Below are 243,441 nucleotides of genomic sequence, written 5' to 3' on the forward strand. Positions count from 1 at the left end.
TTGACTCCCTCTGTGGTTTATCAATTGGCTGGATTAGTTTGTGGGCTTTGGTTTTGATTGATATTATGTTTTATTTGCATTTGATTTTCAAAAAGAAAAAAGATCACCAGTAGCCACTGGTCTCAGTGGAGCCAGATTCCTGTCCTATGGCAGGAAGCAGTAACCTTTTGTAACTGTGACCCCATATCAGGTGACTGGGACCAGGGAAATAAAAAGCAGTCTTTTACCAGTGCTTATGTGTGTAACCCTTCTGCCCATCAGAGTTGGCAGCAACAAGGGCCGGGTTCAGTATCTAGGGGTTCCATTCCAATAACACAATGCAAAACCGGCTCGAGCCCCCACCCAGTGACCTGGGACAAATATATACCACCCCCGTAGGGTGCCTCTAAGAGGCAATACTTCCCCTCTCGCAAACACAGAGTCTGAGTGTAGCAAAAGCCTTTTAATAACAGAGAGAAACAATGTGGCATTATGTTGGGGAAACACCACCAACAGGATTCATAACACAACCCATGAGCCAAAACCCACCCCAAGCAAATTGAGCCGTGTCCTTTCCCTTTGGTTTACAGCAACCCAAAAGTCACCCAAAGTCCCAAAAGCTCAACAACCCAAAAGTCTCTGTCCCTGGTCAGTGCAGCCCCAGAGTTCGAAAGTTTATCTGCAGAGTTTTACCTCCCAACCTGGGTGGAAATGGGGTGGGGTGGGGTTAAGGGGCACCTTATGTGGTCTGAAGCTGACTGCCCAACCTCTCCGTGGCGCTCTGCTCTGCTCCACCAGCTGCCCCACGAATTGTTCTGCTCTGCCAACCGCTCCGCCAGCCATCCCATGAGCCACTCCAGCCGTCCCGTGAGCCACTCCTGCCGTCCTGTAAACTGCTCTGCTCCACTCCGCCAGCCGCTCCGCTCTGCCAGCCATCCCACGATCCACTCCGCAATATATCTTCAGGCCCCCCACTACTTAACATAATGCTCAGTGATTTCAGCTCTTAGTAATTTTAGCTCTTTAGCGATTTCAGCTTGTAGTAGGGAAGCCTCAGGGCTGGTACACCATGGGCCCAAAGTGAATTCAGCTCAGCAGCCTGTAACTAGACTGCTAATGGAATCAAAATTAGCTCTGATATTTCACAGTGGAGAGAGGAGGAAGTGCAATTAGCATGTAAGGCCCTCCCCAGGGGGGGCCCATACCACCAGGTATTAATCCTAATCCTAATCCCACACCCCTGGCTGGGTGTGCCTATGCAAATGAGATCAGCCCCCGAAGTTCTTTTCCATAACCCACCACGACTCGCCACCAGAGCTCATCCTGACTCTGCTTATATGTGTATTGCACACTTATTGCAGTTGCCACACTAAAAAAAATAGCGATGATAAAAGTATCTGCCGACTCACTAAAAATCGAGCCACTTACAGGATAGGGTCAAGTAGGCCCCCATTTTAATTTCTGAGCAAAGCTTTAGAAAACCTAACAGGATCAAATTGTGAAGTCCTGGGGTTTTATGCTGTTCTTACTCAGGCAAAACTCTCACTGATTGGAATGAGTGTTTTGACTGAATAAGAACTTCACAATTTTGAGAAACAGAAACAGATTTTTTCATTTTTTAAATTTCAGTGAAAATAGCATTTTTGTTTGGTTTCAAGCCTTCCTCAACAGCACAGAACTGATAACCTAATTCAACTGGCATGCACAAAACCCAGCAAGCTGGACTGGATGCAGAAAGTGAAAATGAAAAGCCTAGCTTCATTGTTCAAGATGACTGAAAGTGCAAAATTAAACAAACAGCAGCAGTGGTGGAAAGCAAATGAACAATTTATGTTTCTTTCCATTTGAATAATCAAAGGTATTATTAATGGCTAAGGTAAGAGATTTTCTTTTAATACATAATTTTCATCTCAGCTGTGCCCCTTTGTTCTTCAGCACCTTCTACATACTTAAAACAGATTTCTTAACCTTCTATGGAATGTTACTATGCCCATTTCATCGCTTTCTCAGGCCCCTAATTACCCAGGCAGCCAACTGATTGGAGGGCTTCCTCTCCACTGTCCTTTCATGTTATTCTTTACCAGTGCTTGTTGCCTGGTAACCCTAAATCCCCTTCTTTCCCTCCTGCTAATTTTACATGATTTTTTCCCCTACTAAAAGCCAACATTCAGTGATGTCTTTCTTGTCTGTCTGTGACTCCCTAACACCACCTCTTGAAGGTTGTCAAGTGACCAAAATGTTGATCAGAGCCTGTTTTTTGGTCACTCAGCAAGATTAGAATCACTTGCAATGACCTTTTCTGTTTAAATGAACAACCATTTGCACAGCTGGATAAGCAGAGACTTCACCCTCCTACCCCTTTCATTATGAGCCCTGGGCAAGGCCAATCATTCTCTCCCTTGTGCCAACATGGAAGGCACCTGTATGAAGCTCTCTGTGGGGTCAGGAATCCATGGCTTGGGAGGGGTTGGTGAGGGCGGAGTGCTCAGCATCCCTACATCACAGAGGGAATCTGGCAGCAAGTCGCCCTTCTCACTACTGTGTTCCCTGTGAGTCCCCTTCATTCCCATGCTCCCCAATCCTCTGAAATTGTCCAGCACCCTCATACTCCTCCTGATCTCCCAGTCCTCCATCTCCTATGCTCCCCAATGTAGCATTCACCCTTATGCTTCTTCAGCCCCAACTGCTTCCTTACATTTGCAAACCTATCACATCCCGCAGCCTTGCCTGTTCCCCACAGCCCTGCATGTCCCACTCTGATTCCTCCTGCTCCCCACACCCTTCTCCTGTCCCATTTTATTCTCCTGCCACCACATATTCCCTTTCCTGCTCCACCACACACACACACACACACCCTCAAAGTGAAGTCCCTTTCATTAAAACAGCAACTGTTCACATCCTAACATCCACATTGGTACTTCAGAACAAATACAATGTACGTATTCAGCTCTCCAGCAGTGTAATGTTAAAGAGGCTGATTGTGCTTGTAAAGTATAATATTATGTTGACTGTAAAATAGAATGTTAAAGAGTCCACTTGCATGGAAGTTGGATTGGCTCATAAACCACTACCAAATCTGAGGACAGAGTTAAGGTTGTTTGGATCCTGATCATTCGGATGTTTTCTGTTTAATAGTCTATGTGCTTGGTAGTAAGGTTGGTGTCAGAAATGTTCCTATAACATTAGTTAGTGATTTCCAAATGTTTAGGGTGGAGACCTCAGGAGTGTCAAAGGTGACTCTAAAACACCTTAATGCCCTCCTCAGACCTTGGGCCAGCCAGAGATTAACAAACAACGAGCACAAATTAGAGCAGCATGTCCTAACCTACACCAATGGCTCCCAAGAGACCAGTCCAGTGGTTGGAAGTTGGCAAAAAGCATCATGCTCCAGCCTTCACTCTTCATCCAGAACATACCCACCCCATAATGGCCCTGCACGGTCTGCAAGGAAGGGGTGTGATCAGGAGGAGCCAGTATAAAGCCCATCACACCAGCTTCACACCATTTCGGGATTCAGTTGGGGCTGGTGAGGGTCCCTATATGCTGCTCCGCAGGGCAAAGACATCTTAGAAGGGGTTGGGGTTCTCATCCTAATGTTCAGGTTTTTAAAAAGTGCTTTAGCACTATTGATGCTATATCAGTTATTGAATTCCATCAACAATCTCAGCTGTAACTTAATTCTTTTTTTGTTATTTAATAGATATTGATAATGTTTCCAGAATAGAGTTGGTGAGAAAGTTAACTTGTACAGATTAAAATTATTTGACATATTATGTGGCATAACCTTTTTCCATTGATACCAACAGAGAATGAAGTTTACTCCAATAATTTTGATGGAGAATGTACTTTATGCTACTGAATCAAATTCCTTAACCTGTTATGACGCCCTCCTGATTCCAATGCTAGACCAAGCGGCAGCTCCAGCTCTCCACCTCTAGGCACCCAGGAGCCTCCTCTTCAGGGCCTGTAGAAAAGGAATGAGTTAGTAGTTGAAGATGAGTTAAGCCCTAGAGCATGGGGCTGGGGAATTTGCTGATCCCATGTAACAGTCATATGTGCTATATTAACACCACATATACCTGTCAAGGAAACCAGCAACATCAAAACTTTATTTGCCAGGTGATTAAAATTTGTGATGCAACACATATGACTACTGAATCATACTGGGGGAATAAATGTAAGTGAATAGAAGGAAACAGAGGGCAGAATTTTCAAAGGCTTGTGCCGGAAAACTAGCAATTTAGGCAGCTAAAGGGAATTTTTTGCCTCCTTTGTCCACACAAGGCATTTTCTAGAAAGAGGATTTGGTTGGCCACAAAGGGCCTTGTGTACATGGGTGGGAAGGTTGTGGCCTTATCCTCCTTTTCACCCAGAAGCTGCTGCACGGGGCTGGAGTTCCATGAATAGAGAAGAGGCTAGGCCAGGGGCTGCACATAATTTCCTCATAAAACCCACAGAAAATCCTCACAAATTTTAATAATACAGACTTTTATATGGAGCTGCTCCATGCTGTAGAACTCCTCTGTGCAGGGAGGAGAGCATCAGTGGAGCCAGAGGGTTTGGACTGGAGCCAACGTAGAGGCCCAAGGACTCTGTTCAGATAGCTCTGGCCTGCAGCTCATGGGGGATCCTCGCTTTTGGGGGTATGTGCTTCCTCTTTTTTTCTAAAAGAGGAGCAAACTACCCCTGACAGATAATTGTCTAGAAAATCTCACAAGAGGAACCTTGTGGAATTTCCAGTCTCCTACGTGGGTTTTTGCCAGATAGGATAACCTGGGCCTTTGTGAATACCACATCACTCTACCAAGTGTCATGTGATCAAGGCAGACACTTCCCCCTCTCCTGTCTAAGGATGCAATATTACTCTTGCCGTGTGAGGCTATGGCTACACTACAGCTAAAGTCGACTTCAGTTATGTCGCTCAGGGGTGTGAATTAGCCACCCCCTGAGTGACATATGCCAACTTAAGTGCTGGTGTGTATAGCACTATGTCGGGGCACAGCTTTTCCCGCTGACATAGCTACTGCTGCTTGCAGGGGCTGGAGTAAATAAGTTAATGGGAGAGCTCTCTCCCATTGGCTTAGAGCAGCTACACTAGAGAGTTTACAGCAGAGGAGCTGCACCAGTGCAGCTATGCCGCTGTAAGCTCTGCAGTGTAGCCATAGGCTCAGCCTATAAATCCTGGAGAGACTGCAGATGTAAACCTACCCTCACCGTATGCAATGCTGGTAACAGTCCAGCTCAAGAGGTAAAGAAGCCGCCACTGGGATGCAGACGAGTGCTTTCCAATACATTTCACACACCAGCAAAGCTCCATTTGGTGGCATTCTTTCCGCTAGTCCAGATGGGGCCGGTTGCTTAGCGTTTTACAGCAGGAGCTTAGGAGCAGGGAAAAAAGTTTAATTAATTAGGCTTCCAACACAGAGAAGTGTGATATCTTCCAAGTAAATAACTAACCTGCGCTTACGCAAAGAGCCTCATCTTTACCATTAATAGCTACATAGAAGCTCTCTGTTTTGCACAGCACATTGAAGTCAGTTGGTATGCAGCTACTTTATAGTGTATGCTATGATAGCTGCACATCCGGCAGAAATCAGTCCCATTACTCTATAGATGCAATGGGACACGTAGCAAGGAACACTTAGTGTCTTAATCAATCGAACAAACAAAATGTTTCTTATGTGCATCTGGAGTGTCTCTTCTGTTTTAAATATTCTCATTCCTTAAGGGGAAAAATAACAAGTTCCACACTATCTACTGGAGTTAGATGCACTGCTAAGCAAGGGGTTGGTTCAGGCCCAGCTCTGTTGTATGCACATCAAACCTTGTAGGGTACGACTACACTGCAGCTGGAAGTTGTAATTCCCAGATCGGGAAGTCATATACACACTCGCTGTGCTCACGCTAATGCTCTAAAATATCGGTGTGGCCATGATGGCACAGGTGCCAGCTCAGCCTAGCTGCATGAGTATAACTCCATCTGAGATCCTAGGTACATAGTCAGGTGGCTAGTCTGAAGCTGCTGCTTGTGCCTCCCTGGTCCCACTATCATTTTAGCACACTAGCTCAAGCAGAGCAAGGGCAGGTATGTCTACCCAAGTTGGGAATGATATCTTTCAGCTGCAGTATAGATATAGTCTTAAGAATCAGTTGCAACAAGAGATCTCTCTTTTGTTTGTACAGTACCTAGCACAATTTGGCCCTATTTGGGACTTTTAGGTGCTATCATAATCCAAATAATAAATAATGCTAATAGGAGAATTCAGAAAGGAATATAGACAAGCTATACATTCCACAATGCTATTCCCAAATAAACTCCACCCATACATAATAAAGACACATTAATAACCTTGATGCCATACTGTAGAGGTACAAAGTGTTGTGGGTATAAGCACAAGGTACAAAGTGACAAGCAGGGCGATCAGCACAGCGGAATTCGATCCTGCATGAATGAGAGCACTGCTGAAGGACTGTCAGGTTATTCCTGCCCAAAAATGGAATAAGGCCTAATACAGAAATACATAGCTAAGTGTGTGTCATTTGCATGCTATATATGGCATGACCTAATTGATAAGCAGAATATTCCCTTACATACTAGACCCACAGTTTGTAATGAGAAAGACAGTGTCAGAAACTGAGAAGTGGATGGTCAGGCCCAGTGCTTGGAGCAGCAGCAGTGAGGCCTAGTGGTCAGACCAGGGACTGGAGCCAGGGGTCAGAGCAGGACCCAAGAACAGGTTTGAAACAGGGCTGGGGCAGGAAGTCTGTCAGAACCATCAAATGGCAGGGGATACTTCCAGCGAGGTAGCAACATGAGCAGGCAGGAGTTGCTGCTTTCTTTGGGAGCTTATATCCCTGGCCTTGAGGTGACCTGGTTAGACTTGCTGAGCCCTGGTTGATAACCTGGGGGCTGCATGTCACTCAGGCTCATGGGTGACTCATCAGGCTCAGTGATGACTCATTACAGAGAGCTTCAAGGAACCTCACAAGGTTATACAATCTAATTTACCATTCCCAAAAATACACTGCTGGCACTTGTTTCATCTCCATAGCGGCAGCCAAGGTATTCACTCATGCTTCAAAACTTCAGAAACAGACTCCAAGGAGAGACTGCTGAATTGGAATTAATTTGCAAACTGGATACAACTAATTTAGGCTTGAATAAAGACTGGGAGTGGATGGGTCATTACACAAAGTAAAACTATTTCCCCTTGTTTATTTCCCCTCCTACTGTTCTTGTAAAGTGCTAGAAATGGCCCACCTTGATTATCACTACAAAAGGTTTCTCTCTCTTCCCCCCACCCGCTCTCTTGCTGGTAATAGTTCACCTTTCCTGATCACTCTCAGAATCACAGAATATCAGGGTTGGAAGGGACCTCAGGAGGTCATCTAGTCCATCCCCCTGCTCAAAGCAGGACCAATCCGCAACTAAATCATCCCAGCCAGGGCTTTGTCAAGCCTGACCTTAAAAACTTCTAAGGAAGGAGATTCCACCACCTCCCTAGGTAACGCATTCCAGTGTTTCACCACCCTCCTAGTGAAAAAGTTTTTCCTAATATCCAACCTAAACCTCCCCCACTGCAACTTGAGACCATTACTCCTCGTTCTGTCATCTGCTACCACTGAGAACAGTCTAGATCCATCCTCTTTGGAACCCCCTTTCAGGTAGTTGAAAGCAGCTATCAAATCCCCACTCATTCTTCTCTTCCGCAGACTAAACAATCCCAGTTCCCTCAGCCTCTCCTCAAACGTCATGTGTTCCAGTCTCCTAATCATTTTTCTTACCCTCTGCTGGACGTTTTCCAATTTTTCCACATCCTTCTTGTAGTGTGGGGCCCAAAACTGGACACAGTACTCCAGATGAGGCCTCACCAATGTCGAATAGAGGGGAACGATCACGTCCCTCGATCTGCTGGCAATGCCCCTACTTATACATCCCAAAATGCCATTGGCCTTTTTGGCAACAACAGCACACTGTTGACTCATATCCAGCTTCTCATCTACTGTAACCCCTAGGTCCTTTTCTGCAGAACTGCTGCTGAGCCATTTGGTCCCTAGTCTGTAGCGGTGCATGGGATTCTTCCGTCCTAAGTGCAGGACTCTGCACTTGTCCTTGTTGAACCTCATCAAATTTCTTTTGCCCCAATCCTCTAATTTGTCTAGGTCCCTCTGTATCCTATCCCTACCCTCCAGCGTATCTACCTCTCCTCCCAGTTTAGTGTCATCTGCAAACTTGCTGAGGGTGCAATCCACACCATCCTCCAGATCATTTATGAAGATATTGAACAAAACTGGCCCAAGGACCAACCCTTGGGGCACTCCACTTGATACCAGCTGCCAACTAGACATGGAGCCATTGATCACTACCCGTTGAGCCCGACAATCTAGCCAGCTTTCTATCCACCTTATAGTCCATTCATCGAGCCCATACTTCTTTAACTTGCTGGCAAGAATACTGTGGGAGACCGTGTCAAAAGCTTTGCTAAAGTCAAGGAATAACACGTCCACTGCTTTCCCCTCATCCAAGAGCCAGTTATCTCGTCATAGAAGCCAATTAGGTTAGTTAGGCATGACTTGCCCTTGGTGAATCCATGCTGACTGTTCCTGATCACTTTCCTCTCCTCTAAGTGCTTCAGAATTGATTCCTTGAGGACCTGCTCCATGATTTTTCCAGGGACTGAGGTGAGCAGTCTGTATGGTAACACCCATTGTTTCATGTTCTCTGTGTATATAAAATATCCCCACTATATTTTCAACTGTATGCATCCGATGAAGTGAGCTGTAGCTCACGAAAGCTTATGCTATAATAAATTTGTTAGTCTCTAAGATGCCACAAGTCCTCCTTTTCTTTTTACGGATACAGACTAACATGGCTGCTACTCTGAAACCTGTTACTCATGCTGAATGGCCTTTCCTAATCCAAGGAATGGAAAGATATAGATTTAAGGAAAACTTTACTGCTAAATGGGTTTGATTTCTCTATGTCAATCCATTTATAGGAGCTGTGGTCAGCTGGGCACCCTCTCAGACTTTTCACCTCAGTTAAGGGCCAAGGCTGGAATGCCTGCTTTCAACTTTCCCTCCCAAGCTAGCTACAGCTGCAGCAAATTGCTCAATATGGGCGTCATGAAAGGTAGGAGAGGAACATTATGAACATGTGGCTTACTAGCCTTTGTGACTAACCCTACCACATCTCTACCAGCTCTGATGAAAATAAATGACCATTTCAAATCATGTTTCAGGGTAGCATAAGTTACACTGAGGGTACGCCTGCAGTGCAGCTGGGAGGGCGCTTCCTCTTGTCGCAGGTAGACAGTCACATGCTAAAGCAGTGTCACTGGGGGGTAGCAAGCCGCCCAACCTCATACCCCCAGGGGGTTTGGGCAGGGTTGTACTTAGGCAGCTAGCCCAAGCTGCTGACCTTGCTACCCCCAGCTACACAGCTATTTTTAACAAGCTAGCATGAGCAGAACTAGTGCACATCTGTTTGCTTGTGCTAGGAAGCATGCTCCCCGCTGCAGTGAATGTACCCTCGATCTGAAGATATGGCTTGTGGTTTTGTTTTGCTCTGGGTCTCTCTCCTTCCAAATGGCCCTTACATCAGAACAAATAACCTGGTGTAATGGTCTCCTGAGATTTACCTACGGATTTCAAATTGAATACTGTCCCAATTTGGACAACTATAAAGGTGGCCATGGAAAGATGGACTCATTTACCTTTCTCCCTTTTTGGCTATGTACCATTTGTTAAACTGAATATCCTCCCCACCCCCATCTTTTATACCCATTTAGTCTAAAATCTAATTTTTTCAGTCCATCTGTTGGAAAAAAACATGAATTTATTAGTTTCCCTGAGGCCTTGCTTTTCACCTAAAAGGTTTCAGACACCCAGGTCAAAGGAAGGCATTAAGTTTCCAAATTGTAAATATTTTTGTTCAGCCCAGTTGGGTTTCATACCTGATTGAGTAGAGGAGACTGCATGTGGCACGTGGTGTCATTGACACTAACTGCTGGCTCGCTCTCCCTTAATATTCTTCTGTATAACAACTTCCGCGGTCCACTACCCGGTGCCTGTTTGGAGCCATCTTCCTTCTTAGGTAACCCTGAGTTCTCAGGCAGGTGACTAGATAGTTTATAAACATTGGATTTATAGGGAGCTAAGGCTATGTCCAGATTTCATCTCTCAAAACAGGAGTAAACCCATTCACAGAGCTACAAAGAGGTCATGGGCTACCCAGTCATAATGCCAACAGTATACATAAGTCAGCTGCTATATGAAATGGTTCTTGTGGTGTGAAAGGGCACTGCTCTCTTTCAGCCTGAAGAAGAACATATATTACACAGTTTTCTTAGGGGAAGAGGGTATTTCTATTATAATCAATTAGTGGTGTGTTTCCATCAACTCCTGTGCCCTGATGGAGCTCTGCTGGTTTGTTTCAACACAGTTTTACCCACAATTTAAATGTCCCCTCCTCTGTGTGGTAAATGCTTAGAAGAAGGGATATCAACCCATTCAGGTCTGATCATTCCCCTCCCCTTCCTTCCCCATTACATTTTTAATACGTAATATGAATTTGCCATATGCCCTTATGTTTTACAATGAAATTAAACCTGTCCTGACTCCCCACCCTTCTGTAATAGCAGTGGCTAAATGTCAAGCCTACCCCTATTCCACTAGATGGTTCTAGCTGATGTGTACCAGGGACCTGGGTCTGTTGGTGGGGGTGGTATTTATAATAAGGTTGCAATACATGCCAGTGTTGGTAAGAGATTGAACTTTAATCCTGGGCTCCAGTCACTTGACCTGTGTCTGAATTACAAAGGTTAATACCCCAGTCATATAACAGGGTCAGTATCCATTAACAGTAGTGGCTACTGTTACAGTATTGATCATGTTGTGGGGTCACTGGCAACAGGATTTTGAGTAATCAACTAGTGGGGTTTGTTTGTTTTTTTCACAGTGGCTTCAGCTGTCATCAGCATATGTGCGCAATGTGTATCACCCTGTTTCTAAGAATGATTTCACTAAAGAGAGTGTAGTTTATGCAGCACCTTAAGCATTTCGTAAATTAGGATACATATGAACTCCTGTCGAAAAAAACACGAAGGGCAAAGAAAAAAGTATGATCAATAAAGCAAATAAAACATTAAACAGATTAGCAAGCAAACAATAAGAAGGCAGTCCCCACATATCCCACAACTCCCAGCAGGTTGGCCTAATTCCCTGTGTCCCAGAGCATAACCCAAATGTTCTTGCTAATAAGTGCAAGCATAGCTAACAGTTCTTACAAATCTACATATTTCAGCACTAGAGTTTTCAGAGTAACATAACCAGATGTGTGGTTGATGCAAGAGCAATAATCTTAAATGAACAATAGCAGAATGTCAAAGCACAATGTGAGATGCTTATAAACCTGAAAATATTCTGTAACAGAAAACGAGATTGAAATTTGCATATATGTGCATAATTAAGGTGCAAGCCATCACAATCAGGTGCCTTCCCATTTTACAGTTATGCTGTAACAAAACCCAAATATGGGGAGGTACCTGCAATTGTGGCGATCCTAGAGTTTGATAGATTTCACACACACACACACACACACACACACACATGAATGTAAACGTCCAAATTTTAAAATGCATTGTGGAGGTATGCTTGTATTACTCCCAGTGCTTCACTTAGTTAACCTACAAAGTGTTAGATAGAGGCATAAGTATTTAATAAATATTTCTGTTCTGTATTCAGAAAGAAGCAGGATGATGTAGTCATATCTTACAGTGATAATGAGATACTTTCTATTCCAGCAGTAACTAGGGAAGATGTTAAACAGCAACTATTAATGTTAAACAAACATATTTACTCAGTAGGACTGGGTAACTTGCATCCAAGAGTATTACAATAATTGGCTGAAGACCTCTCTGAACCAGTAATGTTGATTTGTAAGAAATCTTATTACACTGGGAGAGTTCCAGAAGACTGGGAAATACCTAATGTTGTGCCAATATGTAAAAAAGGTAAACAGGGTGACCTGGGAAACTATAGTCCAGTTAGCCTGGCGTTGATCCCGGGTAAATCATGGGATGCAATCAGTAAAGAATTAAAAGTTGGTAGCATACTCAATGCCAATCAACATGGGTTTATGGAATGAAGGTCTTGTCAAACAAACTTCATATCATTTTCTGGTGAGGTTACAAGTTTGGTTGAGAAAGGTAACTGTGTTGACATAATATACTTAGACTTATGTAAAGAATTTGACTTTGTCCTTCATGACATTCTGATAAAAAATAGAACTATACAAATTCAATGCAGCCTATAGAAAATGGATTAAAAACTGGTTAACTGACTAATAACAAAAAATAACTGTAAATGGGGAATAATCCTTCAATGGTGTTGTTTCTAGTGGGATTTCACAGAGATGTGTCATTGGTCCAATGCTACTTTGTATCTTTATCAGTGAACTGGAAGAAAATATAAAGTCATTGCTAGTAACGTTTGTAGATGACACAAGAATTGATTGAGTGGTAAATAAGGATGAGGAAACAGGTCAATTATAGAGAGCAATCTGAAGTGCTGGATCATTTGAAAAACAGGCATTTTAATACAGCTAAATGCAAGGTCCTACAGTTAGGAACAAAGGATGTACGTCACACTTACAAGATGGGGGACTGGATCTTGGAAAGCAGTGACTCTGAAAAGGACTTTAGGGTCACAGCAGATAACCCAGTTCAACATGGGCTTCCAGTGCAATGCTGTAGCCAAGGGTATGTCTACACCACAGTTGGGAGTGCACTTCCTAGCACAGGCAGACAGACATGCATTAATTTCCTTGAGCGAGCACACTAAAAATAGCAGCATGGCCAGGGCAGCATGGACAGTGGCTCAGGTAGCCATCTGCGTACCTACCCAGGAGGTCGGGTGAGGGATTTTGTTTTCAGGTGGCTAACCTGAGCCGCTGCCTGTGCCCCTGCAGCCACTCTGCTATTTTTTGTGTGCTAGCTCAAGCAGAGTTAGCGTGCATCTGTCTGCCCAAGCCAGGGAGCATGCTCCCAGCTGCTGTGCAGCAACACCCTACAAGGGTGAACGTAATCCTTGGACGTATCAGTAGGGGTAGGGAAGTATATTTCCTCTCTATATAGCAGTAGCGACACATTACTGGAATACTCTGCCCACTGATGCAATGTCCCCATTGCAAAAAGGGTGTTGACAAATTAGAGGTAGTTCAGGAAAGAGCTAAAAAATTGATCTGAGGTCTGGAAAACATGCCTGATGGTGAGAGACTAAAGAAGCTCAGTCTCTTTAATTTATCCAAGACTATGTTAAAGAGGTGACCTGCTTGTGATCTACAAGTACCTACAAGAAGAGGAGATTTCTGATAGTATGTGGCTATTTTAGTCTAACAGAAGGAGGTAGAATGAGATCCAATGATAGGAAGCTGAAGCTAGACATATTCAGACCGGAAATCAGACACAATTTTAACAGTGAGGATAATTAAGCATTGGAACAAGTTACCTAGGGATGTGGTGGATTTTCTGTCACTTGAAGTCTATAAATCAAGCCTGGATGACTTTCTAAAAGATATGCTATAGCTCAAAAAGAAATTACAGGCTTGATGCAGAAATTAGTGGGTGAGGTTCTATGTTATATAGGAGGTCAGACTAGATGATCAGGATGGTCCCTTCTGGCTTTAAAATCTATGAATAGGAAATATAGAATGTCAAGCAGTTCTCAACAGCATTGTACTTGTGTTCAAAGCCAAAATAGTAATAATAGATTATGGTTGTACAAGGGAAAGGGAGGAATCCAAAAGATCCATTTCGTTTTTGTTTTATTTTTGCAAAAGCTTTTCTCTCTGACCTCAGGGAATCTGAATAGTGAGGTGTAGGCCCAAGAAATTCTGATAGCATCTTTCAACTTGAAGGGGATTAAATGACAAGTCTAAAAAATGTGGATATTTAATAAAAGGGGGGAGGGGGAGAATATTTGTTTAGATTTCTCTGTGTGATCATCCAGTGAATCTAGATTTGGTTAATCTAAATTATGAGAAAAGCGAAGGGAGCAGATGACTTGGATACACGTTACTGACAGGGCTATTTCCTAGATCACTCTCTGGTTTCAAATGAATTCCCCACACATAAAACGCCTAAGCCTGGCATGGGAAAAACCAGCAGATTGCTTCAATTTCCCTGCAGACATGTAAGAAAGCCCAAAGATCTGTTATCTACAAAAAAAACCAATAGACTTGGCAGATTTACAGGTGGTTCTGTTGCATTATTTTAGATGGAATATAGGCTAACGGTGTCAACATAATTACTGTCCATCATTAAACAGTGTTAAACTAAGTTTGGGGTTTGGTGCACAGAGACCTTAGCCTGCTTAGTACCATGGCAAACACACTATTAAAGATCCTTTTAACCTTCTATTAAAGATAAAGAAAATAACTTTTACATACTTTTAAGACTTGCGCTCACAATTACAGAAAATTTGTAGGCCCAATTATTACACCATACTCCCTCTCTTTTATGAATTATTACAACAGTTCCCACAAAGTAAGGCCAGTGAGCTTGCACACATCAGAGATTTGCATACACATTCACCCATCAAGCATTTTGCATGCAGAGCTTTTAAAAATGCGTGCCTTATTAGCTTCAGGGGGAGCAGTATCTTGCCCTTAGTCATCTGTCTAAATGGTTTTTCATCCTGTAGGTGTGATTAGGTGCAGATATGATAGAACCAGAGGACTGTTATTACAATTCATTTCTCTTTTTATTTTTCTGGAACAGAAGCCACATAAAAAGATTAACTTTCCATCGTTTCACCATTATACTCATTCATGCATGATAGACTTTCCCATAAAAGCAGACTAGGACCTGCCCAGTCCCCATAGTCCTTTGTCCCAATTTAGGAAACAAATGCTCTCTTCAAACGCCTCTTCTTCACTGTGACCTCCTCAGCATATCTGATTATTCACAATGATGTAACATCTATATTAATTATTTGAATGGACCCAAGGCCTTTGAGTACAGTCTTGGTTGAGAGATCCTCCTTTTCCCTAGGTCTCATCCTTTCCCAATCTAGGAAACTATAATTCCATGCATTGAAAGTGGTGAGAGGGAGTACAGATCTGTCAGGGGAAGGCCACAAGTTAAAGCTGAGACTGCTGTTCCTATCACAGGGATAGTTAGAAGATGGTGTGTCACTTTTCTTGCTATAGGATTCGTTTGGCCTCTCCAGAGAAAGCCCCTCTGGATAACAAAAATTGTAGGCATATTCCCAGTTGAGAGTAAGAGGTTCCTGCACCTTTTGCTTGCATATGCTTGAACTTCCCTGCTGCTGAAATCCTCCTCCATGTCTTCATCTCCTCTTGCCTTGACACTGGAGCTCCATGGCCTTTTCTTGTACCTCCTCCAGACACCAACATGTGCAGAAGATTTCAGTCCACCATCCCCTCACACCTTCAAAGAAGCGTGGTTACTTTGCCCCCCATTTCAAACAACTTCACTGATTCCCCATTCATTTTATGACGCAATTCAAAATTACCATCTTGGTTTTAAAATTCTCCATGGACTTGCTCCAGCCCACCTCCAGCACCTTGTTCCTTTTGCCTCACTTCATACTTACTCCTCTTCATCTTTGTTTCTTCATACCATCTCACCACTGCTGGTGTGAGAGGCTTCTCTGTGTCTCGTGCCATCTGGAATATGGTTCCTCTAGTTCTCACCATGACTGACTCTCTACATCTTTTCAAACCTCCGCAGAAAATTTCTCTCTCTTGTCCTTGGCTACTATTTAGTATTTAAAGAAAAAATGGAATGGAACAGAAAATCATTTACAATCTCCTGATTCAATGTAAAACATAACTAAACCAAAACTATTTATTTTAAATGCTCTGTATATTAATAGTTTTAAATATGAAATAATGAAGTAGGAAGCAGCTAAATTGCTGGTTTAATTGCATATATCAAGACAGGAAGATCAGAGTTGCAGTAAATGACATAGAAAGCTGTAGCATTAAATGCATGTAATAGTAGGTTTCCAAAACTCTTTTGAGATATGTTCTGTATTTTTTTTGTTTTTCCTACTTCAGTCTCCTAGGGCTCAAGCGGCCACATCACTGCAGCTTCCCTGCATTCTGGGTTTTCAGATATTTGCAAATACAGCATTATAAACTTCCTTGCTTACCTGGTATATTCAGGGCCAGCCACACTGGCTGCTGCTCGGGCAGCCCCGGGCAGCTGGCCCAGGGGACCGCCCGAGCAGTGGCCACTGCAGCTGGCCCCGGGAATGGTCTGAGAAGTGGTCCTGGGGGCAGCAGGAGCAGACATAGCTTGGCAGACCATGGGTGCTGCTGGCCTCCAGCTCCCCCGAGAGCAACAGCCTCCCAAGGGCACCCCAGAGCAGTTGCCCCCCCCCAGGTGTCCCCCAGAGCAGCAGCCCCCCAGCTAAGATTTACTCAGAGGTATATTTAGTACAAGTCATGGACAGGTCATGGGCCGTGATTTTTTGTTTATTGCCCATGACCTGTCCATACTTCTATCAAAAATACCCATGACTAAATCGTTGCCTTACTTATTACCAATGATAACTAATGGAAATCCCCATTAAGTACCAGTGGTAGAAACCTGAACTTTAGGAACTGAAGTTCTTGGGTTCTATCCCCGTTGCTGCACATGTGTGGTCTAGCTGATGACTATAATGTCTGTATATATGCAGCACTTACACTGGTTACTTTGATCAGAGACTTTGCAAGCAGAATGAAGATTTTGATGGATCATCCACTTACCTGGACTGCACTGTCTTTGGGCGTGTTATTTCCATGCCACCACATAAGAACGGACATACTGGGTCAGACCAAAGGTCCATCCAGCCCAGTATCCTGTCTTCCAACAGTGGCCAATGCCAGGTGCTGCAGAGGGAATGAACAGAACAGGTAATCATCAAGTGATCCATCCCCTGTCGCCCATTCCCAGCTTCTGGCAGAAAAACGAACACTTCAGTGTCCTCCCAAAATGACTAGTGATGCATAGAAGAGGTCAGTAGAGCATCAGTGAGTATCTAATGGCACAGGAGAGTTAGAGAGCATTGGAGAAGGGTCAGAAGTGAATGCAATTTACAAGAGGGACTTTGGGGAGCATAACATTCACTGAGGGATGGCACAGGGGAATATTGAAACAGGCCAGCAGAAAGTCATGAATGTTATAAGAGCATCAAGGAAGGCTGGGGAGCTCTGGCTGTCTGAGGAAATCATGGAAAAAAATCCTGAGGCAGCGGCAGGGAGAAATAGAGAGGCCTCAGATAAGGCTCAAAGGCCAGAACTGTAATCAAAGGCTTCCAGTTGACAGGAAATCTTCCTTTCCTGAGCTGTGAAGTTCTAGGACCCAGGGCTCAGAAATTAATTCCTTCCTTCCCAGGGCTCAGAAATTCTCTTGGCAGCTCTAACGATGGATTCTCCTGCACTTTCAGCTTTATGCTGCACTCAGAGAACTAAAGCTATGATGGCTGTTATTCACATTTTCCTCAGGGCATTGCTGTAATATAGGCCATGCTTAATAGTGTACAGAGAAAGAAATACATTTTATAAACAAAATTGTAGTGCAGTGTGTGGTTTGGATCATTGAACAAAACTAATTTTCCATAATACAATCTACAGAATGGCTTGGTTAGATATCAGTAATAATCCACAGTTTGCACTCCACTTACGTACAGCATCCCACTATCAACATTAGGACCTTCAAATGTAGGTAGGCTTTTACAAACCAAGGGCAAGTGCATTAGAATTTCTTTTCTCTCTGCAGAATGCAGCAATGTTGTTTCTTTACCTAAGGTTCACTTAGCCTCCTAGCATACATAACATTATATTCTTATCAGGCTGGGTTGGCCAACATACATTACTGCAGTGCCCTGGGAGGGGAGGCCTGAGCTGAAAAGCTGCTCCAATTGGGAACAGAACCATTTTTACAACAAAAGAACAAAGCTGAGAGTGTTGTTTGTGCATTCCAAAGCTTTTGCTATAAGGATAATGCTCAGATGGCAAGCTTGCAATCACACCACCTTGAGCAGGGAGCTCACCAGACCTCATAAGGTTGGGTCTGGTCAAACCTTGGATTGGAGGGCCTCAGGAAACCCAGTGTGGTGCAGGAAGAGGTATGTTGGCAATACAATAGGCAGTGTTCTTCCTTCTGAGCTGGTACTGTTTCCAGGGCTCACTGTCCCTATTATTTTTTCTCTTATCAACAAAAAATTTGCATTTAGAATTCTCCTAATACCTATGCATGATCATAAAGATCTTAAATTTATACCACACCTTTCATCAAATGGATTTCAAAGCATTTACAAACTTTACTGCTTGTTCAAGCTACCTATAGGAATTACTTCACTCTACATGGAGCCATCTCTAGGGTGAAATATGGCATCTGTTTAGCGGTGTACTGTATTTTAGGATGATAAGTGAGGATAAATACCATATCCGACTGGAAATGCAAGGAGACTACACCTAAATTCAAATATGACCAGGACACTGGGGCTTACACCTCTAATATTGCAAAACGATGGCATGGGTTCCTTAATGGTCAGAAGTGTTAACAACATGAGGCCATGTTACACTACCACTTATGTTGGCAACACTTATGTTGCTCAGGGGTGTGAAAAAACACCCCCCTGAGGGACATAAGTTTCACCAGCATAAGTGGCAATATGCACAGTTCTAAGTCAGTAGCAGAACTTCTCCTGCTGACATAGCTACCACCACTCATTAGGGGTGGTTTAATTATGTTGATGGGAGAGCTGCCTCCCATTGGCGTAGAGTGGCTACACAAGAGATCTTATAGTGGTACAGCTACAGTGGTACAGGTATGTCGCTGTAAGGTCTCTAGTGTAGACATAGTCTCAGTCTGATCTCTCTTCCAAGAGATGGCACCTCTAGCTGCACAGCCTCCCTCTCATCCTGCTGAAGCGTTGGTTTAGTACTGGCTTTAAGGAAAGAGTGCCATATTCTGAATCACCAGCAATACTTCCTGAAATAGCTTGTCTTTTCCCAGGAGGTCTCTCATCCAATCCCTAACCCATTTGCAGTAGCTTGTGAGATCTGACAAAATCACAATAGAGGCCTGCCTCTTGACATCAGCCCAGCAAGATATGGCTGTTGCATTAGTAACCCTCTGTTAGTCCTGTATCGTGGTATCAGCCAAGCATGCTAAAGTTAGTGCTAAACTAGTGATTTCACAGAGACCTGCCCCTTGACATCAGCCTAGCAAGACAGATGTCATGAGCTAAAGAACTTACATAACTCTTGGCCGTCATATGAGGCCAGCAAGCTAGAGGTGATGAACCAGTAACTTCACAGAGGCTTTTGCCTTGCCTCAGAGATCTTCATTGGCAGGTATCAGAGTAACAGCCGTGTTAGTCTGTATTCGCAAAAAGAAAAGGAGTACTTGTGGCACCTTAGAGACTAACCAATTTATTTGAGCACAAGCTTTCGTGAGCTACAGCTCACTTCATCAGATGCATACTGTGGAAACTGCAGAAGACATTATATACACAGAGACCATGAAACAATACCTCCTCCCACCCCACTCTCCTGCTGGTAATAGCTTATCTAAAGTGATCACTCTCCTTACAATGTGTATGAAAATCAAGGTGGGCCATTTCCAGCACAAATCCAGGTTTTCTCCCCCCCTACCCCCCACAAACTCACTCTCCTGCTAGGCTGTAGACGATGGATCGTGTGGTGTGGTCAGGGTTTCCGGTATAGGGTGGTGTTTATGTGACCATTGTTTATTAGCACTGTAGTGTCCAGGAAGTGGATCTCTTGTGTGGATTGGACCAGGCTGAGGTTGATGGTGGGATGGAAATTGTTGAAATCATGGTGGAATTCCTCAAGGGCTTCTTTTCCATGGGTCACATAAACACCACCCTATACCGGAAACCTACTGACCGCTATTCCTACCTACATGCCTCCAGCTTTCACCCTGACCACACCACACGATCCATCGTCTACAGCCAAGCTCTGCGATACAACCGCATTTGCTCCAACTCCTCAGACAGAGACAAACACCTACAAGATCTCTATCAAGCATTCTTACAACTACAATACCCACCTGCGGAAGTGAAGAAACAGATTGATAGAGCCAGAAGAGTTCCCAGAAGTCACCTACTACAGGACAGGCCTAGCAAAGAAAATAACAGAACGCCACTAGTCGTCACCTTCAGCCCCCCAACTAAAACCCCTCCAATGCATTATTAAGGATCTACAACCTATCCTGAAGGATGACCCAACACCCTCACAAATCTTGGGAGACAGGCCAGTCCTTGCCTACAGACAGCCCCGCAACCTGAAGCAAATACTCACCAACAACCACATACCACACAACAGAACCACTAACCCAGGAACTTATCCTTGCAACAAAGCCCGTTGCCAACTGTGCCCACATATCTATTCAGGGGACACCATCACAGGGCCTAATAACATCAGCCACACTATCAGAGGCTCGTTCACCTGCACATCCACCAATGTGATATATGCCATCATGTGCCAGCAATGCCCCTCTGCCATGTACATTGGTCAAACTGGACAGTCTCTACGTAAAAGAATAAATGGACACAAATCAGATGTCAAGAATTATAACATTCATAAACCAGTCGGAGAACACTTCAATCTCTCCGGTCACGCAATTACAGACATGAAGGTTGTTATCTTAAAACAAAAAAACTTCAAATCCAGACTCCAGCGAGAAACTGCTGAATTGGAATTCATTTGCAAATTGGATACTATTAATTTAGGCTTAAATAGAGACTGGAAGTGGCTAAGTCATTATGCAAGGTAGCCTATTTCCCCTTGTTTTTTCCTACCCCCCCCCCCCCCAGACGTTCTGGTTAAACTTGGATTTATGCTGGAAATGGCCCACCTTGATTATCATACACATTGTAAGGAGAGTGGTCAGTTTGGATGAGCTATTACCAGCAGGAGAGTGAGTTTGTGTGTGTGTGTGTGGGGGTGTGTGTGTGAGAAAACCTGGATTTGTGCTGGAAATGGCCCACCTTGATTTTCATACACATTGTAAGGAGAGTGGTCACTTTGGATAAGCTATTACCAGCAGGAGAGTGACTTTGTGTGCGTGGTTTTTGGAAAAAAAGGGGGGGGAGGGTGAGAAAACCTGGATTTGTGCTGGAAATGGCCCACCTTGATTATCATACACATTGTAAAGAGAGTGGTCACTTTGGATGGGCTATTACCAGCAGGAGAGTGGGGTGGGAGGAGGTATTGTTTTATGGTCTCTGTGTATATAATGTCTTCTGCAGTTTCCACAGTATGCATCCGATGAAGTGAGCTGTAGCTCACGAAAGCTTATGCTCAAATAAATTGGTTAGTCTCTAAGGTGCCACAAGTACTTCTTTTCTATTGGCAGGTATGATTTTCTCTGTAAAAATCAGTGCTCCTAGTTTGCAGCTACAGATCAACTGTGTGTTCATATCTGAATAGCTGTGCCTTTCACTACCTGACTGTGGCCCAAATCAAGTAGTTAGAAGCACAAGCTCTCAAATTTGTTCCCACGTTTCATTTTTCATTTCATAAACAGAGATAGGGCTGAGCAACAAAACTTTCCCCGAGTTCACAGCTGTTTGGATGACTTGGGCCCACCCCCACCAATAACCAAGATTACAGCTGAATAAAAAGATCTGAGGTCAGTACTACTGAGAAAAAAATAGATTTGGTACTTGTTCCTGGGGATAATGGTACTTACCTACCTATTCCACAGTGGAGTTATGAGGATTAATTGGTTATAATGCTGTGAAAATGTAAATCACAAAGTAAGTGCCAAGGGGTACAAGTGTATACAAATTGATTTCACATACCTCACTGGCATTAGTTTTGTACTGACTGTCAACAATGCAAGACCTGTGGTTACTGATAAAGATTGCTCAATCTTGGGATCATTTTAATTTTGTCCACTAATTCAGGTTCCCGACCATTTACACACAGATGATGGTGATAACAACAACACAGGATCTGAAAGAAACAAAAGTGCCGATTTTGCAAGTCTTGAATGTGTCTGGTAGGAAGGGTGATTTTCTTAACTTACTCTTTTCACACACTGCAGAGCAATTATCACGGTCCCCTCTTCATGCTCAGTCTGGATAAAGTGCAAGATCCTACCCAGAATACAGAGTTGGTTAGACAGATAGTCCATCTGCAGGCTGCGGTGACAGTGTCAACAACAGGTCTTGAAGAAGAGAGTACAAGCATTTGTCAAACTTCATCTGTCAGCACTCCATTCCTCCTCCGGTTTGACTGACTCTTTCTGCTGAAGCAAGCACTGATTTTAATTAAAAGTGCCAAAGAGAAAAACTGTAAGCTTAATCAACTGCCTCTGTGTTAGCCTGTTGTTGCTCCGTTAGTCTTCACAGTTAAGTACAGTGTTTAGCACTTTGCCATCATTTTTGAGAAAGAAAGAAATTGATCAAATATTGTAAAACCAGTATTTGGGAGCATTCATTTGAATTCTGAACAGCTGTTTTGTTTGTCCATGCATCTCTTATTATTCTTGATTGACAAACATTTCTGTGAATAAGATTTTGGTCACACAAACATTTGTGGAATGGCTGTCATACAAATACATGACCTAATAACCAACCATAAACACAAATAATGAATGTTCAAAGTGAACAATTTGCAAACACATCACAGGCTGAAGTTTGTTTGCTCATTGGTCCGCAGTCAAATAAATCTTGCATGTTATCAGAAACCACCCGTTGAAAAAAATTATCTTGAAAAATAAAATGATTTTGTATTAAATGTGGTAATGCTTCCTGCTTCTGATTTCACCTTTGTTCCCTCTCCTTCCCCAATTACAACCACACACAAGTAAGATGCAGACCAGGGATTTCAGAGAGGCTTCTCTGCTTTTAGTTCCTCAAGCCTGTCTCGTGCCTTGATCACAAATTCCACCTCTTCCTTTTCCTTTTTGTGGGGAGAGGGGAAGGTAATGTGAGGTGCAGACCTAGATGAAAGATTCGGAAATAAGTAATGGATGACTTAATAGACTGGTGACAGATTGTAGCTGTAGCAGCAGCTGAGTATGCTGGAATTCAGATGCAACTTGGGGATCTTCTATCCTTATGCGTAAGCTGGGCAGGGATGCCGTTCTCCCAGTTTAGAGGGCTTGGCATCACTTCAATTACAATCACTCTTGGCCCACTTGGAGAGAGGCACGACTTCTGGTTTGCCTCTATGATTATTCATAAAGTGCGCAGTCATACGCTTCCACACGCACCCAACACTCCCCTCGAAATCAATGAATTTTGAGTATCAGGGGGTAGCCGTGTTAGTCTGTATCCACAAAAACAACAAGGAGTCCAGTGGCACCTTAAAGACTAACAGATTTATTTGGGCATAAGCTTTTGTGGGTAAAACCCACTTCTTCAGATGCATGGAGTGAAAATTAAAAATGCAGGCATTATTATACTGACACATGAAGAGAAGGGAGTTATCTCACAAGTGGAGAATCAGTGTTGACAAGGCCAATACAATCAGGGTCGATGTAGTTCACTCCCAATAACTAAGGAGGAGGTGTCAATTCCGGGAGAGGCAAATTTGCTTTTGTAGTGAGCCAGCCACACCCAGTCCCTATTCAAGCCCAAATTAATGGTATTAAATTTGCAAATGAATTTTAGTTCTGCAGTTTCTCTTTGAAGTCTGTTTCTGAAGTTTTTTTGTTCAAGTATGGCTACTTCTAAATCTGTTATAGAATGTCCAGGAAGATTGAAGTGTTCTCCTACTGGCATTCCTGATGTCCGATTTGTGTCCATTTATTCTTTTACGTACAGACTGTCCAGTTTGGCCAATGTACATGGCAGAGCGGCATTGCTGGCACATGATGGCATATATCATATTAGCAGATGTGCAGGTGAATGAGTCCCTGATGGTGTGGCTGATGTGGTTGGGTCCTCTGATGGTGTCACTGGAGTAGATATGGGGACAGAGTAGGCAACGAGGTTTGTTACAGGGATTGGTTCCTGGGTTAGTGTTTCTGTGGTGTGGTGTGTAGTTGCTGGTGAGTATTTGCTTCAGGTTTAGGGGGCTGTCTGTAAGCGAGGACTGGCCTGCCTCCCAAGGTCTGTGAGAGTGAGCGATCGTTTTCCAGGATAGGTGTAGATCATTGATGATGTGCTGGAGAGGTTTTAGCTGGGGGCTGTATGTGATGGCCAGTGGTATTCTGTTATTTTCCTTGTTGGGCCTGTCCTGTAGTAGGTGACTTCTGGGTACCCATCTCACTCTGTCAATCTGTTTCCTCACTTCTCCAGGGAGTACTATAGTTTTAAGAATGCTTGATAAAGATCTTGTATGTGTTTGTCTGTGTCTCACGAATTGGAGCAAATTCGGTTGTATCTTAGGGCTTGACTGTAAACAATGGATCGTGTGATGTGTCCTGGATGTAAGCTGGAGGCATGTAAGTAAGTATAGCGGTCAGTAGGTTTCCGGTATAGGGTGGTGTTTATGTGACCATCACTTATTTGTACTGTAGTGTCCAGGAAGTGGATCTCTTGTATGAACTGGTCTAGGCTGAGGTTGATGGTGGGGTGGAAACTGTTGAAATCCAGGTGGAATTCTTCAAGGACCTCCTTCCCATGGGTCCATACGATGAAGATGTCATCAATGTAGCGCAAGTAAAGGAGGGGCGCTAGGGGTCGAGAGCTGAGGAAGCGTTGTTCTAAGTCAGCCATAAAAATGTTGGCATATTGCGGGGCCATGCGGGTACCCATAGCAGTACCGCTGACCTGAAGGTATAAATTGTCCCCAAATCTGAAATGGTTGTGGGTGAGGACAAAGTTTTACCCACAAAAGCTTATGCCCAAATAAACCTGTTAGTCTTTACGGTGCCACTGGACTCCTTGTTGTTTTAATGAATTCTGAGTGCACCACAAATGCAGGATTGAGAACACAGGATATATGCTGCATTCATAAAAATTTCCATTTTAAAAATGTACATACACTCAGAAAAATCCACCTCCAGCTGGAAATCACAGCACCAAACTCATTCAAAGGCCCATATCCGCAACCCTCCTCAGAAGCCCTTTCAAATACTTTTGAAGCATGTTCTGAAATTTAACATCTATGCTATTTCTGACTATATTAATAATCATACAGTCTAGAAAGAGAGAAAGATACAATCATAGACAGAAGGATGACTGAAGATACATCACTAATATTTCTTCAATATCTTTCAAATTATTTCAAGAGTTTTACCTAGCAGCATACTTCCCAACTGTCAACAGTTCAAAATGTTATGACTCTTTGTTAAAAAGAAGTTAATTTGTTCAGGTAAATTGTGAGAGTAGAACATTAAAATACAATAAAAGGAGATCCCAAAATAACATTACCGTGCATGTGACCCAGAGCTCCACATACATAGCTTTGTAAGTGAGCAATGCAAATGTATACTTTTTGTCATGTGCTAAGGAAAATTCAATCTGAAGGAGGAAAGACAGGCACACCCAGGGGCAACCAGACAAGCAGGAAGACACACCTAGGCTGATACAGAGACAGATAGAAAAATTACTCACAAATGAAGAGACAGACTCAACAGCCAACATTAGACTGCACCAGGGCACTGTGGTGGCATTAAAGATAGGAATTAATGTTAATTGATGTGAATGGTACTTTGTTTCTTAGCTCAGAGTATCAGCCCAATATCTTGGTGATGCTTTTGACTTCTGTCAGGTTTTGAAATAAACTGGATAAAATCACAGCTGTGGCTAGTCTTATAAGCTTGTGAGAAATCTAATTTTGATCCCTGGAATTTCTGCTGGACCCTCATACAGCTGAAACACCTACAGATCTGGATACCAAGTCAGCACCCATAAATAAATCTTTTCTGATTTGAGAAGGTGACAGGCTCTCACATTTTTCAATAGAAGCCATATACACTGTCTTTAACATTAATGTTCTGCCATAGTGTTTCTACAGCCAACATTTCCCAAGACCCTTTGTCTTCAGTTTTTATTTTATTTCCAGTTTCCTGGGAACTTATCAGTGTTTATTGCAAAAATTTGAAAACAGGTGAAAATCTATGCAAAAAATTAACTTCGCAGTTTTCTGGGTAAATATCAGGGTTAATACTGGGGGGTGGGAGGATAGAAAAAAGCAACAAATAGAGAAATGTAAGAGTATTGAAAGTAAAAACAATTTACTGCTGTGGTTTATCTAACGAACTGTACCTTAATGGTAAGTACACATATGCAGGTGGATGCATGTGTGCGTATATTCCACTACATTGCTTTACTTTAACAAACTGCCTCTTATTAACATTTAAACTAATTAATATAATGTATTGGATTTTCTTAACATAATCAGTATTTTCAAGTATTTGACTAGTCCAAAATTCAGGTGCAAATCAGTGAAAAACAAAATATAGCTTTTGTAAAACTAAGGAATTTTTCAGTAAAAATCCATAAAAACTGAAAACAAAGAGCCTTATCCATTTCACATGTTTTATCTTCCCTAAATATTTTACTAAAAATCAACAGAATATTTAGCTCATTTCTAGAGGGAGAGAGTCAAGAGCCAAATTGTCCTTTGCTAAATTGCCCTATACATATCTAATAGCAGATTTAGTGTCTCTAGCCCAGAGGCATATTAGGAAGCTTTCACATTGGGGCATACGGTATTGCACTCCATATCCAGCTTAAGGTGCCCATAGAATGGAAAATCATTCAGACACTTCTCTTGCCATATATAGTGACTCCATATTGTACTGATCAGCAATTTATGATATTAGGAGAATTTGGACCAATCTGGTAGAACTCAAAAATGTAAATCTCTATTGCATGCTGAGGCAATATTCTAAGATAACCCATATTTTCTTGTAGGGGTCATGGCAATGGAAGAGACATCCTTCAGATCTTTTACAGATCTTAGTATATCAATAATTTTCAGAAGCCCTGGTTTTGGCAATATCTGTGGCCATGCTACTAGCTTCTTTTGGACCAGCCTTGACAGCAGCCACCTCTCTATTAACACTTCTTAAGGAAACGGGGTCCTTTATGAGACAAACCTCAGACATCTATACCTTTCTTCAGTCTTCCATGAGGCCAAGTTAGAATCATTTAGGGCCATTCATTAGGCACAGGTTTCAAAGTAAAAATATCCTCTAATATCCTCTGGTCAGTGGTATTGAATCTGCCTTAAAAGATCCTCATTAGTACAGCTGGTCAAAAATCCTGAAACCAAGTCAATTAAAAAAATGGACACTTGGAAGTGGTTTCCTTTTTATGGGTTTCAGATTTTCCATTTTTCATGAAATTTTCCACGATATTTTCCACTAAAATTTTTATCAGAATGGTTTTCACAATCACCATTGAAATTATTTACTGGTTTTCAATAAATGATTATTTAAATTTAAGATATCAATTTAAATGCTGTGGGTTTTTTTGCAAAAGTTGGAAAAATGTCAAAATAAAAGTTGACAGTTTTTCATTAAAAGTTTTGTTTTCAAACAAAGGTAATTTTTGACAATAACATTTTTTGTGCCAGAAATTTCTACCAGTTCTACTCATTAGAAATTTGCCACTGACTCATCTTATTTAGAATTTACATTAACACCCAAAGGCCCCAATAGAAATTGGGACACCATTGTGCTAGATGCTGTACAACCACATTGAAAGACAATGTCTCTGCCTCTGCACAAGGTTGGGATTAAAAATATTGATTCTTGTCAAAGATGTCAGACCCTGTTTTCTTTGGTATGTGATCTGGGGATGCATCTGTTTACTAATGGGTTCTGGGAGGACACACATGCAAATTACTTTTCAAGTTACTATTCCATTTTCAACTATTTCTCTTTTATCAGGAGAAACACCTAAATCATACAGATTCACAGGATCAGCAAAGAGCTGATGCCTATAGGCTACTTTAATGTCAAGAAACATGGTATCACAATTCTGGAAAGCATTAATAGCTCTATGGACAGAGCAGTAGTATGTCCAAGCTAGTGCCTCTGGGGAGAGTGGTTTATAAAAGACCCAACAAACTGGGGGGCTTAGAGGATGTATGGTCGTTATTTTGGTTGTGATACAGAATAACTGTTGAGCATAACTGATCTACCCTCCTGGGATACAAACATTGATAATGTTATGAATGCTGACATGCTAGTGTCTTGAATTGATATATTTTAAATGTTTCTAGTCTTCCCTTCCACTTTATCCTCCTTTCCTGGCTTTACTGGCAAATTGGTTGAAACTATAGTAGAGAACAAAATTGTCAGACACATAGATGAGCATAATTTGTTGAGGAAGAGTCAACATGTTTCTTGTAAAGGGAAATCATGCCTCACCAATCTACTAGAATTCTTTGAGGGGGTCAACAAGCATTTGGACAAGGGGGATCCAGTGGATATAGTGTACTTAGATTTTCAGAAAGCCTTTGACAAGGTCCCTCACCAAAGGCTCTTAAGCAAAGTAAGCTATCATTGGATAAGAGGGAGGGTCCTGTCATGGATTGGTAACTGATTAAAAGATAGGAAACAAAGGGAAGAAATAAATGGTCAATTTTCAGAATAGAGAGGGGTAAATAATGGTGTCCCCCTGGGTCTGTACTGGGAACAGTCCTATTCAACTCAGAAACCAGTCCTATTCAACATATTCATACATGATCTGGAAAAAGCAGTAAACAGTGAGGTGGCAAAATTTGCAGATGATTCAGAACTTCTCAAGATAGTTAAGTCCCAGGCAGACTGTGAAGAGCTGCAAAAGGCTCTCTCAAAACTGGGTGACTGGGCAACAAAACGGGAGATGAAATTCAATGTTGATAAATCAAAGTAATGCACACTGGAAAACTTAATTCCAAATATACATATAAAATGATGGGGTCTAAATTAGCTGTTACCACTCAAGAAAGAGAGCTTGGAGTCATTGTGGATGGTTCTCTGAAAACATCCACTCAGTGTGCAGCAGCAGTCAAAAAAGCAAACAGAATGTTGGGAATCATTAAGAAAGGGATAGATAATAAGACAGAAAATACCATATTGCCCCTATATAAATCCATATCTTAAATACTGTGTGCAGATGTGGTTGCCCCATCTCATAAAAGATATATTGGAATTGGAAAAGGTTCAGAAAAGGGCAACAAAAATGATTAGGGGTATGGAATGGCTTCCATATTAGGAAAGATTAATAAGACTGGGACTTTTCAGCTTGGAAAAGAGATGACTAAGGAGTGATATGATTGAGGTTTATAAAATCATGACCGGTGTGGAGAAAGTAAAGAAGGAAGTGTTATTTACTCCTTCTCATAACACAAGAACTAGGGGTCACCCAATGAAATTAATAGGCAGCAGGTTTAAAACAAACAAAAGGAAGTATTTTTTCACACAACGCACAGTCAGTCTGTGGAACTCTTTGCCAGAGGATGTTGTGAAGACTATAACAGGGTTCAAAAAAGAACTACCAGTAGATAAGTTCATGGAGGATAGGTCCATCAATGCTATTAGCCAGGATGGGCAGGGATGGTGTCTCTAGCCTCTGTTTGCCAGAAGCTGGGAATGGGTGAGAGGGGATGGATCTCTTGATAATTGCCTGTTCTGTTCATTCCCTCTGGTGCACCTGGCACTGGCCACTGTTGAAAGACAGGATACTGGTCTAGATGGACATTTGGTCTGACCCAGTATGGCCACTCTTATGTTCTTTTCCATCTAGCTTTTCCTATACTAGTAAATCCTGCTGTGTTTGACAAAGTGTGTCATACATAGCCTTTCTTCCCTCGAACATTGTTGGAAATGGCTGTCTTGCTGGTGCGGACTGTGTCCGAGGTGTTCAACACCTATTGCAAAGTGTGGTTGACATGCTAGGACTATCTTCTCCTTTCCCCAGGCAAAGTAAATATTCTAAATTCAGTGGCATACACTGGATTGTGTTAAATCAAACTACAATCAAATGTATCTAAAAGGAGATTGCTTGAGTAATTTGAATTGACATTGGACAGTATTGCCACTGGATGGCTAAATGTGACCCAACAGGAATTTTCCATCCTTAATTTGTGTTTTTCACACACACATTTCACCTCTAACTTCTTTGATTAAGACACACACTGTCCATCTCCAGTTTCCAAATTACATAAAAACAGGCCCTCCACCTCTGATTTCTAAATCATAGAGTATTTTTAAAATCAATTATGGAATGCCTAATCTGAGACAACAGAAAGTGCTCAACACCTGCCTCTGCAAGTCAGGCCTCTTGAAGATGTTTCAAGGGAAGTACTGGGATTTTTGGATGCTTAGGGTTAGCAATACATTCACACACACACCCAGTCTCATTTCTACCTGATACATCATGCAAATATCATATCTGACCAAGCAAAAGGAGGTCTAACACTCCTGCCTGGCTCGGCGGTGCGGGCTCCTTCCGGGTTAGCCGGGGCTCGCTCTCCCCGTGCGCGGGGGAGGCGGCAGCAGCAGCCGGGCCGCAGGGCGCGGGCGGGGGAGCAGCGCCCGGCAGCGGGAGGATGGGAGCGGGAGGCGGCGCGGCGCAGCGCGGCGCTGGGGCGTTCGGCTGCTCGGAGGCTTGAAGCCCATTTCCCGCCCGGCGGCGGCGGGGGCGGCGGGGATGGAGCGGCGGAGCCCGGCTGCAGAGCGCTGCGCCGCGGGAGCCCAGGCTGGTGCGGAGCCCGGCGAGCTGCTCCAGCGAGCCCTGGCGTTCAAGAGCCAAGGGGCGCAGTGCTACAAGGACAAGAAATTCCGCGAGGCCATCGGCAAGTACCACCGGGCGCTGCTGGAGCTGAAGGGGCTGCCGCCGCCGGAGCCCGGCTCCTCCGCCGGCTGCGCCGCCAGCCCGGGCGCCGCGCTCAGCGCGGAGCAGAGCCAGAGCGCGGAGAGCATCGAGATTGATTGTTACACCAGCCTGGCAGGTCAGCGGGGGCGGGGCGCGCCGCCAGGGGCTTGGGTTCCCCCTCTGCTCTGTGTCCGGGGGCTCGCCCCGGGGATCCTCGCACCCCGGCCCCCAGCCCAGAAATAACTTTGTGCGGGGGGCGGCTGATCGTGCCCCGTGCCTGACTTTCCAGCGCCGCTTGCAAAGCAAGGGCGCAATGACAAGATTTCTGTCTATCTTCCCCCCCGCCCCCAGGTCTTTCATGCCCCTCACAGCAGGAGCACTACAGCAGAGCAGCAGTATTGACTCGGGGGGGTCAGGGAGCTCTAAGGCCCTCCTTCCTGTGCAGGTTTTGCCCATTTTTGCTGAAAAATTCTCGGGGTTTACAAATGCTGTTGTTCGGGTTTTACCCATTTTACCCGAATTTTGGACCCCTCCAGTAAGTGAAAATACTGATTCTGTTAAGAAAATCTAAGACATTACATCAGGAAGAGTGTTTCTGTTAATAAATGAGTCTAAGTGTATATGGGAGGCTGTTTAAAGTAAGGCAGTGTTGTAGAAGATGCCCACACATGCCTGTGCCTGTATATTGTGTAGGCACTGTTAATGTACTTTGCTTACACTACTTTTACATTAAATACTCTTCCTTTTCTTTAGTTGGTGCTTTTTTTCTGCCCTCCCATCTCCCATATTAACCCCTATATTTACCCAGAAAACAGTACAGTTAATTTTTTTGTAGTGATTTTCACCCATTTTAAAATTTTTGTAATAAACACTGAAGTGTCCAGGAAATACTAAACAGAATAAAAACCAAAAACAAAGGGTCTTGGGTATTTCTTAGGGGGAACTATGGGTCTGCTTTATAGTCTTGTCCCTTCTCCCTCCCTTCCTCACCTTTTCTTATTATTAACCAGGAATCACACAGCCCCTATATATTATACCCTCAGTGATTCCTTTTGTGTGTATGAAATATTATTTTCATATGTTTGAGAGAAGTATTTCTGCTGTTCTATTTGGGAGTGGTGCAGCATTCTGCTAGTCCTCCTTGCCAAATATCAAAATCATATCAAAATCATCTCTTTTTAGGGTTCATCTCCATTCTTACTACTACTAAACACGTGCACACAAGCACTGTAATGTTTGTACAGCTGTTTAAAAATATAATAGAGAGGTAACAGAATTATGTTTGTATCGAGTGCTCAGATACATAAAAAGTAAAATTCATGAATTCTCTAAGATTATACAGCATTCTCTTCTTCAGCCTGAGATTGCCTTCAATCCTTTTAGATAGCTTGCCTGTAATTTACAATATTAGAGGGGGGGAGGGTTGTCCTACAACCTCTGGTGTAAGAAAGGAAACATCTGGAAATCATTTTGATAACCACAAATGATACTAGATATATACAAAAATCTACATTTTCTTTTAACTTTTATAGCTAATAGAGTTCTAGCTAGTTGCTAGATACTAGTTGCCACACTAGCCAGTAGATGCATCAATGCATTTGACTTGGCTTCCTCCCATCTGCTTTGAATGAATACTCTTATGGAGGGGTTACACTGCTTTATAGTTTGATCCTGCAGTCCTTACTCAGACAGAACTTGTGTTGACTTCAACAGGAGCTTTGCCTGGGTAAGGACTGCAAGATCGGAAGCTATTTTAATATCAAAAATCGTATTTTTTTATACTTACTAGGAACCTCCAAAACCAAAAAATCTTGTTTGTGTATACATGGGAGAGAATAAATAAAAAACAATTTTAGATTCTCCCCTCTTTCCCCCTAAATTCCACTCTTTTCCAAAATTATGTTTCCTCGTTACTCTGGCAAAAATTTGGCCACAGCCAGGACATTAGCATGTCAGCCATTACCTTCACTTTGCACTTGACTTGTCGAGGCACAGCTGGTTAGCTTTGCTTCTTGTTGTTGTGTTGTGCAGTGCTGAAAAAAATGCAGAATAAAGTAGATCAATTTTCTATTCTCACTTACACCCCTGCACATACACTGAAATCAATGGGGTTGTTTGAATGTAACTGAGGGCAGAATTTAGGCCCATTTTAGAACACATTTTCTAATTGATATATTATGGTTCCTTCAATTATTATTTAAATGGCATATGGGGAGAGAAAAGGTGTCACTGTAATACTGTAATTACCTAAGTGTAATTTTGTCTCTAAAAAAGAAAAGAAAAAAAATCTGCGTCCATGAATGTTTGTTCAAATCAAACATCCTACTCTATGTTTGTAAGGCTTGTTTAGATTGACAGTGTTATATAAAGAACCCATAATACTTTTAATAGCTTAATACAGTTTAATGTGTTCCTAGTCTTAAAACATTTCTAACAAGAAATATCTTCTCTCTCAGTCCTGAGATATAAATTAGGCATGTATCTAGAAGGTAAATAGGTTTGGAGGGGATGGATGTTGTTAGCTTTTTGTTAATATTTCTGCTGAGTATACAAATTGCTCTTGGTGGAAATGTTTACAATCCCTTTTCTGCTGACATAATAATAGTCCCACTTCATTTATTTATTGTTTCTGGTTTGGGTTGGGTTTTTTTTTGTTTTGTTTTTAAACCATTGCTGATTGTATTAAATCTCATAAACAGTGGCAAATAGACAATGGAAGAACTTGTGCTTACGGTTTAACCTAGATTTAAACAAATTTTACTTAGCTTTAAACTGTTTAAACATATGAGAAGAGCATAATTAACCCTAGAATCATCTGCAGTGTTTCCCTTGTGAAGACACCGAAGCAGGACAAATTCTACTCTTACACTTGGGACATTTGTTATACTCGTGTTTTCAGTGGGATTGCACATATGTAACAGAGAGTAGAATTTGGCTCCAAAGTGTATGATTTCATGTTTGCCCAATGTAATGTCTTAAAATGTAAACATTGGAAAAAATATGCAACATATTAAAGTGGAGAGTCTCCTCTCAGAAAACTGCAGTGTCACAGCTACAAGTCGAGTTCTAGAAGTCAAATTCTAGCAGGATTCTCTTTGAACTGGTGTCCGAAAGGAAAAGGAGTGAGGTAAAGGGGAACCGGTCTGGAACTGCCATAATGATTAGGATGTGTTACTAAAAGAATCTCTGTTGAGAACAGCAAGAGGTGTAGCAGTAGGACTTAATCATGTAAACTGAGGTTCAACAGAAGCCACTGAATTATTTACCCAGAGGGCTCTAGCAAGGAGACATCAACATAGCACATACCATTAGGGCAGAAATCAGTATATTTGTGGGGGAAGCAAGGAGGTGGTACAGGATATTCTGCTTCTGAGCACTAGAATTCTATTTTTTTAAAAAAATTTAGAATAAATAAATATCTGCATAGTGTTTGGGCTTTGCTAGCAGTATGCACTTAAGAGGAGTATGCACCAATTCTGAGTGAGACAGTTTTGTTGGTATAATTCAGGATTATCATCTGAGTTTCCTTATTATCAGGTTTTTTAGTGCTTCCAATCTCTCCACTAAGCTTAGCATTTTGCAAGTCCTTCTTTGCTTTTGCAATGTCATTTTTTGTGTGCCCACTACATTCTCCCATTTCAGGGATGCATTGCATTGTATATCGTACTTTTTTGGGAGACTGTACCAGTCAGAGAAGCACATAGGCTAGGGTAAGTATTCACCGTAATACAGTATTGCCAACTCTTTCAGTTTTATTGTGAGTCTTATGGTATTTGGAGGTTTTCTTAAGTCCAAGCACCTGGAGTCATGCAATCCAATTTTTTTTTTTTAAAGTCTCTAAGTCTCATTGTTTCGGGGGTGGGGGGGAGAGAAGCTGGAAAACATTAATCTTAAAGGCTCAAAAACCAGATGACAAATATAAAAATAATAAATTTGGAGTTTTAAAAATCAAAGATTTTTAGGGCAATCTCATGATTTGGGGCGGGGGAAACCTCATGATTTTTGAATGCGTGGAGTTGGCAATACTGCTAATATCTCTTGCACTAAGCTACTAGCAATACTATGGTCTTTAAGATACAACGGTATGATGGCCTTAAAAGGACTCATCACATTTGTGAAGTCTAGTGTTGCAATGTTTTATAGAGGCCTGCCAAAAAAACCTCCTTTTACCCTGAATATTGCTGATCAATTTCACCAAAAACAAGAGCGGCAGCATAGTTTAAGTTCCTTGAAATTGCTAGGGTAAAAAAAAAAATAATCTAACAACGTAAAGCCCTGTAGAATAAACATATGATTACAAGGCAAACATAGCTTTAAGAAAACATTTCATTATAACTCGTTGACTGTCTGCGACCTTGAGCAAGTCACTTGACCTCTTTTTTGCCTCAATCAGCCCAAATGAAAATAGAGTAAAGAACAGAAACCTCAGGGAAATCCTGATGCTGCACTAGAGGTGAGCTTTCCTGAGTAAAAGGTTATTTTATAAAATAAAATAAATGTACGAGGAATGCATGCAGCAAATTTGAACTCGCCAAACGTCATTAATACATTACTAACTGTCCCTTCCATTTATACTATACCTTTCATCTAGAAGGCTCTTAAGTACTTTATGAACCACATACAAACAGGGATCACACACACACCATAAATTGAACCACCTCTGAGATAGAATGCAATAGCCATTCTGTGCCAGCAACGCTGTATAACAGTTTTCAATTGTGGAAAGGGCTATTTCTGCTCGGAATGGGTGAACGGGTCTTAGTCCTTGTTATAACCATACAGCTAAGGGTAGCCTAGAATTCCTCCTTATCTGTAAGGGGTTAAGAAGCTCAAATAACCTGGTTGGCACCTGACCAAAAGGACCAATGGGGAAAGAAGATACTTTCAAATCTTGGGGACGGGAAGGCTTTGTTTTGAGTGGGTTCTCTTGGGAAGCAGAGAAACAGCAGGTCAGAAAAATCCTTCTCCTATAAACCAATCCTGAACCAGTCTCTAATATGACAAAAATAGTAAGTAAAGCCAGGCAAGGCGTGTTAGATTATCTTTTGTTTTAGCTTGTGAATTTTCCCTTTGCAAGAGGGAGGTTTATTCCTGTTTTTTGTAACTTTGAACTAAGCCTAGAGGGAGTTCCTCTGTGTTTGTGAATCTTTTGTTACCCTGTAAGGTTATTTTCCATCCTGATTTTACAGAAGTGATTCTTTTACCTTTTTTTTTTTTTTAAATAAAATCCTTCTTTTAAGAACCTGATTCATGTCTCTATTGTCCTAAGACCCAAGGGTTTGGGTTGGTGATCACTTTGTAACCAATTGGTTAGGATATTATTCTCAAGCCTCAAGAACTCCAAGTGGTCCTTTCTCTGATTCTTGATTAAATCACTTGGTGGTGGCAGCGTACCCTCCAAGGGCAAAGAATTTGTGCTTTGGGGAAGTTTTAACCTAAGCTGGTAGAAATAAGCTTAGGGGATCTTTCATGTGGGTCCCCACATCTGTACCCTAGAGTTCAGAGTGGGGAGGGAACCTGACAGTCCTTCTGAACACAGCAAAATGCTAAGAGTAGCATAATTTTAATGTTTGTTAGGAGTGAGTGTGAAACAGTGATAGGGAAACTGACAAGTGTTTGCTTAAGATAGCAGACATCCTAGACCAGGAGTTCTCACAAGAAGTTTTTTTGGTGGCCTTGCCGGTGGCCGCTCTGACAATTTTTCCGAAAATATTTAATTAACTTTAGGAAAAAAACCAAACAAATGTGCACATACACATGTCCAAATTATTGTAATTTATTTATGTAGGATTTTTTTTTGCAGACTCAATAATAAAAATGTACAGTTTTCTCTATTCTTTACTGGACTTAAACAGAATAGAAACAAAATAAGGTGCTTTGCACATTCTTGTATTTTTTGTTGTTTCTTTTGCTTTTTTGGCAGATTTTTTTTTTTAGACTTGCTAGTTAGTAAGGCAGCTGCTGTGAAAACTATTATTTGTATGTATCACTTTTCACAGCAGATTTACTAGCTAACTGGGAGGCAGTGAAAAGTGATATTAACAAACATACAAATATCACTTTTTACAGCAGACTTACACAGCCCTGGCAAGCCAGAATAAAGCTGTAGATGGAGGGGTGATGTGGGGGATGAGCCTGGGGCAGAAGCCCAAAACCCCCCAGCTGGGGGATGGAGCCTGAAGCCCTGTGGCCAGAGTCTGGCGCCCGTCACCCAGGGCTGAAGCCAGAAGCCTGAGCCCTGCCACCCCTGGGAAGGTGGGGAACTCACACCAGCTGCCTGCTCCTCTGCCATTTGTGGCTTAAGAGGAGGGCTGGGCCCAACCCCTGCTGGCAGCCCTGGGGGAGGAGCCACTGCTTCCCACCCCCTCCCTCCATCACTGTCCAGGAGGCTGTGGCCACAAGAAAAGCCTCCGGTGGCCTCATGCGGCTGAGGTGGCCACATTTGAGAAACACTGCGATCCAGCCATGGCAGGGAGAAGAGAACTTCTCCAGTTGAGATGAGTGATAGCCATTTAGATTAGGCATGGTACTGGGAGTCGGGAGATCTGGAGTTTATGTCTGGCTCTGATACTAGCTGGCTGTTTCATCTTTAACAAATCACTTCACTTCCTTGAACCTCAGTTTCCCATCTGTAAAATGAAGATAATACTACTTGCCATCTCTCAGAGATATTGGGAGGCTTAATTAATTACATGAATGAAATTTATTATAAGGGTTTATATCTTAATTAAAATGTTGGTAAAGCACTTTAGGATCCTCAACTGGAAGGCACTATATAACTGCAAAGTATTACAGAATGTAATGATCCAAGATACAATTTAGCCAGTAGCATCCCTACTCTTGCAAAAAGTGCCATGTAGTCTTTTATAACTGTGAATGCGTCCGATCCTCCCTTTTCATCCCATCCAAAAGATGCCACCTCTGGCAGTATAGCAACCCCCTAGCACTACGCTGGGGTATTGGCTCGTTGACGACCTAGCACTGGATTCTGCCACCTGTATTCATCATGAGTAGTGCGTTGCTCTGGAAGGAGTCCCACTGAAATAAACAGAACTAATCACAGAGGAAGTTACTATTCAGCATGAATAGGGGTGGCAGAATTTGGCTGTTGGATTGCAAGGAGCTAGTAGCTCAAACACCACTATCACTTCCTGGGTTTTCCTTGGAAGGAGTCCCTTCTGAATGGTGAGCAGACCCAATCCTGTTTTGATTATAACTGTGGTCTGTAGATCACCAATGTCCTAGCTGATGATCAAAGTAGACTTGGCTAGTTGTCTGATGTTAACTCTTTTGGTTCACGTGATAAGAGAATCTGAGAACCTCTGATTTATAGGGCATGATATGATCACAGCACAAGGTAGTGCAGGTGCAGACAGGCAGGGATTGGATGCTGCTTGTGTGCGTGTTGGACGTATTTAGATGATGGTCTCAAACACTGTAATATCAATCTTAGGAGAGGCAATATGAACTACTACTGTAAAATACTTCTGCCATTTTGTTTGGGGGACTGGTGGGGGAGACCCCTGTTCAGGCAGATGGAGTTACATATGTATGAAAAGGATGGGATGAAAGTTCCTCCAAATCTGGGTAGAGGTAAGCTGCTCTCTGGCCCCTTGCTAACGTTCTAATAGAGTACCTGTCACTGATAGCGTAGGAAGGGAGAAGGCACCTGTGCATAGTAGAGTGTGTGTATTCCTTTTCAAATGGATTCAAAAAATCCATTTGAAAATTGAGATTCTTTTACAAGCAGAAGTGACGCCCCCATCCCCAGTTGTCTTTATATTTGAGAGAAGCCTATTAATGCTGATGTGTCACCTATTCATTGTACAGCAGCCCGACTGCCTGCAATGTGCTGCATTTTCTCTGCATGCACAGGACATCCTGTCCGATTCCTCTCTGGAGGAGTTAACCCAGCTAGCTGGTGACTGAGGAATGAGCAGGCAGATTAAGATGTAAGGCAGCAGCATGAAGCTTTCAAAATAAAGTCAAGCAGGGGATGGCAAGAATCAGAAGGTCCAACCAAAACCACGGGGCAGTGATCAACTTTTCTGCTCAAGATGTATTGATTGCTCACTTGCTTTGAGATGTGCATTGATATATTTAATGAAAGGGATTCACAATAGCTTTACCTGTCAATGTCACCATCTCCTCCTCTGAAATTCTGTTCAGGAATTTCCTCCAGCAATTGTTCCCTAGTGAGTCACAACAAATACTCTTACACTTCCTCGTATCTTAATAAATAGCCTATGTAGGGTGGGTCCAGGGGTTGGAATCACACCAGACTGGACTGTGTTAAGATTCTACACCCAAGTCCAATAAGCCTGGCACTTAAAATGCAGCCCTAATGAGGGAGAACAATAGGAGGAGAGGAAGAGCAAAGGATGCGTAAGATGAGGTATAATTAAAAGGGAGAAGTCAAATTTTGCCACCCTACCAGTTTCTTTTTCTATGTGCAACTGAATAATAATGTGGAAAGGAGGTAGCATCAGCAATAACCAACGATAAAAAAAGTTACAATGGTTTTAAACCACACACTGTGTTCTTGTTTGTTTTTAAATGTGGACGTTAAGGTTTTGATAGTGCTGAAAGATCCCTCTGTAAAGTAGCTGAGCTGTCCCTGGAATAACATTGAGCACTTCCCGTCTTCAGAGCACTTAACATTCACAAGCTAATTATTCCTCATAAGCTCTGTGTGAGGCAGAAGTATTATCCCCAGATGTAGAGATGAGAAACTGAGGCACAGGGAGGTTCAGTGACTTACCCAAGGATACCCAGCAAGGCAGTACTGAAGTGCAGTTAGAACTCAGGAAATCCTGACTCCTAGCCTTGTGCTTAGATCACATCTCTCTGAGTGCCAAACTTCTCCTGAATGTCCTGACACAATGTGCACCAAATATAGTAAAGCCTCCGTCTGCGAATAATCTTTGTTCACACATGAGTTGATCTACCCTAAAACATGCCAGCTGGTGCTAATAATACATTGAACAGAGCTATCATACTCTAAACCAGTGGTCCCCAAACTTTTTAGGTTATACCCTTCCTCACCTGTAATGTAATCTGTCCGCATCCCCCTGGGGGTGGGGCTGGGAGCTGGGCCAGGAGCCAAAGCCAGGGCCTCGGCTGGAGGTGGGGGTGGGGCTGGGGCAGGAGCCAGAGTGGAGCTGGGAGCAGAGCGGGGCTGGGTGGCGCTCCCTTCCTGCCCCCTGTGGGGGCTGGTCCGAGACTCCCTGAACGTTCTTCTGCACTCCCCGTAGTGTGGGAACCACTATTCTAAACAGTGGCATGGAGTTTAGAAAAGAATAAATCTAATAAAGAGAGGAACTTGATAATGAAGCAAGCCTATAACATGAAGACCATCTATACCAAAAGTTTACTTGGCTAGTCGTTTTCTTTGTTCTCTTCGGTGATATTTCATAACTTCGCAAGTGAAGAACAATCACAGAGATGGAAAACAGCTACCTATGCATTTGTGTTTAGTTTCAACTCACTTAAGTGACTATTCCAGAGTCTCACAGGGGTTTTCAAACCTTTCCATAGTGTGAGAGTTATTCCTAGCTGCTCAACAACTTGTCTCCTTCTGTTCATTCTTGCTTCTCAGCCTGTCCCTCAAGCGTCTCATCCTGGATGTTTCACAGTAAACTTAAGCTTAGTATGGCTAAAGCTGACCTCCTGATCTTTCCTTCAAAATCCTCTCTATTCTCTCCACTGCACTCTCCATAACTTTTAAAACACCATCACCCTGAGGCTGATTAAAATCTTGATATAAAATCTTCAGCTTCTCCACCCTCATGCATCTGGGCCACATCCATAGCGTCCCACTTCTTCCATCGCATTTCTAAAGGTCTGGTCTTTACCCCGTTCATGCATCAAACCTGGCTTGACCCCGACTCTGCTAGTCATCTCTTGACTGCAACTTGTTAACTGATCCAAGCACTCAGGCCACCCACGGCCCAGCCCTGATACCTGCTCTTTGAATTCCTCCACTGGCTCTCTTTCACAAGTTCAAGCTTTTTTCTCACTTTGAAGGCCCTTCACAGCTCTCTTCCCTTTTGCTTATATCTTTTATCATACTGTCCCCTATTCCTCCACTCTGCCAACAATGGTAGCCACATCCGCCCCTTTGTCAGATTCTCACAGCAATGTCACTGTCTCTTGCTCCTCCACAGTGCCCTTCCTCACACAATGCTCCCTCAAACTGATCCATAATACAAACCACCTTCTCTCTCATCACATTTCTCCTCAAGACCCACCTCTGCTGTGACTGCTGACAGGAAATCAGTCAATTTACATGTATTTCCTCTGTTTATAATTTTTAAAAAGCAAATATCTATACAAATTGTACATCTGACATCGCTCACCTCTTGTATGTCACTTGTCTTCATAGATTGTGAATTCCTGAGGTTAGGGACTCATGTTTTAGTATGTAATTGTACAGCATGCAGCACAATGGGGCCCTGAAGACTATTGTGGCATCTAGGATTAAATAATAATCGTGATTAACTCAGTTTGTGCAGACCAACTTCCCATCCCAAAGCGATTCACTACTGCTAGATGGAGATCTGTTATATATCAACATCTGTGGACCACTAGGGATCTAGTTGTTGATCTGGTGCTGGCTCCTCCTCATTGTTTCCACCTGTTTGCTTGGGCATCCAGGCTCTTCTTTGCAGTGAAGATCAAGGACGCCCATTAGGAAGTTCTCACCCAGCTTTTCCTTTTTTCCATGTTAAAGTGCAGTCAAAATCCTGTCTTTGTGACTGCTCAGTCTGTTGCCATGGAGGTCATTGTGACATCACAGATTCAGCATTCTGTGACTTACTTCCCTGCAGGCACAGATGAAGAAGCAGGAACCTTTTGTGTAAAACAAAACAGCTTTGAAAATCAGCAAACGTGCTTATGTTTCCCTTTGCCAGGCATATTAGGGTTGGATGTGTTACAACTCTGTCCTGCTAAGGCTCATGCTTTATTAACCACTGCTCACAAATCCCTTCCCCCTTTCCTGTGCCATCCGATTGCATAATGCCAGGATGCATTTGCCCACATCCAGTTGGTAGCAGGCTTTCACTTGGAAAGTTCTGCATCACTGACAACAGCAACCCCTCTTGCCTCTGAACTACAGGCTGCAGAACTCCACTATTCATGTCCATTGATTTAGTTCCCTAAGTGCTATTGAGAAAAGCGGTTGGGTCAGCAATCAAAGAACCATCCTTCACTATTCTATTCTATATAGGTTTTTATAAACACTTATCTCTTTAGTATCTGAGCACCTTCCAGTAGTGCATTAAGCATCATGACTGTCACATGTTGTTTGTTCTTGCCTCCTCTCCCCAGAGGGAGAAACCTGTGCAGTGATGTCTTGCAGTAGGGTGTGTCTTTATATTTTAAATATACCTGTTGCTATGTGTTTATATTAAAGAAGGCAGTGCCAAAGTAACGCGCCTTGCACTTACAGCGGAAAGTGATGAGGTTTGTGGTGGTCCTTTGTTCCTGGTGGAATTCATTCCATAGACTCAGATCACCCCTGGAGAAAGCTCTGTCTCCTGCATAGAGGAGCTTTACTCTTACTGTTGAGAGTTCCATTGTACCAGACGAACAGAATTGTCGATCGCAGGCTTTATGGAGCGTCACACAATCTTTTGGATAGCCTTGGCCAGTCCATGGAGCGCTTTGAAGATAAGGAGCAAGACCTTGAACTTGATTTGAAATTCTATGGGAAGCCAGTGTAGGGAGCAGAGGACAAGTTTGATATGTTTGCAGTAGCCTGTGTTGCTTAGGTGTGCGGCAGTGTTCTGAACTAGTTGGAGTTTCCTAAGTGCTGAAGGTTTCATGCCTAGGTGTATCTCATTGCCGTAGTCTGGCCGAAAGGTGACGAAGGCATGAATAATTGAAGCCAGGTCCCCATCCACCAGGATGGGATGGAGTCTTCTAATCAAGCAGAGCTGGTAGAAAGCATTACTCGCAGATACTGCTATGCAAGAGCTTAGCATCAGCGAGAAATCAGAGTGCTGCTAGACTATGGACTGAGTTGACCAATTATGGGTGCGTATCTTCAACCAATGAAAACTGCATGTGGTTGCAAGCTCTTCAAAATACTTTCCTGTATCCACCAGCATCGCTGCTGTCTTGCTAAGATTCAGCTTCAGCTAGCTGTTCATCTATGAGCAGATATCATCCATGCACTGGGCCAACTTGGTGGTAGTGGTGTGGTCCTGTGCGGTGAAGGATAGGTAGAGTTGTGTGTCATCTGCATATTGTTGGCACTTGAGTCTATGTCATCTGACCATTTCACCTAGTGCTTACATGTCGATGTGAAAAGGACTGGAGAGAGAAGTGATCGTTGCAGGACTCCACAAGTGAGTGGTCTAGTGGTGGAGATGCCTTTTCCCATCACTGCTTCTTGGGTGTGTCCCACCAGGAAGGACTCAAAACTTTTTTCACGCATTACCCTGGATCTCTGCCACTTCTGGTTCACTCAAGGTCTTTGCCGGTCTGAAATGCTCAGCTGTTGGGTCCAGGCAGCAGGCTACTCACCGGCCTCCCAGCAAAGATAGGCACGAGGGGCAGAGAATAGGTGCAGCCTTGCCTTGGATCCATCCCTCATATTCACTGACCAGAGTTGCTGAGCTGGAGTGGTATAGGCCTCCTGCTCTGAGAAGCAAGTGAGAAGCAGGAAACACTTCGGTCACATGGAGGTTTATCCCAGAGTCACAATGCTTCCTGGGGCTACTCCTACACTGGTCCCCCCCTTGTTCTGGGCTGTACCCAAAGTCACAATCTAGCCCACAATTTTCAATCCTCTGAGATGAAGTGTGCCCAATGCAGTGATTTCTGCTGTAGTCCACAAACAGCCTGAAGCAACAGCCCTGTGAGGTGAACTGCTCCATGCATCTCAATGGGGTGTTAAGACCTATGGCTCGAGGCGCCCTGCAATACCATGTGACTACAGGAGAAGAGTGCACTGGGCCCTGCCTATCTACCCAAGCAATACATCCTGGGGAGGCTTCCCTTGCTGCTACACTGGTCTCTCTAGGGGGATAACCATTCCAGCTACTTATGATGGGGGCGCCCCACTTCTTCTCCTGCAGGGAGGAAGGGGGTCCATGCTACTGCCCCTGACTCTGAGGGGAGACAGCTCCCCCTCCACTACTACAGGGCTGGGTCTGCAGGAGTGAAGCCATGGAGGGCCTTGCATTGCCTTGACCTGGCCCTAGCCCTGAAAAGATACTCTGGCCACACTCTTTTGGAACTTCAAAAAAAAAAAAAAATTTAAATCAGAACCTGCTCCGTGTCCCAGGTTATGCTTCTTGTGTCAAAGGGTGTACCAGAGAGTTACACTTCAACTCCTACTTCAGACACAGATTTTTTTTTTTTTTTAACACAACTGTAATTCAAATCCCTGGCAACTATCCTCTTAAATTATTTGCAGCGATTAAGGGCTCAAGCCTTGGGAGTTTGTACATGCTCCAAGAAAACAAGAGCAGCATAATATCCAAAGCCATGCAGGAATCACAGAGAAGAAATATCAGAATTCTTTTATGTATACATTACCACATACCCATACCTAACTGCTCTGGCATAACTGGAAGCAAGGAGAGAGCCATCCCAGTTCCTGTGGTTAATAAATTTTGCATTATGTTAAAGTGTTTCCTTTTACTACTATACTTACATTTTGTTTTTAGGGAAAAAAAAAAAGGATTAATCTGTGGAACTCATTGTCACAAGGTATCTTTAAGGGAAATAACCTAATAGGATTTAGAAAAGGATTAGACACTTATGACTAATAACTTTCACAGCTACATTAGACAGGATCAGAATTGTACAAGGGATATTAAACTTTCATGTTTCAGGGCCAAACTCTAACTTGCTTGGGATTATGTTGGATGCACAAAAACTCAGGCTGAGGGCAGGTGTCCATGGCCAGGTGATTCCATAATGGTTAATTATTGGGTTTCTTGTACCTTCCTTTGAATGCCATAACTGGTCACTGTCAGAGACAGGATATTATACTGGATGAACTGGTGGTCTGATCCAATACGGCAGTTCCTATGTTCCTAGCTTCTGCAGATAAACTTGCTGCTTGAGATAAAAACTTTACCAATATAACTGCATCAATACTAGGGGCTTCAGCTGGTACAGATATGTTGGTCAAGAATCACACCTCTTCACATCCCTGACTACCATAGCTGTGGTGACAGAAGTCTGCAGTGCAGACTTGGTCTTAATGTGGGAAGTCAGCGTACTAAAATGATCACTGGTACAGAATTTGAATGGCTCAGCGTTTGAATAAGAGCACCACCTCTCCCTGTTTGTTTCCTGCTTAACACCGAGTTACATTTTAAACAGGGTGGAATGTAGTTCAAGTCCTGGACCCTGGGTGAGAGCAAATGAATAAGTCAGCCAGAGTGACAGACTTTACATTTTCTGTCCTTCATATACACTGTCCCTAAAGTTGAAGGTCCTGGAGTCAGGAGAGGATAGGATCTAATGCTCTTTAGGACAGGTCAGCAATCTATTGCTGTGCTGGCATCCATCGAGGTATGTCAATAATATAGAAGTAACTCTGTATCTGGTAGCAAAGGACAGGAGAGAAATTACAGCTGAACTGGAGGAGGGACTGGTTGCAATTACAAAGGTACATTCCAGAAAAGTAACAGATTGTCAGGTGAAAGTGTTACTGCACTCCTGATCAGGACAAGGATGCTGAACACACAGTGCTCAAACCTGAGGCTAGATGGCATTCCAGTTCCAATCAATAGTAAATGCCATGATGAGGCATGGATGAGAGGAGGTCTTGAAGATAACTGGCTCCCAATCTCTACAGAACCTTCTAGATAATCATGAACACCTTCAGCTGCACCAGGAGGTGAACGAAAGCCAGGGCAGGCCATGGAGCCTAGGTGTTGTGTGCCCACGTTAGCTTACTTGGTTTATTAGGCAGGATAATGCACTAGCTTTTAGCATCTGAGTGATCATCAAGGGCAGCTCCAAATTGAACCCATTGGCAGAAATCCATTGTGGAGACAATAATGGCATGGATTACTATGTCAATGACAAAAAGAAAAGGAGTACTTGTGGCACCCTAGAGGCTAACCAATTTATTTGAGCATAAGCTTTCATGAGCTACAGCTCACTTCATCGGATGCATACTGTGGAAAGTGTAGAAGATCTTTTTATATACACACAAAGCATGAAAAAATACCTCCTCCCACCCCACTCTCCTGCTGGTAATAGCTTATCTAAAGTGATCACTCTCCTTACAATGTGTATGATAATCAAGTTGGGCCATTTCCAGCACAAATCCAGGTTTTCTCACCCACCCCCCCCCTCCCCCCACACACACACACAAACCCACTCTCCTGCTGGTAATAGCTTATCTAAAGTGACCACTCTCCTTACAGTGTGTATGATAATCAAGGTGGGCCATTTCCAGCACAAATCCAGGGTTTAACAAGAACGTCTGGGGGGGGGGGTAGGAAAAAACAAGGGGAAATAGGTTACCTTGCATAATGACTTAGCCACTCCCAACCTCTATTCAAGCCTAAGTTAATTGTATCAAATTTGCAAATGAATTCCAATTCAACAGTTTCTCGCTGGAGTCTGGATTTGAAGTTTTTTTGTTGTAATATAGCAACTTTCATGTCTGTAATCGCGTGACCAGAGAGATTGAAGTGTTCTCCGACTGGTTTATGAATGTTATAATTCTTGACATCTGATTTGTGTCCGTTTATTCTTTTACGTAGAGACTGTCCAGTTCGACCAATGTACATGGCAGAGGGGCATTGCTGGCACATGATGGCATATATCACATTGGTGGATGTGCAGGTGAACGAGCCTCTGATATAGTGTGGCTGATGTTATTAGGTCCTGTGATGGTGTCCCCTGAATAGATATGCGGGCACAGTTGGCAACGGGCTTTGTTGCAAGGATAGGTTCCTGGGTTAGTGGTTCTGTTGTGTGGTATGTGGTTGCTGGTGAGTATTTGCTTCAGGTTGGGAGGCTGTCTGTAGGCAAAGACTGGCCTGTCTCCCAAGATTTGTGAGGGTGTTGGGTCATCCTTCAGGATAGGTTGTAGATCCTTAATAATGCATTGGAGGGGTTTTAGTTGGGGGCTGAAGGTGACGACTAGTGGCGTTCTGTTATTTTCTTTGTTAGGCCTGTCCTGTAGTAGGTGACTTCTGGGAACTTTTCTGGCTCTATCAATCTGTTTCTTCACTTCCGCAGGTGGGTACTGTAGTTGTAAGAATGCTTGATAGAGATCTTGTAGGTGTTTGCCTCTGTCTGAGGGGTTGGAGCAAATGCGGTTGTATCGCAGAGCTTGGCTGTAGACAATGGATTGTGTGGTGTGGTCAGGGTGAAAGCTGGAGGCATGTAGGTAGGAATAGCGGTCAGTAGGTTTCCGGTATAGGGTGGTGTTTACGTGACCATCGTTTATTCGCACTGTAGTGTCCAGGAAGTGGATCTCTTGTGTGGACTGGACCAGGCTGAGGTTGATGGTGGGATGGAAATTGTTGAAATCATGGTGGAATTCCACAATGGCTTCTTTTCCATGGGTCCAGATGATGAAGATGTCATCAATATAGCGCAAGTAGAGTGGGGGCGTTAGGGGACGAGAGCTGAGGAAGCGTTGTTCTAAGTCAGCCATAAAAATGTTGGCATACTGTGGGGCCATGCGGGTACCCATAGCAGTGCCGCTGATCTGAAGGTATACATGGTCCCCAAATGTAAAATAGTTATGGGTAAGGACAAAGTCACAAAGTTCAGCCACCAAGTTAGCCGTGACATTATCGGGGATACTGTTCCTGACGGCCTGTAGTCCATCTTTGTGTGGAATGTTGATGTAGAGGGCTTCTACATCCATAGCGGCCAGGATGGTGTTATCAGGAAGATCACCGATGGATTGTAGTTTCCTCAGGAAGTCAGTGGTGTCTCAAAGGTAGCTGGGAGTGCTGGTAGCGTAGGGCCTGAGGAGGGAGTCTACATAGCCAGACAATCCTGCTGTCAGGGTGCCAATGCCTGAGATGATGGGGCGCCCAGGATTTCCAGATTTATGGATTTTGGGTAGTAGATAGAATATCCCAGGTCGGGGTTCCAGGGGTGTGTCTGTGCGGATTTGATCTTGTGCTTTTTCAGGGAGTTTCTTGAGCAAATGCTGTAGTTTCTTTTGGTAACTCTCAGTGGGATCAGAGGGTAATGGCTTGTAGAAAGTGGTGTTGGAGAGCTGCCGAGCAGCCTCTTGTTCATATTCCGACCTATTCATGATGACAACAGCACCTCCTTTGTCAGCCTTTTTGATTATGATGTCAGAGTTGTTTCTGAGGCTGTGGATGGCATTGTGTTCCGCACGGTTGAGGTTATGGGACAAGTGATGCTGCTTTTCCACAATTTCAGCCCGTGCACGTTGGCGGAAGCACTCTATGTAGAAGTCCAGTCTGCTGTCTCGACCTTCAGGAAGAAGATGACTTCATCTGAGGAGAAGGGTCATAGTCTTCAAGCCAGCTTTAGATTCTTTTCACTCTACTGCTGTCACTCCCTCCAGGTGCTTCTCCCTTCCTACCAGCATCCCCTCTATCTGGTCTTGAGTGTGTTTAAGATGGCCATCTTTCATTCAGGCCCTCACTTTGGCCATATAGCTATTCCAGCAATGCAGCACCTTTCAATAGAAAGGATCCCCAATAACTTCCACACACTTGTAGAAACTATTTGCCCAATAGATAGGTGTCCAGGACCTTGCTACCAAGGATCTGTTTTGCTGGCCCAAGTAAACTAGAAACTCGGAGAACTTTGGCCTCTGCAGCAAGCCTTTTGTTGCACTCTAAGCACTAGCCCTATGGCCATACTCTCTGCCTAAAACTCCTTCCTCCTCTCCAGAGTCATGGTACATCTGATGAATTTGCTGATCGCTCTTCAGACTTTATCTGCTGTTGCCCTACAGAAATGACACAAGAGACTGGAGCCCCATGGTTGGCTGTGGTAGAACTAGTGGGGAAAAGAAGCATTTGAATGGCACTGACAGGAGGATAAAGCAACAGGGAAGGAGGACGTGACATGGAACTGGGCCTCTGGGGAGAGAAAGATTCGTGGGTGGAAAAAGCTCAACAGAGATAAACAATAACAAAGGGACTCTAGAATAGATTCAGAAGGCAAAACACAGGCAGCTGGGCTAGATGAGTATTGACTTTAAAAGATAAAGCTAGGTCAGGGATTACAGGGATAATTGTAAGTGGAGTCAGAAAGAAGGAAACCTCCAGAGCATTTAACCTATCAGAACAACCATAGCGACCGTGACCAAAAGAGAGAGAGAGAAAAAAGAGAGACTCCTGTCTCTCAGACTGGTCGCAGGGGAGAAAAATGTTTATGGAAGAAACATGACCTACTGGTTATTGCAGGGAACCAGGCTCTGCTCTTGGTTCTGCTATTGACTCACTGTGTTACTGGATGCAAATCACTTAGAACACAGAGCTCCTGAATCCCCTTTCCATTCAAAGTGGCCTGAATTAGAGGCTCTAGTTTGGGGCCTCTCTCTACCATCACCTTTTTATTTTTATTTTGTTGGAACGAGGATTTATTTTTGCACATTTAGAGAGGGATTTTTGCCACAAAATCTGTCTCATCTGCCTGTCATCATTTGACCATTCCTTTGGCTGTGCCCTAGTGGAAATTCTGTTAGGCTACTTTCGTTGGCCTCTGTTGGTTTCATTTGGAGGGCCAGTAACTATAGGAAGCTGTAGCCCAGTATACTCATTGCTGTGCTCCAAAGCCTACGAAGCCAACTGGAAGCCATGAGAACCAGTTGAAAACTTAGATTGTAATTCCACTAGGGTTATCTTTGCAATACAAATTTTAATCTCGTTCTAAAGGAAAACTGCAACTTCATATAACTGTGATGCTAGTCACTGCGGCTAATGAAAAAGAAGCATAAATCGCCACAAAAACAAATTACTGTCTAAAAAGATAACTTTTAAAAAAGAATAATTGGCATTCAAACAGGCCGCTGCCCCCTTGAAAGTCTGAGATACGGAAGATCCAGTGCAGCATTTGAATGCGTGGGAAAGGCAAGAAACTTTCATAGCTGTTGTAAGTTAAGTGTTTACACATTCAAATGATGAGCTCCATTTCCTGTATCTCATCAAAACTCATCAATGTTTTAATGAGGGCAAAACCGTTATTTTCCCTGGGCTTGTTCTCTGGAATAGATGAACCATTATGGCTGGGGGGGAGAAAAAATCAGCCTGAGGCGAACACCCAATATGGAAAAATTCATCTGAAACTGTTAAAGTTCGGCAAAGTTATAAGCAACTGAAAACAAAAATTTTATAATGGAAGTGCCTGGCAACATTAATAATAGGCGGTGTGTTACCAGCCCTGCCTATAATAATGGACTGTTCTGAAACCACAGACCCAAACACCCCTGAAATGTGTGAAATATAAATGTGTAACTCAAGACATTCTCTCTGGCAAAGCATTTTTTAATCCTATTGGGAGAGCAGCGAGTGGAATCTCTGATCATAACAAACTCAATGCACGACACCTGAGGAACATGCCAGGTGCACTGGTCCAGAGGGATAGGGATATACGAATCTGGTTTCCATAGTAATTTGGATAGATCTTAGGCCTGGTCTGCAGTGCAATTTTAGACATTGGTATAAATTGTGTCTATACTAGAGGTTTTCTCTGGTGCAGCTACACCAGTGGCAAAAATCCCAGCATAGTCAAGACCTTAAACATCTTTACCAAAACCCAAATACCCTTATTTTAGATTTCATTACAAACCCCTAACTCAGCCCAGATTTACCCCAAAATTCACAAAATTTTGGGTTAAGCAGGGTTGTTTTAGTAAACTGGCTGCTGGGGAGATTTCTATTGAAAAACATGAAACAGGGCAGTTTCAGATGCGCTTTGCTTTGAATTTTTGGGGTTCCTCAAAATGAGACTCTAGGGCCTTAACTACTCTAGCCATGTTTCCTTTAAACTTCCCACCATTGCCAACAGGGGCCAACAATGGTGCAAGCTGTAGATTTGGGGTGTTTAATCCTACGCTGTGCAGAATTAGGCAATTGAACCAAAGTGGCCACGTTCCACACATCTCTACTTAGACAGTAACATTCAGTTGCAAAGTTAGGTGGGCAGGGACCTCCCTCAGAGCTTTTGCTAGTGAGAATACCTCGCCCTCCTGTAGTACATTTCACTGCATGATCTCAAAGCACTTTATAGAACACAGGTGCCAACTTTTCATTGTGCCAGGGGTGTTCAACCCCTGGCTCTGCCCCAGTCCCTGCCCCACGCCACCCCTTCCCTCAGTGCCACACCCCCGCCCTGCTTCTTCCTGCCCCTGCTCCACCCCTGCCCCGTTCCATCCCCTCCCCTGAGTGCACTGCATCCTCACTCCTCCCCCCAGCCTCCTGCATGCCACGAAACAGCGTTGAGAGGGAGGCGCTGATCGGTGGGTGGGAGGCACTGTGGGGAGGTGGTGGCACTGATGGGGGGGCTGCCGGTGGGTGCTCAGCAGCCCCCATTTTTTCCCTGTGGGTGCTTCAGCCCCAGAGCACCCACAGAGTCGGTGCCTATAGACAATAACATAGTGGCTTTTGGCACCCCCACTATAACAATAGCTCCAGCATCTCTGCTGTGAGGAGTGTAATTTTATAGATGAGTAAAACAGAAGCAAAGAGGTTGTTTCCCAAGTTCACATAGTCACTAGCAGAGCTGAGACTAGAACTCAGGCAGCATATGCTAACCGTTAGACAACACTGCCACTGGAAAAGATTCCCTACATGCCAAGTTGGAAAGAAAAGTGCTTCTTCAAGAATGGCGCATTCTTCCAAGCATTTAAGACTTATTGTAAAGGTTGTTGTGTAGGGCAGCACCAGTTTGATATCAAGGGAGAGGAAGGAAGGTCTGTATAAACCACAGTCTCATTTGGTCTCCTCCAGAACAGCCTGTACCTGAAAGGCCTCATTGGAGACCTATTCCACAGAGAGCCAGGGTGATGAAATGTTTGATACCGTAAACAAACACTGCCAGCCATAGACAGACAAGTCTATTTAGGAATAACAACTTTTTAAAAACAATTCTTCCCTGACCGACATAGGAAGAAAGTTTTAAAAAGATGTATTATTAACAGCTTCAAGATTGACATTATAAAGTAATCATATCCACAGTCATCTCTAATCTCTTATACTATGGAGAAAGGAGATAGTTCTCAATGAAGCAAAGTGAGTATAAGAATACGTGCTGCTAACTATTTGTAAGGGACACTCCCTTGAGAAATATAGTTAGAAAAGTGACTGTCAGAATGGCCCCTTCTCATTCACCATAGCTATTTCCTGCACTTCCCAGTCAAATCTGCTCACGTTGCTGAGACAAACGAGTGTCCATTATGTTAGCCCCACAGAACCAACTCCACTATGTCTCGTGCATCAGCAAAACCAGCAGCAGCTAAATTATGTTTGCAGAATCTTTATTGCTAATGTCACAAGAAGGAGCCCAGCTGGATTTTCAGAACACAGGTTGAGTTTGTGGAACTGCCAGTTTAAAAAAAGTCATCAATGGAGCAAGTTTGGCTATAGATTATCTCAAATATTCCGAGTAAGTGTGTCATTTTTACAGAAACACTTCTATTACTATAACTGGAGAGATCAAGGAGTGAAAGAATCGGGGAGACTAAACCCCCACTCCCCTTCCACTCCAAGAGCTGGTCCCTCCAGAACAGGATAGGGCATGTTGGATGGGCAGCATGTGGGAAGCTACTCCCAGTGCTGTATCTGTTCAGTGGATAAATAGAGGACTCCAGTCTCCAGGGCTGTGAAGCCAGCACTAAATTCACACAACCATTTTTATAAGAAGCTTTAAAAAATAAAGAAAAAAAAGGCACATTCATTTCAAGCTCCATTAGAAACACAGCAAGAAAATCAATGTTGGACAAATAGGAAAGGACAAAACTGGATCCGGAAATGCCTTTGAGCTTTGAGAAATAAATTTACTACTCAAATAGTCAGTGAGTAGGTGCTTTGAAATACACTATGTTCTTCTCTACTGACAGCAACTGTCTGTGAGGAACACATGATTAGGAGTTTCTGCTTAGAGCCATGAGGCTCTACCAGAATATGGTGTTTAAATCAAAACTAACATACACAGGTGGTCAATGTTCCTGCCAGGTTTTTTCTGCATGTAGAATCAATGACAGCCAGAGCGGACATTTAAAACCTATGAATGCAGTCTCCGAAGGAAAGGGGGAGACCCAGAGCTCCCTTTCTCACTCCCCCAAGGACAGAAGCAGTAGCAGTGGCTGGGGAAGTGGTAGCCTTCGGACTCCTCCCCCAAAGATTGGCAGACAACAGCGGAATGGTTCAGGAAGGATGAGCCCTGGAGTTCCCTCATAGAGTCATGCTGATGGACGTTTTTTGATCAATAAGGTTTCAGTGAAAGTGAAAACTCTCAATTGTTCACAGGAAAAATGTTAGTTTTGACTTAGTTTTCCAAATTTTTGGTGGGGAAGATTCACAACAAAATGTTTGATTAAAAATCAACATTTTAAAATGTTGGCATTTTTTCATTAAGAGATTTATGGGGATTTTTTTTTGTCCTGAGGAAGTTTTAAACTGTTCAGTTTTTCATCCTGTTTCAGGAGGAACCCAAATGTTGAAATACTGGAATTTCCCATGGGATGGAAATTCTGTTTGCTGAACAGTGCTCGTTCCTTTCCCTTACCCACACTACAGGTGACACCAGGGACAACATAGGAAGGTGGAGCTCTGGAGCCTCTTTCATCCTCCTGTGCTGGCTGGGGAAAAGAGCGCTGAAGCTTCTTCCACTAGAGAGAGTGAGGTCAACACAGCCAGGGAGGGGAGAGGGAGCTCTAGAGCCCCATCTCGAGTTGAACAGGAGGTGGGGCCATCTCTTCCAGCTGAGCAGCCAGTCTTCATTGTCCATGCCTGGTGCCTGCCAGCAGGGCACACAACAATGCAAGCCTCCAGTTTAGGGCAAGTGGTGTTGATGGCTAGAGTCAGAGACTGTTCCTGGTTCTATTCCCAGCTGTCTACTGATTCACCCTGATCCTGGCATGTCCTGTATCATCTCTGTGCCTCATTTTGCCCATTGGTTAAGATGGGTATTAAACATTCCCATGCCTGGTAGGAGTTTATATTTATTAATATGAAGCTTAATTGGCTAACGGGCCCAATCATACAATCCTTTTTTATTCAGTAAGCAATCAGTGGGACTTTTGGCACGATGAAAGGCTGCAGGATCAGCTCCACTGTTTGGGCTTTCAGATCTTCAGTTGAAAGGTGCCACCACAGGGATCAGTTCAAAGATTTCCGTGCCATTAGCTTTACTGCCTTACTTCTAATCCACTGGATAAGAGGCAGTTAAAGGTCACTGTCAAACATCATATTTATAAAATAGAGTTCTTTCTTGTATGTTTGATAACCTTGGATTATTGAAACTGTAAAACAATTGAATCTAGTTTATTTTTTTTACTTTTATGAGGCGGGGTAATCATTTTTTGTCCTTTTTGTGCTTGGAGACTGTGTTCCTTTCTGTTTATAGTCAGCCTCCCTTCTTGTTTCTCAGCCACTGGCATAAAGCTATTGGACTTGGGGTTCCAACTCTGTAGGGGGAGGGGTTTAAATCCCTGCTCCCCTTGCAAAAACAAACAACCTATCCTCACTGAAATTCCAAAAATAAAACTTTTGTATTCAGTTTGAGAAGCTGGATTTGGTGTTTAAACTATTTGACTGCATACCTTTTGGAGCCATACCTCTAAGCTCAACCTTTATCTTCCTCCCACTGACTGTGGGGAGGTGAAGGAATAAAAGTCTAACAGCCCCTGTTCATTTCTCTCTCCCTGTTCTCATGTCCTGCAGCATGTCTGCTCCAGGCTGAGCTGGTGAATTATGAGCGAGTCAAGGAGTATTGCCTCAAAGTGCTTAAGAAGGAAGGAGAGAACTTCAAGGCTCTCTATCGATCAGGCGTAGCATTCTACCACCTCGGTGACTTCAACAAGGCACTGGACTACTTGAAAGAAGCAAGGTCTCGACAGCCAACAGGTACTGGTAGCCACAAGATTTTCACACTGACAGCCTTTACTCTTCCTTTCATGGAACCAAATCCATCTCTGGTTTAACTGCATTAATTTCACCAGGAATGAATATGTCCTACTGTGTCTAGTTCTATTTCCTTTCAAGAATTCATTAGTAGCACAGCAGCTTTGCAGGGACATTGTCTGAAGGTATTAGCTTTTCAGCAGAGCCTGGAAGATGGTGGTATTGCAGGGATGCTACCATTGTAAAGGAGATTTCCAACCTCTTTTTACTGAAGAAGAAGAAGAAGGGAACTGAGTGGAGATGTTCATATTCATATACATATTCTCTGTGTATATATAAAGTCTGCTGCAGTTTCCACGGTATGCATCCGATGAAGTCAGCTGTAGCTCACGAAAGCTCATGCTCAAATAAATTGGTTAGTCTCTAAGGTGCCACAAGTACTCCTTTTCTTTTTGCGAATACAGACTAACACGGCTGTTACTCTGAAACCTGAGTGGAGATGTGTGTATCTCCACACTGCCTTCCCTGCCTCAGTCCCAGGGATTCCTGTATCTCTGAAAATGACCATCAGGAGAACACACCTGCATCTTCTCCAAAGGAAAATTGGGAGACCATTTGGAGTTGCTTACATCCACACCTTCCATCATCTCAGTGGAGGCAGGTCTCTCTCTGAGCCCCACTAGACAGGCACCTTCCTCTCCCCCAATCACCAGTCCATGTTCTTTAACTTTTACCATGGAATCAATTAGGTCCCTGTTCCGGAACCCACCACCTATTTGCCCAGTAACAACAACCTTTCATTTTCTGCCAGCACGATGGTTGCATATTTAAACCGGCCTGTAAGATTTCTTGGCTCTTGTAGTAACGGACTCCAAATCAGAGGGCAGTAGTGTAACTACTGTGTTTACATTTTCCAAACAAAAGTAACGGGCTCTTGAGCACATGCCCAGGACTGTTGGCTTTAGTAACACAGGGCAGCTTTGTCCTTCGGGCTCTATTATTCATGACTTCCTGGTGCCAGCTTTGACTGCCCTTTGACATATATATTTGAAGAGTTTATGTCATGTCTCCACGTAGGCATAGAGATTAAACCCACTGAAGTGTATTTTTTTAAAAGCAGTTCTGTGAAAATAAGGGAAAAGTTATAAGGATCCAAGGAAAATGTAATGGAAATAGATGCCATACACAAACATAAGCCCAGAGTGATTTCTCCAGCACGAGGGTGGAAAGGGAGTTGGTCTGGGCCCCGAGTCCTGGCAGAATGCTGCAGCTAGTGCTCCCTGAGCAGAAGGTGGAGCAGGGAGGCTGGCTCACACAGCTGCCGGTGCTTGATGCCCCAAAGGAGTTGTGTCCAGCTGGAGTCAGGACATGGAGGAAAAGGCAAGCATGAGTGTACACTTAAAAAATAAAATAATAATAATAATAATAGGTGTAGTGAGTGCTGGAATCTTTCATGAGGCATTCTGTTTCCATCTGCCATGTATGGACAGAATGCCTCAAGCCTTTGGTCAGTACAGCTGTGCACGCTCCCCATGCTCAGTTAATGTGCTTAAAGGCACAGTTTACCCCATCTAATCTATAGTTTTCACCTCCTGCTTTCAGTTCCAGCCAGAGCCAGGAAATGCAAAGACTCATCCAAAAAAAAAAAAAAGAGAGGGGGTGGGGGTCAAATAAAAAGCTATCCTGCTCTTTTTAAGGTTCAAAGTAGTTTCAAATTTCAGTCAAAGTTTCCAGTCTGTCCTTATATTATCTGAATCGGTTTTCCCCTAGTTTTACTGCATGCTTTTCTGCTGTTTATTCCCTGCAATATTACACGGTCTGGTTGCGCTCATCTCTTTATAAGATAAATACCTAAGTATTCAACAACAATGGCCTCAAGCACCACAGCAGGCTACAATGATACTTAGGGGGTGGCCCAAACTGCCTTTAATTCAGGGGAAGGACAGCTCTGGACCTGCACTCTGCAGCCTGGATCCCTCTCTAGTATTATTTACAATTACTATGACATTTCAGGTCATTTTTCTGTTTTTTTTATGGCTGTTTATTGAAAGTTGGGGGATATAGTGGGGGAAAGGGAAGTAATTCAGAGTGTACGTAGAAAGGAAGGAGGATAGGGTTGTTAAAGCACAGTAATGGGAGTCAGATGACTTCAGTTCTAATCCTGGCTCTGCCACAGTCTCACTGTATGATCTTGGATAAGTCACTTAACGTCTGTTGTCCGAGTTTCCCCCCCTGTGAAATGGAGATAAGCACTCTTCCCTACCTCTGAAGGGTCAGTTCATTAGTGGTTGTAAAGCACTTTGAGTATTAGTATGATCTTGTTTTGTGCAATCTCTCTCTCTAATAAGGGGTGAGTTAGAGATCAATCACTGGAAAACTACTCTGTCTGACAGAAGGAATTTTTAAATAGCAAGCAGGAATTCACTCACACAGGGCTTCCCTGTTCTAAAGGCTTGTCAGTACAGCAAATCCCTTAAGGCTATTTATTCCCCATCAAAGGTTAGCAGAGCTGGGATTGGCCTTTTCTCTACCCTCCCCCCTCAATCACAAACAGAGCTGAAAGGAATAAAATAGAATTGTGTAACTCCCCTCATTAGAGGAGACAATTTGGAAAGGGGAGTCAATTTTTACATAATTAAAGTAATCTGCAGCTTTCCATAAACTCTGTGATCAGAAGCTGATAAAAGCACATAGCAGAGTTGAAAGTGGTTTGAACTTTGAAGCAACCAAATATCGGTTTTACTTACGAGCCTCTTTGTTTTCAGAGAAGCCTTGGCCTCACCATATATGTTGTTCCACCTTTTCCTATCCATCGCTCTTTCTAGTCACAGCATATAGAAATTGGGAGTAAAGAAGGAACTTGAGTTGACCTTCTGGTCACACAGAATGCCAACAATTAGGCTACATGGACCCAGCCCCTTCTATTTATTTCATAGCAGGGAAATACAAAGATTGGGAATAAAACCCAGTTTTCCAACAGAGTAGAGTAGCACTCTAGCCACAGAGTCTGCCTTCTGTGTACTTCTATCTGTGTGATCTAGGAGGACTGGGAATCAAAACAGGTCACAGTCATGATACCACAGACCATTAACCACTAGGCTCTATCTAGTCACTAATCCAAAACCACAAGGAAAGCAATAGACTTTCCGTTAGAGGGTATCTTTATATACTAGCATGAGCACAGTCCTGAGAATCAAGAAGTCTGGGTTCTATATCCAGCTCTGCTAATAGTTTGCTGTAAGACTTTGGCCAAGGCACTTGAGTTCTCTGCGTCTAAGGTTTTGCCACCTGTAAAGTGATCATTCCCTCCCTCACGAGGCTTAATTCATTAGTGTTTATACAATGCATTGAAGTGTTACAAAACGAGGAGATAAAATGTGCAGAGAATTATTAGTTAGTAACAAAGGAAAGGCAGAGAGAGAGAGGGTTCTGTTTGCTCTGTAACCAACTGCTGTGTATATTCTCTGACAAAAGTGTGAGCTTGAGAGACGATGTCATGACTTGCCTGGGAGAGTTCTAGGTAACCTTCAGTAAGAATGTCTCCTGCCACATACCTTGCTACATCCTGTTCTGCCCCTGGCTCCTGAGGTATAGGAGAAAGCATTTGAGAAATTTTCCATGTGGGTGAATTTGTGCCATGAGTCACTGGCTCCCTTACCCATCAAGCTGGAGGGAGATGTGGCCTCTCATTGCCCAATCATGCACTGAACACTGCCTCTTCCTCTCAGTCAGGCATTCAGCTGGTCCCTACGAGCCTGGGCAGGTGTGATTTCCTAGCATGCTTATTCAATTATCACTTATCACCTTCACTGGGCAGACATTCAAGGTGCAAGATGTGTACAATAGGGAGGCTCAAACAGGTTGTAAACCATCAGCTCCTGGAGTAGCATAGGATATGGATATTTGAATGAGGGTGCAGGGGACAAAGAGGGTGTTTGAGCTGGTATTGTCCTCCCCATTCTATTTGGGGTCACATACGTTGCACATTCACTGCTTTTGTTTTTTAGAAAGATGAGTCAAATCTGCAACATTCAGATCCAGACCCTCATCGGGATTTCCCAGTGTCTAGGGCTTTTAGGTTCCAGGGTTTTAGTTCAGGACCTAAAGAGAGTGTGAAATATTCTGAATTAGCAGCCCAGGACATGGAAGTGCTTTATCCACAGAACAGATATAATGCAGACAGCTTCCTCATGCTGCCCTCTGAATGTACCTTAGATCTGACCTGCATAGGATGAGGAAATAGTTTAGTCTCCATGACCACTTGATCAAAGCTGCCAGACCTTGCAGCTGAAGATGACTTTTGAAAGGGGGAACGCATCCTAGCTGGGAGAGCTTGAGAACCTCCCAGTGGTGCTCAGGTGCTGCCTCATACTCAATAGGAGCTCCTTGGGGTATCTGGATGTGTCTTGCTTATCTCAACAGGCCTGGCTGGGGCATATCACCATTTTCCCCTCCCCATTTTTACAGGAAACCTGCCATCCACAATTTCCTCAGTGCACACAACAAACCCACCCACCAGTGTTGGACATGTTACCTGTTCCTCTTTTCTCCCTTTGCAGGTTCCACCCCCAGCTGGTGTAGTAGAGCAGGTCTGGGCAGGTCATGAGGAGCTGAGGGGAGAGGAAGTTGCACACTGAATCTTGGGTCTGGCACACAGTAGCCTAATTGACTGATTTCACAGGGCCTCGAATTTACTTAAACTGGCCTTGGTTGGCCTTATAAGGGAGACTGGCAGCAAGGAGCCATTTCTGAATGACAATATCAATGAAAATTGTCTCTTTTTGCATTCTTATTTCTCAGCCAACTTTGTCCTTGGTTGCTGTGTAGGTGAAAACATCCTCCCTCTCCTTCCACTAAGCCAGAGGAACATTTAGGGGGCGTAGCTGGGACCCAGGCCAGCCTCCACGGGGGGCAAGGAGGAAGCGCTACTCAGCTCCGCTCCTGGCCCCAGCGCCTGCTGCTGGTCCTGGCTGCTGGCCCCGCACATGGGGCCCTGGCTGCTGACTCTGTGCCCAGAGCTGCGCGCTGGTCGCCCTGGCTGCCAGCTCCATGCCTGCTGGCCTCGGTTCCTGGCCGATGCTCCGCTCCTGGCCCCATCCCTGCCCCTAGCTGTTGCCCCAGCCTCAGCCCACTTACCCCTGCTCCTGGCTCTGGGAGGTGCGGACAGGGCTAACGGGGGGCTGGGGCACAAGGTAAAAAGTTTGAGGACCACTGTACTAAGCAAAGGCTGTCTGGCTACAGGGCTGTAGGGCATCCCTGAGGCAAGTACTTCAAGGGGATTCAAGGAAGGATTAGATACATATGAACCGGAATAGTGTGTGCATTGAAACCATCTAGAGATAAGTAATCGCACAGGATAGCAGTCCTCATGCTTCCGAGCAAGCAGATCCTCTCACAGCTGGGGTCAGGGATTAGAAACCACACACATTATACATGCTGTAGCAGTGCACAATTATCCAGGAAATAGGCTTTCAATTTCTCACCTATACCGCACTGTAGCCTCACACAGCACTCTGCAAATGGAGAACAGGACACATTCCTTGCCCCCAAGAACTTACTGTCCAAAACAGACACGGCAGCAGAAAGAACAATAGTGCAAGTGTGGGGACTATTTCAGGGGAGAAGCTATGAAGGATTCCCAGAAGTGGGTTTGAAGGAGAAGAGAGAGGTAACTTGGTCAGCCAAAAGAGGGATACTTTCTAGGTGTAGTGGCAGCCTGGCAGAAAGTGGACAACCAGGAGCTGGAGATAAATTGAACATGGGAGTTGAAAGAAGTAAGAGAAGAGATGTAGGTGGGGCAAGAATGTATAGAGCTGTGTAAATGAAGATGAGGAACCTGAATATGATGGATTGAGAGACAGGAAGCCCATAGAAAGAACTCTATCAGAAAGCAATAGGAGATGATGACTTTAGGGTATTGGATAGAATGGACTGGGAGAAGGCAGGTGGGAGAGGAGGTTACAATAGTCAGAGCAAGAGTTCACCGAGGTCTGGACAAAGATTTTAAGAGCGGGGATAGTGAGCAAAGAGCATATTTCTGTTCCATACAGGTGACAGGGTACTGGACCAGAGGGCCTTTCTTGGGGGCGCAGTTCCTATGGCCTGGTAACTTCAGGTGCAGTATTTATAAAAAGGAGTCATGACGAACAGCAACAGGAGCGTGTGTAGCTTTTTGTAAGTTTCTCACTGGAAGTTGTAATCACAGTGGGTGCATGTGTCCTCTTTCCCTGCAGATACCAATGTCATACGCTATATCCAGCTGACGGAGATGAAACTTAGCAGATGTTCCCAGAGGGAGAAAGAAGCCTTGTAAAAAGGAACCTGCTTCAGTGACCAGGGGGACATTTCCTTCCCAGATGCTCATTTGGGTAGATCTTTCCATTTGCTTCACCCTGTCCCCATCGCTCCATCCTCCCTCCGGCGCTCTTAATTTAATCCCAGTTTTAGAAGAGACTCGGACTCTGGGTTTGGCTGCTTGGCAGCACAGTGATCATAACCCAGTCCCCTCAGTGGCAGAGCACAGTGGCTGCAGCCTGCCTGATTCCGGGACAGTGGCAAAAGGTTGGAGGAAGTGATGAGAGGCACATCTTTAGCCTTGGGCTGACTGCTTGCTGCAATGCTGCACTGAAGAAAACATCTCTGAGGCTATGATTTACCAACCAACAAACTGGAGACAAGCATTTCCTACTGGTAGCTATCACTGGAATTCTACAGAGCCAGAAAACTAAGAGAGCTGTTGGCCACTTCAGGAGGGGAAGCAGATTCCCCTTTCACCAGTTCCCCTGTGTCTTCCTCTCCAGCTCTGTATTTTAAGGCCCTATAGGAGTTCACGCACTCCAGAACCAATGCCAATTAAAGCCAGTCTAAACACCCTTTTAATAAAAGCACAGAGCACCCTGTGATACTCCTAAACAGCAGCCCCAATGCTGGGGGAGTGGGTTCTGGGAGTGCTGTGGAACTCGGAAAGGTGTAAGGTGCACTGCACAGTATGGGGCTTAAATTGTGGAATAATTATCTGCCAATAAAAATTGTGAATGGTCAACAATTCCACACATTACTTTTAGAAGGGATTCCTGGGTTCCTAATCTCAGAGAGGCAGCATAGTCTAGAGAAATAAGCATGGGGCTGGGAGCCAAGAACACCTACATTCTTATCTTGGCTCTGCCAAGGCCTTGCTGGGTGGCCTTGGGCAAGTCACTTTTCCTCTCTGTGCCTCTGTTTCCCCATCTGTACAATGGGGACAATAGCACTTCCCTACCTCGCAGGGGTGTTAGGGTTTATTAGTTAATGTTGTAAGTAACATTACAGTAATATACAGTGCTAAGTATTATTAGTACACTGGATTGAGGTTGGTGCTTCCTGTGTTCTTTCCTTTTAGAGAAATTAATGCTTGTGAAAGGTACAGGATTGACCATCCTGGATTGAAGACTTGTATCTTCACAGAACAGGTACCATCAGTCCAAACTTCCCCAAATTCCCCCTTAGATCACATCTCGGGGGTCAGCAGGATGTTCAGTCTCCATGGCCCATCAGCTTTTGGTCTTTTTGCTGAAACTGCCAACAAGGGGGTCCTTTAGTGTTGTGAACACACATCCACTGGGAAACAACCCTTCTCTCCTCCCTACAAGTGATTCCAGATGGTGCACTAAGCACCCCTCATGCAGTCATGGCTTTCACTCAGCCAGCTGCATGTGAACTGGCTGTTGTCTCCCAGCTGTCAGTATGGAAGTGAGCAGTGTACAGCACAACTGATGTGTTTGATGTGGAAAGTGGGCTCCAGTATCCCCAATGCAGTCAATGGATACATTGTATTTTCTGGGCAAAGTAGAGGGTCAGCGTAGATAAATATCCAGAACAGCTGAAACATATCGCTCAGAAAAACGCCCAACATAACAGCACAATGGTGCCACCTTAAAGTCAGCACCCAGGATGACCGCCCTGCTTGCCCACCCCTAGGACCGGCCCTGCCTCCACTCGCCAGGGCCAGGAGGTAAGCAGGTAAAGAGACTGGAGCCCCTGCCACCAACATCATAAGTCCAGGGTGAGGGTAGACTAAGGAGAGAAGATCTTTAGATGACCACGCACTGAACCTCAGTGAATATAGGGTAATATAAAGAGAGAGCTAGAAGGCTGTCTGGCTAATGTGCTAGAAGGGTGTACAGTACTTTAGAAGACAAGGTCCCTGTCCCCAGGAGCTTATACTAAATCTTCCACAGGTCTGGGGATACTGGGGGGCAAAGGGGACAACTGCAGCCCCAAACAATCTTCAGGGGGCCCCAAATTGTCAGAAAGACCAAAATATGTACCATATCTACAGTCCTCATCCTTTAAATAAACTATTAGTTAGCAAAATACTGAGACAGTAGCCACATTTTACTCTTTTTAAACTCAAAATCTAAGCTTTCCAAAGGGTCTAACTAGCCGCTGGATGGTTGTTTGTTTTTTAAATAGGGTTCCAAAATACTCACTTGTCACTCCAATAATGGGACCCTGCAACCAGCTCTGACCCTCCATGCCCTTAGTGAAACCTTTATGATACACCAGTTCACTATGCAAATGTAATATGGCTGGGACAGAGATGGCAATCAGTTATTTATCCACCTATTCCACACAGTGTCCCTGCTCGACTACAGCTCACGCCCCAGAGCTTCAGAGGGTGCAGCAATCAGGAACAATCCTGCAGTGTGTGCAAGAGTGGATGAACATCCCCTCACTGTCACCTGCTAGGTGCTGCAGGGAAGCACGGAAAGCGTGTCTGTGTGGAGTGGGGCAGTGGACTTGCCAGTTTTAATTAATAAGACACCTACTTTTGGTCCCTTCCGACACACTCAAGCCCTGAACTTGAACTACTGGGGTGGGGTGTGTGCATTCACCCCTCCACACCCTCACAGCCCCAACTCTTTTGAGGTGGGTCTATTTGCAGGCAGTATATGAATACTGTAACTCAGTCACGTTACCTGGTGGGAGGCAAAGGCCAGGCAGAGGGAGGTGGAAGACAGACCATGGGCCAAGCTATTTGGGGGAAGGAGTAGGACCAGAGAATGAGGTCTAAGCTGGTGATGGGGAACAAATGAAGATGTAAGTTTGTGGACTTGGACAGAACAAGAGCTAAGCCGGAAAGAGACCAGAGGGTCTAGCCAGATTATTTGTAGCAAAATAAGACCCAGTTTAATTGGCAGGATACACAGCAGGGGAAAAGGACAATGAGATTAGAGGTGACTTTCCAGCTGTGGGGGCAGGAGAGACTTCCTCCCTTTGTCACAGAAACATTTTTAAGTATGTGAGAGAATATATGAACACAAACAGGCTGCAGAATTTTTCCAAACACATGAGGACCATTACAATTGAGGAGAGTGGCACAGGAGTGGAACAATCCTTCACTTACATCAAAAATAAGAGGCTGCTGCTTTTCAGAAGAGACATAAAGTTGAGGTCCTGGCCACTTGTGCTCATAGAAGATCTTGATGACTCTTTCATTAGTCTGAGGGCATTAACCCCCAAGTTTTGACAAAATTCCAAGTAGAGCACTTATATGCTAACCCCTTGGAATTTCCACACCTGTTCCAGTTGTATACAATGTGCTTCAGATCCTCTCTTAAACTGTAATATAGTGTCACTGTACAGTATTAGACAGCTGAGCCATTCCACCCTAGAGGTGGCTGCATTTTGGTGGTGGGTAAAGTGACATACCAAGAGGCTATGTAATTGTTCCACATTTAAGATTTCAGTTCAGTCTGTTGGTTGTTCCCTTTTCTTTGGGCTCAAAGCAATCTTTCATGGAAGTTGCTGATCACATGGCCCTTCTGCCTCTTCCCTCACCTGCCTCTATACACACACACGCTTATTGAATTCCTGTGTGTAACTTCATACTTAGTGCTGTGATTTGAAAGATTGGGAGGGCTATTTCCACTAACAGGAGGTGTTGCGGGAGGGCGGAGAGTGGCCCCATGTGGGATGCTTCGGGTGGTGCTCCCTGTCATCAAGAGCCCATCCATTGCTTCAGAGTTCATTAGCAAAGCTATTAATATCATCACAGGCTTAATGTTACTCTATGAGGCTCATGTTTGTGTCACTGCAACCAACGTTAGATCCTAAAGAAATGCCCGTTTGGATTCTCTTAGGGTTCCTAGGTTTCTAAATGCTTTGGGTTATGTAAGGTCTGGCACATTAGGTTCTGCAGGCTTGTCCTTACCTGGGTGATGGTGGTGAAAAGAGAGGTCACCTTCCTGTCTGCATGAATCCCTGCAAATCTGCAACTTAAGCCAGGTGAATTCATAGCGGCTTGATAAGAATATAGTACCCAGTCATCAAGCACAGTGGGGCCACTCAGGACTCTGTAGAGAAAGTGGGGAAAGACCTCAGAACCAAAACGCTTCCAGAACCAGAGGCTCTTGTCACTTGAGCTAAAAGAGACTCTTCTTCAGCTGTTGCAGTAATGGGCCCACCCAGCTGAGTATTTCAGATTCAGTCCAACTGTAGGCAGTGGTACATACAAACATCCTTTCATTACAGTGATGGTTGTGGGGAGAGGATTCCTTTGGTGTGGAAGCAAGATACAACTGTGCACCAACAAGGAAATTAATTGGTTGGCCTAGTTTGTCTTATCCTCACTCTTGGCTGCCTGCATTCCCTGGCTTAGGGAAAAATTGTGCCCTGCATTGCACAGGTGAGCTGTGGGGGGAAGGGTATAGCAAACTGATTCCCTTCCTCACCCCACCAGCGCCTTGCACAACTGCATGGGAGCAGAGACTGATACACTGAACACTCCCAAGCATTGATTGCTAGACTGGGGACCCAGCTAACAGGCTTGCTGGTCTTCCACGGACTGGAGCAAAGAAGCAGGGCCTCCAGATTCCCTCCGTCCATACAGCAATGAGTAGCAGGCAGTAGGGCTATGGAGCAGTGCTCACTGCAGAGTGCCTTGCCTCAGGACCCCTCTGCCATGCTAGCAGGATGTTTACTGGAGCTAAAGCCAGGCTACTACAGCTCTGCTACCCTTGTCCCCTGAGCATGCCTTTGGTGAGTTGGGGCAGGATCTTGCCCCTACCTAGCAAAGGGCTCTAAGGAAGAGAGCTCCAGACCACGCTCAGAGGCTAGTGCGAGGCTGCATGTTTTCCATGCAGCAAAGTGGCTCTGCTGAATGCAGGTTAGAAGGGAACAAAGAAAAGTACCAGGTGGCTGCCTGTTCGATGTGCTGTAGCCTAGGGAGTGAGGGTGCATTACAGGAAGGGAAGACTTCATAGGAACTATTCCCAGCATTCCTTGTTCCCTGGGCATCAGCCAAGCTTTACAGATGGTAGCAACTCTGCAATAACCAGAATTATCCAATAAGCCTGCTGCTTCCCCCCTGCCCCTACTGATTCTCACTAGTTTCCTGAGTCTGCCTGGGAAGGGCTGAATCTTGGCCAGCTACCCAGCCCTTCTGACAACCGCTATAGGTGGGGAAATGGAGCGTACCATTGGAGCGGCACAGGGTATTTTGGGAGGCAGAGTGTGATACTTGAATTGGAACTTGTCCAGGATATTGGGCTTAGCAACCATCCTCATGTGAAAAGTACCAATGGATCTTCAATGACCACAAGTGGCCAGGACCTTGGTTTTATATCTCATTTGAAACACAGTGCCCCCGGCAGCTCAGTGCCCCCCTAGCACCATGCTCGTGCACTGGTGCAGGACTGACTCAGAGGGAAGAGTGAATCACCAGTGTCACTCCCTGTATTCTCCTTGGGAGCTGAGTGAGGCCAAATATATGTTGCCTTGTGTCTTGTCAGCTCCACTATTCACAATCACGCCTCATGACAAGTTGGCTGTTACTCATGTTAGACCCAAATTTACCTCAGGCCATGCAGACTGGTATTTAGTACTGTGAAATTTCAACATCAGAAATGCAAAATCTGGACACAGAGATCATAGAAAACTTCATACACATCTGAAGGATTCTGTCAAGATAAAACTCCTATAGTTAATAAACCTGATCTAGGTTATGATTACCATAAACTGGAATTAAAATGGAAACCACTTTAACTGGCTGTTCTGTTTCATCATTTATGGCAGTGTTCCCCACCTTGTGTGTGTGCGTGCACCAAACAATTCCATGAGGATGCAGGGATGAGAAGAAGGGGAGTGGGAGGCCCATCCTCTACAGCCGCAGGTAAAGCAGCAGGTGACTGTTTGACTGCCTCCTGTCATCTCTCCCGGCTCCTGAAGGGGTCCCCAATGCAGCTGACCCTCAGGAAGCATCCTGCTGAGCCAGGCATCTTTCTGCCCCTGCAGCACAGAGCCCCCATACTCCCACTCAGCTGTGAAACCACAGGCACACTGGTCTCACAAGCTGCAGTTGGATGCACCACCTGGAGCAGCTGTATGGCGAGTAGGGAGGAAGAGCTTCCAGCCGGGAGGGAGAAAAACAAGAAAGACCAAGCACGAATCCAATAAAACTGACCATGGGGAGAAGAGGAAAAGAAAACAGACAGAAAAGGCCAGGAGAGAGAGAGAGAGAGAGAAAGAGAATGTGCAAAATAAGGGAAGTGACAACTATAGGTATTGGGGGGTGAGGCAGGAGGATCAGCTGCAGAGTGGGATCAACCATCTGCCAATTCCTTGTCAGGGGAGGCTCAAACGAAAAAAAAAAAGGGGGTTGGTAATTAATTGATTTACGCTGTTTGTTTATTTTTTACCTTTCACTCAGCTTGGACAGTGAAACTAGCCTGGTCAGTTCGCTTTGTATTTATGGCCAATTTCAGTTTTCATGCATTAGTCAGTGCTCTAGTGCCTGAGTTTTTGAAATAACAGGACTAGGTTTACATCCAGTAATCCAACAGTTTGCACTGAAATTAACTGAGCGAAACTACCTGAACCCATTTCTGTTCATACTGAGTTTTGTTTAAAAAAAATAACCCCACCACGCATCTTTGGAGGTGGGGACTAAACTACTCGATCATGTCCCTTCATAGAGAAAGCTCACCCCCTCTTCCAAATGACCTGAGCTGTCTGATATTAAACATACACATTTGTTTGCCTGTCCCACTTTAAAAAGGCCAATATTACATATTTGAATCTTGGGGATTTGCAAGCCATGATGAAATCTCAATAGCTTGATCATAAGCAGCTTCGCTTTCACTGTCTGTCTCACTCACACACACATTCTTGACATGAACAGACCTCAGAAGAGTAGAAAAGGCCTCCTCTCTCTCCACCTGGCATGACAACATTTTAGATACAAAAGGCAGCAAGAAGAAAAATCCCACACTCTAACTGGAAGGATACTGAATGTATTAAAAATCTCAACAGGACCGTGCTTTTGCTATTTGTAATTACTGTTGATGGAGAAGAAAGAGCACCTGCAAACGTGAAATGATTTTGTCTACTTCAGCTGAACTGACAGGTAGAAATTCCTTGCTAGGGACCTTCATTTTGTGTGTGTGTTTGCACATACAGCAGGCTGGAAACTTAGCCTCACTGGCTTGCCAGAGGTAAATGGAAAATCAGTTTTGCTGCGAAAAGGAGGGGAGCTGCCTCTGAAGGGCTGGGGAGCCTGTTTAGCACTTAACCAATGTAGTGTCAGACCCTGCAAGGTGAGGAGCACCCTCAATTCCCATTGATTTGAATGAAATTAAGGGCACTTCATGCTGGATTTACACTGCTTCAACAGGGTTTCTATCTAGAACAAGAGGTACAGGTCCCACTGCAGAAGAGGAAGAGTAGAACTATAATGTGGGTTTGAACGGCTGCTGAAACTACATCAGGTCACTTACGCTGCTTCATGCAGAGAGGGCTGAAGGGGAGCAGTGCACAAGACACGATTGGGCTTGTCAATAAGAACAAGAGTGAAGGTGATACACTGAAAATTAGGGCTGGGCAGATGGCTAGTTACTGATGTACTGGGTCTCCCAAGGTTTAATTTTTGTATGGCAATCAAGCTGCACTGGGCACAAATGTGTTATTTAAAATGGGGTTCTCTGTTTGGGGTTGGTTTTTTGGTTTAGTGTTAAAATGTTTTCAAACTGCATGTTGAAATTTCCATCTGCTCATCAATGAAACAAGGAGAAAACCAAAGGGGAACATGAGTATCTAAGAACCTGAAAACCAGCATCTCTGCCTGGCTCAGGTGAAGGAGAGACAATGGGCATGGGGCTTGCTGAACATGTGTGAGAGACATAGCGGAGGAGGTGCCTCTATGGGCTAGAGAGGAGTCTTAAGGAGCCAATCCTTGGAGCGGGGGTGGGGAGAGAGAGAGAGTGATGTTTGCTGCCTGAAAGCTAGGGAGAGGCTAATGGCAGTGTCATGAGAGCCCTTGTGGGAAGAGGGAGAGGTGGTCTGGGAGGTACTGAGCAAAGAAGATATGGTAGGAGGGTAAGAAAGATGGAGGAGCCACCACCTGATCTGTTTCTGGGCCCCAGCTTCTAGCTTTTTCTGGATGACTCAGCCATCTAGGGCATTTGTGCTACATCTAAGGGTCAAAATGTAGGAGGGAGTAGTCAGACAGACAGCTGCCTCCTTAGGGGAATGGGGGAGATCAGCTGGAGGAGGTAATAGGCTGCTAGGTTTCTGCCCCAGGAAGAATTATTACAGCAAGTAAATATGGGTAGAGGAACAGTTTGGTCCCAGCCATCTCTTCCAGGAAGGAAGGGTTGTGCAGGTAGGTATGTAACAAAGCTGAAGTAAATTTGGACAATAAGACATTTCTGGTCTGCCACTGGTGATTGACTGTTTAGGGTGGGAGTGACCTGTAACATTTTTGGAGTGGACTTTCCCCTTCCTAGTCTGGATAAGCAGCTAAGCTTGGTTTGCTTTATCTGAACCAAACCTTTGAGTATAGTTTTTTTCTGTGCTTATACATCCCTTTGCCTATTTTGCTGCTTTTTATTTCTGTCAACACACACACCAATTAGCATACTGGACTATTTTTAACCCAACAGCCAGCTGCAGGAGATCACCAATAGGGATATAGAGCTTTTCCCTGTACTGTGGGTCATCAATTTGAATCCAGAGCAGGTGGTGGGAAGTGACAGGGGAGCTTTTAGCATCTGTTTTTCTGGTGGCTGTTTGGGGGTCTACAGGAAATGAGCTGCTGGGTCTCAGTCCGGTTCCCAGGAGTGAGAAGGGAGTTTAGTCTCCTTGATCAATTCAAATTGCCACCCCAGGGAACAATTAGTGCCAAGTGTGGGGGTTGGTTTTGGCGATGGGGATGCTTATCCTCAAGGAAGTGACCCAATGCAGTTTGAGCAGCTGTTCAAACCCACATTATAGTTCTACTCTTCCTCTTCTGCAGTGGGACCCGTACCTCTGGTTCTAGATAGAAACCCTGTTGATATTTCCATGTGGGCTGCTGGGGAGAGCTATGAGACACTACTCTTATACATGTAGCTTAATTGCTGGTAGATTTTTGGTGTTCTCTAGCTTACCCAGAAAGAAACATATTGACAAACAGGGCTGGCTCTTGGATTTTTGCCGCCCCAAGCAACAAAATGTTTGGCTGTCCCCGCTTTTTTTTCCATGCCCCGCCCCAGGCTCCACCCCAACTCCGCCCCTTCCCAATCCCTTCCCCAAATATCCAGCCCCGCCTCCTCCCCCGGGCGTGCCGCATTTACCCCCCCCATTGCTTCCTGTGGCTTCCCCCCCGCCCTAGCTCACCTCCGCTCCACTTCTCCCCCCTCCCTCTCAGGCGAGGGAGAGGCAGCGCGTTCAGGGGAGCAGGCGGAGTGGAGGTGGGGGGGGAGCGCAGGAAGTAACGGGGGGGAGGGTAGAGGAACCGCTCCCCGCCCCAGCTCACCTCCGCTCCACCACCACCGCTGCCTCCCCTGAGCGTGCCGCTGCTCGGCTTCTCCCCCCTCCCTCCCATCCAGGCTTGCCACGCCAAACAGCTGTTTGGCGTGCGGCAAACCTGGGAGGGAGGGAGGGAGGGGGGAGATGCGGAGCAGCGGCGGTGTGCTCAGGGGAGCAGGTGGAGGCGGAGTGGAGGCGAGCTGGGGCACATTTCTAGGGGCGGCATGGCCGGCGCCGGAATGCCGCTGCCCCTAGAAATGTGCCGCCCCAAGCACCTGCTTGTTTTGCTGGTGCCTAGAGCCGGCCCTGTGGACAAAGCTCTCCTCAGACTTTGCAAAGCAAAGCCAGCTGTGGGCTTTGCAGTGGGGAAGTAGCTGCTGAGCGCACACATTTTCTCATCTTTCAAGCAACATTGGCTGGACTGCAACTGATTTGTCAGCCAGTCTTATCCCTCGCTGGGTTCTGACAACCTGAGCCAGGCAGCTGGCTGAATAAATTGTTGCAAGCAGCTCAGGAAACCCTCATGGAAGTAAAGATTTAGCATTGCTTCACACAGCCCCATAGCGCTGGGTTACAGTGAAGCTTGCTGCAGATTATGAAAACCTTAGTATTACATCACAAAGTACTTTACCTCCTGCCCAGAGCTGCTCCCTGTGGATGTTCATAGGAATTTAAGCACTTCCATGCCAGATTAGTCCAATAATCCATCTAGTCGAGTCCTCTCTGCACCTTGTTGTCATGAGCCAGGGAGTTCACAGAGGCCCATGCCTTGAAATCAGCCTAGCAAGCTACAGCTGCTGAGCCCTTTCCCAGGATCCTGCCCCATGTCATCAGCTAAGCAATGATGCTGAGCTGGTCCCATGGCAAAGGCCAGCGCCTTGGCACCAGCGGAGCAAGCAGGGAACGGTGACTCACAAAGACTTGTACGCTGATTTCAGCTGAACGTGTCGGGTTGCCACCTCTCCCCATGGCATCGCATTGTGATATTCGGTGCTTTGCTTAAAGCCTTGGCTGCTGGAATCCAGTTGTTACCCCCCCAAAAAGTCAGCGTCTAGCCCTCATGGAATGTGAAGGAAAACTTTAAAATGTGACCCCTGAACATGCCAACATCAGGAGGCCAATGACCAGAAGGAAAAACGTTCTTTTTACCATCTTCTGATTTTTGGAATTGGGGGAGTTTGCTCATGATGTTTGAATGTTGGGGCTGGCAGCGCTGCATGCTGACGCATCTGAGCTAGTGATCTCACAGGTCTGTGCCTTGCATCCACCCTGAAAACCGGAGTACCGAGCCAGTCACCTGCTGTGCCCTGGCTTCAGCCCAACAAGCTAAAGGCTCTGACCAAGAGACTGCACCAAAGCCTGTGCTGCTCAGACCCCATCACACCAACATAAAGGTGCTGAGGCAACAACATCACAAAGGCCCACCCTTGAAATCGCCCTAGCAAGCTGGAGGTGCTCAGCAAGTGATCTCACAGTGGACTGTCCTCTGACAGACCAACAAACTTCAGTCACTGAGTCAATAAGCTCATAAGGCTGGTCTCTTGACATCAGATCAGCAAGCTGAGCTAGTGAGCTCACAAGGCCTGTATTTAGGCATCATCCCATGGCATTACTACTTTTTACCCTTGCTAGCCCTGCAGGGTCACCATAGCTTTGGGAGAGCTCTATCTATTTTATTTTGACTTGGCATCAATATCGTTGTTTCAGGGACAAGAGAATGGGATTTCCCAGGTGTAAATGAGGGTAGAACATGGACTGCAGATTGCAAACAATAATGCAGCTTGACTCAGCCCTGAAGTTGAGTTTGTGATGCTGTCAGTTAGAAAAGTCATCTTTTTCACTTGGAGTGTGAGCACATCTGAATGAGAATCAGTTAGAAAATAAGCAAGGAGTCCCACCATGCCATTTTTTATAGAGTCACGTTGCAAAGCAGAATCTTGGTTTGCCTGCTCAAGAAAGGGAGCTTTCTCTAACTAGGATTCAGGCAGTCCTAGGCAAAACGTGTCTCCGTTTTGGTTATCAGGGACACAGCTACCCTTTCTGGTTTCACCAGTGACTCACTGCGTGACTTTAGCATGTCATTGAATTTCTCTGAGTTTCCTCATGTGTATGTGGGCATAACAATAGTAGCATAATTCACAGGTGCATTGAAGAATTTAGTAACAAATGTTTGCAGAGTACTTTTGAAGGATTATATGAACATAAGGTACTAGTACTGTCAAAGTCAAGAACGCAATCTGCTGCTGAATAATTCATTTGATGTGAGAAACAACCAACAAGTTGTTGAAGAAAATTGCTGTACAATGAAACATAATTGCAAAGTGGCTACAGAGAGTGGGATACAGATGGAGCTTTCAGACTGGCTGCTACTGATGTCATAGCCAGAACAATAATGCCAAGTGAATGCGTCTGTTTTCGTACTTTGTATTCAATACAATTATAATGCTGTGCCCTTCGCTAGCCTTTCATCTGAGAATCTTAGTGCACTTTACAGATGTTAATTACACTTCACAACACACCTGCAAAATTGGTATTGTAATTCCCATTTTACAGATAAGTAAACTGATGAATAGAGAAATTAGGTGATTGGCCCAAGGCCACATAGGTGAGTCAGTGGCTGGGAACAGAACTCCAGATTCTGGCTTCTAGTTTCTTGGTCTAACAAGAGAACACACCTTCCTCCCTTCCATGGCAGCAGTTAGATCACCTTAAGCCACTATGAACTTCTAGAAGATGACTGCACATTGTAATCATTTGCCCTCTGCCTCAGGTCTTACAACACACATGGCAGGTTATAGTCATCCAAAAGCTGCTATACCCTGCTGCTTCAGCACGCAGTGAATTTAGTACTTTGAATGAGAGCTCGTTGAAAGCTATAACATCTGAAGTCCTCTATTTATGCACCCAAGTAGTACGGCTTGAGCAGCAGCAACATCCGCTTCCTCTTCTCAGTTCCACTGGTGTGACTCAGTCCTGACCGAGAGGGGCCATCTCTCAGGACGAGAGAGGATTTCAGACTCCATGGTCTATTTAGTCCTTAACCTCTCTGATGAGCCTGCCAAGAGAGGAACTAATTAGTGCTGACTGTGGTGTGATGTTACTTAGGTAGTAAGCTCTTTGAAGCACAGCTGAAATGCTAAGGACTGTTTAATGGCTTTGGTAATGGTATTGATCTCCCATCCTTTTAAAAAGGGACTGGAAGCTTAATCTGATCTGTAAGAGAGTGTCTCTTATTATTTACTTTGCCAAAGAAGATGATTAGATATCAAGAGGAACAGAAGGTACTATAGAAGCATGTGTTTGCACTGCAGGATAAATGCACATCCACTTAGGTAGCCATAAATATGTTTAAAAGAGAACAATTCCCAAGAAATCTCCAGGAGGTTTTGGTTTAAAGAAATAAGACAACAGCAATAAATAAAGGGGAACCCAGTGATGCAGTGAACTGGCTTTTAACCTCTAGAGACACTAGTTCAGATCAACAACAATATTTTCACCTAAATTCCACCTGCAGAATCTTTATTACATGTTACAGCATACGAGGCAGATTGAACAAATTTTCACAGCCTCGGTTGGATCTGTAGGGCTAGGAGAAAAATTAATTTTGACTTGCAAGCTGAGCAAACATGAGCTGGAAAAGTCACTGAGAAAAAATAACTGAGAAACTCCATGATGGCATTTTGACAGTCACTTTTCACACCACAGAAACTGTTGGTCAGTGCTGCTTAATCTGCAATGCCCTCTTAGAAATATTCAGGTTTCTTTTTCTTGCCACTTTGAGCTATAATTTTCTCACCCATATTTCAAATGGATCATGTGAAAGTAGAATGAATTATATTGAAATTATAATTCATTAAAGAAATGCTGCTTGAAGAGTTTGTTGAAATATAGTTGTCAGGAAGAAAAACATTAAGGAGTGTGAGACAATGGGTCCTCAAACTAATTAACTTAGAGCTCCTACTTAGCTAGGAGATTGGTAAATGTTAGTATGCAAATAAGATATGTATGTATATTTGTCAGTTTCTGCTTCCTTTTGTCTCCTATGTTAAATTGGCTTTGGCTTCTGTATAAATAAGTTAGCTTGAGCTTTTGCAGGGGGCTCACATATATCTGGGTGCATTGGCAAAGCGCTTTGCTAATAAACAGAGTGGTCTGACAAATTCTGTGAGCCTTGAATCTGACTTTGACAATCACAAGGCATGCAACTTGTTTGTGAATCAGCACTTTTGAAGCAATGTTAGCACAACTCAGGGATTGGAGAGTTTGTTAGCCAAGGTATGCTGGCTCTGCAATAGGAGTGAACAAAACATTGCAGGCTGACCAGTGACTTTTCTGGGTGATTTTTTTTTTTTTAATGTTTCAGCATCTCTTACAAATCAGCAATACCTTCAGGGCTACATATACATACACACAGAATTGATGTAATGAATAATCTGTGTGTATTCAGCTTGCAGAAAATACCTAAAATGGCCACTGTAATTTCATTCAAACTGCATTCTAAGACTGCCCCACTATTTCTGCCCCAAAGTCCCACCATAGTACAAAAGGAAAGTTCCAGAAGCCACTGACTTGCACATGTCCCAATCACTGGGTGCCTCCTTCCCATTGTTCCTTCCAATAACTGTTTGTTCAAAAAAATCTTTTCTTTTGAAGTCAGTCTTTCTTGAATTAATATTTATCCATGTCAGACAATACTGCCATCCTCTCTGTCAACCCTGATCTGGAGCTGCAGTTGGTCAGAGGTTTGCAACTGCCCTGCTAGTTTTGCAGAGATAATTATGGTACATTGTCTTGGGTCTGGAGGTTTCTGGTCAGCCCCTCCTCAAATGTCCTGTTCTGAAATGAGAAAGAATCTAAGAAGGGATTAATCCCTCCATTTTCTATCTTTAAATACTCTTCCCTAACATGCCAGATGGGCAGCAGGGTGAAGCTCACTCTAGCCATTATGTGGGAAATTTTCATTTTGGATTTCAAATGATATGCATCAGGGGTTGGTGTGAGAGAGTTCAGGGACACGAGGTGGGTGAGGTCATAGCTTTTATTGGACTCACTCCTGCTGGTGAGAGAGACAGGCTTTTGAGCTTACCCAGCCCTGAAGAAGAGATCTGGGTAAGTTTGAAAGCTCATCTCTCTCACCAACAGAGGTGGGTCCAATAAAAGCTATGACTTCACCCACCTTGTCTCTCTCTACGAGCCTGGGCCAACCCAGCTACAAAAACATTGCAGCCAGAGCTCAGGAAACTAGACAGCCCTTTAGACTGTTTAGACAGCTACAGCGCAGTTGTAAGAGAAGCCTGAGAGCAGCTGTTGGGGCTGTAGCTTGTGGATTTACAGAGTGATCCCAGACTGACTCCAAGGCCCCAAGGCTGGCACTTGGGGAGGGGGGAATATCCCAACTTGTAAAACAAGCAGATTTCACCCAGAAATCATTGAAAGACAATAAACATAGCAGCCTGCAATGCCATGTTTACAGTTCCTATTAAGTAGGGGACAGCAGTGGAAGGATGTTATTTATTACTGATACACTGCAGCGTAAGTATTGTAGTTTCGTGTTAGAGGCTGGGTACTGAGAAATGACTCTGGGTATTCATAAAGAGAGGAAAGTAAGGGATTCACCTACAATCCTGGGTGTATTCAGGAGGCTTCTACCTTTGCTGTTCTGATGCAGATGCTGAAGGCAATTGGCAAACTGAGGCCGGCAGCTACTTCGAATGTATTTGCTGGTTGCAACAGTCCCCAGTGAAGAGCAGCTTGATCTAATAAGAGAAGAGAACTTTCCTCTGACATGCAACCACTGATTTAATAAAATAAGTGAGGGGCTGCCGAGAAATTGGCTTGTCATCAGTTGCAATAAAAAGAATCTATAGTTGATTGTAACTTGGCCACTCCTGCTGTGACTGCCGCCCACAGGCCCAAGAGCAGAGAACAAAACAGCTCCTTTCCCACGCTGCTGTTGGTTTGCCCACAGACATTTTGATTATCTGATATATTTTTTCCTTCAAGGTCAGAATCCTTCTCTTCCTCTGAGGCAAAACCTTCCAGGGCTTTGTCTGGAATTCCCCTTGCAGAGTTGAAAGTGTTTCTAAAAGGACTCCATCAGCTTTATACAGTGTTTGTGAGCCCTCATAGTAGTTAGTGTCGTCTATGTTGCTAACACTTTTGACTATGAAAACTGAAAGCAATTTAGAAGTCTAGTTTTCAGTATTTGTGTTATTTTCCTAACTGGGGAGAGTGGGGCTGGTTATTTGTTCTCAGCTCTATAGCAAGCTGTCCCAGATAAGGAGTAAACCCATCACTTTTTGTTCCGATCTTGGTGACTAATGAGAATAATGGATCCCTGTTCTCTTTCTAGCATCCCTTTCTTCATCTGCAGACAGGTACGTCTCCCCCTCAGACATCTTTTCTCCATACCAACCCTTCCCAGCTCTCTTGGCCGTACTCCTTGGTTTCAAACTCTTTATCATTTTGTCCCTCTCTGCTGTACTCTTCAGTTGTCCGTGTCTCGGAGTGAAGCCCAGAATGACTGTGGTATTGAAACTAGGACCTAACCCCCATCAAGCAGGGTGGAATATCACTTCCTTTGCTTACTGTGGACAGTCCTGTCGATGCCACGTCACACAGTAAATCCCCTTTTTTTTTGCATTAGTATTGCTCTGTTAATTCATATTCATCACTCACTTTAGCCCTAGATCCTTCACTGCAGTTCAGCTACCCAATCAGTATTCCCCCAGTCTTTAACATGCCTTTGTTTATTCGTTCCAGTATGAATCAATCCAGCTTTATTAAGCATGGCATCTTTCACAGCAACTGAATCCCCAAATGGCTAATAGCAGACCATGAACATTATCTGGGATAAATGACTGCAAAGAGTAAATACACTGTAGAGTGAATGCATTCAGTCACTTAATATTTGTCTTTACTAAATCTCATGTCATTGATTCCAGCTTCCTGAGCTCATACTGCATATCCTTCTCCTCCTCCACACTATCGCTGATTCCCTCCCACCTTTCTCTCATCTGCAGCTCTGATTAACACAGTCTCCCCTGCATCCTCTTGATCTGCTCATGAAAATATGAAATAGGTTGCACTTGTGACAGATACTCTGAGAGGCCCCATTAGGCAGCTCTATACATAACAGTGCATCCATCTCATTAGTTCCACCTAATTATTATTTGTCCTGCAGTAGTGCCTAGCGACAACATGCGACGTGCTACACAAACACAGAACCAAAGGAACATCCCTTCCCAAAAGATCTTATACTCTATGTCCAGATTTCGCTAGCTTTCCTACACGAGTATCATGTGGAGAAGGGCCAAATTGTCCTCTTTTTTCCAGGGGTGGAAGGAGGGGATGAAAAACCTGTGGTTGCCCTGCTGGGGAGCACAAAAGGGAGGAAGAATGTTTCTATAGCGTTCTTCTACAGAAGTCCCTCCTTGAGCAATGGTTCCATGCATGGGGGAGATATACATCCTCTTCCTACCACCCCTAGAATAAACACTGCTACAGTGTCAGTATTAACTTTTCCGCAGAGAGCTCCTTGGTACTGTTGAACCTTCTTCTGAAGGCAGGGTGGGGAGAGGGAAGAAAGTAAGGGGAGTAGTTGGCAGGGGAATGTGTTGCATGAGGATTCAGTTGGATCTGTACTGCCAGGAAACCAGGGTGGACTGCAGGGGGCAAGGGGCTAAAGGGGAATGTGGAGGACCCAGCTTTCCTTCCCTCTCCTTGCAAAGAGCAGAGGGAGAGATCCCTTCCTCGTCCTTCTCCCTAGCTTCTGGAAAGCAGAGCTCCAACACATCCTGTCCCCCAAACCATGAAGTAGGCATCTGTGAGTTCAACCCCACTTCTTCAATGAGAAGGAGAAACACCTTGCTGCCCTCTGGTGGAAGAAGAGAGAGAAAACTCTGTAAGGGGAAGCTCATCTGGTTTCCTGTCCCTGAATAAAGTTTCCCATATAATGGCCTGCTTAGGCCTTAGTCGCTTATGTTCAGATAGAAGAACATGCAATAGACATGGCCTAGCAGACATAGATACTTATTTGAAGACTGCAAATCTTGATGAAGGGAAATGCTTTTGCCCTTCTGTGCCCACCCAATCCTCCACCACCTCCATTTTATCCTTCCCCATGAAATTAACAATGAGCAGATCAAGGGCTGCTCTGGATACACTGAAATGCTTTTTCAGGAACTATTAAAAGAAAAACAAAAAGGCCCTTGGCAGCTTTCACAAGTAATTCTTCTTCCTAATGAACCATTAAAGGGCTGGCTCTTTTGGTGCATTGCTTACTCCGTAACTTGCCATGGGATTCCACATTTTCCTGGTAGTGCTGCTCTTACGGGAACCTTGTGTTTTTCTCCATTGATCTCTAGCCAGGAACAGCTACTTTGTTTTAATGTCATTATCTGTGCTAACAATTGCGTTTAACTCTCCAAGAGTTAGCTGATGTATACATGGATCAGGTCTGAGTCTGGACATGTGGCCAGAGGAGGGGATTAGGAAGTAAGAGTCTTACTAGCTTCTAGTCCCAGCTCTGGTCGTCAGTTTGTACCTTGCAAAAGTAATTTCTGTGCCTCAGTTTGTTTGTAAAAGGAGTCTGATAATAAGAGTGAGCAGTCCTGCAGGGTTGTTAAGAGAACTAATTGGTGTTTGTAAAGTGCCATAGAACCCTTGGAGGTACAAGGGGCAACAGGACGCAAGGGCAAAGCGAGCCTGTATTTCACAGGGCTGCCCTTTCCACTGCCCCCTCACAATTTGTTGATGCAAGACGATCAGATTGTTTCACTGAAACACGTTTTTACCAGCTGGTGACCAAACACTCGTTGTATCCAAACGTTCTCACTTTTTGATGGAAAAGCTGTTTTGACCCCATATTTTGAGGTTTGGATAAATTTTCGATTGTCAGATTTTTTTTTCCCCTGGAAACACGTTTTTGTCCCAAATGTTTCTCTCTCTCTCTCTCTCCACCCTTTCTTTTGATGGCCACTTTCAGGGCCTGATCCTCTAAAAAGCAAGTTGCAATATGCAGCCAGTAAACATTTATGAGCAAGAGAGGGAGCACAGAGGAACCAGATCTTCCCCTAACACCCCCCCCTCTATTTTTACCCTGAGCAGTTACAAACACTCCTGCCACTTTCTACCACTCAGTGTGGTCACCATAGGGCTTAGCTTTACTTGCAGTCATACAGAGCCTCCATTCACGCTTGCACTGGAGCACAACAAATGTTTGCACCATGCAAGAACATGCAGGATCCAAAGTTCAGTCTTCATTTTAATAAATACACAATGAGAAAAACTGACTTCCCTGAAAGAAGATGGATCATCTGAGCACCCCACACTCTCACCTGGCTCTCTGTTTGTTTCCAGATTCAAATCAAGGTCCTTGCCTCTGTGACTTTCAGCCCAGACTACCCAGAGGCCAACTCACCATCCACGACCCGCCAAGATATCCTCCATGAGTGAAGTTGTGGAAACTAGAAGTCTCCTGCTGAAATTTTTGAGCGACGAAGACCGAGCATCCGGGGTAAACACCAGGGATGGTGAAGAGCTATTTAAGCTAACAGGCAATGCTGGACCAGGAACAAATGGGTATGAACTAGCCGTGAGTAAAGTTACCAGGGTGGGATTAGAAAAAGGTTTGTTACCATCAGAGAGTTGAGGTGCTAGAACAGCCTCCTGGAAAGGTCAGTGGGGACTAGAAACCCAACTGGTTTTATAGTGGCTCTTGATAAGCTTATGAACAGGATTATATGACATGCGACTGTGATAGCAGGGGACTGGACTCAATGACCCAGAAGGTCCTTTCCAGTGCTACATTCTTATGTTCATTCTCAATGCTGAATCTTAAAGCATGGTACTCACTGCCAGATAGACTGACCCTGAGCCGTTTCAGAGCCTGGCGCAAAACCCATCCCTCCACCAAAGCCTACTAGCAATAGCAGAAACAGAAAGGAGAAATAATTAGGAGGACAAGGCATCCCAAAGGCAAATTTAAGCAGCTGAACCCGAAAATGACAAGAGCTGAGTCCAATTCAATGACTATTGTTTGCTGATCTTCATTTAATATTGTGACAGGTTTCAAAGTGGTAGCCATGTTAGTCTGTATCAGCAAACAATGAGGAGGCGTTGTGGCACCTTAGCGACTAACAAATTTATTTGGGCATAAACTTTTGTGGGCTATAACCCATTTCATCAGATGCATGGAGTGAAAAATACAGTAGGCAGGTATAAATATACAGCACATGAAAAGATGGGAGTTACCTTACCAAGTTGGGGGGTCAGTGCTAACAAGGTCAATTCAATCAGGGTGGATGTGGCCCATTCCCAACAGCTGACAAGAAGGTGTGAGTATCAACAGAGGGAAAATTACTTTTTGTAGTGACCCAGCCACTCCCAGTCTAATTGTATGCTTCAGTGCTATTCTTGTAAATACATAACTTGGCAGATGCTATAAAATCTGATTAACTGATCTATGAGAAAATGTAGAAAAGGACACACAGTAGGAGAGAGCAGGGCAAAGAGAAACTGAGTGGCAGTAGGTGGGATATGTGGAAGTGAGTAAGAAATTGACAGGAACACAAGCAATCAGGCATGAACAAGGAAATAGAGTGGGAGCAGGTGGCTCAAGAGGACAAAAGCAGAAATGGATGGAATATGGGCATACAGAGCATGAGGGACAGCAGGGAGACGAGACTGGCTAACTCATGGAATTGGTAGTGCAACATGAAGCATTTCCTGATCACCAGATTAGCTCTGGTGGAAAGTCTTTACCATCTGACGACTGTTGGCCTCTGTGAAATGACTTTTGTCACCTCCATCTAGTTCCTAATGTGCAGGTGTCCACCTCCTAAAACCACCATGGCAACGAGCAGTCTCAGCCCAGAGGCCAAGGGCTGAATGAGCCATGGAGACTGAACTGCCTTCTGGGTCAAGATTGAAGCACAGAGGGGAAAGCTTCCACTGCCTTTACTTGTGCTATACCTGTTTTGTGAGCACTCCATTCATTGTGAGAGGAAAGATCAGTCAGGGGATCTGCATTGTATTCCTGTAACAGGTCTAGTCAGTAAGCCACCCATCAGTTGATGCAGGGTCCGAAATAGGTTTAAGCTCCCAAAACCTGTTTATCACTAGCAAATTAATCTGCGGCTGCTACCTGGCTTTCTGTACAAAGCTGATAGGACATTTTCCTTGAGATGGGATGCGATGGCTTAGGGAAGTTGATTTGGGTGAAAGAACATGGAAGTTCAGCACCCAGAGAATAGCTAGTAGCCAGGATGGGCAGGGATGGTGTCCCTAGCCTCTGTTTGCCAGAAGCTGGGAATGGGCGACAGGGGATGGATCACTTGATGATTACCTGTTCTGTTCATTCCCTCTGAAGCACCTGGTATTGGCCACTGTTGGAAGCCAGGATACTGGGCTAGATGGATCATAGGTCTGACCCAATATGGCCGTTCTTATGTTCTAAACCCCACTAGCAAGTGACAAGTTGCGGCTTGTCTCAGGACAGATGCAGGCAGTGGTTGGGTGCTGGCACACTGCCTAATGCCCATTCTACAATTCAAGCCCCATGTCCTCAGCAAAATCAAATTTTCACACAGGTTGCATGCTTGATGTGAAGGCAGAAAGCCACTGAATTCCATTAGAAAGAAAGTGCACACCCATTTCCTGTGCACCTGGTAACTCCAGGTCCCTGTAGAGTGATAAAGTCCACAGAGCACAGTTGATTTGCCCCCCAATTGAATTCTGAATAACGTAATTTCTTTCTCCCCTGCTCCACAGGATCCAGAATCCCTGCATATTCTCCCTTCAATCCACACAACCACTTATCTTTCAGCTACCTGAGACAACTCTGGGTACCTTCAGGGAATCCTAATTAAATGCTCAGCATGTCCCTTTATCAGTCAGGGATATTGTCATCCCCCTTATCAGACTGCACACAGCTGTGGAAGTGTTGACCCTTTGCAGAATTCAGTCCTCACTCAGGGTAACCTGCCCTCCAAGGTATGTTACAGAGGGGCAAAAAAAAAAATCACAAAACCAGCTGATCTTTTGTTTTCAGGTTGTTGCCTGGTCTGTCAGCGCAGAAATGGAGACACCTTTTTGCCCACTCTCTCAGACAAAGGGCATGGGGGTGGGGTGAGAGGTGGAGAGTGCTTTTTGACTTCATGATTTATATCATGCTAACAGTATAACTCCCACCTCCCCTTGATCTGCATGGGATCAGCACCATGTGCTGACACCGTTAAGAGATTCTCACTGAGCATTGCTAAGAACCATGCAGGAAAACCTGGTTTTCTATTAAAAAAGGCTGCATACATTTTTTAAAAGACCCTCAAAAATAAAAAAAGGCTAATCCAAAACCAAACAAAGTCCTATCTGGCATCTCTAGCTATAAACTGCAGAGCATGCAGTCCTATCAGCTGGGGGCCACGGTGTTACACTCATGTCTTTTGTGCCATCAGATTTTTTGCAGTGAATTTATTGCTGACTAAAAGCCCTGGGGCAGGACACCCAATATCCCCAGAAAAGGTACAACGTGGGCAGCAGCAGAGCAAGCACCTTCAATGCTGCCCTGCCAATATGTCTCAATTCTGCCTGGGGCTCATACAACTGCACTGAGGTGACTAGCCGTGAGAAGAGCATTCATTCTTCAGTCTTGACTCCCCTCCCTGCCCCCCTTTTAAACTCACAGCAACTAGACCCAGTTCACAGATTCATCAATTCCAAGGCCAGAAGGGACCATAGGGGTCTGACCTCTTGTGCAACACAGGCCATCCACACAGGACTTCCCCCAAAACAATTCCTTTTGAACCGGAGTTATCATAATTCTTTGCTCTTATAAAACATCTTTCATCCCAGGATTTTAAAATGCTTTATAAATAATGCATTACCCTGCACAGTACTCCTGGGTGGGTAATAGTAATATCCCTGTTTTACAGATTGGACTACTGAGGGACAAAAGGGTAACTGATTTACCCGGAGTCACAGGAAAATCTGGGACAGAACTGGGAGTAGAACCCAGGAATCCCCCAATTCTAACACCTAGATACAATCCCCTCCAATGGTGTGACAGGTCTAAAATGTACTGTCAAATGAGATAGGCCAGAGCAGAAAAGCCTACTAGGAACCATACTGAAACCAACTCCCCCTAATTCTTAGCCACTCAGCAGCTGCCACATGCTCGTGGTGACCACTGCCCTAGAGCAGAATCAGGCAGGTGAAATCTATGAAAGCCTTCCTGTCCTCATTACCAACTGCCTATTTAACAGCATGTGCTGTTTCCATTTGCATTCATCTCAATAGCTTAGTGACACCACTTCCTGATGAACCACTCCCTGACAGAGAAACTTCAGTGCTATGGTGTGGAGGCAAGATGAGCAGGTGAAAAGGAAACAACCCTTGCAGCAAATTTTGTCCTTCTAGACTGTTCAAAACAGCACATGGAACATCAGGGCACTGACAAACAACAAATTTGTGCTCTCCACCCATGCCAGGTATTTCAGTGGAATCATTCTACAACCTCCTATGGCACAGAACTGCTAGTGATCAGTGATCCTTTTGCACTGATAGGTATGGGTCCTGCAGCTGGAGACCAGGAGCAGCTCCTCCTTGGTCACCAGAAGAAGCTGCAATGAGAGACTACCATCTGGCGTCGGATACTGAATACCATGCTCAGTAAAAGAACTGTTCCTGGCTGCTGTGGCATTACTTTGGTCACAAACCTTTATTCCCAAAAGGAAATTATTTTGGCAACACAGACATTCTGGGAGATCTGGTGCCAAATCTTGTCCACTGGTCATGGACTTTAAATTGACCCATCCCAGCACTACTGAGAAGACAAAAGAGCTGCGTCCCATACAAGTTTCACATATGCCATTACCTCCTGTGGTCAAATCAAGGCATTTCACCTGCACTTACAATTAAAATACACCTTATAGTGCACATCAGCCTAACTCAGTGGTTCCCAAACGTTTGAAGTCAGCCCCTGCCTTACTCTTAATGTAATCTGCCCATGGCCCCCCTCCCCCCCAGGCACTGGGGTTGAGAGCAGGGCCGTGGTTGGGGGTGCAGGTGAGACCTGGGGACCATGGCCGGGGGTGAGGCCACACTAGAGGCCAAGGCCAGTGCTGGAGCGGAGCTTAGGGCAGAGCAGGGCTGGGTGGAGCTTCCTCCATACTCCCTGTTGTGACTGGCCCAGGTCCCACTTTGCCCCTGAATATTCCTCTGCACCCCTCTGTGGGGGGTTGCGCCTCTCAGTTTGGGGACCCCTGGCCTAACTCCAGCCTGACACCAAGACACAGATGAGTGCCTTCTACACTCATACTGCTGAGCATCAAGCAAGTAGTGCATTCACTGAGCTGTGTAAAAATGAAGGTAGACACACATCTGTAACATGCTGATGAATGGGATCCTTAAGGGTAGGTGTGGGAGAGTGACAGACAAAGAGACAGAGAATCAGCAAAGGAGAATTGTCAGGTCTCTGATCAATCTGGAGAGTGATAGCTAATCTCTTCTGAACACTTGCATGGACCTAGGTTCAGACCTCAGAGTAATTTCAGTTCATTGTTTTCCAGATCAGAATACGGGTCAGGGTCCAGAGCCCCAGACACACATTGCACGTGTTAATGCTACAGCAGCAAATTGCTTTTACTGTAAGTTGCTAATAATCACCAGGAGATCGTTACATTATACACAATAGAAGCCTACCCACGCACCAAGGCTGGCTGTAAGCGTACACAAAGGAAATAGCTTCTTGTGCCCTGCTCATTTGGAGCACCACATCTCTTGCAAGTTCTGCACCCTATGTGCTCATCTTAGAAGGGCCGGAAGCATAGCCTGATTAAGGTACAGGACTGGGAAAGCGAAGATATAGCCTCTGCTCCTGGCTCTGCTGCAGACTCACTGTATGATCATAGACAAGGCAGTTAACATCCCTGTCCCTCTATTTCCTCATCTGTAAAATGGGGATCAAAATTCTCCACATCATGATGTTCCAAGACCTATTCATGTTCACCGATTTATGGGAGCAGCTCAGGTTCTATGGTGGTGTGTGCCACACAAATTCCAATAAATGAACTAGACACTACTACAAGGGCCAAAGGGTGATGCAACTTGAGGCCCTGCTGAAGGGTGGGGTCTGTACGTAGTGAGGTTGTCCCGACATACCAACTGTGAAGACCTGCGAAAGGATTCTTCTCACTCCCAATAGGAGGAGTGTGACAAGCTGTTTAAAGGTACAACAGGGGAATAGTTTTATTCTGGTTAGAAGCTTACAAGGAAAAAGTTCCAATACTGAGCTCCATGTGAACAAGGTGGGAATCTAGGAGCTCACAGCACAGCCTGAAACCCTCACCATAATCTGCAAAAGGCGAATTACCTTTTAGCTCCCCCTAGTGGTATGTTGCATAACAGAATTACCTGCCCAAGGAATAAATCTTTGACGATGCCCATGCTGTTATGGCATTGATATCATAGGGCAAATTTGAGACTTCACTGTATATTTACAGGAAATAACCTTTCCAAGGGACTATGGCATGATTGCCATCTCCTAGTAGTCAAGGCAGAGCTTGCATCTGACAGCTCAGGGTGCCCATTTATTAACAGTGTGTTTAGTCTTGTACAAGACACAATCCTTGCCTGCAAGCGCTTACCCTCTAAACACCAGACAGATAAGACATGCTGCAAGACCCAGGGTCATCATATGGTGTTTAAAAATCATTTTATTCTTTTTTATTGATTAGATTCTTCTTCTTCACTTTAAAATTGGCTGTTGCAGAAATGTCCCGAGGCATTTCCTTCTTAAACTACTTAGACAAAGAGTGAATGCAGTTGGACTTATTCAAAATCCACTGAAATTTAGACCCACATGATGGTCTAAGATGTTTGATTTGTAAGACCCTTATGGAAAAGTCACATAGAAAATTATAGCCTTATAGGTATTTTGAAGTAGCCTTTAGAATTTAATAGATAATTATATCCCTGTTATAGAATTCCTTAGGATGCTGCAAAAAACTTATGGAAAGCATATATTTCTCTATAGAACGTAATAGTTGTTTCTTTTTTGAGGAATGTCAGACTGATTCATGTCCTTCCTTACAGCAAACATCTTCCAATAGCCTATCAACCTTAGTATTTCTGTGAAAAAGGTCAGAACAGAAGAAAAACCATCTAAGTACTATTTTGTTTTATCCCATCCTTCATCTGTCCATTGTTTATTTAGATACTAACCTCTTTGGGGCAAGGAATGTCTTCTTACTTTTACTGTAAAAGGGCCAAGAGCACATGTGACACAATAATCAATAATAAAAGGTGCAGTGGGTTAGTATACTAGCCTTTCACCTGTGTGGATCCGAGTTCAGAATATTTATATTTTACCTAGGAGTCAGAGTGGGGGATCCTTCAAGGTTAGTAATACTAGAGATTTATGTAGGTTAGAGAACCATCATACAGTTCAGTTTTGATATGTAGTCTGCTCAGTAGAAGCCCAGGATTGAAACAACATGACAGTGTCAAGATTGACAGCACTGACAGAATCATGGGGACTAGAATACCAGGGACGCTATTGGTCAGGATCAAAGGCTATGCATTTGTAGAGGGCAGGGGAGCTGGCTTGGGATTGGTGCAGATCAGGATTCAGGTGCTCTGCCAGAGAACAGTGACAAAATTAGACTAGCTGAGGATACTGCAAACTGAAGAACAATGCCATAGGTGTGCAGGGGCTTAGGACTGAAACAGTCTGTTTTGGGGGTTGACTGCAATTCAGGACAGAAGTGCACTGGCGGAGCTGCGTAGGGAACTGAGTGATGGAACTGTCCGATAGTGTTGCAGACGCAGTAGAATCTTGAAGGGGGGAAAAGGCGGCATATACATTTAGAGAGTAGTTTGCTCAATGAAACAGTCTTTTCTCATTCTAAAGTCAGTATCAAAAACACTTCAGAGGTGAGAGGAAGTGACAGCTACACTGTAAGAGAGGAGAGTTCAGAGACTATCGCTAAATACACTACACGGAGACTATCAGTTTTGCTATGTAATAGTAACAATAGCGCACCCATATCTCTTTCTAAACCTCAGTCTTCAGTTTTCCAAAACAATGGTAGAAAGGAAAGCATATAGTGTTGATGGGTTTGGGGGAAGCACTATTAAGAAGCTTCAGAAATTGATTCCCTATGTTGCTAGGACAGAGCAGGACAGCCCCTGTCACAGTCACCACAGGTAAGATTCCCACCTCCGTCAAGACAGGAGAAAGAGTTTATGTGGTAGCACCATCATACATTCATTGCAAATAAATGAACATCTGACTCCCGCAGTCCACGCGGACAGATTTTATCATCTCTCAAGATACTGTCAATACAGAAACAAATTGCTGCTTCTTTAACTGCCAAGGGAGAGAAGCACCAGACTGTCCTTCAAGTCAACTTACTAAATTAACATTTTAGACGCTTAAGCAAGATACAAAAAAGTGAAAATGTCATATGATCTGCATGACATTCCCTCCCACTAATAGAGGAAATTTAAAAGAAAGAAGGCTAATGGAGATGGAACATCTTCTTACATATCTGTTGAGAAGCAGACATGTAATTAGGATAAACATCCTATATACCAAGGTTACGATTCACATTTCAAACTATTCCCAGCGGTTTATTTAGTTACTTAAAAATGAAAATAACTTCAATAAGTACAAGATGTACAAGATTATTGGACTAAGTACTGTATCATGAAGCCATTTGAAAAGATGGGCCTCCCTCTGATTTCATGTATTTACTACTACTATTGGTCAGTGAGACCAATGGTATACTGTACCTACTTGGAATTTGGAGGTGGGAGTTGTAAGGAAAGACAGACCTTGAGGTTTGACGCTGACAGCCCATTAACCCATTTTAAATCTCCACACAAGCAACATTGTGCTAAGGATACCAAGGTATCCTAATGTATTTCAAAAAGTCATTTCCTGTACTAAAAGTACAATACTTAGACCTACCAATAGAAGGTATTTCTGACAGGAGGAGCTAAATTTATCCATGACAGAACTCAAAGTTACAGCTGGAATGAGCTAAGTCAAAAGTACACACATTACGAGTTTGAAGACAAGGATTTATTGTTTTTCATAAAAGATGTGTGATACCCAGGTAGGGGGTAACATGCTCTGATCAAAGATAAAAAGATCTGATGAGATAAGTTTGTAGAATAACAGAAACAAAGAACAATGAACGTGTCATTAAACACATCTGGTAAATCAAAATGTGTGCGTCTGCACACAGCTGTTTTAATAATAAATTACATTACTAGGACACCTTTCATCCTTAAGGAGCCAAAGTGGTCTATAAACTATATTATATATAGGAATCACTTCACCCGTCACTAAAATACAGCTGCTTGGAGTGGGATGTGACAAACAGCACACAAACACTGAAAAACAGTTTAGGACAGAAAATGAAGAATCCCATATCTAATGAAAACTGCAGGGGGAATCAGAATGCAATTTCCTGCACTGGAATTTTGCTGGGTGACTGGGGTTAAACCCCCTACTGATGTGAAAAGCGCTATGAGATTTCAGCTCAATGTCTCAGCCAAGGGAGCATATCATAGAATCATAGAATATCAGGGTTGAAAGGGACCTCAGGAGGTCATCTAGTCCAACCCCCTGCTCAAAGCAGGACCAATCCCCAATTAAATCATCCCAGCCAGGGCTTTGTCTAGCCTGACCTTAAAAACGTCTAAGGAAGGAGATTCTACCACCTCCCTAGGAAACGCATTCCAGTGTTTCACCACCCTCCTAGTGAAAAAGTTTTTCCTAATATCCAACCTAAACCTCCCCCACTGCAACTTGAGACCATTACTCCTTGTCCTGTCCTCTTCTACCACTGAGAATAGTCTAGAACCATCCTCTCTGGAACCACATCTCAGGTAGTTGAAAGCAGCTATCAAATCCCCCCTCATTCTTCTCTTCTGCAGATTAAACAATCCCATTTTCCTCAGCCTCTCCTCATAAGTCATGTGTTCCAGACCCCTAATCATTTTTGTTGCCCTTCTCTGGGCTCTCTCCAATTTATCCACATCCTTCTTGTAGCGTGGGGCCCAAAACTGGACACACTACTCCAGATGAGGCCTCACCAATGTTGAATAGAGGGGAACGATCACGTCCCTCGATCTGCTGGCAATGCCCCTACTTATACATCCAAAATGCCATTGGCCTTCTTTGCAGCAAGGGCACACTGCTGACTCATATCCAGCTTCTCGTCCACTGCCACCCCTAGGTCCTTTTCCGCAGAACTGCTGCCTAGCCATTCGGTCTCTAGTCTGTAGCAGTGCATTGGGTTCTTCCGTCCTAAGTGCAGGACCCTGCACTTATCCTTATTGAACCTCATCAGATTTCTTTTGGCCCAATCCTCCAATTTGTCTAGGTCCCTCTGTATCCTATCCCTGCCCTCCAGCGTATCTACCACTCCTCCTAGTTTAGTATCATCTGCAAATTTGCTGAGAGTGCAATCCACACCATCCTCCAGATCATTTATGAAGATATTGAACAAAACCGAATATTGAATATCTCCTCTGCATTTTTTCTTAACTGGTGGAGAGCAGCACTACAAACTGAATCACTACCTAGAGAGGTTTCTAAATAGTCTCCCATCCAAGTACTGACCCAGCCCAGTCCATTTTACTTTGTGAGAACTGACAGAATTACTGGACACAATCTATATCAACAGCTAACCATCCCATGGTGAGTGCTTCAATTAGGTGGTATTCCCATTGTGCTACCCTGGTGCCCCATATTCACCACTGTCACATAATTGATGTGTTTTGGACAAGTATTCTAAAAGTCTTGATCTGCGAGACATTAATATCTCGTTGGATTGTATGTGCTATCGTCATACATGAAGTTATGAAGTTTGGCTGTGTATGTGTTACTGAAACATGTTGTGAGGTTGAAAGCACCCACAAGCAGCCTTTCAGGTACAACAGTAAAAAGGCCAAACAATGTTAATGGCTTATTGAGGAAATGCACACAAACACAAGGATTACCCCAGGAATTGTGTACAAGAGAAACCTCTCAGAGATAGCACTACACAATGGGAACTGTTTGACCCAGGTCACAACAGCAAAAGAGCTTTCCAGCAAGTGGGAAGAAGATATACAAGGGGGACAATGACATCATGATGGTACCTCACTCTCCTCATAACTACACACCTGAAAGTGCTAGAGGAAAAAGACTGAACTGGGGATGGGGGTGGGAGGGGAAGAATACTGGTCCCAGGCCAAAGGGATTTTTAGCCTGTGTATGGAAACCTGGTGGACTGCTTGTATCATCAGCCAGCGTGAGAAATTGTTAATTCATATCTAATTTTTCTAATATCTTTGGCTTAGTTTGCAGTTTTGTTTATTTACTAAATCATCTCCTTTGATCTGTTTGCTATCACTTAAAAGTGATCTTTCTGTTGTTAATAAATTTATTTTAGATTTTATCTAAAACACTATGTATTGTTTGAAATGCAAAGGGGATAAATCTCAGCTCATGAATAAGAGTTGATGCATGTCCACTTTCCTTTGTAGAAGTGGTGGACTGAGTAATATATTCATACTGGTTGGGTTTTGACCAGGGCAGGACGGTACAGCTCTGGGGTCTTAGGCTGGGGAGCTGGGGGTATTTTAGCTGTAGCCTCTCTATTGTGGGTTCATGAGTGGCTGGCCAGAGCATTCATGAATACAGCTGGGTATGGTCCCTGACTGTGGATGTTGGTGTGAGTACTAGCTTGGAGGGCTTTGCAGCTTGTCACAACGTCCTGGAGCAAGAAGGAACCCAGATTGCTGAGACAGAGGGTTCAGCTGTACCTCAGTTCCAGGTGGCACCCATCACCTAATAATGTCTTCATAATCCTTAGTACTCTTTGAGGACATTGGCTTCAGTGGGGATGCAGAGTAGCTTGCAGGAGAAGCCCTGCAGGCTGATAGTCAGCAGCAGATGCTAAGACTGAAAGCTCATCTGCACCTGCAGGATCCAAAGACAGAAAGAGTAGTGTGCCGAGATCCTGCTCATGTCAAGAAAGGACAGCATCTCATTAGGCCTCTGTTTCCTGGGCCAGGTCCAGCTCAGGTCTGTTCGTCTGTTTTCCATTTCTCACAAGGCCCTCATATATTCTCCCAGCATGTATGCCAACACAGCTTTCAAGCAAAGCCTGTTCAGAGAGCCCTGAGCATCTCTGAAAAAACACAGCTCAGCAGCCACCAATGTGTTTTCAGCCACTATTTCCTTTTTTAAATTGCATTTTGTTGCCATAATGAATTACAGAAATAGACAAAATAATAGCTAAACAGGAGAGATTTACATCAGGAGCTCTGTTGAGAACAGCTAAAAAATTGTACGCCAGATCCTGAACTTGTTATTTACTGAAATGGTAGCAAGAAGGGACCCTTCAGAAATCTGTGTGTGTGTGTGTGTGTAAGTATGTACACACACAATTTTATTTTACCAATTAACATAGCAACAAGTTCAGTCTTAGTAAAAATTAGACATCGTAAACCAACAAAAACATTTACTCATGTCTGTATGTGATTTGCTAGCAACTTTAGAAGTATGAAAGCAATAATTATGGCATTAAAGAGGAAGGTAGCCTTTCATCGTGAGTAACTCCAAATTTCAAATGACATTTAAATGTTGACTCAAAGGATAGTATTGAACTGTCACAGAAATTAAGAAATGTTCACATAAATAATAAATGAGAACAAGAGCAAAGTAAATAAGAATCAAATGAAACTAGCACAGCAGAAGATTGTTGAGAAAGCCCTTCACAAATCATCATAATCATCAGTTTTTGCCGCCTAGCAAAAAAAAAACCATGGTAGGACAACCAGACCCCTAAACAATTATATTCACCTTGTTTATCACTCAGGAGTGGTAGCAGGTGCCCAAAATAACTGATGGGGCTGCTCCCCACATTGCCTCCTTTCCCTCTTTGTGACACCGCCTTCCCCATCACCCTCTCTCAGCAGCCTGACCAAATGGCAGGAGGAAAGAATTTATCCCTTTGTGGCCACTTGGCTGTTCTCTCCCCCTCTGGCCTTTACTCTCTCCCTCACGCACCAGGCTATCCCTACTCTCTGCACATCCTCATTCTCTCACTAGAATTTCACCCCCCAACTCCCAGTCATTCCATTCTATCCTACTCTCACGTGCACTTGCTTCCAAACTCTCCAGTGTTCATCCCACATTCAGCCTTGCCAACCCAAACCTTCCTCCTCCCTGTTCAGAACCTCTTGGTTCCCTCCAACCCAACCTCCCCAGCAAGCAACCCTTCCCCAGCTCAGAATCCCCCTTCCCACAGTTCTGCAGCCTATCCCCCTTCCATCCTATATACCCAGCCTGGTTCAGAAATCCTCCCACTCTCATTCCTACCCCCTCCAGGCACATATTCAGAAACATTCCTCCTCCCCTCCCCAACAGCTGAGAAGTTTCCCTTACCTGTTGGTTGGTTGCACCTTGAAAAATAGCGATAGGGCAAGCGGGGAGGGGGACCGGGGGGGACGGATACATGGATGCAGGGAGTCCCATACCTTGTTTCTGGGCGGCTAATATAAGTTACAAGCACATGAATGGCTATGCTTTGTTCTGTGCCTGCTCCTTTTGTTCTATAAGGGTGCCTGGTGGGGCTGGGGTCCCCTGGGTGGCAGGTAGGTGTGTTTCAGCCACTATAACCACCAGGGGATGTAGAAGCTCCAGACCCATCAGGAGCATCCCAGTGGTAGCAAGTGGTACTGCACAATGGAGAACACTAAAGACTATACACATAGTGGTCCTGATTTTCCATTTTCTTGCACCTTTGTGTAGTCATGTACACTTGTGCAAAGCTGGTGTAAAATGCTGCCAACTCAGGATGGTAGTATTTTATTCCCATGTAGCACGAGCATGAATGTTACCAACACCACATAGGATTGATTGCCATTTGACCTGTCCATTCCATATTTGGGTTCAGAATATCTGATAACACAATAGTTAATTGATGCCAAAGTTATTAAACTTGCTATGTCATCATAAGATATGGAAAATTGGCCACATTCTTGACTTCAATGGGAGTACTCTCATCAATAGAGAAAGCAGGTTAGGCCCCACATCTCTGCCTTAAACTGTCTCGCAAACAGTTCTCTGTCAGCAGTAATCCTTCATCGAAAGTATGGAGGGATTCCAGTGAAATTTATGTAATAATTTGGTACCTGGCTCATCTAGTGCTCATGTGTGGGACTTATTAACTTCATTGGGAGCGCCACACATGGAGGGCTTGCAGAATCAGGTCCTTAAAACTGAAACCCGTTTTAATCTTGCTTTTTTGGTAGCTTGCTATTCCTTAGGCCCCGATCCTGCAAATACTATGGGCATGTCTACATTACAGCTGCTTCAATGGAACAGCTACAGCGCTGCAGTTGTGCTGCTGTGGGTGCCTTAAGGTAGATGCTTCCTACATCATCCGAAGGGGTTTTTCCACCAATGTAGTTAGTCCATCTCTCCAAGAGACAGTAACTAGGTCAATGGAAGTAGCCTTCCTTCCTTCAACCTAGTCGTGTCTACTCCAGCACTCAGGGAGCAAAATTTTTCACAGTCCTCAGCAACATAACTGGGTCAATCTAATCTTTAAGTGTAGACCAGACCTTGCACGTGTCCCCAACTTTACACACACAGAGTAATCCCACTGAAGTCAGTGGAAATACAGTGTAACAAATGAAACAAGGTTTTGCTGTATTAGGGCCTTCATTTGTTCTGTGTCTACATTCTTAGAAGGGCATTTAGCATCACGTACCTGAGCGGTTCCTATGAGTTCCCACAGGGTTTGTGCCTATTTTGTTTTAAAACTGGACAGAAATTATTAGTTAGCTCAGTATGTCTATGAAGGAAAAAGTGATTCTTTTTTTCTGATTTACCAGTAACATAGCACAGTGACTGTATAGAAGAGGTGGATCCGTTATATGTCATACTTTCAAAATTATACATTAGAATAATATTTTCCAAGACATTTAAAGTAACATTTTAAAGCTGATTTGAAAGATCTTGAGCAACCCTTCATGGTACACATCACCAGTGACTCGTGTCTGCACACATTCAGACTTTCCAAATGACAAAACCCAATTCCATCTCCATTTTCTGGTATCTCCAAGAAAGGGAAGTTACAGGAATTCTTTGGATTAATTTTACACCTTGGACCCTGTGGAGAGAGAGATTAAGTGGTTAAGCAAACAACAATGTAGTTTACCTTTTTGTCCTGTTTGTGTCGTGAGTCCACAGAAATGCTGCATCTTCTGCCCTTGCCACTTTACTTTCCTGCCTACTTCCTCCCTATCTGTCTCTTCATTCTGTGGCTTCCCCACGAGGGGCACTTCAGCAGATTCTAAGTTTCTGCTTCCTGCTCTACTGCCTTTAAAAGGATGAAGTGGAAGGCAGCGAGAGGAAGATCATTCCAGACTGAAGACAGCAGCAAGGAACAATCCACTCACTCAGGCCTCTCAGAGATGAAGTCTTTGATTAGTTTGATCATGCAGGCTGTGCTAAAGGGAAGCACCCAGCTTCTTAAATCGCACCAGTCCTGGTGTTAGGAGGAGAAGCTGTGAATGTCTGGCTGGGGGAACAGGACTGCCAGTGACAAAAGAGGCTGCAGCTCTTGAGGAGAGGGGGATGCCTACAGGAGGTGGTAATTGCCACGGGAACCTCTGTGAAGGGTCTACTCACTGCAGGTGGTGCCTCCTTGTGGCTGCTCTGGGGATCAGCTCTCACCCAATATGGCACCCCTTCCCATCAGTTACTCAGCCTGTCACTGCTCTCTTTCTCTCTTCACAACTTGGGGTGCTCCCTCTTCAGGACTCAGCCCTCCAGCCAGGGCACTATATAGTCCTCCTCTTCCAGGGTAACAAAGTCCCTCCAGACAAGCTGTCCAATTGGCGTCTCCAACAATCTTGTCCCACTTCTCAGTGGCTGGTAGGGGAACCCAGGCCCACCATCTACAGAGGGTATCAGCCCAAGAACCCTATAAAGTGCAGCCAAGGTCTGCTCAGTCCTACTCCTTGCAGCTGTTTTCCTGGGTTTCTTCCTATTCAGCTCTCTCTTTCCCCACAATTCCTCTGGGGTGGACCCTTCTTCCAGGGCTAGGATCCCAGGGCTTATTCTCCCTCTTCAGTTGTCTCCTCTCCTTCCCACTGCCAGAGACTGCAGACTCACCCTGCAGCCTCCTTCTGCTCTCAACTTCCTGGCTTTATACTAACCAGCCTGCTCCTGCCTAGCTGGGCTTCATGTTCAGTTAAGTCTAGCTCTCCCTCCAGATGCAGCCAGATACCATAATTGGCCTCTCAGGCCCACAACCCTTCAGAGCCTGTTTGTGGTGCATACCCTATCACCATTCCTAAAACCCTTGATCGTAGGACTCTGCTCCCATAAATTGCTGTATAATTTCCAGTTTGATGCATAATTCAGTATTGCTCTGCTGCCTAAATCAGGAGGCCTTTTTGCATAACTTGTGTCTTGCATGTCACATGGTACATAGCTTTATTTCTCTCCAACCATCTGCATTATACTGATATCATATCGACATTCAGCTCTGTTATATTCGGGGCCATTGCACAGCGGGATCATATTCCACAGCAACAATACCCCAAAACTGCAGCAGCAATTCATAAATTCCAAAGCGACATGAATTTATTCTGTTACTATGAGATTCTCTTTGTTCCCACCTCCCAAGCCCCACCCAAAACATGTACTTGCTGGAGCTCATACTTGGAAATACTCACAGATTTAAAATTAATCTGTGATTATTTTTTGAAGGTGGGTTTTTTGTTATGCTTTTCAGACAGCTCAGCTCCACTCCCCTAGTCTCTGCATCCATAGTGCTGTCCAGGCAGCCTAGCTCAGAATTTCCTTCCTCTTATTTGCGCTAGGCAAAGAGAGAGCCTGTAACTGGCATTAATGGTGACACTCCTCAGATGAATATGCCTCAGCTTCTGTGTTGTTCTCTAGGCTGCCTAGTTTATACTTCTGACTCCCTCAATCCCCACTTCCTGGCTGCAAGCTGGACTGCCGCTCTGGTTCCCTGACCCTGATCCCTGCTGCCCAGCTCTATCGAACACCGCTGGAAGCATGCTCTGTTATCCTATCCAAATAACTGCACGCTGTGAGAAAAGCTAGAGACTGAGCATGACTGAGGCAGCTACAGTCATAGAATCATAGAATATCAGGGTTGGAAGGGACCCCAGAAGGTCATCTAGTCCAACCCCCTGCTCGAAGCAGGACCAATTCCCAGTTAAATCATCCCAGCCAGGGCTTTGTCAAGCCTGACCTTAAAAACCTCTAAGGAAGGAGATTCTACCACCTCCCTAGGTAGCGCATTCCAGTGTTTCACCACCCTCTTAGTGAAAAAGTTTTTCCTAATATCCAATCTAAACCTCCCCCACTGCAACTTGAGACCATTACTCCTCGTTCTGTCATCTGCTACCATTGAGAACAGTCTAGAGCCATCCTCTTTGGAACCCCCTTTCAGGTAGTTGAAAGCAGCTATCAAATCCCCCCTCATTCTTCTCTTCTGCAGGCTAAACAATCCCAGCTCCCTCAGCCTCTCCTCATAAGTCATGAGTTCCAGACCCCTAATCATTTTTGTTGCCCTTCGCTGGACTCTCTCCAATTTATCCACATCCTTCTTGTAGCGTGGGGCCCAAAACTGGACACAGTACTCCAGATGAGGCCTCACCAATGTCGAATAGAGGGGAACGATCACGTCCCTCGATCTGCTCGCTATGCCCCTACTTATACATCCCAAAATGCCATTGGCCTTCTTGGCAACAAGGGCACACTGCTGACTCATATCCAGCTTCTCGTCCACTGTCACCCCTAGGTCCTTTTCCGCAGAACTGCTGCCTAGCCATTCGGTCCCTAGTCTGGTCCCAGGAGGTCAGGGAGCCAGAAAACAAAATGCTGCATCAAAATGGTGAATTCTTTGATGATAGAAATGCTAAATTCTGTGGCATTCTGGAAAAATGCCACAGAATTTAGCATGCTCACTAACTCACAGCCACTGTCTCACAAGATCCACAGCTGTGCAAATTGAGATGAATGTGATATTCGTAGCAGTTAGAGCTATGAGCACAGGTTAGCTGCCGTCTCAGATGCAACACTATCAATTTACACTTTGTTTGCATATTCAAGGTTATTCTGGCAACCATAAGGGATAGAAACTTGGTTTTAAAATGAGAGCTGAGATTCTGGAGCATAATTTTTGTGGCAAGGGGTGAATTCCACAGCAAATACATGGGGCTCTGGGTATACTTTATAGTGGTAGTTTAGTCTTTTTCTCTCTTGTATTTATGTTAGAGTGCCATCTTTGATCCCACCACCTTTCACTGCACTTGGATATTTTGTTGAAGGATTTGTTCTTTGTTAATTAAGGAGGATTTAAATGCACTAATCATATGTGATAGAGTAAAGCTCCAGATTAAGCCGTTTTAAGAGGTAGTCTGTATGCCAGAATCTCATAGAAAGTCTCCATGGAATATGTAGAATCCTGTGAGTCAAAAATATAACCAACTACCCATTCTTCTCTCTGTAAGCTGGTTACAGCTTCAACCCACCAGCCAACTGAACTGTAGTTTCCTTTGAGACTGCAATACTTTCTGCTCTGGCAGATTAAGGGGGTCCACACCAGAGAGGGAACAAACTGATTGTAATAAAACAACAACCCAAACCTGCCCAAAACAAACCCAAAATTCTTACAGGTTTGGAAAAATTAAGGTAACTTTTTGTCCCCAAACCAAAACCTGCGATGCAAACAACCCTGAGAAATTTGTGGCAATTCAGATCAGGATTCTAACTTTCCAGCTCAGGATTATCTCTAATTTTCAGACACTGCCACAGTTCTGGGTCCCAGCCAGGACCAAAAGTGTCTACGTTCAATGACAAAGGCTATTCCACCCAGTGTTTCCCTCCCAGATGGAAATCTGAAGTATCAGCATATCACACACAAGAGGGCCCATTCTCAATTTCCAGCCCAGGCCAATTTATCAGGAAGTCAAGATGGGGTTCAGATAAATTTCCAAACTTCTGAATGCTTAACTGAACCATTTGCAGTTTTATCTATCACTAGCTACAATCTTACCTCTGTCTCACATTTTCCCTACTGCCATAGCTAAGCCTATCACCAGATAATCACACTTTCAGTTGCCTCAGTGTGGCAGTGAGCCCTGCTTAAACTACAGTAACATTTGTTCAGCTGCACATTCACTCCAGCGCTTTCACTAAAGTCTGCAAACTCCCTAAAACGACTATGTCAATTTACTAGCCAGCAGCAAGAACTTCCAAGCAAACCTATTATTATGCAACCAATTAGATTTCTGCTAAGCACAGTGGGTGCTTTACTGATATTGCCTTTCTCCACTTCCCTTATATTTAAGAAGAGCTAAGCAAGTAAACATTTACTTAAAAAGGCAGGAGATTAATGTTATTTTATTAGCTGAAGCTGGATCAGATGGAGAAGTCTGGGCTCTTTCTCCTTAATCTGCCTAGAAAGCTGCTAGGAGTTTCCTCAAAGAAATATATTCTTCTGGTAAAAAAAAAAAAAAAAAGATAATTAAATGAGCTGTTCTAGCATGTGCCATCTGCTGGCTGCTCCAATGCTTTAGTAAATCAAAGCCTCCAAGGGAACTAGGTAAACATAGTACATGTTCACCTCTACACCTGATCTTGTATAAAGCACAGAGACCGCATAAGAAGCTGTACTCCAGAATGTGTCCACCTTCCTTTTATAGGCAGAAAAATAATTATATTACTCAGCCACAAAGTAACTCCCTAGGTTCCTCTTTCTGTGTATAATTCAGCCTTAGTGCCCCCACTCATGCTGCCTCTTAATCCGAGATGCATACTTAGTAACAGATCATCCCCTCAAGGACCCTTCGTCTACTAGAGCTGATCAGAAAATGGACGCCAACACCAAGGAATTTTGAGTTTTTGCTGCTGCTATGCCATATACTCCCATTCTTCTCTATAGGCTGTGTTCCCTAGTCTGAATGCTTCTGCTATGCTGCACCATGGCCTGGCCTCTTGGTGAGGGGAAGCAGTGCTTCCTGGCAGTCGAACTGCCATTGTGCATCATGGGAGATTATGGAGCAGGCTGCCCAGATGGACTCTGAGGGGAATGGGAGCATAAGGTACCCGAGCTACAACTTCCATGAGGCACCCCGTAGCAGCATTTCAAAATGGAAATATTTTGGGGTTTGATGGAAAACATCAAAAGTTTCCACAGGATGGCTTTTTGTGAACATTTTCATTTATCTGAACTGAATCAGAATTTTTTTTAATTTTAGACAAAATTCAATTTTCCATCTAAAAACTGTTGCAACAGAAAACTTTCAACTAGCCTTACTCCATTCATTCCTGGGTTATATAACATCCCCTCTATTCCTCATGCATTACTCAACCACCCAGCATTTCTTTTTACTTTTGGTGGAGAGATCCACCCAATTTTATCCCCTTTCCGGCACACCCTAATGTTATAAAATCCTCCTTCTCAAAGGGGGCTGGATAACTTGCCTGCCCATAGGGCCATCAGTGCAGCTCCCCTAATTTAGTAGAGGAGGCTGCCTGACAGGTGTATGAGGTCCCTCCTTCCACTAGGAGAAGAGTATGCTGCCAGTCTGGAGACAAACCCAGGATTGAAACTCAGATCCCTACACATTTCCATCTGCCATCACAAGAGCAGAGTAAAGATTCTGAAAAGGCCTCTGCCACACAGCAGTCTGACAGGTTCAGTGAAATGGTAGGAAGACCAAAGAAAGTTGTCATTAAAATTTAAAAAGTCATCTGCTAAATGTCATGACTCATGAGCCAAGTGGGTTACTGCATTAGCCTTTCAACTCTGGACAGCTGTAGTCACATTTTCGCTTCGTCATATGTAGAATAAGGAGAAGGATAGTCTTAGCTAATTCCTATATGAACATTACCCTTAATAAAAACCAATATACAATTAAACAGCCTGTTCAAAGGCGGTCCAGGACTAGGTTAGCAGGTGGTCTTGAAGGTCAGAATTGAGAGGCAAAGGCAAAGCTGTACTAAGTACCAGGAATGGAACAGCAGTGGTGGTACTCGTCAGCACGGAGGCAGATTTGCAGAATTATGTGGAGGTCCAAGGCTGGAACAGCAGGAATGCTGCAGGTCTGAACTGAGGTGCACTGGCAGAGCTACATAGGGCGAGATTGTAGATGCATGCTCGGCTTTAGGAAAGACCATCAGTTTACTGCAGTCATTGTCACAATTATCAAAGCCTGCTCAAAAATACTTGAAAAATGGAACAAAAACTCAAAACCTAAAGTAGATGACGCAACAGTTTTATTCAAGTCTCTGTTGTCTGTGTTGAGACAAGGCCTAGATCAGCATTATACTGTAATACAATAATAATTTTAGCCATTGAACCAAGCCTGCTTGGCATCCTTGGTTTACAATTTACAGGACATCCAAAAAAAGGCAGAGAAATGAACAAAAAACCTGACAACATTAATTAGCTCTTTGCTTCATTTAAATATTATTCTATAACAAAAGAACTTAATACAAAAATAACTGAAATCCAAGATACACACAGTACATTGACACGGAACTGAGGAAAGAGATACAGTAGATTATACACAAGAGTAATCAGCTGATGTGTTAGCTACAGTGAAACAAACCAGACTGATGTAATTTAACTACTTTTTTAAGCCCTAATGGGTCAGAGGCAACAGCTGTGTCACAAATAAAGCTTTTTAAAAAATGAATTCAGTCTTATTTTCCCCATAGTCTTGCTGCTGAGCAGAAGCTAAAGGAAGGCTCCAACGAATCACTTCATTTAACAATAAGTCATCACACACACACAAATAAGGAAAGAGTGGCCTCAATTATTTTATTTAACTTACAGGAGGAAATTAGCATTTGCAGTTTTGACCACTTTACTGTTGACAAATATACTGTGTACTTTGGGCAAAGAACACCTTCCAGTAATGCTTCCTATCATGACAAATTTGTGAAGACCCTAGACAGGAGAGAGAAGCCACACTGCAAACTGAGGTAATTAGCAGGTCATAATAAAGACCCACTCCTGCAGAATGCATGGTGCTTATGAGGTGTCCAGCACCCTTTACTCCTAACTGACTTCAACAGGAGCAGAAAGAGTTCTGCACCTCAAAAGACTGAGCATAAGGGCACAGTCAAACACCACTGAAATCTGTTTGCCTGATTCTGTTCCAGTTACGCCAGTTTAATGGTGTGAATCCATAATTACAGCGTTGTAATACAGCAGAATTAGGTCAATGGGATTTTTGCCATTGACTTTAATGAGAGCAAGATCAGCTTCACAGCTAGTAGATAAGGCAAACAGAGGAGAAATATACTGCATAAAAAGAGCAGAAAATACATCCCTGGCTGAGATGATAATGACCTTTCAGATACACAGAACAGTTAGTATTTAAAAGGACAGTGATTTCCCTGACCTACTCCTTAGATATAAACCACTCAACACGTAGCTCAGACCAAACATCTCGGATGCACCAGAAACATCCCCACATTTACAGTGAACAAATTATACACATCAGCAAATACTGTGCTGGACCAGCAACAAGTAGCTGAAGGTGGCACAAGAGACTGTTGCTGGGCTTGGCAATTGTAGCCAAGACAGAACACTATCCTGAGTGTGTATTCTGCAAGGGGGTGGGGGAAATAAATTGGAGAAAAGGCATCAGGGTTACTGACACTTCTGTCCCCTCACCCACCCACGCCCCTTCACAGCTCACAACCAGTCCACATGGAAACAGTGCCTCCACTTTTGGCAAGAGAAACTTCCAAACTTCTGAAAGTGCCTCTTCAAAGTATAAGAGCTAACATCACAACAGCAGTCAGCAGATACAAGCACACACAAGCTGGCATTTTCTTAAAGCCTTGTTGAAGAACTGGAGGAAGGAGTCACCTGTCAAGTGACAATCATACACTGCCATTCCTCTAAGGTTATGTCTACACTGCAATTCAAAACCCACGGCTGGCCCATGCCAGCTGACTGAGGCTAAAGGGTTGTTTAACTGCAGTGTAGACATCCAGGCTCAGGCTGGGGTGCGGACTCTAGAACCCTGCAAGGTGGGAGGGTCCGAAAGCTCAGCTCAGGATGCAGCTGGAGCATCTACATCACAATTAAACAGCTCCACAGCCTGAGCCCTCTGAGCCCGAGTCAGCTGGCACGGGCCAGCCACAGGTATCTAATCGCAGTTTAGATGTATCCTAAGAACAACAGCCTGGTTAGAACATATAGGAGCACACCCTCCACTTTAGCACAGAAGAGCTCTAAGGCACCATTTCAGCAAAGCACTTCAGTTCCATTGACTTTACTGGAACTTAAACGTGTGCTTAAGTGGTTTGCTGAATGGGAATGGATGCATGTGCACAAGTGTTTTGCAGGAACAGGGTCTAAAAGGGTCCATTCATTTCCTTAGTGTGTGTATAGCCAATAGGTAACAGAACCAGAGGAACCACATCTTTTCTACCTAGATGCTCTCCACTTAAAATCATTTGCCATTGGGACGGTTCCTCTCTGAATTAAACAATGGCCTACTCTCACCCTAAACTAAACTGATCCACTGGTGAATCTGCGCTGGAGTTCCAGTTGCTCAGCCAAAATAACTCTTGCATTAGAAAACTCATCATCCAACCCCAAGATTTAACACATTTTAGTGTTCGGATTACATAGACCTTTAGTGTATTTTCAACTTCTGAATAAGGTGCTCAATCCTGAGATGCAGAGACATCTATTGACTTCAGTGGGAGCTGTAGTTGCTCAACATCCTTTTTCCACTCGGCAACCTAACCCCTCCCCCCGATGGATCCATTTTAAAAAGGAACACCTTTCAATCTCTGCAAAGCAGAGCTCAAATTCAACTGGTACATGGCAGTATGCAATAGTGGCACCTCTGTCACGCTGCTATTTTATTCTCCAGAGTCTAAGATGTAAAAAGGGGAAACGTCTACCTGTTATGGTTGCTGAGATAGCCTTGAAAATGTGACCAGAGCATTACTGATGCAGCGACGTCTGCTAGTGTTTAAGAGCCCAAAACAACAGTTCTGGGAGGTATTAACTATCCCATGCAAATACTCAGTGGTAACAGTGCTTAAAACACTGGCTATTTCACGTCTCAAAGCATGTAGGAAAGGGGGAGAACCATATCATGAAGATCTCCACAATTTACTCTGTGACAGTTCATTCTTGTGCCACGAATGACTGGACTTGAGAGCTACTGCCATGCTTTCCCACTTCCATCAAGAAGCCAAACCCAAGATGCTCACTAGAGCATCTAAGATCCCCTAAATGGAGAATCAAGTTCAAGAAGCCCAGTAGGGATATGAGCATTATTGAGGAGAAGTCAAGAACAAAGACATGGGTGTTTTGGGACCTCAGTGAGGAGCAGCCAAGCCCAAGGATCCCAGGGAACAGATGTGATCATATTCTGATCATCTGGTATGAGTGGCATTTCATTTGAGTGGAGTTTGGAATAGTTCTGCCACTTCACTCCCAACCCCATTTTCTTCCTTTACTGCAAAGATGCAGACTTTGGAAGGGAAAAGGATATGGTCGGGGCAGGCCTTTACCCCCACTCCAGCTCTCCCTCTTCCTGCCTTAAAATGGGAAGCAGTTAAATCTTCCCAGACTTCTTAATCTGTTCTTGGGAAAGTCCCAACGAGAAGATTAGGACATCTGCAGGTAAGCAAGCTGCACAAAGGGAGGAGAGGTTTCAACTACTCCCAAATGGGATACACAAAACACTTAACCTGGTCTATGCTGGCATTTTGGCCATCAGTGTAAATATATCCCTTTAAAACTTGGACAAAGCTGCACCAGTGCAAATTGTGTTGGTATATATTGTGTACACTAGGAATCTGAACTAGTGCAGCTACAGTGGTGGCTAAAATCCCAAAGTGGGCAAGGCCTTACAAAAGCATTTCTAGATGGTGACGGGGTATTTGTCCCAACATGAGACTGTATCTTGCAAAGAATCAAAATAAGCATGCCCCACTGGGTTATCCTCAAACTTACGTCAGGTCCTCATTTGCTATTTGTTTGTCCAGTTGAATCATCAACTCCAGAGCTAACAGTGTAATTAAGCAAGAGTCCACATCTAGCCAACATTATAATTCCCATGAGGCACTGTGGCAGCATTTCAAAATGGAAATATTTTGGGGTTTGGGCATTCAAATTTTTGATGAAAAACATCACAAGTTTCCATAAGAAGTCTTGTTGTGAAAAATTTCTTTTATCTGAACTGATTTAGAGTTTCAATTTTAGATGAAACTCAATTTTCCATCCAAAAACTGTGAAACAGAAAATTTTCAATGATCCCTACTCCCTGCATTCCTGGACAATATAACATCCCCTCAACTCCTCATGTATTACTCAACCATCCAGCATTTCTTTATATTTTGGGTGGAGAGGTGAAGCTTTTAATAATATCCACTGCTTTGGGCACTAAGAATACATCATGCTTTCCTAATAGTTGCTGCCCTGGACTAACTGCTAGATACTAACACTCAGATGTTAAGGTGATGAGTGCATTAGATATAGATAGATTAAAGGACCAGTATTGTAACTAGAGAAGTGCATCATGGTAATGTGCAGTTCTACTTTAAAATACATGAGATGGCATTTTTTTAATCTGCATGTTTATGTATCTGTATTGTTAACAGTAGTAAAAGCCAATACGTCTTGCAGCTAATGACTGGTTGGACTGAGGGCAAACAACTACGCAGGTCATAAACTGCCAAGAAACATGCTGATTATTTTGAGACTCCAGCAATGGAAAAATAAGCAGAATTTTTTAAATAAAGCACATACATTCTATCTTATTTTACATCATATATTTGAATATCTGAGACCCAACACAATAAGTGTTATCACACTGATTTCTACCTTTGCTGTGCCAGCTCATAGCTCACTAATCCAATATTCACTCAAAAAATCTTTGTGCCTTCCCCACATTCTGATCCCTATGAATGGGTGGAGCTTCCTGTAAAAAAGCACAAAGCCGCTACACTGATCTCCTTCAAATTCCTTCTTTTATACTCACCTTTGCTGTGATACTCACAAACCTCTCAACAATGATTAGGCACATGATATCTTGTGACTGCTTCTTACTGTACTAAACACAAATCATTTCACTGTTGCCTGGTCCATCCCCCCAGCTCCCCCACTGCCTCCATCTTTGTTTTTCTTCATTTGTTGACGCTTTTTTATGCCTAAATTATGAGCTTCTTTAGGACCTGGCACTACCTATTGTGTGTGTGCGCAATTTCCTGATCCTAATTTGGATCCTAAGGCACTACCACAATTAAAATAAATAAATAAATAAATAAATAAATAAATAAATAAATAATGAGTAATAAACTGATGAAGATCGCGGGGACGGAGCAAGTCATTGAAAGTAGAGATTTAGAACAATAACTGAGAGAAGGTAACTGCTTGCTTATTTTTACCCCAGTAACAGAGAAGATTCTGTGAATGTTTCAGTTAATGGGAAGGTATAAATTCTGTAAGTCAGGTGTTTGATCTGACATGCTATGAAGCATACTACAGTACTGAAAGCCACAGTGTGGTCCTTTCAAAAGAAACAAAACCCCAGAGAGCAGACATGAAATATAAAGGAACCTAGGATGCCAAAAAAAACCCACCTAATTATTAAGGTAGTTAAACTCTGGACTAGGCTTCCAAAGGAGGTTGTGCAATCCCCATCACTGGAGGTTTTTAAGGACAGGTGAGACAGTCAGGGATGATCCAGATATACTTGGTCCTGCCGCAGAGCACGAGCTGGACTAGATGACCTCGAGGTCCCTACATTTCTATGATTCTTTGTACCTAAAATACATAGCATTTGTTCTATGCAGCTCACAAATCAATCCAAGGAACCCACATTCAGTAGGACAATGATGCTCCCAGGCATCTGGAACCGAAAGAGCGAGAAATCTCTTCCTCATTCTTGGCAGGAGTTGAACTTCTCTTCTCCATGTAGAGAGCTGCTGTGGCAGAGAAGCTTCCCCAGAAGGGAAAAGAAGGAATCTTATTCTTTATTCTAAGGAAGCAGTATGGTTTTCAGGTGGCTGCAGCTACCCCACCCGATCAGTGGCAAAAATTTACCTTGAAACCTCATATACATGTTTTCAGGCTGGGAGGGATTATTTTAAACAAAACCCCAATGTAGTTCATTTTCTAAAAAGCTATATTCATCTCTCAAAGGAATGGCAAGAAGGCTAAAAACAGACAATCACAAGATAAAGCAGAACCTAAATGCACATCATGGTTGCAGCAGATTTGTATCACTGTGCAATATTTTACTGCTGGTCATTATATTTCCCAAAAAAGGTATGCGTTTTTAGATTATCTCCAACATTTATGAAAAAAGAAGCTCTGAAAAACCCAGGAAACATCAAGATTTCAGAGCTGGTCTTGATTATTCAAGAAAGTGGCAGGATGTCACGTGAGCCTTGGGATGCAATACTAGGCTTGATTCCTGAATCTTTGTCATGTATCTAATGTTGCCTTTGACTACAAATATAAATACTAACACGGGGGTGGGGAATCACACTACAAATGGAAGCTAGGTAATGTAAATAAGTTTTCAAAAGGACTTTTTTTTTTTAAAATAAAATGCTCTGAATAGCAATAAACTTTTGAGTTCAATGTTTATTCTTTCAGCTACCTTAAGATGTCAAACAGCAAACACCTGGATAGAGTGAGAGGTTATCCAGTTTCTCTGTATGCTCTTTATGGGTCTTAACAACAGACTGAGATCTCCACTATGAATGCTATACTGCCCCCATTGATCACAAGAAGATCCCGCAACTGTACCCTGGGGGAGGAAGCAACTATTCCTATACTTCTACATCTATAGCAATGAAAGGACATTACCTTCACTAAGTTTTGCTAAATCATAACACTTTTTCCCCCACACTGATGCCAATAGATTAATCTCTTAAAAATGCTAACCTGCATGGGCACCTACTCTCAAAAGAAACTATACACTGAGACTCCCTGTCCCATACACAGCAACCACCTGAGGCAACAATAGTACACTGAAAAAAAAAAAAACCCTAAGAAAAATAATATTGTACTATTGATGTGGAACTCAGGGAGATGGGATGGGATCTCTGATGGCAGAGCAGGATCATCTAACGGGTCTGGGAAGAGGCTGCAGCTACTGCCATTCTGGTTTCTTACATAAAGGTCATATCTCCAATAAAGTTTTTCAGTCTACCAGAGATTAATCAAAAGAGACCTGTGGTTCTTCGGTTTTGGTTGTTCTGGTTGTACAGGATGAACAAGAAGAAACAAAGGAGAACCAAAATCTTCAAGGCTTCATATTATAAGGGCCTGAGGGAGTTTTTCGATTTCCCAATTCAGCATCTCACTTTGTAAATTAAAGTAACAGAAAATAGAATGAACTGATGGGACTGGGTAAGAACAGAAACAAAAGAAGAAAAGATCCACAAAGACAAATGTGGGAGTTACTTTGAAAATGTTATTTATTCAATTCAATTCCTAGATAGCAGTTTTTAAAAAGAATGGAGTTTCTCAGATGTAAATATCTTAGCACCACTCTATTTGCTGCTGTTATAGCAGATACCAACATTTGCCATTCCCCCCCTCTTCTTGGAAACTATTTTTAAACTTTAAACCTTTTACCCCAGTCTTTTGCCATTATTTCTTGGTCAACTCAAGTGAAACTCCAGTCACGCGCTTTCCCTTCCTTGCTTGGCAAATGGCACATGAATTATTCAGATACCAAAGAACTAATATATTTACCTGAATGGTGGTTTTCCCATAATGAATTTACACTGCCCACCTTCCCCTCCTCAAGAATGTTTGGTTAGAGCGACACATTAATTATTACATTGAATACTCGGACTGATCTGAGATTTCTCCATTTGGCAACATGTGGTCAAAAGTAGCAATGGGGATTTGTGCTCTTCTAATTGGCTCTCAGCTTCCTAGCTCCTAGTGAATTGTATCTAAGAATTCTACTGGAGATTTGGAGCATCCCAGCTACTGACAACAGGACAGAAGAAAAGAGATTAAAGTAGGAAAGACATTAACCCAGGATAAAAAAATGTAGGAGTAGGAATAGGATAGGATAAAGAATGGAAGTGGTTAGGACCTTTGCTTAATCCAGATACATGTTTTCTTCATGATATGAGGCCTCAGTGCCAGATCTGGCTCCCACTGATTTCAATGGAAGCAGGCCATGAGTATTATATGCCTGATTTTCCGAGCATTGACAGGGTGAGTAAGAACCTCACTACTGAATACATTGAATTCTTTCTGCAAGACAAATATACCTGTCTGATTCCTAATGCTGTTGGCTTTGTTATACAACATCAGTGTGGAGAGCTTGCATTTGAGGTCACACAGAACTCAACAGAAAGAGTGAATTACTGTTCTAGCTACAGGTCCACTCACACAAAGGGACTACATAAGATAGATTTGATTAGATGGAATGTGTCAGAATTCCAGATGAAAACTGCATCTGAGGAGCATTTAACAAAGAAATTTATTAGAGCCCATAAAATCCAAACATATGTGGGCCAGGTGCTTCTGCCAGGGTAGCGGGTAGATACCAGACCAACCCTGTCATAAGAATAGCATTCAGTGGAGCAAATCTCCAAATATTTGCCATTTCTCCCACTTGGACAGCCTTGGGAAAATACCAAACACTGGTACCTGATATAGTGTAATACTTGGGATCTCAGGATCAAGGTTAATACTGGGATATATACCAATATACAACATTTGTCAAGCTCTGTGAGGTCAAAAACAGAGACTTTGATACGATCATTTTTGCTTATTGCAGTTTCAAACTGCAAAGACAAGATAAGGAAGACTACATAAAATCCCCACAGCAAAAGTCAGCAGCTTTCAGTTGCGCAGTTACATCCAACTGCAGACAAAAATCAGGCAGTCAGACAACATATTTTCAGTAGAGGCAGCACCATTATATGATCTCAGTAGCATCCCTCCATTTTATCCGTCTTCAAAGTGCATTCTTAGTGCAAGTAGTATGATTGACTCTAAAGCGGCTTACCGCCCCCTAACGGATTTCATGCTAAGACCAGAACTCTTGTTTCAGTTCATACGCTGCAGGTTTGGTTGTTTTAAGTTCAGTTCTGCATAGTGGAACCGTGCTGTCCTGGCTCTGACCCTCAACATCTATGTCCAATAGCATCTGCTCCACTACAGGAACACCCACCTGGAAAGGAAGCAGAGCAGAAAGTCCTGGCCTCTCCTCTACAGTGCTGCTGCTACTAGCAAAGCAGGAGTCCAGATTGCTTGGGGTGTCAGTACTTGAACTATTGGCAGAGGATTCACCCCTGGCTTGGCTGGGCGACACAAACCACCAGGGATCAAGCCGCTGCCGGTTGGCTGAAGGGCGTGGCCTCGGCAAAAACTCCAAGGTCTTGGGTCTTTCCAGTGTGGAGTCCTGATGTGCATTCCAGCGTCTTGGAGTTGGAGGAAAGACAAGGTTGGGGTCTGGCAGGCGAGGGACCTCATTTGGATCTCGACTTGGGCTGGGAGTTTTTAATACACCTATCCAAAAAAAAGAGAAGGAGAGAGAGAGAGAAAGAGAGAGAGAAGACCTATCAATTAAGTTGGAGCTATTTAAGGCATCTATCTGACCTTACTGCCCAAATACACTAAAGGCATGTGCAAAAATAAAATTATATATTCAAAATTCAGAACCCCCCTAGTTTTCATCTGAAACACTATATGTGAGGTAGACCACTGGGAGTTTTGATCCTTTCCGCCAGAAAATTTTTGCATTGCATTAATAAATACAGGAAACATTGAGTTCAGAATAGAAGTTCCTGTGTGGACAAATTATTAAAAAAGGGACAAATATAGTTCTCCAAACAACAAAGAAGTCTATGCCCCCGTTGTACTGATTTGAGATGAGGGACTGTCCACCGGCTCCTGGGCTGTTCTGGACACACTAGTGAGATACAGCTGCTCCAATGCTATAAAATCAGATCACTTAAAGCTCATGTAGGAAACCTTAATCTTTTCACTCAGTGGCTCTGGGATACTTCACTCTAGCATCTTAATGTTCATTAAATGTATTTTAATAGAATATACATAATAAGCATAATATCTCATCATAGGAATTTGTATGTGGCGAAGAATTCCAAAGCAGAATTTATTGTTCAGTAAATGAAGTTTTCACTGAAGCTATTTTTATGAGCATAAATGACTATGTTAACTTGTATCTCCGTACAGACCCTGATACAATAGAACAACTGCAGCCTGACAGGACAGTGGCCTAAATAGCTACAGCCACTTAGATCAGAGAACAATTACAGTGTTCCCCCCCATACTGGTAAGGAATTTGGGATGTTGTGGAGACTCAGTCCCAGGTAAACGTTTGGAGGCAGAGAACACCTTGTACTCCCCAACAGGAACTCTCCGGCCAATGAACAGAAAGTGGCATTGGCTCAGTCCAAAAGACCTCACGTCCTTTTTTTGTTGGCTTTCAGAGTAGAAGTTGCCTTGAAAGCATAGGAGGGACTTAAGGAAGGACAAAGGCTGAAGGTGGAATCCTCAAGAATGAACAACAGAAATGACATTATATTTGGATAGTGCCTTCTGTCTAAGAAACTAATGTAGTAAGCCTCATAATACCCCATGATGAGGAAACAGAGACAGAGAGGTTATGTGAGTTGCCCGAAGTTGCACAGTGAATCAGTGGTGACACCAGGCCTCAACTGATTAGAGCAGGGGTTCTCAAACTTCATTGCACTTCAACCCCCTTCTGACAACAAAAAACAACACACAACCCCAGGAGGGGGAACCAAAGCCTGAGTCCACCTGAGCTCCGCTGCCCCAGGTGGGGGGCCAAAGCCAAAGCCCCAGGGGTTCAGCCCTAGACAAGGGGCCTGTAACCTGAGCCCCGGCACCCAGGGCTGAAACCCTCGGGTTTCAGCTTTGGCCCTGGGCAGTGGGGCTTTGGCTTCAGCCCTGTGCCCCAGCAAGTCTAAGCCAGCCCTGGCGACCCCCTTAAAATGCGGTCCCGACCCACAGTTTGAGAACCGCTGGATTAGAGTATTATTTTATTTATTATTAGTATAAAGGTAATGCCTCAGAGCCTTTGCCACAGACCATTGTGCTAGGCACTATATAAACACAGAGTACTTACTCTCTTAATGAACAAAGGCACAAGAGGGAGGAATAGGAGAACCACTGCACCAATTGTCTGGCCTTCATTCTGAAGGCTGAGAAAGAGGAGGAGGGGAAACTTACCTGTGCCCAGTGCACCAGTTAGACAGTTACTGGGAGAGCACCCATTAGCAACCAGTTCAGCCACTTTGATGGCTCCATCAGAAGGAGTTCGCCTGTGCCCCCTTTGCTGGGCATGGGAAGAGAGAGTCACATGTGTGGGAGTCAGGGATTGGTTGGGATCCTGCTTGAACCTCTCAATGCGTACATTAACCAGCGGGTTGGTAACTACTGGCAAGGGAGCCTTGACTGTCACAGGGCTGACGGGCATCTCATACACCACAATCTCATCACTGTCTGAGCGCAGCAGGGAGCGGGTGGAGTTACATTCAGAAATGGAAGACAGGGAAAGGAGGGTCAGTGAGGTGGATGGCTCGCTCAGCAGCAACAAGGGGTCCTCTTTCTTGAAGAGCTTCCGGGAAGGTGGGCTGGTGCTTCTGCGTGGTCGCCCAGCCCGCTGGAAAATACTGTCGCGCTTCTTCTTCTCCTCCTTGGGTGGATCCAGCTCATCCTGGGTCAGCAACTGGCACTTGCCTGCCTCCAACAGATCAAAGCCCAGGCCTGCAGCAGCCAGCACTGCCCCGCAACCGAGCAAGGCAACCTCCCACCGCTTATGCTGGGAGCCACCTCGCTTAAGGCTATTGGTGGGCGTGAGCTGAGGGGTGCTTGTAGCAGAATTCATGGGAGTGGACTCCTCATTGGCATCACAGGGTGGGCCATCCAAGTCTCCGCTCTTCTGAAATGGGATGCAGAGGTACGATGGGGTGCGCCCAGGTGAAGGGTGCACTTTGTCTCCATTAAGACACTCGCTGTCTTCATCCTCTGTAAAGCAAATAAAACATACTTTGCATTGGCATAACATTTTCATCAGAGAATTACCACAAATATGAATGGATTACAAATATACCTTACAAATATGAATGGATTAACCTTCACAAAGCATGCAAAGGAGGAAATGCCTTCATCTAAGCACTAACTGTTTAACCATAGTCAAATGTGAATAGGCTCTTCTGTCCAAGCTAGGCAATCCAAGACTGCACAAAAGACTGGCTGGTGAATCTTGCCCATATGCTCAGGGTTTAGCTGATCGCTATATTTGGGGTCGGGAAGGAATTTTCCTCCAGGGCAGACTGGAAGAGGCCCTGGAGGTTTTTCGCCTTCCTCTGTAGCATGGGTCACTTGCTGGAGGATTCTCTGCTCCTTGAAGTCTTTAAACCACGATTTGAGGACTTCAATAGCTCAGGCATAGGTGAGAGGTTTTTCGCAGGAGTGGGTGGGTGAGATTCTGTGGCCTGCCTTGTGCAGGAGGTCAGACTAGATGATCCTAATGGTCCCTTCTGACCTTAGTATCTAGGAAAAAAAAAAAAAAGCTGGCCCTTGGGTGTGAATCCAGCACTCAAAGCTGATATAGGCTGGGAGCACTGAAAAGGTAAAGAAAAGATAAATCACATGTTCAGCTGTGACCCCTACTGGCTGACCAAGAGTAGCATTTCTGAAAAGAGCTCTTGACAGCCCTCCCAGTTGCAGCAGATTTACACCTGATAAGGGCATGAATAGAAAGATAGGGAAGGAAACAAGAACCACTCCCATAGTACTTCCTATAAGTGCAGGTGTGATCTATCCCTATGTTGCAGCACCCAAATATCCTTTCCCAACAGCATTATTAACAAGAAAGATCAAAGTTTCTAAGGAGTGCAGAGCTACCACAGAGAGCTGGACAGTTGTTTTGAGAGGTGAGAATTGGTGAGCTGCGGAGTGAGAGAGACTGGGCGTGGAGAGATGGGAGGGGAATGAACACACAGAGAAAATCCAAAAGGAGCGATGAGAAAGAGGGCATTCCTTGGGGAAATTAAGGTGAAATAGTGAGCCACCAAAGTGAAGACATTGGAGTAAGATGCCTTGGATGAATAGAATTGCTCACTCAGGGATGCGTGCACGTGTGTGAAATGAAGTACGTGGTCTGCCCTTACCCATCTCTGCTAGGCTGGTGAATCCCGGCAAGGCAGGAGTAGTTCTCTGGACCCTCCCTAGGTTTGGAGTACTAGATGACCATTGTTTATATCCATCTAACAGAGACTTCAGGCTGGAGGAGGAAAAGACAAGGGAAAAATATGTATTACACAAGACTAATATAACTGAGTTCAAAAAAGAATTAAATAAGTTAATAGAGGATGGCTAATAGCCATTGATGAACCGAAGATAATCAGGGATGCATCCTCATGCTCTGGGCATCCCTGAGCCTCTGACTGCTAGAACCTGAGACTGGGAAACTTGATGAATTGGTTCTGTTCTGTACATTCCCTCTGAAGCATCTGCCACCAGTCACTGTCAGAAGACAAAAAGAAAAGGAGTACTTGTGGCACCTTAGAGACTAACCAATTTATTTGAGCATGAGCTTTCGTGAGCTACAGCTCACTTCATCACTTCTGATGAAGTGAGCTGTAGCTCACGAAAGCTCATGCTCAAATAAATTGGTTAGTCTCTAAGGTGCCACAAGTACTCCTTTTCTTTTTGCGAATACAGACTAACACAGCTGTTCCTCTGAAACCTGTCAGAAGACAGGATACTAAGCTAGATGGACCATTGGTCTGACCTAGTATGGCCATTCTTATGACTCTTCCCCCCTACATTTCCAAATAGTACTATTGTGTTTAGGACTGCAAGCCTGGGCCAATTCATCTCATAGACTCATAGACTTTAAGGTCAGAAGGGACCATTATGACCATCTAGTCTGACCTCCTGCACAACGCAGGCCACAGAATCTCACCCACCCAGTAAGACATTTTGCAACAATGACATGTTTCCACCACTAAAGAAAAAAATGAAAAAGCATCTCTCCTACTGGACTATAATGTGGCAAGCACAGGGATGTCTGCTGAGAGTCAATGATGTGTGTGGGTCCAGAACTTTACAAAATACCATTTTAGCAGAACATGCAGAGGCAATTATAGAAGGTACAGAAACTAAGCAAAACTCAGTTCTTTTACCAAAATGTTGCAACTCCCATCTTAAGGCAGGTGCAACAATATATCGTGAGCAAAGAAAATTAATCTCCAAGAATATTTCAGCATAAAACACAAGCAATAATGAAAGCTGAAAATCATTGCAGGGAATGGGATGTGCCAAGGTCATGCCTTGTATATCTAACCCTGTCCAAAAAACAATTTTAGAGCAACCAGTTAACAGTGGTTAACGTGTAACACCAGTGCACCTTGGAATGACTTTATTTTAGACACAACAGTCAATGCAGCCATATCATTGTATCATTAATTTTCTTCTAAATATGGGCCAGAACTAAAAGCTCTAATCCAAACTCAAACTTTAGAAGGGTTAGGATCTGCAGCTGAACTTTTTGTGGCCCAGATGGATCCTTACTTTCCATCCACACAAGTGTGTTACCATCACATTGTTTACTTCCTGGGGCCACTGTCAAGCCACTGCGAATGTCAGAACTTTCAGTGGTGCAACTTTTTGGCACATCAGCGATCAGCAAGGATATCAGCACCCATTCATTGTCTTGTAATATCTGGCAGATTTGAAATGACTTCCTTCAAACTCCTAAAGTTATAGCTCTTCACCTAAGCTGTGAAGTGTAAGACCCAGCTAAGAGAGTCAGAAGCTGAGAGAGAGGAGATCTAACCATGCCGATAAGTCAATGTCAGCAATCTCGCTGTACTATGGATGTGTACAAATTACCTCAATGGGCTGGGAAAGAGCATGTTTAGTGGTCAGAGAATGAGAGTGCAAATCAGGAGATCTGGGTTATATTCCTAGCTGTGTTGTTGACTTGTGTGATCTTGGGGAAGTCATAAAATTCTCCTGTGCTTTGTTTCACAAATCTATAAAATGTGAATGATACTGACCTCCTCCCAGGGTTCTCATGAAGTTTAATTCATTACTGGAGGCACTCTGCACTTTTTAGTGCCTTTCACCTACGATCTGGATCTCAGAGAATTATTATTACAGATTCCACTTTGTGGGTATGGATTTCCTTTACTCTTTAATTAAGGTGCTCCTATAGCTCACTGGACAGAGGACTATCTTTTTGCAGCAAGGTTGCAAAGTCTACACTTGATTTTGCACATGATCAGTTGGCTGATGACTGTTATATTTGTATTACCCTGGAACCACAAATATTATTTCCAATTTAGGGGCATAATTTTAGATTACATTAAAAGCGTTCTGTTCTCATCTGTCTTGAGATATTATCATTCTTCCACATTAATCACTCCCACTAAAGTTTGTGCAATATCCTGCCAGTCAGCGCAATGTTGATCTTATGCCCCAATGGAAGGCGTCCATGTGACTTAGCAACAAGAGTGTGATTGATGGGGTGACCTTTACAAGGACAAAATTCTAGGTCACAATTTATTCATCCCAAGATGTGCTGTAACTATGTGATAAAATAACCTGGTAGCTTTAGTTATATTTAAGCATCCCACCTGTATATACCTGGACAAATAAACACAGAAAAGGAGACATTAAGGAATGTATAGATGGTGAATGCAAGCAAAAAGAAGAGGGGGCAATGTGCTCACCTCAAGGGTAAATGCCAAGGCCTTTGATAAGACGATTAGTATGGAGTCTTTCTCCATGGAGTTGGAAGGGTATGTACTAGGTTCTCAATGTATACAGACAGTAAACAGCAAAACAGTGAATAATGCACAACTATTGTCAGTCTAGCCTTCACCTTCGTCCTGATATCCCTGAAGATTACAGGGGTGTTCTGGGCTGCCCTTTGTGGCACAGCACGACACATCAACTTCTTCTGCTTCTCTATGCCTCCTTCTAGACACAGCTTCCTTCATAAAAAAGCAGAGGTCGAAGATTCATTGGCACTGAAAGTGAGCCTTACTTTGAATATGAAGACTAGGAGTGATCAGAATAATTCCAAGACTTTGCTGAAGTTGACTAATTATTATTTTCACCTCATTCTTACATATCACTCCCATCCAAATTACAAACATTGCTACCCACAGTCCCTGCAGGCCTGACAAGGAGACTGCTGCACAACATACATGCCACTAGGGTGCGCTTGAAAGCAGTTCAACATATAAATTCCACTTGCTAAAGCACATCATCTCTGGAACAGTACTAGCTGACAGCACTAGCAGCTAAACTACCTACTTCTCCCCCGCCCCCCACCTTGGCACCCTTTTTTATTTTATTTTATTTTATTTTTTTGGCTAGGTTTAGATTTTTTCAGTAGCCTATTTGGGTGGGAAAGTTGATCGGGTATTCATATATTTATGTTATGAGAAAGTAGTAACTACATTTGTCTTCCCTTCCCACTAGAAAACCCATTATCCCTCTCCTTGGGATTCCTACAAGCTCCTTCTTTAGCCTGAGTGTTGATTAGATGTCATTTGGTCAGTAAATTGCCAAATGTGTAATGGGATCCTTAATAATGTCTAATCTGAAAGAGAGAGTCTTCAGCAGTACACTGTCCTTTAAACACCATGATGGGGCATTGATACAGTACTGACTCAGAGAAAAGTGTGTCTGCTACTGAATTTCAAACACCACTTTTTGCAGCAAATGGATTTTCTTTGAAAGTCCCTCATCTATGTATTGATCAGGTTATGTCCTGCTTAGCTGGCGAGATCTGAAAGGGATCATATTTATGATCAGCTCAATCATATTTATGATTTATATTTATGACAGCTCAAGGACCAATAGCTATGTCAAGGTTCCTCCCCCATTCTGAACTCTAGGGTACAGATGTGGGGACCTGCATGAAAACCTCCTAAGCTTACTTTTACCAGCTTAGGTTAAAACTTCCCCAAGGTACAAACTATTTTAGCCTTTGCCCTTGGACTTCCACTGCCACCACCGAATGTTTATCTGGGTTTACTAGGAAAGCGTTGTTTGGAAACATCTTTCCCCCCAAAATCCTCCCAACCCTTGCACCCCACTTCCTGGGGAAGGTTTGGTAAAATCCTCACCAATTTGCCTAGGTGACCACAGACCCAAACCCTTGGATCTTAAGAACAATGAAAAAGCATTCAGTTTCTGAAAAGAAGGATTTTAATAGAAGTAAAAAGTAAAAAAGAATCACCTCTGTAAAATCAGGATGGTAAATACCTTACCGGGTAATTAGATTCAAAACATAGAGAATCCCTCAAGGCAAAACCGTAAGTTACAAAAAGACACACAGACAGGAATATCCATTCTATTCAGCACAGCTTAATTTCTCAGCCATTTAAAGAAATCATAATCTAATGCCTATCTAGCTAGATTACTTACTAAGTTTTAAGACTCCATTCCTGTTCTGTCCCTGGCAAAAGCATCACACAGACAGACCCTTTGTTTTTTCCTCCCCTCAGCTTTTGAAAGTATCTTGTCTCCTCATTGGTCATTTTGGTCAGGTGCCAGCGAGGTTATCCTAGCTTCTTAACCCTTTACAGGTGAGAGGATTTTTCCTCTGGCCAGGAGCGATTTTAAAGGGGTTTACCCTTCCCTTTATATTTATGACAAGCTACCATAAATCCATAAATGTCACCTTCAGTCCAACAGAACATTAAAATCACACAAACACTGACAACCCAACTGCTTGTGTGAAAAAGCTGAAAGTGTCTATCCCTAGGCAGAACAAAAATCTCCCATGTCACAACAGCAGGCTGAGGCCAGGTCACTCTATCAGCTGACTTGAGCATTACTAGGGGTAGTGGAGCTCAGAATTAGGAGTCTAAGGGTTTCCATCAGACACCCTAAAGTAAATATCACAAAGTCACAGTGTAAATGTCATGGCACTGTTCCAAGTTATGTTCAACCTTAATCAGTCTCTGCCAGTTCAGCATATCAGCCTGTTATCAGAAATGCATATCTCTGCAGTTCATCGACAAACTTTAAAAAGGATAAAAATAATCACTGTCATTTTTCAGTGACTGGCTTTATATAAACCTGAATTTAGAATGCAGGTATTTTTTGTTTGTTTGTTTTTGTTTTTTTTAAGAGCTCTGGCTATCAGCCCCAGGTAGCTGAGGCTCGTGCAAAAGGGATGTGCACACCCAGGAGGTGGGGATAAAAGGTACAGCCAGAGCCCCACCACCCAGGCTCAGGCTCTCCTTCCCCCTCCCTCAATCTCTGACTGGGAAGCAGCCCAGCCTTGGGCTCGCCCCCCACCAATATCTCACAGGGAGGCAGCCTGGGCTCTCCTTCCTCCCCACACCCAATCCCTCACCTGGAGGCACCGGGGCTCCAGCTGTCAGCCCTGGGGTGGCAGCAGCAGCACAGAAGTAAGGGTGGCAATGATGCGCTAAGTCTGCTGTGAAAAGTGATACGGACGAATATCACTTTTTACATTGCCATCCTTACTGCTCTGCTGCTGCTTGCGTAGTGCTGCCTTCAGAGCTGAGCACCAGTGAGCAGCCGCTGCTCTCCACTCTCTTCAGAGCTGGGTGGCAGTATATGTGTGGGGGGGGGGGAGGGAAGAGTGTAAAGGATTACAGATACACAGAACGGGGGCCCAATCAAATAAGTTTAAGAACCACTGATCTAGTCTGACCTTTGGTATAACAAAGCCCACACAACTTGTTTGAAAAAATTCCTAGAGGATATCTTAGAAAACCATCCAATCTTGATTTAAAAGTAGCCAGTGACTGAGAATCCACCACAACCCTTAATAAATTTTTCCAATGGTTAACCACTCTCACTGTTAAAAATTTATGCTTCTCCCCACACACTCTGAATTTGCCTAGTTTCAACTTCCAGCCATTGGATTGTGTTATATCTTTCGCTGATAAATTGAAGAGCTCGTTATCAAATATTTGTTCACCACGTAAGTACTTCTATTGAACTCAAGTCATCCCATAACCTTCTCTTTGTTAAGCTAAACAGATTGAGCTCCTCAAGTCCATCACTATAATACAGGTCTTTTAATCCTTTAATCATTCTCGTGGCTCTTCCCTGATCCCTCTCCAATTTATCAACTTACTGTAACTTGTGTGGTTGTTTTTTTTAAATCCCTGTTGGAAAAGACATGGCAAAGGATAAAGGATTCAAGATGACTTGGCAGAGCACTATGTAGGCAACTAAAATGACAAGAATGTTGCTAGCCAGGATTAAAGAGCACTGGCACAGCTCTGTGGGAAAAGCTTGCAAGGGGATTTTTCACCTATGTCTGGCACTTAAGTGAGTGAGCCTTAAAATTTACCTTTAACTAACCAAAAAGAAAATAAAAATGGGTAGTGTGCCTCAGAGTGACTGCAGCTTATTGCAGCTCTGTTTGCATTGAACAACCTCTCAGTCTGGCATGATTTAAATGAGCAGCAAGGGCTCATCATATATTCACTGCATTGCCCATTCAGCAAAATAGTCGCCATGTTCCAGATGCTGCTCTGTATGATGCTGTGACCTTACTGAGTTCATCTGTAAGAGACAAAAAGTCAATCACAGAGATAGCATCTCAGTTTTGCAGGGAACAGGATTAAGTTAATTTCAGCCACTCTTAGCAAACTGGCAAATCCCATCCTCCTAGCTCCCTGTGCACAATAGATGCTTCACCCTTTCCAGCTGTTGTTTTGCAGGGGAAGAAGTGGAAGAGATGAAGAGGCTTTCTCTCAGAGTTCCAACAAAAGGCTTCTGGACTTCAAGGCAGAAGTATTTTTCTACCATCAACATTTTTTCCTCCCCCTTTTAAATTTAATGCTGGTGAAAGGCATGGGACTATGTGATAAATAAAGGAATTAATTCTCAAGAGTTATCTACAGAACAGACACAGCCTGAGCAGTGGCCAGGCAAGCTCTCTCCACACTGTCCTGCTAATATGCCTCAAAAGCCTGGGCTAGAAAGACCACCGTTTAAGGGAGATTGTAATGTAATTTCCATGGACCATTCAATCCTTGGCTTTTCTGAGGAGGGCAATCAATGCCAATTTTGGTGGGCAGGTTTATTATATGGACACTTGTCTTCCAGGAATTTGGCAAACTGACAGACACCAGACTCATTTCAGATAGGCTACTGACCAGCTATCAAACTAGCAACCTAGGGGTGAAAGGTTCTTTATCCAACCTTCAAACCTATGAGGCATCCAGTCACCTCAAATTTTTTTTAATCATATCATTAAAAATAAATACTAATCTTTTAAGCAGCATCACAAAAATGCTGAGGTTTGAATCCTGGTATACTGTCTTCAGGTAAGACTGGAACCACAGAGTAGAAATCAACAGCAGCAGACTTGGCACAACATCTCTACAAGTATACACATACTTTTAAAAAGGTTGAAAAAATACCTATCTGGCTTCTCCAGTCCCAGTTAAATAATACTACACATGAGAAGGAAAATATGTATTTGAAGGGTGTAAATATGAAGGATGGAGAAGAATATTTCAGGGTAGTCCAAAGGGGGTATAATTAGAAGCTGGAGGATATCGAGTTACAGAAAATTTAGACTGAATATCAGGAAACGACACCTAATATCTGAGAGTTATTAGCTGTGCAATAGTCTCCGAAGCAAAATCGAAGAAGTCCCACCACTTTAAAACTACACTGGATAAAGTTCTGGAAAGCACACTGAAAATAACAATCCTGCACTGGACCTCTGAGGATGGATTAGATGTGACTTTACCTCTTTCTTCTATCTCTAATGTCTATGAGACTATGGATAAATAATTATTTCAGCCGAAAAGTGTGGCAGCTCTGCAGGACAGAGCTGGAGTTTTACCAGGCAGCCCTTCTGAGAACCAAGTGCTCATAAGCAGCTTTAAAGTTCAGAAAACTTTGGCCATTCACACTTCCCCCTGGACCCAGTCCTGTTTGTTCTTACCCATCTTCTCCTGCAGCTGTCTCCCTATGACAAAGAGAACTTGGTCCCCAGGTACGCCCTTTCTTCTTCTGGCTTCTCTTCTCTTCCTCCTCTTCTTCCTCCTTCTGTAGAACTGAGTTGCAGCCCCAGACTTTGCTGCTTTCTCCAGGTGTCACTATGGAAACCAATAAGGGGGAGGGAGGGAAAGGATGGGCATGTGGGGCAGGAAAAACACAAAATGCTGCCTGCACCTCCTGAGTGGCAATGTACCACTCTTCAGCACTGGTGAAAAGAGAAGTAAGGCACAATGCTACAGACCCTGAAGGAAATGTATTAACACCACTTAACCAACCACCTGAAGAGCGTGAAGTGCTCACCAACATCAAACGATTTAGCCACACAACACTCACATGATACAGATAGATTTGTTTTAATCCTTATTTTAGAGATGGAGAAACTGGCACAGAGGTTAAGTAGCTTGCCTAGGGGTCACACTGGAAATCTGTGGCAAAGCAGGGAATAAAACACAAATCCAAAAGGGATATGGCAAAGGCAAAGGCTATGAAATCCTCCCTCATCATGCCTCAACCCTGAGCCGGAAAAAGCACCCAGAGAGGCCTTCATAGCCTATTTAATCCTTGGGTTCTCTTCTAAAACTGCCAACAAGAGAATAGAAATCCAACTCTCAAGATGCTGAGACCCACGCTAATCACTAGACAACACTACCGTCATATTGCTCTTCAAAATGTACTTGTGTCCCCTGTAAGGTCTCCACTTCCCGGCTGCTTGTTATGACAGGGCCACATTCCCACACCAATTGCTTTCATTTTTCTTGAAATGTTTACACTAAACAATTTCCATTCCTTTGCCACACACTTCTCTTTCAGCCTATCCATCTGATCCACCGCAAGAATACATTCTGAACTTGCAAATATAAATTCCATAAATTCAGTTATAGTAAGCAGGCTGTATCCCTGAGAAATATACTTCCAGTACAATCAATCAGCAAGTGCCCAGAAACACAAACAAGTGAGGCTCAATTTCTGGGAGAAGGAACATTCCCCACCACCACTCCCCACAGTTACGCTTCATTCAGGAAGTTTCACCGTCTTTTCCTAAACAAGACCCAAAAATCCCCACTGCAGTGCCTGCTAGGCATATTATATTCTTCCCATGTTCAATGCTATAGCAAGCTCCTTACACTGTATGGCCCTGAGTCTGGGAATAATGGTAGGACTTGCAGGAGGACTGGAACAACTACTGATCAAACTTTTCCTTTTGTCCATGGTTGGAGATGCCTGCACAGTGAACTTGTGCTGGAAATCTGTTAAAAAAAACAGTCACAATTAAAATACTCATTCATGAAACACAACAAAGATTATTAATTCTTTCTCGTACCTTTGCAGAATGGCACCAGTGTTTCAGTACATTTTTGCAGGCACATAAACCCCCAATTTGCACACACCCCTAATGCAGCCTGAAGATTAGTGCTTTGCATCTGGACATACAGCTGCAAAGGAGCAGCATATAAATGTGTCTAGTTGGGGACTGACATTCCTACCCATATGTACCTGCATAATTTTTTAGGTAAAAACCTTTTCATCTCATTTCCCAAAGAGACTTCTGGGGCAAGCAAAAATTCATGAAACAAATGTTTACAAGATGGTTATTATTAAAAATATAATCTACCACCACCACTCTCCCCAACTCTCAGTCTCCCTTGAGAGACAGAGTTAACAGTGCAGTACATGTTAAGAACCATCTATAACATGGCTGCCAACTCTGGGTGAATTATATAATCAAACACACGCAGCTTTCTGTTTCTTGCCAGTTTGGAACTCCAAGCAATTTGCACATTCGGTACCCTCTCTTATCACAATGGACTCACTTCCATCGACAGCCATCCTCATTTTCCCACCCACTTTCCCAATTGTTGACCAACCAAATGACATTTTCCATCCAGTCTTGAGGGAATGAAGCAACAGTCTAATTCTGTATTTATTTGCTAAATAGTAATGCTGAGAAGTTGAGTGCTGTAGTCTTCATAATCTTCCCTTAGCTACCCAACACGACTCAAGAGTCCCAAGGTCATTTCCCACACCAGCAGTGCAATGGGCTATGGTTGCTGTTCTGATATCAAACATACCCACATCAGCTTTATTTAACAATAAGACGACTCCAGAATAGACACTTCCACCATTTTCAGGTAATACCTTCAATGAAAGTGTGCATTTGGGGTGTTGTTGAACTAAATGTTGCATTGATAGTTAAAATTAAGATTTTGCTTTAAAAGTGAACTTCCTGATACCAGCTGCAGACTAGTAATACGTGCTACAAACACTCAAACATTCAACATTCCTCTTTACCCATATCCTTACCCTTTGGACAATGTTAGTCACAGTGCACCCTATTGCTACCATTTCCTGTGTTTTTCCCTACAACCACTGACCTTTAATTTCTTGATGCCAAAGAGGCTGGGATTTCTTAAGGTACATCTTGTGACCATTCTATGATTGCAGGCACAAAGCAGCAACATTTAACAGAAACTCATTTGGCACAAGAGGACCCCCCTACAACCCAGCACTGCAGCATCACTGACCTGAAGGGAGGCTGATGCGATTGCCATCTTTCAACTTAAGACGGTTTTTCTTGAACTTGCCCATGCGCTTCTTCACCTGAGGCTTATCCTGGCACAGCTGGTGGATAATGATGTTGAGCTCCCTTTCCAGGATGTCAATCTCACGTTCTGCCAACTCCTGCTCCCGCCGCCGCAGCAGCTCCTCATGGTTCTTCTGCTGGAGTGCAGCACGGGTCAGCTCCTCCTCCCATGTGCGCAGCTCCTGCAGGGAGGAAAGAGAGGAGAATTCTATAGATTACAAGTATGACATACGAGTTCTGAAATTATTCCATCTACTAGAGGAGCAAATCCAAAGATGGCTGGAGTTCATTACTGGCCTGGTTCACACGCTCAGCAAGGAGGCCAAGGAGTGAAGTGACAGAGACTGAACTCCACTCTCCCCCTGCAAAGCTGTCCCTGCAGCTCAGGGTTGAGGCGCCTTGATAGGGCAATGTGGGAGAAGCTTATTCTGCTGCTGGTCATGATGTGTCTGATCTGTTATTCAGTCTCTACAGAGGTAAGCCAGGCACCTTTCAAACACTATACTGACTGTAAAAATAAAATAAACAGTTGAACCTGGAAGCTTGTTTTCCAGGTATTTGAGAGAGTGGGAAGGGGAAAGACATGGGACATGGCAGCTTATTTTTGCAGGATTTGTTCAGAATTTCCAACTGTTAACTCCCCCTTGTTTTCCTGCCTAAATCAGCATCTACATTAATTTGTTTAAATTGACTTCAAAGCAGTCTAAAAATTAAATGTTCCCATCTAGCGCATCATAAGACAGAAAACAAAACAAAAAACCTAGCTCCAACATAAGGCAACCAAATGGAGCAACTAGAATTACTGGTGCAGGAAGTGAAACAAGATATAACAGGGATAACAGAAACATGGTGGAATAGTAGTCATGACTGGAGTACAGGTCCTGAAGGGTATGTGCTGTTGAGGAAAGACAGAAATAAAAGGTATAGGCAGTGGAGTAGCATTGCATATTAATCACAAGGCAGACTATAAAGAAATTAGAAGAGATGGAATGGAAAGACAGAATTTGTTGGGGACCAAAATCACTTTGGGGAAGAAAAGTAACAGAGGCTCCAATGAGATAGTGCTTGGGATATGCTGCAGCCCCAAAGGATCCTATTTGGACATGGATAGAGACAACTAATATCTTTAATGAAATAAGTACTAGTAGGAATTGTGTGATTATGGGAGGCTTTAATTTCTAAGATATAGATCGAAGGACAAGTGCTACTAATAACAGTTGGGCCCAGATATTGCTCGATGTGATGGCTGAAAGTTTTCTCCACCAAATAGTCACCAAACCAACAAGAGATGACGCCATTTTAAATTTGGTATTGGTAAGCAACAAGCACCTCACAGAAGAACTGGCTATAAAGGACAACTTTGGATCAAGTGATCATAAACTAATTTAGTTGACACTAAATGGAAGGATAAACAAAAATAGGTCTGCAAGTAGGATCTTTGATTTCAAAAGGGTAAACTTTAAAAAAAAATTAAGGGAAGTAGTTAGGGAAGTGGACTGGACTGAAGAACTTAAGGATCTGAATGTGAAGGAGGCTTGGAATTACTTTAAGTCGAAGTTGCAGAAGCTGTCTGAAGCCTGCATCCCAAGCAAGGGGAAAAAATTCATAGGGAAGGGTTGCAGACCAAACTGGATGAACAAGCATCCCAGTCATCTTATTAAGAGAAAGCAGAAAGCCTACAAGGAATGGATCAACAAGGAAAGCTACCTCTTGTATGTCCCAAAGTATAGAAGAAAAGTGAGAACTGCCGAAAGCTAAGCAGAGTTGGAACTTCCAAAGGAAATTAAAAACAATCATAAAAGATTATTTAGCCATTTAAATAAAAAGGAAATATGGAAAGAAGGGGGACCACTAAGCACTGAGGGTGGAGTGGAGATTAAAGATAATCTAGGCATAGTCCAACACCTAAATGAATACCTTGCCTCGGTTTTAATAAAGGTAATGAGGATCTTAGGGGGTAGTGGCAGGGTGGCTAATGATAACAAGCTTACGGAAGTAGAAATCATATGAGGTGGAAGCTTATAGGACCAAAAGTTTATAGGACCAAATTGGCGGGCCTGGATGATCTCCATCCAAGAATATTAATGGAACTGGCACATGAAATTGCCAGCCCTACAGTAAAGGATTTTTAATGAATCCATAAACTTGGGGGTTGCACACTGTGACTGGAATATTGCTAATATAGCACCTATTTTTAAGAAAGGAAGCCACAGGCCCATTAGTTTGGCCTCAGTTGTATGCAAGGTCTTGGAACAAATTTTGAAAAATGAAGTAGTTAAGGACAGAGGTAAATGGTAACTGGTATAAAATACAACATTGTTTTACAAAAGGTAGATTGTGGCAGACCAACGTGATCTCTTTCTTTGAGAAGATCACAAATTTTCTTGACAAAGGAAATGCAGTAGATCTAATCTACCTGGATTTCAGTAAGGCATTTGATACAGTTCTACATGGGAAATTATTAGTTAAATTTGAGAATACGGGGATTGATACGAGAATTGAAAGGTGGATAAAGAACTGGTTAAAAGGGAGACTATACTGGGTCATATTGAAAGGTGAACTGTCAGGTGGAGAGATGATACTAGTGGAGTTCCTCAGGTATCCGGCTTGGGACTAATCTTATTTAACATTTTCATTCATCACCTTGGCACAAAAGTGGCCAATAAAGTGGACTAAAAAAAAAAAGTGGACTAATAAAATTTGCAGATAACTCAAAGTTGGGAGGTATTGTCAATATGGAGGAGTAGAGGCGGGTTAAGGTTTCGTGGGGCCCTGGGCCAGACCAAGTGGGGGCCCCTCTTCACCCCTCCTTCCACCCACAGTCCCACCCCAATCTGTCCCTCCCTGCACCGCTCTGCTGTGTTCCACACACAGTCAGCCCTATTCTGCTCCCCTCCCCCAGGAGCTCCACAACCTTGTTCCTTTCTGTCCCTCAATCCCCCCACTGCAGCCCCAACACCAGAGAAGCTCTGTGCCCTTCCCCCCTGCCATGGCCCCAGACCACACCTGGGAGTGAGAGCTCCCCTGGCTCTGAGGCCCGCAGCAGGGAGCTGGAGCTCCTCCAGTCCCAGGGCTATAGTTGTAGTTTGACTGCTATATTTGGGGGGGTGGGGGTAGGGGGGCAAAGCGCGCCCATACACACGCACACATGCACGCTGAAGCCAGTCCCCTTGGTTCACTGGCTCTCGCTTTCCGCCTACAGTGCTACCTGGGCTGCTGGTGCTGGGGGGGGACAGGATGGCGTAACAGGGGAGGCCCCAGCTGCTGCTGGCAATCACTCCTGCATCGGCAGCTGCAGCAATGTCCCTGTTCTGGTGTTGCTGCGGTTGCCTCCCTGCTGGAGCTGCTGGTGGCCCAGAGAATGCCACATGCTGGGCTCCTACTTCCCCCCTCCCATTCCTGTATCCCCTTCTCTTCCCCATCTCCTTCCTCTCCCCTTCCCTTCCCCTCACCTCACCTCCCTTGCTCTGCATCCCTCCTACCTCTCCGCAGGCACTCACGGTTGTAGAGGAAACCGGCTAGCAGTAGGACCCAGGAGGTGGTGTCCAGCTGCTAAGGCAGGACCCAGAGCGTAAGGGAAAAGCTGCTCCGTCCACTCCCTGTGAGCTGAAACATGCCGGGGAGCAGGGTCGGGTTGCAGGGGCACCCATTTTTCCAGAGTCCCCCAGTTGGCCAGGGCCCTGGGGCCCATCGGCCCAGTGGCTAATCCGCCACTGTGGAGGAGGACCGGAATATTCTACAAAATGACCCTGAAAACTGGAATAATAGAAATGAGATGAAATTTAATAGTGCAGAGTGCAAGGACATGCCTTTATGGACTAACTGCAAGAATTTTTGCTATTAGCAGGGGATCTATCAGTTGGAAGTGACAGAGGAAGAGAAAGACCTGGGTCTACTGGTCGATCACAAGATGACTAAGAGTCACCAATGTGATGTGGCTGTGAAAAAGGCTAATGCAATCCTAGGATGCATCAGGCGAGGTATTTCCAACAGAGACAGGGAAGTGTTAGTATCATTGTACAAAACACTGGTGAGACGTCATCTGGAATACTCTGTGCACAGTTCCAGTCTCCCATGGTTGAGATAGATGAATTCAAATTGGAACTGGTGCAGAGAAGGGCTACTAGGATGATCAGAGGAATGGAAAACCTATCTTATGAGAGGAGACTCAAGGAGCTTGGTTTGTTTAGCCTAACAAAACAAAGGCTGAGGGGAGATATGGTTGCTCGCTATAGATACATTAGGAGGGATAAACACAAAAGAAAGAGAGGAGTTATTGAAGTTAAGGGCCAATGTTGGCACCAGAACAAATGGATATAAACTGGCAATCAACAAGTTTAGGCTTGAAATTAGATGAAGGTTCCTAATCATCAGTGGAGTGAAGATCTGGAACAGTCTTTCAAGGGAAACAGCAGGGACAAAAAACCCAAATGGTTTCAAGACTGAGGTTGGTAAGTTTGTCGAGGGGATGGTATGATGAGATAGGCTACATGCCATCGTAGACAATCTGCAACTGCTAGAAGTAAATCTCTCCAACAGCCAGAGATGAGACAATAGATAGGGAGGGCTCTGAATTACTACAGTAAATTATTTCCCAGATATCTGGTTGGTGGGTCTCATTGATACACTCAGGGTCTAACTGACTGCCATATTTGAGGTTGGGAAGGAATTTTCCCCCAGGTCAAGTAGGCAATAGAGCCCCATGGTCTCTGCCACTCTCTGATGCTTGGGTCACTTGCTCTTTGAATTAGAGTAAATGGTGAATTCTCTGTAACTTGAAGTCTTTAAATCATTATTTGAGGACTTCAGTAACTCAGCTGAGATTATGGGTTTATTGCAGGAATGGGTGAGTGAGGTTCTGCGGCCTATAATGTGCAGGACATCAGATTAGATGATCACGATGGTTTCTTCTGGCCTTAAAGACTGAGTCTATGAGCTCTAACACAAATCTATACAATAACATTATCAAGAGAGATGAAGTGAGGTTTATTTGTTTCCTTTTAAATGTTCATTATATAGAGGTCGTTCCTATCAATTCATGGTAGGGTGCAGCATCCCTGTGAACATGGAGGACTTTAAAGTTAACTTTTCACCTTGCCCTTTGTTGATGAAATGGATCAATTGGAATTAATTGTTCCTGAGATCTCTAAATCCTTTGCTCTCCCCATTACATTCCTTCCTTCTCACTACAAGGACAAACGGTTTCAGAAAAATCACAGAATAATTATCTCCAGTTGGTCAATTTCACTGCAGAGGTAAAAGTTGAAGAGTTCAACTTTAATTCCTTTTGGTTTGGAAGCATACTGTTAAATTTTAAACACACTTTTAAACTGATTTTCTCTCTCTCTCTCTTTCCTTCTCTTTCTTTTCTTTTGTCTTTTTTTTTGGTAACCTCACTGTTATCTGTAATACCGTCCTACAAGCTTGATAATAAACTTTATTAAAAAAAAAAACACTCGTTGTCAAAGTAAGTATTCTTCAAAATGTCCTTTTCTAAATGCTATAGATGATTCACATTTTTCCTTCTATAACAGTAGCACCAGAAGCTCCAATTGGGATTGGGGACCCACTGTGCTATGCACTGTACAAACAGACGGTTCCTGATCTGAAAAATTTAAGAAAAACTACACATTTAAATCATTTTAAAATTTAATTCTCACAATTGATGGTTTTGTTTACTGTTTGCAGATCACTAAGACTGGACACTGAACTTGGACTAGTTAGAGCGGATTCATTTTCTGCCTCTAAAGCACTAACATAATCCTGTTGTACCACGTGTACCAACGGACACCACCACCACATGTAATTTAAAAAAAGTTCTTAACACATTCCTAGTTACATAAAGGTTTTTTGTTTTTTTGGTTTTTTTTGGCTGGTTTAAAAAACACAAAACAACAGAGAGCCCCTTCTCACTCAACCCCTAAATTAACATTTGAGCCTAAAGCAAATTGACCTTTAAGTGACAATTTCATTATAGATAAGCTCATCATTCCCTTAACTTTGGTTAGGCATATATCCACCAGCCCAACTGGTGGACATATTAAGTCACTCCATTGTAATACACTGATGGAGACTTCGTCCCCCCTTTTTATATTGACCATAGTAAGCAGATGTTCTACAAGGGCAGTAACAGAGCTGATGCAGTTTATGTTCACTTTTCTGACAGTACATGAGAACTCCACCCCCATTCACTGAGCATCCTTCATTTTTGGTGACGGACATCCCCTTGTCCTTACTATCCTCTAATAGCTGTCTCCACTTAGTCTGCTGCCACACTCAATCACCCAGCGTTTCTCTTACACTTACTAGAGAGCTCAATGCTACTACGGAGAAGGGGAAGGCGGAAAAGGGAAGGCAAAGGGACCTGCTGGTGCATTCCAGGAAAACAGAGGAAATGGGGTAGGGAGTAGCCGGGCGACAGCTGCTTCAGTGACTCCAATGACTATTTGTAGCAGAGACCATAAAGTATATGGAAGGCAGATAGCTTTTAAGTGAGCCAGCCACCAGCTGTGTTTCTTTTCCCCTGGCCTTGCATCAGTTCCAGACACATTGAGAACTCCTGCAATGGGGAGGGGGCAAATCAGGGTACAACAGCTCTATCTACTTGAGCTTCTCTTCTCACTGATCCATCCTCTGAAGCTATTTTCATTTTGTCTTTACTGTTGCTCTTGCCTGTTGACAATCCCTATGGTCTCAAGATCAGAGCCTGGAGAGGACAGAGATTAGAGGCTCCATGTGTCACAATCTGGTCACTGATACTGCAGGCCATATGGTGCAGGCCAAATCCAGTACATTTTAAGTGTACGTGTGTAACTGACACCTAGAACAGCACTGCAAAATTTAGTGCCATAGCAACTAAACCAATTAAGTGGGAAACTTGTATGATTGGTGATAGAAAGAGGTCAATACCATTACTAGCATGATTATGTCAAGAGACCCCTAAAAACACAGGCATACTGACATTTCTAAAAGCTTCCCGATTACATGATGAGCTGACCTAATTCCCTACAAAGAGTCAAATTGGGCTGACAGATGTACCTTGTGCTCCAGTATCTGAAATATAATTTTTTTAAAAAATGTAAGTCTCTAGCCCTTGTGGTTGTGACCAAAACCTTGAAAAGATGACCATCGTGTAACCAACACTGATGTTTGCTTGAATTTTCAGGCAGCCTGAAACAATAGCTCTGAGAGTGTGAACTGCCTCTTCCATATTATTTGGGTGTTGACATATAAGCCTAATGATAATGCATTTGTCATGATTGTTAACAATTTCACTGCCAGGTGACACATGGAAAAATGGAGAGGAACTACCATATTATGGAAAATCTTCAGTATTTGTGACTGGACTCTCATTTTGATGTCACAAGCGGACAAGGTTTAGGTATGGACACAGCATGGAAGAGTACTACAACCTATTTTGTTCCCATTCCAACCCCTTTATGTACATATTAAAAATGCCAGTAAAAGAAACCAACACACAAAGATGATACTGTTTAGGCTGTGAAACTAGACAAGATCACAGTCCAAGATCACATGAGAGTGGAATGTTTTTCCCTGTTTACCTTCTCTTTGGCCCTGAGCTGATCAAACATCTCCTGGATCTCATGTTTCCAGTCTTCCTGCAAGGAGTGGAAGGAATCTTTGGGCATTTCAAAGAAGCCAGACTCCTCTATGGTAGTGAGCTGGTCTAGTATATTGGCGAAAGATGGTCGTGAGTGTGGGTCAGAATTCCAACAGTCTAAAACAGGATAAAAGCAAGCAAGTTGTTAAACATCAGAATAAGGAGGTTAGAGACTAAGCAGGTGGCAAGTTGTGTTTACTCCTTCTGACTGGCTAAGAATTGTGCATTATCACATTTTTGTTACCCGGCCTCTCCCATCCCCCAACCTCATCCTCATGTCTTCTCTTGTAGACTATGCTCTTTGGGGCAGGGACTGCCTTTTTAAATATGTCCTGATTTGGTGGCTTCTAAATGCTACTGAAATATAAATATTAAATAAATAAAATACTGTTAGAGACTGACTCAGTTTATAGATAACTACACTACCAAGCTTGTTAAAACCACACAGCATAAATATTTTCCCCAAATACTTTGCTTAAAACTCTAAGTGGTTATAGAACAGAGACTGATTTTGCTGTTGAGAGCATAGCTCGGCATAGAGAAGCAAGGGTTAGTACAAGCTTCTTCTGCACTTTACTGCAGAGTTAATTGGGTGAATGGTACTTAAATTAGCCTAGACTGGGGTGAGCAGCCACAATACAAAGCCATACCCAAGTTACTGTGTCCTCATTGGTGCTGTGCTCCCCCATTTGTGCTGCTAGGACTTAGAATCATAGAATATCAGGGTTGGAAGGGACCTCAGGAGGTCATCTAGTCCAACCCCCTGCTCAAAACAGGACCAATCCCCAATTTTTGCCCCATATCCCTAAATGGCCCCCTCAAGGATTGAACTCACAACCCTGGGTTTAGCAGGCCAAAGCTCAAACCACTGAGCTATCCCTCCCCCCAAGAAATGCAATTAGCACGTAAGGCCCTCACCAGAGGGGCCCCTACCACCAGGTATTAATATCTGTCCCCAGCCTCTCTGTGACTTCTGTGAGCATGTCTCATAGCTCTTTTTGCTGCAGTTAGCAGAGCACAGATTCTTTTCCAGTGAATTGTAGGAGAACTGATCTGTCCTCCTGCACACAGAAGGAATTGTGAGAAGGCTTGAAGGACTATCAGCACTCTTGTGATTTAGCCTGCAACCTCACTGCAAAGTGAGCAGGTTACCAGTTTGAGTGAAAGCAAAGCTGGGCTCTAACCTATACCCCCAGATACGCCAGCTAGTTGAGGTTGAAAGAACCACTTAGCTAAGAGGGCTGAGTGTGTGGATGAAAGGGAGGTGAGGGGCAACAACTGAGTAAGATCCTGAGCTAACCTTGCAGTGAAAAATATATCCTATACATCTTCAATTCTCATCTGCAATATACATGACACACTCGGTCATTGACACCAAGTTGTGCGGTGTTTGTTTGTTTTACATGAGCAAAGAACAAGCAACTTTTCCCACTTAATCTAAACCAGATTTGAGCTGCCACGTTTCAAAACGTGAACTCAAAATGCAGTAACTTGTTCTATTATATAGCTCCCAAAATACAGAATTTAAGGCACCATCTTACCACAACATGTACAATTCTTAGCAGCTCCTAACAGGCAATAGTATAAAAAAGATGCTCAGGTACTATAGCAATGTGGGCCAGAGAGATTAAATAGAGAATGGTGTATAATAAAATCCCAAACTCTTAAATTACCAAGATCCTGCTTTTAAAGATACCATCATGTTAAGTGGAGGATCTGAAACTTTCATGATGAGGAAAATCCCAATCATTCCACCCCCTTACCTCAAATGTAGGCCCCCTTTCTCAGCAAATGTTAATTGCTCATTCTACATTTTGTCTCCTAGTGCAGTCTTCATAGATTCCTGCCTGAGTCATACACTTATTCCCTTTAATGCTAGAGAACTCCTTCATGCCAAGCCCCAAGAAGAAGTCAGATAGGAAAGGCCTATCACATGACCATAGTCCCAGATGTGGCAGAGTACAACAACCTCAATCCCCCAGTTGCAGATACAGATGCTGTAATGCAGAGGGCCTTCCCAATGTGTAAATGTAACCATCCCTTCTAACCAGTACCTGGAGGGGCTGAAGCACACGCTTCCCACATGACCAAGAGAAGTTGTGCAAGAAAGTGGGATATTGCCTGCTTTTTTTTCCTCCCCCATAAAAAGGGAAGTTTAGAACATTCTAAGAATATTAACATTCTACTGATGCTTTATAATTTTAAAATTGCCAGTTAGATTAGAAGACATCATGAGCCAAATTCATCCCTGCAATAATTCTATTCATTTAACAGTTACACCAGGGATTAGTCTGAACTCCTATTTCTTATCCCTTTTGACTCTGCTGGGATCCTGATTTTGTATTTTTTTTATTTTGAAATTATTGCAATTCTCCATTTGGGAATTTTGATACAGTAACTCCTTGCTTAACATTGTAGTTATGTTCCTGAAAAAATGTGACTTTAAGCAAAACGATGTTAAGCAATTGTAATGTATCCAATTTCCCCATAAGAATTAATGTAAATAGGGGGGTTAGGACAAAAGACTATATATTATATACACACACTGTGATAGACCCAGGCCAGTTGGGTACAGCAAAGTAGCCTTATTGGGATCCAGGAAGTGGGCGGGCAAAGCCCGCCCACTGCTAAAGGATCACCCCCCAGCCTAAGGGGGGGTCTCCACAGGACCTGGAAAACCAAGTAATTACAGGGGACAACTAATGAACAACAGGGACAGGAGTGCGGTCAAAGGGTCAAACAAAGGGAACCGGACGGGGACACCGAGCAGAGGACCCCGGACAGCGCCCACTACAGCAAAGTAGCCCTATTGGGATCCAGGAAGTGGGCGGGCGGAGCTCGTCCACTACGAAAGGATCCCCCTCAGCCTAAGGGGGGATCCACAGGACCTGGGAAGCCAACTAATTACGGGGGACAACTAATAAAAAACAGGGACGGGAGTGTGGTCAAAGGGTCAAACGAAGGGAACCGGACGGGGACACCGAGCAGAGGACCCCGGACAGCGCCCACTACAGCAAAGTAGCAGAAGGCAGATATACTGGCCACTGGATTAACAGTTTTCCATTCCCTGACTGACCAGAGCAGGGGCTGCTCCAGGCTAATAAGAACACCTGACTCCAATTAACCTGCAAAGAGTCAGGTGAGGCCATTAGGCTAATGTGACCACCTGACTAATTAAGGCCCCTCTGATACTGTAAAAGGGCTCACTCCAGTCAGGCAGAGGAGAGCAAGTGCAGATGAAGTGCTGGTTAATGAAGACACTCTCAAGTCATTGGTAAGGGAAAAGTAGGAGAGCTGTGGGGAAGTGACCCAGGGAAATGTAGCAACTCTGGCAGTGAAAGATTGGCTGCCAACAGCTACTACCATTAGGGTCCCTGGCCTGGAACCTGGAGTAGAGGGCGGACCCCGGTTCCCCCCCAACCCGCCATTACAGAAACACCTCCTGGGAGGGGAAAACAGGCCCCTGTCAGGAGAGGAGGCTAAACTGTTTTGGTATAAGGCCATAGGAGCAACAGAAACTGTGGGAATTCTCTCACCAGCCTCCTTGCTGGCTTATGATGAAAAGGGCTCAGTAGACTGTATCCCCTGGCGCTAGAAAGAGAAGGGCTCTGTGGAGGGTTGCAGTGAGCCTCTGAAGCTAGCATAAACTGCCTGGAAGCGTGGGACCTATGGGGACAAGGTCGGAGCTCTGCCACAACGCATACACACAGTATAAGTTTTAAACAAAATTTAATACTGGTACACAGCGATGATGACTGACGCTTGGTTGAGGTGGTGAAGTCAGAGGGTGGGATATTTCCCCAGCGGATGCCTTACTGCTAAATGATGAACTAGCAATTGGCTGAGCCCTCAAGGGTTAACTCATTGTTGTTAATGTAGCCTCACACTCTACAAGGCAGCACAAATGGAGGGAGGGAAGACAGGGACACACACACCATGTGTGTGAGAGAGAGAGACATGCATTGCTCCTTTAAGTAAGCTGACTCTTAAGTACTCTGCCTTTTTAAGTTAATCAGCAAGATGAGATGGCAGCTGCTGCCAGGAAGCTCTTCCCCCCCATCCTGACCCTGTCATGCATCCCCCTGCTCTGTAGAAGATGGGGTAAGTGGGGTGCAGGAGCAGGGGGGAAGGGGATACCCTGACATTAGCCCCCCCCCCCCCCCCCCGGCACAGCAAGCAGGAGTCTGGGGGAGCAGCTCCGAGGCAGAGGGCAGGAGCAACACATGGCAGTTGGGGAGGGACAGCTGAACTACCAGCAATTGATAGCCTGCTAGGCAGCTGCCGCACAGGGAACTTAGGGGAACGGGGAGCTGATGGGGGGCTGCCGGTTCACCCTGGTTCCAAGCCCCCATGAGCTAGCTGCAACGGGCTCCTCTTCCTGCAAGCAGTGGACAAAGCAGGCGGCTGCCAAACGACTTTATAAGGGAGAATTGCACAACTTTAAACGAGCATGTTCTTTAATTGATCAGCAATGTAACAAAACAACGTTAACTGGGACGACTAAGTGAGGAGTTATTGTACTGAGATTCTGTGCAGCAGGATGCTGTTCTTCAGACATCTGGGTCCCAAAAGCAACACAGAATGAAAATTTTTGTTTTTATGGCTCACAAGATGCCTCTTATATCTATGTGCAGAACCAGGGATGTCCAAAACTGCTTCGAAGCTTCCCTGATGCTGACCAATTAGTGATGATGGGTAATATAGAAAAATTGTCAAGGGCATAATTTGTCAAGGGCATAAAGTGCCCCTCTATCCCACTTTTTAAGCACAGCAAAGCAAACATGACTCAGTGTAAAACAAAGCACTGCAACCAGCCAAGTTCATGAGTGAGTGAGCTTGATAACTATGGAGGTGGTCTATGGCTTTTATTTTCCCAGACCTAGAACTGTCATTATCTGCACTAATGAGGACAGTTGTAACTTGCCCTCTTCAGAGAAAAGATTTGTAAGTTCAGGTTTGTCATCTCAGTAAAGACCACCAGGGCAGTAACTCAAAAGCAAAATCAGCATTAGAGGAACCAGAGTTCACCAAGAAGGGAAATGGTGTTTTTGACAAACAATTTTGACGAAGGGGGAGGAAAGTGATTGCTTTCTTATTCCCTTATTCTATGGTATTGGGTTGAAATATTTCACACCTCCCAATATTTTCCACCCCACCAACACCCATGTTTGATTTTAAGAAACACTGTCAGTATAAAATGCACTGAAACTATGACTGCTCGATGCTGTCATTAGCTCTTTTAGACTGAGCTTGTTGCACTGCATTCTTTGCAATGTACTTAAATTCACTGGCATACTATCAGATTCCCATTGATCGCATAGCATGTCCTGTGTATCTGACCAGGGGAATCTCAGTGAACAAGTTACATTGTTTCCGTCCTTAGTGGCTACTATACTTTCAAGTGTGCATTTACAGTAGTTTCTTGGTAATCCCATCCACCCGACAAGTTGGTTACCCAATTTCGTAACCGGACTGTCACTTAAGGTCATAGTTGTAGTAATGCAGATGTATGTACTGTAGCTGCACTTCCATTGTTTGTAATCCTATGGCTCATGGTTTTAGCAAAACATTACACAGAATTCTAGATTTTTAATTGAACTGTGTTTGTAATCTGTATCAAAGGACAGAGAGAAACAAAAGTATTCCAGAAGCAGACAAACCTCTCAGTGACACCTATTTAAGTCAAAGGCAAGTCTATCCCACTAACAGGGGGAAGTCAGATACTCTGGGTTTATTGCCAGCCCTGCCACTAACTCATTGGGTGACACTGAACAAGTCACTTCACCTCTCTATGCCTCCGTTTTCCCCCATCTGTAAAGTGGGGGTAATACTACCAGACTCACAGGAGGGTTGTGAGGTTTAATTCTGTAACAGTTGTAAAGCGCTATGAGAGCCTCAGCTGTAAGGCACAATATAGAAGTTCTAAGCATTCTTCTAGAATTCTATATACATATTTTGATAAAAATTAAGAATTGGTCTGGAGTGGATGGCTCAGGGGACGTTTGCAGAGTTAAAATAGCCAGAGAACCCATCGGGGCCGTCACCTGAATTGCACCCTACAAAAGATTTTATTCCTTCCTTTGGTACTATATTCATACTATAACTCACCTCTGGAAACTGATTTTTTTTTTTTAAACAAACCTTCAACCACCTGGGGCTTTTCAGCGTGTCAGTCATGCTTAAATTCCCCCCCCCCCCCCCCAAAATTTGAGTATGACATTACCAGATCGAGGGGGACACAGATGATGATTAGCACGAGAACTATATACACATTAAGCCTCACAACCCTCCTTTGTGAGATAAGTGACCCATCAAAAGTCACATACCAGGCCCACTTCACCACTGGTGTACTGCAAGTACGCATTCATTTCAATTATTGTGTCAATACTGTAAGCAGGTACTATTCCATTGATTACAATTTACATTAATGTGGCCCACCAAGTCAACAGCACAGCACGAATAGAACTCTGACCTTCTGATCCCCAGCCAAGAGTTCAATCCACTAGACCAGTGGTCCACAAACTTTTTACCTCGCACCCCCCCCTTACTCCTATCTGTGCCCCCAACCCCATGGAGCTGGGAGTGGGGCTGTGGTTCCGGGGGGAGGGGGGGTGAGGGGTGGGAGAGACACCAACAGGGGCAAGGGGACAGAGGCTGGGGCCGCATCTGGGGTCAGGAGCGGACCCTTGGCCAGGGGCAGAGGCTTACAGCTGCGGCTGGGTGCAGAGCCCCGGGACCTTGAGCAGAGGGCTGGCAGCTGTGGCTGGCGGCAAATCCCTGGGCGTGTGGCCAGGGAGTCACTCCCTCCCTGTGGGGGTTGGTGAGGGCCCCAGCCGTGCCCCTCTAAGGCAGTGCACCCCAGAGATTTAAGACCTCTGCACTAGACCATTCTGATTATAGAATAGTGATAATAGTATTAGCTAGCAATAGGCTCAAGCTGCAAAATTTGGAAGTAGACTTAGATTTTAAATACTCTAAATTTGGTTTCAGAGTAGCAGCCATGTTAGTCTGTATTCGCAAAAAGAAAAGGAGTACTTGTGGCACCTTAGAGACTAACATTTATTTGAGCATAAGCTTTTGTGAGCTACAGCTCACTTCATCAGATGCATTTAATGGAAAATACAGTGGGGAGATTTATATACACAGAGAACATGAAACAATGGGTGTTACAATACACACTGCAATGAGAGTGATCAGGTAAGGTGACCTATTACCAGCAGGAGAGCAGGGGTAGGGAGGGAGAACCTTTTGTAGTGATAATCAAGGTGGACCATTCCCAGCAGTTGACAAAAACATCTGAGGAACAGTAGGGGGTGGGGGGCAGAATAAACAAGGGGAAATAGTTTTACTTTGTGTAATGACCCATCCACTCCCAGTCTCTATTCAAGCCTAAGTTAATTGTATCCAGTTTGCAAATTAATTCTAATTCAGCAGTCTCTCCTTGGAGTCTGTTTTTGAAGTTTTTTTGTTGAAGAATTGTCACTTTTAGGTCTGTAATCGAGTGACCAAAGAGATTGAAGTGTTTGCCGACTGGTTTTTGAATGTTATAATTCTTGACATCTGATTTGTGTCCATTTGTTCTTTTCCATAGAGACTGTCCAGTTTGACCAATGTACATAGCAGAGGGGCATTGCTGGCACATGATGGCATACATCACATTGGTAGATGTGCAGGTGAATGAGCCTCTGATAGTGTGGCTGATGTGATGAGGCCATATGATGGTGTCTCCTGAATAGATATGTGGACACAGTTGGCAACGGGCTTTGTTGCAAGGACAGGTTCCTGGGTTAGTGGTTCTGTTGTGTGGTGTGTGGTTGCTGGTGAGTATTTGCTTCAGGTTGGGGGGCTGTCTGTAGGCAAGGACTGGCCTGTCTCCCAAGATCTGTGAGAGTGATGGGTCGTCCTTCAGGATAGGTTGTAGGTCCTTGATGATGCAGTGGAGAGGTTTTAGTTGGGGGCTGAAGGTGATGGCTAGTGGCGTTCTGTTATTTTCTTTGTTGGGCCTGTCCTGTAGTAGGTGACTTCTGGGTACTCTTCTGGCTCTGTCAATCTGTTTCTTCACTTCAGCAGGTGGGTATTGTACTTGTAAGAATTCTTGATAGAGATCTTGTAGGTGTTTGTTTGGAACCCCAACCTGGGGTATTGTATCTGCTACCCAAGATCCATAAACCTGGAAATCCTGGACACTTCATCACCTCAGGCATTGGCACTCTGACAGCAGGATTGTCTGGCTATGTAGACTCCCTCCTCAGGCCCTACGCTACCAGCACTCCCAGCAATCTTCGAGACACCACTGACTTCCTGAGGAAACTACAATCCATCGGTGATCTTCCTGATAACACCATCCTGGCCACTATGGATGTAGAAGCCCTCTACACCAACATTCCACACAAAGATGGACTACAAGCCGTCAGGAACAGTATCCCTGATAATGTCACGGCAAACTTGGTGGCTGAACTTTGAGACTTTGTCCTCACCCATAAATATTTCACATTTGGGGACAATGTATACCTTCAAATCAGCGGCACTACCATGGGTTCCTGCATGGCCCCGTAGTATGCCAATATTTTTATGGCTGATTTAGAACAATGCTTCCTCAGCTCTCGCCCCCTAATGTCCCAACTCTACTTGTGCTACATTGATGACATCTTCATCATCTGGACCCATGGAAAAGAAGCCCTTGAAGAATTCCACCATGATTTCAACAATTTCCATCCCACCATCAACTTCAGCCTGGACCAGTCCACACAAGAGATCCACTTCCTGGACACTATAGTGCTAATAAGCGATAGTCACAAACACCACCCTATACCGGAAACCTACTGACCGCTATGCCTACCTACATGCCTCCAGCTTTCATCCAGACCACACCACACGATCCATTGTCTACAGCCAAGCTCTACGATACAACCGCATTTGCTCCAACCCCTCAGACAGAGACAAACACCTACAAGATCTCTATCAAGCATTCTTACAACTACAATACCCACCTGCTGAAGTGAAGAAACAGATTGACAGAGCCAGAAGAGTACCCAGAAGTCATCTACTACAGGACAGGCCCAACAAAGAAAATAACAGAACGCCACTAGCCATCACCTTCAGCCCCCAACTAAAACCTCTCCACCGCATCAAGGACCTACAACCTATCCTGAAGGATGACCCATCACTCTCACAGATCTTGGGAGACAGGCCAGTCCTTGCCTACAGACAGCCCCCCATCCTGAAGCAAATACTCACCAGCAACCACACAACAGAACCACTAACCCAGGAACCTATCCTTGCAACAAAGCCCGTTGTCAACTGTGTCCACATATCTATTCAGGAGACACCATCATAGGGCCTCATCACATCAGCCACACTATCAGAGGCTCATTCACCTGCACATCTACCAATGTGATGTATGCCATCATGTGCCAGCAATGCCCCTCTGCTATGTACATTGGTCAAACTGGACAGTCTCTATGGAAAAGAATAAATGGACACAAATCAGACATCAAGAATTATAACATTCAAAAACCAGTCGGAGAACACTTCAATCTCTTTGGTCACACGATTACAGACCTAGAAATGGCAATTCTTCAACAAAAAAACTTCAAAAACAGACTCCAAGGAGAGACTGCTGAATTAGAATTAATTTGCAAACTGGATACAATTAACTTAGGCTTGAATAGAGACTGGGAGTGGATGGGTCATTACACAAAGTAAAACTATTTCCCCTTGTTTATTCCGCCCCCCACCGTTCCTCAGATGTTATTGTCAACTGCTGGAAATGGCCCACCTTGATTATCACTACAAAAGGTCCCCCCACCCTCTGCTCTCCTGCTGGTAATAGCTCACTATAAGTGATAACTCTTATTACAGTGTGTATGGTAACACCCATTGTTTCATGTTCTCTATGTATATAAATCTCCCCACTGTATTTTCCACAGAATGCATCTGAGGAAGTGAGCTGTAGCTCACGAAAGCTTATGCTCAAATACATTTGTTAGTCTCTAAGGTGCCACAAGTACTCCTTTTCTTTTTTCTCAATGTGGTGGTATTTGGATCTGGGGGTTTGGTGTAAGCTCATCACCCACAATCAAGACACGAACATCCCCTTCCCCTCTTCACAAAGGCTTTTATTTCTGTAGCCTAGAGGTCTTCTGGCTTCTGTAATAACACGTCTGGCTTCTGTAATAACACGGTCCACTGAGTAAAACCATCTAATTCTGTGGTCTGAGCTACTGAAACTTACAAAAACGGGCACTCATCAAAAGCACTCGAGAAAAATATATTAACATTCTCTCTCCCACTGCAATTGGCTCTTACCTTCCATGAGTTTGGCAAAAGGTTCCGGGCACGTGGATGGGATCGGAAGGGCAAGTTTATTCATGGCAACTCCGTATGCTACTGCTAGACCATCAATTCCTCGGAATGGTACCTCCCCAGTTAGCAGTTCCCAAAGGAGCACACCATAACTATTGGGAGAGAGACAGAAAGTGTGTGTTTGGCTATAACAAACACTTTAATAAACCTCAAGCTGAAACAGGGCATATGGCTCTCATTTATCAAGACTGCCCCACACATAAAGGATACTAAATAAATACATTTGCAAACAAAGAAATTTAAATGGACTAGTACACATCTGTAGACAGACCACCTGATTTTGTGGGATGTTTGCCCAGAATTAATCTGTGCAGCCCCCTCTTCCTGAATTTAGCGGTTCTGTTTTGGCATCCTCCCTTTCCCCTGAGGATGTGACAGGGCTCCTGATTTGTCAAAGTTTACAAAAGCACAGTCAATCTAGCAACAATTTGGGTTTCACTCTTTTTAAATAAACAGTTTACCCTTTTCATTTTGAGCAGTAAATATTTTTTTTAATTGTGCAAAAGTTTCTTAATTCCACCATCTAAACTTTCTAAGACTATTTTGCTACATGCTCTATTTTATGTGGATCTGTACAAAGACTGGACATTTTTTCTTTGGACAGAATTTAGTCTTCCAAGTATTTTTACTGTGCTCATTACTATAGTTTTCAAGTACTTAAATTCCAAATCACACCTTGATGGATTTCTGCACCTCTCCATCCCCCAAAAGGAAATAGCTTTTATATGCTTGTATTGATTTGGGATGGCTAGGTCAAAGAAGTGGCTAGGCTATACTTTTTGCTCTGAAGGCAGAGCAATTTGTGGTCTTTCTGATCATTCTGGTTCACAAGCCTGTAGAAGTAACTTCTGTGGCAATTTAATGATATGGACTGATTTATGATTAAATGTGGTGCTCCAGAAATAAGTATTTTGTTATACCACCCCTGCAAAATACTTGAGTACTGATTATTTGGGGGATGAGTGGGAGGGATGCTAGCTCTTTCCTGTAATATGCTACTGAACCTTAAAGAAGGATGTGTAGTGACATAATCCACCCAACAACCTAACTGAGGAGAGGGGGTAATAAGCCTGCCAAATTATGTTTTTGCATAAATTTCATATAACTGCATACACTCAGGTACAAAACTTCAAAACCACATGCCACTCCATTTTAAAGTTATGCTGTTACAAAAATGCAATGTGGAGAGCTGATTGTGTTTATGGGGAGCAGAGGGCTAGCTAGGTGTCATGTATATAAATCTAAAAATAAGTATGTACATTGACATGCCATACTTTCAGTATTAGTCCTGTTCTCTTTTTCATGACAATAAGCCCCATGCAATGGGAAGGAGGAATGCCCATTAGTACTACCCTAGTTTAATTTCCATACGAAATGCAGAAAGTCAAGCAGTTTTCAACAATACTGTGTTCTTGGACACCAATAATTACATCTTAAGGTCTTAGACTTGAGTCTGGAATTTAAAATAAATAAATAAAAGCCATTACCATTTATTCCTGCTAAGAAGTGTTTTTCTGACAAAAATTCCAGCATGGTCCCTAGTAGTCGGCCTAACAAATCTCAGAATGCAATGTGGATAGCTCAGAAATGTGAGGGGGTTTTCAGAAAAAGGGGAGAAAAATATTTTCTTTGAATTAAGTCTTGTGAGAGAGTCTGGGTAATCTACATCTGGATCCTTTAAATTATGAGAGAAGTTAGGGAAACAGAAGAGGAGGACTTTAAAAACACTATCAGGCCCTGCCTTCTTTGTTGTTTTAAATACAAATGATTTTCTGATTTCCTATGAAATCCTTCTGCAATAAACCTTGAAACAGGTATCGGGGGGGGGGGGGGGAGGGAAGCAGGTCTAGTAGTAGAAAGGGCAATATGGCAGTGGAAAGAGGGGAAAATAGACTTGGCAGGTCTGTAGGGGTGTGAGGGAGTGTTCATCACACACCCTAGTGATTAATAGAGGCCTTGGGGGCCTGCCACACCTCCTCCCAGAAAGGAGCAGGGGAGATGAGTCCTCCTAGCAGCCTAGGGAAGCTGCACAGGAAGCAGCCAATTGGAGGGAGACTGCATGGAGCAGCCAATCGGGGCTCAGACAGCTAGTACCAAAGGAATATAGGGCAGAGAAGAGTGAGTTACTGAGGGGAGCCCAAGGAGTGAGAACTGTGCTCCCAGCAAGATGCAACAAAGGTAGCACCTTGGACAGAACAGTTGCTGGCAGGGACCAGGGGAACAAGGAGATTCTGGCTGGCTGCTGAGACTTACTGGCTGAATGCCCTGAGAAGAGGGAGAAGGTGCTGGGGCCAAGGGGAAGTGGTCCATGGAAATGAAGCACCACTGAAGGAAGTTAAGGAGACCCAGTTGGGGGCTGCTATCTGCAGGGTCCCTGGGTCAGGACCCAGCGTATTAGGTGGGCCCAGGTCCCCTAATTCACTTCATTCCACTGGGGAAATGGCTTGACTACTGAACAGTAGTACCCATCCTGGAAGGAGGAAATACAGATGGCCGAGTCATGAAGAGGACTTGGACTGAGAAGATGACGGGAGAGGCAATCACCTGGAGAGGGTGCACTGGCTGGCAGAACTAATCCCCATGATGGTCAGCAGGAGGCACCACTGTAGTCAGTGGACCTCGTCACAGGGGGTCTGAAAAATCTGACTTAGCAGCAGCTGTACTGGGTTTTGAATATTAACCATTATCTATGATGTTACCACAAGAACGAGTACTCCCACAAGAGGCACTTCTGCCAGCAGTGGTGACATACCAGCTAACCAGTGTTTGATGCTGCAACTTTATTTATGGAAGTTCAGCTTTTAGAGGTTTTCCCCCATGCTGTGGTTAAGGAAAGGCTTGGCAGTGAAACACCATCCCAGACCTTATCCCCAGGCAAGCTGGCACCCATGTTTGGAAAAACCTGAAGTGTCTTGAACCAAGTAGATGTGTCTGTACCGGACATCTATTGACACTAAAGGGTATGTCATACAACTAGGTCCTACTGTACATGAACTGATGTACCATTCATAATTTACTGTTTATTTAACATTCATTCAGAAACATCCCACAGCACTTTTCAAATTATAGCTATTACTTCATCTACTACTGAAATACCTCTGGAATGAAAGAGGGCAGCCACTTATCGCTGACAGCAACACAAAAGAAGGGAAGGAAGCACCAAATCCGATTTAAGCCATAAGGGAAATTTTTAAGTGATGTGAAGTTGGAATATGAATCATGTCCTGCTTTTTATTTAGCAACTGATGTGACATAATACATTAGAAGGCAATATCAACCCAACATACCATACACTGTTCTGTCATGTCATTCAGTCTTATGAGACAGATGCAGTGGTTCAAGGTGATAGTATCAAGAGGTTCAACAGGACATTGTCTAAGTAGTCGTCTGTCTCTCTTGTATCTCTGAAGGAGCAGCTCCAGCATCAGATCATACATTGGTCTTTTTTCCTCATCCAGGAGTAGCAGCAGAATGAAATTTACCAGGTCCCTCAACAGTCTCATTCTGCAGCCGCTGCTTCTATGAATGCTGCAGGGCAAGCATTATGAACATGATACTCTCTCTGCAGGGAAGTTTCAAAAAGCAGAGGGGATGGGCAAATATGGGATTCCAGCAATCTGGTGCTGAGTTTAAATGCTTGCAGGAGACATGATTTTGATTCCTGCTCCCAATCCTGTCACCATTTCTTCTGTAGGGTGCTCAGAATTCTCTGGAGATAATGTTCTCAGCCCCAAATGGTAAGGGAAAGCTGCACTTTTCCAACCAATTAAGAAGTGATAATGACAGATATTGAACACACAGTGTCTTTCAGCCCCTCTCATGCAGAAGGTTGGTGGTCACAAAACAGAAACCAGAGGGTGGGAGAGGTTAACACACTGAAAGGAAAAACAGCAGGAGAGACTCTCTATCCCCACTAAGGAGATAGAGAAGGAGATGAGGCCCAGATCTTTTTACAGCATTCTGGAGTGTTGTTTGGACTTTAATTACAAGAGGAACCACATGATACTGACTGTACACCCAAGTGAACCAACATTTGTATGAATAATTAATCATCTCCTAGTAATCCAGTAATCCTTTAAGACATTCAACATCAAGTTCAATCCTACTCAGTGGATTTTCAGAGAGTCGGAGGGGCTATGTGATACTGCCACCTTCCCTGACGTCTCTGAACTTATTCAAAGGTCTTAATTCCTTCTCTGGTTTTTAATTTTTAAATGTCAGTAGTGCTCTGTTTTCCTTCTCTGCCTCCCTCAAGGGTCTGCACTTAACATGAAAAAGGAATTTCCCCCCCTCCCAACAAGTAACAGCAAAGTCAGACAGGGGATCCAAAGGATGGAACCCCACAGCCAAGTTCCTTCACCTTCCTAATGTAAAACCCACCTGGAAAACAAATAATTTCTATCAAGAATGAAATCTTACTTCATTTTTAAAAAGTACTAATTATAATTTAGTGCTGACAAATAGTACTGGACTGAGCCCGGGAGACTGTTTATCCTCAGAACAGGTATAGCATGAAGTGCCAGCTTCCCCCTCCCAACCCTATGCTGACCTGGAGGGACCACCACGGAGGCTGAAAGGGGAGTTTAACTTCACTACTGAATTCTTGGCTTTTCTGTTAAGAATGCAAACAGAGGATAATTAGTGATTTTGAGACAGTAGCTGGACAGTGTTCATGAGATAAGCACCTATCAATTGGGATAGGAACTGCCTACCACGAACTCATTTCACCTAGATCGTTGCATGGTCTGTTTCAGTCACAACAGACTCGGCTGGATTCAAATTAGCATTCTAAAAGGTAAGAATAAGAGTAATCTATATCCAATACCAGACTCTGAATCCTCTCAATCTGCTCGTCAGACACATCTAAATGGTTCCACTACTCTATTTCCACAGGTGAAAATTTTAAAATTCTGGGCAGATAATTGGTCTGAAGGTGCATCTTGTACATATTTAATTAAAGAGGCTAGGCGATATTGTGCAATCACTTCCTGCATTATGGTAGTATCACTGACACAGATAAAGAAAAAATTTATTGTAAAAAGTGTAAATGTATCAAAGTAAAGTACACACAGCGGTTAGAAGTTTCCATGAGAAAATGGAAAAAACCTTGTTACACCCCCATATGGCCTGCTGGTCTTGCACTTCTCCTCACTAATAAAATGGCTCTCTAGGAAGCGTTTACTTTGAGATTCCTCCCTTCCCCCACCAAAACCCATTTTTGGATGTTTCCAAAAAACAACTGAGCATTCCAGAAGCTGGGAGAAAGGAAAATGTACAGAGGAATAAATAGGGGTAATGTCCTATAAAACAAGATTTGAATATTGAAGTAGTTTGCTGGGCATGCCCCTTCCCAGGTGAGCTACATCCATGGATGAAAGGTGCTATACAAAAGCAAGGTATTCTAGATATCAGCAGAAACCACATCTACAAATAGAAAGGTATGGACATCCATTTTTAAAGTTTTTAGGAGTAGTGATGTTTGGTGTGTGGCAAACAACAGACAGGAATCACAGTTAAGTAGTTACAGGACCCAGCTGATATCTACTTACTGTGTGACCATGTACAAGTTGCAATCTCTGCACTTCATTTTCACCCTTTGCAAAGTGGAAATAAATACCTATTTTACCTGACAGGGCTGTTGTAAGAATTAAGTGTCTATAAAGTACATTGAGAGCCTCAGCTGGAGAGACTGTTCGTTATGTGTTTGTACAGCACTGTCTATGACTGGGGCTCCTAGGTGCTACTGCAACATAAAAAAATAAAGTGAGACTAGTAAGGCATGCATTCTAGATAAGTGCAAATTATTGTTTACCAGCAGGCCTAACTAGGGCACTGGTGGCAGAAACCACTCCTCAGAATATTGCTGTGGCCTATAATAAGCATCTTCTCCAACAGCTACCTGTGCATTTGTACATCAAGGAGATGAGCTAGATAAGACCTCTGTCAAAAGGCTAGGACCCCCATTCAGACAGGAGCTCTTCCAATAAATTGAGAGACTTTTTGGGAAAGGTGTTGGGATAAAAGAGTTTGCATACCTCAGGAAGGGAGACAGCTAATTGTTGTTGTTCTTATAGAGATTAATTGTAAGGATGCTTATCAGCCAAATTCCAGTCTGGCTGTGATTAGCCAGGAGAGTGGTGTGGGGGAGAGACAGGTCTAAGAAGATAAAAAAAAAAGTCTATCCAGTCAAGGATTTGAACTGCATGCTTAGGTGGGAGGAGGAGTCTTTAATTGTGTCTGTTTGTGAAGAGGCTAATGCTCTCAAATGATAATATTGCCTGTGTGGCAATATTTGCTCCTCCATATGCGTATCTCAGACACCATGTAGCCAGGGCCCAATGCCTAAGTGGACCATGCTCTATCCAACACACCTCAGTTGTGATCCTGCAAGTGCCAGTATCTTGTTGCCAGGGCTAAGAATAGCACAGAAGCAACAAATATTTCAGACCTGGGGAGAGGCAGAACATCGTGGCTCTCTCACTAGCAAATCTCTCCAACTAAAGAACACCACAGATGGCTTCAAAGGGAGATTCATTCTGCTCTCTGGGAGAAGGCTGGTAGCCAGAAGACAGGACTTTGTAGTTGAGAGATGTGAAACAAGGAAAATGGGGAGGGGACTCACAGGAGGATTATAATACTGTGCATAGATATTATAGGTTCTCAACATGCTATGCACATTCATTAAAGCCTTGTCTACACTGAGCTTTTTTTACTCCTGAGGGAATTCTGCAACACTGTGCAAGTGCAGAATTAATGCCTCCCCACAGAATAATTGATTCATGCACTCCTCCCAGGAAACACTCCTGAACAAGGTCTAGTTCAGACATCAGGAGCAGCATTGGGAGACATGAATCACCACCTCAGGGGCTGTGGCTGGGCATGCAAGACTCTGTCCCTCTTGCATCCTCTCGCAGTGCGCCTAGAGTCAGGGAGGGGCAGGACTGGGGATGTCTTGGCCAGTGGCTCCCATGGTGCACCAGGCTCCAGCTGCTAGTTCCGGCTGGGCTGGGCAAGGGGACAGGACTTCCTCTTCTGCTGCATGGATCACACCCACCCCCAGGAACCTCCCTCAGCTGCAGGAAGCTCTGCACACACCCCTGCTGCTTCCAGCACCCATTGCTTCCTAGCCGCAGGGGAGGGATAATTAAATAAGGAGCTGCCACGCCATCCACCCAACCCCTGTGCATCTGCCACCCTCACACACACACACACAGACCTCCTGTATCCAGACACCACTCCTGCACGCAGACCACCTCCCTGGATCCAGACCCTACCCCTGCTGAGTCTCCCACATCTGAACCCCCACCCAGCCACACCCCACACCTGGACCACCATACTGAGCCCCTCCCTCTTGCTCACTATCGCAGTGTGCCCAGAGTTGATGGGTATGGTCCTGGGGTGTTCCTGGGACAGGCCTGTCCCTTGTGCTGTGTCAGGGTGAGGCGCAGCATTACCGCCGCATCCACGTCCCAGGGAGGGGGTGCGGGCTGCAGGATGATCCCCCACCTCCATGCAGCCAGTGGCCTGCACTCTGCACTGCTGTGCTGGAGCCTCCACTCCCATTGCCCTTCTAATCTATTGTCTGCAGCAATTTCAGTTCTAGACCAGTGGCTGTACGGTGACATGTTGAGTACTGCTTAGTTATGCCATTCAGTAAGGTGCCAATCTGGCAAAGCATCAGTTTCAGTGGGGATACTTTATGCACATATTTAAGTGCTGTGTCAGATCATGGCCTAACTTCACTCCTAAGCCCATGTACTGGCCTTTAGGATATGTTTACACAGCAAAGAAAAGCCCATGGCTGGCCTGTGCGAGCCACCTTGGGCTCACAGGCCTTGCCGTGCGGAGCTGTTTCATTGCTGTGTAGACTTCCAGACTGGGGTTGGAGCAGAGGCTCTAGGACAGGGGTTTAGTGGGATCCTAGAGCTCCGGCTCTAGTCTGAGCCCAGATGTCTGCATAGCAATGAAAACAGCCCTGCAGCCTGAGCCCTGAGAGGCCAAGTTGGATGAGCAGACATATCATTAAAGTCTTCTGTGCTTGACATACAAGGAAATATTAGTATTGCCATCTGCTCTGTGGAGTAGGAAAATCTACTGGTCAAAAAACATGTCCTGAATCTTTTTTGTTTTCTGTATTGTTACCTGTCAGCAAGTATATCTATTTTGAAATAAATTACCAAAATAATTGAAAGGGGTGTGATTATATTGTGTTATTTAGAGAAAAAAACATGCAGAATTTTGCAGGATTTTTAGGTGCAGACTTTCCCCAAGAGTATTTTTTGCACAGGTTTAGTGGGGTTTGGTGCAAAACCCCTCGTACAGATTTGCTACACCAAGGTAATGAGTATTGCCACACTGCTGCAAGTCACTTTTTACATTGGTGCAACACATGTATTTTAAAGGCATGCACCGGTGCACCAACATCAAAAAGTCTTTGTACTGATAAGTTCTAAACTTCATAACATTATATAGATGAGGAAACTGAGGAACAAAAAGTTGAAGTGATTTGCATTAAATATGCAACACTGAAAACTAGCAAAGTGCATGTAATCATGTTCCTTCATTGCTGTAAATAAACAGCAGGCTCTTATCATTGATGCAGAGCAAGCAAACAGAGTTACTCCTTTAGCTCAGGTGGCAGTAGTTTTGGGGTCTGGTGATAAAAGGTCCCGGTTTTCAACACTATCTACAAGAGTGACTATATGCATGAAACCCAAATCCATTACCCATGGCCACCCAGCAAGTCTTTGGCACACACGTAAGGAAAATCAAGAATCCTCCCAACATGTCTCCTCTAACAGCTAGACCATTCTTCCTCTCATGTACAGAGCAGAGTTTTACCCCTTCACTTTCCTGAATTACTTCACAAAAATAATCACATAATTCACCACATGTGAAGAGGGGGGCTGCCAACTAATTGTGAATAACAGGACTTTATAATAATAAGGTCCAGTTACAGCAGTGTTAGGATTTCAGGAACCTTCTTTCCACAGAAAAAATAAATCCAAACACAATATGTCTAAAACCTGCCCTCAAATACAGTAATGCATGAAGAGAAACACCTCTGCTCACTCAAATCACTCCAGCTGCAATTCAGCATAAGGCCAGCTGTGAATACAAAACAATAGCAAGCTGCTTTAGTCTAATGAACCAAGTGGGGGACATTCACCTTTGTACAGACATGAGAAAATCTCACTTGCTATCCCAAAGCACTGACTATGTAATTTCCCAAATACACACCCCACCATCCTGGGACTACCTCCTGGACACTGAATTTACTGATTGTATCACAAGAAAAGCACACATACAAACACACACAAAATATTGGCCATCTGGCATTATCGTAATCATTTACTTTTCCATATCAGCTTCCATTCAGAAGAATCCCAGTGATTTATTAAAGTGTCAAGTAAGTGTACAGCATTACCTATAGTTTGCATATCTCACAGCCAGTATTTCACCTACCATTGAAATGTATCCACCTCCTAGAATACCGGAAAAGACACTGTATCACATCAATTTAGGAATGAAAATAAGGAATACCATGTCCAGGTAAAACTCCCCCTGCAGTTTAGATAGACAGAATGTAATACCAGAGCTGGAATACTGCCAGAACATCAGCTGAATCCCTTACACTTTCAAAAATTAACTCTTTAATAATCACAAGTGGATAGGACCTTGGTTTTGTGTCTTATTCAAAAGACAATTGTTAAAATAAATGCACAGATTTTGTTTTATATACTGCAGAGGAGTGAGGGTAATAAAGATTGGAAAAGCACGTGTCCAAACCCATAAAGCAACAGGGATTTGGAGGGCTGCAGAAGTTGGCTGGCCACTTTGAAAAGCCTGTGTTCTGGATTCCTAACCCTCAAAGGAGGGTGATGATACAGCAGGATGGAAAGCTAGGGGACACAGAGCTTTAGTTAAACAGGAGTTTGGGGATTTGATTAACCAGGATTTGTACTGTATTAAGCATACAGTAGGTTGCCTGGCAGTCCCCAGCACTTAAATGTTTAGTATCCAAGTACTCAGTGCCAAATCAATACCTCCACACATCGCTGCCTTTGGAGAACATGGAGGAGCGGATGACCTCAGGAGCCATCCAGGCATATGTCCCAGCTGCACTCATTTTGGTGGTTTTATGCCATTCTCTGGCCAAGCCGAAATCCGTGATCTTCAGTATCTTGTTGCTCAGGTCTCCATTTTCCACCTTCTCGAGTATCAATACTGGAGGAAAGGGGAGAAGGGGGAAATGAAACGCATGCACAGTGAGGCTAGGATTTATCCACAAAGATCCCCTCTCACCCCCCAAGAGAAGCCATTTCCCAAATTTAAGTCTTGCCTTGACTTTTAGCTAATCGCTGCTTCTGAATGCTTTACACATTATCTTGCCTTGTAAAAGAGGTCTCAAACTGCTCCCTCAATCTGACAAAATCAAACTGTAATTAATGAGTCCATTCCCACAATTAATAAACATTAATTGCAGTCAAGACATGAAACAAGGATTTTAGAAGCAGAATTGGCCAAATCCTGAAATCCTTGCTCAGTTTTTAATCAGTCCTTACTAGAACACAATTCAGGATATAAGGTTATAGCATCATATATTCACTTCTAGGATGCTGGAGACATGTGGCCTTTGGTTTTTAATGCATCAGGATATCCAAGGTATAGGTAAATAGGACATAAGAACCATTTGGCGTACTGTGTACTGTTATTCTATATAAACAATCCTCTGGTAAAGGGAAGTGAACCACTGTAACTTCTAGAAATCCAAAAAAGGGGAGATGCCTTGTATATAATTTCCTAATTAATCCTTTCTGAGCAAAGCAACTATCACATCTTTCTCACATACTGCTTAAAAGGAGAACAACCCCATAAGGGTGGATGTATACTTATATTTAAAAATACATTAAAGTGAAAATGGCCATTCGATAAACTCATCTTCAGGTCAGGATTTTCAAAAGTCGCAGTGATTTTGTGTGCCCGATTTGACCCACCTTAAAAGGGCTTGATTTTCAGAGAATGGATGCTCAGCACTTCCTGAAAATCAGGCTCCTTTAAACTGCCTCAGTTGGGAACACCAAAATTGAGGCACCCAAAAAATCACTAGGCACTTTTGTAAATCTTGGCCAAGTGAGTAAGTTGCATGTGATGTGTCACAGTGGAGTGCAGGGAGGGAAGAGGGTTGAGGCAGGAGCAAAGAGAAACATAAGTAGTAACAAGACTGCTACCAGTTAAACTGAGCAAACAGATGAAATGTGTTAATGGTATTACAGTTCTACTCCAGTATGAAATCAAATTGAAATCCGCCTTGGCCATTATCTATGGACAGGGCTCAGAGTGTGCAGAATCCAGACATGGATGTATACTCTAGATTCTTAACTTTTTAAAAATTTACAAGTCTAGTTCTTATGGTAGCAACAAAAAACTTAAAGCCAACCAAATGTAAACCAACATAATGTTGTCTTTCCGAGTCTGCAGACAGCCTGAAATAGCTTAAACAGATGTCTGAACCACTTCATTCATCTTAATGAGTTAACACTGAAATTTAAAGATGACAGTTTAAGTGAAACCGTTAAATGCTGACATTGCTGATAATTTTAGCACAAAAATCCAGCTAGTGTGATTATTCTACAATTCAAGACCCCCTTCAACAGCTTCCTAGGTGTCAACTGGACACTTTCTCATGTGCCAAAACCTTCATCTTCTATTCTAGCAACTTTTAAGATGTAATTATGCATTGTCTGCACAAAAATCTGTAACATATTTAAAACAAATGGTACGAACAGCAAAAACTACAGTGGATTTAATATAAAAAATGAGCACCACAGGGGCTATTGTACTAATTTTATTAATCATTTTCTTATTTAACTTTACAGCACCTCCTTTTTTATTTTTAATAAAGCTGCCACCGTTCCTAGTCTGTTGCAACATGATACAGCAATAAAAGGAGTCTTTGCCACAGAATTAATGTGAGTTTACCATAGAGTACAAGAATCCTTGTCTATAAGCATAATGCCTGTTTCTCCATTGCCTTGCACCTTATGCTGTCATTTACACCACTATAAAGTGAATGCAAAGTGGATTTAAAACACTACCATTCAGCTTTAGTAACACTTTAATGTTAAATGTCCAAGTTTTCTTAGGAGCTAAATATGTAATACTTAAGTCTGTGTTATAGAAAAAGATAGGAGAGAGGCTAGAATAAGATTCAAGGAAATAGGCAGGCATATACAGTAACTTTACATCCAAACGCAAACCCTGTAAAACAAGGAGCACAACCACCAAATGACCTACCTGTAACTATAGCACATGAGCAGCAGTATCATTAACAATAACTATATTCAATGGAATGGTGCATAGGAGGAGTGCTGGGTTTGTATTACTTAGGATTCACTGCATATGAGATTTTTTTTGTTCTTGACCCAGAACAAGTATTCATTTATACAACTTTATCAGCCCCAAAAAAGGGCACATTTTTGTCCTGCCATTTTTTTTCCCACGCTTTAGAATCCCTTCACCTGTGTGGGATTGGTTGGCTCAAGAAGTTAGTAATGGGATATTGTGCCTTATATGGCTCCTGTAGACTACAGGTTTATACAGAATGAGGTTGTGATTACTTTTCAGTCAGAACCAATCAGACAGCTTTTCATTTATGTAGGACAAATAAATTGGAGCTCTCAATCTAATTCCAGTAGATACGTGTCCATACAAAAAGTCTTTGCACACAATCCCAGAATGGCAGACTAAGAGCCATGAAGAATGGCTTCTCGGGGAGGGGGCATTAATTCAGGGTTGAGACATGGTGGCCAGACAGCATGGAAAGCAGAATTTCTAAACCTTATGAAGGCAACAGTAACTTGTGCGGTGTAACTTGTCAGCTGGGGAAAATATGACGGCCATTTCCTCCAACAGCCGGATCAACAGAAGCCACATTTACTGTATGGGGGGGCGGGGGGGGGAATCAGACTTTTAAATGTATAGTCACAGGGCATCTGTATTATGACTGAAGCCTAGGAAAACCATACTTGGGAGAATTTAAGATTTCCACACCACCACCAAGTGGGACTGGTGTGGTTCTCCAGGCTTGAGGGCTGCACACAGCAGCCAGTCTATAAATCACTATGGGTGGGGAACTGTGTGTTCAGTTTAGCCTGCTCTCCCAGTCCAACAGTAAAGCCAGCTTACAAGGCCATCTGCAATTGGTGGGAGGCATACTTACTGCCAATCAAGCACCAGGAATAAGCTCCCTCCAAGTGCATTGAAAGTCATGGCATTAGCACAAAAACAGGCTAAAACCCCCTACAAACTGCTTCTGTATTATTAGCAGACAGCATGGTTAGAGGTAGAGCATCAACACTCTGGCTCTTTGGAGCTACTCATTACTCCAATCAAGCATAGATTCATCAATTAATAGTGCATTCTCCACAAACTGGTCCAGCTCCAGAGCAGAGATCAAGGCAATCCTAGTAATCAAAGAGACTTTTCAGACCTCAGCCTAAAAACACAGCTCTTTTCTGAAGACAGGAAAAACTTCCTTTCATATTCCACAGAGATACAAGAAGTCTCAACTTCTAGGTTGATATCTGTTTGGGAAAATAGTGTGTTAAGTATCAAGTGCTTGGGTTGGGTGGAGAAGGCCCTCAATTATTCAAAAGTTTAAATTTAACGGGGGTGCTTAACCTCATTGACTTTCTCCCATACGAATACAACAGAAACTCTGGCAAAAGCAATTCTGCTAAAAGTAACTTTTCAAGCACCCTAAGCCACAGGCGCCCCTTCACCATTTAAGAAATCTTCAGATTTGTTTGGGAGTTTTTTGGTTGATTTTATTTGTGGCACTTTCCTCCAGTTCCCAAAAGTACCCAATCCTGGCTAATTGCTACCAAAAAAAGACACTGATGGAGGAACAGCCGAGTTAGTCTGTATTCGCAAAAAGAAAAGGAGTACTAGTGGCACTTAGAGACTAACCAATTTATTTGAGCATAAGCTTTCGTGAGCTACAGCTCAAAAGCTTATGCTCAAATAAATTGGTTAGTCTCTAAGGTGCCACTAGTACTCCTTTTCTTTTTGATGGAGGAAGATAGCTTGGAGATGGAATTTTGCCTGCTGCCTAGCTAACTAAATGAATACACACATCTTCCATTGCTTCTCTGCTCAATTCAGTGACTCGGAGCAAGGAAGAGATCCTAAACTGAACTGTAAAAAGGTTTTGAGGACAGCTAGTCAGGAATCAAAATTTCCATTTTGCAGGAAATTCTGACATTTTTAAAAAAAAACCAAAACACTGTTCCAACTGAACAAAAAAGCCAAAATTTTGAGATTTAACACACACACACACCCTCAGATTTCTGATTCAGGACCATCAAAACTCTCATTTCAACTTTTTCCAATTTGATTCATTTTGTTTAGACTTTTATAATATTTGTCGGATGATATATTAGATTTTTATGCATCTTATAGTTAATATAATATAAAAGTCAAAGCAAAACATTGACTCCCCCCCAAATTTGTGTCAAAGATTGATATTTATGTGAAACATTTCAATTTTGACAAAAGTGCATTTTTCTACAGAATGTTGTTCAGTTCAAGTTTTTTTGACCAGCTCTGGTTGTGGGTAATGGGAGCCAGAGGATGACCACCTCGTTTTCGGTACTTTAGAAAGTTCTTGAATCAACAAAAATAACGGACAGGGTGGGAGGTGATGAACTTGAAATTCCCTCCATAAAGTCGCCTTACTAATTGTAATGATGCTGGTTCTGGTGGGACCCAACTGAGAGTGCCAATTCAGGACAAATTGCTTAAAGCAGGGCAGTTACAGCCCAAGGCTGGGGTTTCTATGCACACCAAGGCAAACCAACCCAGCCAAACAGAGAAGATTTCCGTTTTACCACTGGCTAACCCATAAGTCATACAAGCAATTCCCTTAGACACTCCAGTTTCCCAGTATCACCACCACTTCCACTCGTTATGGGGACAAATGGTTATGAAAACCAATACCCCAGTAAAAGAAAAGAGGTTCTCTCAACTCCAAAGGACCAAGCCCCAGACGCAGGTCAATATACAAATCAGATCTTGCCCACAAATCATGCTGTTGCCAATCCTTTAGAATCTAAAATCTAAAGATTTATTCATAAAAGGAAAAAGATACAGATGAGAGCTAGAATTGGTTAAATGGAATCAATTACATACAGTAATGGCAAAGTTCTTGGTTCCGGCTTGTAGCAGTGATAGAATAAACTGCAAGTTCAAATAAAAGTATCTGGAGTACATCCACAGCTGGGATGGGTCATTCAGTCCTTTGTTCAAAGCTTCAGTTTGTAGCAAAGTCCCTCCAGAGGTCAGAAGCAGGACTGAAGACAAGATGGAGATCAGGCAGCTGCCTTTTATAGTCTCTTCCAGGTGTAAGAACACCTCTTTGTTCTTACTATGGAAAATTACCACAAAATGGAGTTTGGAGTCATATGGGTGAGTCACATGTCCATGCATGACTTAGTTCTTTACAGGTGGCAGCCATTGCCTGCATGCCATCTTGAACGTCCCCAGAAAGACTTGTGGATTGGAGTCTCCCAAGGTCTATTGTCAGTTAAGTGTTTCTTGATTGGGCACTTAACTTGCAAATTCCTTTCTCAAGAAGCTGACCAAATGCTTTACTAAGGCATCCAATGAAGTGAGCTGTAGCTCACGAAAGCTTATGCTCAAATAAATTTGTTAGTCTCTAAGGTGCCACAAGTACTTCTTTTCTTTTTAAGGCTACTTAGAATCAAAACACATTGAGATACAAGTACATAACCAATATTCATAAATTCAACTACAAAAATGGTACACACACACACAGATAGCATAATCATAATTAGCAAATCATAACCTTTCCATAGATACCTTACACAACAACCTTTGTACAATATTTGCTGCAAATTTATAACAGTGGTTGCAATAATGATTTATAAGGTTCCAGGTTATGTCAGTAATGTCACACTAATGCCACTGAATGCCCCGTTTCCTCCATGCTTATATTCTGAAGAGGAGAGAAAGGAAAGGCTGGAGCCCTAATAAAGTACTGCCTGGCTCCCTCCCACCGAGCTTCATTGAAGGAGCACTAGCTAACACGCAGCTGAACAGGACTAAAACTTCCCTCTCTTATCTCTGCTGCGTATGGGAGTAGAGCAAAGCTACTCCCTGGTGTGGAGCTAAGAATGGAAATACATGTTGCTGGAGCCACAATCTGCAGCACAGCAAAGCAACTGAGGCATTCTCAGAGAGGCTTATCCTTGGTGCCCCTGAGCAGTGCCCAGCTCCCAGCTGACCTAAACTGAGGGACAGGAGCCCTACCAGCTGGATAATCACCACCCTACCAGCTGGATAATCTATGTATTTATTCTTCTGGGAAGAAAGTTCCCAGAGAATAAATACATAGATCCCTTATGAACTCCTGGAGTGCATCTTCTATCTGGTTCATTTTTATGGCATATACCATTCCTAGCTCCCTCGTAAAAGCTCAACCCAGAACAATCAAACTGAACTTAAAATGTGAAACCAGTTATACCTGGGTCTCAAAATAGAACTGAAGTGGATTTCTGAAGAGGAAAATCAAATTGATTTGGCAAGTGCTGTTGCAAAGCTCTGCAGAAAGGTATGACGCTCCCTTGCAGCTGCTGGAAGCAGAACAAATGTCAGGCTCTTTGGAAGGAGGATCATATCCCTGTGTCTGTGATTAACAGGTCTCGTTCACCACATCGCAGCAAGGGAAAGGTAAGAGACATTTTTAGGGTCCGCAGTCCATCCTGGGCAAGAGATCATCTAAATCCGGTTGCTTAATTTACAGTGTGTTCAGAAAGTTAGCTTTCTTTGTATTAAGGTCTAACAAAAGAATTTGTGCTCACTTATATTTATTTAAGTCCTTGTTTCACATACAGACTAAGCCAATGAGACACAGTCCCATGACAAAGTCCACAGAGGAAGACCATGTAAAAGCGGACATTATAAATTCCCCATTTATATATTTAAGTCATTGGACTACACTCTTTCCTCACTAGAACTGCTGTGCTTCATGCTACTGCAGCCCAAGCTTGAATCATTGATTTTTACCATGCATCCCCCTCTTCTTATAATAGCTAGTCACATTTCACAGAGCAGTGTCATAGGTCCATCCATCTCTTAATAGCACTAGTCGGTATGCTCAAGATAGAACCTATAGCAAGGAGGTGAGCCAGCTGAAGTGAGATCCAGAAGAAACTGCTTTGCCTGCAAAGGGGAAGCTTTATTTTCTTAAGTGTTGTCCAATAAAACTATGGGGGAAGTATAGGAATAGGGCACCTATACAACCCATCCTCCCCCAAACCCATCCGTTAACAGGAAAATTTACCTCTTGCAGGTCTATTAATTCAGCAGGATGAAAAAGAAAAATGAGGGCAGGGGTCAAGGTGTAAACGTCTTTTAAAGTGTCACTCCCATCTTTAAAAAAGGAACTGGTTGGCAGCCAAGATGCAGGGCCTGGTCTTCAACTACACTGCGCACAAGGAGGGCTGATTCAGCAGGAACATCCAGACTGTTAGCTTGTTAGTCATCAATCACTGCTAGCCTGCTCTAACCTGGTCTATGCAAAAATCTATTCCTGTGCGTACAGACAGTACCACTTCCCTTCCCCTCCCCGCCCTGCACAGTGGAAAAGATAAACTGTAGACATGCAAATATGGGTGGTGAAGTGGATTAAATATTAATTACAAATAAAAATACATGAAAAGAACATTAAGGTCACAGAGTAAGATTTTTTGGATGTAATTTGTTAGGTTTTTATAAAAGCAAACTGAAAAGCCCCCAGAAAATTTCATCATGTGAAATATATGGACACCCACATGGGTCATGAGCAGAGTTCGAATCCTTCTATCCACAGCCCATCGCTCTTCCACTTGAGCAGAGTATTTGATAGTAGGTTTGTCATCCTCTGTGAGCCAGCCACTAGAGGAGGACAACAATGCTTTGGTAGGTTTCAGAGTAGCAGCCATGTTAGTCTGTATTTGCAAAAAGAAAAGGAGTACTTGTGGCACCTTAGAGACTAACAAATTTATTTGAGCATAAGCTTTCGTGAGCTACAGCTCACTTCATCGGATTTGTTAGTCTCTAAGGTGCCACAAGTACACCTTTTCTTTTTGCGAATGCTTTGGTAGTGGGTTTCACAGCTATTTGTTGACACTGGGATCTTGAGTTCCATTCTGGGTTCTGAAGGAGGGTGTTCCAGTGACAAGATCCTTTTGCTCACGTTCCCTGCAAACCTGACACCATCAGTCCCTGTCCCTATCCCATCTCCATTCTAATCTTGTTTACTCTCTCACCCGTCTCCTTGTCTGCCACCCACAATTCCCATCTCCTTGTCCTATTCACAAGCTCCACACCAAGGCAGTCCCAGTCTCCAGCCTGCCAGGCTCCTCATCCCAGTCACAGTCTACCGCCCCTCCTCATACTCATTAGGTCCAGTTTCCTCCTCCTGGGTCCTCAATTTCATTCTTCCCACCCCTCCCCCAGCTCTTTGTCCCAATCTATTCCCCATCCCCTGGTCCAGCTCATCACCTCTGAGTTCAAGTCAGGCAAAGTCCTTCTTATCCCTGGATTGAGCAAGCACAGTGGCTCTGTGGGACTGGCATCTGCACAGTTCAGACAGCACAAAGGAACTGAGGGCCTGGAGTGGAGATGTAGTCTTCAGAGAATTTCACTGCCCAACTCCACATTCTACAAACAACATTCCTGTAGCCTACCAGCACACAAATATTGACTACCAAAAAGGAACAGAAGAAAAATTGGTTCTTGGCTCTTGATTCTCATTCTGTCATTATACAATCCAAAAAGAATTTTTAAAAAATATATCAAGCAAGAACTGGAGCACAGGGTGGGGAGTCAGGAAATTGTGGTTCTGTCAAAAATTTCCTGTATGTCCCTGATCAACTTGCTTACCTTCTTGGTATCTTAGCCTTCCATCTATAAAAACAGAAAGATGGGTGTAGAGTGCTTGGAGGTTTGGGGACAAATGGAAACATCAACTATTACAAAATATCTTGGTTCAGTGTCAGTGAGTCAGTGCTAAATGGTGGTAGGAAGTAACAGTTGTCCAAGTTACTGAACGATAAATTGTTAATTTTCTATTCACAAAGTATCAGTCTTCCCCGCATCATTCCTGGTTATTTAAAAAAGTAATTCTAATTCCACCTTTTCTTACCCATATTGATCACAACCAAGAAAATTCCCACTGAATTTAGACTTCCTTATTTAAAGGCCTGATCCTGCCAGGTGCCAAGCACTGAACTCCCAGTGAAGTCAACAGGAGCTGAAGGCACCCAACAGCGTACAGGGCCACACAGAGCACAGCCCTGGGCCTTACAGACTCAATAACTGCTTTAGAGTTAATACCCCTTTACCCAGGAAACCCAAAAGATCTTCTGTACATTTTGAGTATAGGGTTTTCAGCTGATGAATAGATACTTTGCAGAGTATTTGAAAACTTCCACTTTAGAAGTAGTGGACTCAGTTTGACAACTTTTGCTTTTAACCTTCTGCCTTCCAAGATAATGCAGGATAACAGACTTCCTCCACACCCATTAAAGCACATGGGATGGGATGAGATGGGTGGGGTGGAAACAGATCTGCAGGAAGAGACAGCTTGGACATCAGAAATTCTCCAGCACTATCACCACAGTGCACATTCTTTCTGCATGACCAGGTTTCAGGTTGCTGATACACAAGGGAGATTGCAAGTAAGTATTTGCCACACAAAACAATCTTACAAGTATAAAAATCCCATTAATTTAGGAATAGGTAAAAATAATGGAAGTAAGTTGTTTGAAGAGTTTAATTGTTCAATTTTTGCCACATCCTCTCACTATCCTGTAAATTTTAAGCTACTTTTTTTTAAAGTGTAAGTTAATCATTTTTGCCATTCCAAGGGAAGCTACCAAAATGGAAGCCAACTGTTACCTGAGCTGTGCAGAAAGTTATGTCCAGGCCCACAATAGTGGCTAGAGGTTGGAAGTCATTGCTTCACACCCCATTCACCTTTCTGATGTAAACTAATTCAAACTGTATGTGATAACTTTAAAATAAATTAATGCAAAAACAAAACAAAAAAAACAATTACGGCAGAAGGCCTAGTTCTCAAACAAGCAACATCATTTTTGCTATTTGCGAACAATTACTCTGAATGTACATGCTAGATACTTACATGCACAACTAGTAAATTATAGCCATCCTTGGACTTTTGTATGAACGTAAATTTACAAAACTGTGCATACATTTATATGTACAACTCCATGCTTACTTTTTCAGAAAGCAGGCCCTTAATGCAGCCAGATTGCACATGTACACAACATATAAGAATATAACGACATTCACAGTGTGGAAGATTGTTCAAATGTAAGAAGGCATTGTGAGACTGATGGAGAAGAAACTAACATTCACTGAAGTATAATCTATGAAATTTATATTCTAGTATGCATAAAATAGCAATATAAGAGCTACAGAAGGACTAAGTTCCATTTTTAATAGTACAAAGTTGTTAAGGAGCACGTTCACCAACAGCCTTCACTAATAATTTCCAAACTGTGTTTAACCCTTGCAATTATAACACTTTCACAGCTATGTTGATAAACAAGGAATAAGATTACCACAATAAGAATTTGGTTTGGGAATATCCTTATTTCTACAATAATTGTGGTATATGTGTGTGTGTGTATATATATTAGTGGCAGCCAAAGTGACAGGAAGAGCAATGAGTTGTGCATGAGGCACTCTGTTACTATGGTAATGCAGGCCATTATAAAAAACTAAACCGACACTCTGGAGGTGTTATACATGTACAGGAGTGAATGCAGAGGAGCAAGTGGCAATATGTGCATTCTGCTATGGAAAGTGTTACATCTGCTGCAGACAGAGAAGGAAGTAATAACTGCTCTTCATCATTCCATATTAACTGGTAGCTTTAGAAAGGTTTCCCTCTTTTTTTGGCCTTCTAGTCTCCTTCCCATCATGCTCTGAATTGCAATGCAGAGTACTTACAAGTTGTTCATGGATCAGAAACACTGGTAACACTTTGAGCTTGAACATAGGGATACTTCAATTTGGGCATAGCTATTCAGTCCTTACCAGCTACTCAAGATGGTACAGGGCATTACTGGACAGAGCAGGAGGCCTCCAGACTTGGAAGTGTGGCTGTTCCATATGGAGAGTGGTGGGGAGAGACTCCCTCCCCTCCTAGCCACTATGCATAAAGTTTTATTGGATATTAGATGTGTTCAGAGTAGGTTTGGTGGATGGGGGATCACGGCAAGTGGAAAGGGACCTCAACAGCTGGATGAACTCCTGTAATAGCAGGGAAGTCTCAAAAGAAAAGTTATTAGTCCAGGTGCAGGGAGAAGAAACAGGCTTTTAAGGAAAAAAACACTTTTCTTTGCTCCTATATCCTCTTCATACACTTCTACTGGAGCTGGAAACCTGATATTTCAGCCACCACCAGTGGGCATTTAAAACACCACCTAGAAGCATGAGGCAGGCTTTCTACTATCAGTCACAAGGCCAGCCTCATCACTTGCAAAGCCAAAAGTCTTTGGAGAGGAAGATCAGATAGAAAATTGCATCTCCACTTCACAATTATCTCACTGCCTTGACCAGGCAGGGAAATGGGCACAGCAGGAAAGGGTTCAAACCACACTGACCTACTGCCAGTAAGAAGGAAGAGGCCAGCAGAAAGGTGGAAGATTGTTCCTCATCTGATTGCCAGAGCAATGCTGGAAGGCAGCATAACGTGGTGAAGTGCTGCCTCTTTTTCTAGTCCCACTGCTTAAGGAAGACACGGCGTCTTCCTGTGAGCAAGAATCCCGAATGGGGCCTCAAAGCAGCCCCTTGCCTTGTCCATGCTGAAAGCTGTGCATAGCTTCTTGCAAAGACAGAGTGAAGAAAGGAGGGAGCATCCCAAATTGATTATTCAGAGTAAAACACCTTGTCATTAGCATCTTCCCCACCCTTATGTGCAGTTTCCATCCCACAAAATACAGAACTAACTGCCGGTCATGGTAGCACCTCCTGGTTTGGGTGGCTTCAGCTCCTTCTAGTGGCCTTATAGTTGGCAGCTCTGAATTAATTCATAGTGCACTATAAAATTTATGCTCAATAAATTTGTTAGTCTCTAAGGTCCCACAAGTACTCCTTGTTCTTTTTATAAAATAACTGAAGACTAAATTATATTTTCCGACTTTGAGGTGGAAAAGCTCACTGACAAAGCACCTTATCAAAACAGCTAATCCGATTGTAAGCACCCTTGTTTTCACCCAGGGTCACTCTGTTTCTGAGTACATCGCACTACTGCTAAATTTACTAACCACTGAAGATCTGCTCTGTAAAGTGTTGCATTAACCCTATCAGATGCCATCTGTCACGTGAGAGCAAAATAGCCCCTTTCCAGAGGGAAGTAGCTAGCTAAGAATTGCACCGACACCACACTGCCATCACCAATACCAGGGCTCAGTGTTTAATTTCCCAGACTTCCTCAAGAAGTCTATCTTATTTTATTAAATCAGAGCTTATACATCTGTCTGAGATTATTCCTAGAGAATGTTTCAATATAGGCTTTTTTCTCCTTGACCCCTTATCTCTTTAGTCAGGTAATTTCCCATAGATGCACACCAGTAGAAGGCAGTCCAACTTTCCACAACCCATTCAAGAAGCGTTTGGGCTTTCTTTCAGGAATGAGAATATTTAATTGACAAAAGCTGTTTTAATTAAATGGCTTGCGTTTCAGGATGGAACATTTCTAACAATGTCTAAAGGGAAAAGAAAAGAACAGGAAAAGTAGCACACACAGAAACACATGTGAACACCAGCAGTGCAAGCCTGAATTGGTGAGGGAAAGAGATTGGAAAAATGGAGGTTCCTATAATGCAGCAACACTTGTGGGAACGGGGGAAACAGACCACAGTGGGGAGATGTGTAAAGCAAGGGGAAATGTGATGCTGCAGCACAAGTCAGGGCTGGTAAGAGTTGAGAAAGTAAGCAAGCCAGCCCTATAGAAGAGGTCTGGATCAGATACTCAGATAAATGTGTTTTCTCTCCTGTTTTAGTTCATGCCTTAAATCTTTTCAGAATGTTCTTATTCAGGATAAATCTCAAACTTTTATGTCACTGACAGCCTTAGCATTTGGCTCCTGTACCATCTGAGCACTGTTTTACAAATACAAGCCCTTGGCTCCCCTAAGCAGTTTCTACACCTATCCCACTAGCTCATTGCATTTTGGAGGGAGGTGAAGAGGCTGGAAAGAAACAAAATTATGTTCAACAGCCCTATATTTCAAATGTATAGTCCTACATTCCTATTAAGAACTATGGACCAACATTTTCATATACACCCGAATAGCAAGGATGGCCGTTACTTCATAGGATCACCACATTGCTTAGCAACTCCCCGCACCTTCATGTCAGCAGCTAGATCAGTGTTCCCTATCCTCTCTGCCTGGAATGTACATTCTCTCACAAGCAGGCGAGAGATGGCAGAAAATCCTGCAAGACGGTTAGTTTCTAGCACTCTCCAGCTTACACTTCACCACACCTCATCAGCCTATGCATGATACTGCTAAATGAGTCTGGCACATGAGGACCAGAAACCTATTTGCTAATGCAGTTCAAACATGCATTCATCTGGGACTAGCTGGCAAGTATCAAATAACGGCACAGTGTGCATTGTGATGTCAGCAGAGGGAATGCACTAAAAAGGATGGGAAATTGCAAGTTACAGGAGAGCAACTAATAGTTTCACACGTGGACTTGCCTATTCCTCTTTTAGCATTCCCTTTTGGGTTGCTGCCATTGCTTCTGGGGCTATGGGATGGGTTCCTAATCCCTACCCCTGACAAAAGTGTATTCTACTTGGTGTGTGTTAACTGCTGGCCAGGATATGAAAATCAGTACAACAGGCATGAGCTTGAAGAAGCTGACCTTCACCAAACACTAGTGAGATGTGATTAAGCTATGGGCCCTGGAAACCGTTAGAATTTACATAGCACCTTCTATAGTAGGAACTCAAAGCACTGTACAGGACTGGACTTACTAATTATTGTATTACTACCATTTTAGAGATAAGGAAATGGGGGTTAAGTTACTTGCCCAAAACAAGTCACTGCTGGAGTCAGAACCAGAATCTAATCACCACTCCTAGCCATTAGACCAGGGGTCTCAAACTCAATTTACCTTAGGGCCCGTACCAGTCCTCAAATCTTCCCAGCGGGCCAGTAATGTCACTCATGCCACCCAGAACCCGTCCCCCGACTGCCTAGGCTCTGGGAGGGCATTTGGGTCAGGGGAGGAGGTCTGGGGTAGGAGACTGGGGTGCAGGCTCTGGGAGGGAGTCTGGGGGCAGGAGGTGGGGTGTGGGAAAGGGGTGGTGGTGCAGGCTCTGGGAGGAGGTCGGGGGGGTGTAGCGCTTACCTAGGGCTCCTAGGCAGGGCAAGCCAGGGGGCCTTCAGTGTGCTGCTGCCCCCAAGCACTGCCCCTGCAGCTTCCCCATTGGCCGCAGGGGTGCTCGGGACAGGGGGCAGCGCGCAGAGGCACAGCCCTGTCCCGCCCCAGGGCAGGGCCGGCAGCCACTGGAGCGAGCAAGCAGATGCTGCTCAGCTCTGCTGTGCTGCTGGGGCCTCTGAGGGGAGCACCCGGGGGCAGCAGGTGAGGCCAAGGGAGAGACCAGGCCTCAAAACTGCTGGAGTCCCGCGGCATATAAAATGGGGAGGTTTGCGGGCCACAGATGGCCCGCAGGCCAGGAGGTTGAGACCCCTGCATTAGACCATGCTGCCTCAGACATTTTTATGGAGCTGTATAGCTTAAAAGAACCCTCTTTCTTAAAGGGAATCAATATGAAGTCGAATAGATGCTGAAGAGTAGGAGATGGCCTCAGAGCTGTTATCTGCAGCACAGCAAGAAAAACCTTCCACACGTAAGGCCAGATCTACATTACAAAACTTTGTCAACCTAGATTATGTCAACATACAGCCACTGCAGTTATTAAATCACTTGTGTGTGCACACTTGGCTCCTTGTGTCAGTGGTATGCATCCTCACCAGGAGCACTTGTATTGATTGTATTGTCAGCGTGGGGCACTGTGGGACAGCTCCTGGAGGCCAGTAACAGTCAACATAAGCAATGCAGCATCTACACAGACACTGTCAATTTCATTACATTGACCATGACTCTACGCCATTTAGGGCGGTGGTGTTACTAAAGCAGTGTGGAGAGGCACTTATTTTAGCAGGAGCCAAAATTAAGTGAAAACACTTCCACAGATAGGTTGACACAAAGCAGTTTATGTCAACTTCACCATGTAGTGTAGACCAGGCCTAAAAGGGTATACCATATATACACACACCTTTATTTAAGCATTATATAGCTTAATATTTTCAGATTCTTACTAATTGTAACACCTTTAGTATATTAGAAAATGGTGAATGATGTATCATTATTTACTAGACAAGTAACTTTTTGTTCATGATTTGTGTCAAGCTGCATAGGATGGTAACTGGAATTTAAACAGCATACAAAATGTATTTTTATTAAATAAAACAACCTTCCATGTTTTGTATACATAAACTTCTCATCAAAACACGTTTCACTGGTTTACTGAAATAAACTTCATCCCTACTCCAATTTTCAATTACTCAGCCTACATAATTCTGCTTCATGAATGACTGAGTCACTTCCTTGTGCAATTTGTTCTTGGTGATCCTGCATTTAGGAAAGAAATTCTTTCAACTACTGTACTTGAAGTGAGTAACAGACTTGCATATGGACTAGGTTTGGGCTTCCCTACACACTATATGCATACTCCCCCTCATTACATGATTATAGGCCCTGTCATCACCTACTGTGCTGGATACTTTGCCACTAGTTCAGGGGGACTGTGTCTTCTTACACCAGGTGTGAATTTAGCCCCACAAGTTAAACATTTTAAAAGATTCTGTAGCAAGGACTTCATTGGCCACCCTTGAAATTCCATAATTTGGAAAGAAAAAACACGATGTGAATGCTGATTCTGCTAACAAGCAGATATTCTTCCACACCCAACCCTATCCAGCATCAGCTATATTAAAAGGGGGAACATATTTGCCTACATCGTGGAAGCAAAAGCATTTTAATTATCAGATGTGTGTGAGTCCAGCAAAGCTCGCCAGCTGTCCCAGTCTATCAATCTGGAGGATGTGATGAATGTGACAGCTTCCTGGAGTTTAAGATGTACTGTACAGTAACACTAAAGAGCTAATGCTTAATGGGGGAAGGGGAAGGCCTCCAGAGCCATGATAAATTTAGAATTGATATATTTCACTCAGCTAGGGTGAAGTAAGTTTTTTTGTTTGAGTGTAAAAACATCTTGAATGTTTGGGGCGGGGGGGGGGGGGGAAGAAGAGAACCCTGGAAAAAAGTGTAGTTTCTCCTTTGTGGATTGAGATTCAATTCCTGCCAATTGCTTCGTTTAGAGCACCTTTCTTTTTTAGGCTTGAATTAGCCTGCACTTTATAATCATTTAAGTGTTCCATGGGAAATAATTAAGTCTAGAAGCCAGCTCAGTTCTTTCTCAAATCACATCAACTTGAAAGTTTGGGGATAAAGGGACTTCCTGGAATCAAGACAGCAAAATCAAGAAACATCAGCAATGTCATGGGAGTATCAGGCAGGAATCACATTAATGACATTTTCTGAATTAGGTCCACTAAGATTTTTGAAAGTATAGGTCTATTATAATAGTGTCTATATATATTTATTACAGTATATTTGACAAAGCTTCAGCAGGAGCCATCTCCAGCTGGAAATATAAAGGTAAAGTGGAATAGATTTGTTGCTACATTTGCCATCACGTTTCCACTTTGTGCAGTTTTCTTTTAGTTATATGCAGCGTGAGATCTCTCTCCTTAACCTCCTTCCCTCACCGCAGCACAGCTCCATAGTAACTGGGGGGCAGTATATCCCCATAGCTATGAGTAGGGCTCTACCAAATTCATGGCCATGAAAAACACGTCATGGACCGTGAAATCTGGTCTTTTGTGTGCTTTTACGCTATACTACACAGATTTCACCGGGGGAGACCAGTGTTTCTCAAATTGGGGATCCTGACCCAAAAGGGAGTTGCCAGGGAGGGTCACAAGGTTATTTTAGGAGGGTCACGGTATTGCCGCCCTTACGTCTGTGCTGTCTTCAGAGCTGGGAGGGCGGAGAGCGGCGGCTGTTGGCCGGACACCCACTCCGAAGCCAGCACCCTGCCAGCAGTAGCGCAGAATTAAGGGTGGCAATAGCATACAATGCCACTTTTACTTCTGTGCTGCTAAGAGTGGTGGCTGCTGAGTGAGGACCCAGCTCTGCAGTCAGCAGCACAGAAATAAGGGTGGCAATACTATGTCATGCCACCCTTACTTCTGTGCAGTTGCTCATGGTGGCTCTGCCTTCAGAGCTGGGCTCCCAGCCAGCAGCTGCCGCTCTCCAGCTGCCCAGCTCTGAAGGCAGAGCCACCAGCAGCAGCTGTGCAGAAGTATGGGTAGTAGTACCGCAACTCTCCCTACAATAACCTTGCGACCTCCCCACAACTCCTTTTGGGTCAGGACCCCTACAGCTACAACACCATGAAATTTCAGATTTAAATAGTTGAAATCATGAAATTTATGATTTTTTTAAATCCCATGACTGTGAAATTGACCAAAATGGACCATGAATTTCATTGGGCCCTAGGTATCAGTATAAGTGCAGTACCCTAGAAGTTGATGTTTAATATCTAAATCTAACTTCGATTTTAACAGAAAATGGAACTAACTCCATGCTTCTAAACAGTGGCTACAGAGAGGCTCACAGATCCATGATGGATTGCAAACTACAGCTGACAGTACTATTAGCATCACAACCTGACTGTGTGCTACAATTAAAACAAAAAAACACTCAAATCCCAAGACAGGAGAGGCAGCAACCTGATGGGAGTGCACAGAGTTGATCCTACCTATTACCAGGAAACAAATGAGGTTCTGGAAGGTAAAAGGCTTCCTGCTACAATGCAGTCAGTTCCCCCTTAAAGGTTAGTCTGTCTCCTTCCTTTCATACCACAAGCACACTCAATAAAGAGAACCAATAGGAAGCCCTGTAATACAGAAGAGGTGGTAAGGTGAATCACCTAGTTCCCCCACCCCAAACAGTATTATATCTATATCTCATGTGGTCTCACTACACAGCAATTAGATTATGACTTAATGATATCAACAGTTATTATACAGCAGAATCTCAGACCCTGCAGCAATCAGTTATTAACCAGGTTTAAAAATACAACCTTGTTTAATATGAATGGAATTTTGACTCTTCCAGTCGGTAATTCTATTTCTGCCCAAAGAAATAAGAACTTCTGTTTGTTCAGTTTTGTCTTAATAATATTTGGTGGTTTTATTCAGACTGGTCTCATGGGTATCAAATACCCCATGTAGTCTCTGCGTTTTGAGCATGGGACTTAGAATTGGTATAATGTAATATTTATTAAAATACTGAACCAAAAGACTTTTCAAAATGAAAGTAACAGCCCCCCCTTAGATCACAGAATTAGAGTAACAACTGCCTTCAAAGTTGTATAATTGAAAACAAGAAAGTATCTGTATAATCTCCTTAAGAAAAAAGAGGCGCCATTAATTTAGACCAGTTAAGAAAAACAAAGGGGCCTAACTAAAACTTTCCCACTCTCTTGAAAGTCTTAACGAATGGATTTTCCAATATATCAGTAGCAAAAATAAAAAGTTAGCACCAGCATATAATTGCATGCAGACAGGGAAATAACTCCTCAGGCCCAATAACCAATGTTGTGACTGATGAGTGGGCAGTAAGTGAGAGACTTCTTTTTGGCAGAGAATAATGCAGGAGTAGAGAGCTCACCACATCCTGTAGATTTCTAGTAGCATTGTAAAATGTATCCACAAAGACTGGCAAACTGACAAAGGACAGAACCTCGAAAGGTCAGTCTACAATATTCCTTAAGTTGGTCACAGGTCTCCAGAAGTATATATTCTTGCTCACCTTTATGATCTTAAAAAAATACAGAACTAATTAGTGCTCCCTGCACTCCCCACTGAACCTACATGCATGTGTGTAAAATTAGCATACCAGTTTACAGTGTGTGTGTGGGGGGGGGGGGTGAGAAAACCTGGATTTGTGCTGGAAATGGCCCAACTTGATCATCATACACATTGTAAAGAGAGTGATCACTTTAGATAAGCTATTACCAGCAGGAGAGTGGGGTGGGAGGAGGTATTGTTTCATGCTTTGTGTGTATATAATAAGATCTTCTAAACTTTCCACAGTATGCATCCGATGAAGTGAGCTGTAGCTCACGAAAGATTACGCTCAAATAAATTGGTTAGTCTCTAAGGTGCCACAAGTACTCCTTTTCTTCATACCAGTTTATCGGCTAGAAAGTGACAATGCTCCCATCTCTCACCCTCGTATTGGTGGGGAGGCACCAATCTCTATGCCTAAGAACAAATAACTCTGATTACCTCATAAAACAGCCTCCCTCACCTTATATAGAAATCTTACCTTTTTAAAGAAAGTAGTGTTGGTGAGCAAGTTCAATTCTGATGGAAGATGCCAGATTGAAAGTCTGGGAGAGTTTAGTCAGCGGTTTACACACACACACACTCTGCAGACTTCCATGCTGCCCTGCCAGTGCACCTTAACCTTGCCCTGAATGGATCCAACTCTGGGATTGTGGCAGTTGGGGGTGGGAAGAGAGGAGAGAAAGGCAGTGGTTTCATATCCACTCAGTTTTTCCCTCTGATGAGACTGTCAGGAAGAGGGTCAGTTGTAACTGGGCTATGCTATACCTAGAAAATTAATTGAGGCCACCATTTCATACAGACCTATCAAACAATAACAAATTTCAGTCACTATTACCCTTGAGCTAGATTTAAGATACTTACCTGGAAATAAAGGTTAAATGCGCTACACCTATTTTTTTAAAATCAATTAATATTATGAATTGCTGGGTCAGCTGTTCAGATTCATGCTGAAGTTAGTTGTATTTGGGAGTTGTTGGAAAGGAGGTTTCACAGTTTTATAGAATGGGGAGCCAAAAGCATGGCAGTGATGGGAAGTCATTAGAAAGCAGCAGCTTTGAAGTATCGATATGGATATTTTGTACTTTACATGATACACCAAAAACTGCAATACCTTTTAGATTCAATGTGTTAGAAAGGAAGGATATATTAAAAACACAAGATTGGAATCAGAACTCCTGGGTTTTATTCTCAGCTCTGCCCTTACCACACTATATCACCTTGACCATGTCACTTAATTGCCCTGCGCTTCAGTTTCCCTTTTTGTAAAATAGAGACTGCCTTTTGTAAAGTGCTTTTAAGATCTTGGATGAGTAATATCTGAAAAATAACCCCACAATATATTGCAAAAAATAACCATATTTTACTGAACCAACCAAGTATCCCTTGCTGGCTGGCTCCTTGCAGCATCAGTTAATTGGCATTATTCCTGTGCGGCCATCTCTAAGGTTGATGCATGAGAGAAGTAAACAAGAAAAGCTATGTTACTTCCTTTATCCCACTAGAAACACAAAAAGGGGTAGAAGTCAGAGATGGGGAGTGCTCAGTATCTGAAAGTCTTGGCCAATTTGTTTAATTCCTTATGCTGGATAAATTCTGAGCCTATCAAACACTATGCAATACAAAGGGAAACCATATTAATAACATACTAGAGGGAAAAAAACACCTTTCTCCATTTTTTTTTTTAAAGGAGAAAAGGCATTGTGCGGGGGATAAATCCCAAAACAGCTGCTGTACTTACACAGTTACATAATTGGAATTATACACCCCATTGAAGGAACCATTAGAAAGCTTGCCTAACAGATTCTAAGTCTGTCCATTACAATACAATTCATAGAATATCAGGGTTGGAAGGGACCTCAGGAGGTCATCTAGTCCAACCTCCTGCTCAAAACAGGACCAATCCCCAACTAAATCATCCCAGCCAGGGCTTTATCAAGCCTGACCTTAAAAACCTCTAAGGAAGGAGATTCCACCACTTCCCTAGGTAACCCATTCTAGCGCTTCACCACCCTCCTAGTGAAATTTTTTTCCCTAACATCCAACCTAAACCTCCCCCACTGCAACTTGAGACCATTACTCCTTGTTCTGTCATCTAGTACCACTGAGAACAGTCCAGATCCATCCTCTTTGGAACCTCCCTTCAGGTAGTTGAAAGCAGCCATCAAATCCCCCCTCATTATTCTCTTCTGCAGACAAAACAATCCCAGTTCCCTTGTAAGTCACGTGCTCCAGCCCCCAATCATTTTTGTTATCCTCTGCTGGACTCTTTCCAATTTTTCCACATCATTCTTGTAGCGTGGGGCCCAAAACTGGACACAGTATTCCAGATGAGGCCTCACCAATGTCAAATAGAGAGGAACGATCTTGTCCCTCAAACTGCTGGCAATGCCCCTACTTTACAGCCCAAAATGCCGTTCGCCTTCTTGGCAACAAGGGCACACTGTTGACTCATATCCAGCTTCTCATCCACTGTAATCCCTAGGTCCTTTTCTGCAGAACTGCAGCCTAGCCATTCGGTCCCTCGTCTGTAGTAGTGCATGGGATTCTTCTGTCCTAAGTGTTGTCCTTGTTGGAAGTCACTTGGCAGCAAAATATCATTATGCACCCTAAAGTACGGCACAGACCTCTCAAAAGTCATGAGTACAGGGTCAGCCATCTTTAAGGATTACATTTGTTTTCTGACACTGTCCACGAAACAACCAAACCCCTCGTATCAGATCCTCAGAGCTCCCAATCACAGGAGCCAGCCTCCCTCCTGCAACACTGCTCAATCCTCCTCCAGGCAATTTATCTGGGAGTTACCCTTCTACAGGACCTACCATAGGCGCCAACTGTCCTTCTGCAGTTTCCTCTCCCAACTAAGCTCTCACAGCTCTTTTGTAGGCAGCCCATAACCCCTTCTTAGTTAGGTCTAATAATTAGGCTAGTTATCAGATGCCCCTATCAGAATCAGCTGGGAGGGTAGCTGATCTGTCACAGGCAAGGCTGGGCCCAATACCCCTTAGAAGAGGGTCAGCCAACCTGTGACATCTTCCCAAAGAAGAAGTCCAAGCCCATTATTTTCAAAACCTTTGGAAGGTATAGAAATAGGATTCTACTTTGAAAGACACAGCTTCTCCAGTACCTGCCAATTAAACCATTCAGTCCCTCAAAAATATTCCATATTTTTTTTTCAAAACTCTTGTTTGTTAATATTTATACAGAGTATACATTCAAACATGAACTCTTTCTAAACTCTGAGGCTCTGAAGGTCATACATCATGCACCACAGGAAAATAAAGTTTACAACTTGATTTGTGTCCTCAATGCCAAAATAATCTGGGAATTTAAGTATTTCATAGATATAGACACTCTTCTGGATGTAAAACAATAAAAACAAAGTCACTCGTTGCAGTTATATAGTTTGACAGATAAACTTTAAAAAAACTGAGCAATCAAGCATCTATACTATGCTGAGTCCATAGTTGTAGTACCAACTAGATTGCTTCCATATTTGCAAACTGTGGGAGACAGATTATCTATAATAAGATTCCATTATTTTAACACCCCTTCCTCTACTACCAACCTTGGTATTTAGCTTGTTTACTGTCCTGCTGCTTTCTGCAGCTCTTGCTGGGTTATAGCAGAAACTTTTCCCCTTCCAATGTTCCTGGTTTTTTTTTTCTGATAACATCTTTAACTCACAGTCCTCGATGGAGTGCTGCTGGGCAGGCCTAAATGGCATAGCTGCACAGCATTGATGCAAAAAATTCTCAGCCTTTCCCCTCTCAACAAGAGAGGCCTCTGGACTTGAAAAATAATTCTCATATTCTCTTTGCCTTTACCCCATCCAGGCACTCACTCATTCTCTCCCCCCCCCCTTAATACTTAACGTACTGTTTCCTCCCAAATCGGGTTGGGTGGGATTTTTGAAAAATTATCTCACGTCTTAGTTGGCCTGACTTCATCTGCAGTGGAGCAGGCACCACCAATTTACTTTGTCAACATTTACTGTTGCTCTTCACAGAAGAGATGGTACGGATAAGCTATAACATTTTGCTTCTCTATCCCTCTGATGTTGACCAAAACTCTGTGCTTTGCTGAGGTACTTAACTTATCATGCAGCTTGCAATGCTCTACATTTTTAAGACTCAACGAATTCAAAATGAAATGTACAGACAAAAGGAGTTTTAAAAATAAGTTTTATGTTTTATGGTACCTTTCACTGAATAATTCAAAATGTTCTGAGAGTGTTAATGAATGAAGTCTCACAGCCTCCTTATGAAATAGGCAAATAAATGTTTTCTTACAGATGGAGAAAACAAGCACAACAATTCACGAATAGGGCAGCGTCAGAGCTAGGACCTACTCTGGTCAACTCTTCACTTCAGCGCATTTACTAATATGCCTTTAACCCACAACACAGAAGGGAAATGAAAATGTTTAGGATTCTGGGAAAAACTCTCCTATGAAGACATTTAAAAACCGCGATTATTTACTTTAGAAAAGAGATGAATAAAAGGAGCAATGACAGCAGCATGTAAGAATTAATGTTATAAAGAAAGTTGGTTGAGAACTTCTGTGCTCCCTGTCGTGAAACACAAGACCAGAGGGACATTCAATTGATTAAAAATGTAACAAAGACTAAACACTTTTTCCATACAACTCATAATTCAACTATGAAATTTATAGCCACAGAATTTCCCCGAGGTCAAAAACTTAAGATTTAAAAAGGGATTGAACATTTACAGGGATGAGGATATCTAAAGTTATAACAGTTAATGCTAACAAATTTGAAAGCAACATTATGCTTTAGATCTTAATCCCAATCTCTAATTATAAGGGATTAGGGGGAGACCTAACAATGAGAGCAGATCATTCCACATCTGCCAAATGTAAGGTCTCTTGTACTTTTTTCTGCAGCATCTGGTACTGGCCACTGTTAGAAACAGCAAACTCAACCACATCTGGACCACTGGCCTGATCCAGTATGACAATTCCTAGGTTCCTAATATTAAGTATTACTTACATTTACCTCAGGTTTAACGAGGCTCATTATCCTACCAAAGGATAATGCAAATTTGCATTTTAAATTCAGTGGTACTTTCCTACATACTGATATATGTTGAAGTGACTCAATTCAACTTCTTTTGAGATCTCAGGAGTATTGGTTGTTTGTAAATAAGTATGTATATTAGCTCACTGTACAAATATGCTTCCTATTGGGGAAATATGGTCCTTTACTGCATGCAAGCAACTTGGTTACCTCTGCAAAGTACACGACTGACACTGTGAAATTAACACTTGCTCTAACTCTTTGTTTATAAGATGCTTACCACCATATTGCTGAGAACTTAGCTTCCTTGCAACACTCAGTTTTCTTACCTCCAATGGATTGCATTAGAAGATACAGTGGTTCACAACACAGGATTTAAATTAGCAATATTCCTCCTCCTTTAGCACTCCCTTTCAAAACCCAATCCCAACCCCGGCCACATAATGCATAGTACTTACTGTTGCTGGACTTGAGGTCACGGTGGATAATAGGAACAATCGCTTCATCATGCAGGTAATTCATTCCCCTGACAATCTGGACAGCCCAGTTGACTAGTATGTCTGGGGGGATCCTTTTACCTGACAGCACCCTATTTAGCGACCCACCACGGGCAAACTCCATGATCAGGCAGAGGGTAGGTTCCTTCAGACACACTCCCCTGAGGGCAATGATGTTGGGATGCTTTAACATAGCAAAGAGCTTGGCCTCTTGGCGGACATTCTCAATGGTCTGGCTGATATCCTCATCAGGGTCATAACGAGCTGCCTTCACAGCAACTTCGTCTCCTTCCCAAACAGCTCGATAGACTTTTCCAAAGCCTCCTATGCCAATGATTTCCTCCAGAGACAGCTCTGAGAAGTCAATCTCCAGTACTATGGAGAGAAAAAAATAAATGTTAAACTGTTCTTAAGAATTACCCAACCACTAGTTCATATGTGGAAAAGTCTGTGATGCCCAATGCCATCCTTACAAAATAAGTCAATCTCTAATAGAAGCCATAAGTGAACTACTTACTAGACTCCCCCTTAAACAGTAGGAATGAAAAAGATAGCCCTGTGCCTCTCTACTGTGATCTGAGAGATCTTCTGGGGGCGGGCAAATTTTTATAAATACTTTGTAAAACCCATGGTGAAAATTACTCCTGGGGGAATTCTGCATTGCTGCGCATGTGCAGAATTCATGTCCCCCTGCAGATTTCTTTGCTTCCCTGCCAAACAAAACAACAACAAAAAAACTTTCTGATGGGGAAGCAAAGGGAAGCCATAAAAGCAGTCACGCGACACCCCCCCCCCCGCCTCAGCAGTATGTTTTGGGTGCCCAGGGCAGCCAGCAGAGACTTAAATCACTGTGGGGAAGGGGGCAGGACTGGGGAAGACCAAACTGGTGGCTCCTACCCTGCGACAGGCTCAGCTGCTACTCCTGGCTGGGCTGGGGAAGACAGGACTTCCTCTTCCCCTGCACAGCATCCGGGGCTGGATCAGACCCACCCCCAGATTTTTCCCCAGGCTGCAGAAAGCTCTGCAAACTACCCGTGCCCCGCTTCCTGCGCACATCACTCCTCAGCTGCAGGGGGAGGGATCACTGTATGGGGAACTGCTCCCCCATCCGTTCAACCCCCATACATCCAGACCACCTCATACCCACTGAGCCACCCCCCACAGCACTCTGAACCTTGCCCCCCCAATGAACCCCTCTGCACCCAGACCAGCCCACCAAGCCACCTGCAACCCGATCCCCATCAAGCCCCACTCCCCCAGCAACCCCCCCAGTAAACCCCCATAACCATACCCCCCTGCTGAGCTCTATCCCCCCCACACCCCGCTGAGTCCCATTACAGTGGCACCCAGAACCACCCAACAAGCCCCTGTGCATCCAGATCCTCCCTGCACTCGGATCCCCCACTGAGCCGCCCACACCCAGACTGCCCCACACAGAAACCTCTCAACTCACATCTGGATCCCCCCCACACTAAGCCCTTCCATACTTGGATCCTGCTGGGCTGAGCCTGCCTGCCCACACCTGATGCACCTGGTATGGAGGGGCAAGGCCCTGGGGTGTTTCTGGGGCAGATCCAGTACTTGTGCTGTGTCAGGGTTGGGTGCAGCCTCACCACTGAGTCCATGTCCCAGGGCGTGATTTGCAGAGTGATCTCCCACCTCTGTACAGCCAGTGGCCTGTGCTCCCCAATGCCATGCTGGAGCCTCCACATTTATTTGATAAATTAAATTTACAGAATTTTGCAGAATTTTAAGATATTGTGCGCAGAATTTTTAATTTTTTGGCGCAGAATGCCCTCAGGAGTACAAAATGTTCTTCATCCGCGCATAAGTTCATTGAACTTTATCTTCAGGCTGTGTGTTTAGTTTGTGATGCACCTTTATTAAAACAGCCACAGTTTGACACAAATAAATGCTGTTAAAATACTATTTTTTTTATTTCCTGACCCCATCACATGATGCGTCAGGATTATACTCTATTCACATAGTAGCCACTGCTACAGACTTAGTCGCCACTGCTACAGACTTAGTCAAAAGCAAACAAAAATTGCATTTGCTCCTTCTGTGTCTATGCTTATTCAACTGCTACAAAACATGTTTTCACTACTGTTTGGCTGTATAGGCTGCAGGGCTGTCTGCCGAACAGGTCAACAGAATTGTCAGCAGAGTTCTGATGTCACTGACATTATTTGACAGAGAGCACAGCTGGATTTTCACACTTCACACTGAGGTTGCAGAACTGATAAAAAGAGAAGTCATCTTTAGACCAACACATAATGTGTCTTTGATAAGGAAATATTTAATATGGAAAACCAGAGGGTCATCGTTTTAAAGATTTATTTAAACACACCCAAACACAACACAGCAGAACCTTGAACTGTATATACTGGCTCATCAGACTGGTGATTGCACAAAATTAAGTTTGTTTGTAATTTTCGTTGACTTGTTTCTGACCAAGATCAAGAAAACATGGATTAGACACAAGCAAGATTGAGATGCTATAATTAGGCTTGGAAGGATTAGATTTTTAATCAGCGAATGTCAGTAAACATCAATTTCACCAAACACACACAAATCCACAAGAAAATAATTCCATCAATAATACTCAAACTTTACAGATAGGCAAAGTAAGAAAAATGCTGCTTGAGAATTTAGAGACTGATTTAAGGGTATTTGCTTCATATATTTTCATGTGCTGTTGATAATGTGTTTTAATAATCATAAACTTTTAACTTTTTGAATCTCAACATTTCATTAAATAATGGTCTGACCCACACCCAAATTTCCCACAACTGAAAATTTAAACTGAAAAGAATGCTTTAAAAGATCAATATGCATCAAAATTGTTACTAAAAATCAAATTCTGCCAATGTTAGCTATAAAGCTTCCTCACACAATAGCATCAGCGCAACAGAATTCTCACCTTCAACACCTCAACTATTTCATCTATCATTACACTGCCTTCCTTCAGCACCAAGAGTTTTCAACCCATACAACTTTCTTGACTCCTATGACTCTTTCAATACAAGAGGGAAAAGTCCTTTGTAGTCCAAAAGACAAAAAAAAAAAAAAAAAAAGAAAGAAAAAAGAAAGCCTAAAACAGGGGAGCCCAGGTTACACTTGTCAATCATTCCGAAGATCTATTTTTCTTCATGTAACCACCCTGTTGAACAGAGCTGGAAAGCTAACGGTATACAGCCTTTTTCTCCTACACAAGAAGACAGTATCACTCCTACAGTAATGGCACTTTGGTGTTCTAACACTGGTTATCTACATGACTGCAGAGATCACAGTACCAGTTTCTGACCAAAAATATTAGTGATATTTTAAATCAAGCCTTTCTAAGACAAGAGCAATAACTGACATGAGCCAATTATTTTGGCACTGAAAGCATCTAAGAGGCATTATTACAGTTGTGTTGAGGCCCTCCAGTGCAAGGACTAGCCCTGGTACCTCTTGCTAGAAGAAGATTCAAAACAGGAAACAGTGCCCCTCTTCTACTTTTTGAATCTTTCAGCTGAATTCCAGCAGTTGCACAGTTTCCCTATAGCCTGCTTCTATAGAGAAAAAGGGAAGTTAAAATGTACTTTATGTGCAGATACACAACTACAAAACTAGCTTTATGGATCCAACAATCTACCCTCTGAAAATGCTTTAGAGAGGCTGTTGATCATAGGATTTTCCCATATGTACTTTAGCTAATAAGCTAAAAAGGTAGAGGAAAGGAGTGCAGAAAAGTGATGAATCAGTGCTGGCCTGATGTTAATTAGTTAGAGAAACTTGAGACATATAGCAAAATCTTTACACCCAGATTTGATATCAACCTACACACTCCAGTGAAAAGAGTCCAGTGACCCCAGGGGTGCTGAATGGACAGTTCCTCTAGCAATGCATCTTGTTTAGTTAATGGCTCAAAAGCTGGACAAGGAACCGAAGTGACTCTGGATGTAGTAATAAAATTCTTCCAGACGCTCTGCTCCATTACAAAAGCTTACCCTAAAAACTGACATACAAAGGAAACAGAAAATGTAGAAGGCAGTGCTGGGGATGGAAGGAAGAAATGGGTTATTAAAAAGAAAGCCAAAGCATGACGGATTCTCCACAAGGAAGGGGAGAGACAGAACTGCCATGTTTGTATCTTGTAATTCTAGCCTGATTTGCAAGTTATACTGTCATGCTGGAAACAGAATGTGGTTTTATGCCCAGTGATTATTTGAGTCTTTGTTCCTCCACACATAAGCTTGCGTCTCACAGCAAAACTTCATTTGTAGTTAGAATAAGGAAGTACTTGTGAACTTAAAAGTTTGTTTTCGGTTTCATTTTCCGTATGTATGTTGCTTTCAGGTAAATTGGGATAGCAACCTCACAATCTTCCTTCACCCACAGACAGTCTAATCAAGAAAATCTAAGGGAATAACTAGGAGTTTACCTTTGGAGAAATCAACAAAATAAAGGACAATCACAGAATCACAGAACTGGAAGGGACCTCAAGAGGTCATCTAGTCCAGTCCCCTGCACTCAAAGCAGGACTAAGTATTATGACAGACTAGATTCTCATTCTTCATAAAGATAGTTATAAAAATCCACTGACTGAGATGTATGAGTTGGTCTACTGTAGTGCAAGGATGTAGACGTGCACAAAAAACTATTTGTTTTAGAAATCCTCATTTTTCTTCACCTTGCTGGAAGTACTAACTCACTTTCTAATTTCAAATGTAATGTGTAAAAATTAAGAGAAAGAATATTTTAACAATACTTAAATCCCAAGACAGTAACATTACTAAGAATTAACAGAGAAATCAAATAAACTGAAGTAGATTAAAGGTATATGGATTCCTCAATCAAAAAACTGGTAATAAGCTGCAGAGCCTGTAGATCACTGGTTCACACCCAAACTAAGTTGAACGTGAGCATAATTACCATTTCATCAATGATTATTTCACTTGCTAGTGGACAAGAATCCACAACACATATTGGTATTCACAGTCCTTCAGCACCCCTGCTGGCAGCCTCAAAAAAGAGGCCATGGATTAACAGAGCATGAAACCCTGACCTATCCTTTCACCTCTTGAGGTAATCCGTCCAAGTTAGGACTGAGGCACATTGGCTGAGTGGTGGAAGAGAATGTCCTGCTACTGCCCAAGCTATTCCATCTATCTGCATGAACGAAGTTGCCAGGACTTTCAGTCCAGCACCTTTCGCAAGCATTGAAGTAAAAACCCAATTCAACAGCAGCCACACACACAACAGATGAGTATACAGCTTGATCAAATTCCATCACTTCTTAGTAGCAAGACACTAGGGCACACAAAACCACTAATGCACAGAGGCAAATCCTATCAGCAGGAAGTGCAAAGAGGCCTTATACAGCAGAGGCACTACAGTTCTGCTGTACACGTACAGGATTTGGGGCTGCTGCAAGGGGTGTACTCTACAGCAGCTCTTGGAGCACCAATGCACAGGGAATGGAACAGGGTTGGAGAATCCATTGCTATGTACATTTCCCCTGCACTCCCAATAAAAAGTTAGGGCCACAGGATCTTGGGCAGTCTCAGGGAAGCAGAAATGGCTCTGTGATGGAGGGATTCCTTTCCACGCCTCCCTCAGAGCTATCTAGCATACCACTAAATATTTGGGCTGTTCCCTGAATGGAAAGATTGGACCATACAACTGCTAAGCAGAGGAGGGCAGAATCATTGCTCCAACACTCAGCTTTAACGATCTGAACAGTGTCTGTTTCTTGGTGCTCATAAACCAGGATTCTCCCATAGGCAACATGATTTACTATTTAATCCCAGTTACATACTTTTGCGCATACAGGGAGCCAGAGAGAAAGACATTAAGTGACATTTCACTGATCTTCCTTGAAGGAGTTGACTGTCCTATATGAGCATTTTTGTATACTCTATCACTGCTTTAAACAAAATAAGCTTATTCAAAAAATAAAATCTTAATTTTGGGTTTAAATTCCCAGCATTAATGGAAAAAGATATTAACAGAGAAGACAGAAACATATTCTAGATGCAGACATTCTAGAATGTTTTGCTTTCCACAACTGTAACTGGAATATATGGGATAAGTAGCAGTAGTACACTGACATGTCTAATTAAGAATTAACTGGTCTCTTTCCAAACAACCCTTCCCTAAGTGTATTGGGAGAAACACCAAACTACATAAACAATCTTGGGAGCTTTAATCCTTAAATTTTTATCATCATGCATGACCATACCATCTTGAAAACAGGTTAGTTTAGCAAAAAGTGATAGATATTCAGGTTAATGAAACAACGAGATGACCTACACCTATAATATAGGAGATGTAGTCCTCTGGAAATTAGAGAAGGATGTGGAAAAGGAAGAAATGTGTGTTAGGATAAGGAGAACAGTGACATTTGGTGGAACAGGATATGTAATGTACTAGTAAAGAAACTGATATTTTTTTTTATAGGGATCCCTGCACCTCTCAGACAGGACATGATGGATTGTATACAGTACTTCATCTGCATCAAATCCTTTCATGAGCTATTGCTAAGTAAGGATCCTAGAACCTTGACTTCTAGCTTGCAAGCTCCCTGCTGCAAGTAACAGGATAAATAGGACGAAAAAGCTGTGTCTGTGACCTCAAACCCTGTACCAGATTGACAGTGTGCCCCACTTAGCCTAGATAATTCCACACCAATACCAAAATCCATGGGGTGGGTGAGGAGTCAGTGTAGACACTTTAAGGACAAGGTCATGATAAATCATACACTTGAGCAGCAGAAGCCTGGCACTGCCTGACCAAGCAGCCCTACCGCGGCTGAGGAGCTGCCTCCCAACCCACCCCTTGCAGGCTCCTCAGCACAGAGGAAGCAACTCCTTGATGTCACTTACTGGCTAAAATTAAGAGACAAGAAATGGTGACAGGCTAGGCCGCCAATGGGCCGCCCCCACCCCTTTCCGCCCCAGTGCGACCGGACCCGAGCCCACCGATGGGGGTCTCCAGCCCCTCAATAATACCCATCCCGCCCCCCGCCAATGGCCCGCTGCTCCCTTACGGTGTATGGCCGGGGGCGGCGGGTAGTGGGGTCGCAGCTCCTGGGCGCCGCCCTGGCGGCGGCTGTGCGCGCTGCTGCTCACGTAGTTGCTGGGGAAGATGCCGACGCGTTGGTCGATCCGCCCCGTCCACCAGCCCTCGTCCCCAGACACGAGCGCGTCCCGGGACAGCACCTGCACCACGTCCCCCGGCCGCAGGCTCAACTCGTCGTCGCCGCACGCCTCGTACTCGAACACTGCGGTCCAGAGCGGCCCGCCCGGAGAGGGCTCCTCTCCGGGGCTGCTGCTGCTGGCGGCGCCGTCGGCCCCCGCCTCCGGCTGCGGACTGGTGCTGCGCGCTGTGAAGGGCTCCATGGAGCGGCTGCTCCATAGGGGGAGGCGCCCGCAGAAGCCGGGCGCCGCCGCGTCCACTGCTCATGCAGCCGGACCCAGGGGCGCCTCCAGGCAGCGCATCAGGTACGGGCGGCGGTCAGCGGGGGCTTCCTTAGCCCAGTCTAGGGACAGGCACGGGCAAGCGCCGGGCACTCCTGAGCCGCCGCCGCCGCCGCATCCCCCGCCTCTGACTGCCGTACATCCTCAGCCACCTGACTCTCCTCTCCCGCAGCTTCTGCTCCGGAGCGCGGGCCCCGCCCTCCTCTCCCAGATATCATCTCTATTGGCTGATGAGGTTGTCCATCAGGACCTCCCCTACCTGATTGAAGATACTCAGCTGCGCCCCTCTCAGGAAAATCCCCACCCACCCGTTCCTGATGTCTCGCGCTTACCGGCAGGGGACAGTTGGCCCCACGCCCCATCAGTGGTGGTTTTTCATTGGCCTGACGGCCTACGTCAGTTAAACCGCCAGAGCACCGCCCCTTCTGCCTCTTTGCGGTGGAGGAGTCTATTCTCTGTGTTACTCCTTTCATTGGCTCGGAGGATGTGGGCGTGAACCATGAAATTAAACGCTTCGTTTGGATTGGGCAATTGGCCCCGAGGAGAACATTTGTTTGTTTGCCATTGGTTGGGAGGGGGGTTAAAGTAAGACACTGCCGCCCAACAGCAATTTAGCAGACGTCAAGTGGAGTGGGGTGTCGAGGGTGGTGTCGGAGAGGTGGCGTACCAGCAGTAGCCGCGGCAAGTGGTGTCTGGCTGGCTTACCGCGGGGCTGCCCCTATGTACCGCTCTTGGGGGCGGCGTGAGTCACTAGCGAACCCATAAAGGACACCGCAGGGGTGCGAGCTCTCGTCCCCTCAGAGCGGTCACAGGCCTTCTCCCTCCCTGCCGCTGCGGCTTCCGTGGGGTGCAGCACGGTCTCACGGCTCGGGAGCTGCCGCTGTGCTGTATGAGCCCGCTGCCCTACACCAGCCCCGCCGCGGCAGCCTCGCGGGAGTAGGGGCCCGTGGGTCCTACAGACTTAGGGCATCCAGCCACAGCCGCCTAGAGCTTCACGGCAGTGACTGGCTCACAGCCGCTGGGACTTTCCCACAGCAGCAGCTGGGCAGAGCTCGTGTCTGTCTGCTCTGGGAGTGCAGGCCTCCACCAGCCGAGTTTAAAAAGAATTGGTTAGCGGTGTAGGGGACTCGTAATAATAGACGAGCGGGGTTCGAGTAGCGGTCGGGGTAGGCTCCCCGCGGCCCCTCCCCCCCACTTCGTTATTAATGCCTAAGAATTGTGATGGTTATAGTGGAGAGTAGCGGAGTATTTCTACAAAGAGAAAATTGGTTCCCTTAAAAAAACAAGTCAAGCAGCAATTTAAACTGGGGCTGTGAAACGAATAAAAAAATTATGAAATTCAAAAATTGTATTAATGGTGCAATTGTATTAAGCAATAATATAATACCATTTGTTTTAAAATTTGGATGTTTTCAATGTTTCAAATATATTGATTTCAATTACAACAGAATATAAAATGTATAGTGCTTGCTTTTTATTTTTTATTGCAAATATTTGCACTGTAAAAAAACAAAATATTTTTAACTCCCCTAATACATGTACTATAGTGCTAGCTGAACTTAGAAATGTAGAATTATGTACCAAAAAACAATCTAAACTTTAGAGCCTGCACTTGTTTAGCCCATTGTTAAGACAGACAAGTTTGTTTACATTTACAGGAGATAATGCTGCCTGCTTCTTATTTACAGTGTCACCTGATAGTGAGAACAGGTGTTCACATGACACTCTTGTAGCCAGCATTGCAAGGTATTGAGGTGCCAGATATGCTAAACATTTGTATGCCCCTTCGTGCTTCCGTCACCATTCCAGAGAACGTGCTGCTGATACTCGTTTTTAAAAAAAAAAAAAAGTATTAAGTTTGTGACTTCCTTGGGGGAGAAGTGTACGTCTCCAGCTCAGTTTACCTGCATTCTGCCATATATTTCATATTATAGCAGTCTTGGATGATGACTCAGCACATTGTTCATTTTAAGAATACTTTTGCTGCGGATTTGACAAAATGCAAAGAAGGTACCAATGTGAGATTTCTAAAGATAGCTACAACACTCCACCCAAGGTTTAAGAATCTGAAGTGCCTTCCAAAATCTGAGACGGATGAGGTGTGGAGCTTGTTTTCAGTAGTCTTAGTGGAGCAACACTCTGATGCAGAAACTACAGAACCCAAACCATCAAAAAAGAAAATCAACCTTCTGCTAGTGGCATCTGACTCAGATGATGATGATGAATGCGTTGGTTTGTACTGCTTTAGATCCTTATCCAGCAGAACCTGTCATCAACATGGACCATGTCCTCTAGAATGGTGGCCGAAGCACGAAGAGGTATAAGAATTTTTACATATCTGGCACCTCAATACCTTGCACTGCCAGCTACAAAAGTGCCATACGAACACCTGTTCTCACTTTCATGTGACATTGTAAATAAGCGGGCAGCATTATCTCCTGTAAATGTAAACAAACTTGTCTGTCTTAGCGATTGGCTGGACAAGAAATAGGACTGAGTGGACTTGTAGGCGCTAAAGTTTCATTGTTTTGTTTTTGAGTGTAGTTATGTAACAAACAATCTTCATTTATAAGTTGCACTTTCACAACAAAGATTGCACTACAGTACTTGTATGAGGTGAATTGAAAAATACTGTTTCTTTTGTTTATCATTTTCTCAATGCAAATATTAATCAAATAAGTGAGCAGTGTGCACTTTGTATTCTGTCTAGTAGTAGAATCATATTTGAAAATGTAGAAAACCATACAAAATATTAAATTTCAATATATTCTATTGTTTAACAGTGTGATTAAACCTGTGATTAATCACAATTGAGTTAATCATGTGAGTTAACTGCAATTAATCAACAGCCTTAATTTAAACCCTTTATACAACTTCAGTGCTACCATAGGATAAGCAGGAGCTCGCTTGACTTTAAGGGCACTTTTCCATTTTTATTTATTTTTTTTTCTTTGCTCTTGCTTTCTCCCTGGTTGTGGTTGTTTCTTCTTGTTCCATTTCCCCCCCCCCTTTTTTTTTTCTTCAGCTTAATGTCATTTTATCTTCTTGTGTTCTTGCTCACTTTACCGAGCTGCCTCATAATGTTTCCCCTCTGACTGGTTCCCAATCTCTCTCCTGGGGGCATCTTGCTCCTATCAATACGCTTTTTTTTTTCCCCCTAAACTTGCTTCCTTCTACTTGCCCAAAGCCAACTGTTTCTGACTGGCTCTTCAAAATGCCCAAATCCATCTGTCTGAGGTATTTCTAAAGCTACCATGATCTTAGTATCTGTCAGGGTTCCCTCACCACTCTGAACTCTGGGGAACAGTTGTGGGGACCCACATGAAAGACCCCCCTTAAGCTTATTTCTACCAATTTAGGTTAAAACTTCCCCAAGGCCACAAATCCCTTCTTGTCCTTGGATGGTATTTGCTACCACCACCAAGTGAGTTATCCAAAGATTCAAGGAAAAGAACCACATGGAGTTTCTGTTCCCCAAAATATTCTTCCCAAGCTCGTTCACCCCATTTCCTGGGGCGGCTTGAGAATAATATCCTCACCAATTGGTACAGGTGAGCACAGACCAAATCCCTGGGTTTTTAGGACACTAAAACCAATCAGATTATTAAAAAATAAATAAAAAGCACCTCTGTAAAATCAGCATGGAAGGTAATTTTACAAGATAATCAGATTCAAAACACAGAGGATTCCCCTCTAGGCAAAACTTTAAAGTTACAAAAAACAGGGATACGCCTCACTCTAACCATAGGGAAAATTCACAAGCTAAAACAAAAGATACTCTAAAGCATTTCCTTGCTATTACTTACTGTTCCTGCAATTTAGGTGTATCATTCAGTAGGAGCTGGATTACTTGCTCGGTCTCTTTGTCTCCTGAGAGAACACACACAGAGCACAAAAACAAAGCTGCTCCCCATTTGAAAGTATCCTTTTTCCCCGTTGGTCCTTCTGGTCAGGTGCCAGTTAGGTTAATTGAACTGATTAACCCCTTACAGGTAAGGGGATTCTGTACCTCTGGCCAAGAGGGATTTTATATTACTGCATACATAAAGGTTGTTACCCTTCCCTTTGTATTTATGACAGTGTCTAATGCAGTTCACAACTCTCGTGCCAAATCCAATTGTCTTTGAAACTTTCTGAGTCTGCTGCTGATAAAGGAGCACCAGCCAAAGTGCTTTGCTTAAATAGAAGGAAAAATCATATTATTCCTTGTGTCCCTTTTTACTCCCACTCAGTGGCTATATTGAAGTCAGTGGTAAAGGCTGATTAATTTAATCACTTACTTCATCCTCGAGAGTACATAGACCCTGAGTTAGGATCCAAATTTACCTCCTTTGGGTTTGACTTGATACCTAACTCAAAAAATTAATATAAAATAAGATTTGCCTTCCCTCTGAACCTGGGTTTCCTTCAATGACCTCCTATCTAAAGGACTGCTTCCCTTCCGTCCAAAGTGGAGTCACTTTGGCCTGGTGAGTCAGCAGACCAACTGCTTTATGTACCCTACCACCTGCTAATGGGTGAGTCAACCAAAGAGCCTTGTTTCTCTTTTACATTATCATTATAACATCATGGCAGTATCACTACAGTTCAGATGCATCAGGATTTCTATTTTAACTGTGTTTTGAATTAGTTCAAAATGTTTATTGTAGATTGGGAAGTGCTTGAATTTTCTAGGGTGTTTTTTAGGAAAAACAACCAGTTAGAGCTTCATTATAACTATTTCAAAAAGAACCAGAGGTGACCAAAACATTTTCACTGCTTTTCCACAATCTTCAGAGCTCTTACTACTGAACTTGGAAAATGAGGGAGTTGTGTATCATTCTTTTTTTAAACTGAGGGGCATATGACATTTAGCTCTCTGGCAGGCTAATAGCAAATAGATAAGAACTGAATCAAAGAAGGCTGTAAAGGGGAAAACTAACAGGAAAACACAGTGGCAAAGATAAGTATCCTTGCGGAAACCATAGGTAGACCTATCAGTTAAGGAATACCCCCTTGTCTGGCTCTATCCATGCTAGAATGGCTTGCTCTTCCCAATGCTGACCCTAAGATCAAAGGGGATCCTAAACCTCAAAGATGCTAGGGGGGAAAAAGGAGAGGTTGGTTGAATGAGTAATCAAAGGCTACCCAGAGTGTCACTGAATGCTGAGAGAGGGACTGAGACACACAGAGGCAGGGAGCCTGTTGCAGCAGGACAGGCTCCTTTTCCCTGCCAGAGATGGAATTAGGAAAATTTACAAAAGCTGGCAAGGAAAGTTTTTAAGGTGTAAGTAAGTCCCATGCATGTAAGCCTTTTAGTGCTTTTACCTAAACAAACAAATATTTTACCAATGCTCTAAGTGCTTTGTACCTTTCAGGAATAAATAAATAAATGCTTTGTTTTGAAGACACTTTCTGTGTCACTGCAAACTTTATACAGATACAGGCTTCTAAGGGAAACTATTACAGATGCCAAAACCAAGTCATGACTGTGTCATTAAGACAGTTGGGAATTGGGGCGCCACTGCCCAGAGATCCAGCCTGAGTGGTTGAACTATGTGGTTCTACCCAGAGCAAGGTCCGGGAAGCCAGGCATGTCATCAGTGGGGGTGCACTCAAGAGGAATAAAAGAGTCTACACAGTTCACCCTGTAGTAATGAAACTGACCAACACCTCCCAGACCTTTAGATTTTACAACTAAGTTAATGAGGTTACTTCAAGCAGAGTTAGAAATAGAACCTATATCTTTAATATGACAGACCTAGGTGTGGCATGTAGCCGTACTGCCTTTCATACTGAATATGCCAAATAGGATAGACAAAGTTCATCTGTAAATAGGTGACACATTCCACTGCCACAGCCAAGGATAGAACCCAGGCTACCTGCTCTCCAATGTTCTGCTGTCTGACCCACAGGCAAAGTGTGTGTCAAATCCTCCTTGAGTGGCTTGTATTAAAAGGGGCTAGTAATTACTCTTGTAGCTCAAGTGGTAGAGGCATTAGCTGGGGCTCTAAAGGGCCAGCCACCCATTCTGCTGATGTTCCTTGGAGAAGTGGTATTTTACAGTTTTTTCTTTTTAGAAAAAAATTGGTTTGTTTAAATCAAACAATAAAAAAACATCCTTCAAAGCAGGTTTTGTAATTAAAAAAAAATCAGTAAATTATGTGATGAACTAAGTACTGATCTTCCACCTTTCTGTCATTCTTCATATATTTTGACTGCTAATGTTACACGTTGGAAGGTTTGAAGATTCAGAGGTATGATACAGATGAAAGAAAGATGACCTAGGTTTACTTAGTCATTTACTGTATCTAACTGCAGTAGATTGAAAAACAATAGACAACTCTGCAACCTTGTGGAATTGCTTGATACTGTAAAAGACTTTCAACTGCAGGTTTAAAAAAAAGATGTTGCCCCTTTTTTCATAGTTCATTGGTTGCTTGGTAACTAGATAAATAAAATAAAAGGTTCTTGGAAATAATATTTCAGTCAGAGTAAAACTCAGACTAGCCAATGGGTTCCTGGCCAATGGAAGCTGGGTGGGGGGCAGGGCAGTGCCTGCAGGCAAGAACCGCGCAGAGCCCCTTGTGCACCTCCACCTAGGAGCCAGACTGGCTGCTTCAGGCACAGTGTAGTCTATGATGCTAGGAAGCCTGCACTCTGTGTCCCCCAAACCTGGAGTCCCTCCTGCACCCAAACCCCTCATCCCCGGACCCAGCCTAGAGCTCTGACCCCTCTCCCACCGCCCACACTGCTGCCCCAGCCCTGAACCCCCCCAAACCCAGAGCCCCTCCTGCACCCCAAACCTCTCATCCCTGGCCCCACCCCAGAGCCTATACCCCCAGTCCAGAGCCCTGAGCCCCTCCTGCACCCCGACCCCCTGCCCCAGCCCTGAGCCCCCTTCCATACCCTGAACCTCTCATTTCTGCCTGCACCCTAACCCTCTGCCCCAGCCCTGAGCCCCTCCCAAACCCCTCATCCCCAGCTCCATTGGGTTGTGGGCATCAACAATTTTCTTCAACTGGATCCCCAGGAAAAAAGTTTGAAAACCACTGATCTAAGGAACTGTGCCAGACTGAGATGTCAACAGAAGAGGTTTTGGAACAAATTGATAAATTAATCAGAAATAAGTCACCAGGACCCAATAGTATTCACCCAAGAGTTTTTTGAAGGAACTCAAATATGAAATTGCAGAACTACTAAGTGTGGTACATAACCTATCACTTCTATACCAGATGGCTGGATGATAGCTAATGTTCTAAAGAAAACTCCAGAAGCAATCCTGGCAAGTACAGGCCAGTAAGCCTAACTTCAGTACCAGGCAATGTGGGTGAAACTATGGTAAAGAACAGAATGATCAGATACGTAAATTAACGTAATTTATTGGGGAATAGTCAACGCAGCTTTTGTAAAGGGAAATCATACCAAACCAATCTACTAGAATTCTTTGAGGGTGTCAACAAGCATGTGGACAAGGGTGATTCAGTGGATGTGGTGTACTTGGACTTTCAGAAAACCTTTGGCAAGGTCCCTCACTAAAGACTTTTAAGGAAAGTAGGCAGCGATGGGATAAGAGGGAAGGTACTCTGAAGGATCAGTAACTGATTAAAATACAGGATACAAAGAGTAGGAATAAATTGTCAGTTTTCAGAAGGGAGAGAGGTAAATAGTAGTAGTCCCCCAGGGATCAGTACAGGGATTGTGCTATTCAACATATTCACAAACTATCTGGAGAAAGGGGTACACAGTGAGGTGGCAAAGATTGCAGATGATACAAAATTACTCAAGATAATTAAGTCCAAAGCAGACTGTGAAGTGTTACAAAGGGATCTCACAAACTGAGTGACTGGACAACAAAATGGCAGATGAAATTCAGTGTTGGTAAATGCAAAGTAATGCATATTGGAAAACATCCCAATTATACCTACAAACTGATGGTGTCTAAATTAGCTGTTACCACTAAAGAAAGATCTTGGAGTCATTGTGGATAAGTTCACTGAAAACATCTGCTCAGTGTGCAGCAGCAATTAAAAGCTAACAATGTTAGAAACCATTAAGAAAGAGATAGATAAAGCAGTAAATATCATAATGCCACTATATAAATCCATGGTACTCCTACACCTTGAATACTGTGTGCCGTTCTGGTCACCCCATCTCAAAAAAGTTATATTAGGAATGGAAAAGGTACAGAGAAGGACAACAAAAATGGTTAAGGGTATGGAACAGCTTCCATCTGAGGAGATATTACAAATACTGGGACAGTTCAGCTTGGAAAAGAGATGACTAAGAGGGAGTGGTATGATAGAGGTCTATAAAGTCATGAACGGTGTGGAGAAAATGAATAAGGAAGTGGTATTTACGCTTTCACATAACACAAGAACCAGGGATCGCCCAATGAAATTAATAGGTAGCAGGTTTAAAACAAACATAAGGAAGTACTTCTTCACAGAACCCTCAGTCAACCTGTGGAACTCATTGCTTGGGTATATGGTGAAGGCCAAAACTATAATTGGGTTCAAAAAAGAATTAGATAAGTTCATGGAGGACAGATCCATCAATGGCTATTAGCCAGGATGTCAGGGACGTAATCCCATGCTCTGGATGTCTGTAAGCCTCTGATTGCCAGATGCTGGGACTCGATCACAGGAGATGGATCACTTGATAATTGCCCCTGTTCTGTTTATTCCCTTTGAAGCATCTGGCATTGACCGCTGTCGGAAGACAGGATATTGGGCTAGATGGACCATTGGTCTGACCCAGTGCGGCCATTCTTATGTTCTTAAGGAAAATAAATCCTCTTTCTTCACAAAACAGAGGATCTGGAAAACACAACAAGATTGTAAACCCTCTGGACAGTAGGAATCCTGGAACTAGTAGAATCTGGGATCCTTAAGCAGATTTCACAGAGGGACTTTACTTTTAAATTTAGTTTGTATTTGTTTTGATAATAAAACATAGCAGTGATTTTAAGAGCATTATTACAGGTCTCAATACAGTTTCACATGGGCCACATAACACAAAGGTCTGATAAATGTAGCAGGATCCATTAAAAAAATAAAATGAAACCAGACTTTTAAACACAATTTTTTTATAGACTAGCTGTGATACATCTAGCAGAAGTGTTGCTTTGTCCTGTGTTCTGTGGGTAATTGTAATACTTCCATTTACATATGCACTCTATTCTCCAAAGTGCAATACAGACCATATTTATAGGTATTGTTTCACCTGGTACTGGAGTGTAGCCACCTTTGGAGAGGAATACAGAAACACAATCAACACTACATAGCAGTTTAGCATAGGATGTGAAGAACAACAGAATAGTTAAAACAGAAAGAGGAACTTAGGGCAGCAGAATATAATCACCCCCACTGGAATTTGCCTCAGACACTGGAGCTACTCTTGGGAAAAGAGCCATAGGATCTTTAATGTCTATAAGTGGTCAGTATCGTCTCACTTTTATGTTTTGTCCAGCAGCACATATCCTTTAACAGAATGCTGAGGCCTTGATTCAGCACCATCTCAGAGTAAAACATAGCATCTAGCGCCACCTGGGTTTTCCTTGGAGGTCTCATATCCAAGTACTAATCAAGCCCAACCATGATTTGCTCATGAGAGCTGATGAGATCTTGGCCCATCTGAAGGCATGAAGTGAAAAACTGCTTGATTTTATTTTGTTTAAAGTTTGTCAAGCAATTTGATTTGTGATTTGGAAAAATGTTTGGGACAGTATTCAGCTTGCTCAAACCTGTTTACACATCCCTGTTACCTACCTACCTCAGAAACACAGATCAGCACAGACCCGAAGAACACTGGATCTGAACCCAAAATTTTGTCTCAGAACCACTTTTATAAAGTTGATCCAAACTGTAACCCTGACTGCAAAGCCCCTTGAAGTTAGGGGCAGTTCAGAGCTGTACTTAGTACCCATAAGATGGTGTCTAACTGGAACACCAGAACCTGCCAGTGTTGTACTCTGAAAAAGTTTGGATCGAAATCAACGTTCAGGCTAATCTCTTATCAGAAATACAGACAAAGTTATGAAAAGAATAGAAGTAGTTTCTCCTTTGGAACCAGACACTTTTTGATGATTGAGTCTGATAGTCTTTTTTTTCTAAAATGTCCCCAATGGGTTAACTTACTATACAGTAAAACCTTAAGCAAAAATAAAATCAAATAAGTCAGTGCAGTTCTAATTATTTTTTCCAGCTGTCTTGAGGGAACAGGCAGCATTTGCCTGCTGTCTTCTTTTATTTGCAATCACAGTTGAAATCCATAGCAACATTAATTAGAGCAGTCTGAAAAAAATGTCTAAATCTTTACTGGAAAATTTTAAAACCTGATATTCCTATGTAGGGATGCTTTATCTTTGCCTGACGACTGAAATCAAATATGGTACTGTATCCATTTACTATTTGATACATCCTCTGTCAGGGGACTCTGTTCTACATCTGCAGGGAGATGGAATCAATTATATTTCTGTCTTTTCTGTTTCTAACTACTATGAACTTATATATCATAAGTTGCCTTTTGTGCCTGCAGTCTAATATTTATTGTTAATAATAATAGGCCAAACCCCTTATGCTTCACTAGCATCAGTTTTGTCTTGCCTGGTTTCACCTTTGGCAGGACACAGCAAAACTCTCAGTGTTCATGGGCAGAAAATGATGTAATGTCCTTGTTGTGGTGGCAGCTGTTAGCAGTGGCAGCCCCACTATCATAGACATCAAGAGGCATCAATCCATTAAGCAACATGCAAATGTGATTTGAGGAGTATGCCCTTTACATTCCAGAAGTTTCATATTTGCTGCTTGGTTTTCCCTACTTTGTTTCCCTAAGTGGTTTGCAGGTGAACTATGGTTCTGTATATCTGGTACTACAGTCTGAACTCCTGGGGGAATTCTCTGTTACTGTGCGCATGCATAATTAATGAGCCGCACATATTTTTATTTTTTTGTGCAGAAAAAAACTTCTGCCAATATGTTGTTGCAGTTCCACCTTTTGTCCACCAGAGAGCACTGTGGCGCAAGAACAGCAGCAGCTCCCAGCAGAAAATAACTTCTGCAGTTCTGCCTTTTGCCCAGCAGAGGGTGCTGTGGCAGTAGAACACAGCAGCAGCTCCTGGCCAGTGAGGGAAGAGAAAGAGCCTGCCTTCTTCGCAGCGTCTGTCAGGCCAGGTCAGGAAATAGGAGATATGGGGAGATAAACAGGGTGGGGCTGCTGGGGGGTCAGACAGGGGCTCATAAGGGCTAGTGGGGGAGGACAAACTGGGACAGAGGCTGAATGGTAATTGAGGCACAGGGCCACGGGGGGAGGGAGGTGCAGGGCCACATTGTGATGAGGGAAGGGGTGCAGAGCTACACACTGACAGGGGAGTGGGTGGGTGGGGGAGAGGGTACAGGGACACATAGGGACAAGGGAGTGCCTGGGTGGGGGCACTGAGACACATGGGGATGGGGAGGGGATACAGAGCCACATGGGAACATGGGGAGGGTGTAGGGCCACATGGGATGGGCTGAGTGGATGTCTGAGTTGGGGTGGAGGGACATGTGGACAGAGGGTGCAGGAACACATGGGGACGGGGCAGATGCACCTGACTGAATGGGAGAGGCTAGGGTTAGACAGGGTCTGCACGGGGGAAGCTCCCTAACAATCCTTCCCCACCCCCCAAAAAACCTATTCCATACTTTCCCACCCATACCCAACAACCCTCCAAGTTCACATCCAGGCTCCTTCCCAACTATTTACTTCCCTGTCCCTCAGCTACTCAGTTACCCCTGACTCTCCCAAGCCTTTGCACTGCTTCTGAGGGGTGTGGGAAATACGGTTCTGTATTGTAGTTTAAATGAATTGTGTTACTCAGAATTCTGTATTAGTATGCCTAGTAAGGAATCTATTTGTTAAAAAACATTTCCTGAATCTTTTTTGTTGTCTGTATTGGTACAGACATATTTGCTGAAATTTTATTTTATTTATTTATTTTGAAATAAATGACCAAAAATAATTGAAACTGGTGTGATTATATTGTGTTGTTTTGACAAATAAAATATGCCGAATTTTGCAGCATTTTAAAGTATTGTGCACAGAATTTTTAATTTTTGGCACAGAATCCCCCCATATATACTGGAGTATACAGTGAGCTATATTGTTAAAGCTTTTATGAGCTCTGAAACAAGTATGACACCTGCGCTTAGTCTGCGTAGATGGGGCCCAATCTTGCAAAGTGCTGAGTGCCCTCAACTCTAACTGAATCCAGTCCTGTTCCCATTTCAGTTAATGGCAAAATTCCCAGAGGCAGATCTTCTGAGCTATAACAATTTTCACCTGCTGAAGATCTGACCTCCAGAAATGAGGATGTTTAGCACCTCTTTCAGGATTAGGTCTGTGACGGGTTCAGTCACAGAGACCCCCTTGGGACTGTCACCTGATGTGCTGAAATTACCTCTGAGCCCGTTTTCTTTGCCAGCTTGGGACTCCAGGACCCTGCCTTGTTGAGCCAGACACACTAGCCTGCTGCAACACAGACCCAGGTCTGAACCATGCCCCCAAAGTTTCAGGCTTTAACTGAAAACCACTCAGCACGTTACTTATCTCCAGTATCCAGTTCCCAGTGGGAGCCAGACCCCAAATAAATCCATTTTACTCTGTATAAAGCGTATACAGGGTAAAGTAATCAATTGTCCGCCCTCTATAACACTGATAGAGAGATATGCACAGCTGTTTGCTCCCCCAGGCATTAATCACTTACTCTGGGTTTGATAATAAACAAAAGTGTTTTTATTAAGTATAAAAAGTAGGATTCAAGTGGTTTCAAGTAATAACAGACAGAACAAAGTAAGTTACCAAGCAAAATAAAACAAAACACGCAAGTCTAAGCCTAATAGATTAAGAAACTGAATACAGGTAAATCTCACCCTCTGAGATGTTCCAATAAGCTTCTTTCACAGACTAGACTCCTTCCTAGTCTGGGCCCAATCCTTTCCCCTGGTACAGTTCTTGTTAGTTCCAGCTCAGGAGGTAACTAGGGGATTTCTCATGACTGGCAACCCCCTTTGTTCTCTTCCACTCCCTTTTATAGCTTTGGCACAAGGTGGAGATTCTTTTGTCTCTCTGGGTCCCCACCCACCATAGTAAATGGAAAAGCACCAGGTTTAAGATGGATTCCAGTACCAGGTGACATGATCACATGTCACTGTAAGACCTCATTCTCCATTCTTTCAGGGCTGGCCTGCATGTACCCAGGAAGGTTTTCGAGTAAACAGAGCCATTCACAACCAATTGTCGAGTTAATCAGAGCCATCAAGATTCCAAGACACCATTAATGGTCCACACTTTGCATAGTTACAATAGGACTTCAGAGTAATACTTCATATTTTAGCTTCAGATATAAGAATGATACATTCATACAAATACGATGAACACACTCAGTGGATTATAAGCTTTGTAATGATACCTTTCAAGAGACCTTTTGCATAAAGCATATTCCAGTTACATTATATTTACACTCATAAGCATATTTCCATAAACATAGGGAGTGCAACATCGCAGTGGGAGTAGCAGGTATTTTAACACCTATCAGGATTTAGCCCTCACAGAATAAAGTGGGGACAGACCAAGCAAATGAAATCAAAAGCCCTAGAGGGGCATATGTCATGTCCTGATGGAATGTCTGTCAAGTATGTTCACTGTGGTCATTACTTTTGACCTAGGCTGGATGTCAAAATAAAGGCAACAGACAATAAGAATGAAGGCTTTAAAATGACAAATTACTTTATTTGCATTCTTTGGTGAATACACAGCAGGAGAACTTGCACTATTTTTTATTCTCATGTATACTGTCGTGCAGGTTTTATGAAAGGAAATATATTCTTTTTAAAATGAAGATAACTTTCTTAATTTTCACACCAGGGTCACTGCCACCACCATGTTGCGTTGCATGTTTTGATGCATGTGATTGTCTGATGGGACAAACTCATGCATCACACATTCAGTACAATGTGCTAGTGTGATGATATTTTATGGTAAGGGACGAAGAACCATAGGCCCAATTCTTACTCCATTTACATCTATGCATCCCTATTATTTCCTGTGGTTTAAAGTAGCATGGAAGTAAGTAAGGGAATTTGACCCTTTACATATATGTGTGTGTGTGATGGGGTCATACAAACATATACACGAACTAATCAGGCAATTTTCATAGAATCATAGAATATCAAGGTTGGAAGGGACCTCAGGAGGTCATCTAGTCCAACCCCCTGCTCAAAGCAGGACCAATCCCCAATTAAATCATCCCAGCCAGGGCTTTGTCAAGCCTGACCTTAAAAATTCTAAGGAAGGAGATTCTACCACCTCCCTAGGTAACGCATTCCAGTGTTTCACCACCCTCCTAGTGAAAAAGTTTTTCCTAATATCCAACCTAAACCTCCCCCACTGCAACTTGAGACCATTACTCCTCGTTCTGTCATCTGCTACCATTGAGAACAGTCTAGATTCATCCTCTTTGGAACCCCCTTTCAGGTAGTTGAAAGCAGCTATCAAATCCCCCCTCATTCTTCTCTTCTGCAGGCTAAACAATCCCAGCTCCCTCAGCCTCTCCTCATAAGTCATGTGTTCCAGACCCCTAATCATTTTTGTTGCCCTTCGCTGGACTCTCTCCAATTTATCCACATCCTTCTTGTAGTGTGAGGCCCAAAACTGGACGCAGTACTCCAGATGAGGCCTCACCAATGTCGAATAGAGGGGAACGATCACGTCCCTCGATCTGCTCGCTATGCCCCTACTTATACATCCCAAAATGCCATTGGCCTTCTTGGCAACAAGGGCACACTGCTGACTCATATCCAGCTTCTCGTCCACTGTCACCCTAGGTCCTTTTCCACAGAACTGCTGCCTAGCCATTCGGTCCCTAGTCTGTAGCTGTGCATTGGGTTCTTCCGTCCTAAGTGCAGGACCCTGCACTTATCCTTATTGAACCTCATCAGATTTCTTTTGGCCCAATCCTCCAATTTGTCTAGGTCCCTCTGTATCCTATCCCTGCCCTCCAGTGTATCTACCACTCCTCCTAGTTTAGTATCATCCGCAAATTTGCTGAGAGTGCAATCCACACCATCCTCCAGATCATTTATGAAGATATTGAACAAAACCGGCCCCAGGACCGACCCCTGGGGCACTCCACTTGACACCGGCTGCCAACTAGACATGGAGCCATTGATCACTACCCGTTGAGCCCGACAATCTAGCCAACTTTCTACCCACCTTATAGTGCATTCATCCAGCCCATACTTCTTTAACTTGCTGACAAGAATACTGTGGGAGACCGTGTCAAAAGCTTTGCTAAAGTCAAGAAACAATACATCCACTGCTTTCCCTTCATCCACAAAACCAGTAATCTCATCATAGAAGGCGATTAGATTAGTCAGGCATGACCTTCCCTTGGTGAATCCATGCTGACTGTTCCTGATCACTTTCCTCTTATGTAAGTGCTTCAGGATTGATTCTTTGAGGACCTGCTCCATGACCTGTCCTATACCCATTAATCCATCTCCCCTAGATTTCTTACATTCCAATCCCCTGAACAGCTTCAAAAAGCTATAATTTTAAAAAATTCAACCTATCAAAGAAATGTTTCTCTTTCTTTCCCAACATAAGGAATGTTGCCTCCAGATTACACTGACCAGAGGCCCCAGATGTGCAAGTTTCAGTGATGTGCCAGTGACAGATTTTCTATATATAAATGTCTGAGATTTAAAGTCTGATTCTCCTTGTCCATTAGTGGTAGAAATTTGAGTTTTATTCACTGGGGAAGAGGAGATTCCCAGCATCTACATGGAAGTTCTTTGATAATAGAGTTTAAAACTGTGACACTTTTATGTTTCAAAAAGCTATTTTAGGTAATCTGTAGAGGTTTTTATTGCTCCCTCTGAGCCCTGCACAATTGGAGTCATGGTAACTAAGGCATGTAGCTTTACAGGAGGAGGGATCTGAAAAATAACCACAATACATACTTTTGAAACTCTTTAAAACATTTGTAACTTGTGTGGCAAATACAGTTTGTGCTGGTGGTGTAAAGGTTTTATCACCACTCATTTTGGATGACCTGTATAATTCACTCATGGCCTCAATGCCCATAAGTAATGCACTCATCTCAACCTTATGCCAATAAAACCTTCACACCAGCATATACTCACTATACACTTGATCCTGCTCCCATGAGGACAATGGCAAAACTTCCACTGATTTCAGTGGTGCAGGATCAAACTCTTGATCAGAAGTGAGCAGCTAAATGGTACTGTAGGCAGGTCACCTATGGGGCTAAAACACTGCATTCAATTCATAGCTTTTTAACAACATTTGGGAAAACCTAGACTATATTGATATTGTTAAAATCCTAATTCTGGACTATGCTGTGTTGAATAAATGTGTAAAAATGTTATAGTTAAGACCATTTCATCTATTCTTCAAGGCTTTTTGTGTTGTTATTTCCCTGCATTCTGAGAGGCACCTGATAAAGGCATACTTTATAGTGGAGCCACATGAGAACTGAAGTAAACTGGTAATAAATGCATCTCCTATTTGCAGAATATTATTGTCTGTAGTATTCCCAGCAGAGGGCGTATGTCATCGTATTGTCAAGGCAGTGGACAAATTGTACTTTGTTTTCAAAAATAGGTAATAAAAAGTTATAGAAAGTTTAAAAAAATGTTTGAGCTGTCCCTTGGGTGGAGGATCTGTAATCAGGTAGGACTCATTAATGTCACACACACTGAGGAGCTGCAGTGTCTGTCTTTGGACATGTAGCCTTTGCGTCAAGTCAGCTCTGGAAATACAATACACAGCATGACATTTACAGTAACCTTCTAGCGCTTATTTTGGTCATTGTTATTAGTGAAGCAGAATTTCAGATCGCCTAACCAGCAGGAGTTTTAACTAATTGGCATTGGTATTCTCACAAGTCCTAATTAACACAGCAAAAGACTGAAGCCTTTTGCTTGATGAGGGGAAGAAAGTCACTGACAAAAAGCTGAGGAAAGAGCTAGTAATTTACCTCATATCCAGCCTAACACCAGGCATTTATGAGTGGATTTGCCCAACCTTGCAGTGAGTTTGGCCAGTTTGCCTTATTTTCCTTGTGCAAATCAGCTGAATACATATTTCCTTTGTTCAGATGGTAGGACAAAATGATTCAGAACTCTGGACTCAGTGAACTGGGGAATATCATCTAAACCTACTGCTTTGTATTGATACAATGGCAGCTGCACAGTATGTAAATCTTGCAGTGAAGTTCACTCAGTGAGTGTTATGATCACATATAATATGACATTTCTAATAACTTATAAACAAATCCCTTTAGGTCTTGCCCTGATGTTCAGGTAGCTGGTGTGTTACCAGTGGCACCTTCCCCTCATGCTATATTTTCTTATGCTGTAATTTCGCTTTCTGGAAGATTTTTTTTCTATTACCTTGTTTGAAGAAAAGGACAATACTGGAACTCAGGAGCCCTGAGTTTTATTTCAGCTCTGCCACAGATTTCTTGTGTGACTTTGTGAGAGACACTTAACCTCTTTGGGACTTAGTTAACTTGTCTGTAAAAAGGGGGATAACAATATGATCTGTCACCTCCCAGGAGTGTTTTAAGACGTATTTAATTAGCTTGTCTTAAACACAATGAGATTCTCAGATGGAGGACATCACAGAAATTCTAAATTATACTATTGTATGTAAAACTTTTTAAAAATTAAAGCAAATGTGTATCTTTATAGAAACATTATTCAATAGATCCTGCTAGAGGTCTTACATTTATTTAATTATAACAAACTTAAGTGCAACATTGGGATCCAAGCCTTGTGGTAGGCATCCATTTTCTACTGCTGCATTTCAATTAATCTTCAGCCATACCACCTTAGGCTATGATGGGGTCAGTTCTCAGAAACTAAGCATGATCAGAACTTATCAAGAGTTGTATGGGAAACTTCCTGAAAACACATACAAATGTTCTTTTGTTCCAGGCCCAGATTGTCCTCTGTTTCTATTTGTTTTACTAAAATCTGTTCTAATGCCCATGTAGGGTGGAGAGAGGGGACATGACTCTGATGCAGTGAATCCAAAGGGAAACTTTATTCAGTCTTCTGGACACTGGTTCTTCCTTATTTCCCTGATTTGCTGAAATAGCCTGCAGTGCCTATAGTCACCACATGAAGTCTCCCTAAATCTTGGCCAGAACCACTGGAAACTACTGGATGGAATATCAGGCCTGTTCAGGTGTGTCCCTGTGTGATCATGGCAGATACTGGTGGCTGCTATTACCTGTAATGGGGATGCTTCTTTAACTCATGTAACAGGGGTTTGGGATTTAGAAAATGAAAGCCAGGAAGTCCTCGTGACCACAGATGTCTTAAAATTAGCACAACTGTGTGATTTTAACTCCCATGAATCCTGGGCACTTAGAAAGAGCTTCATCTACGTGACTGTGTGTGTGATAATTTTGCTGGTGTGTTATATACCACTGGCCCTCAAATTCTATAAACACTAAGGCTACTGCAGCTAATATAGATTCTCCTTTAGCTCAGATTGTAGGGGCCACGATTTTATGAGTGAAAGGTCTTGAGTTCCGCCTCTGTGACTCATAACACCATGCATTCATGGAGTGGGCTGCACATTACTTTATGTCTGCATCAGATCAGGTATTCATTCCCATTACTTAGATATTGCCTTTTACATATGTAGTTTGTTTTTCCGTTGTGTCGTAACTATGAAGAAATTCTTTTACCGGCTATTTTTGAACCTGATGGAGTCACGCGTTGTTTCCTTAGGGCTCCAGGCTTATTGTTTTTTGTCAGTTACATGAAATAGCTGCAGTCTACATAAGACTTATTTTTTTCCCAGTTCCTCAAACCATTAGTACCCTTTCAGGTTTCCCCTTAAGAAAAAGGACCTTTGAAACTCTGCCATGTTACATTATTTAATTTCCTGCATGTATCTGATGAAAGCATGGCCAAAGCAGGCACTGTTACTGAAGGAAAGAAACAATAGAGAGAATCTGTAGTAAAACCTTAGTTGCAGAGAAAAATAAATTACATAATGCTGAAAGAATGGGGCGGAAAGAGTGCTGGTGAATGACAATACATATGTTTCTGGAATGTTAGTTTGTTTCTTATTTTCTAAAGCCAAAATGTTGGGATGGGAGAGGTTTTTAGTTCATGTTGTACTTTTGCCTGAAATCTGAATTAATCTTATTTGGACATGGTGTACGATTAGGACTCTTGGGTTCTATTCACAGCTCTGCCACTGACTCACAGCGGATTCCAGATGACAAGGTATATATCCACACCGGAATTAATACAATGGCCAGTAGCAATAATTCCTGCTCTATGATTGTATTCCTTTCTCAGGAAGGAGGTTATTGTGCAAGTGGAGAAGCAAATAGATGCATGGCTCCTGAGCATGCTGTATTGCCAGTGAGGAAGGGGAAGCCAAACATCACCATGGAAAGATAATCCTTCAATACAGCTCTGCCTCCTTTTTCTGTGGGGTTTATACACCACACAACCTACCAACACTACCACCATCAAAATTCCCCTCCAATTAGCATCAGTCAGAAGCTCTGCTAAATTAATTTAATGGAGATTCCTGGGGCTTCTGTCCCATTCCCATTAGTTAATCTCTTTCACCCTTGACTTGCTCTTCCCCCAAAAGGGTAAAACGTGACTTCTTGTTATTTTATTATTAAAACCATTCTGTGGTGGGAGGGGATTTACTTATCGTATCCATGAGCTAAATCTGACAGTGCTGACTACCTATTTCAGAGTTTATGGGTCTGTGAGTTAAAAAAGCATCTTTGTAAAATCAGGATGCAATTAGCCAGTGAGAATAGTGTCATTATGCCCCTAGTTGATCTGCAGATCACAAAGTAGTCTCTGAGAACATGTATGCTGTTTCTTTAAATCTGTAGCAGAAAGTCAGGCAGAAGGGAGGGTATGTATTTATCTTCACACCATGCCGCTAAGTGATGGCAATGCTACTATCCCATTTTACAGATTGGGAACTGAGAGACTGAGTTGCATAAGACATAACTAGTCGGTAGGAGAGCTAGGAATTGAACCTCTAAAATCCCAGGATACTACTTTAACCGCTGGGTTCAGAAGGGAGGGTAGGGAAGGTTAAATTATGGAAAGGTTTGAAATGTTACCAGCTAAAACCCAGATCCTACAAACCCTTTCAATAGAGTAACTTTATTCATGTGAGTAGTTCCCCTAATGCCAGTAGGAATATGGCCATGCAGAAAGATACCCTTGTGTGGAAGGCTTGCAAGATTGGGCCCCAACCTTGGGTCTTTTATTTAAAATGTCTTGTTTGGCATTATGTGACATGACCATTTAAGGAAGATTTAAGAGCCAATATTTAGCTGTGTTGACATTGACAAAAAGATGAAGTGGCAGCATGTGCCAGATCCAAAAATAAGTCCAAGTGACAAAATATTTAGGACATGCCGTGCTGTTGCCACATAAAGATTGTTTTTCACATAATTTGTATAGCATACAGTATCAAATTAAATCTTGGAAGTACATTTTCTATTGCAAAACAGCTTTGTGTGTTTCAAGGTTGCTTGTAGCAAAAAACTATTCTTGTCATGTCACTTGCCCAAATATTGGCCAATAAAATAAAAGCACTCAGAATCTAACTTTTTAGCTGCTATAAACATTAGGACAGGTAAATTGATTTGTGATATCTAGATTTAGGATTTCTACAAAGACTTGCAATACATTTTATATTTATAGTCTGTCAATGAATTTCTGATGCAACCATCATTGGAAAGGCTGGGGTCTATAAACATAATGAAGTGAAGCATAATTTTCTCCGAAGGGGCTCCCTACACCACTCCTTCTTTGTTTTGATGCCATTTGTGTTTTGTGCTTTTGGAGTTATATTTTAAATGTTAGATCATTTCCATTGTTTATCTCCAGGAAGGTGTTTCCAGACCAATCTGCAGTCATTGCACAGACCTTCCCACAGTAACAATGAAAAAGGTCTTATATTTCACATTCAGATATAACCACAATTATATGCAGCTCACATCACTGTCAGATTCATTTATCCAACGTCATTGTTGTGGAACAATGTTTTGCTTGTTCATTTGTATTGCAGATTCCATCCAGGATTTCCCAATGAACTGGCTAAATCTCAGCATTCTGACAAATACTAAAGCACGCACTTACAAAATAAATACATTCATATTTTTAATATGGGGAGGGGGACACATCAAGGGTGAAAGCAAAGCAGCTGCAAAGGCACAAGGCCTCCATATATATATGGCCCTGAACTCCTGCAGATTCCCCAGGATCCTTACAGATCTCTGAGGATCTGCTAAGTTTGAAGGCAGGGTTTGCAGCCAATTCCATGAGGGGCAAACCCTAACTCAAAACAAAATGATCAGGGAGGAAATCTGCCAGAAGATGTTGATGGAGTTTTTCCATACATTGGGATGATCCTACAGCCCAGACAGTCATTATGGGAGAGCCTGCTGGTTCGCTGAAGGTTGAAATGCAGCTGTTTTCTGCCATTCTATGAGCTTTGCTACTGTTTTATTCAATATCTGTTCCTGGTCAAACAATACCACGAACTATGTCATATTGTAAATAAATATAGAGTAGGAAGGAATAATTTGATCCTGGATCCACTGATTTCTCTCTCAAATGAAGAAAACCCCACTCCAAGAGTCCTTATATGTTCTGACCCCTCAGAAATTGTGACAGTATGCAGATACGTTCTAGTGTTGAAGGCAGTATGTCCTAGTGGCTAGAGCACTGGACTGGCACTCAAGAGACCTGGGCTCCATTCTAGTCCCAGCCCTGCCACTGGTTTGCTGGGTGACCTTGGGCAAATCACTTCGCCTTCCTGTGCCTCAGTTTCCCCAATTGGGTAAAATGGGGATCATGAAGTTCTTTGAGATTTGTGGATAAAAAGTACTATATCAGAGGTAGGTATTACTATTTATTATTAGTGTCATTTATTAGGCTGCATTGCCTTTGAGTTTTCAAATCTGTTATTAGTTTAATTTTTGTTCAATGCCCAGAGTTTTTCAGGCCTGTGTGCTGATTCACAGTACACCAGAGTTTAGTGAAGAACATCACATCTCACTATCCCAGATGAAGGAAAAGAATTGTGATGGCAGGTAGCATGTGTGCATGGGTGTAAGTATAGGGCAAAACAGAATTTGGTTCAGTGAACAAGTTAACTAGCCACATGCTGATACTCCAGAAAGATTATTTTTGTTGTCTCACGTCGTACTCTCTGTGAGTATATCTTGATTCATCTACGTGTAGTACACCCACCAGCATGATCACTAGAGGTAAGATATACCAAAGTTATTACCAAGAAGATGCCCCTTGAAAGGTAATGTCAAACATATTACTCCTGGAGGCATTCTGCACCAAAAAATTAAAAATTCTGCAAATTTTATTGGTGAAAACAACAATTATTTTGGTAATTTATTTCAAAATACCTGTAAGCAAGTATGTCTGTAACAATACAGACACACACAAAAATTCCCCCAGGAGTAGAGAGTTAAAGTAACCCATATGACAACCCAGTTCCTGTTTCTCAGCCCCTTTCCCCACCCAGACACCCACAACCTGACCCCCCAGAACCCAGCCATGGCCCCCCCAGCCAATACACCCAAACCCCTTCCCCCCCCTCCCGAGCCCAGCTGCAGGATCCCCCTAGCCCCGATAACCGTATCCCCTCCCCACCAGAACCCAGATAACCGCACCCCCTCCCACCAGAGCCCAGCCATGGGGTCTCCCAGCCCAGATACCCACCCCACCTTTCCCCCCAGAGTCCAGCTGCATGCCCCACCTTGCCCAGATACCCACGCCCCTCTCCCCCACTGAGCCCAGCTATGCCCCCCCCCCCAGGCCAGACACCCACTCCCTAGGATCCAGAGGGAGAAACAGCCTGATGCTTGGTCTAGTGTGGAGTTTCCTGCATGCCACTGTCTCCTTCCCTCAGGGCATGCAGGGAGCTGCAGCTGCCAGGAACCCTCTAGCTCCATCCCCTTCCACCGGCAGTGTCTTCTATGTGTGAGCTGGGCTCTGCTGGGTCCAGTGGCAGCCAGAAGCACTGCAGCCTATTTCTGTTTGGGAAAGGAAATTCTGTGCACGCAATATTAATTTCTGCAAAATTCTGCATTGCACTATGGCACAAAATTCCCCCATATTCAACCAGTAAGGGTGACAGAAGAGCTATGCAGTTGCCATTCTTCTCCTAAAGGCTAACTGTGCCACTTCCAATTGAACATCAAAGACCCTTTCTTTAAGATCCATATGTTCTACCTAATAAAGCAGACTTCATGCCTCCCCCAAGCTGCCGTGTATTTATTCTTGATTTCATTTAGTACAGGCAGAGGTACAGATGTAGGACTATGATTTATTTAAGTAAGCACTTCTCCATTACAAAGAGAAAAAGGAAAGGTTGTGCAGAACAGTTTGGATTGCTGTTATGATCAATCGAATATTGCTTTCATATTGTAATTTTTATGGAATTTTTAAAAATACTTAAAAATGGCTACTGGAATCCAAGTTACTGTAACATAAAGTGTTCTCAGGGCACTTCCCCTGGGTTAATCATGTGTTAATTTTTACTTTATGAAATCTGTCAACTGCACTTCCAGGCATTGCCAATTCAAGCAAATATAAAAATAGTAGCCAGACACCTTGGGGTTTGATTTCATCAGATTTTCCAAGCAAAGCTATTTTGGACTCGTCAGCGCTTAGCTCCAAGGAACAGACAGAAGTGATATAGAAAGGTACCGTAGGGTCAGATCTTGTGAGCTGGTGGGTGCTTCTTGCACATATGCGTTGAAAGAGATAATATACTGCTTGGTCTGGCCCTGAGTGGTGTAGCAAGTGGAACTCTTCCCTCAGAGTCAAAACTAAATCAGTTGGATCATTGTGTGACTGGAGGGGCTGTCTCTCAGAAAAAACATGAAACTGTGTTCATGAAAAATCTTGTAGTCTTTTCTCAAGTGCAGATTTATTAACCTTGGTGCCATAAACACTTTCCATTTCAAGGGAACAAATTACATCCTGACTCCCTATATTCCCTCAATAGTTTCAAATGCAGAAATCCTTCTTTACGCCTCATCCTAATAAATATTTCTGTTGTGTATTTGGGGAAAAAACAGATGGTGTAGTCCAGTGGTCTCCAATGTGGTGCCCATGGGTGCCATGATGCCCGCCAGGGTATTTATGTGTACCCGCCATCAGGGCTGGCGCCAAGGAACGAAGAGGAGAGGAGCGCTGAGGAGCGCTTCCAGCGGAGAAACATTGCCACTGAAATACTGCCGAGAAGTGTCGCTGCCCGTCACACTCTTCTAAAGGCATGAGTGTGCTCTTGGCCACAGAAAGGTTGTAGTCCTATCAGATGATAACATTCTTTCTGTTCCACTAATATCTCAGGAAGATGTTAAGCAGCAGCTACGAAAGCTAGCCATTTTAAATCAGCAGGTCCAGGTAACTGGCATCCAAGAATTTTAAAAGAGCTGTCTGGGAAGCTCATTGGACCATTAATGTTGATTTTCAATAAGTCGTGAAACACTAGGGATGTTCCAGAAGACTGAAAAAAAACTAATGTCATGACAACATTTAAAAAAGTAAACAGGATAACCCAGGTAATTTTTGGCCTGCCTGTCTGACATCAATCCTGGGCAAGATAATGGAGCATCTGATATGGGACTCAATAAAAAATTAAATGGGGTTAATATAATTAATGCCTATTGACATTGGCTTATGGAAAAGAGATCCTGTCAAACTATCTTGATATCTTCTTTATGAGATTACAAGTTTGGCTGATAACTGCATAGTGTTTATATAACATACTTAGACTTTTGTAAGACATTTGACTTAGTGCTGCATGATATTTTGATTAAAAAACTAGAACAATACATGGTACACATTAAATTAATTAAAAGCTGGCTAACTGATAGTTCTCAAAATGTAATTGTAAATGGGGAATAATCATTGAACAGGTATGTTTCTAATGGAGTCCACAGGGATCGGTTCTTGGCCCTATGCTATTGAATAGCGCTGCAGCTCTGGGGCCAGAGAAGCTCACTCTCCCTGCTGTGGCCTCCGAGCCAGAGGAGTTCTGCACCTCCACTGCAGCCCCAGGGCCAGGGGATCTCTCTGCCCCTTCCATGGCCCCAGGGCTGGAGGAGCTGTCCTTCCCCCTCTCTTTTGGTATAATGAACCCCTGGCTATAATGGCCAAATGGCTTGGATCCCCAGGGGTTCATTATAGAAAGGGTGTACTGTATTTTCTCATAACATCATGTGTTTAACATGCCCCTCCAAAAGCAGTCAAATTTACTTTCCTGCACATGCCCCTGGATGGGCCCTATATACACAATTAATAAAGTGTTTTCAATAAGAAGAAAGGTACCATGGAAATGTAAGGTTACTGTTCTCTCAGAAGTCTTTCAGAAGTCTGAGCAAGACCTAAAATCAGGTGCCAGTCCTGCAGGCTGATCTGCCTGGGCGGGTGCTTGTGCTTGCACAAACCCTCACTTGAATCCAACATATGCTCACCTGGATCAGTTTACAGGGCTGTGGTGAAAAGAGCTAACTGAAATGACAGGGGCTGGAGGCTGAATGGAACTGAAACACTTACAAAAAACTCAAAACCTAACCATGCGTAAGACAGAGATATTTGAGATAAAACCCTCGAAAATGTGGGCTGAGGTTTTATAGATTCACTAAAATAGCTCATCCTATTGCTTTGCACGCATGAAACTATGATGTTGAATGGTAGTTTTAATGAAGAATTTTTCCTAATAGGATCATAAATAATTTTTGGTAGAAATGTGCATGTACTGAGACACTAGTGTGCCTTAGTTTAAAGCACGTTATGTAAATGCTGTTAAAATACTTTCAGCTCAGTGTTTATATATTATGATCATAGAATCATAGAATCATAGCATATAAGGGTTGGAAGGGACCCCAGAAGGTCATCTAGTCCAACCCCCTGCTCGAAGCAGGACCAATTCCCAGTTAAATCATCCCAGCCAGGGCTTTGTCAAGCCTGACCTTAAAAACCTCTAAGGAAGGAGATTCTACCACCTCCCTAGGTAACGCATTCCAGTGTTTCACCACCCTCTTAGTGAAAAAGTTTTTCCTAATATCCAATCTAAACCTCCCCCACTGCAGCTTGAGACCATTACTCCTCGTTCTGTCATCTGCTACCATTGAGAACAGTCTAGAGCCATCCTCTTTGGAACCCCCTTTCAGGTAGTTGAAAGCAGCTATCAAATCCCCCCTCATTCTTCTCTTCTGCAGGCTAAACAATCCCAGCTCCCTCAGCCTCTCCTCATAACTCATGTGTTCCAGACCCCTAATCATTTTTGTTGCCCTTCGCTGGACTCTCTCCAATTTATCCACATCCTTCTTGAAGTGTGGGGCCCAAAACTGGACACAGTACTCCAGATGAGGCCTCACCCATGTCGAATAGAGGGGAACAATCACGTCCCTCGATCTGCTCGCTATGCCCCTACTTATACATCCCAAAATGCCATTGGCCTTCTTGGCAACAAGGGCACACTGCTGACTCATATCCAGCTTCTCGTCCACTGTCACCCCTAGGTCCTTTTCCGCAGAACTGCTGCCTAGCCATTCGGTCCCTAGTCTGTAGCTGTGCATTGGGTTCTTCCGTCCTAAGTGCAGGACCCTGCACTTATCCTTATTGAACCTCATCAGATTTCTTTTGGCCCAATCCTCCAATTTGTCTAGGTCCTTCTGTATCCTATCCCTCCCCTCCAGCGTATCTACCACTCCTCCCAGTTTAGTATCATCCGCAAATTTGCTGAGAGCGCAATCCACACCATCCTCCAGATCATTTATGAAGATATTGAACAAAACCGGCCCCAGGACCGACCCTTGGGGCACTCCACTTGATACCGGCTGCCAACTAGACATGGAGCCATTGATAACTACCCGTTGAGCCCGACAATCTAGCCAGCTTTCTACCCACCTTATACTGCATTCTTCCAGCCCATACTTCCTTAACTTGCTGACAAGAATACTGTGGGAGACCGTGTCAAAAGCTTTGCTAAAGTCAAGAAACAATACATCCACTGCTTTCCCTTCATCCACAGAACCAGTAATCTCATCATAAAAGGCGATTAGATTAGTCAGGCATGACCTTCCCTTGGTGAATCCATGCTGGCTGTTCCTGATCACTTTCCTCTCATGCAAGTGCTTCAGGATTGATTCTTTGAGGACCTGCTCCATGATTTTTCCAGGGACTGAGGTGAGGCTGACTGGCCTGTAGTTCCCAGGATCCTCCTTCTTCCCTTTTTTAAAGATTGGCACTACATTAGCCTTTTTCCAGTCATCCGGGACTTCCCCCGTTCGCCACGAGTTTTCAAAGATAATGGCCAATGGCTCTGCAATCACAGCCGCCAATTCCTTCAGCACTCTCGGATGCAACTCGTTCGGCCCCATGGACTTGTGCCATGATATTAAACCGTTTGTGACGTTTTATCTCTGTGGTCTTTTTAAGAAATTCTCATGCCATCAGTGGATACCCAAACCCCAATCCTGACACTTGCTGCATGCAAGCAGATGCCTGTTGATTGCCTGGAGTTTCATTGGTTATTAGGTCTTTTCGTGGGTGCAAGAGTCTGCCCGTATGGAGGCAATTTCAGAACTCGGTCCTAAGATGTGAAAATGACTGGTTAAAAATACAGCGAGAGAAGTTTCCTGTGAAAAAATCCTCTACTAATGGTCTGAGGTGTAAGAGGGAAGGAAGTTCACTGTAAAAATTCCTATGATGGGCTACAGAGGCCCTACTGTAGCACTGGTAGTGAGAGAATTAACTCCCTGCTAAAGTTGCCTGCTGCCATACCCAAACAACTGGGAAAGGTTTGGGTAATAAGACTGAGGGTTCAGCCAGGTGCTAAGGGTTTACCTCAAGTAGCTTGATGGAACCAATTCTTACTAGGTAATAGAGGGGACCCAGCTAACATTTAACTTGGGAGTCTTTCCAACATCTGATTGGAAAGATTATTTTTTAGCCTACTGGTGACTCTTTTCTGTGTAAAAATGTTTGTCATTTGAAATGTCTTCATTTAGAGCTTTCTGGCAGTTAAATGTGGTCTGTGCTTTTTGGCCTGTTTATTTTCTTATTTATATTCCAGTATTATCTAGAGGCTCAGACTGCATCACATGTGTAATAAGAGATAGTACCTGCCCCAAAGAGTTTAAAGAGATGCAACTGCTGGCTGTAACAAACTAATGGAGAAAGGGAAGGCAAGGTAAGAGTAACATGAGTGTGTTTCGTTGACAAGCTGTTTGTGCAGGTCATAGGTATAATGAGTTTGAGTAATCACCATCTTATGCTAACTTAATTGAAAGATCGCTGGAGTAGCACTTTGAAGTACTATGTGGCTCTATAGAAGGAGAAACATAGATGATAGGAAATAAACAAAATAATGAGGTCTTTTCCGAGAAGACCTTACAATTAAAAGGAATAAATGTGTAAACTCCAGTTAACTTATTTGTCTATTATGAAATGGAATATCTTGCTTTGTTTGTGTGCCCCAGTGCAGTTAATGAACCTTCAGTGGATTTGAAGGTGATCTGCCACCTGTGTTCTCTCCTTTCTTCCTCCCCCTATGATTTATAAAGGCTTAAAAGAGAAAAAAGGAGAAAACTTGACATTCCTGGTTTTAACTAGATGATTCCAATGTGTATTCAAAGAAGTTCTGTATAGGCATGAAGTTCATGCTTGCATGGATTTGACTGCAGGATCAGAGTCCTAGACTTTAACTGAATGGCCAGAGGAGTGATTCAATCTGTAACACAGATCTATTCTTCCAAGTGTTTGAATTAAATAGGTATTAATAAAAATCCCCAAAGGAACACCGTAAATAAAAATTACTTTCCCTCTCAATTAATTAATGAAATCTCCCTTGCTTGGTTTTTCTAAGGGCCTAAATTTATTAGTGCTTTAATGAGCCATAGAGACTTCCAAGGGGGAAAAAATGGGTAGACAAGACCTGAATCTCTAATGTCTTGGGGCAAGAGTAGGAGACATGGAAGCAGGAAAAGAACTCCAATTGAAAAAAAACTTTCAGGCCTTTTCTTCCTTTGCAAATCTCCTCTAATGGACTGCATGAGCTACTCCACCTGTTTTGTCACTACCGTTGGATCAAATGGTGAGACTCCATCCTTTTACAACAGTTTTTTGTTTTTTAATGTAACATTAAGGGACACTTAAACTGCAAAGTCAGAAAACAAAAACGGTAAGATTTTCATAATAATGTGAACCTAACTGCCTATCACATCTTGTATTTTTTGTGGTTAAAAGTAGAATCTATGGCATATAAAATGTAACTAGATTTTCGTAATTAGGAGAGCCTTACCTTTTTTGTTTATTGAACTTTGCAATTTTTAAATGTATACCTCCATTTGTTCTCTTAAGTTTTCCTTTCTTAATAGTGATTTTTCTTCTACTGGTTAGGAGTACTAGGCAGTGGAAATAAGAAAAGGCCATTAAATTAATTTCAGAAAACTTAGTCTCCCATCAGTAAAGAACCAGATTATTTGATGGAGAAATAATAAAGCTTTGCAAAAGATCTGGAATCCTTGGCTAGGTTCAGTGACATGAAATAGACTATTTCTTGTTTTCTATTTCCTCTGAATCCAGTCCTGCAATTGGATCTTTGTAGGCAGCCACCTTTGCCTATACTTCTCGGCCTTTTGGCTAAGATCCAGTTTGGCTAAGATCAAGTGTAAATAGTGTCTTGGTCTATCCAAGGCTGTGATCAAGTGTCTTGATGTTTTTGGTCTTTTGGCCTCGAGATGAAAACCTTGTCTGTGTCTCTTGGACCTTGAAGTGAAAAAATTACCTAAGTTATATCCGTTCTTATCAGTTAAATATCTGAGCCATGCTAACTTCAGTGGGGCTCCATACAGATGCAAGGCTCTGCCCACTGGATCTGATTGCAGAATTGGGGCCTATGTTCATAACATCAAAGTCCTGCTATATATAGTGAGAATCTGATACCATATATTAATTTCAGCAAAAAAAAGGAAAAAAAAAACAAGTTAAGAGGGTGCTTGTTCTTCTTCGAATGTTTGCTCATGTCGATTCCATTTTAGGTGTATGCGTGCCCACATGCACAGTTGTCAGAGACTTTTGCCTTATGGTATCCATAAGGCTGGCTGTGGCGCTTTCTGGAGTGCTGTGCTCAGGCGGCAGTATATCGGGTGCTGCCGGGCCTACACCCTCTCTGTTCCTTTTTACTGCCCGTGAAAGTTGTTTGGTCTTGCTTACAAGAGCATGAGCAGTTCTTCAATGTTCAGATCATTCTCCTTTATTATTTAGTCAGTGATTAGTTACCTGTTAAGTGTTTTAGTAGTAGTTTAGTAGTTAGAGTCCAGGTTGGGACGCTGTCCGCTCCCCAGGCTTTAAGACGTGTTCTGAGTGCAGCCGGCCAATGCCCATCAGTAACCCTCACGAGAGTTATCTGAAGTGCCAAGGGGTTTCCCATTGAAAAGACAAGTGCCGGATCTGCAAAAATGTTTGTCCCCGAACTCAAAAAGAGTGGGACATTCAATTAAGGGCCCTCCTCATGGGGGCTGCTCAGCGCCCAGCATCAGAGCCCTCGGACTCCACGCCTGGTACTTCGGCATCAGCAGGCAGTGCACTACCGGAGCTGGGATCCACCTGGCACTGTTCCCCCTTGCCAGTACCAAAGAAGAGGTCTAAGTCATCTGGTCCACAGGCACCTCACAAGGGAACTTCGGGCAAAAAACCTGAGCTAGGCCTCATGTCTGCAATGGAGGCTCTCAGGGATACCACTGTGGTCGGACCCCCTAACCCAGCCAGGGACCCACCTCCAACTGTGGGGAGTGGTAGGGGCTCCCAGCCCATCGCAGGGCCATCTGCACCTGAGATGGGCCTGGCAGCCAAAGAACAGTTAGGCCAACCGGCACTGCAGACGCCTGGCTGCAAGGCAGATCCCACCAAACCACCAGCTCAGATGACCAAGCTGGTGATGGGACCATCCTAAAGGTAGTGGAACATTCCTGGACCGCAGCTATCCTTCCCCTTCGCCACGGCCAAGGACCCCGGTACTGCAACCCCTGTCTCCGGCCAGGAGGCCCAGATCTCCAACACCACGGTCTCTGCTTACAAGACACAGAACTTTGGAATCACGATACTAATGCCTGTATTCTTGGTACCAACAGTCCTCCCACCAGAGATCGCCAAGGCACCAGTCACCATCACCTTGCAGGTCTCCTAAGTGTCGGTCCCCTCCAATATGAGACCGTTCCTGGTCGCGGTACCAGTTGCCAGGGCCCTGGTACTGTTCTTTGGGCAGGCACCGGCCCTCACCTTCCCTGAACTGATCGCCGACAAGAGTCAGTTGACAGACTCAGGTTTCCATGGCCCCACCCTGGTCACCAGAAGGACAGTGGTCCGGGTCAGAGGTACAGTTTAGTCCTTCCCCTGTACGGGGCAAATCGTCTCCCAGCCAGGAGCCCACCTGCGGCACCGGCATGAGATCAAGAGCAATGGCCCGCCCAGTGGCAGTGGTGGAACCCGTGGGAAGTACCTATGATGCCGGCACCATACTCCGACCTCTCCTCCCAGACAGCATCAGACAAGCTACCCCCAGCACAGCTGGCACTGGTGTCAGAGCAAGGGGTCCAATCTGAAGCAGTGACCCCGAGGGAGGTCCCAGCGACCATGGAGTGGTCCCCGACGCAGCAAGAGGACACCCCCCAAACTCCGACAGTGCAGTCATCCTCATCGCCCCTGGATGAGGTGGTGGCGAGGCCCTCGCAAACTGGTAGCTGCCCCCCCCCCCCCCAATGAGTTCAGGGAGCACCAAGCCCTACTTAGAAGGGTGGTGGTCAACCTGAACTTGGAGGTCAAGGAGCTAGCTGAGGAGCCCAATGACCTCTTCAATGTCATTCCCTCCTCTGCCCTATCCCAGGTTGCATTGCCCGTTCATGCAGGGGTTCTAGAGATTGCCAAGTCGGTGTAGCAGACCCCATCTTCCATTCCGCTCACATCCAAGAAGGCGGAAAAGAAGTACTATGTCCCTGCAAAGGGGTTTGAATACCTATACACGCACCCTCCTGCAGGGTCCTTGGTCATGTCTGCCATCAACAAAAGGGCCAGGCAAGTGGCACCCCCAAAAATAAAGATACCAAGAGGCTAGATTTATTTGGCAGAAAAATTTATTGCACAGCAAGCCTCCAATTTAGGGTCTCTAACCATCAGGCCCTACTTGGCAGATACAATTTCAACCTGTGGGACTCCGTTGGCAAGTTCAAAGAGAGCCTCTCCCAGGACCAATGGCACAGGAGTTCGCCACTCTCATAGAAGAGGGTAGGGCGGTAACCAGGCGTGTCCTCCAGATAGCCTTTAATGCCATGGGCTTGGCATCCAGGGTGGTTGCCTCTGCAATAGCCATGAGGCATAGCTCCTGGTTACAGACCTCCAGGCTATCCCAGGAGATGAAATCCACCCTCCAGGACCTCCCGTTTGAGGGAATGGGGCTCTTCTTGGAGCTGACTGATCCTAGGCTCCATGGTCTTAAAGACTCCTGGGCTACCTTCCGCTCCTTAGGCGTACTTACTCCTCAGCAGGCCAGAAAGCCATTCCGCCCTCCACCATCATTGAGGTCTAGGGGTTCCCCTCATTCTGGCTCCTACAAAAAGAAGGACAAAGACCAGGGTTTTAAGTGATGCAACCAGTCGTCATCTTGTCCACCTGCCCAGCCTGGTCCTTCGAGGAATCAAGGCAGCCAGAAGCAGTCATTCTGAGGGTGCACCCAAGGACAATGGCCCAGTCACTGCACCGGATCCATTCCCCATCTTCCTCAACCGCCTCCACCTTTTTCTGTCAGCCTGGTCCCATATCACCTCGGACCGCTGGGTGCTCGACACTGTCTCATTGGGCTATACCCTGCAGTTTGTAGCTGACAAACCCTTCCATCCCCGTTCCCTGTCCTTCTTCAGGGATGCTTCTCACAAGCAACTCCTTGTTCAGGAAGTTGAAAAACTCCTGAGCCTACGGGCAGAGGAAGAGGTTCCGGATGACATGGAGGGAAGAGGATTTTTCTTCCATTACTTCCTCATTCCAAAGGCAAAAGGGGGCCTCAGACCTATCCTAGACCAGTGCCGCTCCAACAAGTCTCTCAAAAAGGTGAAGTTTCATATGGTCTCCCTGGCATCCATCATTCCCTCCCTGGATCCAGGAGACTGGTACACCGCCCTCGATTTAAAGGACACACACTTCCATATTTCCAGGGCACCGGCGTTTCCTCCGTTTCATGTTGGGCCAGCGCCATTTCCAGTTCACGGCGATGCCCTTTAGTCTCTTGTCGGCTCCAAGAGTGTTCACAAAGTGTATAGCGCCAGTGGCTGCTTACCTGCGGCATTGGGGAGTCCAAATCTTCCCCTACCTTGATGACTGGTTTATAAGGGGCCAGTCCTTGGATCAGGTGCGGAAGCATCTCGAGCTGGTCTGCATAGGCGCCGACTCTGTGGGTGCTCCGGGGCTGAAGCACGCATAGGGAAAAATTTGGTGGGTGCTCTGCATCCACTGGCAGCTCCCCACCCCCCCATGTCCCAGCTCACTTGTGCCTTCGCCTCCTCCGCTGAGCATGCCATGTCCCCGCTTCTCCCCCTAGCTCCCAGCGCTTCCCACCGCAAAACAGCTGTTTCATGGCTGCAAGCGCTGGGGGGAGGGGGAGGAGGGAGAACGTGGCATGCTTGGGGAAGAGGCGGGGCTGGGGCGGGGATTTTGGGAAGGGGTTGGAATGGGGGTGGGGCAGGGGTGGAGTCGGGGTGGGGGCGGGCACCCACCGGCACTGGGAAAAGTTGGCACCTATGCTGGTCTGTTCCACCTGCTGCTACCTGGGCCTAATAATAAATGACAAAAAGTCAACCCTCACCCAGTGCAATGTATAGAATGCAACTCCACTCTAGCCAGTGCCTTCCTCCCCGAGACTCTGTTCCAAGCCATGGTGGACCTCATCTCATCTCTATGTGCCCAACCACTCACCACCTCCCACATGTGCCTGAAACCATTGGGTCACATGGCATCATGTACTTACGTGGTCCAGCAGATGCGACAGCCTCAGGCCCCTACAGGCATGGCTGGCATCAGTCTATCCTCAACCAGCACAGTATGGACCGGGTGATCAGGATTCCAGACAGCATACTGTCGTCTCTTACCTGATGACAAGATCCTGCATCAGTGCTGGAGGGAGTCCCTTCGCAGACCCAGTCTTGTCAGTGACTCTTGTCTCCAACACTTCACATCTGGATTGGGGAAGCCCACCTGGGCGATTTCAGTACTCAAGGCTGTTGGTCCAATCGCGATTGGTCCCTGCACATTAACATCAGGGAGCTCAGGACGGTTCGCCTAGCGTGCCAAGCCTTTCGGCCTCACATACAAGGCAAGGCAGTTCAGGTCCTAATAGACAACAAGGCCATGGTCTTTATATCAACAAGCAGAGGGCAGCCAGGTTGTCTGCCCTATGTCAGGAAGTGCTCTGTCTCTGGAATTTCTGCCTGCACCACGACATCCATCTTGTGGACGCTCACCTCCCGGGGCAGGGAACGCTTGGGCGGAACGCCTCAACAGGACATTCTCGTGTTGTTATGAGTGGTCTCTTCACCCGGAGGTGGTCGGTTCTATCTTCTGCAGATGGGGAACTCCCCAGGTGGACCTGTTCGCTTAAGTGCCTATCAAGAAAATGCCATGTCTTCTGCTCGTTCCAGGGGAGGGACAGGATCCCTGTTGGATGTCTTCCTGCTCCAATGGTCAGAGGCTCTGTTGTATGCTTTTCCTCCTGTTCCGTTGCTGCCCAGAGTCCTCCTGAAGATCAAGCAGGACAGGGAGAAGGTCATCCTCATAGCGCAGGCATGGCCATGCCAACACTGGTTCACCACGCTGCTGGACCCCTCGGTGGCGACCCCGTTCCAGATGCCACTCAGGGCAGACCTGTTGTCCCAGAACCACGGCAGTCTCCTGCAGCCGAACCTGGTGGCGCTACATCTGACAGCTTGGCTGCTGTGTGGCTAAATGCTGCAAGAACAGCAGTGCTCATCCGAAGTTCAGCAAGTCATGTCTGACAATAGAAGGCCCTCCACCAGGGCCACCTACCTGCCAAATGGAAGTGATTCACCTGCTGTATAGCAAATAAGGGGTTCTGACCTGAGTGAGCCCCATTGCAGATCATTCTAAACTACCTCCTGTACCTCAAGCTTCAGGGCTTGTCACTTTCATCCATCAAGGTCCATCTAGTGGCCTTCCACCCACCGCTTGAGGGCAGGTCTGTTTTCTCTCAGAATATCACAACCAGATTCCTCAAGGGCCTGGAGCACCTCTGCCCGCATGTCAGGGACCTTTTTCCTACATCGGGACTTGAATCTGATGCTGTCACAGCTCATGGGATCTCCTTCGAGCCTTTGGCTTCCTGCTCTCTCCTTCTCCTCTCCTGGAAGGTTGCGTTCCTGGTCACAGTCACATCAGCCCGCTGGGTATCCGAGATTCGAGTGCTCACCTCAGAGCCGACTTACACGGTCTTTTACAAGGACAAGGTCTAGCTAAGACCGTACCCGGCCTTCCTTCCTAAGGTGGTCTCTCAGTTTCATTCAAGCCAAGACATTTACGTACCAGTCTTCTTTCTGAAGCCACATAAGTCAGAGGAGGAGTGCAGGCTACATGCCCTGGATGTCAGGAAGGCTCTGGCCTTCTACACTGAAAGGACCAAGCCATTCCATAAGTGGACGCAATTATTCGTCGCTGTGGCTGACAGGATGAAAAGTCAACCTGCTTCTGCTCAGAATTTCCTCCTGGATCACTGCCTGCATTTGCTTTTGCTATGATCAAGCAAAGGTGCCGCCCCCGGCAGTAATCACCACCTGCTCTTCCAGGGCACAGGCCTCTTCAGCAGCCTTTTTGGCCCAAGTACCTATCTAGGACATCTGTAGGATGCCCACCTGGTTGTCGGTCCACACCTTTTACGTCTCACTATGCACTTACCTAGCAGGCCCAGGACGATGCTGGCTTTGGTTGAGCAGAACTGCAAGCCACCAAGCGCTGAACTCCAAGCCCACCTCCATAGATACTGCTTGTGAGTCACCTAGAATTGAAAAGATATATGTGCAAGCACTCGAAGAAGAAAAAACAGGTTACCTACCTTTTGTAACTGTTGTTCTTTGAGATGTGTTGCTCATGTCCATTCCATTACCCACCCTTCTGCTCCTCTGTTGGAGTAATTGGCAAGAAGGAACTGAGAAGGCATAGGGCCTACGGCGCCTGATATACTGTGGTATGAGCGTGGCACTCCAGAGGGCACCATAGACAGCCCTCCGGATACTGCTAAGGCAAAAGTCTCCGACAACTGTGCACGTGGGTGTGCACACACCTAGAATGGAATGGACATGAGCAACACATCTCAAAGAACAACAGTTACGAAAGGTAGGAAACAGTTTTATAACCTCCTTTCCCATGCCATCAAACTTAAATCAAGGGATCTTGCTCAAACTTTCCTAAATACCATATTTTTGGATTGAAAAAAAGCATGGGCAATTTCATCCCAAAATGAAAACTTTTCAGAAATTCAAAGCAACTGAAGGGTTACTGTGAAATTCCTGACTGTTCTAAATATAGCAGGCTTGATTGAGCAGCTGTTGTTGCACTACCATAGTTGTCCAAAATGCCACACCTTACAGTTACTTCAGTATTTTTGGCCTATCGTAGTAGTCTTTTTAACTTGTAGTAGTTTCTTAAAAAAAGAGAAATCTAGTATTGCTACTTTTTAATAGAAGTGGAATCATGCACCATTGACTAGACTAGTGCAGGTAACAATAGCAGTGGAGACATGGCGTTAATGAAAGCGACCCCAGAAAAAGCTTGCCATTGGAGCTGAGCCTGTGCTGTGAAGTACCGTGCCCTCGGAGGAGATCGACCCTGGAGCAGAGTTGCCAGGACTGCCATCCGCAGCATATCTCAAGGAGACAGAGGATCCTTGGACTACAGAATTCCACCATCCAGACTATAGCAGGAAGTAGCCCAGGGAAACCAGACTTCAGTCCAGTTTTGTTTGTTGGAGAGGGGTCAGCATGTTTCGGTAGGATCCCTGCTGACCTAGTGGCAGAACCATTTGCCATTGTTAGGGCCCTGGGCTGGGACCCAGTGGAGTGGGGTGGGCCCAAGATCCCCTGCTGCCAACCCCAACCCTAGCGTGGCAGCCTATTCACCACTAGGCCAGCAGACCTGTGTGTTGTTTGTGTCTTGCCCCATTCAGGAGACTGTGGGATCAGATAGTGTATTTGCTCACTGACTTAGCCAGGAGGCTTAGGCAAAAGCCTGCTTGCTCCCTGCTCTGCCCCACCCAGAGGGCCAGAGTCCCAGTCTGTGTGCTTTGCTGGATGCCTCAGCCAGGAGGCTTAGGCGAAAGCCTGCTCTGCTCTGCCCTGCCCGGAGGGACAGAGCTTCCCCTGTAGATTGTTGGGTGCTGTCTGCTTTAGCCTGGAGGCTTAGGCTGAGGACTGCTCCTTTCTTTGCCACGCCCAGAGGGCCAGAGGCCTAGACTCTTGATTGGCAGTAGCCCCAGACCATGAGACTCTGGGCTAGAGCTCCAGACTGTTAATGATTATTTGCCTCTGCTAGGAGGCTATGAGCTATAGGCTGCTTTCCACTTAGCCCTGCCAGAGTGACCCGAGCCTGAGTGCTGCTGCCTGACGCAGTGAGGTGGACTGGCCTCCCTCCCTACTTGAGAGTGAGGGACCACTACAAGGCTATAGAGGCCACTTAAAACTCAAGCTAAACAGCTGAAAACTCTTTACAAGTGTTATTAGAAGGCTGTAGGGATTTTTTTCTACAGTAAAACCCATATTGATTAGTATTTTTGTATGATCATTGAAGCATATGACTGGAAGGGACCTTGAGAGGTCATCTAGTCCAGTGACTCTCAACCTTTCCAGACTACTGTACCCCTTTCAGGAGTCTGATTTGTCTTGTATACCCCTAAGATACACCTCACTTAAAAACTATTTGTTTACAAAATCAGACATAAAAGTACAAAAGTGTCACAGCACACTATGACTGAAAAATCGCTTATTTTCTAATTTTTGCCATATAATCAATTAGACTATAAATATTGTACTTACTTTTCAGTGAATAGCATATAGAGCAGCATAAACAAGTCCTTGTCTATATGAAATTTTAGTTTGTACTAACTTCACCGGCGCTTTTTATGTAGTGTCTTGTAAAACTAGACAAATATCTAGATGAGTTGATGTACCCCCTGGAAGACCCCCAGGGTACACATACCCCTGATTGAGAACCAGTGATCTAGTCCAGTCCCCTGCACTCAAGGAAGGACTACATAACAACTAGATCCTCACAGGTGTTCGTCTAACCTGTTCTTAAAAATCTCCAATGATGGAGATGCCACAACCTCACGAGGCAATTTGATACACTGCTTAACTACCCTGACAGTTAGGAAGTTTTTCCTAATGTCCAATCTAAACCTCCCTTGCAGCAGTTTAAGCCCATTGCTTCTTGTCCTAGTCTCAGAGATTGACAAGAGAATTTTTCACCCTCCTTGTAACAACCTTTTATGTACTTGAAAACTGTTATCATGTCCCCTCTCAGTCTTCTCTTCTCCAGACTAAACAAACCCAGTTTTTTTCAATCTTCCTTCATAGGTCATGCTCTCTAGACTTTTAATCATTTTTATTGCTCTCCTCTGGACTTTCTCCAATTTGTCCACATTTTTCCCGAAGCGTGGTGCCCAGAACTGGACACAATATGTGAGCTGAGTCCTTATCAGCGGAGTAGAGTGGAAGAATTAGCTCTCATGTGTTGCTTACAACACTATGGCTTATACATCCCAGAATGATGTTTGGGTTTTTTTTGTTTGTTTGTTTGTGGTTTTTTTTTTTTTTTTGCAACAGTGTTACACTTGTAATCCACTATCGCCCCCAGATCCCTTTCTGCAGTACTCCTTCCTAGTCAGTCATTTCCCATTTAATGTGCGCAATTGATTGATTGTTCCTTCCTAAGTGGAGTACTCTGCATTTGTCTTTATTGAATTTCATCCTATTTACTTCAGATCCTCTTGAATTTTAATCCTATCCTCCAAAGCGATTGCAATTCCCCTCATCTCTCCCCCCACCCCCGCTTGGTATCATCCACAAACATAAGTGTACTCTTTATGCCATTATATAACTCATTGATTAAGATATTGTACAGAACCGGATCCAGGACTGATTCCTGCAGGACACCACTTGTTATGCCCTTCCAGCTCGACTGTGAACCACCGATAACTACTCTCTGGTCATGGTTTTCCTACCAGTTATGCACCAACCATATAGTAGCTCCATCTAGGTTGTATTTCCCTAGTTTGTTTATGAGAAGGTCACACGAGACAGTAACAAAAGCGTTACTAAAGTCAAGATCTACCACCTAACTTAAGCCAGAGCACTCTGGGCTCCACCTTTACAGTAAACTAAATTCTACTTTTAATATTGCTTAGGGAATGAGAGTAAATCACATTACAACAAAGTGCATAAAGACTGGTTTTGTAGTGTATTGCAAAATCAACCAAAATATAGGTTATGAATTGCATTTCACTCAAACAGCAGTATGGTCAGATTAACATTCTTAACTAGGCAAAGGTTTATATTACACAAACACCGAGCTAAAATTTGAGTTATCACTTCTTCTATCAATTAACCTTTACTGTACAGAAAAAGGATTAACTTCTACAATTAATCTGTCCAGCAAACTGGAGGAGTTCAAATAACAGTTTTGGGGTCTGGGTACTACCAAAGAAGTTATCTTTAACAAGATCCAGCTAAGAAGTTTAGGTGTTTATCCCAGGATTCCCAGCTAGATTCTCTTCCTAAAAATGCAAATGTATTTTGTATTTATACTCCATGTTTCCAAAGGTTGTTACTTGCATAAGATGAATGGCAGTTGAGTGGAGACCCAGGACCATCAGCTTCTCTTCCCTTTCTAGGTCTTGGTTTCGTTCCATGTTTATAGTCTGTTCTGGTCTTTAGGTGCTTGGTAATATGGCTCCTCCTTTTTGGATTTACGACTTGTCTATGCTATAAAATGTTGTGGATTTAATTATGTCAGTACTGTTAAAGCAGCAACCCCTGCTCCAAGTGCTTATGCCAGTAGAGCTTACTCGGGTTCAGAACCACAATGAACTATGCTGGTATAAGGCATAGGCGCTGACTTTCCAATGTGCCGGGGGGGAGGGCTTGACCCCCAGCTCTGCCCCAGGCCCTGTCCCTGCTCCACCCCCACCCTGCCTCTTCCCACCCCCTCGCCCCAGTGCACCGCGCCCTCACTCCTCCCTCTCCCTCCCAAAGCCCGCTGCATGCCACGAAACAACTGATTGCAGCGGGCAGGAGGCGCAGGGAGGGAGGGGGAGGCACTGATCAGCAGGGCCGCCTGCAGGCGGAAAACACAGGGTGATGGGGGGGTTGATGGGGGGCTGCCGGTGGGTGCCCAGCACCCACTGTTTTTTCCCTGTGGGTGGTCCAGCCTCGGAGCACCCATGGAGTCAGTCCCTATGGTATAAGGTACCTTTTTATACCAGTATGACTGCATCTACTTTAGGGCTTTTAGTGGTATAACTAGGTCAGCAAAATATCAGACTCCTAACCAACGTAACTATAATGGTACATGTTTTATGTGTAGATCAGTCTATGAGAAAAAGAGCTTACAAAATACCTTTAGCTTAGGGTAAGGGGCACTGGGTTGGGAGGCAAGAGCCTGAAGTCAAGTTTCACTTCTGCAGACTGCTCTTTATATTTCTGTGCAGGGGTGGTGAAACCAGGAGGTGGTGGGGGCTAATGCCCTGGCCATGGAAATATTGTGGGGCCTGATCTATGTTTCCATCCCACAATATTTTTTCTGTACCTGAAGAGGGTGAGAGATGGTTACAGCCCAAGTTCTGCTATTTGCTTGGCCACCAGTTCCCTTGGCTGGGGAAGGGGGAGCAGGGCACAGCTGTGTCATTTCAGGGATGTGGGGAAGGGCTGTTTCCCTTCTAGGGCAGGAACTGCTGCCAAAGCAACAGATGGGTGAGACCAGGGAACTGGCTGCTCTGACTGCCTAGGGTAGGGGGAGCAGGAACCGCTTCCTCAGCCTGCTGCGCATCTCTGAAGCAAGGCGAGTGCCTGACCTGCCACCCTGCTCTACCCCTACAGCTGCCAGAGCACCGGGCACTGCCCAAGCTCCCTGTGCATCCTAGGCTCCTCATTGCACACCCCATGCCCTGAACTTCAGCCCTCCCCATTCACGATGAGCGTCTGCTACCTCTGCTTCTGTGCACTCTATAACCCTCATTATTGAGCCAGGTCTCATACCCTACCTTAGGAGACAGTCAAGTACTATTACCTGCATTTTACAAATAAATTAACTGAGAGGCTGCCCACAGGTCTCTTCTGGCTGAACTGTAAACAGAACCTAGCTCCTCAATATCACCAATTCAAGTCTCATCCACTTAGTTCTGAAAAAGGGTGGCTAACGTACCAGTTGACTGGCTACGCTGTCTGTAACCACTAGACTATGCTTCCCCCCAGAGCTGGGAATGGAACAAGTTTTATAGTATAAAAACATCATTTGTCAATTATGATTCTCTCAGTAGTTGTCTAATCCATTGGCAAAATGTATTGTCACCTTCTAGTGGCTATTCCGTACAGAAGATAACAGCTACTTCCTTTTGCTCAAGCAATGGGAATCTGAAGGACTAAAGTTTAAAGCCTGCTGATGACCTATGTGTGAAGTCCTTGTGGCTATGTGTGACTTTTTTAAAAAAGGGTTTATTTAATCCACACAGTGAGGAAAAGCAGGTTTTATAATCAAAGATCATTTTCTATTATTTATGGCATAATATGCAGCAGATCATAGGTTTTTCCCCATTTTATTAATTCGTCACACGTTTCAGTTGCTTGTGTTACATGTTGGCAGTTTTGAAGGTTGAGAAGTATGACAATGGAACTTTTTAGGCTGTTCTCAGGCACTTTTAACCAGTGCGAACACAACAGTTCACATGGACTTTGCTTTAGTGCATATATACATATTGTGTAAATTAAATTATTTAAACTGATCTCAAGCACTTTTATCTTCTCTCTGCTGTTCTGTCTCTGAAATGTTGTTGAATGATTTCTTGGGATGTTTCATCTTAATTTTTACTTTCTATTAACATAGCGTAATATTACTGGAAATCACCAGAAAGTGCTTTTGCAGTACTTGTAAGACTTTCTGTTTTAACTGAATGAATAGGCAGAGCAGGAAGAAATAGTTTCTGTTAATTGTTGTGCAATTTTTTCAAAGAAGCTGTTTGTATCTCATCTAAGTTTGCTTACTGATCAGGGCCAGCCCTAGACCAAATGGCACCCTCCCCCATTTGTTAAACTTTTTAATACCTTTATTTTTTTTATTGCATTTGTAGCCCATTTCATGACTTTTCACAATTCGCATGCATGATTTATCCCCATAGTTTAGACCAGGCCTGAGTTAATGAAGTTGGTCCTTTCAGTTGAAACAGTTGACTCGTGATTTTTGGATCCAGTGATTCCGGGTTTAATCCTGGCAGATAACCCACCCCAGGAGTTCATCACACAATTCATAGAATTGCAACAGAATAATGTGGTCTAAGGGCTAGGAACCTCTTAGAGTTTAAACTCTGTGTCCTTGGCTAAGTCACCTGACATCTTTGTGCCTCCGTTTCCACATCTATAAAATAGGGATAAATATTTGCCTACTTCACAGGGATGATGTGAGCATAGTTTAATGTTGGAAGCACCCTTTCAAGACAAGTAATATGGCTTTTTGTTTTATGCATATAGATCTGATTATTTAACGTTGTTCCAGTTCTCAGTGTTGTTGACTGTAGCAATGTAAACAATTAAAATATTGATACATTTTTTTAAATTCAGTCTAGAGCCAAAATTGATTTTTTGATGTAAAAATACTTGCAAGCAAACTTTAACGGCTGTGACCGCTATTTCCAGTTTCCTGTAACTCACTCAACTGTAATCTAACTTTGTGATGTCTAAACAATAAAAGTCCTGTTTGGCAATGGATAAAACAGTTAATGCATTTGTTGTTGTTACATCTTTCTCCCAAACAGCTCATCTGTTTTTGTCTAACTTCTATAGCCACTGAACCTGGTGTACCTCTCAGTACCTAACTTAGAAATGGAAGCATCAGATGGTTCCATGAGGAAGGCTGATAATCACATAAAGGTCTCCTTTTTAAATTCCAGGAATGGCACAAAACATACTAAGAAAAGGAGTACTTGTGGCACCTTAGAGACTAACCAATTTATTTGAGCATGAGCTAGTCTCTAAGGTGCCACAAGTACTCCTTTTCTTTTTGCGAATACAGACTAACACGGCTGTTCCTCTGAAACAAAACATACTGTGGCATCACACTTGTAAATGGTAGTGTGTTCGAGCATTTCTATAGTACATAGTAGTATTTTTAATTATTGTGATTTACTTTGTGTTTATCCCCTTTGAGTTGTTCTAGAAATTCATCTGACCAGTCCACATTTAATCACATCTGATATTGCCCTATTTTTCCAAAACGCACATTCCCATGGGTTTAGAGGGCATGAAGAAAACCATTGTTGTAGCTTATTGCAAAATCCACTTTTTTTTTTTTTACTCGGCCTTCTGTGTTTTAGTATCATGTTGTATGCTGACAGACTTCATAAAATTAGTTTTGCTACAGAAGAGTCTCCGTCTGCCACCAAAAAAAACCCAACAACAAAAAAAACCCCAGAGAGGTTGTTTGTGTAAATGTGGCAGGAATGAGAGAAGATCAAAATTATATCCGCTCTCTTGAAAGAACAGGTCTATGGAGTAGTAGAAAGAACAGCTGCATGATTTTCCACAAGCTTGGGAGGCTACAGTATCTGAGTTCTGTTCCTAGCTCTGCCACAGATATACTGTGTGAGCTTCAGCAAATTGCTTATTTTCTGTGCACTGTGGTGCTGTAAGGCTAAATTAATTTTGAAATCCATAGGTGGGAGGCGATTAAAGATAGTCTACAAATGGTGGTGGGTGAGGACTTTGGTTCACTGCGCGGGGTTCAAGTTCATTTCATAGTTAAGGATATACATACTGGAATCTTTTCTCACATGCTATTGCCATATGTGTAGTGCAGTGCTTTGCTCTCTCTCCACCCCCAAAAGTGATCTTTGGTTTTGGATCTCTTCAGTGGGTGACTGTAGCCAAGCCTGCTACCAGTTACAGCAAAAGTTTTGTAATGACCAGGTAACTTTTATATGTAATATAATTTATAGAAGCTACCTGAAAAAGCAATGTTCCTTTAATGGAACACTAGTAATACAAAAGTTATACTAAAAATGCATCCTTCAAAACACTTGCCACATTGACAGAATTAAAACCACTGTTCATTATTTATACTGGGATTTTGTGTTTTACTTCTGGTACTACTCTTTATGGTATTTCCCTTGATCTTGGAAAATGAAAATTGACCCATTTTGGTTTAGTCAGTTTTACTTTCTGGTTCTCAAGTAGCAAAATGCTGCTGTTGATTCAGTTAATACTCCAGGAGAATAAAACTTTTCATGGAGAATTTCTGAAACTAAACAGATTCTCTCTCTCTCTCTCATATAGATATAGAAATATATTCAATACTTATCATGTGCATCCCTGCACAAACCAACCATTTGACAAGGTACTGCAAGTTTATGTGCTACCCTACGATAAACTTAGAGCAGCTGCATCCCACCACACATGAGCTACGCTGCAGTGACCTTGTGGGGTGCTTGTGTGACAATATCTAGCTATCAGGATAGACCTAAGCAGGTAAGTGTGTTTTCCTGCCAACCATGTTGTATGATTAAACTATATACATGCTGCTATTTCCTCTGAGTAAGATTTAATTTAATTTTTAATCAAAATAATGTTAATGCTTCTTTACTCATTCATAGGGCTGTAGTGGAGATATCTTCCTGTTACCCACAGTATTACCAAGCGTAAGTGTTCAAAAATCCTGAATCAGGTCTCTAACCAACCTCCTGATTTTAATTAAAGTGTTTCATTTGTATTTTTTTTATTTGCCTTCTGGCTTTTGAGCTTTTTACGGTACATTTGAGTCATGGTTTTGTTTCAAGCTTTTTCTCTGTAGCCATGAAGGCTATTAATTTTTTTTTAACGATAGTAGAGATTCTCTTGTAATTACAAGACTCCAGAAGTTGGTACTTTAAGAAAACATCAAAGCATGTGAGACTCATCATAAAATTGGCATAGTTGGCAATGCTGCATCTCCTCTTATACTCAGATTGTAAGCACTAAGTAATATGTTTGTACAGTGCCTGGCACAGTGGGACATGGCACCAGGTGCTTAGGCATGTTGTGAAAAGGCCTTTAATCTACGTTGTCCAGAGTAACAAGTCCAGCTCAGGCTTTTAAATAAAACTGTTTATGCAAGTCAGCAAAAATTGGAAACGCACAGACTGGTACAAACTGGGTTGTTAAGGTTTAAATAACTGTGAGTGAGAAGGGGTCTTCAAGGCTCTGGTAAATTAATCCTAGAAATGTTTGGGCTGGCAGGGATCTCAAAGTCATCAAGTCCCACCCCCTGCACTAAAGCAGAATCAAGTATCCCTAGATCCTCCCTGACAGGTGTCTGTCAACCTGTTCTTAAAAATCTCCAGTGACAGGGATTCCACAGCCTCCCTTGGAAGCCTATTCCAGTGCTAAACTACCCTTATAGTCACAAAGTTTTTCCTAATAACTAACCTAAATCTCCCTTGCTGCAGCTTAAGCCCATTGCTTCTTGTCCAATCTTCAGTGGACATGGAGACTAATTGATTACAGTCCTCCTTGTAACCGCTCCTAATCTATTTGAAAACTATTAGGTCTGTCCTCAGCCTTTTTTTCTGATGACTAAACATGCCCAGTTTTTTTAACTTTTCCTCATAGGTCAGATTTTCTAAATCTTCTATCATTTTTGTTGTTGTTGCTCTCCTCTGAACTCTCTCCAATTTGTCCGCATCTTTCCTAAAGTGTGGTGCCCAGCATCAGACACAGTAGTCGAGCTGACACCTCACCAGGACTAAGTAGAGGAGGACAGTTACCTCCCATATGACACTCCTGTCAATATACTGCAGAATGATTATTAGCCTTTTTTGCAGCTGCATCACATTGTTGACTCATTTGATTTGGGAACCAGTGTAACCCCCAGATCCTTTTGAGCAGTACTTCCACCTAGCCAGTTATTCCCCATTTTGTAGCTGGGCATTTAATTTTTTTTCCTTTCTAAGTCCAGTACTTTGCACTTTCTTTACTGAATTTCATCTTGCTGATTTCAGACTATTTCTCCAATTCATGAAGGTTTGTTGTTGAACTTTAATTCTGTCCTCTGAAGTGTTTGCAATCCCTTCCAGCTTGGTTTCATCTGCAAACTTTATAAGCAGACTCTCTGCTCCACTATACATGCCATTAATGAAAATGTGTTGGCATGACAATAAACTGAAAGATTAGAGAAATGGGGGAAATATTTATAGTTTAAAATAACTGAAATCAATCAAAACATATTAAGGTTGACCAACTGAGGTTGCTACCACTTATTGCACATTGAATGTATGGGTTGGCATGGTTACCAAATGCGAGGAGGAGGGATATGTGGACTGGAAGGCTGCCACTCCACCTGTCTCCTGGTAGCATAGTGTATTGCCACCCTTACTTCTGCACTGCTGCTGGTGGTAGCACTACCTTCAGAGCTGGGTGCCCGGCCAGCAGCCACTGCTCTCCAGCAGCCTAGCACTCAAGACAAAAAACCAAAGAACCACTAAATTACAAGAAATTTGTCACATATGGTCACATCACATGATTTGGGCAAAAAAAATTTCAACAGCAAAACGCTATGCAAAACAACAGATCTTCCTGTACATTGTAAAAGGCACCACTTCCTAGAGCTTGTCTCTTATATCTGCTCTATCCAGCTGGTTTAATACAATGGCATGAGAAAGTATCATTTATAGATTTCCTTTCCTTCTTGCAGGTCTGTTGTTGCAGAGTTGTTAGTTTAAAACAAACAAACAGGATAAAGACTTATTTTACCCATTTTGTTTTTGTATTTGTAATTTATTTCCTATTGTTTTAAATCTAAAACAGAAGTACACTCTTTCACACATTCCCATAAAATTGGTTGGACACTGCTTTATCTACTACAGGAATTTCTACTATCCATAACTATGGAATTAGAGTCTCAAGAAATTAAGGCTTAAACTATATTCACACTAAACACACAGAATACAGAACATTGTTCTAATTGTATAATTTAGCAACTTCTGTGTTAGCTAAAAATATATAAACAAGGGCAAAAACTGTGCCATAAGGGATATAAATTTTGGACTGGGACATACGTTGTCTGCTATTAAACAGTCTTTACAAAAATAATTTGATTAGGCTAATCAGTATTGCAAAAGCTGATTCCAGTGCTTATTCTGAAGAATTTATCTTTATTAGGAACTAATTTATAGGGAAATTACTCCTGTGCAAATCCATACGTTGTAGCTTTAACAGTATTATACAGCTGCAATGTCTGTCTGGGAATCAGCAAGAAAACATGCTTTATTTCACAACATGTGCTATACATAGCCAACAGGAGTCTGACATAGGTGATTTCACTTCAGGATACGTGTGTGTGTGTGTATAGGATAGAACATAGAATCATTCTTTATTCTTCATAACAGAAGCAAAACATTAAAATGTTTGCAGACAAATCAATACAAATATGTAGCTGCTCTAAAACTCTGAACAGCTGAGCTATAGCAGGAGCTGTGGACAGATCCTGCAACCTTCATGAATTCAATGGGACTTGGGCGCTGGGGGTGTGGCAGTTCCTCCTGGCTTGAAGTAGTAACAACACCTACATACATGGTAATAGCTTTCAGGACCTCCACTATAAAAATTGTTCCAGCACCTATTCAATGGGATTAAGTGTATGAGTAAGGACTCCTTGCAGAGTAAAGGTTTCAGGGTCAAATCTGTGGCTCCTGCTGATAGGTTTCTGAAGGCTCCTAAGAATAAAGAAAGGGAAGGAGAAAACCCAGGGAGACAGAGTGGGAGATGGACCCATCTTGTGCTCGTGCAGAGAAGCTGAGAGTTGGTAGTCACTGATAAAGTTGAGTGTGATTTCAGGCATCTAATCTGAGGTGTATGTCTGAAATTATTTGTAAAATACAGAATAACAGTAAGTAACCCCTTGTCCCCTAATCTGTTCTGTGCCTCTTGTCCCCTAACCTCTGCACTCATGTGGGGAAACTGACCTGGATGCACAGGGCACCTGGCATTGCTGCTTGCTTCCCCCCTCCCCCCCCCCCGAATGTTTCTGCATGCCCCTCCAGGGGGCTGGGAGGGGGGAGACTGAGCAGCAACGCAGGTGCTCCGTGTGTTCAGGTCAGTTTCCCCACTTGGGCTGCATAAGGGGAGGGCAGGCGAGCAGCTCCTGATGCCGCACAGCCCAGGTGGGGAATGTGACGTGGATGCACAGAGCATGGGGCATTGCTGCTGGCTCTCACTGTCTCCTAAGGGGGTGTGGGGGCACATGGGGGGAGGCAAGCAGCAATGCCAGGCACTCTGTGCATCACCGCTTGCCCCCCAAACATTCCTCTGTGGGGAGGAAGCAGGAAGAAATCTGGGTGACCCCCATGCGTTTTTCCTTCCCCCGCCCCCAAACGCTGCCCAAGTGCTTCACTCCGTGCTGTCAGTCACGGCTGTGGGTATTCCTTTGCGCTGCATACAGTAGTCCCCTGACCATGGTGCTCTGGGCAGTTGCCCATGATGCTCACCCCTAAGGTCAGCAGCTCTGCTAGTGGTTTTCAACCTTTGTTGCTGTCATAAATATAAAGGGAAGGGTAAATCCCTTTGAAATCCCTCCTGGCCAGGGGAAAGCTCCTCTCACCTGTAAAGGGTTAAGAAGCTAAAGGTAACCTTGCTGGCACCTGACCAAAATGACCAATGAGGAGACAAGATACTTTCAAAAGCTGGGAGGAGGGAGAGAAACAAAGGGTCTGGGTCTGTCTGTATGCTGCTCTTGCCAGGGACAGAACAGGAATGGAGTCTTAGAACTTTTAGTAAGTAATCTAGCTAGGTATGTGTTAGATTATGATTTCTTTAAATGGCTGAGAAAAGAATTGTGCTGAATAGAATAACTATTTCTGTCTGTGTATCTTTTTTGTAACTTAAGGTTTTGCCTAGAGGGGTTCTCTATGTTTTTGAATCTAATTACCCTGTAAGATATCTACCATCCTGATTTTACAGGGGGGATTTCTTTATTTCTATTTACTTCTATTTTTTATTAAAAGTCTTCTTGTAAAAAACTGAATGCTTTTTCATTGTTCTCAGATCCAAGGGTCTGGGTCTGTAGTCACCTAGGCAAATTGGTGAGGCTTTTTACCAAACCTTGTCCAGGAAGTGGGGTGCAAGGTTTTGGGAAGTATTTTCGGGGGAAAGACGCGTCCAGAGAGCTCTTCCCCAGTAACCAGTATTAGTTTGGTGGTGGTAGCGGCCAGTCCAAGGACAACGGGTGGAATATTTTGTACCTTGGGGAAGTTTTGACCTAAGCTGGTAAAGATAAGCTTAGGAGGTTTTTCATGCAGGTCCCCACATCTGTACCCTAGAGTTCAGCGTGGGGGAGGAACCTTGACAGTTGCACAGACCATGTCTAAGATTTCTGAAGGAGTCCGACCTCCATTTGAAATTTTTAGGGGTCCGCAAATGAGAAAAGGTTGAAAACTGCAGCTGTAGAGCAGTAATGGTTTGTGCTGCCTTTAGCTAACCAAAGGGTTGGCAGAGTTGGTAGACTAAAGGGAATGATTTCTCTGCACCCCCTGGGTGTACACCCCCCATGAATTTCCCCAGCACCGCCCCAGTTGTCAACTAGTTGCATGCAGTGTTGCTAGTTGAGTCACTGATTGGAAATTTGAATTGAAATCGAAACACTAATGCCCTCTATTAAAGCATTTACAGCAGTGGTCACCAATCCATAGATCGTGATCAACTGGTCAGTCCCGGAGCCTCTGCCTGTTGATCGCAATCTCCAGCCACTAAAAGTTTGGTGGTACAGCCAGGGGTGGCAGGTTTGTATAATTTTTGGTGGTGCCCAGAACGGGTCCAAGACTTGCCCCATCGCACACCTGCCTTGTAAGCCAATATATTTTTTTAAAATAATGTAAAAACGGACTGGAAACAGTAAGCATTTAACAGTTTCCCTACATTGCACAATGTGGGAGTGTGTGTGTGTGTGTGGGAGGGGGGATGAGGTCTCTGGCTGGGGGTGCGGGCTATGGGGTGGGGCTGGAGATCAGGGGTTTGGGGTGTGGGAGGGGCTCAGGGTTAGGGCAGAGCGGTGGGGTGTGGGGGTGAGGGCTGTGGGGTGGGTTCGGGGATGAGGGGTTCACGATGCTGGAAGGGGCTCAGGGTTGGGCTGCGGGGGGGTGAGAGCTCTGGCTGGGGGTGCAGGCTCTGGCTGGGGTGGGGCGGGGCAGGGCTGGGGATGAGGAGTTTGAGGTGGAGCCAGGCTGCCACGGGGCCAGAGAGGAGGACTCCACAGTCCCCCAAGCCCCAGCAGCTGCTCAGGTGAGGTCCAGACTCCATCTCCTGGAAATCCCCTCGGCATCGCCTCCCAGTGGGTGCAGGGAAGGGGATCATGTGTGCGCCTCCTTCCTCTGCAGGTGCAGCAGCCTCCTTGGCCTGCCACCGGCACCACTTTTGTGTTGTAAGCAGCAGTGGCCGCTGCTACCACTGGCAAGGGAGCGTAGAGCAGAGCTGCAGGGCAACCGCCCACTTGAGGCAGGGACGCTCCGCGGCCCGGGGGAGGCGCGCAGGGGCGGCAGGCAGGGGCTGGGGGACACTCTGGAGGAGGCAGGCAGGGCTGGGGGAGAGACCGGCTCCAAACATTGGTGGAGCCGGGCCCCCAGGCCCTGAATATTCCTGGAGCCCAGGCACCATGGGCCCATACAACTCGCCACCCCTGGGCGCAGCAGGGCTAAGGCAGGCTCCCATTGGCCAGGAATGGGGAACTGCAGCCAATGGGAGCTGTGGGGGCAGTACTTGCAGGCAGGTACAGCATGCGGAGCCATGTGCTTCTCCCCCCAGGGGTCGCAGGGTTGTGTTGGCCACTTCTGGGAACAGCATGTGGCCGGTGCAAGCAGGGAGCTTGCCTTAGCCCCTTTGCACCACGGCCTGACAGGAGTCTGCACCCTAGCCCTGAGTCCCCTCCCGGAGCCAGCACCCCGAACCCTCTTCTGCACCCTTTATACCCTCCCATACCCCTGCCCCAGCCCTGATCCCCCTCCTGGAGCCAGCACCCTGTACCTCCTCCTAAACCCCTCACCCTCTCCTGCACCTCAACCCTCTGCTCCAGGCTCAGCCTGGAGCCCCTTCCCACCCTTTGGCCCCAGCCCAGAGCCTGCACCCTCTCCCGAACCCCAACCCCCTGCCTCAGCCCGGTGAAAGTAAGTGAGGGTGGGGGAGAGTGAGTGACTGAGGGAAGGGGGATGGAATGAGTAGGGTGGGGCTTCGGGGAAGGGGCAGGACCTTGGGGAAGGGGCAGGGTAGATCCTGGGTTGCACGTAAATTCAAAAAGTGATCTTATTCATAAAAAGGTTGGAGACTACTAATATACAGTATATGATAAAATACTTGTACCTGAAAAAGCATAATAGGTTTGAAAGGTATGAACAAAGATTAGCTTCCTTACATAGCTATTGTTGTTTTGGTTTTTTTGACAATGTCAGTGCATTCGTTTTGGTGATGTTGGCCAACCTTATAATTTCAAATTATGATTTGTAAGCCAAGTCTGAATGGCTGGTTTTGGGTTACAAATCACTTTAGTATTGAATGTGGGGGGAATTATATGTTGTTATCCTTATTGTATGCTGTAAGGGCAGCAGAACTGTACCTAGCCTGTCATAATTCAGGGGGTCACCCTCAGTGCTTAATTTTTGCCAAATCTGAGCCCCCAGCACATCTAGGCTTGGCTTTTCAAGCCTCTGTGCTTGCCACATCAGTTAAGAAAGTAAAAAACTTGCTTGAGCCCTGGCACCTCTTTCATTACAAATTAAGCATTGCTCACTCTCAACTGAACTGCACTCACTAAGCAAGGGGTTTGGATGGCAGATCCCAGTGGAGAGAGAGAGAGGGTGGGGACAGGTGTTTTGCTTGGTCGTGTGAGTTCTGCCGAAGAGTCACAGGCATTATTTGACCTGCCCCACTCCCCTGTTTAAAGACAGGGCTGAGTAGGCTCCACTGAGAGGTTTTTTTTTGTTTTGTTAAGTGACCACTAGAGCTGAAATCACTGATAATTAGGTCTAAGTGCTTAGACCTGCTGCAGGACAGCATTTCTGTGGAAGACCCTGCCCATTCTGCACTAGCTGTGAGGTTCCCCCAGAGAGCTGAAATTGCTGATTGCTGGGTGGAACCCCAAGAGCCTGACTCACTGAGGTCACAGTGGTAGGTGCCAGTAGAATGTGATGGCACAGTGTCATCGGTGACAGAGCGATAGAATGAACTGAGCCTGATGAACAGCGGCCAGAGCAAGCAGCGAGTGGCTGGAGGAACGAGCAAGGTGCCTTCACCCCTGTTCCCCCACCAGGGTGGGAGGTGAAATCCCGCAAAAGCACCTCTGAACTCTGGGTCTCCATTGACCAAGGACAACAACTATATGTGGGGTGTGGTGGAGGGAGAAGGGAGAGGCATGTTAAAGGAACGTTTGTTTATATTTTAGTGACTTGCTCCAGAATGCTAGATTTGTGACTGGGAAACTTCTACAAATATACATTTCGTAGTAGGTCAAGATTTTCAAAATCCTTTATTTGACAAGATCATTATGACATATCATCTCTGTATTGAGAGGTCATTATCTTGAGGAGTTTCTGTACTAAGTACTTTTATTTATTTTATTATATATTATAATTACTTTTTGCATAAGAACATAAGAAGGGCCACATTGGGTCAGAACAATGGCCCATTTAGCCCCATATCCTCTCTTCTGACAGTGGTCAATGCCAGATGCTTCAAAGGTATTAACAGAACAGGGCAATTATCGAGTGATCAATCCCGTCGTCCACTCCCAGCTTCTGGCAAACAGAGGCTATGGACACTCAGAGCATGGTGTTGCATTCCTGCCCATCCTGCTAATAGCCATTGATGGACCTATCATAGAATAGAATATCAGGATTGGAAGAGACCTCAGGAGGTCATCTAGTACAACCCCCAGCTCAAAGCAGGACCAATCTGCAATTTTTGCCCCAGATCCCTAAATGGCCCCTTCAAGGGTTGAGCTCACAACCCTGGGTTTAGCAGGCCCATGCTTAAACCACTGAGCTATCCCTCCCCTGTATCCTCCATGAAATTATCCAGTTCTTTTTTGAAACCTGTCATAGTTTTGGCCTTCACAACATCCCCTGGCAATGAGTTCCCCACGTTGACTGTGGTGTGTGAAGAAGTATTTCCTTTTTGTTTGTTTTAAACCTGCTGCCTATTCATTTCATTGGGTGACCCCTAGTTCTTGCATTATGTGAAGGAGTAAATAACACTTCTGTGTTCACTTTCTCCAGATCAGTCAAGTGTTAGAAGGAGCAGGTTGACCCAGTGGCGGATTTGAGTATGGGCTTCTTTATTGTGATACTTGTTCCCCTCGACCCAATTGTCGAGTAAGCACTGGATTAGTTACAGTACACTCTCTTTTTATTTAAGTTAGTATGTAAACGCCTAGATCCGTTACAACCCAAAGAAACCCTTATTAAGTAATAGAAACACCAATACTATGATTATACCCACCCCTATTGATTGATTACAGCATTATGCATATTATACACACATTTTTACCTTGAAAATACATTTCTTTGTAGTAATTTGTTGCCACAAGTTTCCTTAATCAGCAGTTTTTAGGGGAGTGGGGAAGGGGTCATGAGCAGTTCTGGTATTTGTAGCTTGGAAAGGAAGGGAGGGGGAGATAACACTTCTTTACACAAAGGTATCCTTTAGACAACTACATTCCTTATGCAGCTCTAACATTTATTTATCCCCAACAAGCTGAAGGGGAGGGCGAGGAATGACACTTATCTATCAAGCGAAGAAATGATGCCTGCCTGTGCCTCTACTCCCTAATACCATAGTAACACACCAGCGGTCTCCCAGGTCTCTACTTAACCCTTCCGTATCCCAACATCAAGATTTTCTAGATCTCTATCATATCCCCTCTTAGTGGTCTCTTTTCCAAGCTGAAAAATCCCAGTCTTTTTAATCTTGCCTCATATAGAAGCTGTTCCATACCCCAATCATTTTAGTTGCCCTTCTCTGTAACTTTTCCTACTCCAATATATCTTTTTTGAGATGGGGATACTAGAACTGCATGCAGTATTCAAGATGTGGGCATACCATGGATTTATATAGTAAAAGTGGAGGAGCTTGGTTTGCCAGACTGATCAGCAAACCAATGCTGACAACCTGTTGTTAGGGGGCTTATTCCTTCACCCTCTTACTTCCCTGGTCCTTCTCACATGAACAGAGAGCAACAATATCCAAAGTCCAAAGGTGCAAACAATTCAATGTTTATTGAGGTGAACTTCCAACAAGCATGATTCCAGTTTCCTTCCTTAGTGTCCCCCTTCCCAGCTCTGACACCACAGAGCCTTACACCTGTGTCCCTGTTCCCATTCCTGCCCTTAGCCAAACATGATTTCAATTTCCCCACTCCCATTCCCTGTTCCCATTTCCCCCTTTAGCAAAACATGATTCCAATTTCCTTACCCCGTTCCCAATCTCCCCCCACACACCCACCCACTCACTTCCTGATTGTCTGCAGACTATATAGTAAAAGTTGAGTTCTGCTTAGCTATACCTTAACCAATCATTTTCCTAAAATTTAACTAACCAATCCTAACGTATTGTAGCATGACTATGTAACCAATTATATCCCACCACCTTAATTAGTTTACACCCAGCAAAATTAATTATACAGCAGACAGAAACAATCACAGAACCAGACAGAGACTATACAGACACACGATAGCAAAGTGGGAACTATAATGACAAAACAATACAGAAGTGAGGATTTTACATCCCAGCTATTGATAAGTGAGTTCTTGCCAGACAGGATGCTATCAAACTAAGTTTCCTTTTACATTTTCTAGGCACTTCCCTTTCTCTGGGGGTGATAGGCACTATCAGGGCAGGACTGTATTCCTAACAGCCCAATAGCACCTTATTTCAGTGTGACTAGTTTGGAATGTGAGGATCTGACCATTCGCTTCCCAGTTTATGGCTGCCTCTGCTGCTTAGCCAAAGGCCTTAATCTAAGAACAAGGCCTCAGACTGTCACAGTAAGAGAAGGCCCTTACACCGGCAGACAGTGATTTTGATTCTTTCTTTTATACCTCTATAACTAGCCAAGTGATAAGAATAAACCTAAATTCTTCGAGTACAGGCCTTTACCGACAGGTCTGAATATCTATATGTAACCCTTCTGCCCGTCAGAGTTGGCAGCAACAAGGGCCGGGTTCAATATCTAGGGGATCCATTCCAATAACACAATGCAAACCGGCTCGAGCCCCCACCCAGTGACCTGGGACAAATATATACCACCCCTGCTGGGCGCCTCCAAGAGGCAATACTTCCCCTCTTGCAAGCACATAGTCTGAGTGTAGCAAAAGCCTTTTAATAACAGAGAGAAACAATGTGGCATTATGTTTGGGAAACACCACCAACAGGATTCATAACAAAACCCATGAGCAAAAACCCACCCCAAGCAAATTGGGGCATGCCCTTTTCCCTTTGGTTCTTGAGTCCAGCAACCCCAAATCACTCAAAGTCCCAAAAGTCCAATGCCCCAAAAGTCTCTGTCCCTGGTCAGGGCCGCCCCAGAGTTCGAAAGTTTATCTGTGGAGCTTTACCTCCCAACCTGGGTGGAGATGGGACGGGGGTAAGAGGCACCTTACATGATCTGAAGCTGACCACCCCACGAACTCCTTCGCTCGGCTGCGCTCCGCTCCGCTCCGCCAGCCGCCCCACGAACTCCTTCGCTCGGCTGCGCTCCGCTCCGCTCCGCCAGCCGCCCCACGAACTCCTTCGCTCGGCCAGCCGCCCCACGAACTCCTTCGCTCGGCTGCGCTCCGCCAGTCGCCCCACAAACTCCTTCGCTCGGCTCCACGGCCCACAAGCAGCTCCTGTCATCCACAAACTGCTCCACAATATATCTTCCGGCTCCCCCACTACTTAACACAACACTCAGTGATTTCAGCTTTTAGGTGAATTCAGCTTGTAGTAGGGGAGCCCCAGTGCTGGTGCACTGTCAGCCCAAAATGAGCTCAGCAGCCTATAACTAGACTTCTAATGAAATCAAAATTAGCTCTGATATTCCACAGTGGAGAGAGGAGGAAGTGCAATTAGCATGTAAGGCCCTCACCAAGGGGCCCATGCCACCAAGTATTAGTACTTGTTCCCAGCCTCTCTCCCTTCACACAGTTTTGGAACCCATGACCCTTGCCTAGCGAGTGCTACTTAGTTGATGGTGAATCCCTCCATCATAATAAAAGGCCACGTACAGTTCCAAGCACAGTTCCCATAATCAGGGTAATAACAATTTATTCTTCCTGCCCCAATAACAGAGACACTGGGGATCCCACAGCAGCCAAAGTGACCATTTGGGCAGCTATGGTCTCATTCTAGGTGGGGTGGGTGTGCCTATGCAAATGAGATCGGCCCCTGAAGTTCTTTTCCACAACTTGCCACACCTCACCACCAGATGTCAGGATGGAGCTCATCCTGACACTGCTTACATATATTCTAACACCTGTGTGAAAAGGCTGCAAAACACTAAGCCTCTGGACTACATAGACATTCAGAAAACTTTATAAGCCAGTCACTGTCAAAGCCAATTTTAGAAGTATTTTATGAGGCTGTTAAGAATGCTGCAGAGACAACACAGTTTATGCAAACAAACATGGCTGTTACATCATACTTGCTATTTAAGCAAAAGATACCACACACTACAAACTGGAGGCCAATGTTAAATGTATTGTCACTTGTTAATTGGACACTGGTTCTGACCAAGCCCAGCAAATGCTCACTATCTTTCTGCAAGAAACTCAACTGACTGGTTAGAAGCATGCAGTACAGCAGTGAAAGGCTCATCAGTTGAAAAAGTGAAGAACTCTCTCACCGCATAAAACGTGCATACGTGGCTGATGAATGCACTGATGCAAACTGGTGTCAAGTATTAAGACATTGCGTACATTATCTTAATGTCAGGGGTAGGCCAGCAGATGCATTTCTAGATGTTCAGGTTATAGAAGACACATTGGTTGCATCTGTGACAACCCACATCTTAGAAAAGTTAAATGCTTGTAAATTGCACCCCCAAACAGATGGCTGCTTGTGCATTTGATAGAGTTGCAAACTACTCTGGACGACGTAGTGGAGTAAAAGCTTTGCTCAAAGAAAAGTGTAACTCTAATCTCTCCTATACACACTGCAGAGGCCGTCTGCTGCAGCTAACACTAGTACGAGCTGCAGAATCTTCAAAAGACCTTTAAAAAAAACAATTTAATTTCTTCGTATACTCTTTTTTTTTTTCCAGCAAGAGTCCAAAAGGACTGTATGTCTTGGAAAAATTAGAAGATACACTGGGACCGAAGTTCAGATGAGTCCAACCTGAGAAAACCCACTGGCTTTCTCATAAGCGATCCTTGGCTGTTGTCTTAAAATTACTGCAACCATTATTATTGGCTTTGGAAAATATCTACCGAGATGGGACGGATCTAAGTAGTGAGACTGGTGGACTACTTTTGCTACTACATTCAGGGTATGTGTACATTTACCGTGGATCAACGCTGCGGGGATCGATCCATCAGGGGTCAATTTAGCGGGTTTAGTGAAGACCCGCTAAATGTCTGCAGATTGCTCTCCCGTCGACTCTGGTACTCCACCGGAATGAGAAACATAAGGTAAGTTGAAAGGAGAGTTTTTCTTGTCAACCCAGCGCGGTATAGATACTGCAGTAAGTCGACCTAAGCTGCATCGACTCTAGCTACGTTATTCACATAGCTGGAATTGCATAATTTACGTCGATTTAACCCCATAGTGTAGACCTGCTCTTAGAAAGGACAATTGTCATTCTCTTGAAAGTCTACTGTTGAAACCACTGGGGTCATTAAACAATGCCATGTAGGCATCTGCTACAACAGTAGTAGATCTTTGTCCAACAATAGAAGCTACACTTGGATCAACCAGAGAGAGAGGGTTATTGAAAACGGACTGGAAGAAGCAAAGACTTCAGTTCAGAAATTGACTACTTAAGGCACGTATATTGACTCTTTAAGTGAAGAGGACAAGAAGCATTTGTTAAGCCAGCTGAAAAAGTACACAGACTTGATTCTTATAAATCTACAACAGCAACCTTTGGATTCTACTGAACCTTTACATAGCTTTTACAGATGCCTGTCTTATAAAACACCGCCAGTTGGGTGGAGTGAGTCTCTACCAGCAATGGGGCTGCTATGTGATCAGGACAGACTAAAAAATTTGAACACAGAGTGAAATACTATACAACAAATGAATGAAGATTTGACTTCAGCTTTTTCTTTATCATCACAAGTGGTTGTTCAGCCCAAACTTTGTATTATGTTTCCTGGGATGAAAGAAGTAGGAATTTATCTCTTGCTACTCCCAGCCCCAACAGCTACAGTTGAACGTTCTTTTTCCTTATTGAATAGAATTTTGTGTTCTGAAAGGAGTCACCTTTTGCCTGACCATGAGCATATCATGACGGACTGGAAGTACCGGACACATGAGAAACCACCAAAGATGAATGCACTGCATTTGAGAAGTTAATGTATAGAGTTGTGCAAAAGTACAAGAAACCAAGAAGGACGTAGCTTTAGTGCTTCATAGGAGAGTTGATTTTGTGTGATGATTTTAAAACATGAGTTAAACCTAATAAAACGGTAATGAAGTATTTTTTCCGTTTTTACTATGGTGCCATAAAGTGCACCTTTGCCCTCAGGATCTTACCCTTCATCAGCTGCCACCCCTCCTGTAGATTGAAACACCCCCAATTTCAATTTCGATTCCTGGG

At 43.8% G+C, this 243,441-nt stretch overlaps 2 protein-coding genes and 1 long non-coding RNA gene across 5 annotated transcripts; 1 reads left to right on the top strand and 2 right to left on the bottom strand.

Annotated features, from left to right (window-relative positions):
* Nucleotides 1-14,718: 14,718 nt before the first annotated feature.
* On the bottom strand, nt 14,719-23,319 carry LOC125638320 (uncharacterized). Of its 2 annotated transcripts, XR_007357200.2 has the most exons (4): nt 22,056-23,319; nt 21,829-21,982; nt 16,760-16,882; nt 14,719-15,761 (listed from the first exon to the last, which is right to left on the bottom strand). It is a non-coding gene; the product is annotated as an uncharacterized LOC125638320 (long non-coding RNA). The 2 variants fall into 2 exon arrangements; XR_012668743.1 differs by lacking the exon at nt 21,829-21,982 and having other exon boundaries at nt 22,056-23,316.
* Nucleotides 23,320-30,414: 7,095 nt separating this feature from the next.
* On the top strand, nt 30,415-66,803 carry TTC9 (tetratricopeptide repeat domain 9). Its single transcript, XM_048852470.2, has 3 exons — nt 30,415-30,871; nt 54,600-54,782; nt 61,013-66,803. The coding sequence occupies exons 1-3, from the start codon at nt 30,571-30,573 to the stop codon at nt 61,090-61,092; spliced, it is 564 nt and encodes a 187-aa protein (XP_048708427.1). The 5' UTR covers nt 30,415-30,570; the 3' UTR covers nt 61,093-66,803.
* A 6,206-nt stretch (nt 66,804-73,009) lies between these two features.
* On the bottom strand, nt 73,010-184,465 carry MAP3K9 (mitogen-activated protein kinase kinase kinase 9). Of its 2 annotated transcripts, XM_048852469.2 has the most exons (12): nt 183,865-184,465; nt 176,790-177,203; nt 152,247-152,427; nt 142,144-142,292; nt 131,777-131,952; nt 124,156-124,396; nt 122,758-122,880; nt 121,578-121,731; nt 113,782-113,894; nt 111,836-112,633; nt 109,791-110,128; nt 73,010-73,599 (listed from the first exon to the last, which is right to left on the bottom strand). In XM_048852469.2, the coding sequence occupies exons 1-12, from the start codon at nt 184,214-184,216 to the stop codon at nt 73,582-73,584; spliced, it is 3,057 nt and encodes a 1,018-aa protein (XP_048708426.2). In that variant the 5' UTR covers nt 184,217-184,465; the 3' UTR covers nt 73,010-73,581. The 2 variants fall into 2 exon arrangements, with proteins under 2 accessions (XP_048708426.2, XP_048708425.2); XM_048852468.2 differs by lacking the exon at nt 73,010-73,599 and having other exon boundaries at nt 100,854-110,128.
* Between the last annotated feature and the right edge of the window lie 58,976 nt (nt 184,466-243,441).

This window comes from Caretta caretta, chromosome 6 (genome assembly GCF_965140235.1).
Source record: "Caretta caretta isolate rCarCar2 chromosome 6, rCarCar1.hap1, whole genome shotgun sequence".
NCBI lineage: Eukaryota > Metazoa > Chordata > Testudines > Cheloniidae > Caretta > Caretta caretta.

Bases quoted from the DNA above. Each gene is read 5' to 3' on its own strand.
- MAP3K9 (XM_048852468.2), bottom strand. From the start codon at position 184,216: ATGGAGCCCTTCACAGCGCGCAGCACCAGTCCGCAGCCGGAGGCGGGG. The intron at 122,881-124,155 runs GTCAGTGATGCT...TTTTTTTAACAG, and splicing joins TCGCATCAGCCTCCCTTCAG to ATTTCCAGCACAAGTTCACT. The intron at 112,634-113,781 runs GTAAGGGCAGAC...TTTGCTTTACAG, and splicing joins CACCAGCCTAGCAGAGATGG to AGGATGAAGACAGCGAGTGT.
- TTC9 (XM_048852470.2), top strand. From the start codon at position 30,571: ATGGAGCGGCGGAGCCCGGCTGCAGAGCGCTGCGCCGCGGGAGCCCAG. The intron at 30,872-54,599 runs GTCAGCGGGGGC...CATGTCCTGCAG, and splicing joins TTGTTACACCAGCCTGGCAG to CATGTCTGCTCCAGGCTGAG. The intron at 54,783-61,012 runs GTACTGGTAGCC...CTTTCCCTGCAG, and splicing joins AAGGTCTCGACAGCCAACAG to ATACCAATGTCATACGCTAT.